Source organism: Vicugna pacos, chromosome 34, assembly GCF_048564905.1.
Source record: "Vicugna pacos chromosome 34, VicPac4, whole genome shotgun sequence".
Taxonomy (NCBI): domain Eukaryota; kingdom Metazoa; phylum Chordata; class Mammalia; order Artiodactyla; family Camelidae; genus Vicugna; species Vicugna pacos.
Window position 1 is genome coordinate 14865485 of NC_133020.1, and position 288358 is coordinate 15153842.

A 288358-nucleotide genomic window follows, 5' to 3' on the forward strand; every position below is an offset into this window, starting at 1 on the left:
TATTTTTCTTTTTTAAAATTGAGATGTAATTGACATATAACATTACATTAATTTCACGTGGGCAACATAATGATTCTATATTTGTATATATTTGCGAAATTGTAAACCCTGTTTTACAAATGGGAAAAGAGAGGTGCTAGATAGACAGGATTGGAATCCACAACTGTCTGGATGCAAAGCTCCTGTTTCAGTTCTCAAGCTAGGAGTCTGGCATTGGACGAGTATAGGAAAAAATACTAGGCGGTGAAGGAAGGAGCTGGGAATGAGAGACAAATAAATAGAAAATGCTGATTCTTGTGTTAGGGTGAGTGTGCATCTTCAAAGGCAAGTGGATGCACCAAGTCTAGTTCCTTTCTGGGGACTTTGACAATTACCCATAAGGCATTCTGAAACTAGCAAAGGCAAGAAAGAAGTACAGGTAACGCAAAACAGAAACTTCCAACCTAACAACGCATTCCTATCAAGGAGTAGGGCAGCTCTGGGATTCTTAGAACTTTGCAACTCACTTTATATTGTTTGTTTCACAAAATTTCAAGCAAATGCCCTGAGATTTTATGTATATAAATATAACCTCAGAAATGAGTGTCAAATTGATGAAATGATTTTTAAGTCCTTTCTACTCTACCAAATCACAGGCATTTCCCCTATTTTAACTCACTTCATTTTCAAAGCAACCCTGATGCCCATAAACAGGTAACTTCCTCGTGGTCACGAGGTAGTAAGTGGTTAAACGGGGGTTTAGAACTGATTACAAATCTCATGGTCCTTTCTTTGCTCACCATTACAATACAGTTGTCCCTGGGTATCCGCAGAGGACTGGTTTCAGGACTCCCAGCAGATATCACAATCTACCGATGCTCAAGTCCCTTACAGTTGGCCCCTCTGATTCCATGGGTGTAGAACCCCCCAGATAAGTACTTTTGAGCAAAGTGCAAATGAATGCAAATTCAGTATTTTGTGGGAATGTGAAGATAGAACTAAAAACTGCCTGAGAGATCAAAAGAGTCTCCTAAAAGGTAATGTTTGACTATAGTCTTGAAGCTTATATAAGTCACCAGGGCTCACTGAAAAGGGCTCACTAGGCAATGTGTCCATTTCCTCTTGGAGAGCCCTTGGCTCTTCTCTCAGCTGTGTCCTTTTTGAGGGGGTGGCGGTGAGAGAGGAGGTAAAAGGGAGAGGAGTAAGTCATATTCTGACTCTTGTTCCCCCTCTTCCACCCCGAAGTATATTTATCTTAGGTTCCATACTGATGTGATGGTGGTTTTTATGCCTCCCTTTGGATGGCCTCTATACTAACAATTGAATAGATTTATAAAGGACTTTCATATATACTGTCTCTATATGACCTGCCTAAAAAGTAGGTAACACTTTCCCAGTTTTACATAGAAGTTAAGGGGTTTATTCTTTATCACACAGCTAATAAGTGATAAAACCAGGATTTGAGTTTTTTCTAAAACTCATCACGCCTCTGTCTACTCCAAACTAACTCCTCCTCCCATGTCTTCATATTGCTGGGCACTCCATCCATCCAGTCCCCCAGGCCAGAAATCTGGTTAGCCTTCCCACCACACCCAACCAGTCACCAAGTCTGGAGAGCATCTCTCTTTAATTTCTCTTCTCTCTCCATGCACTGTTCAGGGACTTCTCTCATTTCTGGAAAACAGGAGGCCTCCAGCCTCACCTCCTCCAATGCATCCTTCGTGTGGCTGGCACAGAGAATTTTCTAGAATTTTAATCAGGTCCTGGACCTGTCACCACTCCACTAAAAACTTTCAATAATTCCCCATGGCTTCAGGATAAAGGTTAAAATTCAGCACATGAGAACCTTCTTGCTCTGACGCCAGCCTCTCTCTCTGCTCCTTTCCAAAAAGGCAAACTTCATGCCAGTCAGGATGAAATTCCCTAAATAGTCACACTATTTTCTGTCTGGAATATTCAGCTTTTCTCTGTCCATCTAGGTATCTGAGCTTCATCTTTCAAGATTTAACTTATGGTTGAAAACTTAGGTCCACACAAAACCCTGCACAGAGGTGTTTATAGCAGCTTTATTCATAACTGCCAAAACTTGGAAGCCACCAACTTGTTTTTAGGTGAATGTGTAAACCAACTCTGGCCCAGACAATGAAAAATGAAAAGGCATGGAGGAAGTTTAAATGCATATTACAAAGTGAAAGAAGTCAATCTGAAAAGGCTACATATTGTATGATTCCAAATACATGACATTCTAGAAAAGGCAAAACCATGGAGATACTAAAAAGTTTCATGTTTGCCAGGGTTTGGGGCAAGGGGGAAGGATGAATAGGTTGAGCACAGAGGATTTGGGAGGCAGCGAAAATACTCTGTGTGATACTGTAATGGTGGATACGTACCATAATTCACTTGTCCAAACCTGTAGAATGTGCAACACTAAGAATGAACATAAGGTAAACTGTGGACTTTGGGTGATTATGATGGGTTAACATAGGTTCATTCATTGTAACAAATGTACCTCTGTCACGGGGATGTTGATAATGGGGGAGGCTATGCATGTGTTAGGGCAGAAGCATACGGGAAATCTCTGTACCTTCTCAATTTTGTTGTGAACATAAAAGTTCTCTAAAAAAACAGAGTTTAAAAAAAAAGAAAAGCTTGAACTTATGTACCTCCTCCCAGAAGTTCAGATTAGATGTCCTTTTTGTGAGCTTCCTTAGTCAGCATCTTCTATTATACATAACATGCATTCTTTACACAATCAATGATTTATGTGTCTCCTCCATTGAATCATAAGCATCTTGAAGGTAGATTTGTGTCTTATCGATCTTTAATTTTCCATGCAGGTGCTCAATATATATTTTCTGAATAAAATACTTTTAAAAAATGCCTCCCCATAAACTTTTTTTTCTTTTTCTTTTTGGGGAGGTAATTAGGTTTATTATTTGTTTTTTAACAGGTACTGGGGATTGAATTTAGGACTTCATGCATGCTAAGCACACACTCTACCACTAGAGCTATATCCTCTCCCTTTATAAACTTCTAAGTATCAGAAGAGGATTAAGAATCTCTTCAGCTAGTGAAGTGACAACGGATATAACTTCTAATTTAAACACCCAGATCATATGAATAGAAAACTTTTCATTAATCATTATTTTTATCCATGTCCTGTTCACTGTCATAACTGAAAAAATAATATATCACTTCAATGAAAACAGATTCATTATATCAAAACCTTGAATCTGAAGTTTCTAAGTAGAGAAAGGGCTACTTAGCGCCTAGCATGGACCAACTGTGAAAGGGGAATTCAAAAAAATGTGAAGTCTCTCTGCCCTGGACCCCAGACCCCGGACCCTGGATATCAGCTACAGAGAAAAAATGTACTGAGCACGCCAGTCTCTGGTTGTATCAGGGAAATTACTCCAATAGGAATTCACCCTGGAGTTTCTTTTGCTTTGGTAACTCTTCAAAACACATATTTGTAACATCATTGTAATTCAAGAGCAGGTCATCCTCTGGATACAACTAGTAGAGTTAGTTTCACACAATGGACCATTGTTCACAGACATCTCTGTCAACAAATGTCTCCTGTAGCTACCGGTTAAAACAAGAGCTGATGGCTGGCAGGCATAGGATAATAATTTACAGCTGCATTGTGCCTGAGGTTTGAAAACTGTTTCACACCAACCAAGGTGGAGATACTGTGAAAGGTTAGAACACTTAGCCAATTAAGTGTCAGTGGTTTAGTAATGTTGTGCCTGTTCTTCTGTATATGGGAGTGGGGGATGGAGCAAGCATTGATTTAGAAACATACTTCTAAAATCTATGTCCTAGTCCTTCTCTTCCACTCATGCAATCAACAAATATATTTTCGTTAAATATTTATTGTGTAACTATTACATACCAGGTACTATGTGAAATAAAAGTTTAATTATAGATACACTGTTTTCATCATTATTATCCATGCCTATAAACAATAAATCCTGCAGAATCCCAAACGCCTTCCCAGAATCTTGACTTGCATGTTAAACTCAAGAATTGCCAACATAATTGAGGACCCTCCATGCCTTGGACAACTGAAATCGGATTCTCTTAACTATGCCCCAGATGGAAGGCAAAGTAAACTCTTGAACATGAAGAAACTGTGTTCAGCGGTTGCCTCTGGGGAGAGGAACCAGACGGAGAGACAGACTTCCCACTATGCAAGCCTATCTGGGAGGTACTGTGGTTCAGTTCCAGGCCACTGCAATAAAGTGAATGTCGCAATAAAGTGGGCCACACAAATTTCTTGGTTTCCCAGGACGTACAGAAGTTATGTTTACACTATACCTTAGTCTATTAAGTGTGCAAATAGCATTATGTCTAAAAACCCACACCATACATACCTTAACTTTAAAACATTGCTAAAAAAATGCTAGTATCATCTGAAACTTTGGTTAGTCGTAGTTGTAACATCAAAGATCACTGATCTCAAACCACCATCATAACCAAATAATGACGATGAAAAAGTTTGAAATATTGTGAGAATCACCAAAAGGCGATACAGAAACACAAAGCAGGTAAACGCTGTTGGAAAAATGGTACCCAAGGACTTGCTCCAGGTAGGATTGCCACAAACCTTCTATTCATAAAAAAATTCAGTATCTGCTAAGTGCAGTCAAATGACGGATGCCCGTACAGTGTACATTTTTGTACTGTTTGACTTTCATCGTGGCTGTTTGTCCTGTTTTCTGGCCTCCGGGAAGGGAGAAGGCGCAGCTGCAGACCCTTGGCACCCACGAGGGTCGCGTTCCCGCCCCGGCGGTGCCCACAGCCCTGGGTGCCCAGAGGACCAGCTGCAAGTTGCTTGGAAGCAGCTCCAGGTTGCAGGTCGAGAATGTGCCCTTCCCCCTCCGGCAGACTTTCTGGCCGTTGCAACGGAAGCAGGAACTCGGGAAGCATAAACCCGGAGCCGGGCGGGAGCTGCGGATCCTCCCGCGCGTCCTGGCCCAGCGCCGCCGCGGATCCGCCTCTGCGTCCCCCAGTGCGCAGGGCTGTCCCGCACGGAGAAGGGCAGCAGGGGCCCATCCATCCTCCCAATGCCAGGTAAAGGCTCTCCATCCTCCCCTCCGGCCCGCCGCGGGCAGCGTCGCCACCTGCGGCGACAGCAGCTCCCCGTCCCTTCCCGGGGCGAGGCGCCCCCGCCGCTCGGGGAGCTCGGAGAACCGGGCTGGGGCGGAGGAGGGCTGACCGGGATGCGGGGGGCCGCGCTACCCCGGAGAGGGTCTCCAGGCAGGGCAGCCGCTGCGGCTCCGCGTCGCCATCCGCAGAGGCAGAACAGTGAGCGACGTACATTTCCTCAAAGGAAGGGAAAATTTCCCATTTTCTCTTACATGATTTGTCTCCTGTATTCATCGAATCTGCTAATTGTCTAATACTCTGTATTGTGTGTATACGTTATAAACATCTTGATAAGTTAAGTTAGATTATGCTGTGAGTAAAATAACTTTCAATAATTGACCAAGGTATTACAAATACGCGCCGGTGACTCCAGTTAGCAAGTGTTAAAGCTCAGGTGTTTTCTCCTCCTCCCACCTGTATCCTTTTACCTCTCTTTCAACAGGCGTCAGCTTGACTTTGGACCTTTAACGCCTAAATAATGATGGATTAGAAGAATTAATTTACCTAATAATTGTTGAGTATCGTTCACGAGATAAGCTCTTATGGACTGCTCGAAGTCCAGGCGCGGTGAAGATGCTGGTACTGAACACACTGCTCCTCTCCCTGCATACCCTCACACAGCTCCGGTTTCTTTGCAGGAGACTCTTAGAATCCGTTCAAAGTCAAGTGTTGGCTTGGTTCTTCTCTTTTGTTCCTTGTTTGTTTGTTTGTTTGTTTTCTCCAGTAACTAGAAGAGACTTGGGAAATGGGGCAGCATAAAAAGTAACTTGTGCCAGGGTTCTTAACCTGGGGAGTCCAGAGACAGTATTAAAAAAGTCTGTGAACTTGGGTGGAAAAGGTTCCCCCGCTCATCTCTAAATGCAGTGTAGCTTTTCCTTTAAGACGCTTGCAGGCAGAAGCCTCAGTAGTAGCCTTAGTAGGGTAGCTCTGATTTGCCGCCAGGAGAAATCACAGAGATTTCTATGTCATGTTACTCACTGCATATATCTCAAAATCGTCACATTCAACACTGCTTCAAAATTAACGGCAATGATTAGGTGACTACTTGTTATTTATGACACATTGTTTCTCTTTTAACTAAAAATGGAGCTAATGATCTATCTCGTAGGATTCTTGTAAGGATTAAGTATCACGATAAATGCAAAGTGCTTAGCAAAAAGAGTGGTATGTGAGCGACATAAACGTCACTATTGTACTGTTGTGAAAGTTGGATGTAACTATTAGCAAGGAAGGTGTTAGACTTCTGCTCTATTACCATATACTATTTTTTAAAGTATTTTTATGATTTTTCTTTTACTAACCAAAGTCTACCTGTTTATATTAGGATACACCCTTATGTTGTAGTGCTCTGTAGGTTCTGACAAGTGTAATGACATGTAGCCACCATTACAGCATCATATAGAATAGTTTCACTGCCCTAAAAATCCTCTGTACTCCACCTGTTCATCTCACCTCCTTCCTCCACATAACCACTGATCTTTTTACTGTCAATGTAGTTTTGCCTTTTCCAGAATGTCGTATAGTTGGAATCATACCTTTTACACTGTCTTCTTTCACTTAGTGATATGCAATTCAGGGTCCTCTTTTTTGCTTTTTACATGTAGGCCTATGACCCATTTTGAGTTAATTTTTATGGTCTGTGTCTAGATTTATTTATTTATTTTAGCCTGTGGATGTCCAGTTGTCCAGCACCAGTTTTGAGAAGACTATCCTTTAGCTCCAGTGAATTGTCTTTTTCCTTTGTCAAAGATCAGTTGACAACATTTGTGTGGGTCTATTTCTGGGCTTCCTATTCTGTCCTATTGACTTATTTGTTCTTTTGCCAGGACCACATTGTCTTGATTACTGTGGTTTTATACTAAGTGTTGAATTCAGGTAGTGTCAGTCTTCCAACTTCGTTATTCATCATTGTGTTGACTCTTCTGGGCCTTTTTGCGTTTCCATGTGAACTTTAAAATCAGTTTGTTGAGATCTGCAAAATAACTTGCTGGGATTCTGATTTTAGGACTGCGCTGAATCCGTAGATCAAGTAGGGAAGAACTGACATCTTAACAATATTGAGTAGTCCTACTGATGAACATGGAATATCTGTCCATTTATTTAGATCTTCTTTGATATCTTTCATTAGAGTCCTAAAGGCATAGTTTTAAAATGCTTTGATGGTTGTATTTCAGTACAACTATGTTCCTTTGTAATCCTATATGCTTCATTTTATACACTTGAAAACGTATCAGAAGAGATCTTAAGCATCACCAGCGCACCAAAGGCTTCATGACCAATAAATAAATAAACAAATAAATGATAATTCTGCTCTAGGCTGTCATTTAGTGAACAATTTGTATTCTGGAAATAGGGGACTGAGTGGGTAAGGATCGTTTCTGGTGTGGTCTTGCCAGTTTAACATTTGGATTGTTTGTTTTTTCCCCCTGGAAGAACCAGCTTACCAATTGAATTGGCATCACACATTTTGATGACTTTCGTATTTTCAGGAATTTCAGGAAGAACAGTTGCCCTCACACTTCCCTTCAGCTGAGTTAGAATATTCCCCCTGCTGACGAGCTAATTCTTGGAATTAGATTATTGGAGTTACTTGCCTCTGATATGACGCTGGAAAACAGGTAGCAACAAGAAAGGCAGCCTCAGGTTCCTCATCTAGAAAATGAGGAAAATAGTAGCTTTTTTGCAGAGCTGGTATAAGAATTAACTAGGATAATATATGTAAATTTCTTAGTGCATTGCCTACACCCAGTAGGTGATTTAAACATGCTAATTGTTATTAAAGAGAAAGGAAATATGTCCAAACCAATGATCACTGCTTCATAAGTGACCAGAGATTTTGTGTCCGTTTCTCTCTTGGTTAGGAGACGCAAGAAGAGGAAGGAGTCTAGAATTGAAATGCAGGCATACTGTTTCTACCTCTTCTTTCATAGACACAAAATTTAAGCACTGATGGGATAGTATAGCTGTGGGTGCTAATTAGCTCTTCGCCAAGTTTTTAATGAAAGGTTGCCTAAATCTATTAAAAGTGACACCAAAAGTAAAAATACTTGTTTATTTCTATCCTTTAAATTATGAGTCATTTATACTGACTTGAAGGAAATGAATATATCTTCTCTAGGTTTGTTAAAAGAAACAAAACTCATTGATGATTTCCTGTTTTTGTCCTAGAGAGAAATTCCATCATCTGATCAATCTTCCTGAAGCAAACTAAGGCCAGAGGGAGAGTTATCAACCTTTGAAGACAAAGACTAAACTGAAATTTAAAATGTTCTTCAGGGAAGGATGGAGCCTGACTTACACTTTTGTCATAATTTGTTCCCTGAGGCTGTCCACCAGTCAGAACTGCCGCACCGAGAGTCTAGAAGACGTTGTCATTGACATCCAGCCCTCCCTTTCTAAAGGCATCAGAGGCAATGAGCCCATACGTACATTAACTCAAGAAGACTGCATTAATTCTTGCTGCTCAACAAAAAACATATCAGGTAAATAATAGTGCCTTGGCAACTCTTTATTCCCTATGTTTTGTGACAAAAGTAGCTGGTTGATGTGGCCGAAGAATTTGTACATAGTGATTCTCGATGGGGTAGAAAGGTGAGTGTCAGAATCACTGAGGAATGTTCCACAGTGTGCCCTCCCCTCCTGTAGGTTGAACCAAAGTTACTGATGAGTGTGTGTGTGTATCACTCAGTCTGGGTAGAAAAAGGATTGTCATGTTCTGTAGGCATCTGAAATACTGAAAACAAAAATCCTATTTAAATGCTTAGCTACTGGAGGTAGGGTATAGTTCAGTTATAGAACACACACTTAGCACACACAAGGTCCTGGGTTCAATCCCCAGTGCCTCCATTAAAAATAAATAAACCGAATTCCCTCCCTCTGAAAAAAGAAAGGACTCTGGAGGAAAAAACAAAAAACACCCCCCCACCGCCAAAATGTAAAAAACAAAACAAAAACAAACAAAAAATGACACCATGTATTTGCTGTCAAGAGGAAAAAACCCTTCCACGGTCTTCTCAAATTGAGCAGTGTTCTTTTGGGCACTATGGAAGTAGTTTATGGAAATCGTAGCAATTTCATTTAAATTTCTAGTTTTTCTTTCAATGTTGATATCAACATTTATGTGAAATAGAAACATCACCTGCAGATAGGACTGAACACCACGTGAGGGTTTCCTGGCAACGTGGGAAACCTTGCATCTATCTTCAGTTCCAGCGGCGGGTGTTCAGTAAGCAATGCGGGTTTGTGGCTTTAGTCTACAAGCGAAAGTACCGTTATTATTACTGCTTTCCTGTAAGCAGAGGTAATTGTGGGTCTCAGGTAATGGACCTCAGACTTTTTCCTCTTTTACCAAGCATTGGTTTTTAACTGTTTAGGGCCCAAAAAGGCACTTTGATAATTTGCCTGTAACCACAGACTCTAGAAAAACACCCATTAGTACAAAGCACACAAAAGTTCGCATACAACTTGGGGACCTTATCAACCATTCCTTTGATCTAAATGTCCCCAAAACTGGTATGGCAGAATTCTCACATTGCTGAGAAAGGAAAGGTAGAGTCACTAGAGTAACTTTCTTGTTCCCCGTACTGGAGGGATGACAAGATAAAACCCCTTTACGGGAGCGAACTCAGTCTTATTTCCCATCAGGGGAGTCAGAGTTGATCCCTAACCATTGCCTGATTGCAGGAAGTGATGCTGTGGGAGGCCGACTATGCGGTTGCTTTTCCAGCTTTATTGAGAGATATTTGGCATATAACATTGTGTACGTTTTAGATACACAAGGTGGTTATTTGATACATGTATGTATTGTGAAATGATTGCCGTAGTAAGGTTAGTTAACACATAGTTACCTTGTGTGTGTGTGTGTGTGTGTGTGTGTGTGTACCCACATACCTACCAGAAAGACCACACGTTCTTAATAATTAGCCTATATGCCTCTTCACCATCAACCTGACCCAGGGCATACGATCCCTCCAGGGTCACAGAATGTGAGACCACAACAGATTGCGGCCAAAGCCAACTAGCTCTAAGCCATGATGAACAGGGAGAATGATTTCTATTAGAAAGAAATATTTCTCTGGAAATATTGAAAGAATACACTTCTATTGAAGAGGAAAAGAAGGCAGAAATCAAAGTTCAGAGAGAAAAGTGAGGAAAGAAGGAAAATAGAAAAGCAAAAATGATAAGAGCTGAAATTCAAAGAAAGAACCAGAAGAAGAATGGCACCGATAAAAGGAAAAAAACAGACTTGGCATTCCTTACACTACTCAGGTCTGTTGTGGAAGGAGGCATGATCTATATGGGGCTAAATTTACTGACTCCCCCCAAGAAAGCCAGACTCATGGCTTCGTAGGTGTCTACAACGCCTTCAGGAGGTAAGAGATATGTGAAACCATTAGGGTTAGATCCACTTCTCAAGGTCCGACTCAGTAATGATCTATGTAAAGACTGCTGAGTTAGTATTTCTATGTATGTTTTGATAAATATTTTAGCAAACGCAAGGCTTTGTTCTAGAGAATTAAATGTGTGATTAAAAACATGTTTTGTCAAAATTACCTTAGTTTAGATGGTTAAGCCCAAGGTCTTTAAAAATTGCTTTCAGTGACTAAACTAAGGAAAAGGAAATGGCCGGCAGGCAGTGAACACAGAATAAATGAAGTTCTTCCTGCTCGCTAAACTCTTTCGAAAACTCCATTTCAAAATAATGCTTATGAAACCTTTTGTTACAGGAGACAGAGCGTGTAACCTGATGATCTTTGACACTCGAAAAACAACTGGACAACCCAACTGCTACCTGTTTTTCTGTCCCAGTGAGGAAGCCTGTCCCCTGAAACCAGCAAAGGGACTTAGGAGTTGCAGGATAATTAGAGGTAATCAAAACATCGTTTTTTGTCTTTCGGGATTGGAATTATTTAAGGATATGGTTCATGTGAACAGTTTTCTATAAGAGTCTAAGAAAAACTACTGGAAAGGGTCACAGGTCTAGAGGCATAGCAGAAAAATCTCATGATTTAAAATTCAATTGATGCAACAAATATCTTTTTTTTTTCCCCAGTGAAAGACCTATGAATGATAGTGTTTGTTTTGTTTTTTGTTTTTACCTTCATAAGATACAAGGCACACAGACCTTTCATGGAAACATTTTGAAACACCTCTTAAGAACCATGTCAGCATCTCTGGAATAAGAATACAGGTCTCCAGGGTGACCGTTTTGAAAGGGTCCCATGCGAACGCAACATATGAAATCCCAGTATGTTTGTCATTAGGTTTCATTTGTTGTGTCATCATGTTATCTGAAATCAAACTCCCTGGATTTTATTATCCAGCCCTGAAGGGATGCTCACTTAAGAAGTATTAATTGAGAATCTACCATGTGCCATATTCTGTGCAAGGCATTGGAAATACAGTCTCCACACTTTGCTCAGAATAGAGAAAATAAATAACTAAAAACAATATAATTATTTGGATATGTCTTGGTGAGATTCGAGCTTGTTAATTCTCAGGATGAAGTGCTTTCAAGTATCAAGTTTGCTTTTATTTAAATTTGAGGAAGTTTTTGTCCTTTTCCCCTTAGGTATTAATGGCATTCTCTTTGTCCATTTACTCAATAAGCAACAAATTTTATTTAGCATCCCCTGTGCGCCCAGCGTCTTTTACGCCCAGCATCTTTTACGCCCTAAGAATACAAAGATACGACACTAAGCATGAAAAACAAGGTTCTCACTGCTGGAGCTAATGTTTTAGGAGATAGAGAGACAATAACTTTAATAAATACATAATCAAGAAAAATAGAGTCAAGTGCTGTGCAGATAATTGAGCTAAGATGATACGATAGTCGCTGAGTGGACTCTCTCGATCAGGTGATCAGAGGAAGTACCTGTGAAGAAGTAACCCCTAAGCTGAGATCTGAGCAGTAAGGGGCCAGATGTGAGAAGATGGTGGAAAGACCATCCAGGCAGAGGAAACAGCCTGTTCCAAGACCTTCAGGCAGAATGGTTTTGGAGTGTTTGTTTAAGCCATATAAAGAGTGATATGCAAGAAGTAAGGAAAGTGGCAAGATCACATCAAGCTTTGTACGGAGTATGGAGTTTTTATTTTAGGTGTGTGATGGGGAAGCTGTAGGAAGTTTTCCAAGCAGGCACATGATGTTTTAAAGGTGATTTCTTAAAGCTCACCAGGACTGCTTTCTTGGGAACAGACAATGATGCCGCAGCCGAAGGACAAGTGGAAGGACTGGGTAGGAGGCAGGGATGAGATCCAAGTGAAGGGCGGTGGCCTTAGGGACCAGGCAGGTGGTGGAGAAAACGGAGGGAAGTAATCCCACCAGCTGTTTTAGAGGTGGCATTGACAGGGCTGGCTGCTGGCATGGGTGCAGGGAACAAGGGAAAAAGAGGAGTGAAGCTGAGTCCTTGTTCATCCTTGAGCATCTAGATGGATGCTCCTGAGCTGGTGCAGGTTGGAGGAGAAGCGGTATTAGGGTGGGAAGGGAGAGTATGATTGGGGTTCTCTGGGGAATAATGCTGCCCAGGGTGCCCGGACACTGACTCCGCTTTGCCCCCTGGGTGAGGCTGTGTCTGAGTTTTGTTCATGAACCAGGAAAACCTGATGTACCGAACATTTCCTTAAACAGGAGTATAAAGCACAGATTGCTTGTGTTAGTTCTCCCTAAATAGTGATCCAAGCCCAAGTATGGAAAGACTGGCAGATCCAGTACCCAGTTTCCGTGTTGCAAGACGGCAAAGTGCTGGAGATGGGTGATGGTGATGGTTGCACAACCATGTGACTCTGCTTAATGCCCTGAACTGTACTCTTAAAATGGGTTAAAGTGGTAAAGTGTGTGGAATATACTTTACCACAATTTTTAAAAATAATGTTAAAAAAAAGACAGTGGCACTGAACAAATTAGGCTTCTGAGAACACCCAGGATCTCGTTTGGAAAGTGTCTTATTCTCCTCCTGCGCTGCCTGGGCTTCACACTGGCTGGTGCGGCTGCCCTGACTGTGTGGCTCTTTCACATCTGTGTATCATCTTGGCTAAAAGCATTAGGACCTGCAGTGCCGTGTGGATGTGGCTTCTTGCTGTTCTTTTTTTTTTTTTTTTTTTGTCACCTGGAATATTACAGAGCCTATTTATACACCCGGTGGGGGCGGGGAGGGTGGTATCCAGCAGAAAATGGACATGCCGTTCTGAGTTTCCAAAGAGGTCAGGGCTCATGACACCATTTGGAACTTTTGTTCTCCTTTAAGAGCTCCCATCAGGTGGAATTTTGACCTTCACATTCTGCCTCTATTATCCCTTCTCACTGCCTCTTCTTTCTCTCTTGTTCTTTCTTCCACTGTCAGTGTGTATGCCCTTTGTCTATCATTTATTTCACAATTAAAGCAGAATATTAATTACAGTTCATTTAATCCAGTAATTCTACATCCATAAAATCTATGCTAGAGAAGTTCCTGATGTGAAGCTGCTTATTGTATAATTAGTTTAAAAAGTGAGAACTAGAAGCAGCATAAATGTACAACTGCCAGAGAATGGCTGGGTATAAAGCCTGATGGAGGGAATACGATGCAGATATTAAAAAATAAGTTTGAGGTGTAGAAATAAACAAAATTTCACCTAAATTCCAGGTGGAAAACACCTAATTATTTTTCAATTACATAAAAAAGTAAAAATGTAACTTTCAGGTGTACAGAAATGTTAATAGTTGCTGAGACATAGTGACAGAAATTATAGTTGACTTTGTTTTATAATTTTCTTAATACTTCTCTAATATTGCTTTAATAATGCATGTATGAAAGAAGGAGTGGGTGGTAAAGATTCTCTCCAATGGGAACGGGAGAAAAGGGAACTTGGCATGCCCATAAACTTTTTAAGGGCAAGTGTGAAGCTAATGAGTGAAGTGGAATAAAAGTCGAACAGTTCTTGTGTCAGCCACAAGGGGGCACCATCAGCCCAGAGCAGATTGATATCCAGGGGCAAAGTGGAACCGACCCTGGACTTCGTGTTTATACCTACAGATGTTTACAGCTTGTTTGGTAACTTTATTGATGAATCTGCTCATGTTGATAGATTGGGATTACCCCATAAAGTGTCTGCCTCCTGCTTTGAGTGAAATTCTATGGATACCTGTTCAGTGGTTTGTTTCCTGGTGAACTCTATTTCCTATAGCTGATTGACCAATATTCATAGACTGAACGTTGGAGAGATGATAGTGTGCTTGGTTCCTTCTGTAAAACCACTGCGGTTTGGCATTATTTAATTTTTGTTTGTTTGTTTTTGTAGCTTGGTGGGCTGTCATTTCCACCAAGGACCAGAATAGGGAGATTCAGAAATAGAATAAATTGAAAGTCTGTTTGTACAGCTGGTTTCCAAGTAATAGTCCTAGTGAAGTCACTTGAAAAATGAAACTCGAAAGAAGGGTTGAGGGCACAGGACTGTTTCCAGTTCCTTCTGTGGGTCTTCTGCACGTGACTGAGAGAAAACACCACACATCAATGACAAACAGCAGCAGGCAAGGTGAATGGAGCAGGTGTGGCGGGTCCCCATGTGGTCCTAGGCTCTTTGCCAGTAGCTGAAATCTTATCACGACATGGGACTAGCCCTAGCTTTGCTTTACGTACGAGCTTGCCTTCTTGAGGAAGAAAACAGCTGTTTTGGTCATTCTTGTCAATGGCTTTATTTTAAGTTCTGAGTTCTCACACATCACAGAGCATTTACTTAAATCCTCTTTAAAAAACAAACTTTAAAATGAAAGACGTTGAGTCCTGCTCTTTTGAAAAATATCTGACATCATCTAAAAATACAGATGCTGCTTTTCTCGTGGTGATGCCACGTCTACGAATGTGATGTCACCTGCAGAAGAAACTCCTTTTTTTCAGCACTGTTGGATGAATTTCAGGCATCCAAATTCTGTTTTAGAGTGGAGTGTCCCAGAGCAAGTGTCCACAAACATTTTCTGTCAAGGGTCAAATAATAAGTATTTTTGGCTTTTCAGGCAAGTCTTTCAGGCTTTGTGGGCCACATGCACTCTGTCTTACCTACACACACACACACACCCCCACACCCACACCCCACATCTTCTTTATCCATTTATAGCCCTTATAGTAGAGACAGCCACAGACAATATGTAAACCAATGGGCATGCCCATATGCCAATCAGATTTTATTTATGGACATTGAAATGTGAATTTCATATAATTTTCATGTTACAAAATATTATCCTTTTTGTTTTTTTCCCCAATCATTTAAGAATATAGAAACTACTCTTAGCTTGCAAACCATACAAAGCAGGGTGGCAGGCCAGGTTTGGCCCTCAGCCCATAATTTGCTGACCTGTGTCCTAGATAGATTAATAAGTGATAGTTCTAAAGGACCTGTTAGTGGTATGAAGCTTAGGGGGTAGTCAAAGATATTACAAATCTGAAGTTGCCTCTGGATCTATTCATTAGCAGAGGGGAGAGTGAGGCGTCGAGGAGTGTTGAAATAGTATTGCAGCAAAGTGTGTTACCACTCAGTGTTATAGCTCAGTTGTGACAGCAGCCTGGATCCGGGCGAGAGACCAAGGAGCACTCGGAAGGTTGGAGAACTCAGGCTTATCACACCAGTGGGCCCAGAGGAGTTAACACTCCAAGCTCTGGACCCTGTCTGTAGGTTTACACAGGCTTTTATAGGCTACCAGTCTAGACTTTGCAACATTTTGTAACACCATATGCAAATAAGGTATAACAAAGGTGACTAATTAAGAACAAGCTTTCTAGAAATGTACCAATCAGGAGTGAAGGAAATGGACCAATCAGGAGTGAGCTCAGGGAGCCAATAGATTCTTAGGGATAAGTTCTGCTTTCCTAGAAGTAAGCCATTAAGTTTAAAAAGTGAGATAATGCCACTGGGCCAAGGAACCGAATGGTGCTGGCAGGAGGTTAGTGGCCCTGCCTGGGGGTCCTGCCGTCTTTTTCATGGAGCTTCCGACCTCAATAGAAAAGGGAAAAGAGAACAGGGGAGAATGAACCAGGAAATGCTAGGAAATTCCTTTGCTTCCTTGCTTGTGTTTTCTGCAGGTCTATTCTAAGTGAAATGATGAGCCGAGTAGCAGAGTAATACAGAGCAATTCAAATGACCTTTCCCTGCCCTGGATTGCTTTAACGAGCCTTTTCGGTTTGAGCTGTGATGAATGGCACGTGTGACAAAGAGCAAAATTGTCAACTTTCTCACGCAGGAGGAGGATCCGAAGCTGGTTCCTCCTCAGCAGGAGTTGGGACAGTGTGATTTTCTGCCCTTTATGTCAGCCATGTGGCTGTTGTGATTTCAAATATTGGTCCCACGGTCCTCAGAACCTAAGATACTGGCTCTAAAATCATAATCTTTAGGGGAGGATATAGTTCAGTGGTAGAGTGTGTGCTTAGCATGCACGAGGTCCTGGGTTCAAACCTCAGTACCTCCATTAAAATAAATAAGTAAATAAATAAACCTAATTTTCTCCCCCCTCAAACAAACAAAAAAACAAAAAATAAAATATATATATATATTTTAAAACCTGAAATATTATGCTGTACACCAGAAATTGACACATTATAACTGAGTATACTTAAATTGAAAAACAAACAAATAAATAAAGGGTCAAAAGGAAATCTCTCTGATTGCCTATCTCCCCTGAGTGCAGTAGTGAAACCGGTTTCTTCATTGAAAAATGTCATCACCTTTTTGCTGCTGTCTTGGCCTCCGTACCCTGAGAGGGGGAGACCAGGCCTTGCAGCCCTCTCCTCCTCCTCCTTGTGGAAGGCCAGTCACTGGGGCTCAGCTTCCTCTCTTCCTTGTCCTGGGGCCTCCCCACCCCCACCCCACCCCGCCCCTACTGGGCTATCTCCCCTGGAGATTGCTTGCTTCCCGGCTGTCACCACAGTCCCAGCCGGCACAGCCCTCAGGAGCCCGTGCCTCACACCGACGTTCTCTCTGCCGCCCTCTTCCGGGCACGTCCCCGGGGCCCGGCTTCCTTCCCTGGCCTTGGCCTCTTAAGCATCCCCAGCTTCCTAAACCTCTTGCTGGCCGTGCTGGGCAGCTCTTAGCGTCTCTGCTCCCCCCTCCCACCTCTTCCTTAATTTGCCGGCTCCTCCTCCACACATTTGTCTTCTCCCCTGTCCCATCACTCCAGAAATAAACCACAGCGTCTGGGGAAGAGGCAGAGTCATCAGGTTCTGACTTAGCCACGTGTAGTTTTCCATTTTGCCCAACGAAATGCCAAGTAGCAACAGTTGGAACAAGCTGATACATTGGTCTTTTTTTAACCTACCTTGGCAAGGACGTATGGAAGTCTTCCTTTTATTTTCTTTCCATTTTCAGATTTTCCATCTTTGGCCAGAACTGATTTGCCAAGCCCACGGGTAACGCAAGAAGATTCTCTCTTCCGTGGAGGGTCTCTGCACACCATCACTCCCACGCCCCCTCCGCTGGCAGGTTATTCAAAGCCCACTATCTTATGGAGAGATTCAGTTTCTCAGAAGTTTGGCTCCTCGGGTCACGTGGAGAAACTACTCAAGATTGATCAAGCGAGTCCACAGATGCCTGTTTATAAAGAAAAAGGCCATTCTCAGAATTCACTGTCTTCTTCAGAACAAAAATTAGCTCCCCTTCTGCCTGGCAATGTGACAACCTTCCCCACCACCGTGGCGGCCGCTTCTCTGCACACCATCCCGGCCGCCCGGAAGCCCACGTTTCTGCCCGCCCCCAGTGCTGTAGTGATGCCTTCGGGGCCTGGGGTGGCCACCTCCGCTCCACCTGCAGCCAAGGTCACTTCCCCACCTCCCACAGCTCCCGTTTCTGCAGTTTTGACCCGTGCTGTGCTTCCACCCCAAGCTAATGGGGCTGCCACAGCAGCTCTGACTTCCCTCTTTGGGGCATCGACAGACTGGAAAGGCCCAGCAGAAACGGTGCCCTTTAGAGACATTTCCAACCTGACCTTGAACACAGAGGGTGCCCGTGAACCTTCTCCCTTTCCTTTGTCAGATGCAGATTCTTCTGCAGCAAATACAACAGCTTCCCAGGAAGACGGGAAGACCGGTCCAGGCGGCGCCCCCCAGAGCAGTGTTCCAGAAAGTCATCACGGCCTTCCGTTTGAAAAGTGGCTTCTCATTGGGACCCTGCTCTTTGGGATTCTGTTCCTCGCGATAGGCCTTGTCCTCTTGGGCAGAATGCTCTCGGAATCCCTCCACAGGAAACGTTACTCCAGGCTTGATTATTTGATCAATGGAATCTATGTTGACATCTAAGGAGGAAATCGGAGATCTCTTAAACTCATGTGGCTGCTAGTAGCCCAAATGCAGGGAGTTTCTGCTCACTTGCTCATCTTGGATTTTTTTAAAGTATTTTGAAGGTAGGCAGATGCCTCCTACCACTTTCTTTTTGCTTTTTCTTTGGTGGAGGGCAATTAGGTGATTTGAGCAATCTGTCTCTAAAATACTAGCTGAAAACAAAGCTCTACCTAAAGTAATAAAGAATAATTGCCACATAAATTGGAAAATGACTGGCTTTTTACAAGGCAAAATGGTTAGGACTCCTAGGCTCCAATGCATTAATATTTCTGGTGCCAGATAAAGTCGACTGTTTATGATATTAGTTCTAATGGATTTACTTTCCTTTTTATTTGAATTCCAGTAAAACTTATTCCAGATGTATTTCCTTCCAATTAAATATTTGAATAAATCTCTTGTTACTTAGTAATGTTCTTGTAAGTGACGTGTCCAGCTGGATAACTTTAAATTTATTACCATCAGCAAAATGATTAAATGATGAAAGTATGCGTTCTAAGCTAAAATGACAAATTCCTCCCTTTTCCCATCAGTGAGCAAAGACGTTCCTTTGGGAGAATTCTAGCCGAATGTTAATCTGCATGGAGACAGTGATAAGTGAATTCTAATAAATGGCCAAATCTACTTTGGGTCTGTTCTAGTTAACTATTTTTTTCAAAAAAAAAGGTGGTTTTTTTTTTTAGAGTTAAGTAAGTTTAAAATGTAACTTATTTATAAATCATCATCTAGTCTTGACCAATAGTCAATTTTGGCTTTATTTGGAATAACATTGGAAATAATGGACAGCACTTAAAAATTACAGGCAGACCTCATTTCATTGGGCTTCATTTTATCAGATTTTGTAGATATTGTATCCTTTACAAATTGAAGGTTTATGGCAACCTTCCTCAAGCAAGTCTGTCAGCACCATTTTTCCAACAGCGCCATTTTTCCAACAGCATTTGCTCACTTTGTGTCTCTGTGTCACACTTTGGTAATTGTCAAAATATTTCACATTTTTTTGTTTTTGTTCTGGGGAATCTGTTGTAAGTGATCTTTGGTGATACTATGACAATTTGCTGAAGGCTCGGATGATGGTTAGCATTTTTTAGCAATATTTTCGAATTAAGCTATACATTTTTTTAGACATAATGCTGTTGCACACTTAATAGACTATAGTATAGTGGGAGGGTGTAGCTCGAGTGGTAGAGTGCATACTTAGCATGTATGAGGTCCTAGGTTCAATCCCCAGTACTTCCACTAAGAATAAATGAATAAGTAAACCTAATTTACCTACCCCTAACCGAAAAAAGAAAAGAAGAAGTAAAGAAAAAAAAGGCTATAGTTTAGTGTAAACATAACTTTTATAGGCACTGGGAAACCAGAAACTTCGTGTGAAGTGCGTCACTGCGATACTCACTTTATTGCAGTTGGTCAGTAACCGAACTTGCAGTGACTCCGAGATAAGCCTGTATTATTAAATGATTAGTATGCTGTAATTTATTAACTAATCCCACAGGTAGGATTAGTTATTACAATGTCTGACCAATGCTTTTAATAATGAGAGTTTGCCAGACAAGTTACAGTGGGGTAACCAGGAATCCAGGGGGCCACCTAGATCACTTCGACACCTCACCTCTCTGGACTTCAGTTTGCTTATTTGCAAATTAAGAGGTTTGGTCCCTTCCTGGTGTCATCAGGGTTTTAAAAGACAAAAATGGAATTCAGGTAAGAATTCATACAGTGAGCGCTAGAGGGCAGTATCTGGTTAATAAGTAGAGCAAGGAAGGCAAACATGGACAATGACAGAAACAGGCTTTTCCCCTCTTTCCTCCTTCCCTCCTCCTTCCCGTCCCCTCCCCTGAAAGCCCCCCTCCCCCGGTTTACACTAAGCTCATAAAGCTCATTAAGAGGAAAGCTGCTCTATTGAAAATACGACTTTTCATAGATTTTCCAACTTAACAGCTTGACACAAATCTCCAAGGGGTTTACATAAGCTTTAAGTAGGTTGAATAAATAAAACCTTGACTCGATTTAATTTAACAAGTATTTATTGAATATCCACATGTAGGCCAGAATCAGATTAGTAACTAAGTGCCTTGGAATTTTAAAATTTCTCCTCTCTTTGTTAATGGAATTGGATAGTGGAAATAAGGCTTTCTGTGGATGTTTATAAAGGCGTTCTCCTAGACCTCCTCCTCCGTCCACCTTGCCGCCTGCAGTCTTTCCTGTGATGGAGAACCTTGACTGGGAGCCCAGACAAGAGATGCTATGGGCCCAAATTCTGTCCCATGGGGATGTAGAGAAAACCACTGTAGGGGAAGGTAGATTGTGGGGGTGTGGATTGTCGGGGAAGCTCTGATTTGAGATGTCCATCCCAGGGGAAACAGCTCTCTGCTTATGACCCCATCCCGGTGGATGAGATGCTGCCCGGGGTAGCGAAAGGGGGAAGAAGACTGCATCTGCTTCTTTTTAAATACCTTTACCAGTGACTGGCCTGGCCAACCTTCTAGACAAGGTGAACTGAATTATGAACCCCCTCCTTTGGTTTGTGGGAGGAAAGGTTACAGCCTAGAACAAGGGAGAAGACAAGGAAGGTCCCCCAGCTAGAAAATATTCTCTCTCCCTTTTTCAACAACAAGTTTACTCTCCTGGGTTAGAAAGCTACTCTTAAAGCTAATGACCCCTGAAGGACGAAGTCTTCGGCTCACTCTGGATGAAAACTGCATTCTTGTTTCTCAATTACCCCAGGCCTGAGCAAGTCATCCTTGAAACTCTTTGGCTCCCAGACTGTGGTGTGCACTGCGGATTCTCCACACATCCACCAGCCCAGCTCCACTGTTGCCCCATTTGTTACAGGTTGGAAGTGCCAGATTCTTTCCCAGCCCCTCTTGTAGGTAGGGTTGGCCCTGTGACCCAGTTCTGCTGAAAGGAAACCTACTGGGGGCTTCTAGATAAGATTCTCCTCCTTGAAAAGTGAGGGCTACACAAGAAAGAAAGCCCTTATCTTCTGCTTGGAATTCTGGTCGTGTGAGGACTTGATACTTGGAGCTACTGCAGCCTTTATGCCACCATGAGGGGAGAAATCGCTGACAAGCCGAAGATGGTAGAGTGGGATATGGGAAGAGTCTGGTCCTTCATAAGTTGTTTAAGCAACAGCACCAACCCTCAAACTGCCCACTTCCAATCTTGTTCCATGATAATAAATCTCTAATATTTGTATCACTTTCGGTACTTACTATTAATGATAGCAAACACTCACAAGGTAATTATACTGTGTGCCAGGCACACTTTTACATATACTAACTCATTTCATTCCTGCAACAACTTCATGAAGAATTTTTATGCTTATTTTTCAGATAAGAAAACTGAGGCCCAGGAAGGCTTAACTGGCTTGCCTGAGGTCACTTGCCCAGGTGATCTGGCTCCAGAGTTCCCACTCTTACTGTCTTATAACTGGAATGATGCATGGTGTAACTGAAAAAAAGAGGTTTGCAGTAGATCAGATATATTCTAGATGACATCTCTCAAATGGTATTGAACCAAATGATACCATGAGCCCAAAGCATGGAAATTAAGAGATCAGTGGTCTCATTCCAGGGGCAGGCTTCTCAGTCACTGTCATCCTGTCTTCTTGTTCGATCACTGGCCACCTGTGTCAAAGTTCATGGTCGTTCTTCAGTGGGGAGCACACTGGAGTAGAGAGCCCGTCCTGGTCCGTGTTCTCATACCGCAGTTAACAGTGCCGGCAGCCACCCAGTCTCCCATGTGCTGAGCAGTGTCAAAGTCATCCTCTGCGTCTCCCTCTCCATCAGCCTCTGCAGCCAGTGTTTACCAACTATCGTCTATTCTCTTTCAGAGATGCTTCTCAAAGTCATCCCTTCCCACTGCCACCTCCTGTTTGGTCTCCCTAACCTGTTTCTCCTGACTCTACTGCCAAGGCGCACACTCCATCCATATGCCCTCCAATGACCTTAAGAGCACAGCACAGACAACACATCGTGCAATCCGCCTCCGTGCCCTGCTGTCATCTGCAGGGGTGCTTAGCCACTGCGTGGAGCATAACGAGGCCCCCCCCCCGTTCTAGCCCCCAGCCTAACTGTCCTCCCAGCTCCCTTCCCTCCCACAAAACCTGGGCTGCAGCTATGCACCCCTTTGCACTATTTCTCCAAAACGCCAGGCGCTTTCATGAGTCATCCTGGTCCCTCAGCTTGTAAATGCCCTTCCCCTCCTTCACCTGGCAAATTTCCACTCATCTTTCAAGACTCAGCTCAAACATCACCTCCACCGCAGCCCTCCCAGAGACTCCCAGGAGAGGGGTTCTTCCTCCTGGATTTCTGGCATGGCTCTTGATTTGTACGATTAGCAAGACATCCCCATCATCTCTTTGCCTGGATCAGTTTGTATATGACACCGCTGCCTTAGAGAGCAAGTCACCTCTGATGCTCCCGGACTCAGTATGTCTGCCCACAACACACTACACACTCGGTAAATGATCACGAGTGAATTTTAAAATCTGTTCATTGACGTTCATGCTTTTCAGCAGTGGGCAGTCATGTGATTGGCTGGACATGTAACAGCTTCTATATCATGAAGAGAAAATCCAGTCAAGACACCGCTTATATGCATTTTTTAGGAGAATGGAATACAGTCCAGGTGCACAGCGATGAAGTGTATACTCTTATTTTAATGAAGACCATGTGCTGAGGAATCAGTCGATGAGCATTTTGATTTTGTTTATTTCACTTCTCAGAGTTGAGATAGTACAGTTTATAACAGAGAGGGTGAGCTGGCGGAACGTGTTTTTGTTGGCGCTCTTATATTTTTGGTTAATTTTTAGGGCTGTTGATAGAGCACTTTTATAGCCAAATTTATAAGGCCCAGAATCTAAGTTATCAGTCCCAAAATTATGATGTTGATTAGCTGAAGAGTCAAAACTGAAACCGAGGGCTCTAGCCTCCTGATTAAATACTCCTTCCACCACACTGTCCTACTGTGAGCAAGGCTGTGTCTCTATGGAAATAATGCACCTAGTAACACACACAGTCAGACGTTGTTTAATTTTGAGTTTCAATCTCATTGTATATTATGTCATTTATAACGTCTTTAGTAAATGTTTGTTTTTCAGCTGTTCGAAGTGAGAAACATCCATTTACATTTAAATAATAGAAAAGGAGGACGCATAGGTTAAGGACCTGAGTTCTATTTCAATGATTATATGCAAATACTGTCTTCATCAAGGGCCAGCAGCATGACTATGTAACATTGTATTTGTATTCACCTTTGCACAGGAATACTTTGTCTCCCCAGCAATACTGGAAGTGCCTGGAAGGTTAGCGTTGCATCTTACACCTTTTTTGGTCCGCTGGTGCTATTTGTTGTTTGCTACCTGTGGCTAGGACTCCTGCCTATTTTTCTCTCGTCTAGTCCTAATTACAGTGCAGTCAAGGATAAAAAGCACAGCTCGGGGAACAGAGGGTCTTTCTTGCCCTGCCTCGTCCTCGTCCTCGTCCTCGTCCCCTCCATCCTTGCTTTTTCTGCTGAAACAGCTCCTGCTGGCCCGTGCACTGAGCAGGTTATCGGTCAACATCTGTTCGTTTTAACATCTCCTAGACTTCCGGACTCTAAGGTTTCTGGCCTTTCTTTCCCGGGATGAAACGACGGGAAAGTACAGCCGGGCAGGAATGACGAAAGCGAGGAGCAGTGGGCTTTTGCGTGGGTACAGCCCAGGCCAGCCCTCGCCCCTCCCATTCTTCCTCTCCCATCTCCCCCGACACCACCCTCAGCCCCTCGAGGCCCTGAGACCTGTGTCCCCCCTCCTGCCTCCCTTCTGCCTTCGGAGTCTTGGCTCCGGTGGGAATGGGGGGACACACGGACTCGCCAGCCTCTGATGGGCTGCCTGTCCTCAGTCGCTGAAATCCAGCTCACTCCCACCGTCAGAGGGAAAAGGAAACCTTATTTACCAGCTGTCACAGCACATAGCTGGTCACACACATTTGTGGGCCTTTAATGCATATTTATACACAGTACCCTTTAAAAACGGTACTTTTTTTAAAGTACGGAGAAATCTGAAAGGAGAATGCAGAAGAAATAGAATTTGGAGCTGGCATCTAAGGTTAAGTGAGTAAAGGCGCAGAGGTGAACAAGAGGATTCCAGGGAGCGGGCAGATGAACCACTAGCCAGCGAACGATGTTGTTTAATATTTAATGAAACTATACACGGTGCCAAATGTATCAGCCTCAGCCCCTGTTCCCTAACAAATCACTAGGGTGTTCCTCGCTGGGCGGAACAGCTACGGTGGCACACAGGCCAGATGCTGCTGCCACACAGCGTCCTTTGTGAATGCCCCAGGGTGGCGAGGGACAAGGGCAGCTGCATTTCTGCAGCCAGCAAGGAGCTGCAGAGGATGACCCTGTCCCACCCGCCCCTGCCTTCCAGGCAAGCCTTCTCTGTAGGGTTCTGTGCACCCTGGCTTTCAGTCAACATCATCAGCTATCTTAAGACTTGGGGGGCTGGTGGAGGGAACAAAAGACTTCTTCTCTTAAAAAAATAAAAAATAAAGCCCTTGCATTAGGAGGACGTTGTCCTCAGGCAGGTTACGCCGGCCCTCCCCTCCCGCCACCCAGGCGCAGTAACGCCACATGCCCTTGGCTGGATTTCTGACCTCCCCCTCTCCCCGGCGAGAGGAAAAGGGCACAGCTTTGAGAAAAACAAGTATGAAGGGCTGATGTGTGTGCTGAACTTTCAAATGCTAAATGATGGTGAAAAATATTTTGGAAAAGAAACTATCTTCCAAATTGTGCTACATAGTAAAGTTAATGGAGCCCATATGGCCGTCTACTAAAACTTAGAAAAACAAACTGAAAACAATACTTCAGCGCCTGCCAGGCTGAAATGCGATCTACTTCTTAATATTCACTCAGCCCAGAGTAAAATGCTTTAAAATGGTAATGATTCCAAAGTGCAGGATAAACAACAGCCTTCAAACACCCGGGGTGGGGGTGGTTTATGTTCTGATCCCTGCTCCGGGCAAATCACTGAATCTCCTGGTCCCATCTCAATTTTCTCATCTCTAAAATGGGGATGGCAGGCCTTCACAAGGGGTTTACAAGGCATGCTGAAATGACTGCAAAGCACTTTACAAGTACTTAATAACTGATGCTCTTTTCATAACTGGGCTTTATGGCAACCCTCATTATTCATTCGGAGGCAGGCAGACTGAGCACAGAGGCTGTTTAATTGGAGCTTGCTGTGGTGGGGGAGTCAGCCACCATCACTTGTGTTTGGCAGAGACTCAGGGCAGAGAGGGGGTGGGGAAGCTTCACAGTGGAAAAAAGGGGAGGCTCCGGGTGTGCCCTGATCGGAGGTCGTGGGCATGGGGAGGATGGGGGCTGGCTACAAAGAAGTGGGGCATCCTATGTGACTGGTTTCTCAGGTTGGTCCTGGTTGGAAAGATGCTCCTGAGCTGGAAGTCAAGTGGTTTGGCTTCCCGAGCTGGTTGGGGCAGAAGCGGGTCAGAATTGCATTGACACGTGTGGTTTGTCTGCTTGTACATTCAGTCTCTCTATGGAAAATACAAGGTGAATGGGGTCTGACCACCCCAGGACAAAACTAGGCACCTGCCTGGTTGCCTGGGAATAACTCATACTTTTCAGACCTTTTAATCACTTTTAGGAGCAGCAGCTTTAGAAGACCGAGCGAGGGGTGAACCAACAACTTCGCTCTGCAGAATCAGCGGGCCCCCCCACCGGATGAGCAGTTGGGGGTGGGGTGGGTGGTGACTCTGTGCCTCCCCCCACAACGCCCCGGGGGCCTCATGAGTAGGCCAAGAATTCCTATTTGTCTAGCCTAGCTCATCGTTTGGTTTTGAGAATAAGTGACTTAATGTTTGTACAAGAACCCTATAAAGCAGGTATTTAAAACTCTATAAAGGAGGTATTTTATAAGGCATTTTAGACGTTTGAGAAGGAAGATTGTGGCTTCAGCCTTTGAAATTTCACCCAGTGGACTGGAGTCTTGAAAATTTCCCACATGTCCTGGGGGGAGATGGGCCAACTCTCTCTCAGACTCACCACCTTTCCCACCTCTACCTCCATGAAGGCCACCTCGTCCCCACACCTCTGTGCCTTCATTTTCCATCTCAGTGAGCAGGATAATTAACGCCTATCACTGCAGCATCATTTCCAACAGCCAAACTATGGAAACAACCTAAGTGTCCATCAGCAGATGGATGAGGAAGATGTGGTTTCTATCGATCAATCGATCTATCTATCTTTCTATCTATCTATCTATCTATCTATCTATCTATCTATCTATCTATCCATCTACAATAAGATATTATACAGACATAGAAAGGGAGGAAATCCTGCCATCTGCAACGACATGGTTGAACCTGGAGGGTATTATGCTTAGTGAAATAAGCCAGATAGAGAAAGACAAATACTGTATGATATCACTTATATATGGAATCCCCCCCAAAAAAAAGAAAAGAAAAAAGGTCAAACTCATAGAGTAGAATGGTAGTTGCTAGGAGCCGGGGGAGTGAGGGGAACAGGAAGATGTTGGTCAAAGGGTACGAATTTCTGCTGTAAGATGGATAAGTTCTGAAACTCTAATGCACAGCATAGTGGCTGTAATTAATAATAGTGTACATTTGAAATTTGTTAAGAGAGTAGATCTTTAGTACATCTCACACACATATAAAAAGTTAACTGTGATGTGATGGATGTGTAAATGATTTGATTGTAGTAATCATTTCACAATGTGTATCTATATCAAATCATCAAGTTGTAGACTTTAAATATGTTATAATTGTATTTCTTAACTGTCCATCAGTACATCTGGGAAAAATCATTTTAATGATATGGGGAAATACTAGCAGGATAATATTAAATGAAACAAGAGACCATATTAGGTATAATCCCAATTTTGTGTATATGTGTCAAGGCTTAAAGAAAATTTACCAGATACACTAAACTATTCCCAGTGATTATCCACCTTGGACTTTGGGTGATTTTGTTTCTTATATTTATGTATATTTTACATATTCCCTATAAAAAACTCAAATACATGTTTATAATTAGAAAAACACAAAAGTTATTTTTTATAACACCACATTTATATTTTTAACACAGAAGCCTCTAGACTCCAAAAGGACAAAGATCCACAATTTACACTTTTTCGAGAAGCATTTGCTACTGCACTTACAAGCATGAAAACTTGTGTAATCGCTTCTTAAATATCTAATCATGTGTCTGGAGTCTGAAAAGTCATGGCTTTCATTAAACACCTCTTTTGTAGACTATGGCGGGATAGGCCGGAAATCAGGCACACCCGGTGGGAACAGGCAAAGGCCGTGGCCTCAATATAGGCGCATATAGGTGCACAGTCTGTATATAGGAACACGGCTAAGGACTTGGAGAAAATGCCAAGACCGAAAGATAAGCCTAAGGGGAAAGACAGAGGGACTCTCACTTCTGAAAGCCAAGTCACAGTAGAATCTGAGGGTCAGCTGGAGCTGGGGTGGGGCCGGCAATGGCAGGTGACTGGAAGAAGGCCAAGGAGGCCACTGGCAACAGGGAGATGGGGCAGCAGGGCCTCAGGCATCAATCCCAGTGGCTGGAACTGGTGGGTGATCTGAGGCATTTAAGGAACCAGGGCGTACAGTTTCCCAGTTTGAGGGGCTGTGGGTGAAGTGGGAGAACCTGGGTTTTTACATCTGAAAGAACCAGCTCAGACATTCTCAGTTCAGCCCAGTGACCTGGTGCTAATTTCCACCTCACAGGGTTTTGTTGGGGATTGGATGAAATGTGGCAGGTGAAATATTCAGGCCAGAACCTACAGTACCAATAAGCTGAAGTCACTTCACTATTTATGATTGTTGTTGTTATTGCTTTCTTGACTCAAATAAAATGGGATTTGGACGTAGCCTTAGGGCTATTTTGCCTAATGGACCAAGTCAAGACATTCTTCATTAAAGACCACCCAGGTGGTCTCCAGACCTGCAGGAGCCTCGGTCAAGGGGAACTCACAGTGACTGATGATTTGATCTTTGGACAAAGCTTTCTCACCAGGAACAGCAAAGCCTTCTCGGCCCCACACCTGCAAATGCAGCCTGTAAAATGAAGCTTTACTGCCTTTTTTGGTGTGTCTCTGCTGGGATAGGAGGGAGCCAAAGCAGAATTCACTTTCTTCTCTTAAGCCTGAAATCATAACGTTGACAAACATTACGCATTTTTGGATTAAGAAACAGAATGAACACATATAGATTATGAGTCATATCTTAATCCGATTGGCTATACCTTATAGAACCCATTTGAAACTTTTGTGGGGGGATTATAAATATTTGCCTTCAAATTTCCAGCGTTATTAGATAAAACCTTAACAAGAAAAAAAAGAAGGGAATTTCCCTCCCAATTTTTATGCCCTTCACTCAAAGCTAAGAAAATATGTCCACACCTTTTGCTGCTACCTGTATCCGATCCTGCATTCCCAGCCTTGTTTTCTTATAGGTTCAAGCTCAACTCCGTCCGAGTCCAGAAGTACAATAAGACTTAGGCAGCTAGTAATTGCTAGCTGAGTGTATGAACTTTAGGCAGCTAGTTTGGGCTGAGTGTATGAACTTCTAAGCCCTAGCACAATTATACCAATTATAGTCATTATTTTTCACTTTTTCCCCACTCAGCATCCCTCCTGCTGCTTCTGGTACGACCATCCTATTTATTTCTGTGGGCATGGAGGATAGAAGAGGGTGGTGGCCACTGTGTTTATGGAACAGAAGACTCATATATTTAAGCGGTGGCTGTACCATCCATCCCCTGGGATTCTGATTCGACCAGGGCAAGAGCATCAGTATATTTTAGGTTCCTCAGGTGGTCCTAGTGTACAGACAGGGTTGAGATCCACTAGACCAAGGCAAGCAAGCCATGACAGTGGGGCCCCTGAGATCCCTGAGAGATAGGAGTATCTCTCACCAACTCAAGGGACTCTCTTTTCCCCTGCTCTTTCTCCATCTTCTCGCTCGTGAACTTCCATCTGGCTTATCCATGTTATGAAGTGGAGAGTTGTGCTGTAAAGTTATACAGAACCAAGATTTTTAGTTTTAAAAAGCTCACCAGAGTTGGGTGATTACTTGTGACATTTTTATTACCCTCAGACCCGACTGCAGGGCTTGTGTTATCGTAAACAGACTCTACAGTTCCCGAGCATGGAATATTTGTGTTAACAGAAACATTATTCTGCCAGTTTTGTGAGGAGACTGATGAGAAGTAGCAAAGGCAATTTGGAGGCTGTTTCTAGGGTACAGTGGACACATTCTGCTACGAAATCTCTCTCCTAAAGTGGAGAGAGAACTGTATCCCAATAAGATTAAAACGAATCTTGTGAATCTGTCAAAAAACATACTCTTCAAATTTGGGGGCTATCTGGACACCAGAATTATGATTCAGATACTGAGCTAGGACTCAGTTGTTCCAGGTATTAGTGATGCCTATGTCTCCAAAACATATACTTTAATTCTTTAAATCAAGACTTTATGAGAGGGTGGGGAAGGTATAGCTCAAATGGTAGAGCACATGCTTAGCATGCACGTGGTCCCGAGTTCAATCCCTAGTACCTCTTCCAAAAATAAATAAACCTAGTTACCTCCCCCCTGCCAAAATTAAATAATACAATAATAAATAAATGAAATATTTAAAAAAAGACCTCATAAAGATAACGGACAAATGGATTTGTTTGAAAAGACTGAGCCAGTGCTCTGGGATGCAAACCATGCAGAGTTTACCCCTACAGAGGTTCCTGTGTAACAAACTGTAACATGATACTTTCTGTCCAACATCATTCAATATCTCCCTGGCAGCAGCAGCAGCTGGAAATTACTGCTTGAACACTTCGTGCTCACTGATCCATGAGCTACCAAGGCACAGAGCAAGAAAGTATTTAATTCCACATCCTGAGGTTCGTCTTCGACCTGCTTTCTAGTTCAGTAACAGAAACGCCCATTGTAAACCCAGTCTGAGTTCATAAAAGCCAACGATCTCTGATCAAGCTACAGTTTTTACTGGTGAAATCTGAAGGGACTTCTGTGACAGTTTTCCTCACTTCACGCATCCATTTAGCAAGCAGTGATTGAGCAACTTCTCCGTGTCAGGCATTGTGCTAGGAATGGGTGATTCAAACACAATTAATATGCAAACAACTACAACAAATTGTGCGACATGTGACCCTAGAAGGATGAACAAAGCCGTATGTATGGAGAGACAGTTTCCTTAGGAAATTTAAGGCCTTAAAAAAAAAAAAATATGGGAACTCATGTTCAAGTTGGATCTTGAAAAATCTAGGGGAGTTTCCCTAAAAGTGGAGAATGTACTCCAGGCAGAAAGAATACTGTGTACAAAGGCATATGAGTGGGGGTGGGGGAGCATGACAACTTTGAGACTAGTGAGAAATCCAGTATCACTAGAGCCATGGGTATGTGGGAGTAAAACTGTACATGACACTAGCAAGGTAGTTTTTTGGGAAGGGTTTTTGTGAGCCTTACTTGAGAGTTTAGATTTTACCCTACGAGTGCACAGAATAAAGTCATTATTTCCAGCTTCAAGACTCTTTCTAGAAATGTGTTTCTCAACCAGGGGAGATTTTTGCCCCCCCCCAGGGGACATCTGGCAGTGTCCAGAGACGTGTTATTTCATGGCCAGGGGTTTATAGTGGGTAGAGGACAGGGGTGCTAACATCTTGCAATGTACAGGACAGCCCCCCACAACCCCAGTAAAGAAATATCCAGCCCCAGATGACAAGTGCTAAAGCTGAGAAACCCTTATCTAGGGTGTAGTGGACTGCTGCTTCTTTTGGTTGCTCATGTCCATCCTGTCTTCTTTGGAAAAGCACCTTGATTTTCATTCAGATGTTCGCTTTTTCTATAAAACCACGTGCTTCGGGGGAAGCTGACGGCCACATTCCAGTCTGTGGGCAGAACAAAGGAAGTTCACCGCCAGCAGTCTTTTGTCTTTAAGGAGATGACCTAGAAGTTGTATACCACTTTCCCTCCCATACCATTGACTTGAACTCGGTAATGTGGTCATGTCTAGATGAAAGAGAAACTGAGAAGAGGCCACGTTCTCACCTAAGAGTGGGGGAAGTGTACTTCTGCTAAGAAGAAAAAGGAATGTGTGAAAACTGAGGGGTTACTAGCATCCCTGTCACACCTAGATTGATTTGGTGTTTGGCCCAGAGCCATGACTTAATCTAAGCCCATGAGATATGAAAGTATATGAAAAAGACATTTTTCTGGGAAAGAAGCTTGTAAAATTCAAATCAACCTAAAAACAACTTGCAGTGCCCTGATATTTTTCCTTAACCTTACTAGATCTCTTCAACCAAAGTGAATTTTGATTTTTCTCAGTTTCTGCGCTGCCCTATTTCCATCAGTGGAAATCACCATCACTTTCTCCCCATCGTAATGAACTGGTGTTCTCTGTCTGCTTTCTTTCTCTAGCCCTCATAACTCACCACTTATGGAGTCAAAGCTCTGCTTTCTCATGCCCCTCTTTCTTTTTAATTGAAGTATATTTGATTTACAATGTTGTGTTAGTTTCTGGTGTACACCATAGTGATTCACTTATACATATCTATTATTTTTTTCATATTCTTTTTCATTATAGGTTTTTACAAGGTATTGAATATAGTTCCCTGTGCTGTACAGTAGACCTTGTTGTTTATCTGTTCTGTATACAGTAGTTTGTATCTTTCAACCCCAAACTCCTAGTTTATCCCTTCCTCCCCTTTCCCTCTGGTGACTGTAAGTTTGTTTTCTAGGTCTATGAGTCTGTTTCTGTTTTGTCAATAAGCTCATTTGTATCATTTTTTTAGATTCCACATTGAAGTGATATCATATATTTGTTGTTCTCTTTCTGTAATGTCCCTCTTTTTTAAAAAAACAACTTTGACATATATTTCATAAGCCATACAATTCACACATTTAAAGAAGACAATTCTGTGGTTTTCCGTGTGTTCACAGATGTGTGCAACCGTCACCACTGTCAGCCCTTTTGCTCACTGTCCTCCGTCGACATTGGCCTTGAGCTTGAACAGGCCTGCTGCCCCCTCAGTGTCTGCCCTTGCTGTGCCCTCAGCCTGCAATCCACATGCCCTGGGTGTCCGCATGCTTTCCTTTCCCTTCGTTTGGGTCTCCCCTCTAAGGTCACGTCCCCAGAGAAGCCTTTTGTAATCAGTCTATTTGCATTGTAAGTATTATCCACCATCATTCTCTGGCTCTTTCCTCTGCGTGTCCCCCCACCTCCTTGCAGTTATCATATTTGTCATATTTGCTTTGGATCCTTCTTTTTAAAAAATTTTTATTTTATTGAGTTATAGTCAGTTTAAAATGTTGTGTCAATTTCGTGTAGAACACAATTTTTCAATTATACATGAACATACATATATTCATTGTCACATTCTTTTTTTTTAACATTTTTTATTGATTTATAATCATTTTACAATGTTGTGTCAAATTCCAGTGTTCTTCAACAATTTTGAAATCCCAGTCTATCCCTTCCCACCCTCCACCCCCCTGGTAACCACAAGTCTGTATTCTCTGTCTGTGAGTCTATTTCTGTCCTGTATTTATGCTTTGTTTTTGTTTGTTTGTTTGTTTTTGTTTTTGTTTTTTTAGATTCCACATATGAGCGATCTCATATGGTATTTTTCTTTCTCTTTCTGGCTTACTTCACTTAGAATGACATTCTCCAGGAGCATCCATGTTGCTGCAAATGGCATTATGTTGTCGGTTTTTATGGCTGAGTAGTATTCCATTGTGTAAATATACCACATCTTCTTTATCCAGTCACCTGTTGATGCATTGTCACATTCTTTTTCACCGTGAGCTACCACAAGATCTTGTATGTATTTCCCTGTGCTATACAATAGGATCCTTCTAAAATATAGTTGAAGGTCCTTTTATCCCATCTTCACCAGAGAAGACCACTGTCATAGTCCTGGTCTCTGATTTCACACATCTTTCTACTCATATTTTTACACTTCTGTTACATATATAGGCATAGATGACACACAACAGTGGCCTTTTCTGCATTTTAAAAATATTTTTATACAGTTATCTATCATACTGCGTGTATCTCTCTACAGCATACACACATATATACAGTTCATTCATTCTAATGGATGCTCTGTATTCTAATAAATGAATATACCTCAATTTATCTAGTCCCTTACTGATGAACATTCAGGTCCCCCCAGTCTACTGTGAACAATGCTGCAAGATAAATCTGTGCATGTCCTTTTGTACACACAGTGGAAGAGCTTCTGTAGGGTGTAAATTTGGAAGTAGAATTCTGGGTCATGTGGCATGCCGGGTGTTTTCCATCGGCCCCTCAGATGCACTCTCTCCTCCACTTGCTCTGTGCCCCGGGGAAGCTGACCTGCATGGACTGCATCAATGAATTCCCTTTCTTTATCGCTTCCTGGTTGGATTTGGCCAGTGGGAGTTACCATCAGGAAAGCAGGGGGAGTGAAGAGGAGAATGAGATCTGAGCATTGGTCCTCCTGGCTCCCATCGTGCTGGGTCTCTGTGGGTTGGCTGCATTCCCCTCCCTAATGCTTCCCTTTGGGTTCTGGGATCTGCCGACCACTCCTCTCTTTGCCCCTTCAGGCCTCGGGTTGGCAATGACGTTCCCCAAACTCCCCTGATGTTGCCACCCTTGTTGCTTTTTAAAGTTTCCATTAAACCTACCCATGTTTTTGTAAATAGTGTTTTTATTAAGCTGCCCTCCGTAACTCAGGCTGACAGCACATTTTTCCTGCCAAGACTCTGACCAATACCTATGAGCTGTGCGTTTTCATTTTATTAGATGCTGATCAATCAAACTAAACTTGTAATGGGGAAGAACAAATCTGACTCCATATCAGATCTGTTCCTTTAGCTCTAACCCTGTGCTCTGTTTCCTGTGCTTAGTCATGCTGGCTGTGCACCTTTTGTAAAAGAATGCTGCCTATAGCCTGAAATAGATAGGACAGCCTATTCTCAAGGCTCTGACCTTTAAGGATATGACACTTTTCCATTCATATAGAGATAAAATGTTGCAGAACAGAGAATAACATTTGTCTTGTTAAAGATTTACAGGAACATCATGACCTGACCTACGTGGACAGCTGCAAGAACAAAGGATTCTGATACCAAGCTCCCAACAACCAGCTATACCTCCTCCTCTTTTTAGTATAAAAGGAGCCTGAATTCTGACTTGGAGAAAATGGTTCTCTAGGACATTAGTCCCCCAACTTCTCAGTCTGCTGGCTTTCTTAGGAAAGTCACCTTTCCTTGTCCCAACACCTTGTCTCCCGATTTATCACCCTGTCGTGTGGCAAGCAGAACGAGTTTTGGACTTGGTAACAAACTTCCGATCTCAATTTCTTCCAGGAAATTTGTTGATGAAATCATAGATATTTTGTAACTAGTGTCTAAAATATGACTTCTTTACTTTTCACCATCTGAAATCTGCTCCAGCCAGACTGGCCCACTCACTGGTCCCTGAAAGTGCTTTTTGCTCTTAGGTCTTCCTTGAATAGAATAGTCTTTCCCTTCTGTTTCCCCCGTCTCTTTCCATTTAGGGAATCTCACCTACTTCATGAAATCAAACTGCGGAGGGAGCTAGTACCTACGAAGTCCCAGCACTTACTGTCCTCACCACTCAGTTGGCGCTCTGCTTCCCAAAATGTCTTGTGTGGTTGTTTTCCATCATGAATTATTAATTCGTTTTTCCTACGCATATGTCAAATGTCTTCAGCTACACAACACTTCTCTTAAATGTAACTGATTTCGAGTTCTGATTTTCAGCATTCACCCATATTACCTAAGTGCTGTATGCACAGAGGTGCTCAGTTAGCATCTTAATGAATCCACAAAAGAATTTACTGCCCTGACATCACTCATCAAGAATCAGTAATAATATGCAATCTGATGACCTGAAATCCTCTCTGCAGTTCTAGGTAGATGTAACTTTCACTTTCCCTGCCTGACTTATTCTTATGTCAAATGTATCCTGTGAAATGGCCTGTGTGTCTTGGTTCTGAGAAGTATATATTTTGCTAGTGAATGAATTAATGCCTATGAGTTTACCATAGATATAAAACTGGCATTAAAATAAAAATATTCATATTTTCATTAAAGAAGAGCTTCTTAGTGGTGAAAACAATGATGATAGCCAACCAAATTAATTCGTAGGGATCAAGGGCCTCCGTTCTCCACCCACTCCAGTGTGAAAAATTTGAGGTTCCTTGATCAACTTTGAAGTACCTGTTAGCATCTGCAGACAACCTAAGGGAAATTGGCACAAAATAAATAGATCCATGTTATTTTTAACTCCAACGGGGATGGGGAGGAGCACAAAGAAATTAGGTTTCACTGTGTGAAAACAGGAAGAGAAATGTTTCTCAGAAGCCTATCTAAGCAAGGAGAAAAAAAGAAAAGTCCCCGTCCTTTACGGCCACCCCAAATACAACAATAACAACAGTCACTCATCTCTACCTAACAAACATGTACCCAGGGCCCAATATATCCTGGATATTATGGCCTTCAAAATATTTTTTTTCTTTTTCCATCCTTTAACTTAGGGCTTTAAGATTTGTTTGGTTTTTTTTTTAACATGAATCTGTGAGGGGCACTTCAAATGCATTTGTAAGCAGATACTTGCAGATACTTAGATTTTCTAGACATTAGGATGCGTTACGTTGCAATTAACAGAATGTCTGACTGAAATAGCTTAGACCCATGATACTCAAAGTGTTGTCGTTGGATCAACAATATGAGCTTCACTTGGGCATTGGATAGAAATGCAGAAGCTAGGTTCCACCCTGGTTCCCAGAAGCTAGGTTCCACCCTGGTTCCCCTCAGTCAGAATGTGTATTTTAATAAGACCCCCAGGTGATCCATATGCACATTGAAGTTTGAGAAGCACTAGCTCAGACCAAACAAGGGTTTAATATTTCACATAGCAAATGTCTGGAGCTAGATAATGCTGGAGTTCATTAATTCACTTGCAAAATGATGTTGATCACCCATATGCTTCCCAGCTCTCTGCTTTGACATCTTCAATGTGTTGGTTTTTGTCCTTAGGTGTAAACTTTTATTGTAATATAATGATTGCTGCAGCTCCAAGCATCACATCCTCATGCAAGCTGTGTTCAAGGCAGGAAAGGGAATTTCTCTTTGTGCTTAGTTTTTTCTTTTTAAAGAAGAAACATATTTCCCAGGAGTTCCCCATCAGACTTCTTCCGTTTCATTGGCCAGAACAGAGCCTTCAACTAACCACTGGTAGTGGGCAAAGAGATTAATATATCGACTTAATCAATCACAGTTTAGCCCCTGGAACCAGGAAGGGGCCTACATCACTTGGACACCTGAACCAAATTGGGGTTCTATTAGCAAAGGGCATTGATCCCTGTTAGGTAAATACTAACCAAGCATATTACACGAAGCAAGTAGCATTAGTAAGGAAAAGCAAAATGAGTTAATGAAGGGATAGGTGTGATACAGGAAAATGGGGGCGAGAGGGGATGGTCATGTCCCAGGTCTCGATCGATTCCCTCCTGCCAAGTGAGGGTCCTTGGCTTCCAGCAGGAAAGGATTCAAGAGCAAGCCATATTTAAGTAAAAGTAGATTTATTCAGAGAGATGCACACTCCATAGACAGACTGTAGACCACCTTAGAAGGCAAGAGAGAGCAACTGCAAGGTGCAAGGTTGTTAGTTTTTATAAGCTTGATAATGTCATATGCTAACAAGTGGGAGGATTATTCCAATTACTTTGGGGAAGGTGCTGGGATTCCCAGGAACTGGGCCATCACCCACTTTTGACCTTTTATGAATAGCTTCAGAACTGTCATGGTGCCTGTGGGAGTGCCATATAGCAAGCTAATATATTACAATAAGCATATAATGAAGCTCAAGGTCTACTAGAAGTCAAATCTTCTGCCATCTTTGTGTCAATTTCTGTGTCATTCTTTTAATGGTTGTGCCCTTCCCCCTCCGCTCCTCTCTCAGGGGCATATGGGAAATGTCCTAAACATGGAGCTTTTTCTGAGAACAAATGGTCAATAGTATCAAATCTGTGTCACATAATGAGTTTGACAAACAACAACTGGATCTGGAGATCAGAAAGTTATAAATCATCTTGTTGAGCAGTAGAGTGGTGGAAGAAAGATTACAGGATTTAAAGTGAGCCTGAAGGATGAGGAAATGAAAAATAGTCAATATCAACAATTTTTTAGTTTGCAAGAAAAAAAGAGAGAGGACTAGTGATGGTTAAGGAGTAACTCTATCAAGGGAAGGTTTTCTTGTCTTCTTCCAGCCCCCTCAACCCCCATAGCACAGATCTGAGCATATCAAGAGGAGAATGAGTCAGTGAAAGAAGAATGGAGCTTGTTAGCAAGGAGAGAGATAAGTCTTGGGTCATGGGGACCCTGCTTGCCTTGGTGAAAAGACAAGACTGTTGAGAAGAGAGATGTGGCGTGGATGCTAGGTTGGTAGTCCTCATAGTGTTATCCCCAGACCAGCAGCACCGGGTGGGAACTCGTTAGAAGTGCCAAATCCCCGGCCACACCTCAGACCCACCAAATCAGAATCTCTGGGGATGGTGTTACTGAGTCCCAACTCATTCTGCTCACCACACGACAGGCCAGTACGTTGAGAGATGAAGTGCTGGAGCAAGGAGTAATAACTTTATTTTGGAAGCCAGCAGACTGAGGGGATGAGGGGCTAATGTCCTGGAGAACCATCTTCCCCAAGTCAGAATTCAGGCCCCTTTTATACTACGAAGGGGAAGGGGTATTGTTGGTTGTTGCAAACTTCTTGGTGTCAGAATCTTTTGTTCTTGCAGCTCTCCACGTGGGTCAGGTCATGGTGTCCCTGTCAACCTCCAACAAGACAAATGTTATTTTCTATTCTATAACTTTGTACCTTTATATAAATGGGAAAGTGTCATATCCTTAAAGGTCAGAGCCTTGAGAATGGGCTGTCCTGTCTATTTCAGGCTCTAGGCAACATTCTTTTACAAAAGGTGCAGAGCCAGCGTGACTGAGCTCAGGAAACGGAGCCCAGGGTTAGAGCCAAAGGAGCAGATCTAACATGGAGTCAGGGTAGTTCTTCCCGGTTGCAGGGGGACTCAGCCCTCCGTGCGTTATGGAGCTCTGCCCGTGATTCTGATGCACACTCAGCTTTGAGAATCACCATGCCGAGGAGTTGTTTTTCCAGTGCCTGCCTGTGTGCGTGCCTCTGCAGCTAAATTCTCTGAGGTCTTCCTGTCAGGAAGTGCTTCCCACTTGTTCTTCATTCCTCACTCCAGCCAGGTACACCTGTGGGCTCAGGGAGACACACCCCGAGGTGCTTCTGGCCCGAGGAGGGTGTGTAGAACTCAAAGTAGACTGGGACATCTTCCGTGTAGCATCTTTGTTTCCATTCTGGCTGGACTGGTTTGTTACTTAGATTTCCTTTATTCCTGCCCAGGCTTTTCTTGAGTTCCTAGAAAAAAGGCCACTGATTATTATTCTCCTATTTCAGTTCCATTAATGACTCTCCGTGGCTAAACCTTGAAGGTCTGTAGCCCTTAGCATAGAAGGCCAAGTCTTCCGTGACCTCACCTCTACCCACTTCTTGAGCCGTCTACCTTGCTGCGCGGGGGAGGGACCGCTTCTCTTTGGCAAGAAGTACGTGGAAAGGAATTGAGAAACATTCTTACAGAGTTCTAGCACCATTTGATCTGTTCCCAGACCTTTATTACCTGCCTACTATATGCAAGGAACTCTACTAGGAACTGGGATAAAGACACCTTACAAAGCAGTATAACGTATTCAAAAAAGACAACCAAAGAAAGAGGTGATTTAAAAATCAGTGAATTTAATACTGTGACAAAGATCTACGTGAGGAGATGTGGAAGCACAAAGAAAGGACATCTCTGTCAGGGAAGGTCTTCTGGAGAAATCGCTAACTACACTTCAGAATTTAGTCTGGAGGAAAAAGTGGGAAATAGCTAAGAGGAAAAGGTAGAGGGATGTGTTTGACAAAAGGAATAGCATGATCAAAGACAGGTTAAAACAGGACAGCAGAGGCTGGGACAGAAATTCTCTGAAGCCAGAGTTGGACAGCACAGATCAGGCAGCTGGAGAGAAACAGAGGGTGACCAGCTGTTTGGCTTTCCCCAGAACTGTCCCAATTGTAGCACTGAAAGTCCCCTGTCCGTCACTTGTGGGCACACCAGGATGGTGGTCACAGGAGAATGGAGCCAGAATGCAGAGGGTCATATGAGCCACGGAAAGAAGTTCACACTTGATCCACCAGGATGTAAGTGTCACTGAAGGGAAAAGGATCTATTTGAGAAAAATTTTACAGGGCTGCATTAGCAAGAGAAGGGCCCACGTGGGCTAACCTGCCACAGGGGAAGGGAAGGTAAAGTCACATCTCCTGGCTTTCACTGTCCTACACAGGTGGGACCATCAACACACATATAAAGAAACATTGCTGCCAAGACATGGAAGCAACCTAAATGTCCATCCACAGATGACTGGATAAAGAAATTGTGGTATATTACATAATGGATTACTACTCAGCCGTAAAAAAGAATAAAATAATGCCATTTGCAGTAACATTGACGGACCTAGAGATTATTATATTAAGTGAAGTAAGTGAAACAGAGAAAGACAAATATCATATGATACCACTTACATGTGGAATCTAAGAAAATTGATGCAAATGAACTTATTTACAAAATAGAGACAGACTGACAGACATAGAAAACAAACATGGTTACCAGCAGGAAACAGAAGTGGGGAGGGATAAACTAGGAGTCCAGGATACGCAGATACTAACTACTATATATAAAATAGATAAACAGCAAGGTCCTACTACATAGCTCAGGGAATTATATTCAATACTTTGTAATAGCCTATAACGAAAGAACTATGAAAAGGAATATATATATATATATATATATATATAAAACTGAATCACTATGCTGTACACCAGAAATTAACACAACATTGTAAGTTGACTATATCTCAATTAAAAGAAAAGAAAAGAAAAGTAGTTAGAGAGGGAGGAAGGAAATGCAGGAAAGCAAGGAGGGGACATAAGACTTGAAGTCTGGAGTTCCAGGTTCATTGCTTCCACTTACTCAAATGCCCTGTAAGCTTTGACTTCCACATCTATGAAATGGGATAATATCTACCTCCTTGGTTAGTTTTGATGATCAAACAACAGTGTGTGTGAAAAAGCTTGGTAAACTATAAAGCACTATATGAGCATTACTAATAGGATTACTATCACACTCAAAATGCATCCAACCATTTTAACCCCAAGAGTGTAATTTTGGTTTTAATTGCATCATGTTGCTCCCTGCTGTTCACCAGCACTAAGTCATCCTCAGCAACTCCTGTCTGTCAGCTGGCTTGAGGAGGGTTGAGAGTTGCTGGGGAGAATTACTAAGAGAGAGGCAGTCCAGATTCTTCCTCTTTTTCCTTCAACCACAAACATTCAAAGCAGGTGAAACACGATTAAAAAGAGCAAGAGTGGAATTTGAAAAGATACGTGTACCCCAATGTTCATAGGAGCACTATTTTACAATTGCCAAGATATGGAAGCAACCTAAGTGTCCGTCAACAGATGACTGGATAAAGAGGACATGGTATATATCCATACAATGGAATACTACTCAGCCATAAAAAAGAACCAAATCTTGCCATTTGCAGCAACATGGATGGGCTTGGATGCTGAGTGAAATAAGTCAGACAGAGAAAGACAAATACTGCATGATATCACTTATACGTGGGCTCTAAAAAATAGACACAAACTAGTGAATATAACAAAAAAGAAGCAGACTTACAGATATAGACAACAAACTGGTGGTTACCAGTTGGGAGAGGGAAGGGAGGAGGGGCAATATTAGGGTAGAGGAGTAAGAGGTACAAACTATTAGGTATAAAATAAGCTACAAGGATGTATTGTACAACACAGTGAATATGGCCAATATTTTATAATAACCATAAATGGAGTATAACCTTTACAAATTGTGACTCCCTATATTGTATGCCTGTAACGTATAATATTGTGCAGCAACTATGCCTCAGTTGAAAAAGAGCCAGAGTAGGGCATGGGGAGAGAAAGGAATGGAAGGGATCTGGTCTAGATCTCAGAACACCATTCTAAGGGTTGATAGCAAGTTGACATCAAGTCAGATCACGTCCTACTTGTGGCCGTCTAATGATTCCCTTGTGCCTATGGGACAAAGTTCACACTTCTTGGTCTGGGCCCTACTCACCACTCCAGGTTCTCTTTAGTCCTTCCCCCACATTCTACATCCCATGTTAAACTGCTAGCTGTGGTGGACTCTGTCCTGGTCCCTTCTTGCCAGTGCAATCCCTTTCCCTGACTTTCCTCCTTGACTTCTAATATGGGTGCTGATGTACCTCCAGTGTGAAGTCTACCTTGGCCTCCCCAGGCATCAGTGAGCCTGTGTAACGTTGGGTGTTCTCCTAGTACCAGGAGGGTAGGTAATGCTGGGTAGCAGATGAGAGCATTGGGTTTTCAGGCACTGGCTTTTATGCCCGGGTTGGCCATTTGCATCTTTGGGGAAGGGACAAGAAAGGCCCTGGGTGTGTGGGGGGGGTCATGAAAAGCATCAGTTCTGGAGCCAGATGACCTGGCTGTGGAAACTTGGACCAAACTCTCATCTCTCAGTATCCACAGATGTAAAATGGGGATGATGACGTTGGTACCCATATCATAGTCATGAGGATAAAGTGACTTAATGCACAAAAAAACACTGAGAACAGCACCTGACACATACTTGTGAGCTCTTGTGATTCATCTCACGGTTTCTTCTTTGTGAAATGGGAATAATATGCCCCCTGGGAGAGCCGATATGAGAATTACTTGAAATAAGCAGAAGTGCTTGGCTTGGAGAAGGTACTCGGTAAATCTTTTACTTGCTCTTCCAGCTCTTGCCATTTGTACTATAATTTTTTACTTAAAGGTATCTCTACCACTAAAATCTTAGCTCCTCCAGAGAAGAGAGAGATTCATCCATCTTTGTGTTCTCATCATCTGACACACACTAGGTGCTCAAGAAATGCTTGCCAAATGAATTGATAAACAATATAGTCATGGGAAAACTCAAAATGGCTTTAATTGCCTCACAGCTCAATCCTGAAAGTTCACAGAACAGGAGTTTAATCCCTAAAAATCTGTGTCTTTATAAATCTGTGTGGCATTCATAGTTTGAGCCTTAGTTTTTAATTGTGTTTTGTGTTTGTGTTTCTTGGTATTTTTTCCTTCCTCATCTTCTCTGTATTCATCTTGGGCAGGGTTTCCCAATTTTTTAAGAACTAACAATTTTTTGTTGTGGAGACTGTCTTGTGATTGTAGGATGTTTGCAACATCCCTGGCCTCTAGCCGCAAAATACCAGTAGCATCTCCCACCCCTAGTTTTGACAATGTCTCTAAGCAGTGCTAAAAGTTTGGGGGAGGGGACAGATTCTACCCCATTGCCCCACCTTGGACCACCAATCTGCTTAAACATTTTCAGATAAGCAAATTTTGGTAAGACTGATTGTTTTTCTCTTTATGTCCAAGGCAAAATTCTAGTGCATATGTGTCCAAATTGAAAAGATTCTAACAATGGTGAAGGAGAATTTCTTCTTCTCTGATGGGAGAATCCTCCATTCTTACTCTCAGAAAAGGCATGGAGACAGGGAGGAAGTTGGGACCATGTTTTATTTATCTAGACATATACCTCCACTCCCCCAACCCCCTCCTGCCAAACAGCATATTTCTTTCATTTCACTTTGTGGGAAAACCGAAAGAATGCAGCGTTTTACAATTCAGATTAAAGTTAACAACACATCAAGCTGTCTGATTTTCTGGGATTGAGATGTGGGAGAGGGGTTTCGCTATGGAATAGCCGCAGAAAAAACTTCTCAGCATCAGAAACACTTTTTACAGCATGGAAGGAAAATGTATGTTGAGAAAGAACACAAATACTAAAAACACATTGTTACTATAAATCCTTGATTCTGAGATGCAGTTCACAGTGCTGCTTTATGGACAGTGCAATTTTAAACCTATTTAAGCTGGGAAATTTGTTATCAGGTGACTCATACATGTGGGGAAATCCAGTTCATCTGTGCCAAAGATGAAAGAAAGAGATTGAGTATTTAAATGCTGAGATTCCATTCAGTCTTGTAAATGAATCGCAGTAATCTTGGAATGGGAGAAAAGAAAGAGGGTAGTTACTCATCAAGTTAAAAAATGTTAAAGGGCTCTTTGGATTTAAATAATAAAACCTTATATTTATGACACATTTATCTTTCAAATAGCATAAGTACTTTTATTTCTTTTTTTATTTCGAAACATTCAAAAAATTGTTTTTAATTAAAGTACAGTACAAAGAACGTTTTGTCTGTAACCATTTGAGAGTAAGTTTGGATCTGATGTCCCACCATCCCCAAATATTTGTTAGTGTTATTCCTATGAATAAGGACTCTCTCCTAAATAATCACAAGGCAACCATTAAAATCAGAAAATGAACATTGATTTGTCACTACACTCTAACCCTCAGACTCCACTCAAATTTCACCAATTGTCCCAATAAAATGTTTTCTAGCAGCAAGATCTTGCTCAGAATCACACATGGCATTGAGTTGTCATGTCTCTCCAGTCTCCCTCAGCCTGGAATAACTCCTTGGTCTTTCCTTGACTTTCACAACCTTGACACTTTTGAAGAAGATGGGCCAGTTTTTTTGAAACTTGTCCCTCAAGTTGGGGTTTACTGATGTGTCCCAGGAGTATCATAGAAGTGATGCTGCTTTTTTCTCATTATATCCAGTCAGGTGGCTCATGATTTCAGTGTGTCCCATTTCAGGTAACGTTCCCTTTGATTCCTTGATTACAGCATGAACACATTCTTGTTCCTCCTGAAATCGTGTCAACACCCCATTCCTCATCAATGTTTGATGTACTCATTTATTTATGTCTGTCTGTACCCGTAATGTCCTATTTTATTCAATTGGCGATAATGTTTTCCTGTCATTTTTAACTGTGATGCTCAAACTGTTCCTGACTTGGCCAGCAGAATTCCCTTCAGGCTGGCATCTATGTCCTTTTGACCTGTTCACATCTTTCCTGAGCCCTTCCCTGCTCTCCGACTCAACAAGGTCTTCCAGACTTGTCTTATACTTTCCCTGCCCCAGATGTCGGGTCAGACATTTCTCCAGGGAGCCCTGGTTCCTTTAAAGGAAAATGTGATTTAAGAAGCCAGGATCTTGACACTAGCTGTGCTCATTGCCACTAGGCTGTCACTGCTCCCAGGTCTGATGTGATGGCTATAAAAAATGCGTCCCTGAGATCTCCTGCTATAGGGAGCATAAGTGACTGACAGCCCCAACTACTGTCCCCTGAATCTACCATCCTGTTTGTAACTAACCTATACTCTCCAAGGGTTATTCCCAGCCAGCGCCTGAGCACAGCAGGGGTACTAAAGCCAGCCCATTCTGGCAAGACATAGGAAACTTCAATGGGCAACTTTGGCTTGGGAACTCCCCATCCACCTGGTAAATCCATTCTTGGAAATGTGCTGCTGTCCAAGACCTGTCCAAGGCCAGTCCTTCCCTCCTTGTCTCATTCCACCAGTGGCGGACTTACATCTCAGTCTGAAGGATCTCTCTCCCTTCTCTTGTTTCCTACTTGTATTAGTTGCCTATCAATGTGCAGCAATCACCTGCAAAATGTAGTGGCTTAAGTGAAATAAATACTTATTAACTCATGGTTTCTTTCGGTCAGGAATTCAAGAGCAGGTGAGCTGGTCTGGAATCTCTCATGATGCTGTTGAGATGGCAGCCCCGGCAGAGTCATCTGATGGCTTGACTTGATCCTGAAGGATCTAATTCTAAGAAGGCTCACTTGGCTTTTGGCGATTTGAGTGTCCTCATAACAAGGCAGCTGATCTCCCCCTACAGCAAGCACTCCAAGAGAAGAAGGCAGAAGCCACTCTGCCTTTGTTGTTGTTTCAATTTTTTAAGTTGAAGGATAGTCAGTTCACAATGTTGTGTTAATTTTTGGTGTACAGCTTAGTGATTCAGTTATACATCCACACACACACATATATATATATATATATTCCTTTTCCTTTTCATATTCTTTTTCATTATAGGCTATTACAAGGTATTGAATGTAGTTCCATGTGCTACACAGTAGAACCTTGCTGTTTATCTATTTTATATACAGTAGTTAGTATCTGCAGCTCCTAAACTCCCAATTTATCCCTCCATCCACCCCCACCCCAGAAACCACAATTTTGTTTTCTATGTTTGTGAGTCTGTTTCTATTTTATAAATAAGTTTATTTGTTTCATTTTCTTAGATTCCACATATAAGTGATATCATATGGTATTTTTCTTTCTCTTCCTGGCTTACTTCACTTTGTATAACAATTTCCAGGTCCATCTATATTGCTGCAAAAAGCACTATTTATTCTTTTTTATGGCTGAGTAGCATTCCATTATATATATATATCATGATATATATATATCTTATATACACATACTGCAACTTCTTTATCCAGTCATCTGTCAGTGGACATTTAGGATCATAAATAATGCTGCTATGAACACTGAGGTACCTGTATCTTTTCAAATTAGAGTTTCCTCTGAACATATGCCTAGGAGTGGATCATAGAAGAAGTCTATTTTTGGCTTTTTAAGGAATCTCCATGCTGTTTCCATAATGGCTGTACCAATTTACAGCCCCACCAACAGTGTAGGAGGGTTCCCTTTTCTTCACACCCTCTCCAGCATTTCTTGTTTATGAACTTTTTTAATAATGGCCATTCTGATTGGTGTGAGGTGATACCTCAATGCAGTTTCGATTTGCATTTCTCTAATAATTAGCAACACTGAGCATCTTTTCCTGTGTCTGTTGGCCAGCTGTATGTCATCTTTGGAGAAATGTCTGTTTAGGCCTTCTGCCCATTTTTTCATTGGCAAACCCACACCTTTCTTGACAGCACTGGCAAAGAGGAGTGCCAGCCACACCAGAGCCACCAGGACCTGGCTCTGTGGGTGTGTCATGCCCTTTTTCTAATTTTTTCTGCACTTTCCAAGCTTATGGGAAATAAAAGAATATAAAAAGTATTACCTTTACTTACTCAAGCAAAACTATTATGGCATTTTTTAATATATGTTTGTGTGTTTGTATGTATGTGGGTGTTTGAGGTTTTACTTTACCTACTGTTCTGTATCTTGATTTTATTCTCTTAATATATCATGACCATCTTTCATTGTTGGTCATGTTTACTTCAGTTGTAATATCTTTGGTAATTTAGTCCTTTCTCAGGAAAGTGCACCTTATCTTTTATGTAGTGGAATTTTGCTGTTTGGGGGGAGGGTGGGCCAAATGTGGTGCATGGATGAAGTTGTACATTTATATTAGTACTACCAACCCCTTGAGGCAGGATGTATGGGAGGGTGCCATCCGGGAGAGACACCTGGTGTGGAGGAAGGAAAGAGGCAGGTGGGGAGGGTGGGGAGGGGGAAGCTGGTGAAACAAATCTTACCACTTTCCTGAAATCCCCACCATATTCTTTCTTACTTCACTCTGAACAGATTAACTTTGCTTTTGTTTTATTAAGAAAATAAAGGCAAACAAATGTAAGCTGCTTTTAGTTTTTTTTCTCCACTATTCCCTCTCCCCTAAACCTATTAACAGCTACCAGGGGGCAGATTCAGGTGTTGTGGTGCCTGAGCAGATACAACTGGAGAAGAGGAAACTTTAAAGGAAATGAATACCAAAAAAAAAAAAAAAAAAGCCAAAATACCTTGCTTTCGCAAATTTTATAAAAATACATAACCATGTTAAATCATTGGCCAGGGTCCCTCCTAGGGCCTCTGGAAGAAGCCTGAGAAAGTGAGGGAGGGAGGAAGGGAGCTGGAACTTCCGTGGCCTTTGAGAGGCGCACTCATTCTCTTCTCTATGGAAGGTGACGGCCCCCCTCTCCCTCCCTCTGCCCTCCCTCTTCCCCTTCCTCCTCCCCTCTCTCCTCTCCCCTTCCTACCTCCTTCTTCTCCTCCTCCCCCTCCCATCGAAAGCCCATCCCTCCTGCCAGGCTCCAGATCTTCTGGGAAACCTCTGATTCACTCTTTTTACCTCCTTCTTTATTGGATCACCCACTTCAGGTTATAAATGCGACTGTGCTCCTCTCAAACTCAAAAACAAAGTAACCAATCAACCCTAACCATGTCAACCCCCAAATTCCTCCATCTCCAAATTCCTTTCTAGCCACCCAGTTGCTCTCTTGCCTTTAACAACAAAATTCTCGGAAAACCACTGGCCTCCTTCCCTGTTTCCCATTCATTTCTCAATTCGTGGCGCTCTTGCTTTGGCTCTCATACTTCTGCTGAGATTGCGCTGGCTAAAGTCATCAATGACTGTTTTGCTCACTTTAAGTTTATTAACGATTTTTTTTAAGAACCAGGCATTTGAATTAAAAAACTAATGGTCCTCATAGCAGCTCAAATAATAACATGTCTAAAGTAGACTTAAGTCTCCCACTTACCTCCTGTAAGTGCACTGCCTGAGTGTCCACTCTTAACAATTTCATGGTCACCACCCATACTTTTTGCTTTGTTCATTCAAATCTAGAGCAAACATGTATGCAACTACATACGATTTCTTTCTCCCTCCCTTCATTCCTTCCATTCTTCTAAACAAAAATTCCATCACACCATACATTCTATTTCTCTAACTCGCTCTTCAATTAACAATGTGTGGGGGGTATAGCTCAGTGATAGAGCATGTGCTTAGCATACTCGAGGTCCTGGGTTCAATCCCCAGTACCTCCATTAAAATAAATAAATAGCAAACCTAATTACCACCCCCCAAATAAAAACAAACAAAAAACCCCAACCAAACAAAAACAATATATGATGGCTACACTTTCATAGAAATACATACAAATCTACAGTGTTCTTTTTAACAGTTGTCTCGTATTCCACAATAAGGATATACTGTTGTTGATTCAGCTCTTCCCTACTGAAATGCTCTCAGATTCTTTTGATTAGGTTGAACCATATAAAACTGCCATTTCTGTAGGCTTGTTTTGTTTTCCATGACAGTGATAAAATAAATATGTATATATGCACATCTCTATAAACTTTTGTTTCTGCAGATAAATTCTAATTTTAATTTAAGAGGTGTGTGTATTTTACTCCTGATTGCTTTCTGAAAATATTGGCATAATGTATGTTGCCATCAACAACCTTTTGGGAAGTCATAAGCCTCTTCTCAGTGCTCCTCTTAGCAGACTTCACAGTACACTGTACAGTCAACCTTGGTACATGTGGAGCTTGGTTCTAGGATCCTCGCAGACACCAAAATCCGGGGACGCTTGAGTCCCTTGTATAAAATGGCACAGTACTGTCAGCTCTCCATATCTGCAGGGTCTGCATCTAGGGTCCGGGGTTGGTTGAATCCGTGGATGCAGAACTGTGGATATGAAGGCCAACTGTGTTTGCCATTATTGACGCACTGTCTCTCCTGGCAGCACTTTCAATCAGTTGTCCACCTGCCTTTTTTCTATCTCTTTGCCCAGCCTCTCTCTGCTGTCTGGTCCGAGATTCTCGTAGACCGCATGGTTCTGCCATGGCTCAATTTTTCAGTCACATCAAATGCTCTGTTCTCTCCTTAGGTAAGTTCATGGTTTCAGCTATCATCTCTACCCTTGTCCTGCCAATGAGGTGGCTCCAAGGTGACTTCACCTGAATTGGAAAAGGGTTTCCCTTCCTGAAGATGCATTACTGTCATCGTCCAGAAGGTCGTGGTAATAACTATTCAATCACTGTTTAATATTCTACAGTATGTCCCCTGGATTGTGTGGTATATAAACTCTACAATGATCACTGATGTCTGTGTTTTCCATTCCTCTCCTGAGTCTAAATGTCTCTATCAAAACGTTCTCCTGGATGCCCGCAGCTTGGGGTTTTATAGACACCGCAATATAAAGACCCATTGTTTAACTTATCACCCCCTCTTGAAATGCTCCTTATGCATTTCTTTTCTTAGTAAATGAGACTCCCATTCACTAGTGTGCATAATTTAGAAACCTGGAAATCCATCCTAGACTACTTCTTTCTCTTCCTCTCGATTCACATCTGATAGGTTATCAAGTCTTGCAGTTTCCATCATATTCCTGAAATCCAGCAATTCTTTTCAATCCGTAGGGCTGCTGTCCTGACCATCTCTTACATAGACTAAAAATAACTCCCTCACTTCTCTTCCTACTTTTTGCCTTGTCTCCCCCCCCATCTGTATCCACACTGCTGCCAGAGAAATTATTTAACATGCAAATCAATTCTCACCATGAGAAAAAAATCCTTCAATGTCCACATTGTCAAGAGGCTAAAAATCTAAACTTCTTAGCATGACTTACAAAGCTCTTTATTATCCAACACCTACTTAATAGTCTTGCCTCATTTCCTGATATTCTCGCAAAGCACCCTATGCTTCAGATATATGGATCTACTTGCAAATCCCAACATGCCAAGCTCTCTAATAATTCAGTGCCTTTGCACCTGCTCTCCTCTGCTTGGAACTGCTTGTCACTTGTGTTGGCTTGACAAACTCAGACTTAAATTTCAAGACTCAGCTGTAGGGGTTATTTTCTCTTTAAATTGTTCAGGCACACTGACGTGCTTCTGTGCTTGAGTTCCTAGGTGACATGGTGCAAACCTGCACTATCGCAACTTTAACATTTTAATGATTTGTTTTATTAATTAGAGTTTCCAAACCAGGTTGTAAGCTTCTTGAGAGTAGGGACTACGATTAATCTCATCTTTGCATATCCAGCAAGCTGCAGCCATCCAGGAGAATGTTTTGATAGAGAAGTTGGGACTCAGGAGAGGAATGGAAAACACAGGGTCTGGCACTGAACATAGACACTTGAATGAAGGAGACATAAATTATTAAGTAGTAAGAACAGCATCCTGCCTCGGCTTAGATCTTCATTTACGTACTTTTAAAGAAATTGCAAAAAAATATAATTCATTAAAGAAAATTTAAGAAAAGAAAAATAAAGTAAATCTCATATTATTTCACCATCCTACTCCATTTTAGTGCATTTATTTTCAGTCTCTTCTCAAATATGTGATCTATATGTATGTATATGTTTATGTCTATATATGTACATATATTTTGGATAGTTGTAATTAAAATGTATAGCACTTTTCTATGTTTTTAAGCTTAACAAACTGTAAACATCTTCCAACACTGTTCCATAGCCCTCCAAATGATCACTGCCTAACATTGTGTCTTATTTCCCTACTTAGGTTAGTAGCCTAAAAGAGACTTTGGTTTTACCCAGGTTTCTATTATAAATAGGAACAGATCCAGGTTTTGTGGAAATTGAAATTTCTGCAATTTTGAGTGATGTTTTCAGAAAAAGCATACAAAACTATCTTACTTTCGCAAACAGGACTATGTGAACTCATTGTTAGGGTTCCTCACCAGGTTTAGGACGTAGCCTGTGAAAGCAGGGGTCCCTGAAGATTAATTTACGTTAACTTCACAGTTATCTACCTCCAATTAGAAATCATTCTGGAATAAACATTTTGAGCACGTAATTCTTTTTCTCCCTTCCATTATTTCTGAAGGACTCCAAATAACAATGACACCATTCACCTTGAAGGAGTTGGGAAAGGAAATGGTCATTTATTGAGCACCTATTACATATTGAGCAGTTTATATGTATTTTATTTTATTTTTTAGTTTATATATATTTTAAAATTTAATTCCTACCACAGATGTGAAGGAGGTATTGCCCCCATTTTACGAATGAGGAAACTGAAGTGCAGTGCATTTAAATATCATACCCAAAGTGACACATTTAGTACGAGTAGGATTTGGATCCTAACCCTCTCATTCCAAAGCTCATGCCTTTCCAACTGTGTCAAGGTGTCTCCACAGCCTCACTGGCTTCAAGGTAATATTCTCCAGGCTATTGCTGAAAACCTGGTTCTCAGTTAACTGTTTTGAGGAGATCAGAACACAAAACGTGCAGAATCCTGACATGGTTCCAGGAAGGGAATTTAAATCAATGGTGGCTGGACCTTCACAGGTCAATTTAGGAGAAAGTGATTTGTCTATTTCTGCCCTTCTGCCTGGTTAGACAGACATCACTTTGGTTGGATGTGCATTTCTTGGACAGAGCCCAACATCTGCAGTCTGAAGACCTGGGTTGGGTTCCGACTGCTATTCTCTACCAGAGTGGCCTTGGATAAGTCACTGCATTCCTCAGGTTCTCATTTTCCTCCTCAGTACAATGAGAATACTAAGTAACAAAACCTGCCTTACCCCAGGGTGGTGTGAGTGTCAAACCTGATCATGTGCGCGCAAGCACTCGGTGAACTCCCGTGTCACTAGTACTATTGCATGAATAGCTCCACCCATCTGCCCCCAGGTACAGGTATGTGACATCTGGGCAGAATGCACCTGATGGCTCCATTTACGGTTAACTCTTGGTGGATTGCCCTCCTGGACGGGAGCTGCCACGTGATTCCAGGGGCGTCTGGGCCGTTACTCCTGAACGCTCAGTGCAGCCAGCAGAGGCTGCGCAAAATCAGAGCCTGAGAATCTGGGGAATCCTTTCCTCCTCAGGCTGAGAACGGATCATCAAAACATGCCAAACACTCATCATTAAATGCAATTTGTAAAATCCCGAATACAGTCCTGATCGATTGTCCCTGTGCTCTGTCTTAGGTGCTGACACATTTATCTTGGAATTTCACCTGAGGTATCAGAAATCTTTAGTCCTTGTCGGACTTAATTGTGGTAGCGACAGTCTGTAGTTCTAGGAAGAGAGGAGGAAAAACAAATCTCACTTTCGTGTTGGCCTTTGAACACCCTTCACCATATCCACATTGAAAGCTGGTGTGAACAGCATTAGTTTTTATTTACTTAGAAAGAAATGCTTAAGCCAATTTCCAACCCTGTGGCCTGAACTCACCCCCCCACGTCGGGATCCTCGTGGCTCCCCGAGCGTGGACTGCAGCTCCGCCGCCCCCGGCCCGCCGCCCCGCAGCGCCCCGGCCCAGATGGCGGCCGGCGTGGCCCCGGAGCCCCACCTGGCTCGGCCGACAGCGGCCGCACAAAGAGCGGAGCAGGCGGCGGCTCGGCCGAGCCGCAGAAAGTAGTCCCGACCACGCCGGCTCCGATATTGTTCGACGTCGCTTCACGCCCTCCGCGGGGAGGGCCGAAGGGGCCAGCCGGCGAAAGAATCCCATCGGAATGCGCCGCCAGGCGGCCTTTCCCCTCCTGCCCGCCTCCGCTCGCGCCGCGGATCTCCCGGGGTCTCCAAGCCGAGGCCGGGCGCGCGGCCCTCTCTGGCTTTTAAGACTGCCCGGGAGGCGGTGCCGAGGGAGGGGGCTCCCCCGCGCGCAGGGAGACCTCGGCGGCGACCCGTGGCGGCGGCGGCGGCGGCGGCGGCGGCGGCAGCGGCAGCGGCGGCCGTATCCCTGCGCCGCTGCGTGAGAGGAAGAGGCTGAATGAGGAGCTGCGCGGGGGAAGCGGGGCGCCGGGGGAGGAGGCGGCGGGATGGAAGCAGACGCTGGCGTCGCGCGAGCCCCGGGCGGAGCGGCGCGGTAGAGAGGGCGGCGGCGGCGGCGCGCGCGGAGCCTTGACGTGCCCCTTTCTTTCTTCTGTGTCTGGAAAGCTGGGAAGCATGAGCGTGCAGACCTGCCGCTGCGGCGGCCGCCCCGGCTCCTCGCCTCCCCCTCCTCGGGCCGCCCCTCGCCGGTGAGAGACGCGAACGCGAGAAGGGAAGATGGGGGCCGTCCTGAGGAGCCTCCTGGCCTGCAGTTTCTGCGTGCTCCTGAGAGGTGGGAAGCGGGGGGACGGGAAAGTTGGTGGGTTTGCGGGGGAAGGGGGCCTTGTTCTGTGTGTGTCTGGGGGGAGGGGAGGGAGGGAAGGAGGCGAAGACGGGGAAGAGGAGCGGGGAGAGGCCTGGTCGTGGGGAAGGAGGGAGGAAGGGGCCGCGGGAAGGGGCTGCGCGCTCCGCCTGGCCACGCTGCAGCCCCCCGCCTCGCTTGCCCGACCTGGTCGAGGCGGATCGGAGCCTCCGTCCGCGCTGCAGGTCTGGGGGACTCCCGGAGCTCCATTCTGGCGGAGTGACTGAGGCTCTGTGAGTCTCTGCCTGGAGTCACCAGGGACGAGGGGCTTTGTATGTATTTTGGCTCTCGGAATGTTTGAGCCTAGGATGCTTCAACGTTGGGCTTCTTTCTCCCTCGAAGCCCCCACCTATTCCTGTCTGTCCCGTGAACTTTTAGAGCCCTCTTACTATTTTTCCAGGCCTTGTTACAACTAATAATTGGCTTCCGTTGGGGATATAATGATCGTGGGTGAGAGCACAGTTGGAAAGTGACTCCGAGGTTATAGGTCGAGTGTTTAGCCTTGGGAATCGTCTGGGCTTCAGTCCATAATAAAATAGAAACGTTGCCCTTGTAACCCCTGGTATTCAGGACTTGCCCCTATTTTCGGAGCATGCAAGTGTACAGTTGGCACCAAGTAGGAAAGTCATCCTCGGCGGAGAGGAGCCTGTCCTGGGACCTCAGTATCATCTGCTGCTCTCCCCCTGGGGACTGCTTGGCGCTTAAGTAAATCATATAGGCTATTTTAGGTAATTGGCCCCGAGAATCGCGTAAATTCGATGGTCCTTTTTTTTTTTAATTGGCCCTCAAAGCTGTCAGATACGCTGTGACTTATTTTGTGACAGTTCACTAAGGTTTTTGACTGGCCCGCAAGATTTCAGCAGCTCGTCTCAAACTTAGCAGTGTTGAAGTGGTGGTGAGCCTGACGCTGTGGGGCATTTACCAGCAGAGGAATTTAAGTACCAATTTGATGCAGTGACTTGTAGCTTTGGTTTTGTTAAAATTCTCTCTTGTGTTCTTGGTCAGTTCTTTTCAGGTATGAGATCTCTTGAGGCTAAGGAGATTTTTAGCTATTAATGTAACAGGCAAAACTTTTGTTAAGTATCCGACCTTACTGAATTTGCCAGAACATGGTAGTACTAAGGCTTGTGCTATAAATGAACCAGATATGCCTTTCTGTGTGTATCTATTTATTTTGGGTGGTAGTGATTGACGGCTTTTTTGGAGGAGGAATTTTTTTCTTTACTTACTCTTCAGGAATATTACGTCCGCATGTTGTATTTACTTGTAGTTAATAATTACGACTCACTGTAAGTATATTCCATACTATTTCTATGCGTGAACTCCAGGTTACTGCTCATTTAATTTTCTTGGCAGAGAATTTAGTACAGTGGTATATCCTTGAAGAGGTTTAGTAAGTGTATGTTTTTATAGTATACTTCCTGTTGAAAGAGGATTTTACTATAGCTGTGAGAAACAATTACATTTGATGTAGGAATATGTATATATTTTGAGGCAGAAGGTTAACAGATTTAACGAATAGGAGAGTCAGCTGATGGGTTAAAGTCTTGGGGAAATTGAAATCCATAACCCAGGATGCTTCTGGTTGCCCAATTGTATTTCTTGGAATGAAAGGGTGTGATGTAAATGCCACATGCTTAACACCAGGTTTGAGCCTAGGGTTGGGTTTGTTCATTATTGGACTTAAGAGAACTTGCACTTGAAGTAATATTTTGAAGTATGATATTACGTAAGAAGACCTAAAAGAGTTAATAGTTTAAATTGCCTTATTTCCACTAGCAAAGTTTCCAAAGGTGAAGCTCATTTTAAATATAGCCTAGTAATGGTATAAGGTAGTTTTTGAATTTAAAGTACTTAACCGTGAGTACATACTTGAACTAAAACTGTCTTGCAGTGATAGGTTTTTGTTCATAATTTGGATATTTTTCATTCCTTGATAATAATATCCTCTGTTAAAATAGTGATACTAGTTAACCTTGGACTCCAAGGAGAAACATGACTAATTTGTTGCATTAAGATCATTTTTCTTCACAGAAGAGTTGGAGCTTTAACATTAATGAGATAGGATGATGAGAGAGTTGGGAGACCTTTTGTCCTGTAGCCCTGTTAAATCAATAGCTAAAAGCCAGGGAATAATGTCATCATCTGGGCTGCATCCCTATCCCTGTTGTCAGAGGACAGGGTGTGATGGAAAGATTTGACAATTTCAACACTGAATTCTTGGGTTTAAAGTCTATGCTTTACTACTTAATAACTTTGTGATTCTGATCTTCAGTCAGTTTCTCTGTGCCCCAGTTCCTTTACCTATAAAATGTGGGTAGCAATACCGAGCTAATTTGCAAATTTGCTGGGTATATTAAATGAAGTATTGAATATAAAGTGATTTGCAAATGTAATTTTTTGTTGTAAGTTTTGATTTTGGACATATCTTCAAATGCTGGGGATTAGAGATTTAATTTGTATGAGATTCACAGATTCTTAAAGATAGAAGAGATCTTAATCATTCTGGTCTAACCACTTCATTTGCAAGTGGTGAAACTCAAATTCAGAGATTGTAACTTGATCAGGATCCTACAGCTAACTAATGTTAGAGCAGGGATTTTATTGTTCATTCTTTCAGCAATTAAGTATGGAATACCTACTGTATATCAGGCTCTGATGGTTGAGTGGTGAGCGAAATAGACGTACATGGTACCTGCCAATGGACCTCACAATCTAGGTTGCCATCTTTACCATTCTTAGAAAAGGTGATAGCTCTGATTTCCTAGAGGAAATTTTTTTTATAAGAATATAAGTTTTAGAACACTGTTAAGTGTGTGTCATCTGTAAATATGTTCCAGCTCATTTTGAGAAGGCTTTGTTTGTTTTGTAAGAAATCTTTGCTACTTAATTTTTTGGAGGAGGGTGATTTGTTTTGGTGGAGTGGTGGTAAATACTATTGGAACAATCCACTAGTGTTTCCCATCTTAGATTTTTATAAAAGTGGTTCTTGGAAAATTCTTTAATATCAAGTATAATGAGGTCTTGGGGAGACAGAATGAATTTTGGCATGGGAATCAGGAGAATTCGATTCTAAATTTGCCATTAGTGAACCGTGTGACCTTGGGTAAGTCACTTAATCTCTGTACACCTTCATTATCCTCATTAGGATAATGAGTCCTTCTTTTAAGGAGGTTCACATTTCATGCTAACACGTTAAGGGCTCTGAGAGGTCCTAAAGTGGAGACCAGTTTTAACTTTCTTGAATTTACTATTTCCCAAACTTGACAGTGAATTCTTTCGTAAATCCTTTTAACATTCTGCTGAACCTTTGTTCCAAGCAACACACTTGGAGAGAACCTAGACTAGGTAACCCTTTAACCATTAGGTTGAGTCATGTGAATCGATATTTGATGACAGTTTTATATAGTTGAATCTGGTACTTCAATCTCTGCTTACTTACTTGGCTTTCGATTTGCTTATCTGGCCAGGAAATAATTTGGTTATGAAACTTAGGGTTTCAGCTCATTGTTATCATTAAGCCTAATAGCGATTCCTCATAGTTCAGGTTTTCAGAGAATTTTTTTTCTTTAATTGGTTTCCACTTGCTGAACTGAAATACTTTTCCATATAGTTATATATCCTTTGGCTATCAGAAAGGATTGTCTTTTTTGAATATCAAAGAAGATTCTGTGAAGGGATCCATAAATGGAAAATATTTTTATGAACTTACAATTTGAACATACTGGAAAAACAGGTAACAGGTTGTAGTTGAGTTTAGGCCATGGTTAACTACTCTGAGAAAATTAATTTTCATCGTGGAAATTTTAGTGCAAGTTTATATTCAGAGAAGGTTATGAAGAGTGGCACTGTAGCAGAAAGGTATGGGCTTTGTTGATAAACCAAGTTCAAGTCTTCTACCATTTTGTGTAGCCTTGGACAAGTTACTTAGCTTTAGTTTCTTCTGTTAGATGGAGATAATTCCTTCCAAGATTTCTGTAAGAACTGATGATACAGTGTTTGCAAAGTGATAGCACAGTGCACAGTCAGGAGTAGACTTTGAATAAATGTCTACTATTGTTAAAATGACTAAATTAAAAAAATATTAATGCTTAGGAAAGACCAGTAAAACATTTAAGTTCTGGGCACTGTTGTAGGCAGTCAGTGTTTTTAGGCCAGTGGTTTTTGAACTTTTTGACTCTTCTGCAACTGAAATAAACTCCATGAAATGCTTTTCCTTCTGATATTCTCTGTTTTGTTTTGTATAAATAAGGTGGCCACTATCTACTAAATTTATTTTGCCTTCTAAAGGATTGCAACTTGAACACTGCTTTAGGTGATTATTATACATAAACTAGAGAATAAATAGCTTAGTTGATTGTGATACTTAGTTATTTAAAAGTTGCCCATACTTAAGGGCAAAATAATTATATCAAAATATTGTTTAATTGAGACATTTTACCATTGTGTTATTTGTTTATGGCAATTAAAATTATCCAGTTGATGGACTTCTTGTAGGATGGGTAAATTCTGTACTGAGTTCCTGTATTGTATGTTTGACTCTTTGTATGAGAGTCTTTTCTTCTGTAAAACGAGCCCTCTCTTGATGAACAGAACACTGTTGCATGTGAATAACTGAAATTTAATCAGATACATGAACTAGGCAACCTAAAGAAAAGGATATTTACCTTTGAGATTATTCGTTTAAAATGTGAGTCATCATCAATACAAGGAAAACAATGTTATTTGATGTTACTAGCACATGCTTTTGTTTCTTGAGCTGTTTTTGTTATTTGTGGAAGTGCGCATCCTTACAGAATGTTTGAGCCATTCACATGTGAGACTGGAAAATACTAAAATGTGCCTGGGCTTGGTTTGGTGAAAATTACTGGTGCTTCAATGCTGTAATCCTCTTAGCTTTAATGTAGCTTGCTAATTTTTGTTTCTGTTGTACCTTGCTTGGAAGTACCAGGAGATTGGGAATGTGAAGTGAAACCATATTTTTAGGCCAAAAAATTTTTTTAATTAAGTGAATTTATAAATTATTATTGACAGTAGAAAGATGAATGACCTAAGGCCAGATTGCTGGTACTCTGGACAGTAGTTTTACATACAGTGCTTTCTATATGTACCTGATTTCACCTGGACCTTATTATGGTTTTGAAAATGATACTAATCATTTTTGATAAGGGAAAAATAAATGTCATTGTAATTTTGGAGTTTGCATATAGGTGTTTTTTCATACTACTGTTAAATAAAAACCAGTCCAGATTTAGGTAAGGAGAGACCTTATTTGAAAGGATTATTGCAATAGGGAAAATGTTCTGACTGCAGGATCTGCAGGCATCTCAAAATAAAACACAGAAAGACTTCTCTCATGGAGAAGGGTAAGCAGTGCTAGCAGGAACTTTGTAGGCATGTGGGCCGTGTGAGTGTGGGTGAGCAGATTGCATTATCAGGATAGTTTAACAGTAATTTTTTATTTCCTGCGGTCAGTTGATGGCTTGGAACAAGCTGTTAAGAGGAAGTTCTGCATCTGCTTGCTTAAATTTAGAGGCTTATAGGAGAGAAGAGCCTGACCAAAATTTGATCAAGCCAAGTCAGAGGATAAGGAAGGGCAATTCTGAGCACTTGGTTAGTCCTGCTGTTGTTTAAAACAAATTTGTCACTCTTAGGGATATGTTTCAGTCAGCTCAGGCTGCTATAACAAAAATATTATGGACTGGGTGACTTATAAACAACAGAAATGTATTTCTTACAGTTCTGGAGGCTGGTAGCCCAACAGCACAGTGCCAGCAATGGTCAGATTCTGGTGAGGACCCTCTTCCAGATTGCAGACGGCTGACTTCTTTGTATCCTCACAGGGCAGAGAAGAGAGAGGAAGCAAGCTCTCTCTGGACTCTCATAAGGGTACTGATCCCATTCATGAGGACTCTACCCTTACGACCTCATCTAATCCTAATTACCTCCCAAAGGCCTGCCTCCTAGCACCATCACATGAGGGGAAGTGAAGGGTTCCAGCATATGAATTTTGGGGGACATAAATATTCAGTCCATAACAGGGTAGAATAAAGTCATTGTAAAGTCGGGCTCATTAGATTTGGCCTGATTATTTATGTGGGCATAGGCATTTTAAGTTTGATTTGATGGAACTTTTTATAAGGGATCTTGGATTGAACTTTTAAAAGCCTCTTGAGACCAAGAAGCCAAGTCAGGTACTCACCGTTGGGTTTTACTTGCAGTACCTGTAGATTTGGGTAAATTCCTGGGGTTCCCCCAAATACCCTGTGGCTTCTGGGCCTGCCTGGAGTTGACCTTGCTTAATATAGGTCTGGGAACTCTGTAAACCAGGTACCAGTCTAGTTTTCCTAAGGAGACTGTAAGCATTGCTCCGTAAAATCAACGACAGCTCTTTAAAAGTGTCTGGTGGTAGTAGATTAAATGAGCATGATTTTCAAATATGACATAGAGCATAACCAGTCAAAGCCTTGGTTACATAATAATGTTTCCAACTAGGAGGACAGACTTTCATTGAATCTATGCAAATAACTATATTGCCATGGAAATAAGACTGCTCTTTCAATAAGAGTTTTGTCTTTGAATTATGGAAGAGTCAGGTAGGGAGAAAAAATAAATGGTTTATTTCTGTTTTCAAAAGCATGGTTTGCTTAAATTGTAAATAAATTATAGATAGCTTAAGAGAAAAGAAAAATGAATTCCTTATATACAGAATATAGGACATTAAAGCATCAGCAATATTTTAAACAAAACCCATAATCATCTTTTATCAATTTATTCAGTCCTGTGTAATTAGTTCTTGTTCTGCTAGGTCTTAAGTTAGCAAGTCTCATGAATCCATCTGCTTCTCCACTACCTTTTGGGAATCCTGACTCGGTCCACTCATACAGTCTCAAAATTATTTAAGTGACGCCACCATAAGCTTATGCACATGAGTGCCTGATATAGTCTTCTTTTAATGGTCCTTTTTTTGGTTGAAGACAAGCACTTGGCCTATAGCTGATTTATAGGCATTTTCAGGGAAGCATCGGAGTAAAGCAAAAAACTATCTGTAGATGACAACTTAAAATGGTGGTGGTAACTTACTATGGTTAATTTTAAAAGTGAAAGAGCTGATGAAAGTTTGTTATAAAAAATAATGCAGTCGATGAGAAAGTTTGGTTGTTTGATGACATGCAAACCAAGATAAAATCAGTCCAGAAAAGTTTTAGACAAAATATCTATAAGCATAATGATTAATCTTATTTTAAAAGACTAGATACTACATCTAATCTATGAGTATAAATTAATATAAACTTTTTAGGATGGAAAACTTAAAGATATGTAATAATCCTGAGATAAAATGTGTAATCAAGTTTAGTTAGAGTATATCAAGAAGTCCTAAACATCTGTGTAATAAAATTCCATAAGTAAGTGATGTAAATCCCCAGTGGAGAACCACTCACTGGCCTACCTAGAATATACTGTATTTAAATTAAAGAAGTCAAGTTGTGACCAAGGTACCATTTTAAAGAAGTATTAAAGAAAAAGAATCAAGATTATAATTGAAGATGCTGTACTATTGTCTTACATCAGACAAAGCAGCACTGGGACTCTTGATAAATTGAAACATATTGTGGACACTGAGGCTATTGATAAATTTCTAGGAACTTCATACAGTTGTTGAAATAATCATATTAACATTTTACCCATGCAGATTTAATCTCGGGAGGGTAAGCATCTCTTCTGATTTGACAGTGCTTCCCATGCAAATCGTAACAGTGATCAGATAAACCAGGTAGTTATTTTTAATACTTTTCTTTTTGCATGGTGAAAGAATTAGTTCTTTGTGAACTTCCAGGGGCCTTTTAGGAAATTTTAAAGGCAGTTGTAGGTGCAAAAGACATCATTCAGTATTTGATTTTGAAAAAGCAGGATGTAGAAAGTTGTCAGGAGGTTTGAACATTCGATTGGGTCAATGAAAAAGAAATACCTGGCAACCTTTTTAGCTGGTGCCAAGAAAAAAATTTTTGAAGTGAACATAGAAAAGAACATGATGATAACGTTAGCTCTTTCAAAAATGGGAAAACTCTTTAAAAAAAATAGTAAGACATGATAAGATCAACACCGAACACAAAATTCTGAAGTGATGCTTCAGAATTTTTGGCTTCTAGGGAGACTGATTATTCAGAAGGCAAAAAAACACCTTTTATAACTTCTTTAAGAGCAGACCAATAACCCAAGAAAATTTTATCATTTAACTAGAAAACCAAATTTTAATTTTGTACAAATATGATGTTTGATACTGAAGTGCTTTTTGACATCCTTACAAATAAACCTGTCAAATACTAGCTGGCTCTGACCATGACAAATGAAATTCTTTTTTTTCCATGAGTTTGTTATAACTTTCTCTGTCCATTCAGGTTTTGTTCTGCATCTTCCTCTTTCTCATTCTGGAACAGTTAGTCATTTTACTTTAGGATTGTTTTCTTTTTCCTTAAAAACACATTCTGCATTTGTTCCTTTCTTTCATTATTTCTCCTAGTACAGTCTCATTTACCTACAAGATTAAAACAATTACAGTAACTACTATTTTACAGAGAAAACTATGAGGTAGATAATTGTGAACGCCTGTCATACACCAACATTTTGTAGTAGACTGACAAAGCTTATGAATATACATCTTACAACTTTTTATAGCCATACACTTCCAGACAGTACAGCTTTTCAATGTGGTAAAAATGAATGTATTCATTAATTGACTCAAATATACATAGCTTCTTGGTACCATAAAAATAAGACATAAAAACCTATATAAACTTGAAATACTTACACTTCAGTGTGTTCTGTTACTTAGAAATGACCTAGATATTTAATGAATAACCATGAACTAACTTAGCATAAGTCTAAGGTTTTAAGATACTGGAAGATTTTGGAAACTATCTTCAAGTTGGCTTATTACAAGACATAATTACTTTTGAAATAAAATTTGTCAGAAAAATGATTCAACTTGTCTAAATACAAATGTAGATACAATGTTAGTTTATTCTATCAGTAAACCTGTAAAAATTTAGGAAGTACATATTCAGGTATGTACTTGAATATACCGAAGATCTGCCTAAATGTATGTTAACTTGGATTCTTAAAACATATGGGTTAGTTTCTATTAAAAAACAAACAGACTTGTGAAAATATAAGAAGTTTAATTTCCTTAACTTCTGGAAATCTTAGGAGTACTTTTATATGAGCACTTACTTATCTTCAAGCTAATCAGAATGAAACTCCTTTAGTTAAGGGATTTTATAGTCTAAAATTATACTTGGCAATACCATCTGGAGGTAGAAAAATATTTTATGTACACCTATAACATACATACACATGTACATATAGAAACATACAAATAAAGAGCTTAATAGCTTCAGTCTGAGTTTCAACTCACTGCTGGTTTGTTTTTAGAAGAGCTAGCTCTGATCCTTCCTTTACCTTTAATTGTTTCTAGCAGATGGGGCATGTTGAGTTTACCTACTCAGTCAGTACGAAGGCTGAAGAGACTTATTTTAAGATTTTCTTTGCCCTGATGTGTAATCTTATGGAGGCTGTGGACTGAATTTTGAGTGAGGAACTGAAGAGAGACCAAGGGCTGTCTGGGTGCCTCTAAAGCTCATTTGAGTGGATAAAAGACCCAGCCTATTTCCAGTTTGTATTTTTAACTTCAGGTCCCTGAGCCCCTAGTGAGTCTGTAGTGGGGAAAATGGAGCCTTAAAGCTCCAGTAACTGCAGGGAGTTGAGAGGTTGGAGTTAGAAGGGAAAGTTGATGGGTGGGTAGAGGGGTGGAGGAGATGAGGGCATTAAAGGAGGCTAGTTGAAGGGTTCATGGACCTGAAGGGAAGACTGAGGGTGGTGAAAAGGAGGAAGGAAGAGAGAGGGTGACGGGAAAGGAGAGGTTTTAGGGAGATCCCGTTGAGATCCTGTTTTCCATGGAGGACATTGAAGTTCTAAATTGTCTTTGGTAAAAATTTTGCCATTTTTGAAGATACTGAATTGAATAGTGCTGTACTGGTGAAGCACTGGGTCAGTGGGAGAAGAAGAGGGAGGGCGCTCAGTAGAGTGAGAATTGCCTATGGAATTAGATAATTAAACCAGACATAAGAATTGAAAGGAGCTGGGAAAGAGTATTCTCTTGTGAGGAGCCAGGAAGTTTCCTTGTGTAATCTCCTCTAGAGAAGTCTGGGAAGATGGAAGTGGCCTCATGGAAGAGCTGGGAATATTCCTGCTCCAAGGTGGTGTGTGATCGACTGCTTTAAGAGCCAATGAAAAAAATTGTTTGCTGGGAAATATCAGAGTAACTTCTTACCGTGTTGCAACAGGTAAGATGTTTGCAGCACTGTTTCAAGAGTTGAACTCAAGGAAAGATCCCTGAATCTGTAAGCTGGAGAGGAGTTTAAATGACTCACAAAGCATCATTATAGAGGTGGTGATGGCGCGGGTCCTTAGGTGAGGTCCAGTCCTCATCCAAGTCATGTCACCATACAAATGTCAAATAAAAATAATCCCTATTTGGCAGGGAGAGACTTTATTTGAAAAGACTTTTATTTGAAAAGACTTTCGCAATAGGAAGAATGCTCTGACCACAAGGTATGCAGGTATCTCAGAATCAGAAACAAAAAGGCTTTACTCATAGGTAGAAGTGAATAGTGCCAACAGGATCTTTGTGAGAGAGTGGGACAAGTGGGTAGAGGTAGCAGATGCCATGACCAGGACAGTTTTAACAGGAGATTTGTGTGTGTGTGTGTGTGTGTGTGTGTGTGTGTGTATGTGTGTATGTATGTGTATGTGTGTATGTATGTATGTGTATGTGGTCAGTTCATGCTCCGAGTGAGTCCTTAATAGAGGATGTTCTGGATTGGCTTGCTTAAGCTTAGAGTTAGCCAAAGTTTAGGGGTCTTGGGGAGGAGGGAAACCTGGCTAAACTTTGGTCAAGCCAAGTCAGTGGGTAAGATGGGCATTGTGTGTGCTTGGCCAGTACTTAATGTAAAATCCTTTTGGGTTTATGACAAGTATGGGTTTGTTTTTTTTTTTGATAAGTGTATTTTTAGATCAGGTTCTGAAAAATTTATTTTAAATACTAGTAAATATGTTTTTCATATTACTGTCATACAGTGAACTGTGCTGGGGATTGGGGATGAAATTAGTTAAAAAGATATGGCTCCGGTTTCCAAGTGGTAGAGATCCTAGTGAAAGAAGGAAATACACTTTCAAAAATGCTAATATCAAATAAGTGGTGAAAACTGTGAGGGTGCAGAGAAAGAAAGCTGAGGCAACTGGAAAGATTCTTGGAATAGATAAGGTTTGAATCTGGCCTTGAAGGACTTTCTTGCTGGGATAATAAGAGAGAAACATGAAGTGGGCAGGAAAGTGAATACACTGTGGTGATGGAGTATGATGTGCTCACAGCTGATGTGTGGAAAACTAATTTGTATGAGGTAGAGACTAAAAGGTAAGTGGAGTCATAAGTAGAAGTCACTCAGTAGAGGCCTGAGGTATGGAGGCTTTTTAATTTTAGACAAAGGAAATAGCTTTTTGAGTTGGACAAAGTAGAAGTATTAGAAGTAGAAAAGGGAAGGGACAGTGTTGAGATCATTTACTATGAAGGTAGTTCAAGCATGAGTTCATGAGGGTCTAGAGTAGGATAGTGGGTGGAAAAGAAGAGGCAGATTTAAGGACATGCTAAAGAAGAATCAACAAGACAGTAATTAGGGGAAAGGGAGGCATCAAAGGTGGCTCCATGGCACACAAGTAGGATTAGGAAAATTGTGTTACCAATGACCTTGAAGGGTTTTTTGGGAGAAAGGTGATAAAATTTAATTTTATGGCTGGTAGAGATGGCCAGCAAGAAGCTGTATGTGCAGAACTGAAGTTCAGGATGGAGATGATAACTTGAATTACCTTAGTAGAGTTGCTTGTTGACCGGATGAACTTGGATAATTTTCTCTTCCGCTGTTATTTGGGGAACAACAGAGAATCTTAAGGATACCTATATTTGGGCAGTGGGAGGAAGCTTTGAAACTAAAAGGCAGATGAAGCATGACCAGAAGAGTAATAGTATAGTAGAAGGAGGACATTCTGCGTAGCTAGGGGTATGGTCAACGTTGAATGCTGCAGAGAGTTCAAGGATAAGGCCTGAGAAAAGGCCAGTTGGATTTGGTCATGAGGATTTGGAGAAAACAGTGTCAGTTGAGTGATGGGTGAGAAGTTAGACTAAGGGAGTTAATAGCTAATGGGTGGTGGTATGACTTGTATTCCAGTATTACAAGATTTTGTGGTTAGGAGAAGTATAATTATTCTCTTGGTGGTAGCAAGGCTAGCGTTATTAAAACAAAATATTTTTGATAGCAGGGACCTGGCAGGAGCCATTGGAAATACAAGAAATAGGGAACAGTTGATACAGCAACGTTGCAGGGAGGAGGTAGGGATACTGAACCAGAAGTATTGCGTTAACCTTAGAAAGGAGGAAGGGCAACTAGTCATTTGAGACTAGAATAAAATAAAGGAGGATGGGTGGGAGATAGATTTTTGAGAAGTTTAAATTAAGATGTTGGGGATGTTGACATTTACCTTGCTTCCTGCTTCACTGAGATTATTTAGTGAGATAATTTGGGATGAAGGATTCAAAGCTTGGAGTTTGTCTTTAGGAAAGTAGAAGAAGTTTAGAAAGCTTACTGGAGAAAGATTGGTAGAAAGTTAATAAAGGAAAATAAGGCTTTCTAAGCACCAGGGAAGGTTCACTAACCTTCAGAGATACAGTGGTTATTTGGGTTTTCTGGGTATTAGGAAGCAGGATTAGCTCTTGGAAATGGAAGATACTGAGTGCATGGCACATGTGCTACAACTCAGGGCAAGTGTGTGTGGATCCAGTGTATGTCTTCAGTAGATTAAAACAGTATTACACCTGGCTCCGTTTCCTAGAGTGGGCTTAGCCTCCCGACCTCCTACATGGGAGAGGTGGTTAAGATGGGATCCTTGCCTGGGTTGTCCTTGCCTCACATTTATTTGTCCACAGTAACCTGGCAGGGGAGATGGCGTAAAGAATGGGGAAAAAAACCGGTATTACAAATCAAATGATATCTTTCATGCATCCTGTGTAATATGTTGCTAAATAGGTATTGGTGACAACATTCTAGAAAATACTTATGTGAAGGATGGTTGGACAGGATGAACTGTGGAATTTCCTTTTAATAGTGTGTAGGTTTATGTACAGTCCTTTAGAAATCTTCAGTTGTAATTAATACTGCTAGCTTAAAAGAAATTTACTTGTTCATACCCCCCCTCCTTTTTTTCTTTTGTACTCATAAGGCTTTTGAGACCTTAAATGACCAGAAAGGTTCTTTGAATTTTGTAGACCAGATATTCAGTAGAAATGTTAATGTTTGACTTGAAAGTCATTAAAGACATTTAGCTGCTACCGAATGCCATGTACAGATTAGGTACAGTTTTCCAGGGAAAGTGCCATAAAGAAAGGTGCCCAATAAATACCAGATTATTACCACTCTTGGATTTTAAATTTTAAATGCTCTGGGGCTATTTCTTAGCCCTATGCAACACTTAGCATTGTACCCTTAACTAATAGAGATCTTTTTTGTGATTTTTATAATTGACCCATAGTATATGAGGGACCCAGTATGAGATAGTGTGGTGAACACTGTGCAGACTGATAAATCAGTGTAGTCTATGAAGGCTTGAAATGAGTTAAAGTGAATCTGAGGGAAATTTACTAATTTGCTAACAGTTGCAGTAGGTACACAGAACAAGCAGAAAGGATTCTTGGTCACTTTTTTAAAAAGCTATCTGTCCATTTGTTTTTGATGAGGAAAGTTAGATTTCAGCTAGTTGGAAGGAAAGTTCATCTTGTACTTACAGATGAAAATGGTGGACTACATAACTCGATTTGTCAGACATAATCCATAAACTGTCTTGAACCTCATTTTTTTCTTTACACGTTTTTGAGCACCTTAATCTTTTGAAATTTAATTAATTTCTTAAGGAGGAAGTGGTTACTTTTCAGTGGTACTTGGTCTGGGCTTTGGATGATGCAGTTTTAGACCGTCAGTAAGTAGTCGTGAGAGAAGATCATAGATCATTGCATTGTATCTGTGGTCTTATTTTTGCTGCCTTATTTGTGTTTTTCATCTCAAACTTTAGATCTGTCCTATCCATACAACCACTTGTCTACTTTAAATGAATTAAGGTTAAATAAAATTAAAAATTTAATTTCTTAGTCATACTAGCCGTGTTTGAAGTGCTCTATAGCCACATGTGACCACTGGCTATTTGTATTCACAGTGAAGAGAACATTTCTATCATCACAGAAAGTTCTTTTGGATAGTGGTACTCTAGATTTTTAATTACTGTTGATATCAGGAAAATAAATGTCAGAAGCTTGAAATAAATACTTAAAAAACTCCTCAATACATGGGATTTATACTGCTTCAGTCCTAACAGCTTCAGCTTTCTCATAGTTAAATATCATTCCTTTAGGATAGGCTTTATATTTAGTTTCATTCTAATAATATAAAACAGAATATTCATTCTAATAATATAAAACAGAATAAAAATGGTTGTATTAAGAACCATCTCTTCCAGACTGTTTATTCAGCAATTTTATGAAGGTATAATTGATGGTACAATAAAGCAATAATTGATGATACAATAATGTGTACATATGTAAAGTTTAAAATTTAATAAGTTTTGACATACACACTTCTGGAGCCATCACCACAGTCAATATAATACAGAAGTTTCCTGATGCCTCGTTATGATCACTCCCTCCTTTTCTTTTCCACCCTCTCTCGCCGCTTCCAGACAACAACTGATCTACTTTTTGTCACAGTAGATTACCTAAATTTTCTTAAGTTTTAAATAAATGGAGTCATGTAATATATACTCTTCATTTCTGTCTGACTTCTTTCACTCTGCATAACTATTTTGAGATTCACCTGAGTTACATGTACAAATAGTTCATTACTATTTATTGTATTGTTTTATCACAGTTTGTTTATCAATTAGTCTGTTGATGACATTTGGATTGGTTCCAGTTTGGATTATTACAGATAAGCTGCTATGTACATTTATGCACAGGTCTTTGTATTGACATATACTTTAATTTCTCTCGAGTACTTATCTAGGCATGGGATGGCTGGATCATATAGTAGGTTGTATTTTTAACCTTTTAAAAAACTGCCAAACTGCTTTCCAAAGTGACCGCACCATTTTACATTCCCCCCAGTGGAGTATGAGTGGTCCAGCAGCTCCATATACTTGCCAGTTCTTGAATGGCGAAGCTTTTAAATTTTATCTGACAGACTATTTTAACAAGAAAAGACTGTCCTGGTAGAATTAATTCCCCATCTTGCAGCTCTTTTGTATTTAAAATGCTGCAAGAACAATATTTTGTGTTTTGCAGTTTTCTGTACATTTATTTACTCTTTATTTTTGATGGTATTTACTCCCTAATGCTGATTTGAAACTCAGTTTGTAGGAACCAATACATTTTCTTCTTTTTGACTTACATATTTTTCTTTTTTTTGATCTAGCGGCCCCTTTGTTGCTTTATGCAAACAGAAGGGATTTACGATTGGTTGATGCTTCAAATGGCAAAGAGAATGCTACGATTGTAGTTGGAGGCTTGGAGGATGCAGCTGCGGTGGACTTTGTGTTTAGTCATGGCTTGATATACTGGAGTGATGTCAGCGAAGAAGCCATTAAACGAACAGAGTTCAACAAAACTGAGAGTGTACAGAATGTTGTTGTTTCTGGATTACTGTCCCCTGATGGGCTGGCATGTGATTGGCTTGGAGAAAAATTATACTGGACAGATTCTGAAACTAACCGTATTGAAGTCTCTAATTTAGATGGATCTTTACGAAAAGTTTTATTTTGGCAAGAATTGGATCAACCCAGAGCTATTGCCTTAGATCCTTCAAGTGGGTAAGTTTTGTGTAATATACAAAGCTTATTGTATCTCCTTTTGCTGGCTGGTTTCTCTCCATTAGCACAGATACCCCTTACCTCTAAGAGAAAAGAAACATCAGATGCCAATTTTATATGCTTTGGGTTTCTTTGTCAAGTGTACCTGAATATGGGAAGTTATGTTGTGTTCTTAAAGTAAAGTGTTTCTGTAAATAGTTTTGTGTTTCTCATAGCAGTTATGGGATAGCCATACTTATGGTTCTTGGTTTTTCTCTGCATTTATTTTTCATAATTATGAGAGGATAATCAGAAGGCAGAGAAGAAGGAATGATAATAAGAGTAGTATTTGATAGCTCAGGATGATATAAAAAATGTCTGAATCTTACAACTTTTATTATAATCAGGATTATTTTATACTACTACTATCTTATGTTAAGTTCTGAGGTATTATTTAATATATAAATGTTGAGTGAAAAATAAAAAGTTAATAAATGACTCATTTCTCGTTAGCTAAACATGTATTTGCTGTAAAAGTTTATTTTCTAATGAGAAGAGAAACTTTAAACTATGGGCAAGCCTTATTATAAAATGTGAGCTCTGTCCCCACATGCTTCTCTGTTACTGTCTTTTAGTCCTGCCATATACCATTCCTTGATATTTCTCTGCTGAGTATGTTGTCATGCCAAAGTTGGTCATGACTAGCTATAAATAGTGAAACATGAACCTGAAATGAGTTACTAATAATTGGTTAAACATCTAAAGGTAAATAATCTGTGAATAACTGTTTTAATACTTCGTTTTCTTTGACTTACAAGTATATTGGAATCTGCTTTAAAATTCATTTATAGAAGGGAGTAGATTAATACTATGTAATAAATTAAAATTGTGGAAAATGAAACAAAGTTTTATATGTGCTCCTTTGTCTTGATATCAGTCCTTATTGGTGACAAAGATTAAAGAAGATGTAGGAAAATGAAAACATTTGTCTAATTGCAAAAAGTAATATGGACAGTGGTATAGCAAAATTTTAGGGTGAGACATTCTGGAAAACACATATATATATATATATACACTTTATACAATATATACAAAATGTGTTTTTAGAGGGGCATTAAGAGGTATCTGCTGTAGTCAGAAGGTCTCTTAATAAAGCATCAGAAAATATACTGGCTCTGGTGGTAGGAAAAAGGATTGAATGTCCCAAGGAGGCAGTCACAGATGTTGGATGTACGGTAAACTGCTGATTGAAGAATTTGATTGTTGAGAACTTGCAAGATATTTTTGAGAAATGGAATCTGTTTTGCCAACAAAGTTCGTTAAGTCTCAGTGTTGCAATGCTTCTGAGGTTACTGCTTTGTAGAACACACAGGATTTTGGTACTTTCAGTGGTTATTAGGGAGTGAAAAGATAAATAGTTCTTTTTTTCTTTTTTCCCTTTTGACAAATTCAGTCTTAACTCTTAAGGGTGATGATGGGAATTTACCCAAATATCTATTAAATTGTTAATATGTTCAGAGCTTTGCTTTTTGTATTCTTGGGGAGGGAGGGGAATATCTTTAAGGATATACTATCTATTTAAGGCCAGAAGACATGGGAGAGAGAACCTTTCCTTCAAAGCATGTTTATTTGCATTATGTTGTATGTGTGTGGAGAGGGGAAGCGTGTTAAAGGAATTAGAAAGGCTACAAGAGCTCTTAAGGAAGCTCGGTGGATAAAACAGCTTGATTACCACAATCTGGAGCAGCATCTTGATTATATCCATAAGGGATAGTGACTATGTGATAGTACAGAGTCAGGGGAGCTGAATTTATAGACAAGTCTTGACCATTCAGAATCTCATAATTTAATGAGTGAATGAATCATTCTCATTTTGCCCCCTAAAACTGTGAGCTTTACTTTTGGGTGGCAGGTCCGATAAGCATCTTAGGAAATAAGTTTGCCATGTGATTAAAAAATACATTATGGTTTCCGTGGCTTCAATTTACCTATGACATTTAAGGTGAGAATTTGCCAGACTCAGCTGATAAAGGATATTACTGGAAGAATCAATAATAATGTGCTTTGAAGGTAGAAAGTTGTGTTACTTAAGCTTCTAAGGGATGTTCAGTGAAGAACAAGTATGTTTTTCCTGAGGCCTAATAGGGGTTTGGTCAAACACTTAATGAAATACCTTTCATTATTTTGATATCTGGCTAGTGTTGAGTGTGTGTGTGCGCGCTCGTGCGTTGTGTGTGTAAATCTCTTTTTTCCTCCTTTAACAATTCTAAAATTTATTTTAATTTTTGGAAGGTTATTTTGTATCATGTCTATTTTTAAAAATTATGCAACTGGAAGTAAATAGAATGCAGCCAAATGGTATGCATTTGGTAATTAGCATGATGGAGTATATTTAAAATTTTATTTTAAAGTCATGGATTAAAATATATGTTTTATCAAACAGTTTTTCGGTTTTGATCTTAGATTTGTGTTTAATGGAAAAGTAATTTTGGATTGAGTGTATCACTTATCAAACAGAAGAGATGATTTCCAGATTTATTTTTTGGGGGAAAAACGAAGTTTGCGTTCCAGAGAAAGTACATGGAAACAGTGCTGAGGAAAAAGGTGGCTTTATCAGAGTTCCAGGATATCCTGGGTTATGAGGTTTGGAAGAGCTGACGGAGCTCTCTCCCTTCAGCTTAAGTGAAAGGAAAGCTACTGAATGAGTGGTATTGTTTGAGCCCTGGGAACTAGCGCAGACATCTGTGCTTTCGGATGTATGGGGTTCTTTGTGCAATCAGTGCACTTAGCCTAGGCTGAGGGAAGATTTTTATTTCCCTCCCTAAATTTGGCCTCTATTAGTCTGAGATTTTTTTTTCTCTCTTTTGAGTGACTGGCAGTGTAGAATTCAGAATGAGTAACAGGGAAATGTGTATATGGAAATTGTTCCAGAAATGAACAACCACAGAACAAAAGGCAGTGTCCTTACTTTGTAGTGAGAGGTGATTCCTCTGTGGCCGCTCATAGAGGTGTTCCTTAATCTGTTCTTCAGTGGCTGACTGTACTGACTTTAGTGATGGCGAGGCCTGCTGTTTCAGGTGCAGATAAAGCAGTTCTAAAGGTTGTTTGTTAAGGATCTGTTTGTATTCCAGATCATTTTGAATATTTTTTAAAAAGTTAAACTTTAGTGAATTCAGACTGAACTGAATTCATACTGAACAGCTTTGAAAGATACATATTTTAAAAATACATTTTTATCATTGTTAAGAATAATACTAACAACACTGAAAGTTCTGCTTTAAAAGTGCTTGCAGACCTAGTTTAGAAAAAAAAGAATGATTTATAATTTCCTATCAATTATATACATACAATTCTCATATCTTGAGTATGTTTAAAAGTATTTTCTACACTGGTATATCCCAAATGACTAAAATAGTTCCTGCTACATAGTAGGTGTGCAGTAAATATTTTCTGAATGACAGGGCCTTCTATTTTCTTTTATAATCCTATAAATTGTCCTTGATAGGAACATTGGCCTTCTGAGCAGATGCAAATTTTAGCATGGTCTTGTGCATTCTAAATCAATATGGTTTTGATTGCAATTGGTTTGTTAAAACATAATTACTATTTTTAGTCTCTTCATTAGAAGTTATCAAGATCATATTTTATAAAAATATACTCAGTAGAGTTTGTTTTATGTCACATCTACCTCTGTTATTTACCAAGCAGGTTACTTTATTTTCTTTGGACCTCAGTTTCCTCATTTCTATAATGAGTTCCTTACAGTTTTGACATTAAGTTTTAAAAGTGAGACATTTAAAGAAAGTACTCTACATACCTACATTAAAAATTTTAAATTACACATTCAGGTCTAGTTTAGGTACGCTACAGTTAGAACTGTGTTTCTGCACAACAGACTCTTAAAATTTTGCTTCTGCTGCCCTTGTATATGTCATCACACTTGACCTCCTTTTTTAAGGCTATTTCACCCCTAAAACCAGTGGAAACCTTTTTTCTAGTTCTCCTTGATGTGAACTGAGAAATACTTGAAAATGTCAAAGAATTCATTTTACATGAAGAATGGAAAATGTAGCCTGTTACTTTTAGGCAGATTATATAGATAGATTCAGATATGTTTGGGGGTAGATTTTTTTTTTGAGATTATCTAAAAATTAAGAGTGTGTTGGAAAAGCCACTAATCCAGGAAATCTGGATTATAGTTTTACCTTTACTAGCCTCTGGGATAGGAATGAAGGCCCTTGGAAGAGACAACTTTTTTTAAAGAATAAATACCTGTGTGTATATATTTATATATATTCTCAAATGTTAGTGTCGGGCTTTTCTCTTTTCTTAAAAATACCTTAAACCTCATCCAGTTTTTAATTCTTTATATCTAGTGATATCCATCACATCACAAATTGAGTTTTGATTATGTGGTCTAATATTTTTATGTTTCTTTTATCCAGGCCCACTTCTATTGAAGGAATACTGAAAAGGGAAATATTTGCAGTATGACTAAATGACTTTATGTAGCCCAGTCTCTTAATAGCTTTACCTTTTTAATAAAAGCTTTCCTTGCTTGCAACATTGACCTTTTAATTCATCCTTAGCAGGAAGAAGAATGGGATTTTATGAGAGTAAAGAATAGAATACCTTTAACTGAGTATCAGCCCTGCATTTTGGGGAGTTTATATACCCTTGCTATATTCCAGTGTGATTGGCTCTTCAGAAATTATAGCAGATTTGTTTGACCACACCTAGTATTTATGTCATTGAGCCTTTAAGATTTTGGAAAGAGGAGTTTGTGATAGCTAATTTGTGAAGTAGGAATAAAAAGATTGCCTTTAGTTTTTTTTTTTTTTTTTGCAGCATTTGTTATGGATACCAAGTTCTTTTTAGGAATTTTTCTCTCAAAGTCTTAAAACTTTGTGATTTTTATACTGTTGGTTTTCCTACCACTTGGACCATGCTTTTCCTTTCTTCATTAACTCTTAAAGTTTGAAAGTGCATCATTCTCTTTATTCTTTCCCTAGATCATATCCATTTCCATCACTTTTGCATCAAAGCGAATAGCCAGTCATCCTAAAGCTCCATATTGTAAAGCACTGGTCCTATCGTGAAAGATCTTGCTCTGAACTGTCAGTAACTTACAGTTTTGAAAGAGGTCCTGATAAATTGGGAAAGCCTATTTTCTGCTCATTAAATCCTGGGACTGGTTGGGAATTTTAAGGATCTTCTAGCTAACAAATTTACTATCTAGAATATAATACTACAGAAATACTGTCAGTAGATTCAAAATACTGTCTTCCAGATTTATTTAGGTAATTTCTTTCCCACCCATTGCAATGTGGCATTTATAATATATTTATTACTGTTTGTATTCCATTTTTAATATCCCCCCATATCCTGGTTGATTTTAATTCCTAATTTATTTTGGGGTTATGTGAAATAATTGATTTCTAAGAGTTAGAGATGACACAAAAAGTTACACTTAGAGTAGTGTCCTTCCTTCCTATCCTTCTGCCTTCGTCCCATTTCCCCTTTCCAGCCTGTTCCCATTTATCCTCTGGAGATATCTTACCGTCTTTTATTTCTGGTTTTTATCTTATTGAATTCGTTTTTCCACAAATGAGCTACATAAATATATTTTCTTATAGTCCCTTTTTTTCTTACACGGAAGAGGAACATATTAAAGATGCTCTTTTGCACTTTCTTTTTTTACTTCACATCCTGAATATCATTCCATATCATTGCATAGAGATTTTTCTCAGTCTTTTTTTTGTGTGTGTGACTGCATAGTATTCCATTGTGTGAATATGCCTCATGCCATAGTTTATTCAGCCACTCTCCTGTGTTTAGAACTTTAGGCTATTTTGTTAGCTGAAGTTTTTAAAGCAAATCCACACAGTAATATCTCACTTGTGAATAGTTCATTTTGCATCTCTGAAAAGTCGACATTGTCTTCCCAAACCATAGTACCATTGTCTTCCACACACAAGAAATGAACATGTCTTTAATACTAAAATTATTTGGTTTATATTCTAATATCTAATAATCTCAGAAATGCCATTTTATAGTTGGTGTGGAATTAGGATCTAAAACAAGATTCACAGGTTGCATTTCATTATGCCTCCTAGGTTTCTCTAGAGCATTCCCTCCTTTTTTCCCTCTCCCTTTTGACTTATTGAAAAGATTCTACAGTAGTCCTATAGAATATTCCAGATTTTGGTTTTTTTAAAGAGATTCTTCTGTTGTTTGACTTTTATCTCTTTATGTTTCTTGTAAAATGAAATTTATAATAGAAGACTTGGTTAACAAGTTCAATGTTTTGGCACAAATGCTTCGTAGATAGTACTGAGTACTTTGTATTCATCACATCAGAATGTACGTAATGTCTTGTCCTACTTGTAGTGATGCTAAGATTGTTCAGTAAATTCATATGGGGAAAGGTAATATTTTTATTAGAATGTCGAGCTTTTCCTCCTCCTATAGTCTTCAAGTAATTAGTATCCTTTTACACCCATGCCAGTATCTAGTTTCTCATCCATTTATTGTTTTATCATCCACTGAGATCATTTTATATGTTGTTTCATCAGGGATGTCTGTTATTGTTTTGTGATGTATTGTGTCATGTGTTTAATTTTTTTATATGTGTTAATCATTTTAAGTATTTAGAATCTTTATCGGATTGTTCAGTTGTCTGAAGTTCTTGGAAATCCAATTCTTTTCTTTGTTATATTTCCTGATTCTTGCTTAAAGTGAACTGTTTTCCCTAGGGGTTTTATAATTTTGGATTGTGAGCACATCTTCAGAGGGGTTATCTTTGAGAATTGTGAGTAACTTCGTGGAAGTGGCGGGACATGGTCTTAACTTTTCCAGGGAGCTTTTGGTTTGCTTTTGGCAAGCACCCTAGAGGTGTATCCAGGGACCACTTTATCTTTTATTTTTAAATTCAGGTATAGCTTATACATAGTAAAATGCACAGACTTTGTTGCAGTTTTGACGTATGTGTAGACTTATGTTATTCTGTTCAGAGATCATTTTTCATATTTAATTTATGGAGTTAGGAGTTCTGTACAGTGTAGATATAAGAAATTCAAACTCTAAACCTATGTGAGGATATTTTCTGGTTACAAAGTCTGTGGTGATTTTTCCCAGCTTTTCAGAGTCTAGGCCAAAGCAGAAAAAAGCTGCTTTGCCTCCCTCTGCCAATGGAAGATTCTCCTACTTCATTGTTTCCTGAGAGTCTTTGTGCAGAAGTCTCCTGACGGTGCTTCCTGTGTGTCAGGGCCTTATCTTTTTCCCTGCTTTGCCATTGAAATGGAAGTTCCTTAGTTTCTCAGATGAGTATATCCTTCAGGGTTGCTATAGCATCAGGCACTTACTGGTTTTTAATTCCTTATTAATTTTTGGCTCTCTAGAGATTTCCCCTACTTTCATGATACCTTAGCTGTACGTTTAAAGGAGTGTTTATACATTTTTATTTTGTGTGTATGTATGTCTCAGTCCATTTGGGCTGCGATTACAGTACACCACAGACTGAATGGCTTATAATAACATAAATTTATTGCTTTCAGTTCTGGAGGCTGGGAGGTGCTAGTATGGTCTGCTTCCGGTGAGGGTCCTCTTCCTGGTTCGTGCACCTTCTTGCTGAGTCCTCACGTGGTGGAAGGGCCTGGGGGTCTCTCGGGAGCCTCTTTTATGAGGCACTTAATCTCGTTCATGACAGCTCTGCCCTTATGACTAAGCCCCTCCCAGAGGCCCCACATTCTAATACTGTCATCTTTGAGAGTTAGGATTTCAACAGAAGAATTTTGAGGAGGCACACACATTCAGACCATAGCAATGTATAAATCAAATAAAAAGACTAACTGGTGGTCTGAGGTGTTTTGTAAAAGGAGAGTTTTCTGGTTGTGACCAAATTACCAGAAATAGAAATTCTAACTTCTATGTTTTTAAATATTGCCTTTTCTTATTGAGGATATTATGTGGATGATATGTGGAAAGTTGGGCATTATTCATACTTACTAATATGCGTACTAATAACTTCTTTTAATTATGGGTAGTATTATATAAGTAACTTCAAAGATCATGAAGTCATTTATGACCTACTATAGATCTGGTTCACTTAGTTTTTATGACTCAATTCTAAATGTTGTCTTAATTGGCCACCTTTGTATGTAATTACATCTTGTAAAAGGTGAAAATTTATCCCTTCAGTTTAGATTTATTGAAACCCAACATTTCTGAGTATTTTTGTTAGGGCAAACTGGATTCAGATTGCATACACATACTAGACTAGGAGTTTGTGAATATTTTGGAAAATTTACTGTTTTATCCTTACCTAATCGTGGAAATTACATGCTTTGGATTGTAATAAACTTGTATAGCATGACTGATTTGTATAAAATCTAGTCTCATTGACAGTTGGGATGTTTTTACTTTATTGACATAAAAAGTTTTGATGTCTTGAAAACTTCAGTGTTTTCTTTAATTATTTCCTAATTACAGTGAAGCCTATCTTCTACCCTTCACTCCATTTAAAAATTATTTTCCAGAAAACATTGCAGATGGATATCAGGCCAGATACAGTAATAAAATTATGTTTGTATGGAAACTGTTGTACAGCATATAACAACCTGGTACTGATTTTCACAGTTTTTGATGAATAACAGATGTGCATACTCTGGCAAAATGGAGCTGTAACCACATATATTTAATTCTTTAGTATCAAGTAAATATGTTTATCTTCTCTTAATTCAAAACCAAAATAGAACCCATTGAAGCCAAAATAAATTAGAGGCCAAATAGACTACATAAATTGGGGAGTTAGTAATAATTGTTGCTGAAGAGAGATTTCTCCTGTGTAAGTCTGTAACCTGGCTTTTGAGACCACCATGGGAGATATTTGTTAAAAACCTTTGCATTTCCTAAAGGTACTTTAGGTATCCTTTTGACTTTTAAATACGATGCTGATAAAGTGTTTGCAGAATATATTACACAACTACTTGAATTTAACAACTTTGTTAAGTACTTTCAGGTAACCATAGGTTACTAAACTAGCTTAGCTGCCCAAACAAGAACAAAACAACTAATCCAAACCAAACCTACTCTTTAATATGTGCACCCCAGTTATTTTTTATTTTTGGAAAGAGTCCAGAATAAAATGATATAATCAAAGGAGTTTACCTCATAGTCTAATTTTTAGGCAGCTGGGTTAAGGGGGAGGTTTTCAAGCCTCAGTGTCAAATATTCGTCATTCTAATAATAGAAAATGTTTATGTCATATCCTAGCAGACAATCTGGAGAATGTTTTTTTTCCCCTTAGGAATTGTCTTTTTCTCTGCATCCTGAAATCTCTGTTCTGCTAGCAGTCTTGGTGTTTCCCATTCTACTAGCTGATCTTTAAATAAAAAGTTTACACTTACCTCTTATTGGCTGTTCCCTCCCCTCCCCTCCCCTTCCCTTGCCTTCCCTCTTTAAAGATTAACTCTGTCTTGAAAGTAGTAGCCCCTAAATACTGTTCTTTATTAATCTAACATCCTACTCATTGAAACTTTTAGTGGATGCTCTATAGCATATCCAGGTTCCTTTATATTATCTTACGCAGCTTGACAGTTACAGCCAGTCTCTATATTTGCTTTGTATATTTTGGTGCTTGAAATGACCTTCCCTTACCTCTCCAATGCAGTTATAACTCTGGATGACTTATCTGACATTCATTGCCCCCATGACGCTTTCTGTTGGCACCTCTACTCTAGCTGTGTAAAGCTTTTGGAAATTTTGAAGTCATAGAGTTATTTTGAAAAATGACAAAAACCTCCAAAGGATCCAGTTTTGTTTTTAAATGATATGATACTGATTGATGTGAAAAATTGGAAAATTAAAAAAGTTTCTTGGGAATTTTAAAAGCTCTTTTGTAAACTTTACTAAAAATTTTTCTAGGTCACATAATCTCTTTCTGATACACAGACTGAACCTTTCATTTCTTCCAGTGCCTAGAGCAGCAGAGTCTGTTGCATTTGTAGAGATATCATTTATTTGTGCCGTGTCTGGATTACATACATTTGAGGGCAGAGCGTGCTAGTCCTGTCTTGCACTTCACTTGTACTAAGAGATATAAATGTCAGAACTCAACTTTGTCCCCTCACCTGGCTCAAATAAAACTCCTAGGTAATCAAACTCAAAATACAGACAGAGTGCTTTGTCTGATTTTGGAGGACAAATCCCAGTGGATGTTTTCTTTCCTTTCTCCAGGGTTTTTCTCCTCCTGGCATGCTGAATGATAAGTTTGGGTTTGCAAAATGGAACTCCCAGTGAGATGAGCTACCACTGTTCTCCAACATCACATCCCTGTATAACAGTCCTAAACAGGGTTCAGTAGCTTCCTTTCCTTTTGAATCAGCTCCATTGCTTTGTCCTTCAGTGCAGGAAATGCTTCTTCCTGCACTCCCTGGAGAAGGGCAAAGTCTCATAAAGCAGATTCTGAGCCTGAAACCTAGAAAAGACTGTACTGTGACCATTGCAGAGAGGACACAGGCAAAGAGCTTCGTTCTGCTGAAAGGTTATTGCATTGACTGGAGGCATTTTAGGAATAACGTTTAATCTCTTTTCAGTCTCTGTTTCTTATTGCTTCCTTTGAAATACATCATTTAGCTGCCTTTGGGGAAATGTGCCACATGAGGATTTGGTACCAATCTTGACACTAAAAATGAGTGCCAGGTTTTCTAGAACAGCAAACTGAAGCAAAAAGGGCTTTGCCTTTTTTTGAAAAAATAGACTATTTTTAGAGCAGTTTTAGGTTCACAGCAAAATTGAGTGTGACAAAAATATTCCTAATTCCCTCCTTCTGTACCTTGTTTTATTGCTGTCATTTGTTTCACTTGTACATAAGCTACAATTATCAAATACATTGTTGCTATTGTTATTTTGAACAAATTGCTGTCTATTAGATAAATTAAGAATAAGAAAATAAAAGGTTTTATTTGAAATTCAGTTTTCCTTCTCTAATACTCTCCCTTTCTTTAATGGAGATCTGATTTTCTTACCTGTATCATTTTACTTCTTTTTGAAGAACTTCTTTTCTTGCAGGGTTTATAGGTGTAAATTCCCTAAATTTTTGTTTGTTTATTTATTCTTCATTTTTGAAGGATAATTTTTCCAGGTACAGAATTCTAGATTGGTAGGTTTTTCCCTCTCAGCTCTTCAGATATTTGACTTCCTGCTTGCTGTTTTCTGAGCTGCTTAGATTGATTTGATATCTGTTACTAATCTGGAGAAATTCTAACTTACTGGAATATTCGTTAAATTAGAATATGCTTGAAATAGTCCTTTCTCCTCTTCGTTTCCTTTTGATATTCCCACTACACATGTCGTGTACTTTTTGTAGTTGTCTCGCAGTTCTTGGGACATTCTGTTCCATTTTTTCCCCCCAGTCTTTTTTCTCTTTACTTTTCAGTTTGGAAGTTTCTGAGGACATTTCCTAAAACCAGACATTCTTTCCTCAGCTGTGTCCAGTCTTCTAATGAGCCCATTAAAGGCATTGGTTTCTGTTACAGTATTTTTTATCTCCAGCATTTCTTTTTGGTTCCTTCTGAGTTTCCATCTTTCCGGTTATATTACCCAATTATTCTTGCACGTTGCCTGTCTTCTCCTTTTGAGTCCTTAGCATATTAATCATGGCTGTTTTAAATTCCTGGTCTGATAATTCCAACAACCTTCCATATCTAAATTGGTTCTGATGCTTCTTCTGTCTCTTCAAACTTTATTCTTCTTTTAGTAAGCCTTGTAATTTTTTGTTGAAAGCTAAACATTATATACTGAGGAAAAGGAACTGTGGTAGATAGGTCTTTAGTAGTGTTGGGAGAGGGAAAGTTCTGTGATTCTGTGATTAAGTCTCAGTCTTTGAGTGAGACTGTGTTCCTGGGCTGAGAGCTTCACAAATGCCTTTCAGTTTTATCTCCCTTTTAGATGGGGCAGGATGGTTAGAGGGGGCTGGAGCTGGCTATTTCCCTTCCTTCAGGTCTGTTAGCCTCTGATAAAGCTCTGGTAAAGTAGTTTCTCTTGAGGGAGAATTTTCTGAAAGTTTTCTTTGTGAAGATAAATAGAATACTCTGATCCAGTTCAAAAATGGTTACTTTTTTCCTTCCCCTTGCTGAAAGCATGAGGGAATTTTTCTTTTATCTTGACTGTGAGGACCTGTTAGAGTTCCTGGAGGGAAAACTCACAGCAGTGTGAGGGCCAGCTCGTGATTCTCTTTGGAGCTTTTAACTTTGAGATTTGTCCACACTGAGCCTCCAGCAGTTCATCAGTTACGTGTAGATTTTACTGCCCTGGTACTGGTTCCCACGAAGATTTCTGCTCTGGTAAATTATGATTTATCTGCCTGTTTGCCCCTCCAATTTTTGGATCAGCGGCTTGTTCTGTGACACTACTCTGATGCACCTAAGAAGAACTGTCGATTTTTTTTTCCAGTTTGGTCAGGTTTTTGTTTGTTGTTAGGATGGTGTGATAACTTTTAAGCTTATTAAATATTGGACTGGAAAATGAAATCAAGGCTTTACTTTTTCACATTAAAAATCCAAATACATGAGGCTTAAGTAAAGAACAATATGGTATTTATTAACTAGAAGGATCTTATATAATGTAATCTGGAATCTTAATTTTGATACATGCGTTCCAGGCATATTCGGAGGTTTTAATTTGGTTTGGGACAAGCATCCAGGGAACAGAACCTGTGTTCTGTTTTATCTTATTTATATCCTCAGTCTCTGTCTAGTTCCCTAGGCCGTTGGTATTGGATCTAATAATACTTTAATATATTTTAATAAACTGTTTATATACATTAAACAGATACTGTTTAGACTAGACTGACTTTGTTTAAGAATCCTTAAAGTGAGACTGAACTAAATAAGTGAATCCACATCATCTCAGTTTATATATGGGAAGACTGAAGTGGAAGTGAAAGCAGTAAGATGAATTTATAACTGTCTTTTAAGTTTTCATTAATTTATTAACAATACAGGCTTAAGTGAAACTCTCAGCTTGGTTGTAAAATAAGATATGAAATCTGTTCTCTTATAACTGTAACATTTTTCCTTTGAAGTCTAATCATGAGCAGACAACTATTGTAATCTGAAAGTTTTCTGAAATGAGTCTCATTAGACTGAAAAAAGTGATGTGTGCATGAAGATAAGTCTTCAAATGTGTAGACTCTACTCTGTTTAGTAGAATTAAAGAGGACTTTGGAAATGTGTATGTTTGCCTGAAGAATGAGTGGTAAAATTGTAAGCTTCTATATAGAAGGTGAGAAGCATCGTAAAAAAGCACACTGTAAATTTATCAGACCCCTTAGAACTCTGCAGCAGAAAATGAACCTTAATCTATGCAAATTAAAAAAAAAAACAAACAAAACATGTAGGTGGTTGGAGGATCCCAGGAGGGAATGCAGACCGAGACAAAAAAAACCTTATTCTATTAGAAGCGTATGAAAAAAATCTCACTGAGTAGAGTGGGGAGAGGAAAGATGCTGACCTAAGTAACTTTGGAATGCATGGAACCTGTCAGACTAAGGGCAAAAGGAACTGCACGTAAGTAGTGTACTTGAATTGATAATATTGCTTCCCTAGAGGAATAGTTAACAATTTTGATTCTATATTAGAATTCAACAATTAAGTAAAACAGATGGTAGGTGGTGGATACCAGGTTTCTCACAGTTGGATGAGAAGTTACAGACAATAGGAGGCTACAGTGATCCATGTGGGAGTGGATTGGAATTGGAGACATTAGTGTGAGCTCATGTTTAACTTAATGCAGATATAAGTAACACAGATATAATCTCAGGTAAGTTTAGTTCATCAACCTCAGAGCAATCAAAAATAGATATTTCAACCATGGAATTAATAATTTTTTATAACTAAGGTAGGAGTAGTAGAAAAGGTGATTAGTAGTAGAAAAGTTTTGAATGAAATAATTGGGGAAGTATTTCTTTAAAACCTTGGAACAGCTTTGTAATTTTTATAGCTTAGCTAATGAATGGCATGAGACCACATTTTTTGAGACAATGATTTAAAACTATTTTATCTTGGTGTTGGACTGTGTCAGCCATAATTTTGGGTTCAGAAAATAGAGTCATAATATGATTGAGATTTAATTGATGGTTTTTCCAAATTGATCTAGGAGCATTTTGCCAAATGGTTTATAGATTTATCCTAGAAATACTGCTTAGTGTTTTCTAGCGTTGTGTGTACTACTTCTGCTACTGTGTATTTACCGTGTATTTTCTGATGTTACAAAGACACATCTATAAAGAAAGATAATACTTTGGTTTTATTCTCTCATTACAACACAGATTCTGATTTAGTAGTTCTAGGGTGGAGCCTGAAATTTTATTGAGGCTATTGGTCAATGTATCATGTTCACAAGGCATTTGTGCAAGGGGTGGTCAAATGTTTTCTATAAAGCCCAGTTAGTATTTCAGTCTTTGTGGGCCATCTGTAGTCACTGTTACATCTTTCTCTTTCTTTCTTTCTTTCTCTCTTTTTTTTTAAATAACCCTGTAAAATGTAAAAACCATTCTTACTTAATGGGGTCATACAATAGTAAGGCATGGATCATATCTGACCCCGAGCCATAGTTTGCCTACTTCTGTTTTAGAGAAAGAATGTATGCATGTAGCTGTTGATAGAAACAAATATTCTAGAATTGGGATCTGTCAAGACTTTTCAGCATTTCAGATGATCATATGATTTTTCTTTGACCTGTTAATGAGGTGAATTATTGCTGATGGGTCAGAAACTTTTTGTTGTTGTTTACAAAAGCTTATTTTTCTTATTTTAATTGAGGTATAATTTTACCTACAGTAAAATCCACCCTTTTTAGTGTATAGTTTAAGAATTTTGACAAATGCATACAGTTCTGTGCTGACAAAGATGAACAAAGCTAGACCCCAGTTAAAATGGTAAGGATAGTTTTAATCAGTAATACATTACTGCAGTATGGAAAAGAGTCCCGCATGAATGGAGCCTGACTTTGATTTGTACAGCAGTGACTTGGTGTTTTGAACGGAGAATGAGGGAATTGAGAAGGGATAAACGGGGGGTTCAGTAGAGCCAGGGAAGTGATAAATAGTAAAAAGCGGGAAGGGGGGATTGGTCCATGTGAAACTAACTGGATTGTTTAACTGGTGCTTCCTGAAGGCTCCTCCCTCCCACAGAGACTGCCAGACAGAGGCCTTCTGTTCAGGTGTTGGCCAGAACAAACAGTAAATTCTCTTGGCAGCTTTGAATTTTCCCAGGCAGGTACTTAAAGAGGGGCTGGAGTCATCCAAGGGATGCAGCCTGAAACTCGGTTAGAGTTTTGTTCAGGACTCTATGAGCCATGGTTGAGGCCTACTTGAGAAAGGACTCAGGAGCCTGGCTAGTTGAGTTAAAGAGAGAGTCTTTGTCAGTATCACCACCACACTCAAGATACAGAACTGTTCGATACCCCCCCCCCCCCCCCCCCGCTTCCTCCAATTTCCTTGGATTTCTTTGTGCTTACTCCTTGCCCCACCCTCAGCTCCTGGTGATAACTGATTTCTTCTCTGTTCCTATTATTTTGTCTTTTCCAGAATGTCATGTAAATGGAACCATACATTCTGTAGACTGGCTTCTCTGACTCAGCACAATACATTTGAAATTGACCTATGCTGTTGTATCAGTAGTTTCCTTTTTGTTGTAGCTGAGTGGTATCCTGTTGTATTGATGTATTGCAGTTTGTTTATCCATTTATCAGTTCAAGGATATTTGAGTTGTTTCTAGTTTGGGCAGTTACAAATAAAGCTACTGTAAATATTCGCCTGCAGGTTTTGTGTGAATGTTAAGTTTTCAATTTCTCTTTTCATTACTCTTGGGTAATACCCAGAAGTCTGATTGTTGGGTTCTGTGGTAACTGTAATTAACTTTGTAAGAAACTGAAAATGTCCTGCAGTAGTTATAACATTTTTCATTCCCACTAGCAGTGTATGAGAGTTCCAGTTTTTCTGCATCCTCACTGACATTGGATAGTGTCAGTTTCCTTTAGGTCATTCTTCTCTGTGTGTAGTGATATCTCATGTGGTTGGATTTTAATTTGTGTTGCTCTAATGGCTGAAAATGGTGAACATCTTTATATATGCTTAATGTTATTCATGTAACTTCTTTGGTGAAATATCTGTCAGATCTTTTGCCAAGTTTTATATTGTTTCTCTTAATTATTGTTCAGTTTTGAAAGTTGTTGATGAAGTCTGGATACAAATCCTTTATCAGATACGTGTTTGATAAATCTTTTCTTGTAGTCTATGACTTGCCTTTTCATTCTCTTAATAGCGTCTTTCAGAGAACAGACATTTTATATTTTGATGATCAGTTTTTTTTCTCTTTTAGAATTGTGCTTTTGGCTTTTGGTGTCAAATCTTAGAAATCTTTTTGCCTAATCTAGGGTCACAAAGATTTTCTCCTGTGTTTTCTTCCAGAAGTTTTAGGTTTTACATTTAATTCTATGACCCATTTTGAGTTAATTTTTATATATGGTATGTGGTATGATTAAAGGATATCTTTTAGCATATGAATGTCCAGTTGTTCCAGCATCATTTGTTGAAAAGATTGTCCTCCCTTGAATTATTTTTGTATCTTTATTGGAAACCAGATATGTCAGTCTATTTCTGAACTATGTGGTCTATTTTGATCTTTGTGTCTATTGTTTTGTCAATAACACGCTGTCTTGATTATTGTAGTAAAGGTAGTAAGTCTTGAGCAATTAATATGAGTTCTCCAAGGTGGTTTTTCATTTTCAAAATTATTTTGGCAACTCTAGTCTCAGAGTTTTCAAATGAGTATTAGTATCAGCTTGTCAGTTTCTAATTAAATCTTGCTGGGATTTTGATTAGGGTTGTAAATCCTAATTAGCTTTGGGTGAATTGGCATATTAACCATATTAAGACTTCCAATTCATGCCCATGGTGTATCTCTTAATTTATTTAGGTCTTTGATTTCTTTCATCACTATTTTGTAGTTTACAGCACACAGATTCGACATAGGTGTTATTACATTTATACTAAAGAATTTCATGTTTCATGATTTTATTGTAAATGACATTGTTTAAAAATTTTCATTTCCAATTGTTCACTGTTTTTCTATAGAATAAGTTGATTTTTATATTAACCTATCTTCAGATCTTGCCCAACTCACATATTGGTTCTAGTAACCTTCTATAGATTTTTTTTGGATTTTATACATAATCATGTCTGCAAATAAAGACAGTTTTATTTCTTCTTTTCAGTTTATATGCTTTTCCCCTTGCCTTCCTGCCCCTCCCCTCTACTTTCTCCCTACTCCCTTACCCCCATCCCCCTGTTCCCCTTATCCCTTCCCTTTCCTTCCTACCTTCCTTTCTTTTTTCCTTTTTCCACTGAGCAAGACATCCAGTAAAATGTTTAATTAAAATGGTGAGAGCAGACATCTTTGCCTTATACTCCAAGTAGCATTTAGTTGTCCAACATTATTTATGATGTTAGCTGCAGGTGTTTTGTAGATGTATGCTACCAAAGTAAAGAAGTTCCCTTTTAGTCTAGTTTGCTGAGAGTTTTTTTTTATTATGAACTGATGGTAAATATTTTCAAGTGCCTTTCCTGTATCTATTGAGGTGATATATGGTTTTTCTTTAGTCTGTTGTTATGGTGAATTTCATTTATTTTTCTAATATTGAATCTTGCATTCCTGGAATTAATCCAACTTAGCCATGATATATTATCCTTTTTATATATTGTTGGATTTGATAAGATTTTGTTTAGGTTTTGTGCGTTTGTGTTCATGAAAGATACTGGTTTGTAGGTCCCCCCCCCTTGTAATGTCATTTTCAGATTTTAGAATCAGAGTAATTCTGGCTTCATGAAATGCTTTGAGTATTTATTGTTCCCTCCTATTCTGTTTTCAGGAAGGGTGTGTGTAGAATTGGTATTACATAGTTTTGAAATATTTGGTAGAATTTACCAATTAAACCAACTAGACCTTGAGTTTTTCCTGATACATAGTTTTCTATTTTTTAATTTTCTGTTTGTTTTCTAGGTGCTACTTTTTAAAGTAGCATATAGTTGGATTCTTTGGTTTGATTTTAAGTCCATCATTACAGTTTGTTTTCTACTGAAGCTTTTAGTCCGTTTGTGCTTATTGTAATTACTAACGTATTTGGATTCATTTGTCACATCCTATTTTGAACTTTCTGTTTGTCCTGCCCATTTCTGTTTCTTCTCTTTCTTGGCTTCTTTCATACTGATTTTTTTTTTCATTTAGTTTTTTTCCTTTTTACTAGTTTGCAAATTTTATACATTATATTCTTTTTGAAGTTACCCTGGGAATTTTTAACATACTTAGAAAATTCTTGGTACACTTGACCTCTGTTTATTACCTTCTTGGCTTATATAATATTATCATGAATTTAAGTTCTACTTCCTTGTTTCTAACCCACAAGACATTTTTAAAATTTAGATTTATCATGACATCTTGCATATTAGACCATTCATTTGAGATAATTTTTCTGAATCTTCATAATTTCCATTAGTGAAGGTGTGTTGGTGGTTGACTCTCTCAGACTTTATCTGAATATGCCTTCATTCCAGGTTAGTAAATAGTTTTTCTTACCATGTTGATGGTATCATTCTTCTGTCTATTGGCATTCTTTATTGTTGAAATTATGTTATTCTTATTATCATTCCTGACTGTAGTTTCAGTATGATTTGTCTAGATTTTTATCTCTTATGTTACTTGGAATTTATTGGGTTTCTTGATTCTGTAGGCTGATATGTTTCATCAGTTATATAAAATTCTCTCTAAATATTGCCTTTACCCCTTTCTTTTCTTTTAGAAGTGTGTGTGTGTGTATGTGTGTGTGTTTTCCTTTTAGGTTACCTGCTGAGAGTGTTCAAGTTGGAGTTTCTGCTACTATGTGTATTCTCTCATCTAAGGGTGCTACCTTGTGTAGTTGACAGCGACTGTCTCTTTTACAGTGCTGGATGACTTTTCTGGATTTTTCCTTGTCCTTGCTATGCTCAAAATATTTCCTTTAATTTTCTATGGGTGCAGTCGTGCTTAAAATATTTATTTTGGAGTTTATCATTTTTAGGTGTTCTATAATAGGAAGGTTTCTCTGAGCTTCTAGTCTGCCATGTTGGTGGAGAAAATTTACACATTTTCCTGTCTTTCCCAATATTTAATTTGCTATTTCTTTTATGATTTCTTATATTCCACTGTTTACAACACCAAGAAGAATTGTGTTCAACTTGTTTTCTCACTCCTTTTTTTTTTAGTGGTTTTCTGTGCATTTTAAACCCATACTTATATTTCATACGTACAAATATATGAGAAGGTAAAAAGAATAACATCGTGAACACTGGTATGCCTACTGTACAAGGTAAGCAGTAGAGCATTACTGGTACAGTTTGCTCCCTGTACTGTTGCCTCCTCTCTTGTCCCAAACATCATACTTAGTTTTTTAATTGTTTTGGGGGATGTGAAGTTGAGTGGGTTTTAAATATATATACTAGATTTTAAATTTGTTAAATTTGAGAGTTGGATTAGAGATTAATTCCTAGTCTAGTCCCATTTTCCTTTTCTCAGTAATTTCAAGTTAAGGAAAAAGTTTATTCTGTAGCTTTGTTATGATTTTTTCTTTTTTTCTGTTTCACCTGTTTTCCACCTCTGGTAGATGAATGAAAGTCTACTCAAACATGGTGTTCAGCTTTTTAAGTAGCATTTGTATAGAATTTATTAACAGATTAATTTTTCAATCATTGCTTTAAATTCCCTTGCACACTAAATCTTGGTGAAACAGGCCTATTTAAAATAACCCTTTTGCTTAGCTCCTTTCTTTACTGAAGAATAAATTTAAAACACGTTTCTGGTGCTTTTTAAAAATTTTTTAAATACTTTTTGTTTTTTCTGTGATTGTCTTGAAGTTTATTCTTTTTACCTTTTTGACCTCAAGGTGAAATTGGGGATAACTTGTTCTTGCCTTTTATCCAGGTAGCTCTAAAATTAGCACCGATAACATAAGACTGGAGAGCTTCTAGATGCCTTTTCACTCTGAGTCCTGGACTCTTGAGTTGCTAATTTTGTCAAAGAATCTTTTTTTTCTTTTTTTATTATTTTTTAAATTTTTTAATCACTTTTTTTTCTTTTAATTTTAATCACTTTTAAATAGTCGGTTTACAATGTTGTGTTAATTTCTGGTGTGCAGCATGGAGATATATGTATGCACATACACACATATATGTATATTCCTCTTCTTTCTTAATAACACTCCCACGTACACACAAAAGAAGGGGTTAACTGTGGGGTGTGTCTGTCTACTCTTGGTGTCTGAGTAAGATTACCAGCATTTCTGTGCTGATTATGTGGATTTGGAAAAGAGGGTAGTAAGTGATAGCTTTTATTTTCAGCAGTGTTTAACCTCTTAGAAGAATACCAATTTTCCCAGGTGAATATTCAGAATTATCAGTTGTTTTTTGAGTAATGAAGTTTTGTTTAAGGCTTAATAGTTTTCTAAATATTGATCTCTTACTTGACTGGACCTACTTGAAAGAAAAAGTAAAAAATTCGTAATCATTTAGAAAAATACTAGTGTTACGATCTTTTCACACTTCACTTTAGCAGAGCTAAGGGTAGGTGCAAGTCAGCTAGTGTCCAAGTAACACAACTTTGAAGTAACTGTTCTTGCTTATATTTTGATGAAAATTTCTGGGTAACTAACCTAATCCCTCTTTTTCATTTTGGCAGTATCTTCTAAACTGAAGACTGTAGGTTTTAAAGGATATCTATTACACTATTCTTTTTGTTCACATCTTGTAAGTAAAGTGCGACTCTGTTGTGTATAATATATTTGAATGAATTAGGAAATTAGAACTTCCATTGAAAGGTTGCCACTATATATAAAGAATTGGATACCAAAAGCTTGAAGAATTTTGGAGGAAATTTGAAAATCCATTTTGCCTTCACAGATCTTTGTATATTTATTTTTACTAAAATTTAAACAATGATTGTGAACTTTCAAAATCCCATTTCTTAAATTATAAAACTTCTGAAGGAAATATGGAAGGCTGTTGTGTGGGAAGGAATTTATTGGGTACTTTGTTCTCTTACATAGTCTTCCACAGCTTAAGGACAGGGTGCCACCTGGGGCTAATTATTAGCTAATATTTAGGGTCAACTGGTTAATGATTTAAACACACTAATACCACCTGTGTAAGAACAGAGTGCTATGGATAAACAGGTGCTTGAGAAAGTCAGATTCCTCTTATGTTTCTAAATCCTGCCTGAGTGCACTGAAATTCCTTTGGGAGCTTTTAGACGATATTGATGCCTGGGTCCCAACCCAGACCAATATAATCAGAATTTCTGATGTAGGAACCTAAGTTATTGATATTTTTAATGAGTTTCTCAGGTCATTCTCAGATGCTGTCAAGGTTGAAAATTTATGCTTTAGTTATTTCATGCTGCTGCTGCTGCTGCTGCTGCTGCTGCTGGTGGTATTATTAGTGTTGTTACTGTTATTATTATTATTGGTGTGTTTGTGTGGGGAGGGGGGTGCATAATCTAAGAAACATTGTGCTTAGGATAACTTGTGTTAGTCCGTTTGGGCTTCTGTAACAAGATACCGTAACTGCTGGCTTACAAATGACAGAAATTAATTTCTCACAGTTGTGGAGGTTAGGAAGCCCACGATCAAGGCTCTGGTAGGTTTGGTGTCAGGTGAGGGCCTGCTTACTCATCTAGTGTATTTTCATTGTAATCTCACGTGGTAGAAGTGCTAAGGGAGCTTTCTTGAGCCTTTTTTTCTTTTTATATAAGTGCATTAATCCCATTCACAAGGGCTCCAGACTCATGACCTAATCACCCCAGAGGCTGTACCTCCTAATACCATCACCTTGGCAGTTAGGATTTCAACAAATGATCTTGGGGAGTGATGGGAAGGAACGTTCAGGCCATAGCATAACTGTTAATTACATGTACAATTCTAGTTTTTGAATATTCAAGGACTGGTTATCTCATGGTCATTATGTACTGATAATTACTGGGTTTGCAAGTTACACAGGTATGGATAAAACAGTTTAGTTGAATTTTCTTTTACACTCATTGTTTCATTGTTTATGGTGACGTGGGTATCATATTTTAATGTTAAGTTTAATGTTTTCCATCTGTCACAAATTGTTCCCTTTATATCCATTTTCATCAAGATACTTTAGATACGTGTACAGATGGGAGGTTCCGGATGTGATTTGCCTGGCAGTTTTCTGCTACTCATTCTCATGAATGTTGACATTGGTCCTTAATGAGAGGAGTCACAGTAGATTGAGGGAAGAGACTCAGGATTTTTGAAACATGCCACTTGTAAGATGGTGGAGGTATGGGGCATTCTAAGATACGAGGCTTTGTTGGGACAAGAGTGGAAGTGACTTTGTCTAACCTTTTAAGTGATGGTGTTTGGATGTAAACATGTGTTAGTGTTCATAGTTTTAACCAATAGAAATCCATCTAATTTAAACAGAAACAGTGTTTTTAAAGAGGATATTGGGTTACTCATAGAATCTCCTAAATGGTGGGAGAACCAGGCTTGGAATCTGCAGCCAGAAACAAGGCTGCGCATCGTCCCACAGACCTGGTCCAGGGAAGGCACCGCTGTTGGTGGCATGTCCACCACTGTTTGTACTCTCTCACTGACAGGAGGCAACAGATGGTACTCCTTCAACTGCTGCCAGTGCTTCCTTGTAAAACTGGATTAAAGAAGGATGAATGAACATAGACTGGATTTAATTAGCCATCGCTGTCACCCAGCCTCACCAGGACGGACTGCTTGTGGTCTTTGCTGCTGCTGCAGCTGTTGCTTCCTCCTCCCTGGCCTCTGCCTCCTCCTTTTCTTGGTTTGTCTGATTGGCAGAACCTAGATCTTATGCTCCTGTCCCAATTGTAAGGGCATTTTGGAAAGCAAGTACCTGGTGTTTTCAGTTTCTTCAGTTTCAGGTAGGATTCTGGCTCATAAGGTGGAGGATTCTTCGAACATGGAAGGGTAGTTTAGAGCTAGGTAGCCCCCTAGAAGCCATGTATCTGTGCTAGAACATTTTGTGAGTGAATGGTCATAACATTTGTCCATGTCTTTGCCATGATTTTAATATTGTGTGTATTTTTCTTCCTTTCTGATGTTGAAAGAAGTGTGATGGCAGATAAAAAAGAAGACAGTTAATAGAAATGTACATTTTTGTGACTAGGATGGGCCTTAGGAATTATCTGAGCCGATCTAAAGAAGAAAATACTGATTATAAGAGTAATGCCATTTGCCGAGAAATCATCTTTACTCTTGTTAGTGAAACCAGTTTCTACTCCCATTAGTCCTTGTAAAGAAGCTGCTATATAAAGCAATGAACAGCACCCTTAAAGTATCACTAGCAACACATTTATTTGGCATTTGTCCCTGCAGCATCAGGACAAAATGCAGTTCAGTATAAGCAGGTAAGGTGAGCTGGAGATGTGAACTGAGAATACGCAAGAGCAAGGGCAGGATTCTCCTCCTTAATTTTAAGGTTCCTGTAGTATTTCAGACATGTAATTGAAGTCCTCATAAGGCATGGCTGAAATAATTTTACCTTTATTCTCGTTACCAGGCTATTAAAAAAAAAGCCAGTGAAGCTATATATGTATAGTTCTTAGGTTTGAGCAATGGGGTATTCTAGTATTCCCTTTGAGGTATCCTAGTGGCAAAATGTGTGTAGGACAGAGACTAATTATATACACTTATTAGATATAAACCAGTTTTAAATTTAGGGAAACTGCAGTGGGGGCACAAAGGAGAGAATAATCAGTTTTACTCGAGAGGCTATTTGAGGTTGGTGCTTTCCAGCTAAGCAGTTGTTGGCTAGAGGGACAAGGTGTGGAAATGGGTAATAGCTTTGAGTCAGTAGGAATGCTGTGTTCCAGGCTCTCTCATGCCACTGCACATTCAAATAGAGGCAGACAGCTTGTAACTGGAGCGTGGTAGAAGAATAATGGTATTCATTAAAATAAAATCTACCTGTATTTTTTTCAAGGATATGGTCTCTGTAATGAGACCCATGTACAGGATGGCTCAAGAGCAGGTGAGTGCAGGCCATTATTAAACATTTGCTGACTAGAAATCTGCTTGCCATGATATTAGATGGTTTTAGGATAGAGTATACAATGAAGAATGAAACAGGGACCTGGAATCTAGAGAGGTGGGAAATGTGTAAATAGTGCTAGTATCATATGTGTGTGAAATATATGGAGCACTGCAGGAGCACAGAGGAGAGTGTGCCTGAGGGAGTCGTGAAATGCTTTCACCGAGGTGTGGTGACATTTGAACTATCCAGAAGAATCAGGATATTTATGACAGTCTAGAAGGAGAAGGGTGGCATTCCAGATAGTTAATGTATCATTTTTATTATATTTAGAGGAACTTAAACTGCATCATCTATGATTTCTTCAGAAAGAGGAATGTGTATAACAGCAATTTGGCAAAATTGCTATAGTTAACATTTTCTTTGATAAAGAGTAGGGAATTGAATTGGTTTAGTTATTTATTTCAGGTTGATAGGCTTTATTTTCCAGTAGTGTTATACCAATGCTGTTTTTGAATTAAATACACACTTGTATTGTGTCCACTAACTCTTTTAAATTAGTCAGCTAGACCAGGGGCTTAAGGATCATTTTTCTCCAGGATATGTATCAGTTTATACACACAGAGTTCCATTATGATGTGTATTATCAGAGCAAGGATTCTGTTTAGTAGAACCTATGTTCTTTCCTGTTCCTCAGTAGTAGAATTTTTTGTTTTCATCGAGTTACTGTATATTCTATGTAAAAACAAACCATCTAAAATGAAGGCTTTCATTATCTTCCAGTCATCACACGTGTCATTAAAATATACCAACACAAATTATCAGATAGAGGGAAAACATGGGAAGTACAGCAGATTTCCTGCCAGTTTTTTTTCTTTGTAGTTATATCAGGAAATAAATATTTGAATTCTCCATCTTCCTCTTCACCAAAAAGCCTAATCTATTAATCACAGTAAGATGGAACTGGTTCAGGGATCAGGAAGAGGAAAGATACGTCAGTTCTGCCTGACCCTTTCCTCTTCTCATTAGGTCAGAGTTTGTTTCACTAGCTTTAGTCCCAGTTTAATTAATGATGGATGTGATTTTTAGGAATTTTCTTGTAACTATTATCTTGCCATAAAGTGTTTTGAGGACCCAGTGCTTTTTATAGTTAGATTTTTACTTAAATCTGTCACATCATGTTCTTAGAATACAGCGTGACTCTGCGTACACTTTCATGTCCAACTCCTAGCTGTAGTTTCTTTTGCTCTGTTACTATTGACCTACTTCTTTGACTGCTAACATCCTTTTTATTTTATTTACCTTTTCTCTCCAACTCTTCTTTAATTTTTACACTATTTTTTGTTACTCTTTTGGCTGATTCTTTTGAGTATAGAAGGAAAAACAATGAGTAAGCTTGTTTCTTCCTCATCTGAACTCAGCCTGTTGTCCCCTAAACCCTGTCTATATTCCTTCCAAATTTTGTTGAATGACACCAATACGGACTTACATTTGCCAAAATTTGAGAGCCATTCTGGTCCATCCTCTTTATCTTTCTTCTCCTGCATTGATTCAAAAGTTGAGGAACTTTTATTTTCATCAGTTCTCATTTAGAATATTCCATAATTTTATGCCTTACTTTTTTTGGTCTAATCTCTTCACTTTCTAGACAGTCCCTCAGTGTTACCAACAGTGATTTGTAAAAGGGTAATCTTACCACTTTACTTTTCTACCTACAATAGTAAGTAATTTCTCATCACTTACAGGTTGTGCAGTCCGAGCTTCTTTGAGCAAAATAAGCCTCATCTGTGGGACTTCTTTTGTTGCCTTGTGTCCCCCAAAATACACTATATGCTGCAGCTCTACTGACCTTGCTGTTTCTTGAATGCATCATGACTTCTGATATCCATTGCATAGGCTGTGTCTTCTTCCTGGAACACTGTTTCACATTTTGGCAGCTGCCTATATAGAAGTATTACTTCCTCTGGTGAGCTTTTTTTGACAACTCTTACATTCACTGGCTTGATTGAGTATCAGTTCCCTTATACTCTCATAGCACCGTTTTCATACCTCTGGTTCATAGGGTTAAGTGTATGTTTAACTTTGTAAGAAACTGCCAAACTATTTTCCAAACTAATTATATTAGTAGTGTATGAGAGTTTCAGTTGTTCCATCCTCACCAACACTTAGTATTATTGGTCTTTTTAATGTTAGCTATTCTAGTTAGTGGGTATGAAGTGATAGCTTATTACAGTTTTAATTTGCAATTCCTTGATGATTGATGAGGTTGAGCATCTTTTTATGTGCCAATTGGCCATTCGTGTATCTTTTGTGAAATATCTAGTGATATCTTTTACCTATTAAAAAATTAATGTAAAATTTGCGTACATTAAATTTACTCTTTTTGGTAGATAATTCTGAATTTAGATAAATGTGTACATTTGGGTAATCACTATCACAAAAATATGGAATAATTGCATGACTCCCCAAAATTCATTCTTGGCCTTTTGTCATCAGCCTTTCTGTTCTCTTGCAGCCCGAGGCAGCCACTGATCTGTTTTCTGATTCTATACAGTTGTTTTTTCCAGAATGTCATGTAAATGGAATCATATGTCATGTAGTGTTTAAATCCAGCTTCTTCCTCTTACCATAAAGCATTTGAAGTTTATGTAAGTGTTTATGTGTGCCAGTGGTTCTTTTTATTGCTGAGAGTATTCCATTGTACAGATGTACCACAGTTTTATCCATTCACCATTCAAAGAACATTTATTAGTTTTTGGTAACTGTGAATACATCTGCTATAAACATTTTCATACAGGCTTTTGTGTGAATATATATTTAATTTTTCTTGAGTAAATACCTAGGAGAGAGGTTACTGGATCTTACATGTTTGTTTAACATAAGAAACTGCCAGTGTTCTGGAGTGGATATGCCATTTTACATTAACACTGGCAGTGTACAGGAGTTTGAGTTGCTCTGCACCTTTGCTATCACTTTGTTTTGTCAGTTTTTAAAAGTTTAACCATCTTAATAGATATGTAGTAATATCACACTGTAGTTTTAATTTTCATTTCCATGATGAAAAGTTATATTGAAAATCTTTTTTTAAATGTGCTTATTTGCCATTGTATGTCTTTTGTTGATTAGTCTGTTCAGATCTTTCACCTAGTTTGTAATTGGATTGTTTGTCTTTTATTGAGTTTTAGGAGTTTGTCATACACTGTAGATATAAGTCCTTTGTCAAATAAATATAACGTACTACAACAGATTGAACGCAGAAAGCTCAGATTTGATTATTGGCAACAAACTAAAGTGACAGGATCATTTCATGTATTTCCAAAAAAATATTGGTCTGATACCTAAGTTTTATTAACCATAATTTGTCATTCTTTTTTTTTTTTAAGTGAAAATGATATTCATGAGAAAAGCAGCTAGCTCAGTTGGCCAAGTTTCTTTTCTTAAGACAACCATTATACTTTCATATGCAGCCAAAGTACTTTCTCTGTAGACTGTATTTTGTCACACAGAGTATTAAATGTGTAATCAAAGGTCAAGATCTAATGAAATTAATTTTTCTGCCTTACCAATGTCTGTTCATTGAGACTGACTTCTCTTTTGTGTATGGTGACGAATAAATTCAGTGACTATTAGTATAGTTGCTTGCCATTCCCTTGATTTATATTAAGGTGCCAGCAGTTTCACCCACTGTTGCTTTTTGGCTATCAGTGCAAATATCAACACAGGTAGGTAGTTCAGGGTAATTTGTCAATTCAAAAAAGTTATTCAGCACTTTGAATATTTCAGCCATACTTAACGTTTATTGTTCTAACCATTCATATAGAAAATCTTCTTTAATAATTAGCTGGTACTGATGCCTGATGAACAGGAAAACAGTAAGGCTGGCCATATCCTTAGATTTAGTCCTATGTAAGGCAGAATCACAATTTCTTAGATGATGTTATCTTCTGTCATGTTTGCAGCTAAATTTTAAATTTTGTGTTACTATATTATTGGAAATTGGTGCTGTAATTTCTTTTATTAACTTTTTATCTAGGAGGAACTCAGTAATGTTAACTAGAGAAAACTTTATTAGTCTCTCAGTTGTTGTATGAGTTACTCCAGCTGGGAAGCTGTAATAAACATTGTTTGGCTTTTAACAAGGTCATGTTTACATTTAAACTGTGCAATTCCTTTTTCTTCAAACAGTGAATGATTGGTCTCAAAATAATGCCTCAGCTTAACTGGAAACAATACTATTCACAGTAAGATAATATATATAAGCCAGTGGAAAGATTGCTTTTGTAAAACTTTGTTTTTCATTTGCAGTTTTGCTCAGAATCTTGGAGTACATTTCTTCCCTTCAGCAAGTCAGAGAACTCTGACAGATCAGTATCATCTTTTTTAACATAGTTAAATGTAGGCAGTACAGCTGTGGGTTGAAGAAATGAGTTTTCTGATCTCACATTTTTAATCCAATGATCCATCCTTGAATACAAGACAGATATAAGTAAGTTTGCTTTTATTTTAGAATAGAAACCTAGTAAATTTCAAAATAAAACTTCAAAATAAAAATTTAAAATTAAGGAATATTGCAAGATAAAACAGTGTATTTACTCCGTGTGTTTTTGCTCTGGGCACAAGGAAAATTTCTGGACTTCAAAAATAGTAATTTTGGGGAGGCTGAATCAAGATGGCAGAATAGAAGGATGTGGAGCTCACCTCTTCTTGCAAATACATCAAAAATACATCTACATGGGGAACAATTCTCACAGAATACCTGCTGAACACTGGCAGAAGATCTCATAAAACCAAAATTGCAAGAAAGATCATCACATAACCTGGTAGGAGGAAAGTAAAAAAAAAAAAGGAATCAGGAGGGGACCTGTGCTGTGAGGGAGGGAGCTGTGAAAGAGAAAAGGGTCCATCACCCTCTGAATCCCCTTCACTTCAGGGAGATCAGCAAGGACAGAAAGGAAGCTTTGGAGACTCTGAGGAGAGGCAGCAGCTGGTTTGCAGCAGGAAAAACAGAGACAGACCAGAGCACAGAGGGTCTTTTCCACCTCACTGCATTCCCCAGTCTGAGATGTGCATCTGCTTGTGTGCCTGGGAGCTGGGTGCTGAAACGCAGGTTTCATAGGACATACCCGGGGAGAGGACTGGGACTGGCTATGCAGAGAAAGCCTGAAGGGGCTGGAGTATGCTCTGGGCTGCACCTGGGGATGTGTGCATGAAGGAGCCTGGGTCTGCCATTGAAATCCTGTTGTTAACATGCTTGAAGGGTGGGGCAGAGCCTGCCTTAGGAGACTCATTCTCTGTGTGCTCACAGCAGGCACAGCTCTGCCTGTAGGAGATCTGGGAGCAGAAGCCCCAGCATGTTGCCTGCATGCTGAGGTGGGCTGAAATCCGAGCGTATCCCCAGGGGCCAAAAAGAAGAGAACTCAAGCATAGTACCAAAGAAAATCGTCAAACTACAAAAGGAAAAACCAAAAGGAAAAGAAAGGAGCTAAGAAGATATACAAAATAACTGGAAAACAAGGTTTAAAATGGCAATAAATATCTGTCTATCAGTAATTACCTTAAAGGTCAATGGACTAAATGCTCCAATCAAAAGATACAGTGGAAGATTAGGGAAAAAATAAACCAAGAGCCTAGAATATACTGTCTACAGGAGATCCACTTTAGGACAAAGGACACACACAGATTGAAAGTGAGGAGATGGAAAAATATATTTCATGCAAATGGAAGTAGTAAGAAAGTGGAGAGTAGCAGTATTCAGACAAAATAGACTTTAAAACAAAAGCCATAAAGAAAGATAAGGAAGGACACTACATAATAATAAACGGATCAATACAAAAAAAAATATTACACTCATTAACATATATGCACCCAGTATAGGAGCACTTAAATATATAAAACAAATGTTAACAGACATAAAGAGAAATTGATGGGAATACAATAATAGTAGAACACTTTAACACACCACGCACGTCAATTTACAGATCTTCCAGACAGAAAATCAATAGAGAGATCCTGAGTAACACAATAGAGCAGTTAGACAGTTAGACTTAACTGATATTTTCAGGATGTTACATTAAAAAAAATACATTGTTTTCAAGTGCACATCGAACATTCTCTAGGATTAACCACATACTTGGAAACAAAATAAGCCTCAACAAATTTAAGAGATTAGAAATTATTTCAAACATCTTTTTTGACCACAATGGCCTGAAAGTAGAAATCAGCCAGAGAAAGAATTGAGAAAAATAAGATTACATGCAGTCTAAGCAACATGCTACTAAAAAAACCGTGGGTCAACAAAACAAATAGGAAATGAAAAAATGTTTTCAGATACATGACAATGAAAACACAACCATACAAAATCTATGAGATACAACAAAAAGACTTCTTAGAGGGAAGTTCATAGTGATACAAGCCTTCCTCAAAAAACAAAAAAATCTCAAATAAACAACCTAACCTACCACCTAAAAGAATTAGAAAAAGAACAAACAAAACCTAAAGTCAGCGGAAGGAAGGAAATAATTAAAATCAGAGAGGAGATAAATAAAATAGAGATTAAAAAAAAAAGAAAAAAAATCAATAAAGCCAAGAGCTAGTTCTTTGAAAGCATAAACAAAATCAGCAAATCTCTGGCCAGGCTCACCAAGAAGAAAAGAGAGAGGATCTAGATAACGAAATAGGAAATGAAAGATGAGAAATAACCAATACCACAGAAATACAAAGAACCATAAAAGAATACTGTGAACAATTATATGCCAACAAACTGAACAACCTAGAAGAAATGGACAAGTTTCTTGAAAGATTCTAGAAAGCCCACCAAAGCTGAATCAAGAAGAATCAGATAATTTGAATAGACCAATCACTAGAAGTGAAGTAGAATCTGTAATTTAAAAAAAGCCTCCAGGGGCAGGAGAAGGGTATAGCTCATTGGCTGCTTAGCATGCACAAGGTCTTGGGTTCAATCCCCAGTACCTCCACCAAGAAATAAACAAACAGACAAACCCAATTACTTCCACCCTCCTCAAAAAAAAAAACAAAAACAAAAATAAAAAACACAAAAAACAAACCTTCCTGCAAACAAAAGTCCAGGACCTATGGCTTCACTGGGGAATTCTACCAAACATACAAAGAAGAACTTGCACTGATCATTCTCAGACTCTTCCAAAAGATTGAAGAGGAGAGAATACTACCAAAGTCATTCTTCAAAGGCACCATCATCCTGATACAAAAAGCAGAGAAAGATAATACCAAAAAGGAAAATTACAGGCCAGTACCTTTGATGACTGTAGATATAAAATTCTCAGCAAAATATTAGCAAATTAAATCTAACAACACCACAATCAAGTTGGATTCATCCCAGGGTCACAAGGATGTTTCAACATACACAAATCAATCAATATGATACACCGCATTAACAAAAGAAAGGACAGAAACCACATAGTCCTCTCAATAGATGCAGAAAAAGCATTTGATTAAATTCAACATCCATTCATGTTCCAAAGATCAAGAGTTCAGAAAGCTCTTACCAAAGTAAATATAGGGGAAACATACCTCAACATAAAAAAGCATTTGTGACAAATTCACAGCGAACATAATACTCAATAGTGAAAAACTGAAAGCCTTCCTGTTAAAATATGGAACAAGACTAGAATGCCCACTGTCACCACTTGTATTCAGCACAATACTGGAAGTCTGAGCCACAGCAGTCAGGCAAGAAAAAGAAATGAAAGGTACCTAAGTGGGAAGAGAAGAGGTAAAATTGTCATTATATGCAGATGACATGGTACTATATAGAAGACCCTAAAGACTCCACACAAAAACTATTAGAACTGGTAAATGAATTCAGCAAGGTAGTAGGATACAAGATTAACATACAGAAATCTGTTGCATTTCATTACACTAACACTGAAATATCAGAAAGGGACAGTGAAAAACAATCCCTTTCAAAGTCACATAAAAAAAAATACTTAGAAATAAACGCACTCAAGCTGCCAGTCTTTTTGGCCTGCTGTGTCTGGTCAGGGAAGAACTTCTCCACTATAAACCCATCATTGTGAATGGTGATAACCTGTAGCTGAAACACTACAGCTCTTACTGAGACTTGGTAGATTTTCTTGAATAAATGCCTCTCATTTTGTTGTGTGTGCTTTGATCAGTTTTCAGACACTTTAGTTATTTTTGACAGCCTTTTCCTGTTTTTTCCATTGGTTTTAAGGCAGAGGATTTTGGGAGCTCCGATCTCTCTTTATTCTTTTTAACTTTCCTCCAGTCTCTTTCAGCACTGTAGCCGGTCTTCCCTGCCCTCCCACTCCCCCACCTCTGCCCCTGCCCCTTCTCAGCGAAAAAACAAATCCCCATATAGCCAGTCATTTTACTTTTAACCTTAAAAGGGTTCAAGTGTCTTTTTGTTGCTCTCAGAGTTAAAAAAAAAAAATCTAACATTGCCCAAAGCTGTCTGGTTTGCCTTCTTTTATCTTGTGTGAATTTAATCATCCCTCTGCCCCTCATTGTAGACAATGTCCAATCCTTAGGCTCTGTTTAGGGAGAACTTTGCTTTCTATTCCTTAAATATCAAGGCTCTGATCAAATCAAGGCATAAATACTGACTTTGGAATCTGAGGTATGTCAGTTTGAATTTCTGTTCCGCATTTATTAGCTGTGTGACTGAGCACATGTGCTAACTTATCTTAGTTTTTTTTTATCTGAGGTATGGTGATTTACAAATAATATTTCATAATGTTGCTCTAAGACTTAGTGATAATGGTTGTAAACTGATTAGCACAGGGCCTTGTATCTAGGAAGTATGTTTATTCCCCGTCTGATACTGTCTTACCATCATTTCTTTGAGTAAGTAGTTTATATGAAATAGCAGTTTGCATAAGTGGGATTATTCCAGTTGCACAATTACACCAATTTTTTAAAATAAAAATTTATACCTGAATTTCAGTTGTATTTGAACACATTTATTGAGTACCTGATGTCTAGTTCATAGTGCCCTCATTAACTTTTTAAAAATATACTTTTAATTGAAATATAGCATATTAAAAGTTTTACCTTTAAATCAAGGGGAATTTTATTTTTCCCTCTGGAATGAGACTATTAAGACATCCATTTTTTTATTTTGAAAAAATTTGGAACTTGTGGAATAGAAGCAAAAATAGTGCAATGAGATCCTGTATACCCTAACCACAGTACAGTGATCATAATTAGGGAATTAACATTAGTACATTTCTATTATATAATTTGACACTCCATCAAATTTTGCAAGGTTTCCCAATAATGTATTTATATCATTTTCCCCAGCTGATCAGTCCAGAATCATACACTATGTAGTTACTGTGCCTCTTTATTTTCCTCCAAACTAGATTAGTTCGTCAGCTTTTCTAAAACTTTCATGATATTGATATTTTCGAAGGCAGTTGTTTTCTAGAATGTTCCTTAATTTGCTGCTTTCTGGTTCCTAGTAATTTTGTTGAGGTTATGCATTTGAGGGCAAGAATACTATGTAGGAGAGTCTACATAAAAGATGGTATATTCTTGCCAGCACATCACATATGTGATGCCAGTGTGTTCCCTAATTGATGATGTTAACTTAGATGATATAGGTAAGGTAGTGTCCACCAAGTTTATTTTCTCTAAAGTTACCATTTTCCCCCTTTGTCATTAATAAGTAATTTGTAGGTAGACACACTGAGACAGGGTAAGTATTCTTTTTCTCAAAAACCGTTGATCAAATGGTTTTTGCATCCTGGATGATGCTTGTCTGAATCAGTCATTACCATCGTGGTGGCAAAACAGTAGATGATTAAAATTTCAATAACAATTTCTAGGGGTTTCAGTTTTACTGTTCCTGAGAGAGCTTTCTTCATCCAGTAGTGATAATTACAAGACACTTGGCTGTTAACTTGCTTATGTGATGGGTTTATTTTTCATATGATTTTTAGGTTAATGTACTGGACAGACTGGGGAGAAGTACCAAAGATAGAACGTGCTGGAATGGATGGTTCAAGTCGCCTCATTATAATAAACACTGAAATTTACTGGCCAAATGGACTGACTTTGGATTATGAGGAGCGGAAGCTTTATTGGGCAGATGCAAAACTTAATTTCATCCACAGATCAAATCTGGATGGAACAAATCGGTAAGATTGCCTTATAAATTTATTTTTGAACTTCAGATCAACACCAGGATATCTTGATGTAGTAATCAAATTATAAAGCATAATTTTGTTAAGAAATTAGCACATTTTTGGCTACATGTCAAAGGGGAAGAAGAATAGACTTTTAGTTGACTTTTTAAAAAGGGTAACTATATTTCGCATCTATCTTGGTAGTATTTAAAATTTATGGAATATATTTTCTTCTTTTTCACTCTCAGCTGATTTAGTTCTTTAGTGTGTCTCAACCAGGGATAGTACTTCTGCTCTGTCCCACAGTGTTTGGAAATGTGTGGGGAATTTGGGTAAACACGGGGACTAAGAATGCTAATAGCATTTTAGTTCCTGGGGGGGCCAGGGATGCTAAACATCCTGTAACATGCTGGACACTTCATACAGCAAAGAGTGATCCTATTCAGAATTACCTATAGAGCCCTGCTCCCCTCCCAACCTACCCCACCCACCCCAGTGCTGTTTGTGGAAGCTCATTTGATAAATTTGTAGACCAGGACAGGGTTGGCCAACTTTTTCTCTGAAGGGCCAGATTGTAAATATTTTATGCTTTTAATAAGAGCATGTAGCAGAGCACAGTACCTAGCACTTCTTAGGTGTTCAGTAAAAATGTGTCAGATGGTATTACTTATTATGGAATAATAATTGTGTGCTCTTCTTTTTGAGCATGGTCCTTTTGATCACTTGAAAGCTAAAGTATGAGCTTTAGCTGATTTTCCAGTGATAATTGATTTGTCCTTAAACTTCCACACTTTTGAAGTGAACAGCAGTGCATCTGCTGAAAAGCCATCCAAACAGTGTAAGGGTTGCAATCTAATCTTGGAATGAATAAACTAACAGATCACCACTTAGCCCTTGGGAACAATATCCACGGCCTTAGACCTGTTAAATTCAGAGAAAACTCGCACAAAAATAAAAAAAGAGTCCTACCATTCATCTCTGGGAAAGGCTATATAATTGTTGATTCCAGGTCTTCTTTCTAACCTGAGAGATCCACACAAGCTGTACAATTTATGTGATGAGCTTCAAAGACTCATTGCTGCCCCTCTTTCTTAACAGAAAAGAAACAATAGGAATTTATAGTATATGCTTACTTATTCTATGTTTGTATATCTTTTTCAAACAGTCTTCATACAAGTTGTGGAAAACAGTTTTAAGTATATCAGTTGCTTGGTTTTGGACATGGATAATGCAGGGCTTTCATGCATTTCCTAATATGCATTAATAATGCCTCCTAAACACTCTCCCTGCAGGAAGTACATTACTTTTAAGCCTCTGCGTGCTTTGTGAGATACAAAATGCATGGTTCTTTCTCTTCCAGTTGCAGTAAGGAAAGACTGCACTATTTATCTTTAAAGGAAAAAAATTATTCGGTATATTGTTATGATGGGAATTCTCCCATAACTGATCTATAGATTCAGCAGTCTCCACGAAATTCCAAAAGATTTTTCTTATGAGGATGGTGGTGTGCTTTTTTAAAAGATAAAATGACAAATTGAACCTAAATTTTACTTGGGAATGCCATGGACCGATTAAAATATAGCCCAGTTGATTTTCTAGAACTTAAAAAAAGTATGATGACTTTTCATTTGATTTCAAGACCTCCCCTAAAGCTAGAGTAGTTAAAACAATGAAGTACAAACTCCGAGGAACAATAGATATCAGTGAAACAGAATAGGGTTCAGAAACTGGTGTGAATATCTGTGGTTGGTTGACTTTAACATAGGTATCAAGGATGTAAACATGCTCTTTTAACCTGCCTTGATAGACACTGAAGAAAAAGAATAAACTTTAAAAACTAGACGGTGTATAAAGGCATTCTCTGTGAAAAATTTTAATTCCTGGTTACTAGAATCAGGTTTTCAAGGTAAGGTTATTGCAGTTATTATTAAGGTTATTAATGAACAGTTTGGTTTGTTGGTGTTCCTGTCCAGCAGCACTAGGAGATGTGAGGAATGGTTGGAGGCAAGGGTAAAGAGATGGGTCGGAGCCAGATCACACAGGGTCTGGTATTCTAAGATAAGGCATGTGAATTTTACCCTGGGAAGTATTAAGTCATTAGAGATTTTCGAGTAGCAGATTGGCATGGATGCATTTGTGTTTTAGAAATACCATTTTGGTGGTTGTGTAGAAGATGGTTTGAAGACGAATTATTTCACTTCCTACATCTTCCAGTTAATCATCGTGGTTCTCCAAGTGAAGTACGAACTCTTCACTGTAACTTACATGATCTGATTTCTTTACTTCGTTTTAGACAAATGTTCTCCCCGCTTCCTCCCTTGCATACTATGCCCTAATCCTAACAGACTGCTTGTGGCACTGTAATCGAGTCTGTGTTGCCTCCTGGGTTTCTGCTTTGAATGGCTGGTTAGATGGAAGTGCCATTCATTGAGATAGAAGATTCAAGTAAGGAGGATAGATAGACTCTTTTCCTTTTTTTCCTTTTTTTCTTTCTTTTTTTGATGTAGGAAGAAAATAAGGTTGAGTTTAGCTTTGAATATATTTGTGTTTGATTTGCTTACAAAAAACTATGGTGATAAAGTCTGGGGAGCTTTGGACACACGAGCCTGCAGCTCAGCAGAGCAGTTTCAGAGGGAGATTTAGATTTACAGCCATTATCAAATTAATGATTATTATAGCCATGGACTATAAACATAGGGGAATTTTACATCAATGCTAGAGACTTAGACAAAGATAACAACCACATACCAGAAACCTTGAATTTCTGCAGGGTTCACGATTAAAGGATGTCCCAGTCTGACTGAACTGTTGTATGATCAGCATCCTTGTTTGCCTAGTTCCAGAAACCCCTCTCAAACCCAGGCAAATCGACATGGTTCGTTATCAACTGAGTTTCCCAAAGAAGCAAGTTGAAGAGACTTACCCAAATAAGCAATAATAACCACAACTCTCTAGGGATGAGGGCTGAAGGTGAGGGTGATTGAGGGGGAGGTTGGATAGGGTGGAAGGTGGGCCTCATGTGAATTCTGTTAGTACCTCTGGGAAACTTACCAGACACTGAAGGATACACACGTATGGCAACCATACGTGCCACGGTTGATCATGTTAGGCAAAGATCAGAGGTGAAGTTAAGCTGGCTGTGAGTGAGCACAGTGGTGGTGAGAATAAGCAGGGTCACGATGTCAGCAGACTTCTTGGTGCTACTAGAAACATGCAGAAAAAACAGGAATATGCTGCTATTATCGCTCACTTCAGATCCCCTCCTCTACCCCCCCAGTGTGATATGATTTCCAAATTAAAATGAAGCTGTGATAAATAAAAAATTTATTTGCCTTCTCCCTTGATGATCTGAAAGCTTAGACCAGGAATTTGCAGGCTGTAACAGAATTAATCTCAACTTCCAATAAACTACAGCCCTCCCTCCAAAAGCCCTGCGTTAGGAAAAAAAAAACAGGGCACATGAGAAGTTACTACAGTTCAAATGAATGAGCCATATTACAGAATTAGAACATATGTTTTCCTGTAAATTCCTGTAAAATGCAGGAGAAAAAAAGTTATTAAAGTTCAGGAAGATGCAACATGTGTAACAATAGAGTGAATAATATGAAAGGATACATTTAATACTGGTACAGACAGAATGATAATAGAGAACATGACTGTTAAATTTAAAAGTTTAAGCAGTGACAACCAGATGACAAAAAAAAAAAAATCAAGTGAAATGGAAGATAACCTTAAATGCTCCCACAACTTGTAGAAGCAGGGATGAAAACAGTGGAAGAAAAGACAGACATGGAAATTGATCCAGGAGCTTTTCATGTGTTACTGCAACAGGAAGACATTATTATTAGATATTCAGAGAGTCAGCACATACCATTTACATTACTTTTCTTGAAAAGGTTACTTGCTGTACTTCAGACAGTTGATAGAGATGAAGTACAAGGTAGAGCTCAGAAGGATATCTGATAATTAAATTTTTGTGAAGGATGAAACCTGTTAAACATGGAGTTGAATCTAGTAATTGCTGTTAATGTGTTTTTAAAACAGTATAACTGTGAGATATTTTGATATCTCATAAAAATGGTTAAGTGAAAGCACATAATAATGATCTAAAATTCCAGGCTTTATCAATTAAAAAAATGAGACATGGTAGTGGGATGTTAGATGAGTAAAGCCATATTAACTTCTTACCTTATGTATGGGAGTGTCAGTAGATACTGTCTTATTCTTAAAGTTGATAATTATCTGAAATAGAATCAAATATGACTTAAAAACATAAAGATTGTTAAAATTAAATGAAAAGATTTGTGTTCTTCCAAATTCCCAGAGACATTAAAAAAAAAGCACAGGCATTCAGTAGAAGTCCATGAAAAATTGGAGAAGAGGAATGTAGGAAAGAATTTTAAAAATGACAGTTACAAGAAAAGAGTAAGATCGAACAATTATGTTATTAAATATAAATGGAGGAAATAATCTGAATGTTGAACAATATTTTTTTTAACCTTACTGCCCTGTTGTGAAATGTGTAAGTGGTAATTTTTTTACTTTGATAAAATACTGTTGGAATAAAGAGGAATCTTGCATTCTTGGGATCAATCCTACTTGGTCATGGTTTAGAATCCTTTTCTAGATGTCTCTAGATTCAGTTTGCTAATATTCTGTTGAGGGTTTTTATGTGTTTATTCATGAGAGATAGTGGTCTGTAGTTTATTTTTCTTGTGCTGTCTGGCTTTGCTATGAGTGTAGTACTAGACTCATAGGATGAGTTGGGAAGGTTTCCCTCTTCCTCTGTTTTCTGAAAGAGTGTATGATGGATTGATATTTCTCCTCCAGATATTTGGTAGAAGTCATCAGTTAAGCCATCTGGGCCTGGGGATTTCTTTATCAAAAGATTTTAAATTATTAAGTCAGTTTCTAAATTGTTCTGCATCTTTATATTTTTTATGTCTTCTTGAGTGAGTTTTGGTAATTTGTTTCTTTCTAGGAATGTTTCCGTTTCATCTAGGTTGTCCATTTTCTTAGCCTAAAATTGTTCATGGTATCTCCCTATAATGGTTTTAATTTCTAAGGTCAGTAGTGGTGTCTCTCTTTTATTCATAATTTTATTTACAAATTTCCCAGTTTGTGTCTTTTTTCTCTTTTTATCAGTCTAAAGTCTTGCCAGTTTTGTAGATCTTTTTATAGGACCCACATTGGGTTTATTGACTTTTTTCTATATTGTTTTTCTGTTTTATATTTCTTGGAATTCTACCTTCATATTTTAGTTTGCTTTTCTTTTTCTGGTTTCTTAAAGTTGAAGCTTAGATTATTGATTTAAAGTCTGTCTTCTTTTCTAATGCAGGCATTTAGGGATAAATCTATAGAATTTACCCTAAGCACTTCTTTGGTAGCATCTGATAAATTTTTTCCCATTTGTATTTGCATTTTCTTTTAGCTCAGAATAATATTTAGAAATTTCTTGTGATTACTTCCTTGACCCATTACTTACTTAGAAGACATTGAGGGAGAATTTAGAAAAATTTAGCAATAAATTGTGAATTTCCTGCATTTTTCTGTTGTTGATTTTCAGTGTCCTTAGAGTATACACTTTGAATGATTACAGTCTTTTAAAATTGATACTTGTCCTAATGTTCAGATTTTCATATCCTTGATGATTGTCTAATTGTTCTACCTTTTAATGAGAATAGGATATTGAGCTCTCAGACTGTTACTTTGGAATTGTCTGTTTCTCCCTTCACTTCTGTCAAGTTTTGCTTCATTTGTTTGAGGCTCTGCTTATCACCTGTGTAATTGTTGTATCTTCATGGTGATTTGACCCTTTGTCATTATAAAATGTGCTGCTTTATCTTTAGTAGTATTTTCTGTTTTAAAATATATTTTGGCTGATAGAACCACCCCATCTCTCTTATGATTACTGTTTGCTGTAACCTTTCACTGTCAATGAATTTGTACCTTTGGATATTAAGTGTGTCTCTTGTAGATAGCATATACCCAGTCTGACAACCTTTGCTGTATATAAATGCACACAGACACATTTTTTACAAAGAAAAACTGTATATATTTAAGGTGTTAATCTTTTGCCTTTTGATTGGAGTGTTTAATCTATTCATGTTTAATATTATTAATGCTATGGTTGGGTTTACATATGACTTTTTTTGTTCCTTTGGTTCTTTTCTGCCTTTTTTATATTAAGTAGATATTTTCTAGTGTGTCATTTAAATTCCTTCTATTTTTTTAGACTATTTTTGGGATTAAAATTTTTTAGTGCTTATTCTAGGGATTGTAATATTTCTTTTGTCAAAATCTACATTATGGTAATACTAAGTTAATTCCTGTAAATTACAGAAATTTTAATATAGCGTATCTCCAGTCCCTCTCCTCTCCTTTGTGCTCTTAATGTCACTTATATTATGTTTCTGTTATAACCATTGGAATGTTATAATTATTGCTTTATACAATCTTAGATGTTTTTAAAAGATTAAAGGAGAAAATGAGAAAACATTATAAACAGAGTCTTTTGTGTTAACCTATATACTTGCTGTTTCTGGCACTCTCTAATTCTTCCTGAGGGTTTGAGTTACCATATAGTGTCCTTTCTTTGCTCCAAATTAGATCTGTTCTCATCCCTGTCCTTTGTGCTTCAAATCTCTTACTTTTAAAACATCTCTTTTCCTATTTCTTTTTGATCTTCAAAAATTCCTCCTTAGGGATGCAATGTACAGTATGTTGACTGTAGTTAACACTGCTGTATTATACGTAGGAAAGTTGTAGGAGAGTTAATCCTAAGAGTTCTCATCACAGGGAGAAAAATTTTTTTCTTTTCTTTCCTTTTTGTTATTTCCATGAGATGATGGTTGTTAGCTGAACTTATGTGGGAATCATTTCACAGTGTAGGTAACTCAAACCATGCTATATGCCTTAAAGTTGTATTATGATATATGGCAATTATTTCTCAATAAAACTAAAGAAAAAAATCACAAAAAATAAAAAATATTCCTTCTTTTCACCTGCTGTTTGTTTCCTTATTTGTTGTGTTTATTAACTCTTGTGTTACTTTTAGTTTATAATTCATTTCTGAAGTGATCTATTCTTATACTTCTAATTCTTTTATTACTTCTGTCATCTCAGTTTGAGGTTTTAAATTTAATTTGTATTCTAGTGTTTTAGGTTATTTTGCAACAGGTTATACACTCTGTTCTAAGGCCGTATTTTTCTAGCCTATTTTTATTGTCTTTAGGGATGTCATTCTTTTTTATTCTTTTGTTTTTAATACTAACTTTTAAAATGGGATTTGATCTTAGTTTATTTTTTTATTTTCACAGAGAATTGTTTTTCTGGAACTTGTTGAAGAAGGCAGAATTTATCATAACTTTTGTAACTTCACAGAACTCTTGAGTTGGTGTGTGTTTAAAAAAATTGGCTGCTTGTTTTCTGAGATTTCCTGCCTCTTGTTTCCTTCTCCCACTTTGTTCTGTCCTGTAGTTTCCCATTATCTCTCTTGTACTGTCATTCTCGCTTTTTGTTCTGCTCCCAGTAGTGTATGGTCAATATGGGCCTTTGGAAGGGAGCTCTGTTAGGTCAGTTGGAGAGTTCGCAGTAGGTTAAAGAGCGCCAGCCCCTTCAGTGCCGGCCATGGATTCACTGTATTCAGTCACTCTTGGAGCTGCTCCAGGTCAGCTGCTGTTCTCAGGTTGGTTTTACCATGCTTTTCATTGTTAATCTGTTTTGTGTGTTCTCCCATTCCTGGATCTGCTAAATGCCATATTTTTTCCTTCTGATTCCTCCTCCAAAAGTGCTGATGCCAGTCAGGTCTTATGGCTGTTGGTAGTTTTCCACAACTTTTTGTGTCTTGAGTTTTGTGGTGGTGCCTTTTCACCTAGCTTTCTTGTAAATGTTGTCCATGGGTTTTGGGTTTTGCTGTCTGGTTCTTTTAGGGTTTTTTTTCTTTTAATTTTTTAGAATTGAAGTATAGTCAGTTTGTAATGTCCGTTTCAATGACACAATTACAAATGTGTCAATTTCTGGTGTACAGCATTATGTTTCAATTGTAATATATCTAGTTCTTTTTTCATGTGGAAGACTTGGAGAGATTTTTCAAACACTTTATCACTACCACTATTGTCATCTTTTTAGGTGTTGTAACATCTTCATTGTGATGTAGAGAAACTCTTTCAAGGCTAGATTCAGCTAGCAAAATTATGACAGTACTGCTTTGGTGTGATTAAGTAAGAAGATGTATTACCCACACAGGTGGGGAGTCCCCACACAGGGACAGAGGACAACTTTCTAGAAAGAGATCTAGAAACAGAAAGCGAATACAAGTGCACAGGTGTTTTATAAAGAATAAATCTGGTTGGTGCAGAATTTGAAAGAGGCACTGGCCAGGCATGGAATCTGAAAGAGATAGCAAGTGCCCTCCTGCACTTGAGGGTTTTGGCTAAGGTGAGCTCTCAGAAAATAACAGACATGTGGAGGAGGTGATGCTCAGAGGTTGCCAGCACTAAATCAGACCATCAGTAGGGGTCTCAGTTTGTTTCCTTTGATCTGCATAGTAAAGTAAAGATCCATTTTTTAACTCCTGGTCTAGTTGTGGCATACTACTGAAGAGCTTGGCTTTGATCTTGTCTGCAACATTTGTTCTCAGTATCCACGATCACTTTCTCCTTGAAGAAACTCAGTTTCCAGGGGGGTAAATCCCAACCAGAGGGAAGAAAGGTGAAGACTGTGTACACTTATCTAAACTTTGAGGAACAGGTCACCACTGGCTGGACGAGTCAGGAAAACCACAAAGAATATGACAAGAATGAGTGATAGCCTTCTTAATTCTGCCTTTTATTCAGTTCTGTTAATTACATATTTTACTGAAGCTGTTTAATTTTATCAGACATTCACTGAGTATCTGATAAATCCACCTAATTTGTACACATTGTGTTGTGTGAGATCCTGGGAATATAAACAAGCCAGAGTCTAGTATTTACTTGATTCTAATAAGCTATTGATTTTAAAAGCTTTTTATTGATTTAAAAATCAGAACATGAAATGTTCACCTAAGTTGTAAAATATTATCTCTGTGTCAGAAATATTAAAATATTGAAAACATACATCCTAAAATTGAGGACTAATTTATGAGTGTTTAATAAGTACCAAGCATAATGCTAAAAGCTTTTGCATATATTATCATTTAATCTTCACAGTAAACAGTGAAGTTAGATTATTACCTTCCATTTACAGATGAGGAAAACAGAGCTTGCAGAAATGATATAAGTAGTGTAAGTGCAGCAGACATTTGAACTCAGCTCTATCTGATTTCTTATCAGTATATAAAATGCTTTCAGTCAGTGTGTAAAATGAGTATATCTTTAGGGAGGAATTTTGTTTTTCCTGTCTGTTTATTCTGTGTTTAGTTAATGAGAGTGAAGTTTAACTTTTTATGTAATACACACAAAGGGCTTAGAAGACTTTTTTATGCCCAAAGTTTTTCGGAGATCTGATTATGTAATTTGCTGTTCTTTAGATAGTTAATGAAATGCTAAGTAATTTTGTTTTTACTATTTATTTTTCAGTGACGTTACTTGTCTTTTTTGGCAGTTTTTTGGAACTCTCTTTATGTCTTACCAGAATGAATTTTCGAAGAGTTTAGTGTGAAGTTTGCAAGCTTATTTAATTTTGAACTTAAACCATGATATCACTCCAATAAATGTTATACTCATTTTAGTAAACGTAATGAAGCTGTTCATTTAAAAAGTAGAAGAAACCACTTCAGAAATAGACATTGTGGCAGTTCTTATTGGGAAATGAGAGGAAAAAGTAACCTAGGAAGACATAATTAAGAAAAATGAGAGGAGAAAATTGTGATGATGTGGGCTGGCATAGGTATGAGGTTTTAAAATAGAAAGTTTGTTAAAATAGTCATGCTAATCTTGTATTCAGTTATTTAAAAGTCTGGCTCAATTTTAAAACACCTTAGGCTAGGACCATTCCATGTGGAATAGAATGCTGATTCTGCTTAGATAAAAATGATCTTACTGCTCTTGAATTTAATTTAATTTACTGGTAGTCTCATAGATATTAGAGAATATCAGATAACCTTAAGGACCTAAGAACTGGATTACCTTCCAGTGTAATATCCTTTATTTCTCTTTAGTTGCTTCTGTTTTCCTCTTTCCCTCCCAGCTGGGCTATTTATGAAATTACTATGTTTGATACTAAGAAAACATCAAAGCATTTATTTTATTTCACAATTTATGATTGTGGCTCAGAAACAGTTTGTTTATTATTCAAGAATATTTGCTAATTCCACAACTCTACATGACACTCTGCAAAGTTCTGTACCTTAGGTTCTAATCAGATTCTCTACCTTTCCTTTCATATCTTTAGAATTGCTTGTGAAATTTTGGGATCTGCTTTGTCTCTTGAACACATTCTGCTAGTGATTGAGCTTCCTTTTTGCTGCCTGACTTGTGACTGTTAAGTAACCATATAGCAGAAAGCCAGCCGAGATGATCATTTGGTGCAGCTGTCCCTGGGGTTTGCAGAGAGTTCTACCAGAACTTTTTAGCCTTGTGTATGTGCTTACTTCCATTTGTCAAAGCCATAAGAAGTGATGGAAAAAACAGGCTTAGATTCTTTGTTGTTCCACATCAGGACAGTAAAGACCTACTACTGCTGACTTAAAACTACTTTTCAGTGCCAACTCTAAACCCTGGGATTTTCTTTTTTGCCAACCTTTCTCTTTCTAATGACATGAATTATGTGGAAGGATGATGGAAGATGTGAGTCCAGAGGTGGGAACTGACAGCAGTGCTGACACTCGGGCCTTCACTGTCTTTGCTGGCTTGTAGTGAACCTGGGGCCTGCTGCCAAGTTAGGAACCATTCTCAAGCACTTGGTTGAGGATTTTGGGCACCATGAATTCAGATAAATTTGAATACTATGTGACTTATTTTTCATAGGTGTAATTGACCTTTAAGATATGAGTTACCCAGGATTTGTGTGTGTTAATGTGGACTACAAAACCATTTTAATGGGAGAGATGAAGTTTTGATTAAAAAAGAAAGTTTAGAAATGTTTGAGTTTTCTCTTTGTGTTAATAGGCAGGCAGTGGTTAAAGGTTCCCTTCCACATCCTTTTGCCTTGACGTTATTTGAGGACACATTGTACTGGACTGATTGGAATACACACTCCATTTTGGCTTGCAACAAGTACACTGGCGAGGGTCTGCGTGAAATCCATTCTAACATCTTCTCTCCCATGGATATACATGTCTTCAGCCAACAGAGGCAGCCAAATGGTAAGTGATCTTGATTTTTAAATTGCAAGTTGGAATAGCTTTGTAGCGCTCTGATGCCTGGCTTTAGTGAGGGGCAGGAGGAGGGAGGTTGTATCCAAGGCAGTGGGAAAGAATAAAAAATATGGACAACGTCAAGATATAATTCAGGTTAAAACAGAAGCCTAAACGATTTGTAGCTTGGTATCTATCACTACAGACCACCTCAGCCCTTTGTGTCTGGGGTGATGGAGGTGGAGAGGAGAGAAACAAAATAAGAAATTGAGATAGCTCATATGCTAAGCTTCTACACAAATGCGTTTCTTAATCATATTTCTCACTTATGAGTGATTTTGTTCATGTGTGTGTGTTTAAAAACAAGAACTTTTCTTGAATGGAAACCTCTGTTAATTTAACTGGTGGGTTTAACTGCCTCAGGTTGCTTAAAGAAAATACCTGCTTACACCTTCCTGTGCACATCCCTTCCACCTCCACACCTTTTTTCCTTAGGTTTGCTTCTATTTCTGTGTGGCCTTTATGGTGACTTGGGTTGTGACTGTTAACAGCAGTTTCTAATAAGAGAGGACTAGAAGTAGGTTTAAAAGAATATGAGAATGTTAAGTGTTTGGCACTTGTGTGTAAATAGATGTCTGGCATGTGTCTCAGTGTATTTTAGATTGTGTTCTGTAGCCAAAAATGCAGGGGGTTTTGGATTATGCATTGCTTTGTGTTAACTCCTTCCACTTAGGGGGAGATAGTCAAGTACTGAATGTGTCATGTTGGAATCTGGTGATCATGGGTCCATAAAAATGTTTTAAAATGTTTGGGTTACTCTTTTGTAAAAGAGAAAATGTTTTGTCACTTGTTTGAATTTTTTATTCTCGTTGTTAGCCTTCAGGAGGGAATTTCTCTGTTTCTGTTTTTCTTTTAATGGCATGTTGATCCTTTATGTTCTACTGGTTTGAGAATTTGCAGTTATCTGTGATTCTGCTTTCTTTTATTTTTTATATTTTATTGGTCTCCATTTTATATTGATTTTTTTCCCTATGATTTAAATCCATCCTTTTCCATAGTTTCTTCAGATTTGCTAATTAATCTCTGCTTCTCAGTTTTCCCTTTTTTAATCCATTATGCTTATGTTTTCCATATAAATCTTTCCCGAGTGTGACTTTTCTTGATTCCCAGTGTCTCCACCACAGATGCTCCCCTCTCTGTGCTCACTCAGTTTAGTTCTCACCAGTCAGCAGAAACCTTAATCTTCAGTTACACTGTTCACCTTATTATCTGTCTCACCCAGGATACAGCCTCCAAGCTTTCATTCATAGAGTTTTACCACACTCGAATGTTCTCTGTTCTTCTTTTCTTTCAAGACTCCTGTAATGTCCTGTATCTTCCATGAAGCTTTTCTTCAATTCTTTAATCTTTAATGATTTGCTTATCATTTACCATTTGACTCTATACTTACAGTCTTAATGTGCAAGATAGCATTTAGTTTCATTGTTTTGTATTGTTTTCCAGTATTATTGTTCGTTAATTTTGGCATACTGGCCAGATTGTAAGTTCTTTTAGAGTAGGGGCCTCCTGCTTTATTTCCTGTAAATTTTCTTTGGGTACAAAATGCTCAGTAAATTCTCACTGATTAATTCCCTTCCTTGAAGATGGTCTGGTAGTCAAGCACCTGGATGACATGTGGTAATAATTTGGTTTATCGCAGTTGCTCATGTTATGGTTGTTAACCTCTGTGTACCTAGAGTGTGGGAGGTCATCCATAATCATTGGTATTAATCAGTGTGATTTATATTTGACAGCTACAAATCCATGTGGAATTGATAATGGTGGTTGTTCCCACTTGTGTTTGATGTCTCCAGTCAAGCCTTTTTATCAGTGTGCTTGCCCAACTGGTGTCAGACTCCTGGAGAATGGAAAAACCTGCAAAGATGGTAAGAAGACGGTCTCCAAAGAAGGAAGAATTTTTGATAGCAGTTGGAATTCTTTATGATTTATTTTATATCTCTATAATAAGCTCTGTAGGTTGCAGTGCTTTGGGAGACTAGTCACTTAATCTCAGTCTTCACAATTGGCTACATGATAGGAGGGCTTTGTGTTCTATGGCATCTCTTGAATACTATTTTATGAATCATTTTAGTAATTAAAATTTTCACATGCTATTTATGAAAACAAATTAGGTACTGTTTTTTTCTCTATCAAATCTCATAGTCATTGATATCACAATTGATTCTTGTGGAAATGACTACTGAAAGAATACATTTTTAACAGTATTTATAAATAGCACTTATAAAAAAGAATGTCTGCAAGGAAAAGATGTTTAGTAAACTTTAACTATAAAGATTATCATGGGGTAGATATGTTTTCTAAAAAATGATTGAGTGATATTTTTAATTGCCTTTTAACAACAGAGAAGTGCCTTCAGAAGAAGAAAAGATTCCTTATTGTACTGTTTAAAGCAACCTCTTTCTATACTTCACCACCACACTGCCTCTTCTCCTTACTCACAGTTCCCTTTAGAGAGAGGGCATGTTGGAGAACTGTTCTCATTTAGGACATTTCAAGGGACTTCTGGTTTGGGAAAACACCAGTTCTTCTCTTTTTCTTCTTAATGAAAATGTTATTCTTCATTCTTAACCCTCTGGATCACCAACTGGTTCTCTAGCCACCAGCAAGACCTGGTAAGGAAATTTTTATATTTAGCAGTGGCTTCTTTATCTAACTCTGAAAAGCAGAAGCCTTTTATTTCGAAGTAGGTTAGAGTTCCTGGCAATGGGGTCAGGGAGTCAGAGAGATGGAATTGAGTCGGTGTACAGGATATTTGTCATGACTTGGCATTGATAAATTATCCTCCCAGTCAAAGGTGAAGCTGGCTGACTCTTGTCAGACAGTTTCCATGGCAAACAATAATTTGGTTTCAATTTAAAACAAAAGGTTTTTGTAATGTTGCTTTTTTGTTTAAAAATGTAGCCTGACTTTAAAACAGAGGATTTATGTTAGCAATAGTGGTCTGTCTACTCCCTCCTGGCAGTGCAAACGTACATGTTTAACTAGTATTTTGAATTTCAGTTAAACATTTGGCAGGTAGTAGCCTTAAGTTAACTCTTCTGTTTTGATCACCTTGCCAAATTAACAGTTTCACTTTCTGTGACTTCTTTGTTCGCAGAGTTTAGGGCTGGCTCCTTTTGGTAGTTAGCAGAGACAGTGAATTGTATAAAGTTATTCCTGCTTGGTGCCTGCTGTGGCATTTAGGGCTGTAGTTCCTCCAAGATAGGGTTCATTTATAATTAACTGTAAAGTCAGAAAGCTGATGCTGAGAATGTCACTCCTCTTCTCAGTTTCTTCTGCTATAATGCTGGAAATTTAATGGCAGTATTTTCTTTTGGACTCATTTCTTTGGTTGCAAATCTTTTTTCATTCTTTCAGATGCCAGCTTGCTTACTATCTTTTATTAGCTTTTATAGTTAGATGACTTTTTGCTAGTGGTTGACTTCAACATTAAAAATAAAAACAAACCAAAAAATTGAGCTTAATATTCTCATTCTCAGCTGTGTTTTTACTGAATTCTATTTTAGGTTAGAATGTTCCTAAATAAATCTGATTGAAAAGTCAGTGAAATAAAAATTTGAAAGTTTATTTTTTAATGGTAATAATAATAATAATAAAAAATAGCTAGTATTTTTTGAGTACTTATATGTTTGGTACATTTCTGAATTTAACATTTGTCTCCTTTAATTCTCACAGCAACCCTGTGAGATATAGGTGAAGAAACTAGGCTTAGAGAGATGAGGTGTTTGGCCTAACTTTGTTTAACTACTCGGATCCAACTCAGTCAGATGCGTAGCTCTTGTTCTTACCCGTTGTGTTGATCTACCTGATTCCCTCTCTCCTGCTGCTGTTCCCTCCTCCATAGCCTCCTTTGTCCTTACTTCTGTCAGGCATTGCCCTATAGTCCTCTCTGTTAAAACAGCTTTACTGAGGTGTAATTTAACATATCTTAAAATTCAGCCATATCAAGTCTTCAATTCAGTAAATTTATAGAGTTGTGCAACCATCACAATCCATTCAATTTTAGAACATTCTCATTAATCACAAAAGATCCTTTTCCTACTTTCCTTTAAATTTTAAAACATCCTTCTTGAACAAAGGACCTGTATCTTATGTTTCCTTTCTTTAATATCCAGCTGCTTAGCTTCTTAGTCATTACTTAGTTACTATTCATTATACCTTTAAGTAGCTGTTACTAATTCCAGGGGCTGTATAATGAATGAAACAAGAGGGAATCAAAAGTTGATTTGGAGAGCTCAGCCATTAATAGAACTTGACCTCATAGTCAAGCTGTTCCTATTTCATTGCATTACTTTCCATTTCCACCCTAAATAGACCCTAGTATCCTTTTATATGCATTTACTTTTCAATTCCTAAAGAAATTCTGCCTTCTTTATTTAGAGTGACTAAATTTTTCTTGTGGGTTGCACGTTTTTTCTTCATTTTTTTCACTTTGTTGTTCTAGGTGCCACTGAATTACTGCTTTTAGCCCGAAGGACAGACTTGAGACGCATTTCTTTGGATACACCAGATTTCACAGACATCGTTCTACAGCTGGAAGACATCCGTCATGCCATTGCCATAGATTATGACCCTGTGGAAGGCTACATCTACTGGACTGATGATGAAGTGAGGGCCATACGCCGCTCATTCATAGATGGATCTGGCAGTCAGTTTGTGGTCACTGCTCAAATTGCACATCCTGATGGTATTGCAGTTGATTGGGTTGCCCGAAATCTTTACTGGACAGATACTGGCACTGATCGGATCGAGGTGACAAGGCTCAACGGGACCATGAGGAAGATCTTGATTTCAGAGGACTTAGAGGAACCCCGGGCTATTGTGTTAGATCCCATGGTTGGGTAAGAAGCTCTGCTGATAGAAAATTTTGCCAGGTGTTTCTGTTTTCTACAGGTCCCTAAAAACACTGACAGAAACAACATGAAGTATATGTTGGTTTCCAACAAATAGCTCTTTAATGGCTGTCCATTTTTAGAATATAGTGATTGGAATAGAATATCAAATTAAAGAATTGCTAGTTTTTTCATGAGTGTTTTGAATGCTTTTTCTTTCTAAATTAAGTCCATGTTTGCTGACTTTGGATATTGGCTGCAGATTTTGCCAAAGTTACATCGTGACCATGAAAAATATGGAAAGAAATTGTTTTTAGAACTCTTTGTCTTCCCCTAGATGATTTAATTTCACCTCATTTTCAGTACTTCTAAAATTATATGGTAAAGGGTATATCTTACTTTTTAATGTATCCTCAAACATATGAATGAATGAATGACTTGATTTCTAAAACTTTGTCAGGCCATGCAGCTGTATGCCTGTTTTTTTTTTTTTTTTTGGCTGTAACAGCCTGACCACAGTCCAGGGAAACACAGCTTTCGACATGCTTACCAGTGTTATTTGTTACTATGAAATTTATTCTGTGGGGAAACATAGTGATAAATGATTACAGCTCAGTGTATTCCAGTGTCTTGGAGCCACTTAAACTCTCAGGAGCCACAAGAATCACTTAGCTCTACAGGAAAAGTTAGTTACTTTGGGAATTCAGTTTGCCATCTGAATATTATTACTACTGGGATAACCTTTTTGTGTTAGAGATGACAGGCCAGCAAGAGAAAGAGAAGACTGGGGGAAGGAGCACAACATATTTTGAAAAGAACGTATAACTAAAAACAGAATCTCATTATCAGAAAACATTTTCATTATCCGTTCTAGAAAACACTGTTTGATGTCAAAACTTTCTAGAAGCTTATACACTGCTATTATAAATGTCTTGAACATACTCTTTGTGTGTTGTAAGTCCTGTGGGTTTTTTTTTCCCCTTCTGTGATGTTAACTGATAACCAATGTAAAAGAGGGTGGATCTCACCTTTAGGATATCTGAAGCTTCATGTTTATTATCTGTTTTTAGCTCATATTCTTTGTACTTCTGTAGGTACATGTATTGGACTGACTGGGGAGAAATCCCGAAAATTGAGCGAGCAGCTCTGGATGGTTCTGATCGAGTAGTGTTGGTTAACACTTCTCTTGGTTGGCCAAATGGTTTAGCCTTGGATTACGATGAAGGCAAAATATACTGGGGAGATGCCAAAACAGACAAAATTGAGGTTTGTTTCTTGCTTTTTCACTTTAAAACCAGTTTTATAATGGTTTTTTAATTGATGGTAATTGGATGCAAATATTCTTATCTCTTCACTGGGGTGACAGAGGTGTCTTGTATAGAAATTATACCCAACCTTCGGGATTCTAGGGATTGCGTATTTTCTTCCACCTAACCCTGGGATTTCTCAGTTATCCTGGCATGAGATGTACGTATTTATCTATTTCTAGTCTTAAAAGCTTATGCGAATGATTTTTCTCATTATGGGTAAAGCCACTGCCTGAATTTCCTAGGGGCATTTTGTACAAACCAGATATGACTGGAAGAGCTGGTAGTCACGTCAGGAAAACAAAGCCAGTGTGTGTGTGTGTGTAGCTTTTTTGGTGGTGGTGGTGTTGGGACAGGTGGTGGCATATATTAAGATGGTTATATGCAAACAGGTTTTAAATTGATTTATGAACTGTCTGGGAGAAAAATTAATAAACCAAAGCTCTGGGAAAAATATCTACCAAATGACAGGTAAGTTGCGGTAATCAGAATAGAATTATGGTGGAAACAACCACCATATGTGAATATTTTATCAGATTATTTTGTAAAGGGCATATATCCTTGATATTGAGTGTGAAGTCTAAATTTTATAACTTTGAATTGAGCTGTACTAGAGGTCTTGTGGATCACATTCTTAAAACAGTTTTGATCACGGTATTTCTTTGGAGAATGAATGACTTCTCGTATAAGGAATAGCTTTGAATGACTCTTCACAGCCACAGCAGGTGTCTCCTAATAGATGATTTGGGCTCTAGAGCAGTTACTTTAGAAAGGTAATTCTTAGGAGTTTCAGGGACTCTGAGGGAATAATGAGTTAAAAGGCCTTTCTTTCAGAACGGAATCTTGGAATAGAAAAAACCCTTTAGTATTCCACCAGGCTTAAATACTGAAAATCATCTCCTACACTTGCAGCTGGTTTCCATTAACAGAAAATTTTACATAGACTTGACTATATAAATTTTCTCCCTGCTGTTACTGTCTCACTGCCCCCACTCCCTTTAAATCCAAATTGGAGTTTGAATCTTTAGCAGCTGGAGTGCAGTGCTAATGAGACAGAGGTCATGAGTTCACTTTTCAGACAGGCTGTTAGCTTCACTGGGGTAGGCTTGAGTACAAATCATACACCATTCCCAACGAATTTGCAGATGTGTATTGTTGATGAGCTGTGGACTATACGTATGAGTATACATAGGTATTACTACTCTTAGAAAATCAGTTCAAAGCCCATCTGTCCTAGAGGAATGTCTGCACATAGGGAGGAGTGTGTAATTTACATTAGAGAAGAGCACTTGTTTCATTATTTTGTAAGATTTTAAAAATTCCGTATTTGATGTTAGCTTACTCTGGCTGACTGATTAGATTGTAAAGAAAACATTTGTTTCTTTTGGGGAATTTTTCAAGTCTGATTTTCCCTACTTTTGGTCACTTTTAGCACTTTAGAAATTTATTCAAAATCACAAAGTGTTCAGGAGGGATTCAGGTAGAGAAATAGGAATTTATAAAGGTTCTGAATGACAGTGTTTAAGAATAAAAATGAATTCACATTATGTAACTATATAATATTCATTACATGAGTTTTATTTTCTTAGTTTGCAATAAGTACAGTAAGTCTTAAAATTTGTGTTAATTCTGGCCTCTTGACATCTCTGTGTGTGTTTGTGTGTGTGCGTGTGTGTGTGTGTGTGTGTGTGGTGTTATTTGCTTCCTCACTTCTTTCTTTCCTTCTTCCTTGACTGGTGCCAGCATCCTAAAGCTTGCCTTTCAGATCTGTTTCTCTTCTTTGAGGTTTGCTGGAACACAGCTGCTGTTTGTTCCTTGTTCTCTTTTTGACAGATTATTTGGGGTTGGTGGTACATCTACTTCCTCCAGATTATACCCACGAAGACCTCCCCTCATTGTTTCCCCTGAAGAGTCTGATGGAGTTTCCCTAATTGAGCGTTCAATGCTTTTGTCACTTCCCTTTTACAGACACATCTGGGAGATAAAGAGAGCAGATACTATTATCTGTTACGATCTAAATACACAATGACGTGTAAAATTGCTGGTATATGACAAACTATGGAAAGAGCATAGTTTCATCTAAATTAATCTTGTGTAACTAGGGGAGAAAGAGTGTTAGTTTCCCTCTCTGAGGCTAATAGTGATTATAGGAGCAGCTGTCACCACCAGCTTGGCATCTGGCTTTGCTTGGTAGCAGTTCAGTTATAGCCAGCTTGAAAACTTTTGGGAAGACACATAATTTTTAAAATGTTTCTTTTTCTAAGCTTCCTTGCTAGGCTCTTGTGTATCAGCTGATCCTAGGCACTGACCCTGGTCTAGGTCACATGCTCCTTGCTTGCTAGTTCCCTTAAGAAAGCTTCCCAGTTTTTGTCCTGCACAAGAATGAAAGCTGCTTTTTCCTGGAACTATAAGAAAATATTAAATTGTGGTTGTAGTAGCCCTGTTCCCTTCTGGAAGACTTAGAGTTTACTCGGGATATGTTTCTAGTACATTTGGGAAGAAAAGCTAGATATTTGGTAAATTATCATGTAGCAAGGTAAGGCGTAGTAAGCGCTTGTGTTTTGAGTGGCTCTTAAGAGCTCAGAATGTTCACTAGCTTATGCTCTCTGCTCCCTCATTGGAGATTCCTTTAATCAGGTTCTCATTCCCTTTTTTTTTTTTTTTTTGGAAGTGGTGATGTTACCACATGCTGGATGTGTTGGGGAGCTGGGTCTAAGGATTGGGGAAACCAGAGAAGAGAGATGCGGAGCTCTGAGTCTCAGACTCAGTTTTTATTGTACAGAGTTGCAAGAAAGAATGATTAGGTTTTCCTGAGGTTTATAATCAACTTCTGCAAAGAGGGATGGGGTACAGGGAATTGCTAATGATGTCATATTTTTTTAAAACACGGTCATTGTATTGGCTGGTGCTTTAATTTAAGAATGTGTTCGTGAGGATGTGTCTGATTTCCCTACTTGTCACGTGATAGTAACCACTTAATTGTAGGTGTTATTTAAAAGGTGCTTGTTGGTACTTGTTTACGCTTCTTCATTATGCCGAAATCACTTAATCACCTTTGACGTACAGGCCTCTAGTTTACTTGTCTGCACTGGGCTCCCCTTACCCCGCCCCGCCCCCAAGTGTTACTTTAGTGTTCTGGGGCTTCCTGATAATAAATACTAAAGCATTAGAAGAAAGGATGGTTTCTGTTTTTCTGAAGGGGGGACAAACAAGCCTTTATTTCTGTTTTGTGAGACCGTGCAGTAGGCAAAAACACCTTGTGCCTTAACAGCGTTCTTATTTTTCTTGGTCAGGTTTCACCGCCAGAAACGCTTGTTGCACTGAGGGCCAGCAGTACTGCTAATGCCAATAGTGAACACATATCATAGATCACTTCAAGTTTAAAGCCTTTTCTTGCCGTTGTATAAAGTTAAGAATGTACTGTTAGCTTGTATTTTCTTCAGGATACCAGTTTAACTGATTGACAAAATTAATGTGTTTCCATCACTGGTTTTATTGAAAATAATAATACTGTCTTAGCTGGAATTTTCTCATTACATACTTTTTATTCATTTTTCCCCTTTTCATTTCTGAGCTTATGCTGACAAATGCAGCAACATCTTGTAGTTGTAGGTAGAGAGAGAGATTTTCTTGTCTATTTCAAGGGCATGTAGAAAATAAATCCCTTTTATTGTAAATTTCCCTACTTTAGAGAACACAGTGCCCATAGGTAGTTTTGTCCAAATCTAATTATACCCGGCACAACTTTGTTGGGAAACAGAAACAGAGATTATTGGAGCCTTGAGTACCAAGAAATTTTTGAATAAAGAGGGTATTATTATGTAGGATGTGTGCTGAAAACTTGGCGTTTGGTGAATGTTCTATTTCATAGCCTAAGCCTGAAATTGAAGGACTACGTTTTCCTCTCATGACAGCTTCCTCTATTTTATCAGTACTCTAATAGAGAGATTTGTTTCCCAAGTATTCAGATTTCTTTTTAAAGTAATTTCTTTGTCTGGCATCTTTAGCCTGTGTATTGTGAAAGGCTGTTAAAACATACAAGGACCCATTTATGGTGATTTTTCTTATTGTTTGATTCTAAGGTTAATTCTTCCGTAGGAAATTATAATAGTATAATCATCTGTTGTTGAGATAAAGCTCTTCTGAGTGTATGGCATGTACCAACAAGTACTTCCTTTTGAGTCTGCCTTAAAATTGATTTTACTTTCAGTTTTAGAGAAATGTTCAAGATAATGAACTTAAGTACCTGATTTTTGCCATTTCTACTATACGACGCTATATGTGTTGTATGTGTGAATATTTTCCCCTCCCATCTTTTTGACATGTAGTGACAGAAGAATGATACTGATAAATTCCATGGTTAGATTCCTCAGCTCAACAGAATACCTGAATTTTGGCCTTTAGTCACTGAGTTGTGAACATGGTTCTGTCCTATTGTATCAGCTTGTATCTGTTTGGGGTGTATCTTATGATGCTATATCTTTGAGCTCCTGTTTGAACTCCTATCTTTGAACTCCTATAATTCTAAACTATTTAACTTGTTATCATCTACAGCAGCTGGAGTAGTATATTATCCAATTATGTGCTGTCATCTCATTATCCACTCTGCTTTTTCTGGCTCTAAAAAAAACTATTGCATGTACATATGAGGAGAGAGACTTTGCTTGATGATAGTTTCCTGAACGGCTACAACAAACCCTGGAGCTTCATCAAACAAGATACAGTTGCCTCACTTAGGAGTTAGTATAATTTCATCTATGTAAATTAGGATAATCTGATGTATGTTGGTACTTAGAAAGCAGTTTAGTGACCAAGTTTGAACTTGCTCTTGGATATTTATTTATTTATTAATTTATTTGAAGTGTAGTTGATTTACAGTGTTATATGTTAGTTTCTGGTATACAGCACATTGATTCAGTTATACATGTATATCCCTTTTTATATACTTTTTCGTTACAGGCTATTACAAGGTGTTGGATATAGTCCCCTGTGCTATAGTGTAGAACCTTGTTTATCTGTGTTACATATAATAGTATCTGCAAATCCCAAACTCCCAGTATATCCTTCCATTCCCCACTTTCCACTCTGGTAACTGTAAGTTTGTTTTCTATGTCTGTGAGTCTGTTTCTGTTTTGTAAATAAGTTCATTTGTGTCCTTTTTTTAGATTCTACATGTCAGTGATAACATGTGGTATTTTTCTTTCTGGCTTACTTCACTTAATATTATTATCTCCAGGTCCATCTGTGTTGCTGCAAATATCATTATTTTATTCTGTTTTTTTCATGGCTGAGAAGTATTCGTGTGTGTGTGTGTATGTACCACTTCTTTATCCAGTCACCTGTCAATGGACATTTAGGCTGCTTCCATGTCTTGGCTATTGTAAAGAGAGCTGCTGTGAACACTGGGATCATTTTTTAAATGTTATGCTGTTATACTTTTTCTTATGTTTTAGTATAAAACCATTTAATATGTGGGGAGATGGTTTTAGTTTCAGTCTGATTATTTCAGAAGTACCTTTCTTATTCCTTCAGTTTTGGGACTTCTGAAGTAAGAGTGCTGATTTTAATGTCCTACTTTCTTGAGAAGAGAGGTCAGTCAGCCTCTTTACAATTTATAGCGGCATTTAGTTGTATGGATGGTAATCTCTAGATCTTTATTGAAACATTTTATAATATTGGACTCTGACCTAGTTATTGTTTGATTTTGCCATTTAACTTGATGCATTTAGATAATTCACATAATCTCCGGTCTTTGTATTTTGGCCAATGAGATCATTTGAACCAGATGATCTTTAGGTTCTTTCCAGTTGTAACATTTTCTCTTTTTCATCCTAACTGCATATCTTAGCTTAAAAACGGATAATACATTTTGGAATGGAAGAGTTGCTGAAAGGAAATTTATATTGCAGATGACATGAGTATTTTCTTTTTTCCTTTAAACTTTTCCTGATTTACTGTGCATTTAATTCCTGTTACCTAAAGAAAACTTGCCTGTTGGGGGCTCAGTGTCTTTAGTAATTCAGTTTTACTGACAGCAACTTCTGGTAAGCTATTAATTTAGATTTTGCATTGACCTGTATACAAGCTACTCTATTATTAACGTGCATAATAGGTTTAAATAAATGTTTAAAGATGTTGTTTGAAGCTTGCCAAACATGTAAATGTTAATGAGTCCATGTAAAACATAATTTTTCAGGAGGTTATTTCCCTGTAGCTGGGAACTATTATACTTCTAAAGGGGTCGTTGAGATTTTATTTTTAGAAGGTTTGGAAAGGGTAAACAGTCATATAATGGCAAGGACCATAGTTTTGGGACTTCTTGGGAGGAAATTTGCAAAACCTTGAGCAGTGTTAACAGTGACAAGTATTTTAACTTCTTGCTTCAATGTAAAGTTATTACCAGCTATTTAAGGATTCTGTGTAATAGTCATTCCTAAAGTTATCCATAATGAACAAAGGATTCTCTTTCAATTTTTTCCCACTTTAAGTGTAGTTTACCACTTAAAAATATTAAGAATGTTATAATGCAGGCCCTGTATTTTTTTTGTTGTTGAACTGTAATAGATTTCCCAAACTCTTCATTCATTGTCCTATGATTTGTTTTTTGGTAGATTTGATCTGAAATAACAGTCTCAGGAAAGGAGTTAGCATGCCTTTTATTGTACTGAGATTTTCAATAGAGAAGTATTTTGTTATTTCATTTGTAAATTTTTTGAGCTTCTGAAATCTGCCAGACTTGTTGAGTTTTTAAGTGGGACTGAAATTAGAGGCTTTCTGCTGTTAATATAGCCTCTTTTCAAGGTTTTTTGTTTTTGTTTTTGTTGCTTACTTAATTTTGATTTTGGATTGATTTATGACTTGATTTTTATATTTGATTGAGATTTATAATACTGCTTTTGTGTTTTAGTTACATTGTTATTCTTAAGATATGAAAAGGAAAAAAACCCAAACCATCTGTGCCACAGTAGATTTCATTAATCTGCAGATAGTAAGCAAACAATGTTTCTTGGGTTTTCAAAGTGTTCTTTGGAGAAAAAGCTATGTTCAGACGATTTTGATGTTATCAGATGGTTTCTAGATAGTTCCATATACTCACACAAACATTTGTTCTTTCTGTTCCAGGCTTCTCTTCCAGAATTCAGTAGTACGTGGTGCTTTTTGCTTAGTTAGCTTCTTTTGTTTCCTCAAGTCAGAAAACTGTTTACAAAGAAAGCAATGGAATTCGTTTCCCAACTCCTAATACTGTACTTTTTATGTTGAGTTCTGTTGCCTCTTTTTTTAAACTGTTCATTTTGAAATAATCTTAGACTTCAACAAAAAATTTGCAGGAGTAATAAAACTCTCACCCAGGTTCATTTTATAAACTCATAGAATAATGATCAACACCAGGAAATTATATTGATACCATTTCCATTATTCCTATTATATTTATTAGTTGGTATGTAAGGAAGAGCTGCCTCCTCTCCTGTTCACTCAATTATTCATATATATGTAGATACACATATATGTATATATCTGAATGGATGGATGTTAATTTTATTCTACAGGTTGTATCCCGTTATTATTATATTGTTGCAAAAATTGTCCCAGAATTGGCATTAGGAGCACCCTCAAGGTGATTTTTGTGTCCTTTTCACATACCTCCATCTTTTTTTTTTAATTGTAGTAAAACACATAACATAAAATCTACCATCTTAACCATTTTTAAATGTACAGTGGTGTTAATTATATGTACATTGTTGTGCAAGATCTCTAAAACTTTTTCATCTTGCAAAAGTCAATCTCCATACCTATTGAACAACCCCCCCCCCCCACCAGCCCCTGGCAACTACTATTTTACTTTCTATTTCTAAGAGTTTGATTACTTTAGATTCCTCCTATGAGTAGAATCCTGTAGTATTATCTTTCTGTGACTGGCTTTATTTCATTAGCATGTCCTCAAGGTTCATCTATGTTGTGTACTTTCTAAAGGCTGAATAATATTCCATTGTATTTATATACTGCATTTTCTTTAGTCATTCATCTGCTGATGGACGTTTAGATTGGTTTCACCTCTTTACTATTGTGAATACTGCTGCAGTGAACATAGGCATATAAATATCTCTTTGGGATCCTGTTTTCAGTTCTTTTATACCAGAAAGAGGATTGCTGGATCATATGGTAATTTAATTTTAATTTTGTAAAGAGCCTCCATAATTTATAAAGTACTTTTTGACGAAGAATAGTATTTAAGAACCAGTATTTGGGCGTAAGGCGTGCTCATTGGTACTGGAGTAGTTTGTCTTAATACTAAGGTGTTAGAATTGATTTTTTTTTTCTCCTACTCAGATTCCAAATAGAATATATTTTAGTTGTGCTAGAAAAGAATGAGAGGAAACGGAGCAGTTTTCCATTTTTAACATGCTAATGTTTCTCCCATTAGGGTTTATTGAATACTCCAGGACAGTGGGGTTGTCAGAACTGTCTTGTGAAGCAGTTGGGTAAATTGACCAATGTGGTGGTGTTGGTTTTTATCATGATGATATCTTCATCTGAAAACCTGTCTCAGTTTTATAGTTTTCCTGAGTAATTCAGGTTTTATAATGCTTTGGTCACGTTAGCAATTCTGACCTCTATCTGTAAAAGACATAGTAACTGCAAATGTTTAATATTCTAAACATGGAAAAAAGTTACAAAACTACCTAGTGCAGATATGATACTTTCTCTTTTCATGTTAAGCATCACTTATATTTATTCAGATGCTCTGTCTTGGAGGAGATTAAAAGGCTTTTAATTGCAGCGCTGAATTTGCCCTTACTTCTCTCTCAAACAGGTGCCTGGCATCCTTTTGCTTCCCCTACTAGGTGCAAAGCATTTCACTTTACTTGTCATCCAGTGAGATTCTGCAAGCTGAGATGTTATTTCCACGCATGGATAGTGTTTTTTAAAATGCCATTTCTGTGAAATTATATTTTATACCCTATGAGGCATGTCAGCCAGCCACCAGTGATATCTGTTTGTCTCTCATATATATAAACTTCTAATTCATTAATTGTTTTGGATACTGGCTGGAACATTATAAGAGGAGTGGTTCATTGTGAGTGTAATTTGTGTTTCTCTTCTGGACTTTGTAGCATTCCCACTCCAGTTCATTTTATGATGGGTACCTGGTTGTCCTGCTGTCATCCTTCTTGAACGTGTCTAGTCAAGTGAAGTTGCATAGCAGCAGCTTTGGTAGTAGGCTGGCTGCATTCCAAGATTTCATGGATAATCCTGCCTTGACATTTAATGATCTGATGAAACTGCTCAAAAAAACCCCCAAAAAACTGGATGTGATGTCTGCAGAAGGTTTACCATTACCTCCGCTCTGTGGAGATAATGTTCTGGTTAACCCACATCTGTTTCCTGTTGTAGCCCATATTCTCAGTGTGGTTTGCAGTATTTGGGAATGCCTCAGAATGTTAAATCCATACCACAATGTGGTTGAAGCAGCTGAAACCACTGGAGTCTCTGGTTCAGATTTGGAGGTAGATTTTAGAAGTGACAGAAGCCTAATTTCAGTTTAATTAAACCGCTCTGAAGTAATACGGTGAAGCACACCCTCAGGAGTTGCCAGCAGATTTAATTAGTGTTGGCTCAACTTTTAAAGCATAAGGGTAATCTTTTGGAATCCCCTAAAATGGTGCATTTGTTCTGGGTTCAGAATGTACAAGCAAGCTTTTACCAGGGTTTGGGTGGTTATTTTAAACATAAAGAGGCTTAAAACTGTATTTATAAACCAATAACCTGTCCAGAACTGTTACTTGTTGGGCATGAGAAATATAATAGTACTATTCTTTGAGACAAAGCAACATGTTCTTGTTTCACTATGTTGCTTCTGCCCATTAGAGATTGTGTGGCTGGTGAAAGAGAAGTGTTTAGGGCAGTAGCCATGTTCCTAATAGAAATGTCAACTCTGCAAAAGTAATGGAAGGAAATATTTCAGAAAGTAATCATTGAACTCTGTATAAAGGGGAATATATGTTCTTCAGATGTGAAATCTCACAGTCAGATTTTCTTTGAGCTCCTGATCCCTTAATTTCTTCAGAGGATTCTTATAAATTGCTTTCCACATCATATTAACAACAGAAACAGTAACAGCATTTATGAATAACAACTATTATTATTATTATTCAAGTACCATTGGATGCGCTGCTTCTCTTTCTTCCCTTCATTTTTTTAATTATGGAAAATTTCAGACATATATAGTAAAGCAGAGTAAATATTCTCATGAACCACCCAGCTTCAACCATATCTGTCAGTCTTGAATGCTCTTAAGGGGAGAGCCAAGGAGATATCAGATATGGATTCTCTTATTAATACAAAGTGGTTTTAGTACTTTTATTTTGAGGTAACCTAAAAGAAATGAAAGAATCAGGCCTTTGTCCTTAATCTTAACAAATCTCAATTAGTACTTTGAAATACAAACTCAAATGTGATAAAAGATGGAAAAAAGTAGAGTCTGATGAATTTTTTCATGAGAAATCTTTTTTGGAAGTAATTTTAGCCCATATTAGAATTAAGTGTAGTTCTGCTGAGGAGAAAGGGAAGACCAAATAGAAGACATTTGTTTGTGGCGTGGCTGAGTCTGAAGAGTGTAGGGCAGCTTGGAAGGTGGCTGGTGTGAGAAGGGATAGAGATCTAATCTAAAATAGGAGTAAATTAATTTTGTCGTAGGCTGTGTAGTCACCACCATGAAATTCTAACCCTGCACAGTCCGTTATGGTAGCCAGTAGCCACACACGGCTGCAGAGCACCTAAAATGTGGCTACTCTGAATTGAGATGCCTGAAGTGTAAAATATATGCTAAGAAGACCTAGTATGAAAAAACAAAGTCTCAGTGAATTTTTTAATACTGATTACATATTGAAATAAAAATATTGTTGAAATAAAAATATTTTGGATATACTTGATTAGATAAAATATATTATTGAAATTAATTTTACCTGTTTTTTAAAAAAACTTCTGGCATGTGTACTTTTAGATCAGCGAATAAATTTTAATAGGAAGGCCAATATTTGAGCACAGTAATCAGCAAAATTAGTGTTAATTTATTAAATACAAGATAATGGATTTAAGACATTAGGAATAAAATAATATCAGGCATGTTTTACTATATACCATAAGCTTGTAAGAAAATACTGTTTTAGAGTTTTATAATACAGAATATTTAGTACTCTGTGTTAGATGCTCTGTTAGGAGAAGATAGCTTCTCTGTTCAGTATGTGGCTTAGATGAGGTAACAGTACATTTTCTGGGAGATGCAGTTAGAAATACTGCAGTAGAAACTGATGAGCCCTTAGACTAGAATTTTATGTATTTGTAATTTTTGTACATAAGGTCATAGTAAAGTCGTAAGACTTGATAGGCTTTTTGGAGGGTGTTTTACAGACAGAGAACTCATAAAACCTTGGAAAATATCCAGCCAGGTTTGAAAAAGAATAGAGGAATCAGTGAAATGAAGAGATAAAAAAGCAGTCTTTGTATAGAAAAAGAAGTAAGATGAGATTGTGCCATGAAAACCCAGAGTAGAGTTTCAGTGGATTAAAAAGAGGCAAAAGAGCGCAAGGGCAGTGAGAAACAAGAAAGTAGTCCATGACCGGTTTCAGTTGTTTGATCTGAGTCACAGACTTCAGGCAGTTGTAGGGAGTTAAGGGAATGAATGGTAATAGGTGGAGGCAGCTGTTAACAGATCACATTCAAAGAATGTGGCTGTAAAAACAATCATTCAACTTTTAAACAATGTCTTTGTAAGGTGGCGGAAATTGTGTTGTGTTTAAGGCAGAAAAGAAGGACCCTATGGAGAGGGAGAAACTGGAGATGCTGGCAAGGAAGGAAATAGATTAGGGGGAAGTCCTTGTTAAGGGGGATAGAGGAAGATACCAGAGTCATTCTCTATAATAGGATGAAGGTAAAAGGACAGTTACAAAAATATTCTTCTCCTGCCTAAAATAATGACTCTTCTAAATGAAATGTCTAATAGAGGAAAGATTTTCACCTTGATCAAAGTTTCAGGCAGTAATAGATTAGGGCCAGAAATTCTTGGGGCTCTGCTTTTGGGAGGGATCAGGAATATATCCATTCTCCAAAAGTAGGCAGTAGTGTGCATTTTTACATGGATTTAAAATTGGAGCAAGAATACCTTTCATTCATTCAAATGGCTAAGCTGGGATCTGAGGATAAGAACTGTTACATAAATTTTCATTTCCATTTTTAGGAAGATTTCTTAAGTGTCTTAGGTCTCAGGAAACCTATTTCCTTTTAAAAATTATTTGACAGATATTTATTGAGTTCTTTGTCTGCCAGGCTCTTTAATAGTAGCTGTGAGAGGCATAAATAGATGAATTAAGCTCCTTCTATTCTAGAGATCACATTCTAGTTAGATATGTAAATAGATTATCAACCCTTATTCTTTGTTTAGTCCTTTTACTCTTAAACACCAAAGTAATTTTAAGATAAACCGTAGACTTAAAATATATCCGGAAATGGTCTGTTGCAAGAAAGTATGAATGTAAAAAAAGTCTAAATTCATGTCTCAAGGAAAAGTTATTAACTTAAAAAATATTTAATATAGGAGTTGGAGTAGTATTTAATTTTTTTAACTGTTTTTGACTTTTAAAAAACATTCTATTTAAATATGGATTTATTCAGTTGGCTTAATAGAAGTCCTGTTGTAGCTGATAGGAATAAACATTCAACTAATATAATCTCTCTTCTGTCAGATGTAAATCAAATATTTATTGATATCTGCACATGAAAACACAAGGGTATAGCATAATTTTGCTCAATTTTTAAGTACTTTGTTTCCAAGGTTTGGCTGTTTTTGGAATGTCAGCAAGTGTTTTAAAATTTTTAGAGAGGAAAGATAAAGAAAATATTTGCTTGTCATTCCATCTAGGCAGCCACAGTATTGACTTATATGAAATATAATTTTATGAATAAAAAGTTAACACTTGTGTAAGATTATACCTGAAACTTTGGGGGCAGATGTTGTTTGATGCACATGTTTTTAGTACCAAAATAACATTTCTGAAGGCTGATTTGCCTGGCACACAGGCCATTTACAATGGTAGAAGTAGTCTCAGCTCCGGGGACTTGGAAGTTGGTGCTTTAGAAGACTTACTCTGTCTTGTAGAACGGAAGAGTTATACCTATTTCTGCAATGTCAAAGGCAGAAAAGATGTCATTGCCACTTGTAGGGAAGCTGCTGATGTTTATAATGAAAGTGTCAGAATGAATTTAATACTGTTGCTCTAGGGTAGTTGGAAAGAGTTGGTCATCCAAGATACTTGAAACTGAGTTGCAGAGAGAGCATCTGGAGTGTCATAAACCCCTGATAACTTCGTGATTATAACCTTAGGGGACTGAGAGATTTATCGAGAACCCTTTTATCTGTGTTTTTAAGAAGATTTTTAAACAAAAACAGTGAAATAAAAAATACACTAAGTAGAAAAAGTCCTAAAAAAGACATCAACTCTATTTGCAAGCTGTGTGACCTTATTTGAATCTCAGTTTCCTTAAATGTAAAAAAGGCAAAACTCTTAGGATAAAATAAAATGTGTTGTAAAAAAAATATGTAACAAAATAATGTGTGCAAAGGTACACTGTAATTTGAAAACAAATGTACAGGCAAACTTAAGGTGATAATACTGTACTTTTAATTTTTCCATAGTCATTTAATAGAGGGGATGCATACTAAGTCTAATATTGCCAGAGATTTTAGAAGGAAGGATAATAAAAAAATGGAGAAATAGTAGTAAAATATGAGCTTGTATTGAGTATTAGAAATCATTCTCATTAAATCAGCATTTGTCATTTTGTGAAAGCATGGTAGTAGGACTAACGAAGATGACACTTGTAGATTCTGATGTATTGGGCAGTTGGATTTGCCATGTTCACATGTATTTGAAGAAATAAGGACCCGTCTTTTCCTCTTCCTTCTCTTTAAACTTAAACTTCAAGGTTATGAATACCGATGGGACTGGGAGGCGAGTACTAGTGGAGGACAAAATCCCTCACATATTTGGGTTTACGTTGTTGGGTGACTATGTTTACTGGACTGACTGGCAGAGGCGTAGCATTGAAAGAGTGCACAAACGGAGTGCAGAGAGGGAAATCATCATCGATCAGCTCCCCGACCTCATGGGCCTGAAAGCCACAAATGTTCATCGAATCATCGGTAAGTAATTCCAAGTCTCCTGGACGTTAAACCGGGAACGAGAAAGGACAGAGATAGTCAGCTGCTTGGAAAGTCAGCAGTGTAAATTATTAATGTTTTAAGGGAATGTAGAAATCACCTGCGAAGCTTTTTTTAACCAAGAATGGCCCCTTTAAATGTTGACTCAGTAATTTAACACACACACAGACACACACCCCCCACACCCCCCTTCAGGCAAAGAGTTTCTATTGTATGAATAATGCAATTTACTTAAAGCATTTTTGTCATACTTTTATTCCCAGTTGGTCAGCACAAGAGTTTTGACCTGCTCCATTTTCATCCTGGGTCAGTTCTTCCCTCTTTAGTCAACCTGGAAGGTCACTGTACTGATGTCAGCTTAGTGCCGACACGCAATCGGCATGGTGCACTACGGGTCAGGACTCCTGGGCTCCAGCCATCCTCCGGCTTCAGTCCCCGCCAAGCAGTGGGGACTGTGGGCCTTACTGCCGCACCTGGTCTTTTATTCCCTGTTCATCCTCACAGTGCTTGTTTGTGAGATTAGAACTGAAAGTCTAGATTTGGGAGCAAATGAAATCCTAGGTCTTGGTGAAGCAAATGCTTAGTCATTTTAAATTGAAAATGTGTTTACTGTGTTCATGTGCATGTCCTTCTGTGCCCTTTGATAACTACCTTATGTTTTAGGTTCCAACCCCTGCGCCGAGGAGAACGGGGGTTGCAGCCACCTCTGCCTCTATAGACCCCAAGGCCTTCGCTGTGCCTGCCCCATCGGCTTCGAGCTCGTCAGTGACATGAGGACCTGCATTGTCCCCGAGGCTTTCCTCTTGTTTTCACGGAGAGCAGATATCAGGAGAATTTCTTTGGAAACTAACAATAATAATGTGGCCATTCCGCTCACTGGTGTCAAAGAAGCTTCTGCTTTGGATTTTGATGTGACAGACAACCGAATTTACTGGACGGACATATCACTCAAGGTTAGCAAAAGAATTGGAATACTAATACTGGGGACTAAAAAAAGGAGAGCTTCTAGAATTTCTGAGTCTTCATGCTGTCATCAACTTCCCTCATTACTTAATAGGCAGAGTTCAACAAAAACCTTAACTTTTTAAAGGAAGTCAAGGGAAGGCACATTCAGTATTTTTTTAAATTTAATTCAATTTAAATTTTTTTAAACATTCAGTATTTTATTAAGTACTTTTTATTACCGGATACTTTGCTTAAGTGTTCTAAATCTGCAGGACTTAATCTTCCTCTACTTTGTTCCATTTTGGAGGTCATGAGTGACATTTTCTGCGGTTAGAGAGTAAGCATTTGTAGCCCTCACATCAATGGCTTTGAGACTTGACTCTCAATTTATTAAAAAAATTTTGTCAGCACCTGACTGAGGTAGAACATGCCAGTTGTGAGTTACAGCATACCTTTTTTCCCCCTAGAATGAATATTGAAAAGCATATTCAGCCAATAAAGAGGAGCTCTTGACCATAAAATCTGAAGAATAATCTTTCCTTCTTCCAGATTGTTTTGTGCTTGCTTTAGATAACTTGTGTAAAATTTTGTCTAATATGCCAAAGCCATGGGGTATTGGATTCTGATGGTGTTCAGTAAAATCTCTTAAATTAGTGAATAAGTGAAGTAAATAAATTCATCTTGGTTTTTATTGTGTGGGCTTCTAAGTCTCCTTATCGTGAAAAGAGAGATAATGCCTTATTTTGCAGGGCTTATTGTGAGGATTAAAGTAGAAAATACATGTATACAAGGTACTTAGGATAGTGCTTGATAAGAAGTAGTAGATGTTATTAATAGCTTGAATTATGACTTCTACATTTTTAGAGGATTCAAAGCTGCAATGGCAATAATATGATAATAGTCATATGCATTTTATAAGATAAAAGCTGTTGAGATTTTCTCTTGCTGACACAAGGACATGGCATACTCCAGCACCTTCAGGAAGCTGACTGCCAGTTAAGAATCTGCAGCACTCTGGTCACATCTTTTTCACTTGATTACTAATAAATTTTAAAAGAAAAGTCATTCCATTGTTTTACTGGAATAAATTTCTGGTCTGTACGAATTTCAAATATGTCTCTATGAATTGGCAATAAAACTTGAGGTCACAGTTACATTTATTAGAAATTGACATCAGTTTTTTTTCTGTGCTCATAAAATATGTGAATTGTATTAAGAAACTATGCCTCTGACTCTTCTGCATCCTTCCATCCAGCAAAAACTTAACCACACATTATTTCTGGATAGTGTTTTGTACTTAAGCCCTGTGACTTTGTTGTTCATCTTATTTTTGCAGACCATCAGCAGAGCCTTTATGAATGGCAGTGCACTGGAACATGTGGTAGAATTTGGCTTAGATTATCCGGAAGGCATGGCAGTAGACTGGCTTGGGAAGAACTTGTACTGGGCAGACACAGGAACAAATAGAATTGAGGTGTCAAAGTTGGATGGGCAGCACCGACAAGTTTTGGTGTGGAAAGACCTTGACAGCCCCAGAGCTCTTGCGTTGGACCCCGCTGAAGGGTAAACAGCTTTATGTATGCATTCTTTGCAGCTACATTGTGCATGGCCTAGTTATGAGTTATATTCTTGATGTCTTAAATAATGCTTATTAAGAATCTGACAACTAAACTGTAGATTAGCTTCATCTTTAAACTATTAGTTGAGATTTTGCTGATTTAGAATTAATAATTATTAGCCAAATTTTACTTGTGTCATTATTAACGTTGGGTGAAGATTAGTGAAATAGATTAATAATTAAATATTAGTGATCGTATTTACATGCTAAGTAAATAGCCTTTTTAAAAGTGTCATCAAGTCTGTATTTGCTTGCCGCCTCTCACAGGTTATACCAGATTCCAAGCCTATTAAAGTAACCCCCCTGAAATAATGTTGCAGAGAAATAATTGCATTTTAAAATATTTATTAATTCAAAATGGACAGTTTGATTATTAGAAGCTTGAAGAAACTTTGATATTAAATAGTAAACTTTTTGATAAACTATTTCCAACATGACATGTTTTTCAAAGGTAGATGATCCTTTGTACATGGTTTAGCAAGTTTTAAAAAGCCAACAGCTAAGAAATCTGCAATTTGAAGAACAGCTCCACTTTAAAAAGCAGATGTTAACAATGTGAACATATAAGGATATTTACCATACCCATAATGAATAGTTTCCCTGAAATCAGTCAGCTCCATCATTAGCTAGTTCGCCGTGTAGTTAGAAGGCTATACCAAAGGCAGTTTGTCTGTGCTGACATGTTGTGATTGGATTATGGCGATCTTTGCTCTCAGCATTGGTTACTAGACAGATAAATTTAGTAGTTGGAGCTAAGGACTCTAGTTTATGTGGCTGCTGGCAACTGTGAAATTTCTCCCACAGTTGTTTCTCTTTGGCTCTTGGGGTGTGCACGTGCCTGTCACCTGATAAGTACAAACATAGACAAAGCCCGAGACGACTTTAATTTTCAGAAAAGTGTGTTTATACCTTGCTACCAAGTCAACCATCAGCTGACAGGCTGAGGAGTGAGTGTCTCCCTTGGGTGTCTGATGAGACCTGGCAAGTGGAGAACTTCCCTGGTTCCAGTATTCAGAGTGTCTTGAAACTAGCACCGTCCTAGTTCAGTTGAAAGGGCATTTGGCTGAGGATTAGGTTCTAATTCTAGCTCTGCCATATGGCTGGTTGAAGACATGCAACAGATCATTCACATTTCTTTTAGTGCTTTGGCCTCCTCATCTGTAAAAAGCCTATTCTGTAGGTAGGACTGCTCTAAGGTTAAGGTAAAAAAACTCAAACGAGTGAAATAAAAACAGGAATGTTCTAAAATTACACAGGGATTGTAGTAGTAGTGCTCACTGCCCAGCTGACACATTAAGAGGGGGTTCTTTGCTCCTACAAATAATAGTATATTACCTTGGATGGTAAACCAAATACATTTTCAAGCTTTGCATTTTAACTTCAATTAAAGGCTAATAATTTTTAAAGGCTAATAATTAGTACTGCAACTTGGTTTTGGGGAAGCATTGATTACACAAATTGAAAAGTAAGGTTATATAAATTAAAAAACTCGAATTACTTGTATTCAGAAATACATATATTTTGTTCTAAAGTGAATCAGGTTCTGAGACCAGAGCTTTAATCCTTTGCTGTCTTCTTGAATATTAGTTTTATAAATACAAGTGCTGCAGTAAGGAAATCATTGGTTTGTTTCCAAGTCCTAGGTTTTGGATGGAACAGATTCATTGGAAAGACTAAGGAAAGCTGACTCACTTCCTTTTTAAGATATTAGAAAAAATACTGAGTTGAGGCTGCCAATGTAATTGAAAAAATCTTAACTCTGATTTTACTTTACCAACTTCCTTGATTTAATGTACATTTTACTTTAATTTTTTTAGTTACTATGCATGAGTATGACCCTTTCTTCTAAATAATCAAAAGTGAAAATGTTAAATATCCATTGTTTTGAATTTAGATTTATGTATTGGACTGAATGGGGTGGAAAACCTAAGATAGACAGAGCTGCCATGGATGGAAGTGAACGTACTACCTTAGTTCCAAATGTGGGGCGAGCAAATGGCCTAACTATTGATTATGCTAAAAGGAGGCTTTATTGGACAGACCTGGACACTAACTTAATAGAATCTTCAAATATGCTTGGTAAGCTGTACTCTTTTTTATTCAGACAAATAGTATATAATTCTTTCTATGCAAAAATCAGCAGCTGCTGTTTGCCACTGGTTAGGTGCTGTTAGCAAAACTTCATATGAATGTCTAGATTCTTCCTCTATCTGGCATTATATCCTGCTTATTATTATATTAATAGTGGGCCAAGTACTTGGATTCGTATCTCTCTGATATGTGGAAATTTCATTACTGTTGGGCTTGTAATGGAATTTATAGCTCCCTGGATATTCCTGAAGTGACTTTTTGTACCAGTAAAATACAGTGTATGCATTTCCATCTTTTTATGGAAGAGAAAGAGTTGAACTATAGGCCTTTATGGAGGGAAAATAAGACCACAATCAGAATAGACCACTTACAGGTGTTTCAGCAAACTCAGTGATTTGTAGCAAGAATATAAATTTGAGGCATGGGGTCAGACTACAGACGGATTGATTTCAGAGGACTGGTCTAGTTTTAGAATTGCTTTTAAATGAATTTTCTATTTTAAATTGCTTATAAAAGTAATGTTTATGTTACTTCTTCTTCTTCTTTTTTTTTTTTTTTGACAAGAAGACACTTACATTCTCACATATTTTGTCCCTCTGCTTCTCTCCTGTCTACTGCCTTTCCGAAAATAGGACTCAACCGTGAAGTTATAGCAGATGACTTGCCTCATCCATTTGGCTTAACTCAGTACCAAGATTACATCTACTGGACGGACTGGAGCCGACGCAGCATTGAGCGTGCCAACAAAACCAGTGGCCAAAACCGCACCATCATTCAGGGCCATCTGGACTACGTGATGGACATCCTCGTGTTTCACTCCTCTCGGCAGGCAGGGTGGAACGAGTGTGCTTCCAGCAATGGGCACTGCTCCCACCTCTGCTTGGCGGTGCCAGTTGGAGGTTTTGTTTGTGGATGCCCTGCCCACTACTCCCTTAATGCTGACAACAGGACTTGTAGTGGTAAGCTGCATTTCCCCCCAAAGCAAACTAAACCTAGAGGAGAAAGCAGGATTTTGGAAACACTGTGTTTCATGCTCTTTCTAGAGTGTAAAGTTGTAGAAGTCCAGAGTTGATCATTTGTTCAATAAAAGGTAAAGACTAAAGGTAGAAAAATGAAAGTTTTTGTTGCTTTTATGTGTCTGGTGATAAGTAGTTGATGTTATTGAAAATTTGATATTATAGAGAAAGTAATTCTTTTATCCTTAGACGTTAAATATGTATTGCAAAATTTGCATAGCTTCTTTGAGAGAGAGAGCATGCATGTGCATGTGTGCTGTACGTAATTTTTATTTATTATCATAGAGAAAGGGAAGAACAGGACAAACAGTACAACAAAGAGAATCTACAAAATACAATCTCCTTGTCCTTTGAAGTTCATAGACTAGGCCAAAGATGAAAAATTTAAGTGTGTTAGAGGCCAGGGAGAAAATGCATATGGTAAATTTAGCCCAGTATGAAACAATAGTAAATAGATGGGGCAGGGCACTGGAGAGAAGGATATGCTCTGAACTTAGTGAGTGGTTGCTACTTAATTCTAGCTGATGTGACTAGATCTTCTTACCTAGTCATGAATCCAGATTTTTATTTTATTTTTTATATATTTATTTTGACTGTAATAGCTCCTGATTTTTAAATGTTATCAAATAGTACATATTAAACACACACACACACACACACACACACACACACACACACTGCTAAGAACAATAAAACACAGTGTGTAACAAAATATTGTTGGCTTAGGGAATCCTGGTTTATGACTCAAGTGTACATGAAGACCCCTGTCTTGGTGGATAAACGAGAGCAAATTGGTTGATATGATAAATAGAGAATTAGAAACAGTAGATTTGGGGGAGAGAAGTAGTGTATGGTTCACTAAGTTTGAAGGTAACAAAACTGCTAGAGGATGTTGGGATATAATGAACTACGGGAATTATTCTGTGCCTGAAAGTATAAGAAGTCACATAGGAAAGGATTTAGTCTGTTGAGACACAAGACTTCAGTTCTAAAAAAGAAAGAACATCAGTTTATAGTTTGATGACTTGGAGTCTCTGTCACAGATTAGTTATGTGTTTTATTAAAGCAAGCCACAGAAATTTTTTAGGCCTTAATTTTTCTCATTTGTACAATGGGAATAATGATAGTAGCTACATAGTAGGGTTACTTTGAAAATTGAATAGGATAGAACATGATTTGATTGCTGTGGAGAATAATTTTGAGGAGGAACATAAGTGGTAGCAGGAAAGTCAGTTAGACTATGGTGATACTGCACGGAGACTTGAACTGGAGTGGTGGCTGTGGTGATGGAGAGATGCTGATAGGTGCAGGGTGTATTGTGATGCTAGAACCAAGAGAACTTGTTGATGGGTTGTGTGTGAGGAAGAAAGAGGAAGCAAGGATGACTCCTGGTTTTGTGGTTTGAGCAATTAACTAGATAGTAGATGAGGAAGTTTTCTAATTTTCTTAGTCTTTTTAAATAAAAGTCTAAAAAGAATGAAAAAATAATTTTAAGCAGGTTTATATTGATTTTCTTACAGGGCGCTGAAATAGAAATATTAGATAGATAGTTGGATAGAAGAACCCAGAGCTCAGAAAAGAGATGAGGTTGGAGACAGAAGTTTTATAATTACCAGCCTTTCTTGAAATGGGTAAGATTACTTAGGGAGAAAGTGTAGACCCAGGGTCAGCAAACTTTTTCTTTAAAGGGCCAGAGAGTAAATATTTAGGCCTTGTGAATCCTGTAGTCTCTCTGATACCTATTTAACTCTGTCCACTGCAGTGTAAGAGCAGCCATAGATGATACATTTTTAAAATGTGGCTCAATTCTGAAGCAGTATTCTAAAAAACAGGCATCAGGCCAGATTTACCTTGCGGGCCATAGTTTGTCAGCTCTTGGTGTGGAGAAAAGAAGGGGTCTGGTAACCTCAGGAATTCTGGTTGAGAAGGGAGAACTTGCAGTGGACACTAAAGTGGCAGAGGAGAACCAGGGGAGGATGGTGGCACAGAAGACAGGAGATTAGGACTGTGCTGAATGCTGCTGAGAGGCTGAGCAACATGAGGCCTAAAATAGTGTCCATAGGATATTTGGATGAGGTGGTTATTATTAACCCTGAAAAAAAGTAATTTCAAGGAAGTAATGGTGAAAGATTGGAGTAGATCAGCAAGAGAAAAGGAAAGGGAGGTGGTATATGTACTGTGTAGACATCTTTTTCAAGAACATAGCTTTGGAAGGAGAAAATGGGAGTCATAAGCGATGGAGGGTGGAGGCAGGAGACTGTGGGAAGACCGTGTGAGGTCAGTATCGTTTGGGCTGCTTTTACCAGGGCGTGCTAGTTGGTGAGTGATGGCCAAGAGAAATCAGTGCTGAGTGTCCCTAATGTCTGTCTTCGGCTCCCTTTCTAAGATGATCAGCAGTGTTTCAGGAGGCTACCTGGTATGTGCTCTTTTTGTAATGAGTGCTAGTTAATATCTGTGCGGAGATGTATTAGATTCCAAAGCAGATTACAAGAGAAGTTTGACACAAAGTGCTTGCCCTCAAAAAGTTTTCTGACATTGTGTAATTTACTCCTTGACCTGTGTTTCAAAAACTAAATCAGAGTTTTTTCTTTCTCTGCTCAGAAACTTACAGTGGCTCCCATTTCACACAGAGGGCAAAACTAGCTCTTACAACGGCCTTTAATTTCTGCACATCCGTACCCTACACTTCGCCCCCCCCCACATTTGCTTCTCAGCTTTTACTGTTCTCTTTCTTGCTCTCTCTGTGACAGCCATACTAGCCTTTTATTGCTGTTTTCAAATATGCCAATTACTTCTCCCTCAGGGCTGTTGTACTGCTTATTTCCTTTACTTGGAATGTTCTTCTTGCAAATATTTGCATGGATTTACTTCACATCCAAGTCTTTGCTTAATTGTGACCTTCACAGTGAGACCTGGTCTGCCCTATTTAAAATTGCAAGTCATCCTTCCACCCTGTGTGGCATTGCCAGTGCCTCTCACCTGCATTTTTCTTTTTCCCATGACACTTAATCACTCTTTGATATACTTTTACTATAGCCTTTTTATTAACGTTTATTGGTTATTGTCTGTCTACTGGAATATAAACTCTGAAGCAGCAATTTTTCCCTGTTTTTTCACTGACACATCTCAGTTATGTAGAATGGTGTTTGGTAAATGGTAGTCATTCAAGGAATCATTGTTAAATAAAAGAAAGAAGCAGCAGGATAGGGTTTGGAAAAACACATGTGCTCTTCCGTTTAGCAGCTTTGTGACCTGGGAAAAACTGCTTAACCTTTCTGAGCTTGCTCACCTTTAAAATGGAGATGATAATTTGGGTGATTAGATGACATCTAGTATGTGTGACATATTGGAGGTCCTAAATAAATGTTTGCTTCTTTTCTTTCCTAATTCTCTGAAGCAATTTCATTTTCTTTCAAAATCATAGCTACAGGGCTCTCTTTAGTTATCATCTGAGGCTTGTTTCTTCATTTGTTTCTTCGTTTATTCTTCCAATGAATATTTACTCATCACCTACTACATACTGGGGATTATTTGAGCCAGTGGGGGAGAATGTAGCACTGAATAAAATAGACATTAATCCCTGCCCTCATGGAGCTTACATTTCAGTAGGACAGATAATGAACCAAATAAGTAAACTATATCATGAGTTAGATGGAGATGAGTGTTATGGAGAAATATTAAGAGCAAGAAGGGATTGGGAGGAGGATTGCATTGTTAAATAGGGCGATCAGTGGAGTCCCGACTGTGAAAGTGACACTGTGTCAGGAAATGAAGGAAATGAGGAGAAGAGCTATGCTATGTTGGATATCTGGGAGAAGGCCTGTCATGCAAAAAGAAGTAGCAGGTGCAGAGGCCCTAGGATGTCTGGTCTGTTAGAGGGACACCTAGGAGGCCAGTGCCCCTGGAACAGAGTGAATAAAGGGATTAAGCCAGAGAGGAAACAGGAGGCCAAATTGTGTAATCCCTTGTTCAGTACTGAAGTGCTTGGCCTCTATGGCACCTTTGTGCAAATTGGCAAAAGATGTTTCCTCTGTTACTGATGCAGTTGCACACCTGTGCTTGATTTGGCCAACGAAGTGCGGCCTGGACGTCAGTCCCTATTTGATGCCTTTGGCAAATGCCCAGATGGCACAGTCGAATGTGGTGGGCTTGGCCTTGTCATTTATGCTGTTCTTACCCAAGAGCAGTACCTTCCTTTAAGCTTTGAGTGAACACTTGTGTCTTCAGAAGAGAACTGAAAAGCTCCTCTGCTTACACCTAATCTTCCAACTTCTGCTTGTGGCTGTCTTCACTTTGGGAACACAAGACTGAGACAACCCAATAGGACAGTTTTTAAAACATTGTTTCACTGATAGTTAGAGGTTACATAAATTAGGATAGATTCAGGCTTACAAAACTGCATATTCTTTGTCACTTTAAGCACTGGATGACTTGTGAAGTTAAAATACCAGCCTCCGCTTAGGAATATTTAGCCAATTGTAGTTGTTAATGTCATCCATAGACTTTTTGAATCAAGCATTTATTTGAAGCCGTATGTGGCTTTGTGTTAATCTACATTTCTAGAATACCTAATCGTGGACTCTTAAAGGTTAAAACTTGACTCAGAAAAAGAAAAAAAAAAGTACCCAGTAAAACATACATGTGTTTTAATAATTTTTTTCTCAGGCAGGAAAAGTTGGCTGCTAAAACTGTGGGTCTTCTAAGTTCCATTGTGTGTCTTAGAGTAAGTGGTGCTTATTTTATTGGCAACTTACAATTCAGAGCTTTTCTTCTTCTTTTTTTCTTGATTTACAAAAAAAATAATACTGCCCCAAAATATTTCTTTTAAAAGATAGATGGGAGACTTGTTAAGTACTCTGTTATGACATTTGTTCTTACTCATTAAGGCATAGGTTCTACTAAAATTGCTGAATGTTATGTTATGGATTCTAGATAATGGAGAGTTCCAGTGGGATCGTTACTTTCTGAATCTTCCAAGATAGGTGTGGACTTTCAGCCAGTGAAGGACTTAAAGCAGAATTTCAGTGTTGTTAATACCAAGTTGCTTTGTGAGAACCAATGAGTTTCTTTGGGATTTAAGTCAATGCACATTTGGGTATGAAAGTAAAGTCAACGGAAACCACAAATAATGGCACTATGAAGTATGGGGCTTGGGGGGAAATAAAGCAAGGAGTTCTGTCATGGCTGTTTATGTTTATATCCCTGAGAAGGACAAAATTCTACTGGGTTTAGGTGACAACTGATAACCAAGAGAATAGACTATAATTATGGAATTTTTATATATATTGTAGTGAAGATTTTAAAAATGCTATTAGACTTTGAAGTTTTTGGTAGCGTTGTCAAGATGCTCTTCTTTTCTAGATGTTTTCTTACATTAAAGATGACTGCATAGTCATCAGAGGCCTAGTTCCTGGGAAAGGAAAATGCTACCTCTGTTGCATTTCCCCATTTCATAAATTTAGGGCATCAACTTAGGGTGTGGTTTTTACTGGCTCCCTCTGCTTGCAACTGTCACGTACCCACAATGCAAAAGAGTACCTATGTCTGCAACTCATGAGGGTTTGATTCCTACTAATACCAAGTTTCTTACTGCTGCTACTGGTGATAATAAGCAATAGTTATTTTTACTTGACATATAATGCCTTATAATTTTTTTTGTTGAAGTGTAATTGACATAATGCCTTACAATTTTTGAGGTATTTTCACATATGTTGTAATTCTTACAGCAACTCATTGAACAGAAAAACATGGCTATAACCTTATTTTAGAGTTGAGCAGATTTTTACTCAGAAAGGTTGAGGGCCTTAGTTAAGATCAAGTGACTAAATAGTGTGAGAACTGAGACTAAAACCAATCTTGAAGGTCCTGCTTTGACCTGTAGAGACCCAGGCATCCTTCCATCCACAAGAATAGGTTATAGTTAGGATTGTTTTCCTGGCAGAGCGGAGAATTTTGCGTATCTTTATCAAATGCTTCATTGAAGTCAAGTCTCCCATGCTACCACCGTGGATGACATAGAAAAACAGGCTTAGGTGGCTGTGTCATTGGGTAAATTCATAAATGGTTTGGTAACCAGCGTGCTGATTAGTGGTACCTCTTCAACATATAAGTCTGTTTTGTATGAGATAGAGGCAACAGGCTGATCAAATCTTTTAATGATACAGGGCTTAGGGTAACTGTGTTTCATATTTGCCATTTTCTTTCTTTAAGCTCCGACTACTTTCCTGCTCTTCAGCCAAAAGAGCGCCATCAACCGCATGGTGATTGATGAACAGCAGAGCCCTGACATCATCCTTCCTATCCACAGCCTGCGGAATGTCCGGGCCATTGACTATGACCCACTGGACAAGCAGCTCTATTGGATTGACTCACGACAAAACATGATCCGAAAAGCACAAGAAGATGGCAGCCAGGTAGTTCAGAGTTCATTTCAAAATCCATTTCTTCTGCCTAGTAACTGGGCTAACCAACCATCCTATGTTATTAAGTCTTGATTCTGCTTACGTGTGTGTGTGTGTGTAAAACCAAAATTCTGGATCTAGCAGCTTTTTTTTCCCTAAGGATCTTTGAGTAAACAATTGTTTGGTAATTCTGTTGGAATGAAGATTATGTTAAAATAATTTATGCTCATATATCAGAATAACTTTGTTACTCCCACTCATATCCATTTATATATATTTTTGTGTATATATATATATATATAGTTATTTAATGACTCCATTTACATGGAGTGTAGGAAGCTTTGAAATCAAGTAGACCTTGGTTCTGATCTCAGCTCTCTCCCTCACTAAGATTCTCTTTTAGCCAAAAGGAATATAAAGCACTTAGCCCATTACCTGTTAAATAGTAGGCACTCAGTAAATAACAGTTCTGTTACTAGTTAACTGTCATTTAAGAGGCTCAGAGGATAGGAAAATACAACATAATCTCAGTAAAATGAAAAACATCTAAGATATGTTATTAATCCAATTTTTTTTTTGTTTTGGTTTTGGTAAGTATTATTTGGTTGACTGCAGGATGGGAATGAAAATATTATCAGCGTATCTGTGTTTACATTGTAGTCATGGTTTACATACCACTGTTTATACTTCTTTGCTTTCTTTCTGTGTCCAAGCAATTTTAGACCAGGATTCTATAAATAATTGTCATCTTCTCTTTAATAGTAATGTTAAGTTGGATTTTGAATGTGTTAACATTTAGGAAGATTAGATTACTAATTTTTTGTATGTTTTATCTGACAAAAAAACACCAAGGAGATAATGTATTTAGGGAGTGGCTGAGGGATTATTTAGAGATACAGTTATAGCGGTATGTCATAAAGATGGACTTTATACTATGTGATGCCAGGACTTACATAGTTGATAACTAGTTAACAGAAATTATAGCTGTTATTATACATCCAAGGTCAGAGCAAGGTCATTTGAGATAGCTTCAGTAAGGAGTGTTATCTTAGAGATGCCGAGTAAATAAAATAAAAGTTACTCAAATAAAACAGACGAACAGAGGTTCTCTTTTTGCTTGGCTTTTTTTAAAAAAAAAATTCTTTCTTGGTGGATTTGAGATTTAGAGAAAGAATTGATTGATGGATGTGGTTTGTAGCCCTAATTGCCATTGTCTCTAGAGCAGAATTTCTCAACTTCCGCACTCTTGACATTTTTGGCTGGATAATTCTTTGTTGTGGAGGTCTGACGCATACATTGTAGGATGTTGAACAGCATTCCTGGCCTCTACCCACTGGAAGCCACTCATAGGTGTGGCAATCAAAATGCCTCCAAACATTGACCAGTGCCCCTGGTTGAGTACTGCTGTTTCCAGGTATTTCTAGAGTGTGGTTCTAGCTACAGTTGTGCCTAGTTTACAGGAGACAGCTGTTACCTTCTCGCTCTCATCTGTAATCAATGCACTATCAGGTTCTTAGAGCAACTGATACGGCCTCAGCTCTCTCTTCTGCTTCATGTCCAAATAACCAAAGGGAACATTTGAAATGCCTGTTAGTAAAGAAGCACATTACCCATTAAAAAAAGATTTCACTAAGAAGTATCCTTGAGACTTGAGAGTTCCTTCTCAGGTATGTTACCACATAAGTGTAAGTATTGTGAGTGATCTCTGGGCCGTCTGGCTTGGAGTCTAATTTTCTGTGTGTTTCTTTTTCTTTCCTTAGGGCTTTACTGTGGTTGTGAGCTCAGTTCCAAATCAGAACCTAGAAATACAGCCCTATGACCTCAGCATTGATATTTATAGCCGCTACATCTATTGGACTTGTGAGGCCACCAATGTCATTAATGTAACAAGATTAGATGGGAGATCAATTGGAGTGGTGCTAAAAGGCGAGCAAGACAGACCTCGAGCCATCGTGGTAAACCCAGAGAAAGGGTATGTTACTAGAGTGGCATTCAGATGTCTTAGCATCTGAAACCTCAGCAGCTTTCCTTTTCAGCCCATTAGTTGCTTACCTTTAAGTGTCCTGTGCTCCACTGAAAAACGTGACATTCTCCATTCACCTGCCCCTGCGTTTTCTGATATTCTTGCCTTCTTAGATTTTACTGCCTAGAATTTCTTTCCTTAGTCACTACTGCTTTAGTTCTAATTTCTACCCATACCTTCAAGACTATTTGACCTGCATCGTCCACCATGAAGCTTTCCTTGGTCTGCTCCACTCCCCAGGTGTGACTTTCCCTCTCTCAGATACCCACCACTCTGTGCATCTCTAGTTGTACTCATCCTTTCCAATTTACTTTATACTTAATTGTTTTTCAGTCTTATATTTTCTACTAGACTTTACGTTCCATATAGTGTCTTCTTTGTGTTTGATAAATAGTACTTGTGTCTGAATTAATGATAAGGAATTCAGCAGGGAAAGTAGCGTACTTCAAGAGTTAAGGAAAGAGATGAACTCCAGAAGTTAAATATAAGAAATGATTCATGTGTGACTTATTTTCAGTTATAAAATAGACTCATCAGAGAAGAAATTTAAAATTTTGTGTCTAGGTTTCTCTGATTATTCCTATTTTATTTTATTTTTTGTTTTGTATTATTCCAATAATATTTCCAAGTGTAAGTATGCCTGTGTCTAACACTTTGTTTTATTAATCCATGAAAGTTAACTCTCTAAGAACTTCTGTATACCCTTTGTTACTGTTACTGAAATTAATAAATGTATTCCATGGCCTTTTGAATAATATATTCTAAAACATTCGAACTAGAACTTGAAAATATGATTCCACATCCCTTTGTCTTAATCGACAAGAATATTCTCATTTTGTGTGGTTTCTTACTTTGGTAAACTTACTGTTTCCTCCTTTCTCTTCAGGTATATGTATTTTACCAATCTTCAGGAAAGGTCTCCCAAAATTGAACGAGCTGCTTTAGATGGAACGGAACGGGAGGTCCTCTTTTTCAGTGGCTTGAGTAAACCAGTTGCTTTAGCCCTTGATAGCAGATTGGGAAAACTCTTCTGGGCTGATTCAGATCTCCGGCGGATTGAAAGCAGTGATCTCTCAGGTACTCAGGAAATGTGTTTCTTTATTTTGATTTGAGTTACTGAGATGACTCATCAATAGCATTTGTATTTTACTTCTATTGTATTATTTTTGTACACATTTCTTTACAGTTCTGTTCACTAAAAGTAGTCAATATCCAGTTGTCCGGGAAGTACTTTTCCTTGAACGATCAACACGATTATTCCGTCTCTTATCTAGTAACTTGCCAGTTTTATTGATATGGGCTCTGTAAATAGTATATTTCTTTCTGTTGTTGTTTTTTGATTTTGGGGGGCGGGTAATTAGGTTTTCTTATTTTTTTAAGGGAAGTGCTGGGGATTGAACCCAGGACTTCATGCATTATCTAGGCATGCACTTTATCACTGAGCTAACCCTCCCCCTCATTGTAAATAATGTATTTCTAATACATCGCTTCTCCTTGTCTGATATTTCTGCTCTATGTTGCGTTCTTATTATCTCTGGCCTGAATTCTAGCCCATGATTAGTCTCCTTCCTGCTGATTCCTACCCCCCCATTGAAAGTTTACAGTTTTTATCTTAGTTTTCTGAGGCATGGTTTGTAATCATATCACTACTGTACTGAAAAAGAAAAAACTTCAAGGTAGTCTCAGAACCTGAAGGAAAAAAGTCTGGTTGAACACTGAAGTTGCTCATTTGCCTTTCACAAACTCATCATCAAACTCAACTGATCTTAACATTCCTGGTGTGTTTTAACCAAATTAAATAATTTGTTGGTCTTCAGATGCACTTTTACTTTCTCATTTCCTTGCAGTCCTCTGTTTCCAATCATAGTTAATTCCTCTACCTCTGATTTTTGAGGTCCAGATACTCTGTGTGGCCTCACTAGTGATCAGGGAAATGAAGTTAAAATAATACACTATTTATATCTATCAGAGTCATTAACTATGAAGTTGATTATACCCAACATTGGCCGGCACGGTAGAAACTGGCATGCTCTTACGTAGTTTTGTGGAAATGGAAATTGGTGAGACTTCTTTGGAGGGCAGTTTGCCCATAAATTTTTCCCTTTCAGATAACTGTCTTGTAGAAATACTGACCCAGTTATACGAGGGTATTTTCTGAGCATTATTTGTAATAGCCTATCACAGAGAAATACATTTTAGCATATCAAGTATACGGAATATTACAGTCATTCCAAAAAAATGAGGTAGATCTTTGTGTACTGACATAGAAGGATGATTTTTTTTAATTAAGTTGTTTATTAAGATTTAGTTTTGTTTAAAAGTTAAAACTGTGTTATATATATATACACACATACACACATACACACATACTTTATACTTTATTTACTGGCAGATTGCCTCCAAAAATGTATATGTACTGTTAAGAAACATAAGGATATGTATGTTTTTATATTCCTTGAGAGATATGCAAACAAATGTATCTTGAGAAAGGTCTAGAAGTTTAACTTACTGGTATGTTAAGAGTATTTATTTCTGTATCATTTTAATTTTTATATGTTTGAATGCATTTGTAACTTTTTTAAAAACTAAAAAAAAAAATCTGTCTTTTCAGTTTCAAATGCCTCCCTTCCACTGTGTCTTCTCTGATTGTGAATAGTCATACACACGCTTATGTGTATGCACATCCCTGACATAATATATTATTTCCCTTATCTAATCACCTGTATCTTTTATATCCCCTCTTATTTATATAATAGTTATTTAAATCAATGTTTTAACTCTTACTAATGTTGAAGGTGGGTTTTCCCCTTTCCTTTTCTCTTTTTCTCTTCATTTATGATACTTATTTTTTGTTATAAAAGGTTACATATTCATTAAAGACAGTTTAGCATATAGAAAAAGAAGCAAATCAAAACACTGCCATTAAAGGGGAGGGTATAGCTCAGTGGTAGAGTGCCTGCTTAGCATGCATGAGGTCCTGGGTTCAATCCCCAGTACTTCCATTAAAAAATAAATAAGTAAACCTAATTACCTCCCCCCATAAAAATAATTTTTTTAAAAGCCCTATCATTATTAATGCTTTAATGAATTAACTTCCTTTTTTTTCTTTGCATGCTTTTTTCCCCCACCCTTCATTATGAAATGATTCCAACACACAGAAAGTATAGAATTTCTGCCATACAGCTTTGTCAAATCTTAGTATTTGGCCATATTTGCTTTTGAACCTCCTTTTCCCCTTTTCTCTCTTGGAAAAATAAAAAACATTAAGGAGAATTTTGAAGCCCTTGTGTATCCCTCCCCAATTCTGTTTTCTTCCTTCTTTCCCCACAGGTAACTTTTGATGTTTTTTTTTTCCATGCATATTTTGCTGTATGTGTGTATGTATTTTTTTCCATGTATACTCACACATATATTTAAGCTTTTTTTCACTTTTTAAATTTAATATAGTCTTATGTATTCTTATGTCACTTGCTTTTTTTCAGATATATCATGGTTTTGAGATGATCCCTGTTGATCCACAAATCTATGTCAAGTTATTTTCAGTGCTGAATAGTATTTCATTGTATGATCATTCTATAGTTTCTCTTTTCTGCTATCTAAACTGCTATTTCCCATTTTTTTTTTTTTGCCATAAAATCAGTGCTGTGGAGGGGGTGGGTATGGCTCAGTGGTAGAGTGCGTGCTTAGCATGCCCAAGATCCTGGGTTCAGTGGTAGAGTGCGTGCTTAGCATGCCCAAGATCCTGGGTTCAGTCCCCAGTACCTCCATCAAAATTAAAAAATAACCCTAAAAAAAAAATAAAACCCCTAAAAAATCAGTGCTATGGTGAATATTCTTATGTTCATATTTGAATATTTCTTTGTGGCCTAAACCTCATAGTGGTATTGCTATGTAACGTGGTATGTACATGTTCAACTTGAATAATTATTTCAGATTGCTCTCCAGAGTGATTATATCAGTTTAAAATCCCTACAGAAGTATATTACTTGGTATTATTAGACTTCTGAATTTTTACCAGTCCAATAATTTTAAAGGTGTATCTCATTATTAATAAAATTTGCATTTCTCTATTTTATATTGAGGTTAATGTATTCATTATTCATGTTGCTTTGAATTGCTGTTCATAGTTTTGCCCACTTTTCTATTAACTGATTTCTAGAATTCTTTAGTCAAGATACTAATCCATTATCAAGTTACATGCATATTGGAGGAGAATTGTTATATTTAAAGAAGTCAGTCTTTTCATTCATGACTGTGGTGTATCCTTACATTTATATGTCTTTTCTAATCATTTTTAGTGTATTTTTATACTTTATAGGAAAAAATGTATATTACATTAATCTTCTTTTGTGATTTTGTGATTTACCTTTTCACTCTCCCAGTGGTGTCTTTAGATGAAAAAGAAGTTATTTTTAAAGCAATACAGTTTATTAATTATTTCCTTTATGATTAGTGCCTTTTATGTTTAAGAAATCTGTGCCTACTGCATAGTTACAAAGATATTTTCTTGTGATTTTTCCTAAAATTTTTCTGTTTAACTGTTCTCATTTTAGATCTGTAATTCATTTGGACTTTAATTTTGTGTATGGTGTGAAGTGAAGTTAAAATTTTTCTTTCCACATCATTATGTAACTCAACACCATTTCTTTTTAGAAGAACATCCTTTCCCCACTGTTCTCTACTTTCACCTTTGTTATAAATGAAGTGATTGTATTTGTATGAGTTCTTTCTGGACTCTAATGTTCCCTTGGTCGCTTTGTCTTACATGATACTATATCGTCTTAATTATTAAAACTTCATAACAAAGTTATCTTGCGGTGTATGTCTTTAGTAGTTCTTCAAGATTACCTTGGCTGTTGTTAACACTGCATTTCCATATACATTTTAGAGTCAGCCTCTGAGTTTCCACCAGAAAGAAAAAACCTGCTAGAATTCTGACTGGGTTTGCTTTGAATTTATAGATCAGTTTAGGGAGAAGTGTTATCTTTATAATATTAGTCTTCTAAGCCGTAAACGTGGTATATCCCTCCATTTATTTAGAACTTTAGTATACCTCAGTGTTTTATAGTTTTCTTTGCAGAAGTCTTGCCTGTTTTTTGTTGGAGTCATTCCTTGGTATTTGATGGTTTTGAATGCTAGTGGTAAAGAGTGTTCTAAATTTTTAATTTACTTTTGGATGTGGCTGGAATATTGTTTCCTTTCTTCCTTCAGTCTGGTATACTGAGCTTGTTCCCAGGGACCTTGCTAAATAGGATTTTCTATGTTACAGAATCATTTGTCTACAAATAAGGGAAGTACTATTTCTTCTTTTCTAGTCCTTTTTCCTTGTTGCCTTATTACACTAACTGGGACTCCTAGTATAATATTGAATAGAATAATAGAATCCTTAGATTTTTTGTTTCATTTTGTTTTCGTTTTTCATGATTTGGGGGAAAGCATTCAATACTTTACAATTAGGTTTTACGTTTGCTAAGATTTTTCTGTGGATAACTTTTAAAAATCAGATTAAGGGAGTTCTCTTCTGTTCCTAGTTTGCTAGAATGAATCAAACTTGGCATGATACATTATCCTTTTTATATATTGCTGGATTTGATTTGCTAATGTTTTGTTTAAGATGTTTACATCTGTGTTCATGAGAAAGATTTTACCCCATAATTTTCCTTTCTTATAATACGCTTGTTGGAGTTTTGCCATCAAGGTTACATTGACCTCATAAAAAGAAATGCTTCCCTTTCTTCAATTTTCTGGAAAAGGTTAGTATAATGTTAGCAGGGTTTTTTTCCCCCCTTCCTTATATTTTCACAGATAATCATACCCTTTAGTCATGGAATCTCTTTCTGCTTAGTATTTTCATCTTCTCACAGAGCCTTTTATCCTGAGCTGCATTTAGTATATGTTTATTTTGTTGAATAAATAAGCACGTCTTCTCATTGTGGGTTCCAGTGTTTTGTAATTGCCATCAGAGTAGGTCAGGTGCTTATCCTGTCTGGCTTCCTGCAGCAGCAGTGTTACCTCTCATTTTCCCCTGTTGTCCAGCAGAAGCCATCCTTCTGCTACCACCAACTGAAGTTTTGTAGTCACTCTCACTGTTTTAAATTTAATTTTAATTTTCATCAAAGTAATACATGTAAATATAGAAATCAAATGGTTCTACATGGCATATAACAAAAAAACAAGTCTGCTGCTCGGCTGCTTCCTCCTCTCAGTTCTTGCTCGCAGAGGCATCCCTGATGGTTTAAAATAGCTTAGAGTTATTTTAAAGTAACCTAGTTAAAACTGCTGCTTCTTGGTTCTGCAGTTGTAGACATCACATTTAGACTTCTTTTGATGGAAGATAATGATTTTGCCATCTTAAACCATGTATCCCTAAAATACCCATATGAACTCTCCTCCCAGTCTCCCAGCATAGTTATATCAAAATTTTTAGGTTCATAATTGTTTATTACTTATGGCTATGAAAATATTGCCATCAGCTACACTTCCTTCTGTAGCTTTTTTCCTCCCTGAAATTAATCTTGTCTAATGTAAATATTGTTTCAGTGTATACAGATGCATTGAGCAATCCATCTTTTTTTTTCCAGTTGAAGACATACCTTCTGAGTTTCATCATCTTGCGCCAGTCTGGATTTGCTTGCTTTCTTGGCCGGCTTCCTTTCACTGTTATCCAGGGAGTGTACTTGTCAGTCTCCTTGGTGCTGAACCTACTGTTACGCAGGTTCTATTTCTTTGGTTAATTCCTTTTTCATAATAGGATGTATCCTCTTCTGGCTTCTTGAAAAGAGGCTCATAGGAATTTAAAATTCTTGATCTGTTGTCTGTTTTCAACTTATAAGTTCTATATCACTTTTCTACTCCTCTGTCCTATTTGTCCTCATGGGTTTATGCCTTCATTTTTTCACTATCACCTGAGTAGATTTTTAAGAAGCAGCATAAGTAAACTTGAGTTTAACCCACCATGGGGGTCTGAATGTTGACTTAGGCAGTACCTTCTCATCCACAGTATCTCCCCACATTTCTCCATTTAGTAAAACTTGGCTTTGTGCTTACCTCTTTCCTGGAACTTCACCTGATATTTCCAAAGTATTAAGTTAATGTCTTTCTTCGATTGAACCCATCACTTAAGAACCATGAAAAAGTTTTATAGATGTTGAATGACTATTAGGAGGAAGACAGAAGGAATGAATGTATTTGCTCTTTCTGAATAAGGGAGACTCACAGAGGGTGGGGAGTGGGGCATAGATTTCACCACACTGTGTGCAAGAACTTTCTCATGGTTCAGCAGTAGAATAGGTTGCCTCTCCACAGTCTGGGTGGCTCTGTGTCTGGGACTTGTAGAAATAATGTTTTATTTTGAAGTAAAGCTTGAATCAGGTAACCTATGAGTCATTTGTCCTGTGCTCTGAGTGGCCAGGTGGATGAGGGTGGTGTTCTTCACAGATGCTTTGGGCATGGAAGGCCAAGAACACAGAGCTCCTGGCCCACTACCACTGCTTCATCCAGAGAAGTACTGTTGTTATGTGTTTTATAAAAATGTTAGAGATTTTCATAAAATTTAATTTGAAAAATGGACTGTGGTTTAAAAAATGTTTTGAAAACTGCTCTAAGTTCTTTTCTACAGTTCTATGAACTGAGTATTTCTTGGGCCCTTGCTCTTGATTGCACTTGAATGTCTAGTCTGTTACCTGCTTTCTGGTTTGTATATGTCTTTTCTCCTCAGAATGATTTTTAAGTTTTGTGGTAGAGAGCTTATCATATTTTCCTTCTCAGTAGTTTTGGAATTTAACTGGTTTTTAATAAATAGCTATTGAATGTGTGACTTGACCCACGTGAATCATTTCTGCTGAATGTTCTCCATTCCAAGGTGCCAACCGGATAGTATTAGAAGACTCCAATATCTTGCAGCCTGTGGGACTGACTGTGTTTGAAAACTGGCTATATTGGATTGACAAGCAGCAGCAGATGATTGAAAAGATTGACATGACAGGTCGAGAGGGTAGAACCAAAGTCCAGGCTCGAATTGCTCAGCTTAGCGACATTCATGCAGTAAAGGAGCTGAATCTTCAGGAATACAGTAAGTACTGCTCATTGCGAGATTCATATTTGTTGTAAGAAATTCAGGTAAAATTAGGATGTATTTTGTGTCTTCTTACCTCTTTACCTTAAAGATTTTCATGCAGTTTAATTAGTTTTGCCTTTTTTTTTTAACTTTTCATGTTTTTAAAGCCTTTTATTAAGTATCTTTTCTCCATAAAAGAGGAGTAGGAGAAAGGAATGGTCTTGCTCATTTAAGAAAACTTCCCCAGGTACAGCATAGACTCTGCTTGTCATGTCTTCTCTTTCTCTCCTTCAGACCCTTTAAGAATATTGGTATAAAGCATGGATTTCTTTTGTCCCATGTGCACAGCCCCATGGTTTCAACAAAAACAAAAATTACATTTATATAGTGATGAATATAGTTATCATGGGAATAAACTTATTCTTAAGCAAAAGCAAAACGAACTAAAAATTTAGTGTATAAACTTAGAGAAGAGTATGCTTACTAAGTGCTTGCTTTTTCCCCTCCTGGATAAATTTTTTAATTCTCAGCTGAGGAGAGTGGCCATAAATTATTATTTTTTTTATCTTATTAAAAACTTTTGAAAGTGACTGGTCATCTTGGCCTAGTTAATATAATTTATATATATATGTACATTCACTCTTGTTAATATGTGTCTGTCATCAGATATACCCTCATAGCAATCACTGCTGTAGGTCTTACATGATTATATCAGGAATGCAGATGTTAAATGGAAGACTAATAAGAGAACTGTTGAAATTCCTTAACTTCTGGGCACAATGCTTTTGAAACAAACTGGAGTATGAAAGGAGGATAGAGGACTGAGATCACTATAGCTTGTTCATTGGTTGTCACTGTTTGTGAGCTTAGAAGTTAAGTTAGAGGTGTTTGAGATTTTTCTAGAAAGTCAGAATTGTCATTCTGTGTTACAACATGCAATTCATACTGAACATTTAGTAGAAATAAGGTAGTGATGATACAGTGGCTATTTATTCAGTTAAATATATAAATATTTCACTGCAGAAAAATCTCAATGGAGATTTTCAGAATTTCAGGGGGAGTATCTTTTTTTATAATTCAGCATTTAAATATGGTTTTATATTTAGGAAAACTTTTTTTTTTAAATTTCTAGTAACATTAAAGAAAATGAATTTGTTGTTTATCAAAAGTGTCATGGAATTAAAAGGTTGAGAAACATTATTCTGTAGGTTGTACTTCTGATATGAGGACTAATGTCTGTTTTGGGGCATCTGTGCTCATTTGTGATAGCAGACGCCCTAAATCTCATCAACATACACTGAAGCAGGACTGATGTGTAATTGAGAAAAGAGGTAGATAATAAATGGGTGGCTACTTCAGATGTTGGTATTCTGAGATGACAGCTGTTAAGCTGCTTTTGACACAAGCTAAGTAGAAAAGTCAAAGCAATGATTTCATTAAATGCAGCTTATGAGATGGACTTTGAAATGTGCCTGACAGTGTATTTATTTAATTTAACCCAAACATGGGGAAATTAAACACTTACAACATTGCACATTATTTTTTGCAGTTGACCAAGCAGATAATTTGGAATGTCTCTGAGAGGTTAAGGTCATGTGAATTTAAGTTTTTTTTCTAAGAACTCTAACTTTCAGTGGATTCCTCATTAGAATGTACTTTTTGAGAAAAATTATCTTACCTCTCAGAAAGGTAGAATTTCTGAATTAAAAATTTTTAGAAGACTTTCTAGGCGGGGAGAATATAGCTCAGTGGTAGAGTGTGTGCTTAGCATGCACGAGGTCCTGGATTAAATCTCCAGTATCTCCATTAAAATAAATAAATAAATAAATCTATTTACCTCCTCCTAAATAAATACATAAATTTAAAAAAAAATAGAAGAGTTTTTATATTTTACATAGAATAATATTCAGGTGTCAGCATTCTCCCTAGCAGTTTTTTTAGTTTGAATAATCGGCTTTTCTTTTTTCTATTTATTTTTAATTTTTAAAAATTTTTAACTTTTTTATTCAGTTATAATCATTTTACACTGTTGTGTCAAATTCCAGTGTAGAGCACAATTTTTCAGTTATACATGAACATATGTATATTCATTGTGACTTTTTTCTCTGTGAGCTACCGTAAGACCTTGTATATATTTCCCTGTGCTATACAGCATAATCTTGTTTATCTATTCTACATACTGAAATCCCAGTGTGTCCCTTCCCACCCCCCACCCCCTTGGCAACCACAAGTTTGTATTCTATGTCTGAGTCTGTTTCTGTTGTGTATTTATGTTTTGTTTTGTTTTGTTTAGATTCCACATATAAGTGATCTCATGGTATTTTTCTTTCTCTTTCTGACATAATCAGCTTTTCATATTCACAAAAATTAACATGAACTGTACCATTACTTTACTTAAAATACTTGAAAATATTTTATGTAAAAGTATGTGGTTAGATACAAGTGTTTTGTGGTTTTGAATTGTTTTCCTCATTTTCTTGTAGATTGTGTAGGGATGGGGTGAGGAGTTACACTGTGTGGAAGTGAAGTCCAAGGTGATTTTACATTGGATTTTCCTGATAACTCAAATAATTGACTGTGACTGGCTGTTCTTCCTTATCCCTCCCCTCCCTTCCTTCCTCTTTCTTTCTCTCTCTCTTTTTTTCTCTCCTTTTTTCTTTCTCTTCTTTTCCTTTCTTGCAGGACAGCACCCTTGTGCTCAGGATAATGGTGGCTGTTCACATATTTGTCTTGTAAAGGGAGACGGCACTACAAGGTGCTCTTGCCCCATGCACTTGGTTCTGCTTCAGGATGAGCTATTATGTGGAGGTAAATGTGTTACCATTTTCTTGTGCAAATCTAAATGCCAGTTCACGAGTACTAAAAAAACTTAGTCTAGCGTTCTACGATTTGGCAGTGAAATTGCTTTCTCCTAACTTGATCGGTCACGTGTATTTCATTCATCTGCACTATACTAGGCTTTTGGATTATTCTGAGTGAATCTGTCATGGCAGGTGATAACCTAATCCTGGGACTAAGGCAAAAGTGCCCTTATTGGGGGAAACTCCTGCTATATTTCCTAATAAAAAAGTAGCTTTTTCCACCCCAATGTGTAACAAGGTGAATTAATTCTACCTCCCATAAATCTCCATTGAATTCTAGATTCTGTCAGTTTATGCATCTTTGCTGGGAATGTATCCAGTGAAAAGAATACTCTTTTGTTCGACTCTATCAGCAATTCCCTGTTGTTTTTCTTATTTATCTAGCCAAAAAAATTTTTCGTTTTAAAGATATCACTGAGTAGTAATAATGTTGTAGTGAAATTAGTTCAGTTACTCGTGGGAGCATAACAGATCGGTACGTTCCTTTGTTAAAGCAGTATGGCAGGATCAAACATCATTGTAATATTTATTCCCTTAATTCAGAAATCTTCCTCTTGGGGATAATTCTAAGTTAATTCAACTGAAGGAGAAAGACTGTTCTCTACAGTGGCAGAAACTTAACACTTTCTAATGATAGGAAAATTAAGTAAAATAATGAGTTTATATAGTTATTAAACATTATGATCATAAACTGATGTAAAAATGTAGCCAAAATTTGGCTCAGGTGGCAAAAAATTATTAAAGTAATGTTTTCTACTATGATGAGAACTATGTAAAAAAAAAGTCTGTGAACAGAAATTAAAAGGGCTTACACTCAAAATATAAGAATTATTAAGATGGTATTATAAGCATATTCTTCTAACTTTCCTTTAGGATTTTTAAAAATAAATAACATGTATTGAGTAGCAGCTTTGAGGCACTCTGCTTGGACTGCAGGAGATTTGAAGATCTTTGACAGCATACAGTTTAGTTGGGGAGATCAGATAAGGGAACATTGACTGTGCCAATGGTCAGTGCTTTGGAAAACACAAGTAAAAGTTAATTCTTTTGCTTGAAGTATCTGTCCCCCAAAAGAGCAAGCATTGTACAACAATGTGAATATGTTTAATGCCACTGAACTGTACATTTTAAAATGGTAAGCTTTGCTATGTATATTTTACCACAGTTGAAAAAAACAAGTGTTTCTATGTCAGAGCGCTAGATTATCATTCTAGTAAGGCAAATCCCAGAAAAATTTGCCTTCGTGTAATGACAACATAGATAAAACTGAATCAAGGATACCGCCTTCATTTAGAAAATGTTCTTTAAAAGACCAGTCAGTTTTTATTCACATTTAGTGATTGTTTTTAACATATGTATTACATGAATAGGCAGCGTGTTTTAACAAATGTATGCAATGGTCTTACAGCACCCAAATCAAGACATAGTGTTGTCATTAAAAGTTCCCCGTGTCCTACCGAGCAGCCAGTTCTCTTCCAGAAATAACCACTATTCTGATTTCCACCCCACGGTTTAGCTTTGCCTTGAACTTTATGTAAGGAATCATGATGTATGTATTCTTTCTGTGTCTGGATTCTATGCTTAATACAACATTTTTGAGACTCACCTGTGTGGTGGACCGTATCGGTAGTTTTTTTTTCTTTCTCGTTTTATTGCTGCATAGTTTGTTTCATTGTATAAATAAGCTACAATTTATTACTCTTGTGTTGAGGAACATTTTGTTTTCAATTGTTTGTTATTAAGAGTAAAACTGCAGTGAATGTTTATATACAAGTTTTTTGTGTGTAATTTAACATTGATTTTACAGTGGAGGTAAATGAAATACGAAATCAGAATTCCTCTCCTTGTCCTTCAAGACGTGTTTTCATTTGAAAGGGGTTCATGGACCATTCTTTGGGAACCCCAGGGCTAGAAAAGTTATGAATTCTAAGCTAACTTGAAAATATTTGGATGTTAGTGATTATAGTGATTATTCCTAGGTTATGTGTGAGATGATAATGGCTTGCAAATGTAAAAATCCTACCTTAACTGTATGAGAAAACCTCTGCCTTACAGTTTTGCAAGTTAGTGAAATCTAAATGAAGTAGTATAAAAATTATATTTCTTTTCTGGATGAGATAAGTTTTATCTATTAAGTGTTTTGTGGGTGTTAATTATTAAGTGAGCTTTCCTCAGGTGTGTTTGTACCTCTGTGTGACTATGTTACTGTGTTCTTGTCACTCCCCTCCCCCTTGTTCACTTGAAGAACCCCCAACGTGTTCTCCTCAGCAGTTTACTTGTTTCACGGGAGAAATTGACTGTATCCCTGTGGCTTGGAGATGTGATGGGTTTACTGAATGTGAAGACCACAGCGATGAGCTCAATTGTCCTGTGTGCTCAGAGTCCCAGTTCCAGTGTACCAGTGGGCAGTGTATTGATGGTGCACTCCGATGCAACGGAGATGCGAACTGCCAGGACAAGTCCGATGAGAAGAACTGTGAAGGTATCTGAAATTCCTAGGCCTGGTTACAGAGTCCTTTTTCCATTCAGTTGTGTGCAATTCAGAGTATTGCTTTGGCTCAGTCAGTGGTAGATTTGAGGTTTTTCAAATATGTTTGACTTTATTATTTCTAAACATAGTAGCATGTTCCAAGTTGTTTTAACTTATTTAACATTGTGTAAGATTTATAGACAGTAATAAGCTTTGCAAATTGAAAAACGAGGCCAAAAGATTAGACCGTCAGTGTGTAAAAATAGTTCCTGTTTCCAGTGAACTCTGAATTAGTGGATTTATTTATTACAGTGTAAAATAATCTCATATTTTCTTCTTTCCTTCATTAACCTTTAACACAGTAAAAAAACAAAACAAAAGAAACCAACAAATTCTCTGGAATTTTTTAGTGTCCAGAAATGCATGTAGATTCTTGATTTCTTAACAGAATTGATAGTGAAGGATGAAATTCAGTATAAAGAACAAAATAGGAAATTTCCTGCTGGATTCCTTTTTCTTCTCTTTCCTCTCTACCAGTTGAAATCCCCAGAGAATATTTTTAAAGTTTTCTCTAAAAGTCTAATTTGTTTTTCATTTGTACCCAGAAAGCACTTTCTGACTTTTGCCAGAGTTTGACTTTATATGATAACAAAAATAAGAAAACTATGTGTGTGTGTTTTTTTCTCAGTGCTTTGTTTAATTGATCAGTTCCGCTGTGCCAATGGTCAGTGCATTGGAAAACACAAGAAATGTGATCATAATTTGGATTGCAGTGACAAATCAGATGAACTGGATTGTTGTAAGTATGGCTAAAACCTTGTTTATTACTCTTAAGGGAGAATTTTTAAAGTAGTTTTCCGTGAGGGGAGGGTATAGCTCAGTGGTAGAGCGCCTGCCTAGCATGCACAAGGTCCTGGTTCAACCCCCAGTACCTCCATTAAACATAATAAATAAACCTAATTACCTCCCCCGCAGAAGTCTCTACTCCAAAATGCTTTTGCTTTTCTTTATGTGTAAGGTTCATTTAAAACCAGTATTTCCTTATTAAGAAATGTTATTAATGTTAATCTAGTTTTTTTGTACCAGGGATTTTTTACATTTAATAATTTCTTAAAGACAATAGTTTTCTTACACACAGAAATCTTCAGAGAAACAGTAAAGCATCAGATAAGAATAAATACTGTTTTGCCAAAACTAAAGTTAGGAAATTCTCAAACAGTTTGGATATGTGGAAATCAACCAGTGGTCTGAACTTAAGAGTTTCTGAACATCAGTCTGTGTTTAATGTCTCTTATGTTTCCCTTGACAAGTTCCTGCTAGTCTCTCAGTGATTTCAAGAGCTTCTTTAAAATGCAGCCTGAGGGTACTTGATCCACCATACGCCCCCAGGCCTGGAGACCGTAGGCTGAACAGCCTGTAGTTTCTTCAAGGTTCATAACTATTGACTAATGTCCTAACGTAAGGTATGTCCCAAATCGACAGACATCGTTCTGAGTGGAATTTAGCATTAGCCAGGTCTACCCTGTCTAAACTGGTTTTGTGGAATTTAGACAGAACGCATTTTGAAACTCTTTAATCTTAACGAAGACGTTAAGCTGGTATTTTTTTACAAAATTCAAATGGGATAATCACTAAGACTTATAGAGTCTATTCACTTATTCAGCAAACATGTGCTGAATGCCTGCTCTATGCTGAGGATACCTGGTACCTGTACCACGTTTCTCAAAGTCCTCTGTGGTTGAGGTTGTAGTAAGAGTAGGGGTTTTAAAGCCAGGCAGAGGTGGATTTGAATTCTACCTCCACCTCTTACCAGCAAATTATTTGCGCTTGTTAGACCTCAGTTTCTTCATCTTTAAAATGAAGATAATTTTCAGCTTGGTGATTGTGGAAAGAAAAATTAAATGATTTAATGTATATAAAACATACATCATGGCTCTTAGGAGGTACTATTGATAAAGCAGTGTGTAAGTGATATTAAATTGCTGATAGAGATCTGAATAAAGAAGACAGCGGTCAGGCCTTTGGGAATGAAGGTAGAGTTCATCAAGGAAAACTCCTTAGAAAACTGGTCCATAAGATAGAGTGGTTGTTGACCAGTGAATCAGATTAAGTGGAGGGATTGCATTACAGGCAGAGGGACTAACCTGTCCTGCTCAAAACCACAGTGAAACAGGCACCTTTGAGAAATTATATATAAATTGGACTGCCAAAATATAGGCCACTGTCTTGAGGGGTGTCAGCAAGAGATAACGTATTTACATGTGAGATCATGAAGGACTTTACTTTTCCTCTAAAGAGCCTAGACAGTATTCTAGAATAATGGAGAGCCATTGAAAAACTTAAGTGAACGACTGGCCTGGCTATGTAATTGAGAAAGCTGTAAAGCAGGTGGCTTGGAGTGATACTATAGGCAGGGAAATCTGTTAGATTGGTTGCTTTCAATTTTTTTTTTTGACCACATCAAGAGGAATACAGAAATGTGGGTGCACACATAAAGAAACAGAAGTATTTACCCATGTTGTGTAGAACACATTCTGAAATTTTCTGTTTCAGTATGCTAGTTTCAGCCCACTAATTTGTTTCCACCATCTGATGACTTGCAGCCTGTAATTTTAAAATGCTTTTAAGAGGCTATTGTAGTTCCAGCAGGAGATGCTGAAGGTCTAAATCAGGGGGAGCAGTGGTGGAAAGGAGGGAAGGGGTAGATTTCTGAGTTATTTCAGAAACAGAATAAAAAGAGTTTGGTAACCACTTAGAGTTGGTAAGTTTAGGTTGACTCGCAGGTTACCTTATTGAGTGACTGGAGTCATAAACTGGAATATACAGCAGAGACGAAGAACCAAAGGTCATTTTGTATCTTGGCTGTGGATATATCATATTTAGCTGATGTAGGTTTTTTATTAGTTTATTTTTGGTGTTTTCATTTAATTTAAATTCCTTTAGTTTGCCACAGGTGCCACCATTCATTTATGGCCTCCTTTACCCCAGGAGTGTAGGAAACACTGACAGATGATGGTGATGATGAATTCAGTTTGGATTATGTTGCATTAAAGTTGCCCGTTGGGTATCCCACTGAAGCCATTCGGAAGGTTGTTAATTATATGGGTCTGTAGCTCAAGAGAGAGATTTGGGCTTTTCAGTTTATTAATAATTGAAGTTGAGGCAGCAAATGAAGTCTCCTAGGAAGAGTAGGTAGAGGAGGAAAATAGCAGGGGGCAGGCAGAAGAGAATGAAGCCACCAAGAGGAAACGTAACGGATAGCAGAGTAAAGCCAGCAGAGTGGTATCTTGGAAGGATCAGACATACGTGAGAAGGAAACAGGAGCCAGTGGTATTGAATGTTTAGAGATGTCAGCGAGATGAAGAGTTTATTGACTGTGACTTTGACCTTTGCCAGACTAGTTTCTGCGTGGTGGTGAGGACAGAAGCCTGATTTCAGTGAGTTAAGATGTGACCCAGAAACTAAGAATTGGAGATAGTGAGTTTCAGCTAGTCTTTCTTGAAGGTTGATGTTAGAAAGGAATGCCAAAGCACTAAAAAAAAAAAAACGAGAAAGATGGGCTGGTTGCTCACGAGGACTATGGAGAGTCTGTGCCTCAAAGTCCACAGGTGATAATAATGTAACTGGCAGCCCCTACATATTAGGTAACTTAGTGATGGCTCTCATTTCTTTCATTTAATCAGAGAGTGAGTTTAGCTATGTGGATAGGAGATTTAAGGAAAGGTGAAACAGAAGGAAGATTTTTATAGGACCTGTAATTGTGAGATGGGATCTGACTATTCAGAATGGAAGAATTTTCCTTCTAAGTAGAAGAGTAATGCTCTGCGTTTGATGAGCCCTTTTGCTATTTCCCTCTACCTGTAATACTGACGTCCTCTGCTAATAGAGCCTCGGATAGCTTGGGGACCCCAGGAAGGCAGGTGCCACGGGCATCTCACGTTCCGGCTTTTCTTTATGGGTCGCCAGGTCCTCAGGTCCTCCGATATCAGAGACTTTATGTTTCTTGCCCTCGAGCAACTAGACTCACCCTGCAGGCAGCAGCATATTGGGCCTGAGAGCAAATGCTCATCTGTAGCCTCCTGTTTGTTTTCATGCCAGGCCTAAATGTCACTTTTCAAACCTAAAACCAAGCTCAGGGCTGCTTTTGGCTTCTTTACCGTTCCAGGTAAAACACTTGATGACTTTTCCAGGTTTGTCCCTTCTGACCCTAAAATTTTCTCTGAAATTCCAAAATAACCTTAATGACTTTTATGATGTACAGAATGAAGTAGGATAGATTTTTATCTATATATGTATTTTTTAAACTTCTTAATGGTGTTTGAATCTATAATTCACATAACATCTCTGTTATCAGTTTGCAGTTATGCTTTCCAGTATACTTGAACGAAGCCTGTCTTCATTTAGGGGTAATTCGTTTTGACTCCTAATGATGACGTTTATCTGAGTATCCATGGGGCATAGTGTATATGTATTCATAAAAAAGAAAAATGTTTAAAAGTCGTCTTCACTAGCCTCACATTTCTGCTTGCAAACCTCCTCTTTTCAATTACTTTTTTGAACCCACGGTTGTTTTTCCATCATATAACTGTACTGCATTCCCGTTTTAGATCCAACTGAGGAGCCAGCACCACAGGCCACCAATACAGTTGGTTCAGTTATTGGAGTAATTGTCACCATTTTTGTGTCTGGAACCATATACTTTATCTGCCAGAGGATGTTGTGTCCACGTATGAAGGGAGATGGGGAAACCATGACTAATGACTATGTAGTTCATGGACCAGCTTCTGTGCCCCTTGGTTATGTGCCACACCCAAGTTCTTTGTCAGGATCTCTTCCAGGTGAGCTGAGACTGATCCACTGAGAATCAAGTCTTGGGTCCTGGCAAGATTGCCAAGTTTTGTTACAGAAACAGGATACTGCCTGGACTATATTTCAAACCAGACTATTTTGTGTTTAAACAGTTGTAAGGACAAATGTTCTCTTTTGCTTTTAGGACCTTCTCTTTACACAAAAGACCTTAGGTTTGGTTTGGTAGAAATTGCTCAAGAATATACAGCAAATACACAAACATGTAAGCGTTTATATATACACTCCATTTACTGCATATACTGCGTTTCTGGATGTGCTCTGCTGGAAGTGAATCAGCTGGTTATTTGGTGAAAAGAGTCATAAACCACAGTTCTTTAAGTTCAGTACCAGGAGACGCAGTACTACTGAGCCCAGGAATTAAAGGAGGCCAAAAAATAGGTGAAGATTCCTTTTCATCAGCAATTTAGAAATAACCTGAGTGGTTGCAGGGAGGGGTACATGTGTCATCTTATGTGTTCTCCTGACTTGGGTGATGACAGTTGAGGGTAGGGTTTGTCAGCATAGCCAAGTAGCCAGAAGTTCTGCACTTGGGTAGACCATATTGCTCTTGGGAAGTACAGCTTTCTCTTCAGTACTTTTTGGTGCCCTTAGTGAAAAGAAGCCTTTCTTGTAATGAATATGGAGAAGGAGACACCAAGCAAAAGCCCTGTGAGAGTAAGAACTCATTCTAAATGTTAACTCTAAGGAAACAGATACGATTTTCAAACAGTTAATGATTCCTTGTTGCCATAGCTACTTTAAGTTAGTGGAATTGGGAAAGTCACGTGGGAAAAATAGAGTTTTTTCTTTGGCACTGTGGTTGTGATTCCAACAACATTTGCATGCAGTAGATAGAGAAATAATATTTCATGCGTTGTATTTATGCCCTAAAAGTGAGTTTAGTTTTCTTTTGAGACCTGTTACTTAGTCTGTCCTGCTTTGCAGCGTCCCCTCTGCACAGTTCCTTCTTTCTCAGATCCTCCAAGAGGTTGAAAATCTCTCATTTTGAAGAGTTATTCTTCCATTCTGGGGAAGAGGAAGGGCTGGGAGCTATTCTTGGCCTTACTGTAGGCCAGCTCTCAGTGGAAGTGTTCACTTCTAGAGAACATTCATTTCCCTACTCCGTTAAGTGTTTTCAGTTATTATTGGGAAAAGAGGGCGTAAATTGTTTTCAAATCAAACAGTTTGACTATTGGTATTTGTAATTCCATTATTGAATAAAATTATTTCATGCATTTTTATAGATCTTATTCATCTTCAGTATTTATCCTCCTTCATTTTAGGAATGTCTCGAGGTAAATCAATGATCAGCTCCCTCAGTATCATGGGGGGAAGCAGTGGACCCCCTTATGACCGAGCTCATGTCACAGGAGCGTCATCAAGTAGTTCTTCAAGCACCAAAGGCACTTACTTCCCTGCAGTAAGCAGTCTGTTTTCCTTTGTTCGCTTTGAATGCTAAGATAAATAGGGTCGTAAGTTTTTAACTCATTTAAATGTGGATACTCAGTGATAGCAGTATAAAATGTTTTTTAGTATAGAATTTAGGCATATAAGGCTCAAAGGATATACCACCACCATGTGAGCACTTTGAAATCTTTCTTTAAGTTTACTCTGTAGCCACCAGCATATTTGAAAGCACTGGACATTGCTTTTCTATTCCAAGGAAAAGTAGAACTGTTGAATAGTACCTCCTGAGAGGCCAAGGGTCTCCATTCAGTGACCTCTGGGAAGAGGAAGTACAGCTGGTATTTCTCCTAAGTCAGTAATTTTTCTCTAAACATTTGTAATTTTTAAAAAATGAGAACCCAGTTGTGCTACACTTAAACTACTGATTGTAGGTTATGGATCTCCTTCTCATCGCCTTGTGGTCTTTAGCTGTAATGAAATTGTGTCTTGGGGAGTGAAGAGCCACAGTCTTAAGGTACTATTTTAGGTCAATTCTTTGAAAAAGAAGGATTGTGCTACTAGTGTAATGGAAAGGAATATGAACAGAGATGAAGGAAGAGTTGAAAGGAAGTCTAGTAGCCTCTGAGATAGGCTATTCTTATTTCAGTAATGTGGTTATTTTTCCATTTAGATTTTGAACCCTCCGCCATCCCCAGCAACAGAGCGATCACATTACACTATGGAATTTGGTTATTCTTCAAACAGCCCTTCCACTCATAGGTCCTACAGGTAATACACACCCTCCTCTAAGATAAGTCAGTGTTTATCAGAAGGGAGTACTCTAGTTGTCAGTTCGCTGTAGTCCTGGATGAGTAGGTGATGGTCACCAAGAGAGAAGAGGCATGGTGAAGAATGCTGGTACAGCCCCTGCCACACATCCTTTCCTTTCAGGACATCCTACTTTTTTTTTTAATTGAAGTATAGTTGATGTACAATATTATGTGTTTCAGGTGTACAGTACAGTGATTCATAATTTTTAGAAGTTACACTACATTTGTAGTTATTATAAAATATTGGTTATGTTCCTTCTGCTGTACAATTTATCCTTGTAGCTTATTTATATTTTATTTTTTTAATTTAAAAAGTTTTTATTTTAGGGGGAGGTAATTAGGTTTGTTTTTTAATTTTGTTTTGTTTTTTTAGTGGAGGTACTGGGGATTGAACCCAGGACCTCATGCTTGCTAATTAAGCATGTGCTCTACCACTGAGCTATACCCTTCCCCCTGCTTATTTATTTTATACATAGCAGCTTGTACCTCTTAATCTCCTGCCCCCATATTACCCCTCCCTCTTTCCCTCTCCCCACTGGTAACCACTAGTTTGTTCTCTGTGTCTGATCTTTTTAGTTATACTCACTAGTTTGTTGTATTTTTAAGATTTCACATATAAGTGATAGCAAACAGTATTTGTCTTTCTGTCTGACTTAATTCCCTTTGCTTAATACCCTCCAGGTACAGCCATGTTGTTGCAAATGCAAAATTTTGTTCTTTTTATGGCTGAGTAGTATTCCATTGTATACATATACCACATCTTTATCCAGTCATCTGTTGATGGACATTTAGGTTACTTCCCTGTTTTGGCAATTGTACATAGTGCTGCTGTGAACACTGGGGTGCATGTATCTTTTCAAGTTAGTGTTGTGGGTTTTTTAGGATATACACGCAGGAGTGGAATTGCTGAGTCATATGGTAGTTCTGTGTTTTTTTTGTTTTTTTTGAGGAACATCCATATGTTTTCCATAGTGGCTGCATCAGTCTGCATCCCCACTAACAATGTACAAGGGTTCCCTTTTTTCTACATCCTGCTAACATTTGTTATTTGTGTTCTTTTTGTTTGTTTGTTTTAGGGGGGAAGTAATTTGGTTTATTTATTTATTTAGTGGAGGTACTGGGGATTGAACCCAGGACCTCGTACATGCTAAACAGGCACTCTGCCACCGAGCTATACCCTCCCCGCCTGCATTCTTTTTGATGATAGTCATTCTGACAGGTGTGAGGTGGTATCTCACTGTGGTTTTAATTTCCATTTCACTGATGACCTGTGATGTTGAGCATCTTTTCATGTACCTGTTGGCCATCTGCATTTCCTCTTGGCAAAAATGTCTATTTAGGTCTTCAGGGCATTATACATTTGTTAAAGAGAGTCACAAATGCTGTCTTCTAGAGTATTAAGGCAGAGTTCCCAGGCTTTAGCAGTATTCTAAGGAAAAGTTACCCCAAAGTGACTGATTTCAAAAATAGGTTATTGCTTAGGCTGGATTTGATGACAGTCTGCAGTGGAATGCTGGGATAAGACCGTGGTCCAGAGAGTTACGAGAGCTCTGAAACAGTAGGGGTGTCGAGGACACAGAATTTGAGAAAAGTTGAGGGAAGCGTAAGTTCAGCTCTTGCTTACATATGTTATCCTGATCTGGAATAAAAGATTTCTCATACAGTTGCATAGAATATATCATGACCCACTAAAATAACTGAAATGTATTTGTAAGCCAAAAAGGGAAATTTTGCCTTCATGCTGATTCATGAGTCTGTAGAGCATAGGTTAAGTGCTAATGTGTCGTCCTTACTCTTTTGTCTGACTTGAAAGGCCAGCAGAAAGTCAAAAACGTATATTCTCTCTCCAAACACAGTAACGTCCAGTGTTTATTGACATCTCTCACATGCCTGTTATCTTCTCGATAAGGTGTTTCCTAGAATTCTAGTCACATTGCCGTGATGTAACCTTACGGATGTGTAGAAATCAAGTGGAAACTGTTATAGTATCTAATTCAGAATTCTCATTTCAGTTTATGGATAAGACTATTTGAGATAGGCTTGACTCTGAACTGATTGTTTGTTGTTGTTGTTTAGCTTTTTTTCTTTTTGAGGGGGGAGGGTAACTAGGTTGATTGATTGATTTTTTTTTTTTTAATGGAGGTACTGGGGATTGAACCCAGGACCCAATGCTTGCTAATTAAGCATGTGCTCTACCGCTTGAGCTATAGCCTCCCCCCGAACTGATTGTTTTTAAGTTTTATTGTAAATGTTGCTTTTCTTGCCACAAGTTTGTTCTAAAAAGGCAAAACAGAAAGGCAGAAACCTGAAAACCAAAGGGAAAGACCTAAATTTTTATTTTAAAAAATTAATTTCTTTAAATTGAATGAAACACTATTGCATCCAAAACAATTCTTATTTAGATTTTTGTCTCAAGTTTGTGGAACTTTAAAGAATTTTGTTAATTCTGTTTCCTTTCTTTCCCTCCTGTGTTTTTTCTTCCCCCATGAAAATGGAGTGTTGAGCCTTTCAAATGTTGAGCCAAGAAATTTCATCAAAGCTCATCACCTGATAGGACAGAAAGATAAGACCTGAAAAGTACTATGACATCATGTCAGTATTGGTAGTAAAAATGCTTGAGAACCTGCTTGGCAGGTCATGTAACTCTTGCTCTTTCAGCAGCCAGTTCTTTTGCTCTCACCTAGAACCTGCCTCAAATGGCTTACATCCTCATGTATTATCTGGCGCTCTGTATCACTAGCTGTTTTATGAATTGTAACTTCAGTTTTACATTTGCTCTTGCCCCTCTCTTGCAGTCATTTTGTTTGATGAGAAAGCATCTAAATAAATCTTGATTGGGATAAATATGAAATATGATCAGTGTTACCCTACGAAGAATATAAACGGTATAAAGAGTTATAGATAGAAGTAGAAATGATAGAAAAGACAGCACTTTGGGTCAGCTCTTATTTTCAGTAGTACATTTCTCTATTTTCAGTGCCTTTTTCTTTAGTTAGCCATGCTACAAACTTGACTTAAAAGCTATGGATTACTTGAAAAGGTAGATTAAAAAGTATAAGAAGTAAATTAAGTCTCTGAAATACCTATTACAAAATTCACTGGTCCTATGTGGATATCTAGGATTTACCATTTTGATGTTCAGTTAAATCTGCTCTTTTGATAACATACTTGTCTACATGCAGGGAATCAAAACTCCTTCCCCCAAACCACAGCAGTTGCCCTTTGCTGGTAGTAACAGTAATGGGGTGGATCTGCTTCCTAGGCTGCCCATCAGAATTCAGCCTGGCTTATACAGTATTTGAGTTCTCAAAAGCGAATGAGGTCTTAATTAAATTATTCGTCAGGTAAATTATAAAGTGTTTAAGGAACATTGCGGGAATGCTGACATGTTTGAGTAGTGTAACATAGGTACAGACCCGTTCTTGTCGCAGGTCATGGAAAGGCAGAAATTGGTGAGGTCCACTGTAGAGACTGAACGCAAAATGTACAACTGAGAGATTTTCCAAAGATGACTGTTAAGTACAACCTTGAATAGTTCTTTTTTATTCTATGATACAGTGTAACTTAAAGGTATAAGCGCACATCCAGAGGCTACAGTTTCACTTACATTCCCATTCTATCCATTTTTAATTGCCTCTAATCACATTTCATTTATAAATATAAAATAGATGCTATCTTTCTTCTCTAACCTGCCATTGAAAGTTGAGTGTTGGTTGGGGTAAATTTAAATTGTAGTAGCTTGTTGCCTTTACAGTGAAGTTTGTATTCAGTAGCTCTGTTTTCTGATAGAGCAAACCACTTCTATAAATAATTCTGCTTCTCTTGATTTTCTCTCGCCCTGTACCAGCTACAGGCCATACAGTTACCGGCACTTTGCACCCCCCACCACCCCCTGCAGCACAGATGTTTGTGACAGTGACTATGCTCCCAGCCGGAGAATGACCTCAGTGGCAACAGCCAAGGGCTACACTAGTGACTTGAACTATGACTCAGAGCCTGTGCCCCCACCTCCCACGCCCCGAAGCCAATACCTGTCCGCAGAAGAGAACTATGAAAGCTGCCCACCTTCTCCGTACACAGAGAGGAGCTACTCGCATCACCTTTACCCGCCACCACCCTCTCCCTGTACAGACTCCTCCTGAGGAGGGGCCCTCCTCCTCTGACTGCCTCCCACACAAAAGTGTAAATACAAATTCGGTTGAGATCTGGAGGGGGGGAGGGAGCTACTAGAGAAGGATGAGGCAGACTGTGTACAGTTAGAAACTATAAATGGGGTCGGGAGTACTGGAGATATTTGTACAGAAGGAAAAGATATTTATATATTTTCTTAAAACAGCAGATTTGCTGCTTGTGCCATAAAAATTTGTATAAAAAATAAATTTGTACTAAAAGTTTTATTTTTGCAAACTAAATACACAGAGCATGCCTTAAACCCAGTGAAGTAACTGAGTACAAAGGAAACAGGACTAACAAAGGCATCACTGACCAGGAATATCTGGGCTTTATTGATACCAAAAAAAAAAAAAAAGAAAAGAAGAGATTAAAGTCCATCTCAGAGCAGCAAACCATAGACACTTGGAAGTAGCCAAATGGCCTTCATGTTAACCAACAGTTGAAGGGTAACAAGTTTAAGGAATGAAAGACAAAAAAGAGAGAGAATTAATAACTAACTTTGGAAAAAGGGCTTTGTTTTCTCTAGGAATCCAACAATTTTAGCAAGGAAAAGAAATATTTAGAAAAATCCATTTGGGGTGCTGCTGCTGTAGGAGGGACCAGCCGTCAGGTAAGATGCTCTGGGGCCGATTGTTGTGCAAGTCTTCTGTCCCTACCTTAACGCCCACCCCTCTGTCAGACAGTAATGTTTCTCTAGGCGTTTTCACCTTGCTTCCTCCCCAGCCGCTTTGTAGGCTGTTTTGCCGAGGTATCATAATTTATTCCGTTTTTTATCGAGGATTGATTAAATGGAATTTTCTAAATTAAGGTTTCATTTTAATATTTCTACTAGCTCCATTCCCCAGTCAGCTTAGCTTTTCATTCGGACTGCTGTTGTTTGCATAGTGATCAAAAGTTAGACATTTTATTGCTCCTCTTCCAAGATTGTTTTAATGCTCATTAAAATGTCTTTTTTACAACACATATAGACAATGTTTAAGAATAACAAATTTAACCATTATGTTTTTGTTGTAAATTAATCATATATCCTTGCGGTACTTTAAACATATAATATCACAATATGAAATCATTTTTATATATATTTTTCCTAGTAAGACATTTAAATATGTTCCAGTGAGGGACAATTTATTTAAAAAGAGAATTTTTTGTTATCATTAGGTTTTCCCTTTATTAACTGTTGGTGACATTTTCATGTTCTCTAGGCCCATTTTTCTCAGAATGATGTCTACATACATACCTCTTCTAATGTGTGACGTGAGTTTAATAATATCTTTGTTACCTAATGTGAATGTTAGATTGTTTTCAAATTATCCAGAAATTATTCTTATAATCACTTTATATATTTTTATGTGTGTTCTCTCTTATTCCATCATGGATTAAGACGATTTAACAGATCTAACAATATGGATTACATGAGAAGGCAAACTGTTAACTGCTCAGCTGTCAGAACGTGGGTGGAGGGAAGAATGGAAAGCTCTTTCGTAGGCAGCCTCCTACGTAGGCGGTACCAAGGCAGCTGTGTCTTCCGCTATCAGGGCTGACCTGTGGGGTGATTCTAGCACTGCTCTGCCACCTCACCAAAAGGTGGTTTCCTGCTTTTTATACGTTTCCAGCATTTCTCTGCTAATAATTGAATGTTTTTAAACTGATGTATTTTTACTTTAACAGGTGTTGATCAGTGAGTTGCTGAGGGATTTTTTTTTTTTTTTCTGTTTTACTGAGGCCTCTTTGGACTTCAGGGCCCGAGAGAAAACAGTGAAGAAAGGGTTTTGGTAGTGGTGAAATTAACTTTCTCAGCAATTAAAAAATACCGAAGTAATCTTTCTAAAGAGAAAAAATACGGTTTCAGAATAATGCTTAGATCATTGGGAATACCTTACGTGAATCAGGTGCACTTGATTTTGTGTATAAATAAATGATAATCCATCAGTGTCTTGCATTTCAGTCAGACGAGCATTAACTCTTCCTGTTGATGGAACAAAGTGCCCAACGTCTAACAAAACAGACTTGGAAGTTGCATTCTGTGACACACAGGGGCACTTGATGCTCAGATGAAGATGGGAAGGTTAGCAATAACTGGGTATCAATTAGAATTTGAGAATTCTATATGTTTACATTTTTTAATGTGCATCTTTATCTGGTGGGCTTCCCATGTGGAAACTTGCACTATAATGAACTAAGAAGAATGCTGCCTTGTTATGTCTCAGTTCAAGTGCGTGTGCTGCGATGGCAATGGCCTCTTCTTGCAAAATACTAATTTGTGTGCCAATTTGTTTGAAATTATTTGAAGGCAGTTCAGCTTAATCTCAGAGTCCTCTTTCTATGTATTTTAGATGGATTCTTACATTTAGGGGAATACCTTTCAATGAGAGAATTGTCAAAATTCAGGAAAGATTTATTGGCCGTCAGGTTATATGGACAGTTAAGCTTAAAAGTACACTATCTTGATTGTTAAACACATGATCCTTAATTGGAAAAATTGAGGATAAAAAATTAACATGAGAGCACAGATCAGGGGAAGAAGGAAAATTGTTCTGAATTTGGAGTATTGCTAGATTCATTATTATGAGGGGCGATGAATAAAATTTCATTATATTCCTTAAATACAAAAGTATTTGTTTCGATTGTTATGTCTTGAAGTATGCTCGCTCACTTACTAACGTGATTAAGATTATCTGAGAATTGAACTTCAGCATAGCGTACTTTCTGTGCACTATAGTAAGCTATTCTGCATTGAAGTGGTCTTTTATCATTCTGAACTTGTATAACTTTGAACCTGGCTCCTGTAGGGACCTGGTTTTCTGAATAGAGGTTCAAGAGATTTTGCTGCTTATATCAGATAATGGCATATTTAACAGTAAAAAGACATCTAAGGCATAGAATTTTCTCAATATTAATTTTTCTTTCATGATGTTTTATTATGCCTCTGATACTTACTGCAGCTCTTTAACTAGCATATCGTGAGATGTTATATGTTTGACAGAAAATAACCAGTCAATTACTTTAATTTTCATATAAAAATACTTTGTGATATACCACCAAGAGATATCTCACCCTTTAAATTTGAGAATAACTATTCTAAAGGGATGATATGTATTTAGAAATGAAGACAATATTTTCATCTAATATAGGCCAATAATTGGGGTAGGGGGGCTTTGAGCAGTAAAAAGATGATTGAGGATTGTATTTGTTCATCATTTAAAAATACTCCAAAGCCAATGATTTGTATAAAGCCAACTCATTTGATATTAACATATAAAAAAGGCCACCATCTGTTTTAGGTAGCAGTTAGTTTTGGGGGAAATTTGTTTTGCTGTCAGGCTCATTAATGAGGAATGCTGCAAGCAGGGTTAGTACTTAGCACTGTGACTTACCTAGTCTGCTAATGAACTATGTATATTTATGTAACTGATAGCAGTGGTCATAGTATAGGGACCATTTCTGGTACCAGAAAGGCTTGCCTTAGGCAAGCCTGACTCCACGACAGACGTGCTGCTGCTTTTCCCTGTCAAGTCCTGGGCCTACATTCTTAAAAGTGTAGTTTTTAAAATTGCTTTATCTCTTGCAGGGGAAAACCTGCCACCTCATCGATTTGCATGCCGTAAAAGCAGTCTTTCCTAACAAGATTCGGAAACAAAAATCTTGGGCTTTTCACGCCCCCAAATATGTGATGCTTTTAATAAATGCAGTACTTCAGTCTGAGGAATGACATGAATAGTATGTCTGGAGCGTGGGTATGAGTATGTGATCATCAGGTGGCCGATAAATGTTTGGGCATCCGTAAATGAGGCTGTACACCGAGTGTAGACACGGACTGAGCCTTAAAGAAGTTCATGGTTGAGTGTTGTTTAAAATATGTTCTCAGAATTCTGAAATTGAAGAGATTTAATTCTGTTTAGTAGTCCTTTCCTTACCCCAAGCCTAAAACAAACCAAGAGAAATAGCAGAACTGGTTTCTGACTTCTGGGATTGCATCACTTTACAATAGGCTCAAAATTTAGCTTTTGAAATTCTCGAAGTTTTAATGGACTTTGGGTCCTAAAGCATAACATTTTACATTTATAATTTTCAGAGATCTTAAAATTGTGAATCTGTGTACTCAGGATATTTCTTTTTGACTGGATTCTACCTCTTGTTAAATAAAACCTGTACTTGAGTGGTCAGGAAGGTAGATTCTTAGGTTAATCTTGATTTAGAATTAAATTAGTGACCTCATCCTTCTTCAGTCCAGGTAAACTTTACTGGTTTTTTTTCCCCCAAAAGGCATTCTTAAATCATTTTTAAGTTTATAGCTGAAAAATCATCATGACTTTACAGATAGAATTATAAACCTAAGTGGTATCTTGTACTCTGAAATGGAGTATAGACCTAACAAAAACTAATGTTTAGATTTCCCACCATTACTTAGGGTTTTCCCAAAAGTTAACACCAAAGAATTATACAATGTGCTTTTGCTTAACTGTCCATTTCTCTCTCTTTTTAATCAATTACAAACAGGGCAGGACACAAGAGAGAGAGAGAGATCAATGCCTAAATATGAATATTAAAAGGAAAATAAAGCAAAGAAAGTCTGATTAATATTACATGAAATTAAGTATCTGGGGTTAGTTAAGGACATTTTAAAAAAAGAGTGAAGAGGATATCAGGAAGCTTAAGCTGGACTGGCCTTATTTGCAAGTGAAGGATCTGGTGCTGCTTTCAGATGTTTTATCCTCTGTGTTTTTAAATTTTTTCTTAAGCTTTAATCTTCGTCATTGTCTTAAAGTCAGCTGGTGTTTCTTGTTCGTGGACTTTGGTACGATGGTGCTTTGCAAGGATGTATTTATATTTTAATGACCAACATTTGGTCAGCCCTTGTCCACTATTCACTTCCCCCTTTTTGTAAAATAAGTGCTTTAATTGTAAACTGTATAAAAATACCTTGTATAAATCACCCTTTTGATTATTACAATAAGTTGAGTTGTAACAAATGAAATGTTGATTTTTATAATAAAACAGTGGAAAATAAGTGTCATTTTTTTTCAGCAAGAAATTAAAACAGTTGATTGTGCTTTGCTGTGATATGCGACTATTGTGTTTCAGACACAACAAAACCCACCTTTATTGTTTGTATTTCAAATAAAATACAACTTTGGAAGAGAGGGTTGAGAAAGGCTGTTGCTTAGTGCAGTGCTGATAATGCCTGTGATTAGGAACAGAATAAGAAAAATAGTTGTTATCAAACCAAACTTGGGTCTGCTCACCCGCTGCACAGCAAAGCCACTCTGCTGACACAGGGTTGTGGTGAAGGAAAATACTGCATTTCTATGCAGGGTGCTAAGCAAGAAGAATGTACAGCTGGTGCTCATGCAGTCTGCACAATCCATCTCCCATGTCAGAAAATTTTCTACCTGAGATTTGCGTTTGTAAATTCGGATTTACTCACCATATAAAGCCAATCTTCTCCAATAAAGAGGCTAAAAATAAAAGATAACTTCTGTTAACATTTGGTCTGCGTTTACCGTGCACCAGGTGCTGTGCTAAGTATCCCATTTTTTTCCTCAAAATAATCAACTGATTAATGATCATGTTTGACAAGAAATGCCCAATTTGGTTATGAAAATTCCAGTGTAACGTTTTGATTAGAGACAGTTGGCAGTGGGTGGTGGGAAAAGGCCACTGAATTGAGATTTAGACTAAAAATCTCCATTCCATTTTAGTTAACTGCCAAGACATGTCTGAACTCATTTATTCTCTCTGTATTTGTTGGTATTAGTCTCTTAAGAGAGTTTTCTGAACCTTGACTCTTAAGTCAGCCAGTTCCTCTGTCTGTTTCAGAGAGCTTCTTGTACATAAAACATTCTAGGCAATGAACAGTATTACAGGTTAAGAGTCTGCTGGAGGCCAAAGACTCACATAGCATCTTATTCTGTGTAGATCCTTATTTGCTGCGTCCTTCCCCTGGCTCCTCTGGTCTTGCTCTGCATTCCAAAGGAATTTATGCCTCTCAAAAGAGGGGCAACACAAGGCACATGGTACAGCAAAAGCTGTGTGGCTGACAGAAGTGATTATCTTTTGATAATCAAAGGGAGCTTTTTGACTTCTGACCATCCTACCAAAAGCTCCCCCACTGCCATTACCCAGATGCATGGCCCAGAAGACTCTTGTGTTTTGCACAGTAATTATGGAATCGAGTTCCCCTGCCAAGTTTACGATTAACTTCTTTGTCTAAAACTTCATTCCCTTTCTTGTCTCTCTCCTGTTCTCAGGATTGAGGAGTATCAAAGCAGGACCTTGTGGACCCTTCCCAGATACAAAAGCCCCTCCGTGTTCCCTGTTTCTTATTTGTAGAAAAAAGACTTTAGTCTCCTAAGCCTCTCCTAGGCCTCTGTTCAGTTCCAAAAAGCAGGCACAAGTAGTTAACTAATAAGGGAAGTGAGGGAATGCAGAAATGTAAAGCAGTCAAGCAAGAAATGATAGCTTAAACAATAGTTCAGTGATAAAACAGTCCAAGTTCCTTCTCAAGGGATTTATGTAACAGTCTGATGCATATCTTTGAGTTGTTCTGCAAAAACTAAGACCCCTTCCCACCCAGGTGGAGGATGGTGACGACATGCTGACCACAAGTACGTAGAACTCGGATGGTTGGAACCAGAAGATTGGTGGTTAAACATCACCCTGTTACCTCACCACCAACCAATCAGAAGAAAGTCATGCACCTACAGCTCTTACCCTAAGTGTGGCCTTAAAAAAAAATTTCCTGAAAGCCATCCGGGAGTTCAGGTCTTTCGAGGAGGAGCTGTTTGCTCTTGCTTGGCCCCCTGCAAGTTAATGCTGTGCATTCCTCCACCACAACCTGGTGTCAGTAGGTGGGCTTTGCTGCATGGTGGACACGTGGACCCAAGTTGGATCTGGTAACAATGTTGATGACTACAAAGTGGATGTCTCACCCTTGGCACGTTGGCCCCTGGCTGGTGGTAGCTCTCAGAATCTGTCCGCCAACTGCCTGAGCACATTTGTCTCGGGGACAGCCCTGAGTGCTTGCCACTGACAAGGCATCATTGGCCCACAGCCTTTTTAATATTTGTTGTAAAGGAAACAAGGCACTTGAATCGGCTGTTGAGATGTCTGGTAAGTAGCAGAGTCTTCGGTTTGATGACACCAGGGTATTCTTTCCTGTTGTGTTGCTTTGATTGGAATTTTCCTTTTGGGTTTGGGACTTGGTCATTTGGCTCCAGTGTCTGAGTAGAGCACTGCTTCTATTGGATTTTCCCTTTTGGACTGAGGAGTCTCTGGCCATTTAGCACCACGTGGGACCATACCTGGGAATCTCCCATTTGGACCAGGATGGTAAGAAGAGGCGCCTCACTTTTGAGCTAGGGAACTGTGACCCTGAGAGACCACATTGCATTGTTTGTTTCTTTTGGCCCTGCCTGGAGCAGTGGTTGGGAATCTGACAGTGCTAGCCGTGGGTAATTAATGACAGGTAACCAGAGCTCTACTCCGTCTTACAGTCCCCTAGGGCATATTTTGCAAAACTGGGAGGTCTTCAGCTATGCTCCCATGAAAGAAAGTTGTATTTTATCATAACACTGCTTGGCCTCATTACTCCTTGGGAATCTGGAGAACAGTGGCCCCTAATGGCTCTAAATTATAACACCATCTTTCAACTAGAACTGTTTCATGCAAGGGAAGGACAATGGGATGAAATTCCTTATGTATAGGCTTTGTATGTTATTTTATCAAAGTGAGCCTTTTGGAATTGGGTTGGCTTCTATCTTGAGGGTGTGTGTGTGCATGTATATTTGTGTTAGAGAAGGAGCGCTGCTGTAATTGGTGGACATGAGAAACAAGTACAGTTCCTGAAAATAGCCCTTTAGGGTTCATTGTACAAAATCAGACCACTTTTATTTCTGGTTCCATGACTAAAGCCAAAAATGTTATTTTTCTATAACATTCCGGCCACAGTGTTCTTCAGACTCTGGAGGAAAACGGTAAGTATGGACGTATTTTGACATGCTAAAAACAGGTGTTTTACATACGCAGTGAGAGGGAGATGGCTTTCTAAGAGGAACTTGCATTTCTCTCCCTGTGCCTTTGAAATGTAAATGTTCTCCCTTGGCTCTTAAGAACTTTTATCTGACCAGCTCCAATTCCTATGACTAAAGGAAAAAAAAAAAAAGGAAAATGAGGGATTTTTTTTTTTTTAACTGAAGCAGGAAAACTAAGATCTGTGTCTATGTGGATGGATGGATGTCTGTGTACTTATGGAGATGATACGTCTTTACCTCTGGATGATATTATCAAAATTAATTTGTAAATGATCTCTAATTGACTTAAAGGAAATTAAGTGTATATAACTTCTCAGAAATATAAAAGAAACTAACCTGAATAAATTTAGGTTCACATGATCTAGGAAATATTTATTATTAGTGTCTGGTATTAAAGTTTGTTTATTGGTTTAACAACGGCATGTCTTTTGAGACGTCAACATTAAGTAGAATACGTTTATTATACCTAGGTTTACTGAAAGCCAATAAGGTTTTATTATTCCTGTTACAAAATTTGTTAGGAAGGAAAATAACTTGATATGACGAAACTATTAAGTAAATTAAATGTAAATGAGAGAGTAGTTTTTGTATCAGCTCTTTGGGAATAATTGTTTTGGGAATGTCTACTTAAAAATAGTCTTCAGGCTTTGGTGACTTGAAACTTTTGAGTTTTGCTAACGTAAGTTAAATAATGGAAATTCATTGAATATCCAGGTCATTTCAAGTAAGATAACACACTGGAACTGGAACATTAATTGTTAAGCAAGTCTGAGTTTATCTACTTGTTTCTTCTAAGTTTACTTAGTTTTGTCTGAGACAGAAGCTAAAGATGTTTGGGTTTATTAGACAAATGTCTTATACTACAATGAGGAAACAAACTATGCTATGAGAAGATGTATGTTTCTAGAGGTTATAGAAGATATGCATAACTTTGCCAATCAGGAAATGCTGGTATGTTCACATTTGCTTCCTTTTTTGGTTTTCACTAGAGATTAAGGTTTTTAAGGGTTAAAATTTATAAGGATTAAGGTTTTTAAGAATTAAAATGTACTTAAAACTCCTAAATAATAAGGGAAACATTCCAGTATGCAAGGAAAGTGGGAGGTGTGTTTTTAGTAAAAAAAGGAAGTATGAAAAATTGAAATGCAATGTAAGGGAAAAGAAAGTACGTTTCTCCTAATGCTGATTGTTTCCAAATGGGAAAGAAAATAAGGATAAACTAATATTGATACACAAAGTTGTAGATTTATGAAAAAAATCTTTACAAGGAATTCCATGTGTGGTCAGGACTAAGATTAGAATGAGTTTAATTGAGTAAATATGGTTTAAGATTAAAGAGTAAGTGGGGTAAAACTTGATTCGTTTTCTCTAGTAAGAGAACAAAGCTTTCCTAGAATATGGATCAGCTTTTGATAACAGGTTGTAAAGTTTCTTACCTTTTTAAGTAATTTGTTGTAACTTTCTGTATTTGCTTTTAAAATCCTTTATTGTCACTTTGGTTAAGTGAATAAGTATTGTTTCATAGTGACCTATGATCCTATTTGACCAAGTGTTTTGAAACTTTTTGATATTTTTGACAAACTTTCCACATATCAAATTCTAATTGAAGTGCTTTTGATCTCTGACGAACTTGGGATGCTTCTGGGAGTAACCCTAAGGCATCTCAGAGATATTAAACTAACTAGGGTTATTTTGTGTTAAATCACTTGGGAAACATTGTCAATTGATTAGTAATAAACTTTCTTAGATTATATTGTATGGGTAAATGTCATTAATATAAAGGTTTTAGAAATTATGTGAAATTTTTAAAAAATCTGGTATGACCTGGTATAATGTTATTAGTCATAATTCAAGTTATTAGCTTAAAATTTTATATGTCATAGCGGTAACTGAGTTTCTTTGTCAGTTGCAGTGTAATCAGTGTTTAACCATGCCTTTTAAAGTCTTTTGTCATTTATAGACAGTTATTGTTGCACTCTGATGCTTTTTTAAAAAATCCTTCATCTTTGAGAAGGTTCATAGAAAGGACTTTTTGACAAATCAGATTGCTTGTAACTTTCAGATCATACCGATAAGCTGGGTAAGAAATTGAAAAATTTTAATGGAAAACCTGATGGCTTCATGAAACTGTTAACACAAAGGATTAGTTACATAGAACTGAGTGATCTGGTGAATATGGTTATAGTTTTTATGGGTTTTGTTTGAAATATTACTGGATTTTAATCTGTGTTTTCCAGATATAAGGAAATCTTTCCCCTCAAGCTAAGTATGGCTTATAGCAACTTGGTAAATTATACCTATTTAAGTAGGATTGAAATATTTATCTTTTTCTCTCTACCTGATTCCTTCAGAAATTGGAAACTTGTATGTTCCCAACAGCCTTATCAGCTGAATAAGGAAGGCCACCTGCTGATTGGTGCAGGAATCTCAAGATATTTTGGGGACCTCGAGAAGAGAGGAATTCACCCAAATCTATCACAGGCAGAATCTGGCACACCCTTGCACAGCTTTTCTGGCTTTAAGAGGCCTTTTAATGATTCAGTCTGAGATTCCTTATGAAAAGTTCCAGCACAACGGATTTAAAAGAACCTATGTGATCAACTATAATTATATAAATAATGAGGCCAAGTTTATTGAAACCAGACTTACGTTGCAAACACTTCTCTTTTTATTTATTTATTTGTGGGTTTTTTTTCTTTTGGTGGAGGAGGTAATTGGGTTTACTTATGTATTTTTAATTAATTTATTATGTATTTATTTCAGTGGAGGTACTGGGGATTGAACCCATGACTTTGTGCATGCTAAGCATGCACTCTACCACTGAGCTATACCCTCCCCCCAGATTTCTTTTTAGAGAGAAAAAGACTATGTTTCTGTGGGTATTAAATTCTAGTTTTGTTGAGGTCTATATTTACTAAGACTCACCTCCCAGGTATTCCTTGTTACGTTACGTAATTATAAAGTTTAATTAGATTACAGTTTATTACAACATTCAGTCTTTGGATGAAGGTCAGATGCCCCATGACCTGTGACCAGGAGATTACACATCCTGGAAAAGGCATCATTTAAAGGACTGTCTCCACCTTGAATAAAAGGACCATTACCAGGTACCCTTGACTAGCTCATGCACTGTGACACTAAAGGGAGTTGTCTCTTGAATTTTTGTTTCCGGTTTGAGAAGGGCCCCTGCATTGGACTGGTCTGTAGAAAGGACTGCTGACCCTAGACATTATCCGCACCAGGAGGAGGAGAAGACAACAGCAAATGGTGGGCAGCTGACCCAAGAATCCAGACGGGCCTGTAAGACCGATCCCACTAATTAAGTGAACTGTGTATCAGATCTTTGTCTCTCAGTCAACACTGCAAGTTATTTTACCTCTAACCATACTGTTGCCCTCAGCGTTCAGGATGGAAAGAAAACTCCAGCGACATTATTTCAGAGTATAACTACTCACGACAGGCAACACTGCTTGCTCTAAGTGTACTGCTAGCAGCATATGCACAGTGACCCTGTGGGGACGTCACCACTCCTTTTCCTGATACTGGTAGTTTGTGTCTTTCCTCTTAATCAGTCAGGCTAGAAGTTTTGTTATTCAATTCAATTAAACCCTCTTTTGGTTTAATTGGTTTTTCACTATTTTCCTGTCTTCTATTGCTTTGATTTCCCCCCGACTCCCTTTTTCCTTATGTCTACCCTGCATTTGCTTTTTGTGATTTAAGGTAGGAGCTGAAGTCATCAATTAATTACCATTTCTTTGAATGTAGGTGTTTAGTGCTATAAATTTCCCTCTAAGTAGTGCATTAGTGCCTCGTAAGTCCTGGTATGTTGTGCTTTCATTTTCTTTAAGTTCAGATTTCTTCTTTGATTCATGGGTGATTGTGATATGGGTTATTTAGTTTCCAAACATTTGAGGGATTTGCTAGATGTCTTTCTGTTACTGATTTATAATTTAATTCCATTGTGATCAGCAAACATATTTTATAGGATCTGAGTCCTTTTAAATTTATTAAGATTTTGTTTTATGGCCCAGAATATAGTTTAACTTTGTCAACATTCCACGTGCAGGTGAACAGGATGTGTTTTCTGCTCTTGTTGGGTGTGATGCTCTGTGATGTCAGGTGGATCAGGTGAGTTGGTATGTTGAAGTCTAGCATAGCCTTACTGGTTTTCTGTTTTCTTGTTCTGTCAGTTGGGAGAGAGACTGAAATTCCCAATGATACTTGTGACTTTGTCTAGTGCTCCTTGCAGTTCTGTCAGTTTTTACTTTGGGTATTTTTAAACTGTTTAATTAGATTGTGATGTTGTGATTTGTAATAATAAATATGTGTGTGATCTTTGTTCATGTTCCTGGTACAGAGCTCCTAATATTCTTAGATTCCCTTAGTGCTGAGAGCTATAAAGGTATCTTTTATTATGTTAATGAGGTTAATTTTGGAAAGCCCCTAGTTAACCTTGGATGGGGGCTGGTTGCCAGGGGAACCAACCTTCTACTTAGAGGGGTGGGACTGAAATCTTTCCAACCCCTGACCTCATGGAAGAGGAGAGGGATCGGAGATTGAATCAGTTGCCAAAGACCGGTGATTCAGTCAATCATGACTCTCACGAAGCCTCCATAAAAACCCAGAAGGACCGGGTTGAGAGCTCCGGGTTGATGAACATGTGGAAGTGTGGGAGAGTGGCACTCCTGGAAAGGGCATGGAAGCTCTGCGTCCTTTCCCCATACCTAGCCCTATGCATCTTTTCATCAGGCTTATCTCCTGGGCTATATCCTTTTATAATTAACTGGTAATTGAGTAAGTACAGTGTTTCTCTGAGTTCTGTGAACTGTTCTAGCAAATTAATTGAACCCAAGGAGAGGGTCATAGGAACTTCTGATTATAGCCTGTTGGTCAGTAGCCCAGGTGACAACCTGAACTTGTGATCGACATCTGAAGCGTGTGTTGGGGGCAGGAGGGAGCTAGTCTCCTGGAACTGAGCCGTTAACCTGTGGGATCTGGCCCAGGTACTGTCAGATTGGGTTGAATTGTCGGATCCCCTGCTGATGTTGGAGAATTCTCGGTGGTGTTGGGAAAACGCACACACTAGAAGATACAACATTATAAAATTTTGTCCTCTTGATGAATTGACCCCTTTATTATTGTTAAATGACATTAATACTAATTAATGTTAATATTCTTTATGCTGAAGTCTACTTTGACTGGTATTAATATAGCCACTCCATCTTTCTTTTGATTAGGGTTATCACGGTATTTCTTTTCCATCCTTTTCCTTTTCTTTTTTTTGGGTATAAATGTATTTTTATTGAAGTACAGTCAGTTTACAATGTATCAACTTCTGATGTACAGCACAATGCTTCAGTCATACATGAACATAGAAATATTCATTTTCATATTCTTTTTCACCATAAGTTACTACAGGATATTGAATACAGTTCCCTCTGCTGTACAGTATGAACTTCTTGTTTGTCAGATTTTGTGAGAATCCTCCTGTATTTCAAAGCAAGAGACAATCGGCCAGACTTCAGTAGGTGTTCTGTGAGATTCAGTGGGTTTGTCGATATAATTCTTGGTGTATTTCTGGGAGAGAGTGAGCTGTGAGACTTTCTACGCTGCCATTTGGCACCTCGCCCCATCCTTTTACTTTTAAGACAATCATGTCTTTGTACTTAAAGCTGCTTTTTGTAGGCTGCATATAGCTAGGTCTGGATTTTTATCTAATCGAGTAATTTCTGCCTTTCAGTGGGATCTTTAGACCTCCCTCACTTCTTGTGATGATGGGTGTGGTTTGGTTTAATACACCAGCCTGCCCTTGTTTTCTTTTTGTCTTATCTGTCCTTTGTTCCCTTTTTCTGCTTCATTTTTAGATTAAATATTTTTCTGATTACATTTTATCACTTTTGTCGGCTTCTAGCTGTAAATCTTGTGTGTGGTATATATATATGTACATTTTAGTGATTTTTTTTAGATGTACAGTATGTCTTTTAAACTTACGACAGCCTACTTTCGTCTTTTTTTAACATTTTTTATTGATTTAGAATCATTTTACAATGTTGTGTCAAATACGACAGCCTACTTTCAAGTGAAATTACACATGTCACGAATAGTGTGGAATCTTGTATTTGTCTTTCTCTTCCTGGCCTCTGTACTACTACGGTCATGCATTTTATTCTACATGTGTTACAAATCCCATAATACATTATGGTTATTATCCTTTTATATGGCCCATTATCTTTTAAAGAGATTTGAATAAGAAAGAGGATTTTGTATTTACTTGCATATTTATCATTCCAGTGCTTGCTCTTTTCTATAGATAAGATTTCTTTTTGGTACAATTTTCCATCTGCCTAAAGGTCCTCCTTTAATTTTTTTTTGTAGTTCAGTTCTATTGGTGAGGAATTCTTTTATTTTTTTGTGTATCTCAAAAAAAATCCTTATTTCACCTTCCTTTTTTAAATCATATTTTTGTTGAGTATTGAGTTCTGTGCTGACAAGGTTTTTTTTTTTCTTTTGATACCTTAAAGTTATTACTCTACTTTCTTCTTTCTTGTATTGTTGCCAGGAAAAGTTTGCTGTCATTTTTATTTTTGTTTCTCTGTCTATAATGTGCCTTTTTCTCTGGCGATGTTTAAGATTTTTTCCCCTTCGCTGGTTTTGAATAACTATGATGTGTCTTAGTGTGGTTTTCTACATTTTTTTTGTGATTGGCATTCATTGAGTTTCTTGGTTCTGTAGGTTCATAGTTTTCGTCAAATTTGGAAAATCTTCACTCCAATTACGTGTATTAGGCTGGTAGAAGTCATTTCATAACTCACTGTTGCTCTGGTGTTTTTCCCCAGTCGTATGTCTCTGTGTTTTAGTTTGGATCTCTTGCTGTGTCTTCAAGTTTATCTATCTATTCTTTTACAATATCTAGCCTGCTGTTAATCCAGTCCAGTGTATTTTTCATCCCAGAATTATAGGTTTCTCTAGAAGTTTGATTTCAGTCATATTTATAATTTCTTAACTTCATGTGTTCAGTCTTTCCTCTTGCTTATTGAACATAAGGGATACAATTAAAATGGTTTTAATGTCCTTGTCTAATAATTCTATCAACTGTATCATTTCTGGGGTGTTTAAAAAATGTTTTTCTCTCCTCATTATGGGTCTAATTTTCCTGCCTTTTTATATGCCTTGTAATTTTTTACTGGATGCTGAACATTGTGAATGTTACCTTTTGGGTGCTGGATCTTCTTGTGATCCTTTAAAGGGTTTTGAGCTTTGTTCTGGAACACAGCTGAGTTACTTGATAACAGTTTAATCCTCTTGGTGCTTGCTCTTCACTTCTGTTGGGCAGATCCAGAAGCTTGTTTAGTCTAGGGCTAATTCTTTCCCACCACCGAGGCAAAATCCGTCTGGGTATTCTGCCTACTGCCCTGTGGATTTTGAAGTTTTTCCATTCTGGCTAGTGGAAGTAGGCACTGCTCCCAGCTCTGCGTGTGCTTTGGAGAGTATTCCCCTTCACACTTTCAGGTGTTTCTTTCCCAAGTCTTGGGTCGCTTCTTCGCAAGCATGAGGTGATGAGGGTTCATCTGAAAACCGGAGGGGGAGCTGTCTGCACATCTCCGGGGGTTTGTGTGCCGTTTTCTTCTCTCCATTTGCCCTGCAAGCTTCAGCTGCCTTGGTCTTCCTGGACTCCTAGGCTCCGTCTCCTGTGTTCAGGGAGAACGCTACGCCCTGTCTGGGCTCCCCTTCCTCCGGCACGGCCTGGGGATTTTTTACCTGCCGTAATCTAGGGCGATCACTGAGCTCACTTTTTTTGTCTCTCAGGAACCAGTCCTTCATTACCTGCTGCACAATGTGTTGAAAACTGTTCTTTCATTACATTCCATCTATTTTTTTTCCTCAGTTGTTTTTAGCAGGAGATTAAATTCAGTTACTATTACTTCATCTTGGCTGGAAGCTGCAGATGATATTGGAACATTTGGAGAGCTTGTTAAAACTACACAGACCTCGGGCCATCCTCCGATCTTACTGACTCACCGGTTACAGCAGTGAAACTAGGGTGTGATTTGCAACTACGCACTAAAGGCATGCCAGGCGTTAGGTACACAGAGTGAAATTAGACACAGGACTTGTTTACAAAAGAATTTCCAATCCAGTGCAAGAGACTCCTGTTTATGGTACAGTGTGTTGGGTATAAGGTGTCTATACGGGGTGTTATGGGACATCCTTATGAAGAAAGGCATCCGAATGCAGCCCTGTGGTGGTCCAGGGAGGGTTAGCAAATGCTTCCTGGAGAAAATGAAGGGGTGAATTTGGAAAAATGGGCTGGGATTAGTTGGATTGGAGGGAAAATGGGGGAAAGAGGACTGACAGACAAGAACACTCCAAGCAGAGAAAATGTTAACGAGGCTCAGAGGAACAAGGTTGCATAATACATTTGGGGAACCGCAAATAGTTTGGAATAGAGAAGAGGTGGTCTCCTGTGTCTCCATCTGTAAAAGGGAACTCCTTTATCCTGAAAATTTGTGAGTTTCAGTGTGGGGGAAGAAAGTGAAAGAGAATAACTCGTTTTAATTCAGATGGGTAGAGCAGTGAATCATGTGATAATAGAAAGCTCCAAGTTTCCCTTGAAGCTGAAAGTGTGTCTGATTAACGCATTCATTTATTTGTTCATCAAGATCTATTAGACACCTGTTTTACACCAGGCTACGTGCTGGGAGCTGGGGATGCAGACATTTGTGAGACCCTGTAATTTGATAGTATTAAAAAAATTGTTTTGTGTCTTAAATACTTAGTATGAAACATACTTCACTTACTTAAAAAACCTCATTCTGAACAGTATCTATTTCAGAAAAAATGTCAGTGGCTGCTTTGAGAGGAGAGGAGCTTCTCAGCTTAGCTGAGGGCAGCACGTAATTACCAGCGCACATAGCACTAAATACCGAGCTCTGTTCTAAGCACCTGCTATCAGTTAACTTACATGATCCTCAGAGAAACCTTAGACTCTTATTTACTGCTTATTTTAAGCATAAATGTATTCTTTTGACAGTTGTCTTTCCACATTATTTATTTTACCAACTACTAATCATTACACTACCTCAAAAAACAAACGAACAAACAAAAAGTCCCAGGAAACTTGAGAAGTAGAGACGGGGTCAGTGAGATAGCTGAGGGTGGCAGGAGTAATTGTTTTCTGCCAGATGGAAGATTTTACAAACAGCCAGAAAATTCTCCAAGAGACTGAGTCCAAAAGGTAGCTATGGCAGTGTCTCCATGAGCAGTATCTACCAACATGAACAGCCACGCCATCCTAAAGGTAGGCTTGAAACAATGTCGTTACTGGGCCATCCCAAGTGAAGTTTAAAAAATAAATAGTACTAGAACCCAAAGAGTAATAAGCACATGCACCATTTTATCATTTCACCCTCATGAGGTCAACGAGTATCCGTCACGTACTTCCCTAAAGTGGCCAGCAGAGGCAGGAGGGTGGTTTCTGTTGTAAGCCTCTGAAGGGAAAATTACCACTGGTCTTTCTAGACTTCCTCACATACTCGATGGAGGACCTGAAAACATGGGTGTCAAGGGCCACGCTTCTACTTTCTGTGAGCTAGGGACGACCCAGGCCTCTCCTGATGCCTCTGGGTTGACAGGAAGAACGGTTGTGCAGGCTTTGATGCTCCACCTGGCTTGTACATTTTTGTTTTCTCCCGTCGTCTGTGCTGAGACTGATGCACGCAAGGCCAGAGCTGGACCATGGGTATCCCAGGTCACAAATCCTCAGATGCTTCAGTCTACTTCTTCATGTGATCTCCTCTGTACTTCTTCGTCTGATACCCCAAGTACTTTTTCCTAGAGGGGGAAGAAGAAAAACAGATTCTTAAAATTCCAAGTTTGATTCACCGTTGAAGTGAAAACATATGCCTTTTAACTCTGCTTTCTTGTCCCAGGCATGACCCGAGGCTCAGAGACCATGTTAGGGCTGGGGGAAGGTTTGGAAAGGTGACTGGCATCCTTGGTATGCCTGAAAGGAAAACAGCAGCTAAGGACTTAGGTTACACACCCAGGACTAACCGTCGAGATGGGAAAAGTCTTTGATGCTGTATTTAAATGGAAAAGGTTGATGACTGTGGAGGCTGCTAACCTCTCCTTTCAATGTGCTGTAGAATGGGCGAGGTCGCAGGACCACAGGGTAACTACATGAACGGTGCTTCACAGTGAGACAGAAGGGCCAAGGGACAAATTCAAACCCAGTGGTGGCTGGCTTAGCACGCTTTGTGGATAGAGAAGCTATTCATTCATTTTACTGATTCATGTGTATTCTACAAGTATTGACCGAACATATCTGACTGTATGAAACTAGTGGAGCAATGAGAGAAAAAAAGAGGCATAAAATACACAGTCCTGCCCTCACAGACTGGCCGTTCAGTTGGAAAGCGTAGATGCACTGCTATGAAGTGTGGAGTACTAACAGTTAGGAGCCTGTAGCTCCTGGAAAACTTGCGCCCAGGAGTAGATTCCTCCTTCCACAGCACTAGCAGGACGTTCCCGAGAGCCACCGAAATCCCTGGGGCAGTGGAAGTCCCTGGAGGCTTGCCGCCCAGTGTCGCCTCTTTCCTGTCTGGGGAGACTGAGCACACATCTCAGTCCACACACTCGCATCAATCATATCAACTCATAAATAGTCCTTCATCAGCATCTTTTATTTTTTTGCAACTCTGTGACTTTGGAAAAACTTATCCCTTCCTCTCTTACTCTTTTTTCCTCCCTCTCCGAATTTCTAGCTACCTGCTCCAGATTAAACCTAACTGTGGCCAAGACTTAGGATTTATAATGATCTGGAAAAGTAAACGAATAAATTTTGAATTGCAAATACAAATGATAAAAGCCAGTGCCACAAAATTCTAAAGCCTCTGAAAATTCCCTTTATTATTTCTAGTGAAAAAAAATCCATCTATTTTTCTCTAATTGGAACTCTCTCTCTCTAGAACTAGCAGCCAAATTAAAAAATAAGTAAATAAAACCATTTATATTCTTTTTTCTTTCCTCTTTCTATTTGCTTACTAGAATTAGAAACACTTATTTTTCATAAGAGGTTTATTGAAATATACCATAAAACTCACCCTTTTAAAGTATACAACTCAGTGGTTTTTAGTATATTCACAAGAGTTGTGTAACCATCACCTCTATCTGATTTAAAAAAATTTTCATCACCACAAAAAGTACCACTGTAGCCATCAGCAGTCACTCCCCGTCTCTCTCCTCAGAGCCTTAGGAAACCACTGTCTCCATTCTGGACATTTCATATAAATGGAATCACAATATATGGACCTTTTGTTGACTTCTTTCAGTTTGCATAATGTTTTCAAGGTCCATCCATCGGTCCATACCTCATTCCTTTTTATGGCTGGATAATATTCCATTGTATGGATATTCACCACATTTGGCTTTTCCATTCATCATTCATCATGGATAAGAGTTTGTATTTCCATTTTGAATAATATGAATATTATGAATAATAATTACTGCTATGAACATTCATGTACAAGTTTTTGTGTAAACATTTGTTTTTGGTTTTCTTGGGTATAGACCTAAGAGTAGAATTGGTAACTCTACATTTCACATTTTGGGGACCTGCCAAATTGTTTTCCAAAGGGGCTGGACTATTTTAGAATCTAACCAGCAACGTATGAGGGTTCTAATTTCTCCACATCCTCACAGAGCCTTGTCTTTTTCATTTTAGCCATGCTAGTGGGTGGGAAATGGCATCTCATTGTGGTTTTGATTTGCATTTCCCTAAGTTGAAATGAAGACGTCAAGCAAACATCTTTTCATGTGCTCGTTGGCCGTTTGTGTATCTTCTCTGGAGAAATGTCTATTCAAATCAATTGCCCATTTTAAAAATTGGGACTTTTGGACTTTTTACTGTTGACTTGTAGGAATTTCTTACTTATTCTGAATACAAGTACCTCATCAGATATGCAGTTTGCAAATATTTTTTCCTATTCTGTAAGCTGTCTTTTTGCTTTCTTGATGACATCCTTTGAAGCAGAAGCGTTTTTAATTTTGAGGTGGTCCAATTTATTTTTTCTTTTGTTGTTTGTGCTTTTGATGCAGAAACACTATTTTTCCTAGAACACTTTTGGCGTTTCAGCCACACTAATTAACAAAATAGGTGTTTGAGAACTGGCTTGTGAACCCAACTGATATTTATAATCTCTCGGGAAAAACATATTAACAAGACCAACAATGATGGTGATTTCTTGTGTGTAATTATAGTGCAAACATGGAGTGTTGTAAAAGGATCTTGAGCCGGAGTGGTCAGGATAGTCTCCGTGGCGGAAGAGGGACTTGAGGGGGTGCTGGGAGGAAAAGCAGTTAAAGCTGGAATAATGTGGAGGAAGCTCTCCTCTCAGCATGAGGTAAGGCAGCTTGATGTTAGAATACTTCAGAGCTTTGCTTAGATGAGGCTTTTAAGCGCTACCATATTTGATGCAAAGGTAGAAAATAGGGAAGAACAGAAGTCTGGGTAGCTTAATGCGCAAACAGTGGAGACCTTGGCGGACATGATCAGCTGTGCCTTCCTTCTGGTAGCAAGAGACTCAGTCTGTCTGGAGGCCCCAGGGTCATGCTGGCCGTGCCCAGAGCAGACTCAAACCTGCTCCTGGCCCCTGGACCTTCCTCGTGGAAAGAAGGCTGATGACAACGTGTGTCCTCCTGGGAAAAGCGTGAGCAGACAGAAACGCCCTAGGCCTAGAGAGTCAGGGCTCTGGGGTAAAGCGTTCTGAAAGGGTTGTGAGGCCATCCGAACGTGGCAGTTTTAAGGAAATCTCAAGGGAAAAGGTTAGGCGGTAGAAGTGAAGGTGTCTGTTTGGCCTGAGAGCAGGTAATTAAAGTTAAAAATAGATGGAAATGTCACTGCTCTTTAGTTTGTATCAAAATGTCCCTGACAAATGGCTGGGTCCATGCAGCAATGGCCCAATGTCATAAGCCCTGGATCTCTGGGTGAGGACCAACCCCCACCCCCACCCCAGCAGCAGCTGAGAGACTAAGGAACTGTCTGCCTCCTTGTCTCACTGCCAGGCTTCTGTGGCCTCCGAAATTTGTGAAAACAGAAATTATATCTATCTAAACATTTTCTATCTCAGCATCTCTTCATTTCCTGTTCTATCTGATCATCCCTCTTCCCTCTCCCCCTACACAGAGGCCCCATGTACCCTTTGGGAACTCAGTAAATATTTATTGATAATGAAGATAACCACTAAAAAATATGTTCCCATCAGTGGGATAAATCTCTTGCCACTCAAGTGTCGTAAACTCATGAGAACGGCTTCAAAGAAGTGTTCCCTTCACTTAAAAAAAACAAATAAAAAAACAAAACCCAAAAAACCCCTTTCTATTCCATCTCCTCTGAGTTGTGGGAAGATTCATTCTGAGACAGGATACACTTACCCATCCACCATGCTGCTGGATCCAGGGCGTGAAGTTCTCTTTCAGGTACTTGGCTCCAAAGCCCAGCACCTTGTTCATGGGGTGGTTGTCGATGGCTGTGAGCTTGGACATGGCGTCTATTGCAAGAGCAGCCTTAAAGCTGTGAACTTTGACCTCTGATTCTCCTCTGGTGTCCACAGCCCTTAGGAACTGGTCTGTGATGGTCTTGAAAACAGGGTAGGTCAGCCCATCCTGGAATCTGCTCATCAAAGCCTTGTCTTTCTTCAGCTGTGTGCAAGAGGAGAAGCACTCAGTATAGCAGTGAGGCGGACTCTCCTGCTCAACACTGGGCCACTAAAACCCCCAACGGAAAACCCTGGATTCTAGTCTCAGCCGTGGTACTGCGTCCTGTAGGACCGGCCGGGGCATGGACTTCCTCTGTGAATTCATTTCATGGGGGCAAACGTGATAAAACTGAACAGCCTGTTCATTCGTCAGATGTTTCCTGAGCACTTACAACAGGCAGGTGCTGTGGATGCTTGACTCAGGCCCTCACTGGAGGGGCTCACAGTTTACTGACAGCTGTAATCCAGCGCCAAGTGCTTTGCTAGGGGCTGTGTAATGGGCAGAATTCGCAGCCTGGAAATCACTCCTCGTTCCAGTACGAAACTGGCATCGACTTGGAATTCTAGTGACAGGAAGATCATTCCTTCACAAGTCAGCCCTTGGCTTTGAGGGACAGCCCTGAGTGCTAGAAAGTTCATTCTTCAAGCGGGGAGAAATCAATTGCCCTGTAAGTCCTACCCACTGATGTCAGTTCTGGAGAAACCCAGGGGCGTCCTTAAATCATCTGCCGGGTTCTGTTTCCTGCTTCCTCTGCACCCCTCCGCCCCCTGCCTGTGGCCCTGAAGCTCCCACACGCCTTTCTCTTTTCTTTATTCTGAGCACCCAGGTCTTCTCACTGTTTCCTGTCCTGCACCCTCTCTCACGCCCTTCCCCGCCCTGGTCACCGTCCTCGGGGCACACGGCTGACAGAGGCACTGGGGAGCCACAGAGCGTGCGGTAACCGGGGAGAGCTGCCTGGCTGCTCAGTGCCGTTTCTCCCTCCTGCAGGGCCCCCACAGGGCCTGACTTCCTCCTCGTGCGTCCTGGCAGAACAAGGAAACGGGCCCCACAGGCCAGCGCCTGACGGACAGGGGGTCTACGCAGCCGTCTGCGGGTGACGCGTGGACGAGGTCTGTTCCGCAGCCCCGGCTGCAGGGGCCGGCTCACCACCTCTGCGTCTGAAGGCCACCCGCACACGGCCCTGATGGGAATGACTGGTCTCTGCTTCTAAATGGCATGAAACCCAAAGTTCTGCGAGTGACACTGACCCGGCCCCTGGCCGAACTGCTGAGAGAGGCCTGGAGCAGAGAACAGTCCAGCCATCCTACGGGGAGGTTTCAGAGAGGACTCCAGACGTGGAGCCGCTGTGGGACACAGATATCCAGGCTGCAGGGCAAAAATGCAAGAGTCTAAACTTCCCTTGAGGATCAGTTACACGGGGAACGAGATTCAGAATTCTATTCAGCAAGTTTTAATTTATTGGTGTCCTTTCCTGCAATAACAAAGTCACTTTTCTCGCTTCCAAAAATTCCAAGGAGGCTCCAGAAGGTTTACTTATGTTTTCCAAAGTGATTCATTTTTGAGATGCTGCCAGCGCCAAAGAGTCTTGACTCCAAGGGAAATAAAATTTAGGACTCAGTGGAAACCAGAACTTTGAAAAGGAATACAAAACAACCAGGAAGGAGTTCGGTTCCATTCCTGGGCACCAGCGCGCAGGCACAGAAAGAGAACGCGTCGGTCAGTTCAAGAAGCTCCCTACCTCTCTTTCCAACTGATCCCCTGAATATTTCAGCAGCTCAACGATTTTGGCTATAATTTGGTCTTCTCCATCTGTCAGGGGAAAATTCCAGTTATTTCTCTTACGAAAAAAAAATCATCTAAAATGTTTCCAGGGACAATGCTTATAGCCTGATTAGGGATTAAGGGAGACAGGCTTCGTAAGTCTTAGCCAAGCAAATCTTCCCTCGTCTCTTCCCAAACCACCCCAGACACCCTGTCTGTCCTACGGCCCCCTCCTTTCTTGTAATCTTTCTTCCTGAGGCCCCCCAGTTCTCACCGTGAAACTCAGCGCTTTATTTACTTTAAGAATGTTGAACATACTACACATAATCCTCCCTCTGAAGGTATTTAGGAGAAATTTCTCGCTGGTCTTTATGTTTTTCCTGAGCAGAGGGCGCTTTTTCCGTGGAGACCCCATAAATCGCTGTCCGATCACACCCCTCCTTGTGTTAGCTCGGAGGGCCAAACTCTGGCCTCTTGAGAGGGAGGCACGGACTTCCTGGCCTGCGTTTTGGAAGTTAAACTCATTCCTAAACCCACCTTGTTTTCCTGCTGTGGCTTTCTCTTTACATTCTCTTTCAAATTTGATGTTTATTTGACCTTACTAAAATGTACACTTTGTATGCTGTGTTCCTGCGACAAAGTGGGGCATCAATAAATGGAATGGATCAGTTCTTCCTGCCGAAGGCTGACATGGCAGAGGGAGAGAAAGATGGCTCCCGGCCGTGTGTGGGGTGAACGTTGAAACAGGGGAGGGAGAGGAGTCTGACTCCTCTTGTCTCCAAACGTGCTAACAAGTAAACATTAGGAAAACAGTCATGGCTAGAGAGCAAAATCCAAACAGCAAAGCCAGCAGCTTGAGGGAACAGCCTTTTTACTTCTGGCACAGTCTCTGAAGTCATGGAGTCCTCATGTTTGTCTGCAAGGAGAGGGGACAGGCCGCCAGGAAAATCATCCCACAAGGTCTAGTGAAGGGCCAGGTGGGAAGTCTGAGACCCAAGGCACCTGGGAGAAGGACCGTGTGGCCCCGTCGCCCATGTGTAGTTTTTATCTGATGCTGGGGCCTCTCTCCAGGAAGGCTGCTGGGACAGCAGCCCGAATTCCTCATGGGCACAGAGGCTCTCATCCGAGCTTTTGCTTGGTTTAGGGGCATTGGCTTACGTGGCCCAGGCACACATGAGATAGCAATAAAGTGGAAAGACTTTGCCTTTTGCAGACTCAGAGGGGCCCTCCTCTCCTCCCGCTGCTCACTCTGAGCCGCTTTGGTAGTTTGTGGTCCCAGCAGCACAGTCTGGGGTGGACAGACTCACCCTTGCTTCTGGGGTTGGGAGATGCCAACACTTTTGGAGGGAGAGCTGCTGCCTTCTATTCTGGCAGGATGTAAACTCAGGAGCTGCCTCGGCCCCTCATCATCCACTGGAGTTTGGGGAAAGAACACCCCGGGCAGCACCGTCATTAGTGAGGGACGTGGGGCTGAACTCTTCCTGAACTTGGTTCTGCTTCCCTCAACTCCAGAAGTCCTGCAGGTCGGATGGGATCCACAGTCCCAGCTATTGTGGCAGTTGGGGGACAACCAGCCCAGTCTGGTCACTACTTCTCAGCTCTGCTTCATGCTTTGCACCAGCCCTGGTGCCTGACAGCGCCTTGCTTTTTCACAGGAGCCCAAGGCAATATTACAAACCCCTGGGCTGATGCTCCACCTACACCGTGTGCTCTCCCGTGAGCACCCTGGGCCTTGGCCATTGCTAATGCGATTAAATCTAATACCACATTTCCCCCTGTGGACGAGACTGACTGCGTGCTTTGTGCTCCCTCCTGCCCCTCAGTAGGAGACTTTTCGTTGGACTTGGCAGTGAGCTGGGCAGTTTGCGTCCATCTGCTGGCACACTGCCCTTGGCTTGGGCTGGTCCCTCGAGCTAAAGGTCAGTGCTTCCCACGTGTTGCTGTCCTGCCCTGAGCCCAGGTTGGCAGAGATCCCTAAGTTGCAGAGCCCAGAGCTGAATAAATACAGAAGTGCGTGTAGACCTCTGCCTGGCAAACACAGCCCAGGGCAAACATTCCAAAGGGAACTTTACCTTTCTTCGCACTTGGGGCTTTAGGCTGGGGGCCCTGGAGCTGGGGGCCCTGGAGCTGGAGACCCTGTAGTACAACAGTCCCCGTGGACTGGAAGCCTCCTCCCTTTAAGAGGTTGTGCTGCTCTTCTGGTGGCGGCCAGGAGTAAACAATTTCAGCAACTCGGTTGGCGATGGAAACGACTTTGGGGTCCACAGCTGAAAAAAGACAAGACGGTGCTGACGGGCCCTTCCCAGAAATTCATCTAGGTCATTGAGATGCACGGTTCCCCGAAATGAAAACACCAGCCTGGAGGGAAAGGAAGCTGCCCGGGAGCGAGCGTGCAGGGGAGGCCCATTCTTCAGAAAGCACTGGCAGTTGCCTGGCAGAGGCTGGGCTGGGGGAGGAGTCCCCAGAGGAGTGATTGCCTCCTCCAAACAATTGCCCCTCTGCACCCTCTTTCTGAAGTCTTGCAAAATTAGGGTCCCCTTTCCCCTTTGCAAGGGAGGAAACACAAAAGGGAGTGCTTAGTTCTTGGCTGGAGGGAATGCTCATTATGCTTTTATTTTTATTCTTTTTTTTTTTTGGACACCCTTTATATGTTGGAGAGCTGGCCCCTAGGTGCAGAGGAGGGCATTCAACAGTTTGACAGGCCTTTGGGGGCTGGTCACCGAGGAAAGAGAAACACCCCTGCTCTCAGGCCATGTTCAGTACTCAAGCCCATTATTAAGTGAACACTGAACTCGCCTCGCTGGTAGGGTCATGTGTCTCCTCTCTCCTCCGCGTCTGCTGGGAAACAGCCCCAAAATGCTGGTAGGCAAACAAGGACGCTTAAGTGTAACCCATGACCTTCAGGAATTTATAATCCAGGAAAAGACTTAAGTCACGTATTCACACATGTAGAATAAAGCACTTGGGGACATGAAGGTTTAAATGGCATTGGCCCCCTGAGTGTCATAGCCTGTGAAAGACAAGCGGACTTCGCCGCTGCTCAGGGATGGGGTCGGGCTGGGAGGGCAGGCAGCACTGCTGAGCTATTGGGGGGTGAGCCTTTCGTTGCTAATTCATCACTGAGTTCTTAACTTTTGGAAGCCTGAACAAGCCCTGTCTTTGATACGGAGCAGTCGTGTCATGTAATGTTTTAAAACAACTCTATTTAATTTATAAGACTGGAAGAAAGTGACAGAGTGGGGTTTTGGCTAGAAGGCTGGTGTGCCCAGGGGAACTCCCAGGCTCTGTCGATCAGGAAAGACACGAGGGCCAAGGCCTGGGTCCTGGGAGGGATTGCGTCGCGGAAGGAGCCACCAGGGTGATTTCTGGTCCTCTCCCCCCAAGACCTCCATTGCATGGAGCTTTGGTGGCTTCCCCTCGCCCCTCTGGGCATTCACTGAACTGATGCTCTGTCCAGGATGCTTTTCTCTAAACAAATGCATAATGGCTTCCTTAAAAAGCCACGTTTTTCATGGTGCTCCATCCATAGGGTTCAAAAACAGACAAGGAGTGAATTAGAGAATTGGAGAGGTCAAGGAGAGAAGGATTTGTGTTTTCCTTTCCGTTTTAACAACCCAGCCAAATGTACTTTCCACCTTTAAATCACCTTACTGCAGTCCGACCAGCTTCCCCGTGAACGCTGGCCACCCATGGAAGGAGCTGGCAAGAGGCTGGACCCCCAACCAGTGGGAGCCTTTCCATGTGTCCCCAGCACAGCGGAGAGGAAAGCTTACGTGTTCTGCCTCTATAGCGTTGTGCAGCCTGTGCGCCTGGCTCTTTCACGGAAGTCACACCGGGCCCACCTTGCCCTCAGAGGAGGCAGATGAAGGCCCCAAGGCTGTCCCTCCCCAGGCCCCGCCATGTGGCAGGGCAGTCACAAAACCGCCCGCAGACACCGAAGTATCCAATCTGACTAAGCTGTGCACATGTATCTGTCTCTATGGATTGGTGGGCGTGGAGTGAAGGATGTAGTTGAAATATGTGTAGGAAAAACTATAAGCCAACACATGTCGACTCCAATGAACCAGCTCTAGTTAAGAGTCCCATTTTTGAATACCTTAATTTTAAAAACTGGAAAAAAAAAGGAAAAAAATTCCCTTCTTGTCAGGGTTGGTGCCATCTGATAGGCAAAGGGACATCGGATGGGGTGGGGAGAGGACAGAAAGGCTGCCCGTCCTTCGGAGCTTATTTTGGGGGCTCATTGTGGGGTTAATGACAGCAGGGTTGGGAAGGCAACTGGCCTGAGGCATTTGTTTTAAAGAGAAGGGGCAGGGAGTTTGGGAGAGAATTTCATATGGTCGAGACTGCTATTTCCTACCCAGTATCCATTTTCTATTTCTTCCTTAGTAACAGACCCCTGAAATGTGAGGGACAGCTGACAATAAAACTAAAAAAAAAAATTTCCAAGCCTCCTTTGCTGTAAGGAGTAGCCACTGAGATGTAAGAAGTTGAGGACAGTTTTAAGAAAGCTCTCTAGGGTGGAGGGTATAGCTCAGTGGTAGAATACAGTGCTTAGCAGGCACGAGATCCTGGGTTCAATCCCTGGTACCTCTATTACAAAAACAATAATAGTAAGTAAACCTAATAACCTCCTCCCCCCAAAAAAGAAAGAAAGCTCTCTAAAAGGGGGCTGAATTATCTAGAAAGAAGATACCCTTTTGTCCTTCCCTTGCTTCCTCTTTCTTCCTGCTTGGAATGTAGACATGATGGCCGGAATCCCAGCAGCCACTTTAGAATTTAAGGTGACTTTGAGGTTAGAAGCCACTAGCTGAGGGATGGCAGAATAGGAATCTCTAAAGACTGTGGACCTGGCAGATCAAGCCCAACTGTGGTTGTTTTTTGTTTTTGTTTTTGTTTTTTGGGAGGGAAAAATAATCTCTATATTAATTAAGTTGTAGCAAATCATGGCTGTGGAGAAAAACAGATTCACAAAACAACCTGGGTTGGTATTTCTTAAAATTGGTATTGACATTCATTTTCTACCTCCCAAGGCCTCTCCCTGCTTGACTTTGTTCATGGGACATAACCTCATAGTTCTCTCTTCAGCCAGGTGCCTGAACCCTGGAAATGGCACACAGGCTAAATTGTGACCTTTAGTTAAAAGAACCCAGGGGATGCCGACTGCTGAGCTCTGACTGACATGTGGCAAAATAGAAAGAGAATGTGAGGCCCTCTTGGTTCACATCCAACATAAAACCAACTAACCACCACATAGTTCGCTGAACAAGAAAGCAAGGAGAGAGGTAGGTGAGAAGGGAGGGTCCACTCTACATAAATGTTTAAAGCTAAGCCTCCTTAGGAGGTAACCATCTCTACCTTCTCAAGGAGATCTATACAGAGATCTGGAAATTTTAGAAAATATAAAAGGTCAAATGACACTTCAGTAATACTGAAATACAGAACATCATTTCCCCCAGGAAAGCCCAAAGGTTAGTCTATAAAATCGTCCCATTTCCTGGCAAACTCAAAGAACAGGACAAGCAGGAAAGTCATTTAGGTGCCTCCAAACTGTCCTTTTTGCTCCAGAGCTCAGCCACCGCCACCTCTCCAAACCCCCGCCAGCAGGAGCTTGCTTACCCCTGGGCGGGGGGGAGTTCCCCGCATAATCTGGATCCTAACGTCTCCTGTCCTAAAATTCTATAAGTCTGTTGGGAAATGGAAGTTTCCGTGATCGCAGTGAGTGATCTAAGGCTGTCCGTATGTGAGCTGATTCTCCAAGGAAGCCAGACAGTCGTATTTAAAACTGAGACATTACTGCCACCTGTTGACTCACTATTGACAAGTTACACAGGACAATCAGCCCAGCAGGAGACAGGGTTGCTTTTAAAATCCGGGCAAATTGGAGGGGAAGATGATGATCATGGCCGAGATCTGTGGATGAAGGGCAACTTTCTAATAAAGCCTTTCATGAAAATGTTTCATTCAACACAATAAATACATCTTGTCCCACTGAAGGAAGATTTTGTCAAAACGCTTCTCAGTAGCTTGTACTTTGAAAAGCATTTTTGTGTGCAGCTATCTGATCTTTCCATCCACCTTCAGAGGTAGGGAGGGTGGCTTACTCCAATGTACAGATGGAAACATAGAGGCCCAGAGAGGGGAGATGACTTACCTGGAAGAACAGAAGCCTGAGCCCCTGTGTGGGGCCCTTTCCCTCATGTCTGGGTGTCTCTGGCACCGAGGATTAGGAATTTGGGTAGCAAGCTTAAGTACAGACAGTGGAGGCAGAAAACCAGTCCATCACCCTTCACTGCCATCCTCATCCTTTCTGCTCAGTCTTGAGAAAAGTCAGGATATTGTAACTGAATGTTAATAAGTTGGGAAGCTGACTACCATGAGCGCCCTGCCCGAGGCCCTTGTTACCAGCTGGGAGGAGGGGACCCCCAGGCACACGAAGAAGGGGAAGACCTGGCTGCGGGAGAGACAGACGCCCCGAAAGCCTACCTTGATGCTCTGAGCGCCGTTCCGCTGTAGAGAGGGACAGAGGCCGCTGCTGACTGCGGGGACCGCTCTGAGGTTTGCCGGCCCTTTGCCCCTGAGCACGGATCTCCGGAGGTGAGCTCTGTGAATCATCCTCCTTCTCCACTACTCCGAAGAGTGTTCTCCAAGACGACTTCTTCTTGGCAAGGTGTACGGCCTTCTCGCTGGATTGGGAATTTCTGCACGGCCATGGCCCCTGAGCCCAGGCCTCGATTGCTGGCCCCGGTCCTCTCTGGGACAAACTTCTTGTTCTCAGGGGCTTTGGTGAGAGGACAGCAGAGGTGTTCCTGAAGACATGGTGTTTGACGTAGAACTCCAGGATTTTGAATTCCATGCTGTCTGGGTCATCGTCATCCAGGGGAATGTCCTCCAGGTCACAGGTGCTGGTGGTACACATGGAGGCCCTGCAACGACAAAGTCCACACATGTCCTTCTACCCATGACAACCTACTCTCTGTAGGTCAGGAGAGATGGAGTGTAACTCAATATGCATTTTTTTCCAATATGCATTTTTTGAACATCTATACTCTCTGTGCTGGGAGGCAGGAGGGAATCTGAGATGCCAGGGTTCCTTCTGCAAGTTCAGTCTTACAGAGATGAGGAAGAGAGACATGTTCAAGGATGAGGCCAAACAAAGAAAGTGAGCGATGAGCTCCTACAGAGATGCAGGAGCCAGTGTGGAAGGCAGGGGAGGAAGAGACAGTTGCAGACAGAGGGTGAGTGCAGACCCCTTGAAGGACAGAAAGGGTTGAGAGGGGATGGAAGTTGGGGCTAAGAACAGAGCGTAGGCAGGGGGTGAATTTAGGATGTGTTTGAAGAATGGTGAGACCCGATAGGGCATAGGCCTGTGCTTTGAGGGTAGCTGGGACTCAGGGAGGCAGAGGCACAATGGTGAGATGGCAGTCGGAGCCAGGTGATGCGGGCCTATGAGAATCAGGCTGAAAGCTTTGCATTTTCTCATGTTGATTGATCAATACATTTCAAAACGGGCCCTAGACCATGGAAGGCACTTAAAAAGTCTTCATGGGAGAGAGTAGGTGGGCAGAGAAGGAGGCCAGCGCAGGAGAGGGAGCTGTATGGGGTCCCTGGCCCTTCTCATCCTCTCTCCCTTCTTCCTTTACCCTCTGGTTTAGCTGGGACAGATTTCCACCATTCCTTGCCATACTTGGCATTCCGTGTAAGATATGAAGCCTGCAATTTGGCTGGCTTTCCCAGCTCCTAACATAATGCCTTACACATGGTAAGTTCTCCATAAATATTTGATGAATGAAAGTAAAATAATTTAGAGCTGCCAGGTAAAATACGGAACATCTAGTCAAATTTGAATTTCAGAGAAACAACAAATAATTTTTTAGTATAAGTATGTTGCTAATATTGTCCCCAACAATTATCCGCTGTTTATCTGAAATTCATACCTAACAGAGCCTCTTGTATTTTTATGCAAATCTGGCAACTCTGTGAATGAAAGGTGCTGCTTAGAAATATCGAGACCTGAGGTTCTTGGAAGCGAGTAAAGTAGACTCAGCGTGAAGACTGAGTGAACTGAGACACCCGAGAGAAAGCCAGAAAGGGCAGGAGAGAGCCAGGCATGTGGTCAGAGCTCTGGGCAGAGACTCAGTGTGGAAGGGACTGGACCGGGTTGGAGGGCAGCGCTGGACTGTGTTGGGGGAGGATTGACACAGTTTTTAATTCGAAACTTCCTTTTGAATTGTGCTGCTCAGGACGCTGTAGGCAGGGTGGGCACCTGGGGCCTCCAGGAGCTGTGCCTTTGTCAGAGGGAGGATGTGCCCCCTCCTCTGGCCACAAGATGATGCTTCCAAGAAAACATGTAAGTTAAAAAAAGAACACAAACCTTTCTTTGATCATCTTCAATTTCCTTCATCAATGTTTTACAGTTTTCAGAGTATAGGTAACCTCCTTGGTTAAGGTTATTTCTAGGTATTTTTTGATGCAATGGAAATGTTTATGCCAGTTATAAAATTCTGGTTTTTGAAGGGAAAAAAAAAAGTGAATGAAGGCCTGCAAATGGCAAAATATCCGTTCTTATGAGTGAGCTGTATTCCATTACATGTATATTACATCTTCTTTACCCACCCATCTATTGATGTGCACTTAAGATGCTTCCATATCTTGGCAATGATAAATAATGTTGCTGTTAATAGCGGAGTTTATGTATCTTTTTGAATTAATCCTATTTTGTGGCTGGCTTTATTCCTTTGACAACTATGTAAGTTTAAAAAGCTAAAGCTCTAAACGTTCTTAGAAACAATGAACGGTACCTATATGTGAATTTTAAGAATATGTGCAGTATATTGCGTATATGTGTTTACATTCACTACCTTGTACATGTGCAGTCAAACTGTAACAATTCTACCTAATAAAACTGAAAAAAAATGAGAAACAAAAACAAAAACAACCTCCCTCCAAACGTAGCGTGAGGACTTTAAAACCTGCCTGCGTGTGCGAGCGCGCGCGTGTGGGCGGGTGTGCGTGCACGTGTGTGCGCGGCGTCGTGGGCCAGGGGAAGGGGCCAACTTATGTAAGCAACACGTTTGCGGAAAGCTGATTCAGGAGCAGCATCCGAAAAGGGGGAAAACCAGAGGCCACGGTGGAGCGCACAGGGCTTCCAAGTGTGAAAGAAGAGATTGGTGTCGCGAGCCCGGCTGGGAAGGATGTGAGTACTGGGCGCAGCCAGGAGGCAGGGCCGAGGCCGGAGAGCAGCAGAGCCCGGAGGCTCGGGCAGCGGCCTCGGGGCGGAGGGCGCCCTGACCGGGGCCTGGCAAGCGCTCGCAGCGGCATCCAGTGTTGGTTAAGACACTTTCTGTGCGTTTAACAACCGTAGGGTACTTTCCCTACTAAGCTGCATTGTGCATTAAGGGTGAGTTGTTAAATTTATAGCAGAGTCTTATTTTAAAGCAGCAGTGAGTTAATCACACACTGGAGCCCTTCTGTTCAAAGTAAAAGCCCAACTTCGGGGTTAATGGAAACGTACAGGTAAGATTTGTGCTTCTGTTTATGGACGTGAAGCCCCGGGTGCAGGTTCAGAGCCTGGAGGGGAGAATTAGCTCCGGAACAAGACCTGTGAGGCTTGTAATTCAGCGACTCCGTGGACAGGGCCGTACCGGGTTAACCCGGTATTTACCTCCCCTCCCCTACCTACAGCAAACTCTCACAGACCTGCCCCAGAAAGCCAGGTCACAGCGTCTGTTTTGGCCCTCCTGGAGGGTTCCTTCCCCGCAGCCGCCTACGTGGCCAGTTACATAGTCTTAACTGAACTATCCTAAACCTTCTGGAGCAAGTAAGAAATGAAAGAGAAACCTAAATAATCTCTTTCTGTTTCCTTGAAACCTCAGTAAGCTAGATGCTTAGATTTAATTTTAGATTCATAGTTTTGCTTCCTGAGATTTACATGATAAGAGTTTTTAAATAAACTCAGTCAGCAAACGTTAGATTTACTAACCCCAGGTTAGACCCCCTCATCAGCGGAACCAGGGCTGAAGTCCCCACTGTGTCCTGCTGGGAAGGCTGCGCGCGAGACTGTGCCTCCTGGTGTTACCTGGTCTCCAAGCTGTCACCGGTTTCTCCTGCTTCGGGTCAGGTGGCAGTAAGGATGGTTCTACACCTCTGTCTCTCTCCACGAAACTTAAGGAGGAGGCTTTCACTGAGTCTTCCTGGCTTCTCGTTTCAGAAGGCTCTTGTGAGCTAAGACTTCACCAGGGGAGTAGACTCTTCAGGTTGGGACTGAGGTTGGAGGGAGGCTTAATGAAGGGAGCCACTTCCTTGTTAAGCCCTGCCCCGGGCTTATAAACTGAAGGAGGGGCTGACCTTTGCCCAAGTAATCTGACTAAAAGGAACTCTGCATCCTCTACCAAGGACTCTCACTGCCTTTTGGGACAAGGACAATTATGCAGGTGTTTTGCCGGTAATTTGCTTTCTTTCCATTCCATCAGTTTAGCAAATCACCTATGTGACAGGTATTGTACACGTATTTAATCATAACATCAAGAGGCAGGTGTTATGATTCCCATTTTACGTACAAGGAAACTGAGGCTCAGAGAGGAGACGTATCTTGCTGGTGGTCCCTATCACTTGAGCTGAGATCCAAATCCTGGTCTTTCTGGCTTCATGCTATATCATGTTACCTCCCCTATGAGATTCAAAGACTGTATTCAAATGGAACCACTGGAAAAGCTTACAAAATAGAATCTAACCCCAGTCCTAGTAAAAGCCACAAAAACTCACTTGAAGACCATATGTCCCAATTTTAGGAACAGGATTCCCTATGTATAGGAAAGAAGAAACAGTTAAGTATGATTTTGCACCCGCTCCAGATCCTTAACTGAAATAGACACTTAGGATCATGAAACTGAGTGCTGGCTGGTCAAAATGTGAAGATGAAGGAAGTGTGAATGATGAAAGGGGAATTAGGGCTAATTTCGTAAAAGTAGGGGAAGAACCAGCCATTGAAATATTAGGTAAACAGATCCATGAGAGACAAAGGACAGCAGTTATGGGAAAGTTAGTACTTTGGCGACTCAAAGTGAATTTTAACCTGCCAACTCATATTTATTGCACATAATGTACACCAGTCTAGTCATCTTGAGGGATATTAAAGAAATATTAAGAATGTTTTGTCTTTTTAAAAAAAACTTAGTCTTTTTTGGGAAGAAGAGATATATATATATTCATTTGAAACAATTCAAGAATTAACAAATGTGTATAATCAATAAATAACTCATGTGGTATGGAGTACAGTTGTTACTGGAATTCAGAGTCACGTAACAAATGACGCTGGTGGCAGAAACCATTTAGAATCTTACAAGGTCTTGGGAGGTGTGTACAAATACAGTGGAGGGGCAGTTAGCGCACAGAGGCAGCCCCATTGAAGACAAAGAATGTCCATTAATCATTCAACTTTGTGTCTCCCACACCCGACAAGCTGGCACATAGTAAAGACCAGACTCGGTACATGTTACATATTGAGAAAACCAAACCAAACACTTTTTTCCTGATTCTAAAAATACACATAGTGTTATAGTAGGGAAGTTGTAAAACATAAAATAGCATACATAAAAAAAAGACCACCATATTCTGGTCATCCGGTGATAAATATTGTTAAAAATTTGGTGTATTTCCTTCCTTTGACATCCTTCAGTTATCTGCCTGGCCCACCGCCCTTTCTCTTCACGCTGCCACCCCCCCAATAAAACACCTGACAGGATGCACCCCTACAGTCCTTGTTAAAAAGGGAACCACGTGCACCCTAGCTGGAGTCATTGTGTTGGCCCCATGGCAGCAGACCAACACTTAATGCCTAACCTGATTATGGTTTCATCTCTCCCCAGGAATGTGATTCCAGCTCACCTGGTGTTTCCTGGTCAGTACTGCGAAATGTGCTGAGACACCCTTCCGTTCCCTTCAGGAGGGTGGCCTTGCCTGAGACAATACATCCTTGCTATTCATTTCTGTTTTTCTCTTCCCCTCTCTGCCTTTAAAAAATCCTTTCCTTTTCTGCAACTCAACAAAGCTCCCCCCTTTGCTTGCTAGATGGAATGCTGCCGGATTCAATAAGGCCACTTAGATCTTTTGAATTTACTGAGTTCAGTTTTTGTTGTTTAACAGATTTGGTGGTAGCAGTGGGACTGAAGGAGACTTCTGATGGCTTCAGGGCCAATGAAAAACAGGCGTGGCACCAGTGAGCCCCTTTTCGAGTTCACTGTCTTTCTCACCTTTTCTGAGGGCCGTGGGTAAGTTCCCTTTCGGTTCTGAACTCTCTTTGCTTCGAGCTCCCAATCCAGTTGGCGGACAGGGCAGGTCAGCTTCTGCTGGTAGGTGGTTCTTCCCAGAGCCTCTGGCCTTTCAGTCCGCAAGGCCCAGGTTTTGTGTAGAAATCCCCCAGCCCTTGACTCTGTCCATGCAGAGCTCCCAGGCTGCACTCTGCTTTTACTGGGTCCCCATGGCTGGCTCCGGCCTTTCCCCAGACCAAGTTTCCATGGGAATTGTTGGTGGAGCACAGGCCTTCTCTTGGCCAGGTCAGAGTAACATCTCTTGGTCACTGCGGGTGTGTTAAAGTGCGCATGTTTGTCTTGTTTTACATAAATAAAGGCTATTGCTAGCGGGGATCTCAGAAGCCAGAAAGCTGCAAAAATTGGTGGCTACAGGTTAAGCGTATAAAGACTGTTAGAGCAACACCCCCTACATCAAAGACTCTAATGATAAGGTAAGTTGGTCACGGAACAGGTTAGACTAGCACCAGGTCACCCGCCAACCTCAGGAAGACTTCTGTGCACGAGGTACCTGGTAGACACACACAGTCCCCAGCCCAGCAGCACACACCTTTAGGTATTCCTTTGGCTCAGAGAAGCCCAAAGGCTCAGCTGATGGGATTTTTAAGTTCTGCAGAGTCAAGCGTGCACCTTCTGGCACACCTGCTTATTTTATGTCTCAAAACGACGGTTGCTGAAGCTATAAATATCTACTTACTGAAAACAGCCTAGAAGTACAATGGCCATTCTGGGGGATGTTCCAGTTAGACAGGATTGTTTATTTAAGAAGTGCCCTTGAAACTAAGGGTTTCCGAATTAAACAGAACGTGATACACATTTTAATTGGTATACAAAGGGTTCAAGAGTCCAAAATAGTTTCATTAAATAACTTGTTAGGGAAGGCTAGTGAAAACTGAACGACACCAGAGGTGCCTAAAACAGGAGGCGACAGGACTGACGTGCCTCCGCGTCTCCCCTCTGTCCTCCTTCACCTGAGTTCTCACGCTTTCCTGATCCTCCATCTGAGCTGCCTTTCCACGCTGAAGACTGTTCAACAGTCACCTGTTCATATACAACCACCAGAGGTTGCAGGTGATCCTTTTTTAGATGTGTTTCACTCCTTGGTCAAAGACCAAACTACAGGCCATAGTTAAAGAATTGTCTCAATTCGGGGAGGATGCCCACGAGTTTTTTGAAGAGCTTTAGGATCCTTACTGGGGCCTGTGACATACAACAGCTTCAAGGCCAGAGACCTAAAATAACACCTGTTTCCCTGAAATTGCACCCTCCTCGGGGGTCCACCATCAAAACATGGCCCACTGAAGGATGTTTGCTTTGTAAGCAAGTAGGGCAGTGGAAAAAAGATTGTCCTCAAAGGACCTGTGCAAATTCCTCAACATCCACTCAAATGCCCCCAAGGGGCCCATATGGGTCCCTCCCAGGACTGAGGGGGCTCTGAGGGACCCTCAGGCAAAGTGCTACCCTTAAACAGCCAAGGAGAAATTAGAATGAAAAATAATGGAAAATCTTGCCAAATTCTGGGAGATACCAAGGCTGTACTTTCTACTTTCAGCCCCACTCTCGTGGGACAAGAAGTCTCTTAAGAGTGAAAAAGATGGTTTCCATAGTCGGGATATCTAATACAGGTCAGAAAGAATTTCTATCTCAACCAGTACAAATGGCTCTGGGATCTTTTCCTGAAAAGCGTTCTTTTTTGCTGTGTGACCCAGTCCCAGTCACCCCATTAGGCGGAGATCTCCTTTCTAAATTAAAAGGGCGAATACACTTTGCTTCTAATGGAGCCCTCACCTTAGAATTTCCTGATTGACATGAATCTGATCTTTTATATATATATATATATATATTTTTACCATCTGTCTTTGGTATAGAAGAAAAATTCCACTAAGCTCCCCTGATTTAACCTAGGTGCCTGAAAATCAGTAGGCTAACTTCTGATGCGGACGTTGAGGGAGTAAACAGTGCAGTGCCTGTGACAATTCAGAACAATGGGACTAACCCTCTTCTAAATGGCCTCAATAGCTGTTAAAGCCTGAAGCCACACAAGGCCTCACATCAAAAAAAGAGAGACCTAATTGCCCAGGAATTCGCCCTTCCCTGTGCCCAGTGACGCTGATCTCGTCAGTCCGGAAACCTAATGGGAGGATATGGTGATTTGCCCCAGACTTAAGAGCTGGCAACAAGGCAGTTAGTTACTCCATCTCCCAGTTGTTCCAAACCCTTTTGTCACACACTCTGCCAGACTCGAGGTGGTGCAGGGCTGCAGGCTTTCTTTCCTTCAGCCTGTGTCCTGTGTCAGCATCCCTGTAGACTGCACAGTGAGCATTTTGTTCACCTTTACTTGGAGCAATCAACCTGGACGGCCATGCGCCAGAGATTCACGGAGGCTCCTCCTTACTTCTTCCAAGTGCTCCATCCAGGGTCTAAGCACCCTCCAGCCTCCCAGGAAGCTGACCCTTTACAATATATGGGTCGTCTCTTGCTGTGATCAATTACCAAAGAGGGATCCGTAAAAGATGGCATTTATTGGCTGCAGTACTTAGCTGAAAAAGGACCTGACGTCTCTAAAATGAATTATGATTATTTTTGGACTCTGTTCATTACCTAGGTCATAATCTAAGTGCTGAAGGGTGATCTCCAGAAAGAATTAAGTGAATCCAAGAATTTCCTAGGCCTTCAACTCTGAGACAGCTTTGCAGATTTCTAGACCTAGCTGGTTATGCAGACTGTGGATTCCTAATTTTTCTCTATTTCCTTCCCTATTTTATGAACTTACTGAAATTTCAGTGCCCAAGCCTCTTCCCTGGGAAGATAAACTTGAGCAGGCCTTTATAAGACCAAAAAAAAAAAAAAAAAAAAAAAAAAAAAACCTCACTCCAAGAGCCACCTGCCCTAGGGCTACCTAAGGATTCAAACCCTTTCAGCTTGCTACTGTACATAAAAAAGTTAACCAAGCCCTGGGAATGCTTACACAAGAACACGGCACTAAACACAGGTCTTTGGCCTTTGATGACACGTAACTCAGTCCAAATGCTGGTGCCTCCCCAAACTGCCTAAGGCCGTAGCTGCAAAGTTGGTAGCGCCTCACCAGATCTAAGCTGACCCTAGGAAATGACACCTGCATACCACACGCTGTCCAGAGCCTTCTCAGCTCTGAGTGAAGCCAGCATTTCTCTGCAAGCAGACTAACCTTCTATGAGATCCTTCTGCTTTTACCGCCCAATCTACAGCTTACATATTGCAGCGTTTTTTTTTTTAATTGAAGTGTAGTTGAGTTACAGTGCTGTGTTAGTTTCTGGTGTACAGCATAGTGATTCAGTTATACATATATATTCTTTTTCATTATAGGTTATTACAGGCTATTGAATATAGCTCTCTGTGCTCTACAGTAGGACCTTGTTTATCTATTCTGTATACAGTAGTTACTATCTGCTAATCCCAAACTCCTAATTTATCATCCCTTCCCCATCCCCCATTGCAACATTCCTTTTTTGCCTTTTAATTAGTTTATTTTTTATTATGGAAGTATAGTCAGTTTATGATGTGTCCATTTCTGGTGCGCAGCATAATGTTTCAGTTATACATATACGTGAATTTATTCCTTTTCACATTCTTTTTCATTATAGGTTTCTGTAAGATATTGAATATAGTTCCCTGTGCTCTACAGTAGGACCTTGTTGTTTATCCACTTTTTATATAGTAGTTAGTATCTGCACATCTCAGACTCCCAGTTTGTCCCTTCCCGCTCCCTTTGCCCCTGGTGACCACAAGTTTGTTCTCTGTGTCTGTGAGTCTGTTTCTGTTTTATAAGTTCATTTGTGTCTTTGCGCCGTTCTTAATCCTGCCACGTTACTACCCCTGACAAAGGTGAGCCCCGTGACTGTGAGGTAGTAACATCCCATGTCGTGACACTGCATCCTGATTTCGTCAAAGACACCCCTTTGACGAATCCTGATTAATTTTGTTCGTTGATGGGTCGTCTTGTAAAAGTGAAAAAGGGAATTTCCAAGCTGGTGATGCTCTTAGTACTCACACAGAAACTACCTGAAAGAGGAAACTTCCCAGAGGCCAGATCAGCCTCCCAAGCAGAGCTCCACGCCCTGCCCCGACCATGCTAGTTATCAGAAGGGCTAGCTGTTAATATTTACACTGACAGCTGATATGCCTTTGGGGGTCATCCATGATTTTGGAATGTTACAGAAATAAAGGTTTGTTTTTTTTTAATGTCCACACTTGGATCTCCATCAGAAATGAACATGTACATGAACTTCCTGCTGCGGTTCTCTCACCTTCTGAATTTGCTGCATCAGAATTGAGGCTCACACTAAAAAAAAAACTGAACCTGAGTATCAGGGCAACACCCTGACTGACCCTCTTGCAAAGGCAGCAGCAACAGAATCTGTGAAAGTTCCGGCCCATGTGGATGAAGTCCATTCTGCTGCTGTACAGAGTGGCCCCTTATTGCCAGACTTCTGCCATCCTGATGTCCTTGTAACGTGGCAGCGCTCTGCCCCTGAACCAGAGACATGGAGGTGGGCAGACTACGGTCGTAAGTTAAATAAGCAGACGGGGCCATGGGAAGTGCAAGACAGCCGCTTGGTTCTTCCCGACTCCCTGGCACACTTCATTTTTCAGTCCTTACGCTCCAGGAGGAGGCCACCCTGCACCGGTCCTCTGCCTGAGGGGGGTTAGTTAGCCCTCCAGTCTTGCAGTCAGTGCCCAGTGATGACATCCCTCTGCACTCTAGCCATTTGCCCCAATTTAAATTTAGAAATGACCAGTTTCAGTAATAGCTGAACCTGTTCGAAATATTAATAAAAGTTTTGCTGCATGGTTAAAAAAAATGCATGGTGCATTTAAAATGATTCAAATTATAAATACACATTCGTGGGGAGACTTCTATAAAATTGTGAGAACTGTTTACCATCGATGTCTGAGCGGTCAGGCCCACAACCCTGGAAAAATAATTTTTGTTCCCAGAGGCCTCGGGCTACCTCCCTCTGGACTCTTTGAGCACCTGCAGCTGGACTTCATTCACTTGCCACCAGACATGGGTTATTGATGTGTTCTTATTGTGCACGTTTTCTGGATGGGTTAAAGCCTTCCCCTGTGGCAAGGCTGAGTAGCAGAGAAAACCATTAGAAAACGTGTTTCCCGCTGGGTGTACCTTTCATGCTATCCAGTGATCAAGGCCCCCACTTCGCTGGGCAGATCATATGAGCCTTAATGAAGGGCTCGCAGACCTCTTGGAATTGTCACTGTCCCCATCACCCTCAATCATCAGGCAAGGTTGAGAGAATTAACAGAATCCTCAAACATAAAAATCTCTACACTCAACGGAAACTGCTGGACTCCCTTGGCCACAGGTGGTGCCTCTGGCCTTGCAGACTATTTGCAGAATCTTATGTTTCGGGAAACATAAACCCACTGCATATGAGACTGTCACCGGTAGACCAGTGTCTATTGGTTTATAGCTTTCTGCTGATCCCTTGTTATCCTGAGCTAATATGACCAGCTCCTGTAAGTCTTTAATGTCTTACATGAAAGTCTGTCATCAATGGTTCAAGAAAGTTTGCCAGATCCTAATTCAAACAATCCTGTTGGTTGCAGTTTGGAGTCTGGTGTTTGGTCTTCTGCGAATGTCATCAGAGGAAAACAGCCCTCGAACCCGGTGGAAGAGACCATACCAGCTGCTCCAGGACCTTACTTATTGCAAAATGAGAAGGCTTTGAGCCTTGGGTACACATCTCACCGCTAAAGGAGGCCCTGCCTGACACGTGGTCCTGTACTGGTGCTGGAGGCCTCGGAATCAGATTGGCGAGGAAGAGAAGCAGCTGACGTCGAGGAGGACTGCTCCCACCCAGCACTCAGGGTCAAGACTTCATGCTGAACTAAGCATGAACGTTTTCCCTTTTTCTTTCCTTCACTCTGACATTGGCTTGGAAAGACGACACCCTCATCGGGATCTCCCATGCCATTGCTCAGTTCACACCGCTGGATTTGTCACCAAGGAACCCATCCGCCTGTGATGCTGGGGACCTCCGGCCCTCCCTGTGACCAGTTTCTCTTCTGTTCGCGATGTCACTGCAAACTACAATTGATGCCTGCACCCCTCCACCAAAGTCTCGTACTGAATGCAGCTTTTCCGACCGGAACAACCTGTGCCGTGTTTTTACCTTTCTCTGTTTATAACCGTATATACCCAATTAGACACAAGTACTTATGTAAATCTTAGCACATTCGCACTTCACCTTCCTGTGATTACCTAGCCCATGTCTGCCCTCGCTCACTAAGAGATCTCACCAGCAACTCCCAACTCGGCAAGGCATTTAGAACGTCTCTTTATGACTGACCCCTGGCTTGAATGGGTAAATGCAGCCATCCTTGTGAAAGAACCCATTGGCAGTACTACCCTTGAGCTGAAGGTCTGTGCCCCCACAGGGCTTGCCTTTGTCTGTGGTGGTTGTCATTCTCCTTGGGGCGTAGGAAGCCTAGCTGGCTGGGCCACAGCCAGGCAGTGCTGCTTAGGTTATCCGACTGTGCCTCTGTTTACAAGCAAAATAAAACATCTCATGGGTGGACGCCCCTGGAATTACATTGTTAGAAAGGTCTTACCAGGAGGCATTCATGACTCAGGATTTGCTTCCTTTGGCAGGGCCACACTCCCCTGATCAGGGGTAAATGTAAATGAGAGCATGGTCAGAAATCTCCCCTCAACTCTTGTTGGAGGTATTTCAGATTCCGTTGCTAAGACAACAGTTGCCCAAACAAAGATTCTTAGATTCTCTTGGCGACATTGTTCTTGATAATAGGGTAGCCCTGATTGTTTAGCTGAGCCAGCAGGTGTCTGTGCTGTGGCTAACATCCACTGCTGTACCTGGGTTAATACCTCTGCGGGGGTTGAGACTCAGTTACAGGAGATCACTGAGCAAGCCACTTGGCATAAAAAGATGGTTCCTTCAGTGGGGTTTCTCTTTGACTTACTCGATTTTTGGTTGGTTTGGGTCTTGGGGACCGTGGCTGTGAAGTGCTCTCCAGTAGAGCTGCTCTCTGCTTGCTGGATGGGAGGCTGCCTGATTCGTAAACAAAGCCAGTTAGACCTTTTATATTTACTTGGTTGAATTTTTGTTATTTAACATCCTCAAAGCATATCCAAGAACGAATCAAAAGAGATTGGAGAGCATGGGGTCGCCAGAGGCGTGATTGAGTACTGCCCTAGTTCCTGGGAGCACCCCGCATTCCACCTGGGGTCTGGGAGACTTCTGTACCTTTTTCTTTCTTTCTTTTCTTTTCTCCTTTTCTTTTCTTTTCTTTTCTTTTCTTTTCTTTTCTTTTCTTTTCTTTTCTTTTCTTTTCTTTTCTTTTCTCTTTTCTTTTCTTTTCTTTTCTTTTCTTTTCTTTTCTTTCCTTTTCTTTTCTTTTCTTTTTTCTTTTCCCTTCCTTCCTTCCTTCCTTCCTTCCTTTCTTCCTTTCTTCCTTTCTTTCCTTTCTTTCCTATCTTCCTTCCTTCCTTCCTTCCTTCCTTCCTTCCTTCTTAAGCTGATTTGAGTGTTTCTTTCAACCAGGTCCCTGAACAAACACATTGTACATGGTTCATGTAGTTAAGATGCTGCTACAGTTTTGTAACTTGCTTTTTCCATTTAACATCTATAATAAATAGATCTCTATACCAACATGTTTGGTAGATAAAATTTTGAATGGCTGCGTAAGTCCGGCAAACGGAAGTACTAATGTTATTCAACCAGGCGACTATTTTAAAAATGTTTTGTTTGTTTCCAAGAGCTTACTATTGTAAGGAGTGTTGCAGAGAATCCTTTTGTTGTCTTTGCCTGTATTTTATATTGTTTCCTGAGGAGTGATTCCCAGGAGCTGAAATACTGGGTATGGATATTTTTGAAATTGCTATATTTATTTTTAATTTGCCTTAATCTTGGCTTCTGGAATTTATTTAAATTATTACTGGGAATATGTCTCAAGAGAAAAATCCCTAAGTGTTTTTTGAATTGATGGATAGAAAGCTCATTTTCAGGAAAGTGTGGGGTTTCCCCCCATGTTTATAAGTGAATAACCAAATAAAGCTTGAGAGGCCAGATGAACAGATTTTAGACTAAACACCACATTATTTTGGGGCTAAGACTCTGATCCTTATTTCAGTCTCAGTGATGAAACTCTGTGAAATGGGCTCAGGGATGAAGTGTAGCAACAAAAGAATGTGGCAGGTTTCGATGAAACATTTGAAAAAAGGAGCAGAGGAGAAGCGCCATTTGTTACGAAGTATACCAGTGAAGGGGTTCAGAGTATGCTTCACCCAAAGCATGCGATTTTGGCATCGGGATATATTGAGCTGAAGTGGCAATTAAGAAGGCGCATGCACAAGAAAAATTCTCTGCCTTCTGCCTTTCTACCTAAAGGAAGGAGGATTCTTTATCGACGGAGGCAACGCTAGCCGAGAGCCGGAGCCGGAGGAATCTACACAACAATCTGAAATTGTTACTGAAACAACCTGAATCTTCCATTAGTTTCACCCATACATTTACCTTCCCACGGTTTCTCAATCCAGAAGCCTAAAGCTCTTTTCCTCTGTCTTGTCACTTCTCTACAAATTTATTGTTCCCCCCTCCCAGGCATGTTGAGGTAAATTGACAAATAAAATTGTAATATACTTAAAGTGTATGACATGATGATTTTATGTATGTACAAACACATTATGAAAGGATGTCCACCATTGAGCTAATTAAAATGTGCATTACCTCACTTATTGACTGATTGGTTGACTGATGAGAACTGTCAGGTTTTACTCTCTCAGTGAATTTTGATTATGAAGTATAGTATTATCAGCTATAGTCACCATGTTGTATGTTAGAGCCTCAGAACTTATTCATCTTATAATTGAAAGTTTGTACCCTTTTACTGGCCTTTTCCTGCCTCCCGTAACCTTCAACCCCAGGCAACCACAATTATAATCTGTTTCTATGAATTTGACTTTTCAGAAGTTTTTTTTTAGACTCTACATAGAGGTGATCTCATGCAGTATTTTTCTGTCTGATTATTTCAGTTAGTATAATGCCCTTTGGTTTCATCCATGTTGTTGCAAATGGCAAGAATTTATTTTATTTTATTTTTTGAATCTGAAAATATTCTGTTCTCTCTCTCTCTCTCTCTCTCTCTCTCTCTAATAAAGGCTTTCTCCTTTGGATGACTTTATTTCTTTTTCTTGCCTAATTGCCCTGGCTAGGACTTTGAGTATTATGTTGGATAAAAGTGTCAAGAGTGGGCATCCTTGTCTTGTTCCTGACCTTTCAGCTTTTTACTGTTGAGTATGTTAGCTGTGGGCTTCTCATATGTGGCTTTTGATAATACGTGTAGCTTTTTTACCCAGTTTGTTGAGAGTTTTTAATCATAAAAGAATGTTGGATTTGTCAAATGCTTCAGATGAATTTATTGAGATGATCATACAATTCTTATCCTTCATTTTATTAATGTGGTATATCATCCTGATTGGCTTGTGTGTGTTGAACCGTCCTTATATGCTAGGGTTAAATCTCATGTTAGCATGGTGTATGGTCCTTTTAATGCACTGTTTAATTTGGTTTGCTAGTATTTTGTTGAGAACTTTACATCTATGTTCATCAGGAATATGGGTTTATTCTCTTCTTTTCTTGTAGATTCTTAATCTGGCTTTGATACCAGGCTATTGCTGCTTTGTAAAATGACTGGAAGTATTCCTTCCTCTTCATTTTTTTGGAAGAGTTTGAGAAGTGTTGGTATTCATCGAATCTGTTGGCACATAATTGTTCATAGTAGTTTCTTATGATTCTTAGTATTTCTGCATTTTCAGTTGTAATGTCTTCTCTTTCACTTTTGATTTTATGTGTTTTGGTCTTCTCTCTTTTTTCTTAGTCTAGCTAAAAGTTTGTCATTTTTATGTTTATCTTTTCAAAAAACCAGCTCTTAGTTCTTATGATTTTTTTTCCTATTGACTTTTTTGACTTTATTTCATTTATTTTTGCTCTGATCTTTGTTATTTCTTTTTTTCTACTAACTTTGGGCTTTTCTGTTTCTTTGAGGTATAAAGTTAGGTCATTTATTTGAGGTCTTTCTCATTTCTTAATGTAGGCATTTATCACTATAATATTCCCTCCAAGAACTGCTTTTGCCACATTTCTTAAGTTTTGGTATGTTGTTTTTCCCCACAAGGTATTTTTTGATTTCCCTTTTGAGGTCTTCTTTGTCCCATTGGTTGTTCAGGAGCATGCTGCTTAATCACCACATATTTGTAAAATTTCTAGTTTTCTTCTCGTAATTGACTTCTAGTTTCATATCACTGTGGTCAGAAAAAGATGCTGGATATGATTTCAGTCTTCCTAAATTTATGAAGACTTGTTTTGTGGCCTAGCGTATGATCTATACTGGAGAACGTTCCATGTGCTCTTGAGAAGAATGTGTAGTCTGCCACTGTTGGATGGAATATCATGTGTGTGTCTGTTAGTTTCACCTGATCTGATGCATAAAATTTAAGTCTAATGCTTTCTTCCTGATGTTCTGTCTGGATGATCTAGTCATTGCTGAAAATGAGATATTGAAGTTCTTTACCATTATTGTATTGCTTTCTATTTTTCTCTTTAGGTCTGTTAATATCTGCTTTGCATATTGGGCCCTTCAATATTGGGTTCATAAATATTTGCAATTGTTATATCCTCTTGATGAATTGACCCCTTTATCTTTATGTAATGACCTTTTAATCTCTAGCTTCAGTTTTTGGCTTAAAGTCTATTTTGTCTGATATAAGTACAGTTACCCCTGCTTTCTTTTGGGTTTCCATTTGCTTGGAATATCTTTTGTTATTCCTGTGTGTGTCCTTAAAGCCAAAGTGAGTCCTGTGGGCAGAATATAGTTAGGTCTTGCTTATTGAATCCACTCAGCCACTCTGTGTCTTTTGATTTGAGAATTTAGTCCATTTACATTTAAAGAATTGTTGCTAGACATGGAATTATTATTGCCATTTTGTTAATTATTTTGTGACTGTCTTGTGGTTCTTCCTCTCTTCCTTTATGATTTGATAGTTTTCTACAGTGGTATGCTTCGATTCCTTCTTCTTCATCTTTTTTGTGTCTTCCATAGGTTTTTGATTTGTGGTTACCATAAGGCTGTTGTAGAACATCGTTATAATGGTCTGTATTTATCTGGTAACAAGTTAACTTTGAACACACACAAAAGCTCTTCATTTTACACTCCTTCCCCCTATTTTATGTTTTTGACATCACAATTTACATTTTTTATGTGGTGATCCATGAACAAATTATTAAAGTTAATTTTAACACTTTGTCTTTTAACCTTTATACTAGAGTTATAAGTAATTTACCCATCACAATGACAATATTAGAATATTTTGAGTTTAACTATATATTTACCTTTATCAGTGAATTTTATATTTTTGTATGTTACTAATTAGAATCCTTTTGTTTTAGCTTAAAGAGAGCCCTTTAACATTTCCTGTAAAGCTGGTCTAGTGGTAGTGAACTCCTTCAGCTTTTGTCTAGAAAACTCTATCTCATTTTCAATTCTGAAGGACAGCTTTGCTGGGTAGAATATTCTTGGCTGACAGCTTTTTCCTTCAGCACTTTGAATATACCACACCATGGACTTCTGGCCTGCAAAAGCTCTGCTGAACAAAAATCTGCTGATAGTATTATGAGGTTGCCTTGTGCATAACAAGTTGATTTTCCTCTTGCTGCTTTTGAAATTCTGTCGTTGTCTTTAATTTTTGAAAATTTAATTATTGTGTGTCTTTGTGTGAGTCTCTTTAGATTCATCTTATTTGGAACTTTGTGGGCTTCCTGAATCTGAATGTCTGTTTCTTAACCCAGGTTATGAAAGTTTTCAGCCATTTTTTCTTTGAACAGACTTTTTGCCCCTTTCACTCTGTCTTCTCACGCTGTGACCTCTGTCATGCATTATAGTTCTGCTTTATGTGACTGTTTACACAAAAGCATCATCCATTCTTTGGCTAGGCCAGTTACAGCAACTCCGTGGGACTTTCATCCCATAATTCTCCTAAGTGATCTTCACTTTTCCATTTGTTTTTCATCTTGCTTCTCTGATTGAATAAATTCTACTGCCCTATCATTGAGTTCACTAATCCTTTCTTTCTGCCTGACCTAGTTTGCTGTTGAACCACTCTTGAATTTCAGTTCAGTTGTTGTATTCTTCAGCTCTATGATTTATGTTTGGTACTTTTTGATATTTTTGATATCTTTATTGAAATTCTCATTTTGTTCAGGCATTGCTCTCTGGACCTCTGTGAGCATTTTTATGACCATTATTTTGAACTCTCTATCAGATAAATCACTAATCTTCATTTCATTAAGATTGGTTTCTGGAGATTTGTCTTCTTTGTTTTAAAAAACATAATCTCTTATTTCTTTATTTTTCTCAGCTTTCTATGTTGGTTTCTGCACATTATTAGAAAACAGTCACTTCTTGTGGTCTTGACAGACTAATCTTGTGAGGAGATGAAATTCATCAACCAGCCTCACCTGAACTCCTGGTTGCTTCTCAAACCTTCGTGATTGTCCAAGTTTTTGTCATTGTTCTTAGTGGCCCCCGCTAAGTGCAAGTATGCGAGCCCTGTCAGTGTCCCAAAGGGGAGGATTGCAGTCAACACCTAGATGCAGGCTGATTAGAACCTGGACCCTCAGGCAACAGCTGGGGAAGTAGGCAGCAGATCCCTTCTAGGAAGAAACCGGAAGATGGATGTTTTTGCTTGCTTCCTCTGCTCTGAGTCCTCAGGGGATAGCCATGAATAGTGCTCATGTGCCCATTAACAACTGCCTCTTTGTTTGCTATAGTTTTGTAAATGTATTGTTCTTTTGTTAAGATGTGATATAAGCCCCAAGTGCTAACCACCCCTTTGAGTTACTCATCACTGAGTTTCTCTCATGTTTATGTAAGCTGAATGTGTTAATAAACTTCTGTTCATTTTCTTTTTTCTTATTAATCTGCCTTTTGTCTGGTTTGCAGAGTCTCAAGCAGAGAACCTAGGAGGGTTGAGGAAAAAAATTGTTTTCCTCCTCTACACTTGTAAGGAAATCTTATAACTTGTGGTTACAGTGTTTAGGTGAAGACAAAATAATAGGAGGAATTGAAGTGATGCTGCTGGAGGTTATCAGAGCTGGCACAGGTACAGAGATCATACTGGCACAGAGGCAGGATGTAATTGTGATAGGAAATTTAAACTCCTGGACTTCTGATAAACACTCCTGATAAAGAGAACCTCATACTGGTGTTAATTTCATCTCTTAAGTTAAAGGAAACAATGGTGATGAATGTTGTCTACACTTGAATCTCATACTTGTAAGGAACTTGTTAGTCTCCTAGAAGCACTGAAAACCTTGGGAGAAAGAAGTCATGTTCATCTCATTGCAGGAATTGTGATCATTAAGATAGAATTCTGGGACTAGTTATGCATTTTAGAGTACAGATCAGTGTACTTTCATGGCCACGGGCTCCAAAGAGGCATAACAAGAATAGCTGTAATTTTACTGAACCTTTACCAATTATTAACTCAGTTGTGTAGTTTATGCTTATTATGTTCATCTCACAGATGAGGAAATTGAGGCATCAGGGAGTTAAATAAAACATAACACAACCACAGATGGCAAAGTGGGATTTCAGGGAGCCCAGGTCATCAGTTTTCAGAGTTTAGGAACCGAACCGTTAAACCAGACCATCTTAATACTGTGTAGATACAGCCCTGATTATTATTATTATTATTATTATTATTTTTTATTTTTAATTCTTTTATTTTTTTTTAATGTTTTTTATAGATTTATAATCAATAGCCCTGATTATTGATGCTCTTCATCCTTTTGATTTTTCTGGGCTCACATTTTACTACTGTTTCACTTTGGTGTGGGGAAAACTGGACTATTTTGAAATGGGCAAAAGAGATTACTGGATATCCTTTTAATGAAATCCTGGAACCTCTGGGGAGTGCTTGATTTTATAGAAATGTGCACCTTTGCCAGCTTTTGATGGGGCTGTTTTACAAGTCTGCAGAAGGCAGACTTGAATGATAGGCAGAAATTCAATTGTAAGAAACTGATAGTAATGCAAATAATTCTTCCCATAAGAATGCAGATTATCTTTTGTGGAATGCACCTGTGTATTTCCTGTGGGTGTGGACTAGTTTTTCCAGTTTTGCCTCTATTTGTAAAATCATTTCAGCATTTCTTATCTGACTATAACCATGCAGTGGTTTGAGTTCTTCTTTGGGTTGGTTGTAACATTTTACTGGTTCTACTGTTAATTAATGAGTTCAGTAAAACGTCTGCCACATGTTCCTTTATATTCTTTGAGAGTTGACAAAGATTCTGTCCTTGATCAAACTTTAGTCAGGCTCTTCTGAGGCCTTTCTTGACTAGGCTCAGCCTTGCCCTTCAAAGACCTGACCAAAACCCTAGCCATGAGCGCATCCCTAGGATGACCCTAACCGCCCTTAACGTGCCTGCCTGGGAAAGGTCAAGGCTGCTAACATGATTTACTGTTTGTTCCAGGCAACATCTGCAAGTAGGGTCCCTGTTTCCCAGTCTCTGTGGGAGAAGAGAAACCCAACCAACCCAGATGGTTTCGTACAGACCAATCCCCACTTCCTGCTTTTGGTAATTCATCACTTCCCTGACTCGACTGAGTGCCCTCCCACCCCCTCCCTTGTCCCTCATTCTTCCGTCAAAGTGCATGCCACCTCTGCCCATACTCAAACTCAGTTCGTGTTGGTCACTTTTCTTTGTTGTAATAGGATATTACTAATTAAAATGTGTCCTTATCACTTTAGCTAGGGTCTGGCTTTGTTTATTTTTGACAGAATCATGATTTTACCTTTAAAGAAATCATTGCCTAACATTGATTAAATTACTTAAATTCTGCACCTTCTGTCCCCTGCAGGCTCTTCTCTGATTATCTGCTTAATTGATCGAGGTGGGTGGATAGAGATCTGTTAGTGGCTGCATTTTAATCAGCGCCTTAGTAATTCATACATTTGCAGATAATATAGCTATAATAGAGCATGGTAGTTAACATCTCATGCTCCAAAGGCAGCTTGGAGTTGAATACTGATCCTGCCTCTTACTGACTGAGAGAGAGGGGAGAGTGACCTGGAGAAGGAAGCAAAAAGAAGATCTTGACTTTGGGGCTAAAAGGAAGTTCTTGGGCTTAAAAGTACGTATACAAAAGATGTCCAAAGGAGGTGTTAAATACAACGTTTATTCTGTCCCTTGTTAAAATGCTAAGGTGCTGTTGTGATCAGGACTGTTGTGAGGGGTTTTGCAGTAGGAAAGAGAGACTTGACATAGCTCTGAATACAAGGAAAAGTAGGAATTCATAGCCAAGGAGCAGGGTGGAAGGGTCAGTGGATGGAAAATTACTAAGGAAACATTAGGGGTGAGTGGGGATTCTGGCTGAACTGATCTGATGATTCTTGCTGAAGGCAAGCCAGGGTGACAGGACATTACTTGGGAAATGATCAGGAATGAGGAATCTGATCAGGTATCAAGGGAAGAAATGCCCCAGGACAGGACCTAGCTGGGCTCGGAGGAGCCTGATTAAAGTTCAGTCAAGGAGAGAGTCTTTGTCAGTGACTGTGACGAAAAAGTAAATACAAAAAAAAAAAAAAAAAAGAATAGGCCTGGAGTAAGTGTCAGACTGAGCTGAGGTTCTTGAAAATGTTAATGACTAAGAAGGGATTTTTCAGGTTCAGTTATGAGAACAGAAGGCAGAAAGAAAACAGAAGCACTCTGATTCAATTTGACTTCTCTCTTCTCCACCAAGGAAAACAATCTCCGCTGGAAATGACAGGGGGAAGTTGGAGCTGTAGGTAAAGGGGAAATGGCAGAGGTATATTGAGCAGCTTTAAGTGAATCTCAGGCCCAGGGCAGGGGGACCCAGGGCCACCACTGCAACAGAAAAGAGCAAATCTGAGTCTGTATTGGATCTGTTCCTTTAGCTCTAACCCTGGAGCTGTGTTGCCTGTGCTGAGTCTTGCTGGCTTTGCACCTTTGTAAAAGAATGATGTCTGTAGCCTGAAGTATGCATAGTAATAGCCCACTCTTAAGGCTCCGACTTTAGTGGTGTAACACTTTTCCTGTTCATATAGAGGAAAAAAGTTGTGGAACAGAGAATAACATTTGTCTTGTTGGAGGTTTATACGAACTTTGTAACCAGACCTAGTGGACAGCTGCAAAAACAAAGGATTCCTGCACGAAGAGGTTTGCAACAACCAGCCATGCCCCCTCTGCTTTTAGTATAAAAGAAGGCTGAAATTTAACTAAGGGAAGATGGTTCTTTGGGACACCAGTCCACCGTCTTGGTCTGCTGGCTTTCTGAATATAGTCACTATTCCTTGCCCCAGCACCTTGTATCTCAGTTTATTTGCCTATAGTGTGGTGAGCAAGCTTGGACTCGGTGACACTCTTGAGTGGTGCCTGATGCCTGGAGATAACTTGCGTGGTTGTTAGGGAGTTGGTGGTCTTTGAAAAACCTCACACAGATGTTAATTCTCTGCAAAACCCTACATCGTATCCTCAGACGACTCATTGTACCTTTAAAGTAGGGACTTCCACGTGTTCACTGCGAGTTGATCAGGATGATCTAACCCCATCTCCTGGGATCGGGGGTGTCTTTGATGAAGTGCACATTTTCACTCCAACAAGGTTTTTGATAAAAATCTCATGAGATGCATGTAAACAAGTTGGAGAATTGCAGTTTAGATGACACTGTAATTGCAAAACTTTTCAGATGGTTTCTCCTTTAGACTGAAACTGTGTGTTGATGGAATGAAGGGCTTGACCGCTCCGGGTTACTTTTCCGTCTCCTTTCTTCCCCAGGTGTGTGAACTTGGACAAATTGCTCAACTTGCCTGGGCCTCAATATTACGTTAAAAATGCCTCAATCTCTAGCTGTTTGTGACCGCATGAGAAGTTGGTTCATGTCTGCCTGGAGGGCTGTCATTTACCTCTGAGTTCTGTCCTTGATCCTGTTTGACGTTTTTTTGTGATTGACTGACATAATGACAAGTAGATGGATGATGCCAAGAGGTGGGAGACCATATGGATGGATAAGAGTTCAAGCCCCAGAGTCAGACACATCCTGGATGTGAACCTTGGGGCTGTCACTTCCTAACTGGATCTTGAGTAAGTTTCATAACGTCACTAGCCTTGATTTCTTATTGGCTTAAATAACAACATCAACAACAATAATAATAGCCTCCATGTAAAGACAAAACAACTGTATGAGATACTGCATGAAAAATGCTTAGCAGGGTGCCTGGCGCAAAGGCAGTGCTCCGGTAACTGTTAGCTGTAATTGTTACAGTGTTACTAAGCTGGGAGAGTTACGCTGGGTAACATATTACGTTTCAAAATTATTGTAGGGTGGAACTATGAGTTAAAAGCTAGAATGTAGTAGGGCTTAATGGAAAGCCCAACATTTAGGATTAACTAATCAACTAACTGCACGAGAACAGAAGGGGGCTGACTGACCTGGCTGAAGAGTGGCTCATGTCAAAAGCGTTTCAGGGGCTTTGGGTGACGGTGGGGGCATGCGAATCATCAGTGTGGTCTGGCTTCCAAGAAGGCTGGTGTCTCAGGCTGAATTAGTGGGGATGCGAAAGGGGCTGTCAGGCCTCGGTGCTCTCGTCCTGGTGAGGAAGAACACACCTGCGGGGCTGGGTTCAGTACTGCCCTTGTGTTTTTTTAAGAAAGAAAGCTGGGCCGCCGGAGTTCAGATCCCAGCCCTGCATGAGACTTGCTCTGTGAACATGGGTAGGCTGTCTCACCTCTCTGTGCCTCTGCCTTCCCATCTGTAACTCAGGGATAATGAAACCCGTGCTATTTCATAGGGCTGTTACGAGGACGCAGTGGGACGTCAATGTAAATACGTAAAGTGCTTCTAAAGGCGTCAGGCTCATAGTAATTGCTGAGGAAGTGCTGTTGCTGCTGCTGGTTGGGGGTTAGTGGTGGTGATGGCGGTGGTGGCGGCATCGTCACCATTCTAAGAAGGGCATTGTCCGTGTCCCCAAAATGACATGATCAGAGCAGTACTGTATCAGTGTGACGGGTACAATATTGAATGAATTACCCTCTTCCTCTCCCCGACCCCTTCCCAGAACACACATACCTCTCTGTTGATATGGGAGGGGGCTTCCCATATCAGTGAAACTGGAATGCTCAAACTCATACCCTTTCTGGGTCTCTGTCACTGGAGTTTAGAGATCAGCTTGTCCGGTGCCCTCGTTTTATATATGCTCAAGGTCAAGTAGGAAGTGAAGGCCCAAGGTCTTCAAGTCCACGCCGTGTGCTCTTTCGGCTCACCACCTGCCTCCTTGCCCACGCCTGCTCACTGAAGTCTTTCAAACTCCAACTCAAATCCCACCGCTTCTTAGAAGCCTTGCCAGATCCCCCCAGGGTGGACTGGCTTCCTCTTTCCCCTCAGCCCCACCACAGCGAGTTTTGAATAGTTAAGACCGTACTTAGCAGTGTTCTTTGTGTTGGAGTCCATCGTCCGTGCCTCTGTCTTCACTCTGTTTGCCTGAAGAACAAAGAGATGATTTATTCACCTTAGGACCCCACCTAGCACGTACATACATTAGGCCATCATGAAATGATGGTTGACTCAGGTATGAAGGTGGTGAGGTTGTGATATGCAGACTGTTGATCTCAGCAGAGAGAAGATGTAGGGGGAATGGAACTGATTCTCATGGGAGGATGGACTGGATTTAGCTACTTAGCTCCAGAGAGCAGAATGAGGACCAGGAGCAGATCTGACCTGGCTGGAGCGAATCCTTCACAATGACAGACATTTAATAAGGAAGTGGGTGCCTTATGAGAAGTGATTTTTCCACCAGTAAAGGTGTTCAAATGGAGGCCTGACTGCTGTCAGGGATGCAGTGGAGAGGAATACAGGACGCATCCCCGAGAGTCCCTGTTGGCTAGCTGTGTTTCAACAGCCCTGAAGCTCTTGGTACCATTTTAGAGCCTGCATGTGTTTGGAGACACAGCCAATGTGTGGGGTGCCTGGTGCACTGACAGGGTGGAGAGGGGCCCCAGCACTGTCCAGGTCGACCTAGGTCTCTCTCAGGTTCATCCTTGGCTTTTGCTCCTCCAGTGTGCAGAAGAGGCTGTGCCTCCACAAAAAGTCAGCCCCCTTCCCTACATGTCTTAATTCTGCAGTGTCCTTTCCCTCAACTGTCCCCTCCCCCGGCTCATTGCTGTCCTGTGCACCCAGAAGGCCAGCTTCACGTGAACTTTCCAGAGTGAAGGGTCCCAAGTGTTTCACAGTTACATCCTGAAAGCTCTCTGCTTAGCTTCCATGCTGGTCATAGTGTTACTCAGAGCTTGTAAGCCCTTCTGCATGAAGGCCCCAAATCCATCTCCTCTAAGCTCTTAGCCTGGGAGCTATAGATTTTATATTTCTTCTGTCCATTCTATTTCATTTTCAAATTCTTTTTATTCTTTTTCTGTTTAGATCCCAGATATACTCTTATAAGTTTCTGGTTAAAACCTTTCTTTTTTCTCAGGCTCCTCACCAACAAGTCTTTACTTAGCCCTCTGGCATTGCTCTCAAGACCCTGTTTTCTCTGTCTTTGAGTCTCCTTTTCAAGACATCCCCCAGTCTCTGATGCCCAGGTATTGAGTGTGACCTCCCATTATACCCCCATCCTGCCCCCACCCCCAAGATCTACCTAGTTTTCTTCACAACAGACCCTTGGCCCTTCCTCCCCTTGGCCCCGGGCAACTCTGCTGTCTGGGCTCATGTCTAAGGTTCTCACTCAGAGAGATCAGGTCAGTAGAATATCCACCTTTCATCGGCCTGATAAGTTCACACTCTCCAACACATAGCCCTTCACAACATTCAATTCTAGACAACACCAAACTTAAGAGTGGGTGCTTTTTCAGGAGTTCATTTGTAAGTGACTTATTTAGAACTCACATTTTTCTCTTGCACTAATGTTCCTCATGGTGGTCAGCTCTGCCAGGCCAGTCCAGGAGAGCCCATTTAACTTGCGGGGTTAAGCTGAAGCACCGGAACCATGGAATCTTTAGGAGTGATAATAGTGGTACAGGATGCAGTCACAGTGGAGATCCGTGTTTCTATGGGGAAATACTTTCAGAGTTCCAACTCGGAACGCTGGGTTTCCTTTGCCCGTCCGCAGTTACACTGAGCATGCCTCCCACCTCCACATTAAAAGACAAAGAACCTGTATTGTTTATCGAGGGATTACTAGGCACCAGGCAGTGTAAGCTCACTATGCAAGTTAAACTGTTTCGCCCACACGTGGGCACTGTGGTGGGGATGTGTGGGTACTGCTTTTATCCACCCTTTACAGACGAAGAGAATGGAGGCTAAAGGCCTTGCAGATTTATAAAAAATAAGGTGGTGGTGGTGGTGTTTTGGTGTGCCATGGGTTTTTAAAAATTAAACTTTTTATTTTGAGATAACTGTAGATTCACATACACTTGTAAGAAATAATAAAACGAGACCCTTAAGGGGAGGGTATGGCTCAGTGGGAGAGCGCATGCTGAGCACGCTCGAGGTCCTGGGTTCAATCCCCAGCACCTCCATTAAAACAAATAAATAAATAAACCTAATTACCTCCACCCCCCAAACAAACAAAGAAAAAGAGCTCTGTGTATCCTTTATCCAGTTTTCCTCTATGGTAACATCATGCAAAACTGTAGCACGCTATCAGAAGCTACGGTACAGTGTCAGTGTCGGGGTGTTGACATCGATACAGCTGAGATACAGAATATTTCCATCACCAGAAGGATTCCTCATGTTGACGTGTATGGCCACAGGCCCTCCCCTTCCCTGCTCCCTCCCCCCCAGCAAAACCCCTGGCACCGACTAAGCCGACCTCCTATCATTCTGTCATTTCAAGAACGTTATATAAATGAAATCGTGCGTATATAACTTTTGAGGATTGGATTTTTTTTTCACTTGGTGTAATTCTCTGGAGATTCATGTCGGTTACTGCATCTGTCAATAGTTTATTCCCTTTTACTTCTAAATAGTATTCCGTGGTAGGGATGTACCAGAGCTTAACCATTTACCCATTTAGGGACGTCTGGATTCTTTCCAGTTTTGGGCTATGATGAATAAGGCTGCTACAAACATTTGTGTACAGATTTGTTGTGCAAATACCGGTCTTCATGTCTCTGCGACAAATGCCCAGGAGCTCAATTGCTGGGTTACGTGGCCACTGCATGTTTAGCTTTTTAAGAAACTGCCAAACGCTGCCATTTTACTTCCCCACCAGTAATATAGGAGTGGTCCTGTTTCTTTGAATCCTGGTCAGTAGTTGGTGTTGTCACTAACGGTTAATGATGTTGGACATATTTCATGTGTTTGTCATCTGTGTATCTTCTTTGGTAAGATGTCTTTTTATGTGTTTTGTCCATATTCTGACTGCACTGTCTGTGTTTCCACTGTTGAATTTTGAGATACTAATTCTAGATACTAGCCCTCTGTCATGTATGTCGGTTGCAAATTTTTTTCTCTCCCTCTGTAGCTTGTCTTTTTATCCTCTGAACAGAATCTCTTCCACCAAGCAAAAACTTCAAATTTTGATGAAGTCCAATTTATGAATTTTTCCTTTTATGGATTGTGCTTTTGATGTCAAGTGTAAGAACTCTTCTCCTGGCTCTAGAGCCTGAATTTTTTCTCCTATTTTTTTCCTGAATGTTTTATGATTTTATATGTTAAATTTAAGTAATCTGTGATCCATTTTGAATTAATTGTATAAGGTGTGAGACTTTGGTTGAAGTTCATTTTTCTGGTCATGGATGTGCAATTGCTCCAGCACCATTTGTTGAAAATTCTGCCTTTCCGCCACTGAATTGCTTTTGCATCTTGTCAAAAATCAGTTGGGCACATCTATGTGTATCTATTTTGGGGTCCTCTGTTCTGTACCATTAACATTAATGTGTCTGTCTTTCCATCAATCATGTGATCTTGAATACTGCAGACTAATACCTTCCACTTTTTTTCTTCTTTTCCAAAATTGTGCTTAGCTATTCTGCTTCCTTTGCCTTTCCAGTGAAATTTTAGAATAACTTTGTCTATAGCTGCAAAAAAAATCTTAGTGGGATTTTGATAGGAACTTTGGGAGGCCTGCGTATTTGGGGAGGATTGGTGTCTATGTTGAATCTTTATATTCTGTAATTCCGTGATTCACCTACATTTGTCTATTTTTATATATCTGTATTTCATTTATATATATTTATATTTCTCTATCTTCATCTATGTATCTATAGTTCACCTATGTCGAACCTTCTAGTCCATGGGGACACTATGTCTCTCCATCTGTTTAGATCTTTTTGGTCATCAGAATTGTGTAGTTTTCAGTACAAAAGTTCTGTGTATCTCCTGCTAGGTTTCCACTGCCTTTTCATTTATTCCTTTCTGCATGGTGTTACATTTAAATATATGTCTGCATGTCCATTGCTAGTATACAGACGTACAATTGATTTTTGTACGTTTATCTTATATCCTGAAACTTTGTTGAACTCAGGAAGTGGTGAGTTTTTTTTTTAAGACTCCTTGGGATTTTCTGTGTATAAATAATTATATTTTCTTTTTTTGTTTTAAAATATTTATTTATTTATTTATTTATCTATCTATCTATCTATCTATCTATCTATCTATCTATCTATCTATCTATTTGCCTTGCTGCACCTGCTGAAGCTTCTGGCCCTATAGTGAGTAAGAATGGTGAGGGTGAGGGTCCTTGCCTTATTCCAGAGCTTAGAGGGGACGCAGTCAGTCTTTCAGCATTAAGTATAACATTGCTGTGAGGTTTTTGTAGAAACTCTTTACCAAATTGAGGAATTCCCCTTCCATTTATATTTTTTTCTGAGTTTCTTCTTTATCATGAATGGATGTTGAATTTTGCCAAATGCCTTTTCTGTATCAGCTGATATAGTCATATGATTTTTCTTCTGTGGCCTGTTAATGTGATTGACTTTATTGCTTTTTTAATATTAAAACAGCCTTGCATCCCTGAGCTAAACCTTACTTGGTCATGGTGTATAATTCTTTTCATGTGTTTACAGAATTCTATTTGCTGATATTTTGTTAAGGATTTTTGTATCTGTACTCGAGAGGAATATTGGTCTGTGGTCTTCTGCCTTTGGTTTTGGTATAAATCAGATAAGTTGGGAAGTGTTCTCTCTTCTTTGTTCTGGAAGAGATTGTGTAAAATTGGTGTTACTTCTTTAAACATTTGATAGATTGTCTAGTGAAACCATTTGGGCCTGGAGAGTTTAAGCTCCTTCTTTGAGAGTTTAAAAATTATGAATTTAATTTCCTTAATAATCATAGGGCTGTTTACATGATCTATTTCATATTGGGTGAATCGTATGTGTTTGTTTATTTACTCATTCATTTATAGAAATTGTTCCATTTCATACATTGCTTCAGAAATTTAAAACCAAGGGTATTGTAGTGTTAAGCATACCTCAACTCTCCTTTTTTTTTTAAGTTGAAGAATAGTTGATTTATAATGTTGTGTTAGTTTCTAGTGTACAGCATAGTGATTCAGATATACACACATATATATATTTTTTTCATTATAGGTTATTGCAAGCTATTGAATATTGTTCCTTGCGCTTTAAAGTAGGACTTTGTTATTTATATATTGTATATATAGTAGTTTGTATCTGCTAATCCCAAACTCCCAATTTATCCCTCCCTCCACCGTTTCCCCTTTGGTAACCCTAAGTTTGTTTTCTATGTCTATGAATCTCTTTCTGTTTTTTTTTTTTAACATTTTTTTTATTGAGTTATAGTCATTTTACAATGTTGTGTCAAATTCCAGTGTAGAGCACAATTTTTCAGTTATACATGAACATACATATATTCATTGTCACATTTTTTTTCACTGTGAGCTACCATAAGCTCTTGTATATATTTCCCTGTGCTATACAGTATAATCTTGTTTCTCTGTTTTGTAAATAAGTTCATTTGTGTCTTTTTCTTAGATTCCACATGCAAGTGATATGTAATATTTGTCTTTCTCTGTCTGATTTACTTCACTTAGTATGACTATCTCTAGCTCTATCCTTGTTGCTACAAATGGCATTATTTCGTTCTATTTTACGGCTGTCAACTCTCCTTTTTGCTGGGACCCCAGGAATCATGGTAAGGGGGAGAGTATCCTGGACAGTTTGTCATGATTTATTGGTACAGCCAGACATTTCTTTCTTGCTTCCTTTTGTCAATCAATAAATTTGTACTTTAGAATTTAAAATGCTTGGTTGTTTAAGAGAAACAGAAAACTTCATTTCTTGTTTAAGTTGTGTTTTCTGTCTGTGAAAATACAGGAGCGTTTCAGTCAAGGCTGAAATTCCCACGAGAAAGCAGACCAGGCATGAGATCTGAATGTATATCTGCCTGGAAGCTGGCACCTTATTTGATAGAAACATAGAGAACCAGGAAGAAAGCTGTTTTGATAAGGAGTGGTCACCAGGTGGCGCTACACACCCACTGTCAAATCTAACTTTTTTTTTTTGTCCCGTCTAGGGAATTTGATTTACTGAAGCAGGAAGGAAAAAAAAAAAAAAATACAGGTAGTTCCAGTACTGCAACTTGAAACAGTGGAGCTGAAAGGAGATGGTTAAAAAAAAAACAACAAAAAACCCCAAAGCGCTTGCCCTCTTTAACTGTGTGCCAGAGAGTCTACTAGTGTCCTTGGAATTCACTGACGGATGAGAAGCTGGCTGCCTGACTCAGGAAGTGACTGGCTCCATCAGCATGAAAGCCCGGGGTTATGCTGCGAGGTGTACTCCTTCACCTCTGACCGGCTGACCTTCAGGGGAAAGGCAATTTCCATTTCTATACGGAAAACTCATTTCCTTTGTTGCTTCCTTTATTTTATTTTCCTCCCAGGAATTGTGAATTCTCAACCTGACTGGGGCCCTGGAGGAGAGGATGGATGAAGCAGTGAACCAGCACTGCCCTTTCTTCCTTCCCATCCTTCCGCCCATAAGACCTCCCACCACCTTAACCTATCCTTTTCCTCCAAAGGAAAAATGCATCTGGTAAACCCTTGCCCAGTGACACCGTGGATTTTCCTGCCAGTCCTGATTTAAATATCTTGAAAGTTTGCTTACAGGGGGCCACTTTGTATTAAAAGGAGAAAACATTAAAGACCCATGCTTCCCGACCGTAAAGCCTTTTCCTGGTACCACAAAAAACAGCGGGCTGTCTGCCCTCGGGTTCCAGGCTGCGGGATGGTGCCCAGGCCAGCTCTCAGCATCTCTGCTGATTAAGCAGCGGCTCCACCAGGCTCAGCGGGTGCAGCTCCCCACCTGCAGAGCCACACCGAGACGCTGCTTGACTGAAGCAGGAGGAACCGGTGTTCCAGAACGGTGGTTCTCACACCTTAGCACGCATCAGGATCGCCTGAGGGCTTGTTAAGACAGGTTGCTGGGTCCCCACTTTCTGGTTTACTTGGCCTAGGGGGCAGCTGGAAAATTTGCATTTTTACCAAGTTCCTCTGTGTGGTTGAGGCTGCTGGTCAGGGGCCACATTTCAAGAACCGCTTTTTCAGAGCAAAGAGCTGGTGGGGGAAAAGGAGCCGCAGGAAGAAGCCCACGGCTGTGGTTAGGTTGATCTTTCCCCTGCGGGGGCGTGCATGCCTGCCAGGACGGCGGAACACCAGGAGGGCCTCACCTCCAGAGATGCTACAAATCTTTCTCTCTTCTTTCTACACTGGTGGTTCTGAAACTTGGCAGCATGTTGAATTGCTTGGGGAGCTTTAAAAAATCTTGATGATTGGCTCCCAGCCCCAGAAATCTTGATTTAATTGATTTGGATGGTGGTTTGGGTAGTGGATACTTACAAGGTCCCCAGTTGTTTCTGATGTACAGCCCAGGTTGGAAAACCAGTTCAAGGCTCTCCTCTCACTGTATTCTTATACCTAATCCCCAGAGAGCAGAAGTACTAACCTTCCCTCCTGGACCGCCTCCAGCTCTCTCTCACATTGTGCCCCCTCTGCCAGTCTGCAGGCTGGAACACTCTTGCATGGCACTGACTGCCGAACTCCTATGTGTCCCTCAAAACCCAGTTCAAATTTTTCTTCCCTGGTGGAAACATCCTGGCTTCCCCTGACAGTTAATTGCTCCTTTCTCTAGCTCCTAAAGTACTTTGCACACACTTGATGTACAACTTTTATTTCACTGTATTGTAATTATCTATTTTCATATATTCCCTCCCTACTTGATGGTGGACCCCTCAGGGGCCTTAATAAAACTGTGATGGAAGGATTCCCATAGTTGGAGATAAGGTTTAACAAGCCAAAGGTCTGGATAAGGAAGTTTATTAATTTTGATTCTGTTCAGCAAACGGGGTGCCTACTGTGGGTCAGATTCTGCTGGGTGCCTGGGAAGCAAAGCTGAGTGAGGCGTGACCCTGCCCTTGAGGGATTTCTCTTGAGGCCCGGGCTCTCTGAGGCTAGCTGTGCTCTCATGAGATTCAGCTTGGGACCCGCTTTCTGAGACCACGTGGAGCGCAGCGTGAACCCTGGGCCTCCCTTTCACGCCGTCCACGGCACTCACCTTCCACTGGACTAGGCGAGCTTCTTGGCATGACTTTCATGAACTTGCCCTTGTCTGCCTCCCCAGACATACAAGTTGCTGACAATTTAAAGCTTGGAGTGTAGTTCCCTGCACACAGCGTGCTCCTTCGTTTCTGTTCTCACCCCTGTTTGCCGGGCTAACCGCCAAGGTCTATGGGTCTTATCCGACCCCAGGCTGGGGCCGTCCCTGCACCCTGCCAGCATTTTACACATCCCTCTGGCACTCTGTTGAAAGGGTGCTAACTAGTTTCTCAGGGACCTGGCACACAGTAGGTTCTTCATAAATGCTGAATTGAATCAGATGCTTCCACGGGGATTCTCAAAGTTGATTCTGCCCCTGCACCCTTCTCATGGGCTCAGAGCAGGTGGACACCACCTCCTGGGGGAATCATGATACTGAGAGAGGGGGGAGGCAGCAGAGTTCAATTAGAAACCACCTCTCTTTGCCACCCACATTCTAATGTGTCCCAGCAGCTGTTCACTTAGCTGGTAGATTTGGATGCATGTCTCCTGCCTTCCGTTCACCTCCATCAGGAGCCCTGCAGACCAGCTCAGCATCCCCTCCTGCAGGGTATGGAGCAAGTTCATTATTATACCATTGTCCCATAAAGCTGGGAACATGGCGCCCATCAGCCGGCCTCATGCCCCATCCACGTGAGGGGTTCACAGCCGTGTGCGTCCAGAAAAATCAGTCTGAGAAACAGCACAGCCACCTAGAGTCTGTTCTGTGAGTTTCCCCGTCCCTGCCCGTTACTGTCACCCTCCTCCCCTCCATCCTGAAACCCACTGTTCACACCTCCTGTCTGTGGTGAGGACAGCTTGATACCAGAGTTCCACTCCCCTTCTTCCGTCCCATTTTCACAACAGATCTGTAAGTTATGTTGGGTCTAATTCTCCCATGTTGCCATTTGTTCTTGATTTTATCCGTCTGTTTTTTGTTTCTTTTCCTGTCTCTCCTGTCTCCTTTTGGATTAATAAAGTTTTTGTGAAGATTCCATTTTATCGCTTCTTTTGGCTTTTTAAGCTATGACTCTCTGTTTTGTTTATTTTCGTGGTTGCTGAAAATACGCATCTTTAGTTTATCACGGTCTGACCTGGATTAATAAGGCTTCACGTGAAATAGGAGAACCTTCCAACAGTATGCTTCCATTTGCCCCTCTCCTGTCCTCTGGGATTTTATTATGATACATTTTATTTCCACAGATTTTATAAACCTGGAAACACATTGTCATTATTTTTACTTTAAACAGTCAGTATAGTTTAAATAAATCAAAAAGTGGGGAAAAAAGCACCTTTTATATCCACCCTGTACATCTGCTTTTTCAGCACTCTTTGTGCACAGCAGATCTGGGACATTTGTACCTGGTATCATTTCTCTTTGGCTCGAAGGAGTCCCTTTAACATTCATCCATTGTGCAGTTCTGCTGGTGATAGATTCTTTCCGTTTTTGTTTATCTACACATGTCTGTATTTTGCCTTCATTTTTGGAAGATATTTTCACTGGATATGGAATTCCAGGTTGACAGTTTTTTTCTTTCTCAGAACTTCAAAAATGTCCTCCGCCCTCTTCTGGGTTACACTGATAATGTAATCTGGTGATGAGAAGTCAGTAATAATTCTTATTATTGTCCCCCTGGAGTAAGGCTTTTTTCTTTTTTTTTCTGTCCCCGGGATGCTTTTAAGATTTTCTCCTTCTCTTTGCTTCCCAGTGATCTGAGTATGCCATGCTTAAATGTGGTTTTCGTAGTTTGTCTTGCTGAAGATACATTGAGGCTCTTGGATCTGTTGGGGTTTTTCATCACATTTGGAAGTCATTCCTTTTTTGAAGTGTTTATTCTGCTCCAATTCCTCTTTGCTTTCCTTCTGAGACTTCAACATACACATGTTTAACTGGTTAATGTGGTCTAACATGTAACTGAAGCTCTTATTTTTTTCTCTGTGTGCTTCAATTTGGATACTTTCTTTCTTCTGCCTTCACACGTACAGATCTTTCCTTTTGCAGTGTCTGATCTGCTGTTAATCTCACCCTGTGAGTTCATGCCATTATGATGTATTTTTGAATCTGATAGTTCCCATTTGATTCTTTTTCATAGTTTCTAGTCTCTGATAAGATTATCAGTCTGTTCGTTCCTTACATCTATTTTTTCCCTTGAAATTCTTGAACATATTTACCCCAGTCGTTTTAAAGTGCTTGTCTGCTACTTGCATCTGTATCACCTCTGGGACTCCTTCTGTTGGCTGCCTTGTTTCCTCTTTGTCACACATTATAATTTCCTATTGGATTTTGGTGTCTTCCTTTGGAAAGTGCTGGCTTTATTTTGGTGGCAGCTGGTTTATTGGTGGGTCAGCTTGCGCCTGCTGTGTTGGCCTTTGGCTTTGTTGTGGTGGGTTCAGTGCAGCCCCTCTCCAGGGCGAGGTGGCCAGACTCCCGAGGTGTGGCCTTTCCTGGATCTCAGCTGAATGTCCAGAGTGTTCATCAAGCTGTCTCCTCATGGCCACTGAGAACATCAGTGTCTCTCCTACTGTGTGACCTCTGGAATCTCTGTTTAGGACACAGCTCCCCAGCACCATTGTCTCCTAAGCCCTGGCATTTCGCCCGGCACATGTGCAGCTTCGTTTGCAGCCACAGACCAGGACTTCTGGGTTTCTTGTCTGTGGGCTCCCTCCTCTAGGACCCTCCTTGCTGACTTGAGCGGCTTTGCAGCCCTCACACGTGGTCGCCTTTTCCTCTCACCCTGGTGTGGTTCTGCTTCCCTGCTGTGGTGTGGAAAGCCCCCGGGCGGGAGGCCAGAGAAAGTGTGGATTTCACCTCTTCTGTTTTTCTTCTCTCAAGTTTCCCAAACCTCCACCATCTGTAGTTTTGTACCTGGAAGCAGTCGTTTTATGTATTTTTGTTCAGTTGTATTGTTGTTCATGGTGGGAGGGTGAGCCCGGCATCCCTTCCTCTGCCGTGGCTGTGCCAGAAGTTACCCCGTCGTTAGACAGACCCTATTAGTGTGTTTTAGAGTTGAGGGACCGGAGGCTCAGAGACTGTGAGCACCTTGCTCAAGGTCACACCAGAGCCAGCTGGGTAAGGGGTGGGACTCAGATCAGAGCCCACACCTGCCCAGTTCTAGGGCAGGGCTCTTGGCACTACTTCCCCTTTTTGCATCACTTTTCCTTTTCCATCTTGTTCCTCTTCAAAGAGACCATACAGCCCGATCGCTCGTCCACCTTCATACCTTCAGTTCTGTCGTATTTCACATTACCTCCCATTTTCATGGCGGTGTACTTTGCGCCACCTTATCTGGAAAATTCTGTACCTTAAATATCCACCCTCCCCTTTCCACGTCTGTATGTGTCAGAATGTCTAGTCAAGGTTCTTACTTATTTTTGTGTTTTCTCCGTATCAAGCCCTGTGCTTAGTACATAGACGTCTCTTTACAAATTTTGACCAAACCAGAGATGGAAGGAGTTTCGTTTCCTTCATCTTCTCACCCTTTTCCCCACATGCTGTTGAAAACAGGTGCTCAAGGAGGCCCGAAGGAGGAGCCCAAGTCCTCAGGAGTCAGAGGGAGGCCGCGGAGCCTGGCCGCCTCTCCACACACAGCTTGAACAGGCTTCTCGTTGGATATGGGTTGTTGGCCGATGATTCATGCATTTCTTTATTATTCTTGGCATGCTGGACTGAGCCCACTGCCTTTTCTCTTCTTTTTATACCTTTTTTCTCCCGGGAGAAATTTCACAAAGATGCCCTTCTTCTCCATTTCAATCGTGCGTCTAAAATCTGTCCAGGCCTCTCTTCATCCCACCATTATCCTCTTTCCCTTCCATTTCTAGCACACTCCAGAATTTTGTAGGCAGTTTCTTTATTTTTGCCGTGTCTTTCTCTTTTCCCCTCATTTCCTTCTTGCTCCCACCGCCTCTAGAAGCCTCTCTGTGGTACTTTAAATGTCACCGTTTCTATTCCAGTGTCTTCGCCCGGGCCCCTCTGTTTACTGCTGCTCCTTGAGGGAGTCTGGTTTTCTCCCTGGAACCTTGGGCTTCAGGGCCGCTGTCCTGGGGCACTTCTCCACGGCATGTCCTTCTCTGGAACGCCCGCCGCTGCCAGCCCTACCCCTGAATCTCCCCTCTTTTGTTTTTAATCTCTTTTTGTTCCAGCAGGAACTTACCCTCTTCTTTTTGCCTCTGCCAAGCTTCTAGTTTTTGAGAAGCAAACTTTGACTATTGCCTTCACAAAATAAAAATGGAAGCAGCAGTCATGTTACATGCTACCACCTCTATTCTTTTTCTTATTGTACATAAATAATGTCGGCCCTCCTGGCTCAGTTTCTGTCTCGGTAATCTTGTGGCCCGCTGTTGGAGAACGTGTTTAAATAAACATCCTTCAATTCTATTTCCTGACACCCTGGGTTATTTGGTTTGTTGGGGCCCTTTTCTTAAGTCTCTCATTTCATTCTTTTCTCAAGAATCGGTAAAAATCTTCCTTTCCTCCCCCCACCTACACTCTTCTCGTGGTGTTTACAAAATGAGTCTTATTTTATGTATAACTTTTCTTTTTTCAGTTTCTTTTGGGGGTTGTAAGGATTTCTTCGGCTGGGGATATGCATGTCCCTGAAGCAGATTGATTGCTTCTTTAATTAACACGCATCGTCGTGTCATCAGATCCAGATCCCATAATCTTTGGAAAGTTCCCATTAGAAACTATCAATAAAGACCTCACTCTTTGAAATTGTCCGATAAGGAAACCCATGGACCCAGTTCTTCTCTGTGATCCTGGGGAATAATCTGCTCCAAACAGGTATGAGCCGGACTACCGCCTGCACAAACTTACGCCCAGTTTCTCCTTCCCAGGAGCCTGTTAAGTGGTAAGTCTTGCCTTCTTTTTAGTGGTGATTTTGTGCTTTTACTTTGAAGTGTTCACTGTTGTCTTTTGGTGAATTTAATTAGTCTTCGAAGGCTCCTTTTACAGTTCTTTTCCTTTGTCTCCTTTTTTTCTGCCCGTTCCTCCAGGATTTGGGACTCCAGCCACAGTGAGTCGTCTTCTATCTCTTCTGTGTCTCCTTTTCCCATACACTTTCCGGAACTTTTCCCACGGGGTTAGGCCTATCCACTTAGGTACCTTTTCTTATTAGAAACTTCCCCTGGACGTCGTCTTAGGGCCCTGATCGCCACGGCCTGGATTCTTTCTTGCTTTTCCCTTTTTCCCATGACCAGGTGAAATCAATCTTCTTCAATTCCCCTCTTCTTGAAGCTCTGCCGGCCCCCTTCCCGTCCGTCCGGGTCCCAGGTAGCTTCCTTGAATCCATTTGAGCAGGTGTTCCTAGCCCACCTTGCCTTTTGCACCTCTGCCCAGCTGGTCCAGCCTCCGTGTTGTTATGACCCGATCCTGGGCCGTCCGCCCAGCCTTTCTTCAGCAAAAGCCACACCCTGGGCAATGACGGTTGTGTTCTCAACATCTGAGTGTTTGACTTCACGTTACACTCGGATGATTTACTGAGCTTCATCTGTTACGGGTCTTTATCCTGTACAAAGGGCCCAGGAAAACATCTCAGGCTTTTCCGGTAGCCGTTCCATTTCATCCTTGCCCAGTCTGAGCCCGAGAATGGTCACCTATTATTAGCTGTGCAAGGAGCTTCATAACTCACCAAGCCTTAGGAACTGAGTCATAACATATTTATGGACACAGCCTTTAGAGCTGACCTGCCCAGAGGAAGCACCGGAAAATTCCTCTAGTACCCTGACCCCTTTTTACTGATAAAATCCCTAAAATGCATCAGATTTCTCTGTGGTCTGAACGTCCTCCACACTTCTTCCTCTTCATTTCTAGGGAGGTCTGTAAATCTCTGCTTTAGGTTCATCCATGATGAATTGAAAATCAGCTTCTCCACCACAGGTCTCAGACCACGGGGGACTTTAGAAGGCACTACATGATGGCCAGTCCCAGAGTCTGGACAGCACTGGTGACCCTCTTCCTAGGTCCGGTTCCCTGCGTTACATGGGTGGAAGCCAAGACCTTGGTATATGGTTATGTGCCCCCATCTCTGATTCAGAATTTCTTTACGTTTGGGAGCCTTGTCTTCTTCAGTCTCCGGACCCGTGGGGTTGGGTTTCCTTTGTGTACATTTATGGTCGGTTTTGTGGTCAGCAGAACTGGTGACTGGCTAATTGGTGAAGTAAGGGACTCCCACGTGTCAGACCCAGCGGGTCCTCTGGAGGATTGCATCAGCAAATGTTGGTTATGACCCCTTAGAGTGCTGCTGGCTGCGTTGTTGGGCTCTGGTTTTAAGACACTACCGTTAAAAAGCAGATATCCCTGAAGATTCTTATTAGATAACTTCTCAGGGAGTACCCCGGTTACGCCACATGCCTTGCAGTCCGACGAACATGGATTCCCATTCGGGCTCTTCTGCACAATAGCTGAATGTCCACAGTCTCTGAACCTCAGTGTCCGCATCTGTAAAACTGAGCAGAGCAGTACCTCCTGCGCTGATTGTTCTCGTAACCCAGTGGGGGCTTGGAAGGGTGTCGTCCTTACAGAGTGCGGTGGAAACGGCAGTAGTTCATGCTCCTTCTTGTTCCTTCCCCTTGCCTCACCTTGCTTGGGGTGGGGGAATGACTGGCATCCAGGACATTCATTAGACGATGATAAAGAATGATTCTGACAATCAGGGCGGGTGGGAAAAGTCTACCCAGGAGGTGGACAGGGCAACACGGCACAGAGGGTGACAACTGTGTCTGTATAGCAGTCAGTATCTGCGGATCTCGAACTCCCAATTTATCCCTTCCCAGCCCTTCCCCACCAGCAACTGTAAGTTTGTTTTCTATGTCTGTGAGTCTGTTTCTGTTTCGTCAATAAGTTCATTTGGCTCTTTTTTTTTTTCAGATTCCACATATAAGTGATATCATATGGTGTTTTTCTTTCTCTTTCTGCCTTACTTCACTTAGAATGACAAACTCCAGGTCCATTTATGTTGCTGTAAATGGCATTATTTTATTATTTTTTATGGCTGCATTGTATTCCATGGTAGAAATAGATCACAACTTCTTTATCCATCCACCTGTCGATGGATAAGAACTATGTTTAAAGAAGTGAAGGAAATATATTTATCAGGTGGGAGGGGTCCTCTGATTCTTTACCCTTTGGTGGAGCAGTGAGTACAAGCACTTTTTCTATGGTGGGAGGTAGGGAGGAAATATACGATAGAGCTTTGTGATGGAAGCATTTTCTTTTGGAGGGACCTGGCCAGTATTAAGACAACGAAGAGCATGAGATTCCAAACAAATAGACACAGAACTGGGGGCAAGGGGTGGGAAGGCTGCAGGTAGCTGCACCCAGTTACCAGCTTTGCTTAGGGCGGACCTGTTTTTCTAGAGTTGATTCTGAGAAAATTCATGTTCATCATCCAGCCTGGGGATGGGAATCAGTCTGAATGCGATCTGATGGGTTGGACCAATGAGCCACAGGGACGTGAATGTCAACCAGGGGCTTGATCATGCCCAGAGGAAAAGCCGTGGGGCTCTGACGTGGGGTCCTCACTCTCAGGGACCTGCGAGGAGGCATGAGCTTGACTCTGGTTGGGGTACCTCCTATCTGTGTGACTTTGGGTGTTTCCCAGCCTCTCTCTGCGCCTCAGTTTCCCAGTATGATCTAATACTGCTACTTTGTCGCTTATTACAACATTATGCCTAATGTTGCTACTTCTGTTTTTTGGTGATGATTCAGTGAAAGGGACTGATCATTTTTAAAGTTTCACACAGATCTTATTTTTCTACACAATTTATATGGAACTTTACTATTTTATTTATTTTCTTATTTTTACTATTTTTGTAACTGAGTTATATAGTCAGTTTACAATGTTGTGTGGAACTTTATTTTAAAGTCCAACCATAGGTATGTGACAGATAAGGAAACTGTAGTCCAAAGAGGTCAAATGAGTGTTTAAGATGGTCCGTGGCAGAGACAGGAATGGAGCCCAGGGCTCCTGTCTCCCAGGCGAGGGGGCGGAGGGGGCCGGGAGGATTGTGTGATCGTCTCTGGACAGATGAGTCGGTTCCGAAAGCAAGGGACGGGAAAGCTGGCAGCACAGGGTTCTCTGTGTCGGTCAGATGTTGGGCGAGAAGAACAGGACACAGAATGAAGTCTTTCATGCGTGAGTTACCATTTGGTCCTAATCCCAGAATCCCTGCTGAAGCGAAACTGCCCAAGGGAAGCGGTCTCCGTTCACCCACAGATCCTTAGATACTCTTTTAACAAGTGAGTTTGTGTGGACTGTAGGGAAATGTAAGGAGCTGGTGGAGGTGAGGTTTTCCTCCTTCAGCCCAGAAGTGTATTCGGTGGGCTTATAAGGAGGGAGGCTGGGGGGAAGGGGGAGGGGAGCTCCAGCAGCAGCAGGGGGGCAGCGTGACTCCACTCTTGGTGCCACCTGGGCCTGACGAGGTGGACCGAGCAGCCCTCTGTGTTCAGGGGACCAGCTCCACGATGTCAGCCACCATCTCTCCTGAAGCACAACCTCAAGGCAGGATCCCAGATCCCTGCTTCCTCACATCCTTTGGTAGGACTTTCCTTGGAAAGTGATGCACTGAGACAGAGATGCTCTCAGGAAGCAGAAAGAGGAGTTTGTGGCTTTTTGTGGACCATGCACAGTGATGGGTGCCTCTGCCGTTTCTAGCTTTTATCTCCGCTCCCTCACTCCCTCCTACCTGCATTGTCTGTGGGCATTGTGGGGCCTCTGCTTAGCCAGCCCCTGCTCCTCCCTCCTACCCCACCAGGGACGCTCCGCTGTGATGTGCCTCAGGCTCAGAAAGCCTGTGTCTTCATCAGGGTGTCACGGTTCATTCTGACACCTGGGCAGACAGTTCTGATTTCTCTTCTTCCTTTGGATTCCAGTAGGCTCGGGGCAGCAGGAGACTGGAGTTGGCTCCTTCCAACATGCAGGAGCATCAGGATTTTTGCAAGCCAGTGGACATCACACTGGCAACTTGAAATTGGCCAAGAGAGTATTTACACTGTGGGACTTGGCAAATGCTGTAAATCAGGGCCTTTTTTTGGGGATAGCTGGTTGTTAAACTTTCACCAGCATGCTGCTAGCGAAGGGGGGTGTAGGATTCAGTATAGTCCTTTGGAGACGCTTCTGTTCAAGTTCTTAGAGGCCTCTAGAGCTTCCTGAGACAATCCAGTGACTTAAAACCTAATTCAAGGTCTCTACCTGCTTTGGGTGTCGGATACCCTGAGTGAGGGTAACAGCGAGCCAGGCCTGAGCCCTGCTCTGGGCTGGACGGTGGCCGGGCTCCGGGCCACCACTTCCCTGGCAGGACTGGAGGGCACTGCTCCAGCAGAGTGGTCACATTCTTTATTGTGATGTCAGGGACAGGCCTGGGGCCACAAGCCAGGACTCTCCCGTTTCCCTTCCTTATCTTTGGATGGCAATCACACAAGACCCAGATGTCAAACTGTTGCTGATTTCCTAACCAAGGCATCTGGTGTTTGGCAGGTCCCCAGGCATCTGACTATGACTTGGAGTCACTTTGACCTTCTCTGTGTGACCCTGGGGGTACTGCCCATGGGCTCTGCTTCCCCTCCTCCACCAAAAAAACTCCACTTTCTCTGATCCTTCATCTCCAACTCCTCATTAAAGCAAATCCCAACGCAACAAAACAAAAACTAAGAAACAACCAAACAACATCAACAAAAGCCAAATCAAATCCCCCTTTAAAAGAGGGAACCCCGAATACCTTTCTCAGCAGCCACCTCAGGGGAAGCTAACTTTCTGTCTTCCAGAAGATGATAGAATCGTCCTATTCAGAGAGCACTGAGCACATGACGCACGCATCCTCCCACGACTTCATCTGCACGAAAATAGACACTTCATCTGCTTCCATTTCGAGTTTTCCTGCCCAGAAGTCATTATCCCTTGGTGACATCAGAACCGGTGGCTCCAAGGGATGGTGGCTGGTGAGGGCAGCAGGCAGTGCCAGCTGGTAGGGTGCCAGGGTGCCCCAGCACTGAGATGTCTCAGGATGGGGAGAGGCTGGGACTGGGCTGGGATGCTGGCAGGGGACGTGCTCTCAGAGATGACCATGCTGAGTTCCCATGTTTGTACTTTCTGTTAGGGTCCAGGGAGAGTGATGGACCTGCCCCGCGTCATCCTGTGCATGGGTATAGAAATGGGACAGCAATGGGGGGTGTTGTGTCCAACAGTCCTCCGCAGGTGTGACAGCAGGCAGGGTGGGACAGGCTGCTGCCCTTGCAGGAGAGGCACTCGGTGTGCAAGGGAAGGGGGAAGATGAAACATTGCTTTGCGGGGCAGGAGCACCACGTGAGAGTCAAACACAGGGACTCTCATCCTGCCTGCCCTGCAGTCTTGTCTCAGGAAGGGCTTGGACTCGGCCAGAGACTGACAAGCTGTGGTCCAAGGGCTAAGTCCAGCCTGCTTCTTGTTTTTGTGAATAAGAATGGGTTTTACATTTTTTAAATTTTTTATTTTATTGAAGTACAGTCAATTACATTGTGTCTATCTCTCGTGTACAGCACAGTGTCCCAAGTCATGCATATACATACATATATTCATTTTCATAACATTTTTAAATAATTGAAAAAAATGTTTAAAAACTAACATTTTCATGACATGTGAAAATTATCTGAAATTCAAAATTTCGTATCCAGATTCACAAAGAAAACAAACTTATGGTTAACATGGGGGAAAGGGGATGGAAAGAGATAAACTGGGAGTCTGAGACTTGCAGATACTAACTACTGTATATAAAATAGGTAAACAGTAATTTATACTGTATAGCACACAAATTATATTCAATATCTTGTGACCTATAATGAAAAAAAAAACATGAGAAGGAATATATATATGTATATGTATGACTGAAACATGCTGTACACCAGAAATGGATACATTATAACTGACTATACTTAAACTAAAAAAAAAAAAAAATTGATGTCCGTATACAAAGTTTTACTAGGACACAGCCGTGTCCTTTTTTTACGTATTGTCTACAGCTGCTTTTGTGTTTCACGGCAGAGTAGTTGTGACAGAGACCACATGTGACCCGCAAAGTCGAAAGTGTTTCCTCTCTGGCCCTTTAAATAGAAAAAGTCTGTCGGTCCCTGGACTACCTGACTCGGGAAGGTCCTTGCAGCTCCCACCTGCTACACAGGGCACTGCAGTTGCCTTTGGGGTCTTCCTACCCTCTCTTCAGCATCAGTTCCCCGTGAACTCTCCATCTGGTCCTCCCCCGGCTGTCTGGTTGGGTTCAGCCCGAGGGAAGCGTGTTCAAGGAGCGTGTGGCTGGAGACCCTGGGCTCTCGGGAAAGGCACCTCAGGAGGAGGCAGGGAGGGTGGGAGGAGGGGGGCACTGGACGTGGAACAGAAAACCATTTCTTAGTTGTCATGATTAAATTTTCATCAACCGGAAGTGGAGCCGCCAACTTGTCGCTGTCACCTTCGTGCCTCTAAACGCTCAGACTCACAGCAGGTTTCTGAGTGGGCTTGGGATGAGGAGCAGCCTCTGGGAGGGTCTTAGCAGAGTAGACTTTCAGCCAGGGAGAGGCCGTTCTCCCCCGAGTTCCCTGTTCTGCCCTTGGCCACTGTGTGTTAGAGAACACCAGGGGCCCTGGACTGGGTGCTGGCCCTGCAGGGACGGGTCCTGCGGCCGAGCTCCTCCCAGCCCCGGGGGGCCAGGTCTCTGACTTGGACCCCAGCCCTGCTCCTGGTGCCCCCACCCCGTGCCCATCAGCTGTGTTCTGGGCCTGGAGCCGATGACTGCAGGCCAGGCCCCCCCCAATGTGGGGCTGTTTCTTTGACCAGAGAAGCCAAGCAGCTGTGAGATGATTCCCGCTGCAGCTAGTGGACGGCTCTCACCACACAGCTGCTGCTCGGTACACCGTCAAAGCAGAACGAGCCCCCGAAAGGCTCTGGAGAACCGACAGCACGTAAGGTACAGGGAGAGAGGGATGGTGCGAGTGTGTGTCGTGGGCACAGGGCGCTGTCTCACCCCTCCGGGGGCAGCTGGTCCCGAACCCACAGATGTTAGAGCTGCTTGGACGCACTTTCTCCCCACCCGGGAATCTCTCCACCTCCCCTGGCAGGCGACGTCGAGTCTCCGTACTTCCCGTCTCTCTCTGGTGACTGTGTTATCTTCTCCTGTGCCCCCCACCCATCACCCACGTGCGCCTGGGCCTCTCTGAGCCGAACATCTCATATGTCACGATCTCTAGACCCTCCACACTCGGCGTGGCCTTTCGGGGACCCCCTCCCAGGGCATCGCAGTGTAGCAGAAAGAACACAGGCTTTGCCAGGGGTTTGAATCCTGGGCCTTCTGCTGTGTGACTTTGAAGAAACTACTTAAACTCTCCTTTTCCTCAGATGTGAAGGGACTATAATGATGACCTAGGGCATGACTGTGATGAGTACACGAGGTGAATGTGTAGTAAGTACGTCTGGCACAAAGTTAGCCTTCCAGATGTGTGCGTGTCCCACCCCCGTGGCGCTGGCTCTCCTTTCTGCTCTACTTAAATGGAGCTTCCAGAACCAACTGAGGATTCCAGATGTGGCGTGAACGCTGAAGGGTGCAGTGGGGCCATTTCATCTTTCTTTAGGGCAACAACCCTCTCCTGCACCTGATGTGACCTTGACTTGTGTTTCTGCTTTTTGGGGACGGTCCCAGTACCGGAAGAGCAGCACTGGATTGGGAGTTGAGGCACCAGGATACAGAAGAATCCAGTTCTGTCATTCATTTTCCCAACAAAGGTTTCTTCAGCTCCCACTGTGGACCGTGCACTGGGGCTCACTGGTGAGCAAAACAGTTGATGGCATTGCGGCGAGAGCAGGTGATGAGCAAACAGGGGAAGGTCTAACCCACTGCCCGGGAGGCGCACAGACAGTGAATAAAAAACAGGATCAAACAAACAAAAATAAAGCTGGCTGAGGGGTTGAAGGAGTTCTGACACCAGCTAGCTATGTAGACATCACCAAGTCCCCACTTTTGTATGTACATATATTTTTTATTGACGTATAGTCAATCTACAATGTTGTGTCAATGTTTGGTGTACAGCACAGTGCTTCAGTCACACTTGAACATACACATTCGTTTTCAGATTCTTTTTCACCATAGGTTACTACAAGATATTGAATATAGTTCCCTGTGCTGTACAGTATGAACTTGTTGTTTATCTGTTTTATATATAGTAGTTAGTATCTGCAAATCTTGAACTCCCAATTTATCCCTCCCCATCCCCTTCCCCGCTGGTAGCCATAAGTTTGTTTTCTATGTCTCTGAGTCTGTTTCTGTTTTGTAAATAAGTTCGTTCCTTTATTTATTTTTTTATTTTCTTTTTAGATTCCACATACAAGTGATCTCATATGGTATATTTCTTTCTCTTTCTGGCTTGCTTCACTTAGAATGACAATCTCCAGGTCCGTCCATGTTGCTGCATTGGCATTAGTTTGTTCTTTCCCAAGTCTCCACTTTTGAGCAAAGAGATTGATTCAGATCAGTTGCTTCAGACAGCACTCAGGAGAGCCCGGGATCTTGGGAAGGGGCTGGGGGTCTTCGTAAGGTAGGGGTGAGAGGTGATTGTCCGGTGAGGGGCTGGCTTGTCTGCTCCTCCTCAGAGCAGTACCTCTGAATTGTTTCTTTCCTTGGCCTCTGTGTGAAATTCTAATCGATGCAAATGTTCCATTCAAAAAAAAAAAAAAAAAAAAGCGTGAGATCCTCTATATTGGATAGTCGCTGGATTCTCTTCTAGCTCAAAGCCTGAGAGAACTGCTAAAGTTTTTCACATGAACTTCTGTTAAACCACGTCTTCCTCATCGACGAGTCCCTATGGTCATGAGACCAGGGTAGCATTTCCATTTATTGGTGTGAATTTTTGCCATCTTAGTTTTGGTCTATTGATCTAGTAAGCCGAGATAATTTTGCACCATTAATTCTAACACCCTACATATTAGCGGCATCTCCCAGCATTGGTTTTTCTGCAAATCTGTTTTACGTGCCTTTTATGTCTTCATCCAGAATGTTTATAAAAACATTGGTTGGGATGGGGCTCAGGGTGCTCTAGTAGAAACTACCAGGTTGATCAAACCTTTGAACTTTATACGTGCAAATGACTAGAGACCCATCTGAGTATAAGAGCATCCAGATGACACTTTCCCTGCTTACCTCTGACCGGCTCATTTTCTACACTGATTTAATGGCTACTCTCCACCAAGGTCTGGGATCGACCCTGGGGACACAGTACGACCCTAGGGGTTCATAGCTAGTAGACAAGATGGAAATATAAACCAAAAATCATAGTGATGTGTTGAAGGCTAACGGGTACTACGAACAAACCAGGATATGGGGAGGAAGTGCTCAGCTTTGCCTGGAAACATCAGGGGGATTTGCTGCTGAGAAGACATCGCAGGTGATCTTATTTTAAGTGGTGCCCCTGAGAAATGTCCGAAGTCAGATGAAACAGAGATAAGTGACATCGATAGCATCCTTCTGGTCTAGGTACTTGATAAATGTTCTTGAATTTACTTTTTAAAAAGTCAGGGTGAGGGGCTTCTAACAGGTGAGGGAGCAGGTGAAATGGATGATGAAGGGGATGGAGGCGTTAGCTGAGGGACGGGAGAAGCTGGGCTCAGGCAGAAGCAGTGGGAATGGTGAGGGAGATGATAAATTATAAGAAAATCAGGACTTGTCTGGAAAAAAAAAACAACAGAGGGGGACTGAGGTGGAACGAAAAGACATTCATCATGCTGCGTTTTGTATCTTGAGCAGCTTGGTGGGGGCTGAGGGCGCTGTTACCCAAGATTGTGAGCAGGAAGACAGGTTCATTTGGTGGAATATATTTCCCCCCATGATCTTTTCCCCTCCAACTCTTGACTTCGATTTCAGATTTCCACTGGTAAGTGCTGAATTCAGAAAGGACATCTTCTAGGTGTGGGCTGGGGGGTGGGGGGAGCAGGAACTCTTACACCAGGACATCCCTCCTTAGTTTGACCTGTCTGTACCCTTTCTCCGTGTTTAGCTTCAGTTTTGGAGCAGAACTCGGACTGGCCTGTCACACACTTGTCTCTTGGGGTGAGCGACTCATTCCGGCTTGCCAGGGACTTTCCTAGTTTTAATGACAAAACTCCCACCTCCTCTGAATCCCTTTGGTCCCACGCCAGCCTGGACTCTCAGTCACCCCGGATGTACATGAAGTGCTGGGGTGCTTGGTGGGCACACAGAACATTCTAGGCGGCATTGAGAAAGAAATGCATTTGCTGGAACCAGGTGTAGCTCTTAAGTCTTTTCTGCCCAGACGGAGTGGGGAGCACGAGGCCTGGGAGGCAACAGAGGAGCCCAAGGTGGCTTTGGGTGTTGTCCCCACGCAGGTCACCCCAGGGCAGGAAGTGCACAGCAGAGCAGCGGGGCTTCGTGCAAAGCCACCTCTCGGGGGTGCCGAGCCAGACCTCTCCCACTTCACTTTCCCGTGCACTTCACTCACTGAGTGGAGAAGCTGCTGGAGAAACGCAAGGAGCCGCAGGAGGACGAGCCGGGCTCTCTGTCTCCCAGGCCACAGCCGCTCACATGCAGAAGTTTCCCGGCAGCGCGGCGCTCGCCCGGGACGCTCCCCTGTCACGGGAGGATGCTGACCGCCGCAGGAAGCTGGGGAAACGCACTAACCAGCGCCACCGTCCTCCAGGAAAGCATCGGGTGAATGAAACCAGACGGCTGCGGAGCTCCTGCGAGGGAGGTGGGCACCGGGGGCGCCTGGAAGGTGTTGACCTCCGCCTTCTCCCGCGATCCCCGCACCGGCTCCCTGGGGAGGGAGCTGCGGGGGGGCCACGTCGCGCTTCCTGTAGGAAGCCTAAGGAAGTCTTTGGCACAGCTAACCCTAAAATTTATCGCTCAGGTCAAATCCAGCTGCCCCCCCCACCGCCCCCTCAAAAAGGTTAAGTAGTTCCCACAGGGTGCAAGAAAGGGTTATTGAAAACAGCACTTTTTTTTTTTTTCCTTAACTTCAGCACTTCTGGTAAATCTCTGATCCAGCATCTAGTGGTTAACCACTGATACAGGAAATGACATTTAACGTTTTTATCACTCAGCCAGAAATGGAAGAACAAGGCAAGTCTGTGTTTAGGGAAGATGGATGGCTGCCACCACCTTCATCTTAAAGGCACACCGTCCCTTTTCCTGACTGCTTCGGCCATCCTGTCCGTGGCTCCCCCCGCCCCACTCCAAGTCTGCTGGCTTCCCTGCCGACCAGGAAGCAGGAATGGCAGGAGAACGTTCAGGGCCTTGCTGCTCAGAACAGGAACCCAGCTGGTGTCAGCTATTGAAAGGATTCTGGACAGCCTTTGGTTCCCCTTTTTTCAGGAGCCGTTGCGTGTGGGGACAGGCAGGCAGGAAGTGAGTGTGGATGCTGAGGTCCCCGGCAGGCTGAACCACGGCATCAGCCTGGGGTGGCCGAGCCTGGGGCCACCTGGTCGGGTTGGGGGGAGACTCTGAACAGAGCCCCATCCATTGCTAAGTGGAGGATGGTCCGCAGAGGGTCACTGACCTCCCGCTTCCAGACGATCAGCGAAGCAAGAGCGTTGACCACCACAAACCACAGTGAGAAACTGCACTTGGTTTCACTTGCAGTTTCCCTGGGTCAGTGGGTTCTTCTCCCCTTTTTTTTTTTTTTTTTTTGGTGGTGGTGGTGTTGTCCTTTTGGGATGAGGGGTTTTCCGTGCAGCTGGGAAATAGATTCAACAAAATAACAGCAACAAAAATTACAGCCACCACAGTAACAATAACCCCTGACATTGTTGAGCGGTGGAGACTCAAGATCTTCCCTTGTTCAAGGTATAGAGCTGGTCAGGGCCATAGCCAGCCAGGACGTGACCTCAGCTGTGTCATTCCAAAGCCACCCTGCCCTACCACGGACACCTAACCATAAGCACAGCCCGGTCTCACCTCCTTGCCAGCCTCTGCCACGCCCCAGGGCAGGCGTCAGGAGCCCGAGGATCCTGACTGTGGGCACCTGGTGGAGAAGGGCAGGGGTGGGGGGAGATCAGTCCGTGCACTCTTGGCAGAGACGTCTGTCTTCCCATATGAATTAGGATGCCAAGTTCTGTGATAAAACCTCCAGGTCCCTCCCTTCTCTTAGTAGGAACTCCCACCATCCTGTCTTTAAGACGAGTCACTCAGGTGCAGAATTCTCGACGCCTCTGCTCTCTGCAGTCAGCCCATGTGCATAGGTTCCTCCCCTGCAGATGTGGCTCTGTCAACAGTAGGAGGCAGGATGGCACAGCGGGCGAGCCCCGCTCTAGGAGGCAGGAAAGTTAGGGTCTGTGTCACCTGCTCTGAAGCTGACGGCTGTTGACTTCTGCTCTGCGTTGTTCTAGAGAGGATGGAGGAGAAGGCGGCTCATAGCCTCTTGGAGTTTCAGTTTATCCATCTGTGTACTTGCTCTGAAGAGGTAATGAAATCTAAAGAGCTCTGAAAAGTATATTTGTCCTTCCAAATTTACACTCCCCTCAGTGCAGAAAACTAAGTTGCTGTTTGACCTCAAAGCCTTCCCAATAGGACAGACCTGTCTGTGAGTGTGACACCCCCAGGAGCCACGCCCACAGCGCCAGCTGTGTGATTTTGTACCAGAACGAGCTGAAGAGGCTGATTTCCAGCCAGGCTCACTCGGTGGTGGGACGCCAATTCTCCCCAGGGGAAGGTTCTCCAAGATCCATCGCTGCTTCTCCATGCCCTCTCTGCAGAGCTTTTGCCCTGAAGACCAAAGTGGAGTGATCAGAGATTTCCTTTAGGTACTGAGGGTTGTCTCCTGTGCTGGGCGCTGGGGAGCCGAGACCCACCTGGCGTGTTCTCTGAGCTCAAGGGATTGGTTTACTGAGTGGTGCTTATCTGCTGGGGCTACCCGCTAGGGCTATTTGGAGGAAACTTATAAAATACCTATGTTCAGACCCACCTTAAGAGCTTCTTGTTTAATTGACATTTTATCTTAACGAGGTCCCTAGGTGATTCTAACATGCAGAGAGTCACTGATCTAGATGGAGATAAAGATAAGTTAAAAAAACAAACAAACTACAACACAGTATTATGTGCTCTGATTTGGGCAAATACAAGTTGCTGTGGGAGCCTATAGGTAGGGCCACTTAACCAGAAAGGGTCAGGGAGATTCTGTGAAGTAGGAAACATCACAGCTGAGATGTCAAGAGTAGGAACTGACCAGGTGAAATCAGGGCTGAGTGGAGGTGAGGTTGAGATTTCCAGGGAAAGCAAGGAGCATTTTCTGAGCCCAGGAGCGAAAAAGAGCAGGACAGTCATGTGGGACTGGAGGGGTTCAATTTGCCTGCAAAAGCTGGGGTGGAGGGAGCCCAGCCCTAAAGCTGGAGATGGGAGCAGAGGCCAGCTCACCCGGGGTATTGAAGGCGGTATTGGGAACCCTGGACTTTATCCTGAGGGTCAAGGGGAGTTAATGCAGAGTGATCATCGGAGGAGGGACTGTGACCAGTTTTGCAGAGTGAGAAACAGATAGGAAGGGAGCCAGATGGAGGCCGGGAGGAAGTGAGGAGGTGATTCAGGAACGGTTTCCTGAGCGATGGCAGCGGTTGTGGGGGGAGCGAGAGGTGGGTGGATTTGAGAGAGAGAATCAGTCTGACGCGGGGAGGAAAGTGAAAGGAAAGTCAAAGATAACTTGCAGATTTGTCACGGGCCATGGGGTGGATGGCGGTCTGTTCTCACGCAGACTCCCACTCGCTAGCCAGGGCTGGGTGGGCTTCTCCGGGCAGCTCGGGGCTCCAGGGTCTGCTTAAGTCTCCCTCGAGTGGCTCAGAGGACCTGGGAGCATCAGGGGAGGGCGCGTGTCTCAGCGACTTGAGTGGGGCGTTTATGGTACACTTGACCGCTTGCCAGCCTGTTCAGATTCCGTCGTACCCTCTGCCTCTCACCTCCCTTCCGCACCCCGCTCCCAGGATGCTCCTTTGCCCAACTAGCCCAACCCCAGGTACTAATGGAATCCCAGAGACAAGCAATACTAATTCCCATTTTCTGTGACCTGTCACCTGATCTCCATTTTACGACTCTAAGTAAAACCTTCCAACCACCATCTACCCACATCTTTTAGTGACACATACACTTGAAAGTACCCGTTCCTACTGACAAGTTCACGTCCCTTTAGGTTCATGTCCCAGTATAGACTCTATCTTTCCCGCCCCAGGGACCGCCCCTTCTGAAGACTCCCACTCGTTTCTTATCCCCCCAAGTTACACATCTGCACTCTCTACGACCCACTGATGCCAACTTCAAAGATCACCACCCTCTTTCCCCCGCTTTGTGGGCTGTCTTAGTTCAGGCTGCTACAACAGATTACCATAGGCTAGGTGGCTTAAACAGTGAACATTTATTCGCCGAGGTTTGCGTAAGGATGAGTCATCTCACGTGGATGGAGACGAGGGTGCTCTGGTTGTCACTAGGTCTTCTTTTCCCCAGGCCCACGGGGATGCTGCACCCAGCAGGTGTGTGTCACAGCTGAGGAACCTCACGCTCAGGAAACCCCAGTCTTTCATAGTGGACTGCAAGCCAACCTGCCCGGACTTTGTCCTGGAGGGAGGTATTATCTTTTCTGGAAATGAAACAAACTTTTCCTCCACACTGGAGAGAGTCATTATCTCTATTTTCCAAAATTGCTCACTGTAAAAACATTCTTGGAAAGATACTCTGGGACGCAATTTGTGAGTATCTCTGTTTGCAAGAAGTGCAGAAATCTCAAAGACCCGAGGAGAATTGTCTCCAACAATGTCTTTGAATAAGTGAAGAAAAAAGTGAACGATGGAAGGGCATTTGGAGCCCGATTAGGAAGGATTTCACATTAGGGAGACTGGACTTATGCAGTAGGCAATGGGGAGCCATCAATGGCTCTAAGACGTGGTTGAGAGACTAGAGGATAAATTGCAGAAGGAGACTCCTAGAGCCAGCAGACAGGTTAGGGTTAAATAGGTTTGGGAATTTTAACATCTGAAAGGGGAGCTGAAACCACTGGATCTGATCTCTTCTTGGATAAATGCTATAACCTTCAAAGCTCAGCTCAAAGGGCATCTTGTTTAGTGGTTCTAAAATATTATTTGTCAAAAGAGAAGCCTTTTGTCAAAGAAGTCTAATGCAGACTTCCAACCAATAAACCAGATTGGAGGAAGCATACTTTGGTTGAAGCAATAGCGTGAACCCTGGGGCCCCCCTCTGTCCCAGCAGACACCCAGAGACAGCTCTCTGGAGCTCTTGGAAGCCACAAACGTCACTTTGAATCCACTTTTCTTCTCCCAGTTGGCCCAGGCAGGATTAATTGCTCCTTCCTCTGCGTTCTCTCGACATTTCGATCTTATCACCAGAGCAGCATTTATCACCTTGACACATGTTTGCAGAAAGCATCCTTTATCTTCATCTCTGTCCTTCCCAGCACCCAGCTCAGTGCCTGTCCCACTGGAAGCCTCTCAACCAATATTTGCCGATGTGAATTGAATTGATGTGAAAAACACATCAGTGAAATGACTATAAAACTACATTTGAGGGGTAAAGCTTTGCCTTTTTATTTTAATGGAATATAACAGACAATTCCTGAGACCTAATCACAGGCAAACCAAGGGAACAACGAAATGAAAGGATAACTCTATAGTGAAACAGTTTTAGTTTCAGCTTGTTTTGGGCCGTCTAATGTATCGACAGACGCTTACTCAAGACACAAAGAGCTGCTTCTTAGAAAGGAGACCGCAGTCCAAATAAACAACATCCTTCAAATTAGAGCGAGAGGATTGCCAGGACTTCCTCAAGTGTGTAGATTCATTCAGTCACCTGTGTTTTCATCAGGCAAGGAGAGCTCTGTGTTTACTCTGCTAACTTATGCCAGTGAAATATTTACTTTTGAAAAAACTGAATAATTTAAAAAATGGGTTTTTTTTTTCTTCCTCTCGTATCTAGCCGTTATATCTGTGTGGAGCTCATAGGTGATTTGATGGAAACAGCAGTCCTTGGAATCTTGAGTACAAGACTGAATTTCCTGGGGCTTTGCACTTGTTAGTGGATGGATTTGTCTGACTTGTAAGGAGAATACAGCTGGAAGAATTTCCATTCATCCTGCTCTGGCTCTGTCCTGGCCACAGCCTGTCTGTCTGGAGAAGGGTCAGTCCTGATTTATGGCGAGGAGCAAGGGAGGGACACACCTAAGTTCTCACTGTGGGGAAGGACCCAGAGTTTGTAGGACTGAAACTTTGACAATTTTCGGAGCCCTCTTTAAAAGAATGCAAAGTTAGGTATGAAAGGCGAATGTTTATTTAGAATGAGAACAGAGATCATGACAATATTATTTATTTTTAACTACTGGGCACACTTTTATAACACTGTTTTAAAAGTTATTTTAGCTACCTACTCTTTGACAGTGGTTTTTATCTGACAGCAATTTTGTGATATTTTTCTATAGAAAGAATAGATTACTCAATCATTTACCTAGCATAGTTGATGAAATATTGATGTATTTTTTATTACTAAGAGCTTAGAAAAATTTCTTCCAGCTTCACAACATGTAATTGGTAATGCTAGGAAAATGTTTAGATTGTCAAATTTAGGCAAATCACTAACATATTTCTTTCATATAGAAGCTGTAAGATTTCAGGACATTTGAGATTTTCTTGTGAATTCCTGTCTTAAATACTCTCTGAATTGATGACACCCATGTCCTCATTTTCCTGGTATATTATGAATTTTATGTTATCTTTGTCCATACCAGTCAAATCAATGAGAAATTTACATCTGTTCTTAACATGTTCCTGTGATTCACATTTCCTCATTAAACTGAATTATCACACACACATTAATGGACATTATCATGGAATAAAGCCAGAGTCCTTGAACTAATTACAGAGTTTGAAGAGAAAATCTTAGTTCTGATCCCCTCAACTTGTTTTTTTTTTAAACAAGAAGGTATATTTTACTGATACCATGGGTCCTGATTTGGGAAGGGAATCTGTTTTAGTTTTCTGTGTATGGATGCTCACTGGCTGTAATTTCTTGGATTGTTTTGCTAATATATTTCATGGGTTGTTTTGCTTTCTGTCATTACTTGGATTCACTCTTTTGCTCTCCAGGAATGTAATCACAAGTTCAGCTACAGGTCCCCAGGCGCTCCATCCCGAGTGCCTGTGAGATCTCCTGAAGCTCTGGTTGTGACTGTCTCAGCTTGAGAAGGGAAGGAGGAAGGGCACAAGTGTCAGTGTGGGAGGAGTTAGATATGTTAGATCTGGGATCTCCCGCAGGGATATTGTCACGAGACTTTCGCCCTTGGGAAGAGGTGAGGGAAAAGTCACTGTGATCATGTTTGGGGTCCATATGAAGTATGATCTGGTTTTGACATTAACAGCGACGTGTTTAGCAGTTAATTTGTGTTACTTACTGAGACCCCGCTCCTTCAAACATTCTCTTCCTGAAGGTATAGGAACCTTGGTACAATAAACTAGTGCAGCCAGTCACAGTGAGTTTTCAATTCCTCTGACCGGATCTCAAGAAGAAACCAGCCAATGAAAGGCCAGCCCCCCTACTCTGAGATCATGGTCTTGAAGAGAGGGACCCTCAAGAAGCTGGCCAAGGCTTAGCCGACAGGATGGGGTGGATGACCCTTTGAGCCCTGGTCAGGTGGTGCACGTCTTGTTTGATTGGATGATACTTTAAGACTCAACTTAATGTTTATAACTTCCCCTATAAAGACAGGCAAGGAAAAAAGAAAGAAAGAAAGAAAGAAAAATAGAGACCTGCCAGTAGCCAAGTCATAATTTGAGAAGGGTCACTAACAGCTTCATGCCTCATTTATCCTGAGTGAGGAACACCAGTTTGGAAGAATGCCCTGCCTTGGGACCTGGAACAAGAGAATAGGGTGACACCCTGTCTGTATTTCCCTTTTTCAATTTATAACCCTCAATACCCTATCTTTTAAAGGTGGCTAGTATAGAGTGGCCAATTTAATTAAACCACCTAGGGGGACTGGAGAGGATTTGGATAAGCCATTGTGCAAGAGTGTGTCATTGTCACCGTGGGGCCATAGGAGAATGTGGATGACTCAGAGCACAGTGCTCTCCAGCCGGGGAGACCTAATATAATCTCCTACACTGTCCCCAGATGAAAGGCATAGGAGCCACTGGACAGGGTCTGCTGATGACTCTATCAGCTAGAAATCTGGCAGTGGTCCCCCTCTTGGCTGGCGATAAGAATGCAGGCCGTTTGATTTGGGTGTTACTGTACAGCAGAGGAAAGTGATTTTTTTGCTCCCTATTCCCTGGAAAGGAACAAATAAAAGAATATCACTGTCTCCCCCCAGGATTCTATAGCTTTGAGAGAGGCTTGACCACTGTTAGGCCCACGTTTTTTTCACATGAAGACTGAGCAGCCTGCAATGAGAATTTCTCTTGATTGCTTATCTCTTAATTAGGTTCTTGGTGCCAAGTTGCACTGGATGGTTATGACAGCTGTCATGGCCTTTCTCACTGACGGGCATATGGCGGCCATTGGCATCTTCAGAGGAGTGATGAGGAGAAACAGCAGGCAAACACGGGTGACACTTTAAATCCCTATCAATTGTACAGCTGTTTGGTTCAGCTGAACTACACTGGGGCTAAGGTAGAGAAGGAAAATGGGTCTGGCATGGAACAACCCCAAAAAATCGTATTCTAATGGTTCTCAAGTCTTCATCCCACATTCACTTTGGGGAACGTCCCCCACTTCTTGCTCAGACGGACAATTCCTGCTCACGGAGCCACAAATACCCTTCCTGGCATTACTGGGACGCATGTGATGGCACGGTGGGTTTAGACAGAGACCCTATGTTTAGTTAGCCTCATGATGGAATGACTACACTTTAACTATTTTTTTTTTTTTACTAAAGAAAAGTATAAGAATGTTCATGCAAGACTGGGATTTCAAAATTGTAGAATAGATAAACAAGATTATACTGTATAGCACAGGGAAATATATACAAGATCTTACAGTAGCTCATGGAGAAAAAAATGTGACAATTGGATATATATATATATATATATATATATATATATATATATGTTCATGTATAACTGAAAAATTGTGCTCTACACTGGAATTTGATACAACATTGTAAAGTGATTATAAATCAATAAAAAATGTTTTAAAAACTATTCATGCATCCAAAGATCAACCACAGCATCAGGCTACCTGAGGAGACCTATTGACTGTAATCATCCCAGCAGGGGCTGAATTCATTCTGTCACTTGGAGGAAGACTTAATCTTGAGTCTCGGTCTTTCCAGAGAAAGCGTTATCTCTCAGGTGGCTGTCAGAATGCAGTCATTGTTGTCTGCACACATGTGGACTTGCTCCTAGCTATTCACGGTGTCTACACTTCGCTTGGGTTATGCTCACTCTTGGGAGTACGTATGTTCAATTTAATTGCTATTTGAAATGTCTTCGGAAAGATTTACACTCTGAATACATTAGTACACACTAAACAGTGCAGCCTAAGGCAGGAGACATAGGCAAACCCCAGATTTTGAGATAAGAGGCTGTGTGACTGATTCACGTGTGTTGAACATGACTATTCTTAACACATTATGTATATGTTGTGGTACTAAAATAATGGTGCATCTTATAATGGATGCGGTCTTAAATTTGGTGTGTATAAAGAGTTTGGTTAAGTAATATATATGGGAGGTGTATTTTTCAAGTGGTTATGCAATGTGGCTATGCCCATTTGGGAATATTTCACATATTATGTTTTGGGTACCAATAAGATATAATGAATGAAATGAGACAAAAATGGCCTGATCAATAATAATATTCAACAAGATGCTTGGGAGAAGCAGAGGTGATTAAAAAAAGGAAAAGACTGCATCGTTTTGACTTGCTCGTGACCCTGAGAAAGGGAGGCATTGGGTGGACTTTGGGAGGAGCTTTGTGTTGAAGTCAGTGATGTCGATTGCACAGGCAAGTGTTCAAGTTATGGCTAAAAGGAGAGGTTGCATTGATCCTGCAAACTCAACAGCTTCTTGGCCATGGTGTTTGCTGTTACTGCTCCTGTTCGTGTGGGTGAAGCAGCATAAATAATCCATAAATCCATGTGGCTCCATCTGTCCTGCCTGTCGCCATGGCAGCTTGGAAGCAGTCCTGGACTAGGAGATGGTGGTGATCATTTTCCCAGGGGTTTTGTTCAGTCACTAGCTTTTGTGAGTGGAAGCCTGGTGCTCTGCTTGTTCTTGCTGCCCCTGAATTCAGTCAGGGAGGCGCAAACCTGCCCGGGTTGGATGGAGGTGCTTTGGTCGAGCGAAGGGAAGTAGAATGAAGAGTTATTGTGCACTCTCCTCCTTCGTAACCCAGCCTCGCCTTTAGCAACATGGTTCCTGGCCATCTAATCAGATTTAAAACTTCCCTTAAGAAAAACAAGACATGAACAGGACTATTCTAATATGAAAATAATTCCCATAATTTTCACCTCCGTCTGTAGTCTCGTATTAAGGCTCTTGTTAATTTTTTTTTTTTTCTTGGCTTCATCAGGAACCTGCCAGGACAGATTTTCCTGAAGTGGCTGACAGCAAGGGTTACACCTTAGCACTTTATTCAGCTTCAGTTTGCCAGAAAAGAGAACATAGGTAAAGCATTTAGAAATACCTCCTTTCTGGTAGCCCCAAGTTAATTTTATGCACTGTTGCCCTAGCAGATTATTCTTTCCATTTGAGCCATTCTGGGATTATTTTTAAGCCCGCTGAGTGAATTTTTAATTTCAGATATTAATATTTATTTTTTTTAAATTTCATCTCTCGGCTGAAATTCCCCAGCTGTTCATTCTTCTTGCCAACATTTCTGCAATGTCCTTTAATATATCTGTCATAATGCTTTTGATGTCCGTATCTGACCATTTCAACATCTGGGAATCCATCTCTGGGTCTGTTTCTATTGACTATTCCCCCTCTTGACCGTGGGTCACATTTTCTTGTTTCTTCACGTCTTATAAATTTTAATTGTGTGCTAGACTTTGTGTGTCAAAAAGCAGTAGATGAAAATAAATAATATTTAAGCCGACAGGAAGGTGCACTTTTTTTTTGGTCACACTGCTGGAGGGGCTGAGTCCGTTTACTCTCTAGCTGATCCAGGGCTGGGCTCTGTCATAGCGTTAGTTACTTTATTGTAGTTTTAGTTAGACTCAATTCACCATCACCTTCAGGATAGAGCAGGGGCAGGAATCTTCTTTCAGAAATGCTCGGGATCTAAACACTGGTAGATGCCGGCTCTCCTTGTATTTTATAGCCAGCTACTGGCTTTTTGCATGTCTGGGAGTTTTCTTTGCTCTGTATCCCTCTGGCTTTCGGTTTCTCAGGAGATCGCTCTCTCCCCAGCTTCCCTTCCCCGGCAGTGCACTCAGTGAAGACTTAAAAAGAATATTTTGCAGGGATTCCACTCAACTCTCCTGTGCTTCCTCGGCCTCTGGAAAGCTACTGAAAGACTTGGCTGCCTCCGAAATATTTCTTTCTGCTCTGGAGGAATCTCTGCAGCTCTCTAGCCCCACCTCCCACCTTTGAAAAGCTGCTGCCCTCAGAGCACTTGGTGAGGTCAGAGTGCGCCTTGGAAGCCTTCTCTCAGCTCTCCGGCCCCACTCTCAGCCTTTGGCAGGTGCTGCCTTGCATCTGGGGAAGGCTCTGTGCGTCTTGCTGGTAGGAGGTGGGGCTGGCGTGTGGACCTCTCCCAGGTCTCTTGCCTTGCCTCAGCTTCTCCCTGCTATCCCCACATGCTCAGTGAAGGCCTGCGGAGAAGAGGGGGGCAGGCTCTGTGCCTGGAGCTCATTGGTATTCTAATCTGTCGTGTAGACCACACAGAGCTAAAAAGTTTATGAAAATTTGATAGATTTCTCTGCATATGGCAGATTCCTTTTTTTTTTTTTAACTCTGCCTGGGATGAAAGCAGCCAGAGCCTCTTCCCTCCTAAGTTATCACTTTTTAGAATTTACTTTGTTTAGATTTCTTGCTGTCCTCAGCTCTCAGATGAGTTTTAAAACTATGATTAGTAGCTTCTCTAGCTTGTTCTCAATATCAATGGGGAACATGATCTCTCGTGACTTTCTGCATTCTAAATACCTGGGAATATTTTAAAATATGGAGCTACCATAAACTGCGTCTTGCTTATGCTTTTACCATTTTTATGGTTTTGTGAAAGAAGTTTAATTTTGACAAGAAATATGAAATACATTAAGTCTGGCAATGGCACATGGAAGCTGAAATTCCAGTCTTTGGGAGGCCCATTACCCCTAGCTGTAAAGGTGGGGCATCTTCTAAACTGGCATTTGCCTGGTCTCAGTGGCACGCCCAACGGTGTAGAATTCCTGCCACTCACCTGCTTAGTGGCCTCCAGGTCAGCCCCTCTATAGGCCTTCCGGGATCCATGGATTGGCCTAGCCTCTCTGAAGCATGTGTTGTTGGCTCACTAAGTCATCTTGAAATCAGCCATTAGATCTCAAAACTTCAATGGAAGGAAAAGAAGAAAAAGAGTATATCCTCTTTTTCAAAGTATTATTTATTCTCTGGAAGAGGGTGTCATACCCTTTGTGTGCCCCCCACTCTGTCACACTTGGAAGTAGCAGGTGCTGGGGGAGCTATCAGCTTGCAAGTTCACGTTTCATTGCGCTATGTTCTGCTTCAGTGACAAAACTACTTGAATAAGGTTGAAGACAGAACAATAGGCTATCAGTTAGGATTAGCTTTGGTGGTGTGTGACAAAAAACCCGGAGTAACAGTGGTTTAAACACAGTAGATCTTTGTTTCTCTTTCAGACATGAAAGTCTTAGTCCAGAACATTCTATGATGTCAGGGATCCAGAATCTTTCTACCTTATTCTCAGCCATGTGTGACCTTAGGCTCATGGTCTAAGATGTTGGCATTCACATTCGAAGAAAAAGAATAAAAGAAATATTAAGAAGCTGGACAAAGGGTGAAGATGCTATCTCTTCGGGAAGGTTCTTAAAGGTCATCCAATGCACTCCTATTTGTTCTGTTAACAGAACCTTTTCCACATGGCAACACACAGCTGCATGAGAGGCTGAGGGACACAGTCTTTGTTGTAGGCAGCTGTTGGTCCAGATCGAAGTCAGGGATTCTCTTGCCGTAAAGGAAGAGGAGAGTGTCTGCTGAGGGTCAACCAGCAGGCTTGGTCACCAATCAGCTTTCTGGGGAAGAATATTATAGAGTTCCAGTTTAGTCCTGGACCTTGAAACCACTTTTTGAGGGGGGAGCATTTAATACGTCAATAACCTCCATTCCCATGACTGCTCCCCTTCCCTGTTAGCTGTGTGGGTCTGTGGAACCAGAGCGGTGATGTGATCATATCCACGATGACAAAGGAACTAAACATCATGTCACATATGCACCAGCTGCAGAAACTAAGGGTCTTTAGCTTAGAGGGGAGAAGCGTTGGTGATGACACAATGTTTTCACATATTTGAAGTGCTCTCTTGTGAAATGTGAATGAACCAGAAGGGCAGAATCCCACCATCGGGCAGAAGATATTGGGAGAGTAATATGAGATCAGTATACAGAGGGAAACTGATAGTAAGAGCTGTCTCAGAAGGTAGTGAGCGTATGTTTGCTGCTACCTTCCTATCACTGATAGGTGCTGAGGATAAAATAGAGAGCAAGAAGGTTTGGTTCATGCCAGGATGGCACTTACAACCTTGTGAGGAGGATGGAAATTGATCAGGTAATCACACATGTATAAATGCAAATCATAGAGTTTAGCAACTAAGTCTTAGACTGTTGACAATGGGAGAAGCAAGGGACAGGCAACCATCCGTAGACCTCTTACAGGGAGGATTTGTGCTCACGTCAGGTATACAATAAATGACTTATGGTCTCTCCTGGTTCACTTCTAGAAACATGCTTTAGGTGGTGCTGCAGTGGAGAGAATAGAAGAGATTTGCCCGGAGGGGGCAAAGTGAATTCCAAATTTGTGGGACTTCTCTAATGGACTTTCTGAAGTTCTACAACAGTTCAACCAGACTAAACAAGGTTGCCTTAATCTCTTGCCTGGACAAAGGAAGCTGGTTGAACACATGTGAGTTCAATGACTTGAAACAGTCGTTTAGGAGAAGTAAAGATCCTCTAAAATCTTTAAATTTTCCAAAAAGTTTTTGAAAATTCTGAAAAGTTTTCCCACTGAGGACTTAAAAAAAAACACAACTCCCTTTTGCCCAAGAAAACAACCAGGGAAGAAATTATAAAAACTCTTTTTTCAGTTCTCTCAATGTCTAAATATATCAATATACAAAACATGGTAATTTTATGAGTGAAACAAGTTATACATAATGCATTTTTATGTTCCTAAACGAACAGCATGACTTTATATCTGTAAAGGGCACTAAAAATAAGCTTTGCATGTATTTCAATCCCCTGCCCCCAAATTTTCTTTGAAGAAAAAAGAAATTTTGTTCTTCCGTGGCTTAAAATTTCTGAAAAATCTATGTATCTGGTCTGTTCCTTTTGTTCTTGCTGCCTTGTAGCTTGGGTTCTATTCTTGTAAAGTTTATGGGTATAAAATGAACCGTTCCTTTAGCCTAACTGATCTATGAGATTTAATGCTCCGTGATTGACCTGCTAGGGTGCTTAGAGAGTTCAGGACTGGGACGTGTGTCCTGTCAGTGGCTTTTGCCAAGGTGGGCCGCTTCATTTCTTCCCAGCTTTAGTTTCCATGGGGGCCTGCCAGGCTCACTGACGTGCAGCAAGTTTATCCAAAGGACTCAAGAACCATACAGCCAGAGAGTAATTTGTCTTCATGACATCCCCGGGAGGCATTCAGGCAAAAAGGCTGTCACCACTGTGGGGCATTGGCAAGAGAATCAGCTTGGAGTCTGGAAGGAGTGGTGGGGGGCCAAGAGGCTTGCGCTCTGCCACCAACTCTATGGGATCATGAGCAGTTCCCTCACCTTCTCTGAGGTCTTCATTTGCTCACCAGAGGATGAGAGTATTGGACAAAAGCTCTGTGGTCCTGATAAGTGCTAACATTCTGTACATCTGCTATTTTGAGCCCATTTTTCAAAGTAAGAAGGTCATAGCATTGATCTAAGGTTATACAACAGACTAAAGGGAGAGTTGAGTCTTTGTGTTACTGAATGGCACTGCAATCTTTTGCATAAACATGTTTATTCATGTAAACATGCTGGATGGTTTTAGTGTACTATGAGAAAGAGTGAAAATCAGTCTGGGGGAAAGCAGGGTTGAAGAACGAGAATAAATTCTTCTGGTGCCCGAAACTCTGTGCATGGCAGTAATCATTTCAGTACCTGCTTTAGGCTGTGTCACCTTGATAGCTCTTGAGGAGTAGAGTTGGAGAAGAAATGTTCCCTTGGTTTCCGATGCTGTTTTGTTGGCGTATTTCCTTTGAAAGCCTTCCCTTGAATGCCTAACTTCGTTTGTAATCAGCCAGCTTGATACTGGCTTTGAGCGCTTCCTGACCAATGTAATGATGACTGGGCCACTCTCCCCTGCTATGGTGATGGAGATGGGCTGAGGAGCTGGGTGACGTTTCTGTCCTAATGTCACAAGAGTCCACGGGGCTCCTTTGCTCTTCCAGAAATGACTCTAAGGGCGGGACTGCCAAGAGGCCACCAGGGAGCCTGGCCTTGTTTTGTCTCCAGACTGGTTGGCAGACCCGAGAGGCTGAGATGAGCATCTGAATTTAGGACTGCTTCACGTTGATTCAAAACTTAAGCTGCCTTCTAAACTTTTGAGTGGATTGCAATCAATTTGTGAAATGTACATACGTGCTCTTTCCAAAATGACTAATCTCCACTCAACCACACTATTTCCTTTCTTACTGCCCACATTCTAACACCACAAGGGTGGTTTCTATATATTGTCAATAAAGGCACTTCTTAGACTTCTAAGATCTGAAAATGAAAATAAATGCCTTAGTTTGTATATGAAGTGATGTGGGTTATTATGCATGCAGAAAGTAATTCTGAAAAATTGGAAATAACCTAAATTTCCTTCAATGGGAGATTTGATCATTTATAGTAAGTCATAAATGAAATGCAAGGCAGTGTTTAAAATGATGAGATAGATACATATTTGTTGATGAGAAAAACGATTCTAATATGTGAACCAAGTAGATTAAAACTGTATGTAATAGATGCTCGTAATTTTGCAAAGAAAAAAGTATATATGCATATACTATAAGCTTTATTAAAAAAAACCTGTAAGAGAGGGCTCATCTAGGCATGTGTAGTTGAAGAATTCCTGATGTCCCTGTGTCCAGGGCCTTAATGTTTTCACTACATTGTTTCAGTATTTCACTACTTTGATTTCCAATGCCCTCTAGTTGCCCATGTCTAAAAAAATTTGAAGTGTCTAATGCTGGGTGATGGAAATATGGATGGTTGTGTTTTCCACTCACCAAATTGATTTTTTTCCACAATGAGCATTTATTGCCTCTGTGATAAAATATCAAAAATAAGAAAACAGGGGACTCAGGAGATCTTCTTTTGCTTGGGATGTTTTGATTGAAATTAATTCAAACTTTATTTGTAGTTCAAATTGCTGAGTCTGTGTCCTCCCCTTACTCTTTTTTGGCTCTAGGTTCTTTTCTAAAATTTTTATTTTTTAAAAATATTTTAATTGAAGTATAGTCAGTTTACAATGTAGTGTCAATTTCTGATGTACAGCACAAAGCTTCAGTCATATAGGAACATATGTATAATTCATTTTCATATTTTTTAACCATAAGTTACTGCAAGATATTGAATATAGTTCCCTGGGTTATACAGTATAAACTTGTTTATCTATTTTATATATATTAGTATCTGCAAATCTCAAACTCCCAATTTATCCCTTTCCACCCCCTTCCCCCACTGGTAACCATTAAATTTGTCTTCTGTGTCTGCGTTGGCTCTAAGTTCTTTATACTCCATTATTTTACATATTCGTGTCCCTTTCTAAATAATGGAGATTTCTTGACACTTGGCAGGCTGAGCAGAATCTTCCAAAAGGAAAGTTGGTCTTTCTCCATCTGGATGGCTAATACTGACCTCTTGGCGATTTGGCTCACGTGGAAGGGTGCAGACATCGTCTGGGAAGCTGGAGGAGAAACCCAGACGTAGCCAGAGGGGGAAGAATTCGTTGATACGTGGAGATTTAATTGCCAGTGTGGAAAGCTGAATTACCGTTCTCAATTCTCCACAGCATTCAAAGGGAATTATGCATCAACACCCGTGCTGTGGCCTCACGGTGGATGGAGGATTCTTCCTGCCGCTTAACATTGGGTTTGGCCAAAGAGCATATTAGTGAACAGGGCACGGGGCGTGATAGAGGCTTGAAAACAGCCTGTGCATTCAGGCTGTTCTTTTTGTACATCTGTGATCTGCCATGAGAAGAACTCCCTCCAGGCAGCCATTGCCCCTTCAACCCCAGCCCCAGAATAAACTCACATGCCTGCAGCCCCGTCTGCAGTTGGGAGAGCGAAGCACATCTGAACTGCCACCGAAGCGGACCTCCCCAGCCCGGCCCAGCCTAGACCAGCCAAACCACAATCAGTCTTGCAGACGCATGAGTATGAGACCAAATTCTAATTGTTTTAAGCCACTGAGTTTTGGGGGTGGTTTATTATACAGCCTAATTGAGACCATAGCTGGCTGATACACTGATCCAAGTCTGCTAAACAGAGCTTCCTGAGTCCCTGCTGGCTAAGAGGGGATTTCTGGCTGCTTGTGCACGATAGGTATGCAACCATCCAGAGATGTTATGATGATAACCTGGTAGGAAAAGGATACGGTCCTCCTGACTTCCCATCCTTGTTAACCAGCTGCCACTAATTTTTTATCCAGGGCAAGTAAAGCTTTCCTTACCTGATTATAAATATATTCCGGTATCGTTTGAACTCCTTAAACTGTGGGTTATATTGCTAGCATTCTAGCCCTGGTTCCAGTGAAAGTCAGTTTGCTGTCAATGCTTGACCAGTGAGTCATTCTGAACAGCTTACAAGCCAGGAAGCCCAGACTATACCGTTGACTCTGGACTTTCCATCAATCCTATTGTTTTTCTGAGGACCTCATTCCCCCCACTTTAGCTCTACGGTAAAATTCAGCAGGCTGTTGGACAAGTCAGAGGTCGCTGGAGGGAATGGTCGCAGAAAACTCACAGACACGGTGGCAGGATGTATTTTGCTTTCTGTCCAAGAACTCTGCAATTTGGGGGGTTTCCTTGAAGTCAGGCTTATGTTTAGATTCCCAAGTGCAAGCGTTATCCAGATTCACCTTCTCCTGTGCTTGGCAAGAAATGCAGAACTCTCTTGGATGCTTGCCTCGTGTGCAATCAATTGTTAATAGTTGTTAGATGCCTGCCACACGGTCCCAGGGGGCGCTCTCGAGGAACACAGATGCAGGGACATAGCACATGGAGGTCATCAGACATTGCACGCGGAGGTCATCATGACATTTCCTTAACGGCAGGGAAATGAGGTCTGGTCAACGCCTCAACACAAAGCACACCCAGAAAGCAGTGGCGTTGGCGCCAGCAGCCCAGGCAGCAAGACCTCTCCCCGCTGGCTTTCAGTGGTACCCACAGGTTTTTGCCTTTCCTGTCTTCTCTATGCATGCTACTCACTGAGAGTGAATCTACTTCTGGGGTTATTATTTTAAATCAATGACCTTTAAAAAATTATGAAAGTAATAAGTTGTCCGTTTAGGTAGTTTGGAAAAGGTTGAAAGGTGCAAACAAGAAAGCAACATCACCTGTGGTCCCACAACCCAGACGCAGTCCCTGCTGATGTGCAGCTGTGTGACCTGACCTCACAATTTGGTGTTTGCCGTACGTGTCATTTCATTTAAAAATTTTTGTAGAAATCACTTTTCTTTGCCATTTCCTATTCTTTGAAAACCCTGAATTTTTAACTGCTGAAAAATAATCCACCATGATCTATTTAACTTTTCTACTCTTGATGGGTTATTTAATTTTCCTCCCAGTTTTTCTACCATCATTAGTGCTGTGATGAGAATTCTTTCTTAGAAGAGGAGTCAGAGTTACTCTGAAAAGTCCTCATGCTGTTGAATGGGGTGGGCTTGTCAACACACTGCTGTTCATGGAGAGAAGTTTATATTCCATTGTTGCTAAGTTCTGTGAGGATCATTAAACACATTCACTCTTTTTGTGGCTGTAAGATTGTTTCTATTCCAGAGAAATAATTTGAATGTGACAAAAAAAAATCTATGCTCAAAATTTCCATTGCATCATTTTATTTTTAATAATAGTAAAAAATGGAAAAGGTCAATTCCCCATATTAGGACATCAGTTAAATAAATGATGGTTTAGTCTCCTAATTGAAAGTGATAGGAGAGTTTTAAATAATGGAAATATTGATGGTAAATGTAAAATAAGGATACAAAATGGTGTGTATTGTATGAGCTTGGCGCTGGGAAGCCACCTGCCCAGGAGAGAACGCTACCAAGTATCAGTACAGATTGAGTGAGCTTTTTCCTCTCTCTGTACTTTTTCTACTATCAAATGTATCACTTTTACAATCAGGAAAAGGAGCGTGTTGCTGTTCCTTATCCTCATGTATTGGAGGTGAGGTCACTTCCAGGGAAGGAAGGGATGACTGTCAGTGTGGGTTCCCCTTCCTTCCTAACCAGAGGCGCTCAGAGCCTGGTGAGAGCCGTCTCCCAGTGCTCTCACCATTTTAAACAAGAGAAGTGCCTTATTTTGCTCGGCTTAACATAATCTGAATTCCGGTTTCGCTTTCCTGAGTGTATTTTTTCCTAATTCAGTTTTTTTCTAGCTTTCAGATATTTTGATGTTTTTTTTCCCGAATGAATAAAATCCCGTATGTTGGGTCAAACTCCCATTTGTTTCTCTTAATTTTTTTTTTGTTGTTTCAAATCTCAGGTGAAATAATTTTTCAAGTTGGGTGTGTATGTATACACTCCCCACCCCACCCTAGGTAACCCGTTAATCTACTTTCTGTCTCTATAGATTTGCCTACTCTGGACAGTTCATATCAATTAATTCATAGAATGTGTCGCTTTTGTGACTGGCTTCTTTGAGTCAGTGTGTTTTCAAGTCTCATTCGGGCTGTAGCAAGTATCAGTCCTTTGTCTTGCCTTATAATATTCTGTTGTCAGATTCACCACATCGTATTGATCTGTTCATCAGTTGATGGACATCTAGTTTGTTTCCACTTTTTGGCTATTATAAATAATGCTGCCATGAACATTGTGTAGTTAGTTCATAATGTGAAGTTTGTTTGTGAACTTATGTTTTCATTTCTCTTGGGTATGTACCCAGGAGTGAGATTGCTGATTCATGTGATAACTCTATGTTTAACCTTTTGAGGAACTGCTGGACTGTTTTCCGAAGCAGCCGCACCATTTTACATCCACCCCCGGTCATGCAGAAAGGTTTGGATTTCTCCACACTGTTGCCAATACTTGTTAGTATACATGTTTCTGATTATGGCCATCCTAGTGGTCGTGAGATCTCATTGTGGTTTTGACTTGCCTTGTCCTGATGGTTAATGATGATGAACATCTTTTCATCTGCTTTTTGGCCATTTTTTTTTTGTATCTTCTTTGGAGAAATGTCTTTTTAGATCCTTTGCCTATGTTTTAATTGGGTTATTTGCCTTTTTTATGACTGAGCTGTGAGAGTTCTTTGTATGTTCTAGATACAAATCTCTTACCAGGTATATGATTTGCAAATGTCTCTCTTATTTGGTGGGCTTTTTCATTTTTTTTTTTTTTGGTGGTGTCCACTGCACACAAGTTCTACATTTTGAAGAAGTCCAATGTGTCTATTTTTTCCTTTTTATCACTCATCCTTTTGGTTCATTTCTAAGGAGGTTTTTTCCTAACTCGAGGTCATAGAGATTTAGTCCTGTATTTCCTTCTGAATGTTTTATAGTTTTGCTCTTACAGTTAAGTCTCTGATCTATTTTGAATTCACTTTTGTGTATAGTGTGAGGAAAGGGTTGCAACAGACTGAATTGTGTTCCCCCAAAATTCATATGTTGAAGTCCCAACCCTCAATCTGGAGGCAATTAAAGTTAAATATAAGGGTGGGACCCTACTCTGATAGAACTATGGCTTTATAAGAAGAGGAAGAGAAGGCACTCATCTTTACTCAGTATGTGAGGACACCGTGAGAAGGCAGCCTTCTGCAAGCCAGGAAGAGAGCTCTCACCAGAATTTGACCAGGCAGGCACCCTGATCTTGGACTTCTAGCCTCCAGAACAGGAAATATATTTCTGTTGTTTGAGCCACCCAATCTATAGTATTTTGTCATGGTGGCCTGAATTTTTGTTTTTATATAATGTATGCTCTTTTTATTGATTTATAATCATTTTATGGTGGCCTGAATCAACTAATATAGGGGTCCAACTTCAATCTTTTGCATGTGGCTATCCAGGTGTCCCAGTACCATTTGGTGGAAAGGCTGTCCTTTCCGCATTGAATTATCTTGGCTCTGGTTACTCTTAAACTAGCTCAGGGCTGAGAGTAGAATCTTCCCAAATTGCCTGTGAGCAGAGAAGAAACAAATAACTCCATTTCCTTCCTCACTTCATAAGTAGATCAGGACGTTCCAGAATTTTGATGTGAAGCTTTGTTCATGTTACATGTGAACTTTTGAATCTCCCTTTCTTTGCCAGCGTTTGATAGAAACCTCAATAACCTTGCAACTGTTTCTACTGGCAAGATAATCAAGTGACATCAGGGACATAACCCTTTGGCACCTTGATAAAGGTGATTCTCGTGTTCTGGAGCTCGGCTGCTGCTCCTGGGAGGGGGAAGGGGAGGGAAGCAAGACGGAGGATTGAAAGAGTTACGTGTGTTTAAGTGAATACATGTTTAGTAACCATTTTAGTTATAAACCTATAGATTTTTCACAGAAATCTATATCCCAACCAAAGAAAGAGAAGCTTTGTCTATCCAGTTCTTTTTCCTCATAGCCCACGGCCAAGTTGAATTCCTGCTCCAAACCGACGCTGAAAGAGGGGGAAAAAAAAGCGTCAACAACAAAAAGCCCTTCTGCTCCCTGAAGCACACAATGGACTCATTGATCTGAGAACAAGTTAGTTCAATTGCTTGCTTTACCTTGCTGCTGGGAAAAAAACAAAAACCTCCTATAAAAACATGGCTTGTGGGAAAAGGTGGAATTACCCTAAAAAGCTTTTCTTTGTTTCTGAAGATACTCTACAGGGCTTGAGTTGTGTAGCCATCAGCACATGGCCGAAAGTCGGGCCCTGCAGCTGGTTCCTGGCGGAGCTACCCAGCCAGCCTGTGGCTCAGGCATGCCCGCGAGGCGCCTCGGGTCACTCCCAGGAGAAATGGAGACAGCACAGTGATCCCCCCCGGAAGGCCACACTCTTAGCTTTCCATCTTCACCTTTCAAGGAGACCATCGTGAGCCCCCTGGAGACGCAGGGAAGAGGACTCTTCCTTCTATCCCATTCTTTACTCTTTGGTTTGGACAGAGGACTGGTGCATATGGCCACCATGAGCAATGTGGCCAGGTGTCCCCTGTTAGAGGGGTAATTCTAGATTGAATTTTCTTCTTTTTTTTAATTGAAGTATAGTTGATTTACAATATTGTGTGAGTTCCTGGTGTACAGTATCATGACTCAATTATACATATATATTCCTTTTCATATTCTTTTTCATTATAGGTTATTACAAGATATTGAATACACTTCCTTGTGCTATACAGTAGGACCATGTTGTTTGCTATTTTATGTATTTTAGTATCTGCTAATCCCAAGCTTCCAATTTATCCTTCCCCATCCCCTTTCCCCCCTGGTAAACATAAGTTTGTTTTCTATGTCTGTGAGTCTCTTTCTGTTTTGTAAATAAGTTCATTTGTGCCATTTTTGTTTTTTGTTTTTCTTTTTAGATTCTACATATAAGTAATATGGTATTTTTTTTTCCTTCTGGCTTACTTCATCTAGTATGATAATCTGTAGGTCCATCCATATTGTTGCAAATGGCATATTTCATTTTTTTAATGGCTGAGAAATACAATATATATATATATATACCCACACACTATATTTTCTTTATCCAGTCATCTGTTGATGGACATTTAGGTTGCTTCCATGTCTTCGCTATTGTAAATAGTGCTGCTATGAATATTGGGGTGCATGTATTTTTTTCAAATTAGAGTTTCCTCCAGATATAATCCCAGGAGTGGGATTGCTGGATCATAGGGTAAGTCTATTTTAGTTTTTAAGGAATCTCCATACTGTTTTCCATAGTGTAGGGTGAATTTTCTGTTTGTGTGTTCAAAGCTGAGATAAACTTTGCACAGACCCTTTTTCCTACGTGTGGAACGCCACGGGCGTGTTTCAGATTTTCAGATTCTGTGTGCTCTGGTATCTTCAAGAAGTAAAGCAAGGGAAGTGACTGAGGCTGCCCTGACGGTGCGGGGGTGGGGGTGGGGGTGGGGTGGGTCCCGTGCTTGCTCAACTGCATTGTCCATGAAGCATTTCCGGCGGCTTTGATGCAGCAGCATTAATTGCCTTTTTTGTAGACTTTAATAGACATGAGTGGTGTATTTTACCACCCTTCTGTATTAAATCATACATAACTAGATGTTAAATTCAACTCTTCTTGTTGCTTAGGAGATGGGCAGAATCCCTAAAGTCTGAGAATCTTACAGTACTTGCTAAGTAACTGCACATTATGAAAGAAGATGAAGTTGGATCAGTATTCAAGATGTGCTCAGAAACGGTAAAGCCAGACTGGCTAGCGTGAAGAGTCACCCACCTGCAACTGTGAAAGTAGCAGTCCAGAGCCAGGGGTGAGGACGGCTGCGTGCCCACTCCCACCACAGGGGCGAGGAGTAGGGGGCTGCGTTTCTTAAACAGCGTGAGGAGAGGGTTCTCTTCTGTGGATACCTGACGTGAGCCATGCGGGCAGTGAACCAGCCTGGAGCTTTCTGAAAGGACTCTGTCCACAGGGACTCCCCGGAGGGACTGCTGGGAGCCTCCGGGTCAGGGGGGAGTTGAAACGCGGCCATCCTTGTTAAGGAGGATGACTCACGTATCAGCTACATGGGGTCACTTCTGAGGAAGAGAGGGGATGCTGTTAACAATATACTGGGGCAACAGGCTTGAATTGGAACCGTCCCTGCAAACAGGACATAAGGCCACCCTGGTGTGACAGTCAGTGAGCTGGAGGTCCCCGTGGCCATCTGCAGTGGCCTCCCACACAGGGAGCAGCTCTGCACGTGTGCCAGGCCCAGTGGGCCCCAGCTCCAGGTCGTGATGGTCCCGGTGGACAAGACAGGCGCTCTGATCTCTAATCCCCACCTTCCCTGGATCTGACCTGAAAGGGGTCAGAAGCAGCGGCTGGTGAGAGTGGGAGGGTCCAATGGGGGAGACAGGGAGGAAGATGGCCCCGCCGCCCTCGCTAACCGTAGGCAAACACTCAATGCCTTGAAGCCCTGCCAGAAGGGGAGAGATGCTCTAATTCGGATAAAAGTTCAGAATTGTGATTATTACCATGTCCTGGATATTTAAAATACTGAAATGAGTCTGTTTTTGTGACTGAAAATGACCTATGTTCCTAGAAATGACCAGAAAAGCTCCTAGAACTATTGGAAATCTCTAGTCCTGGAGAAGGAACCCACTTACAGAGGGACAGTGGGAGAAAGAAGAAAGGTGCTTTCTGATTGCAACCTATTGGACCTATTTCATTCGTGGAGATGGGACTCAAAGAGGACATGAGAATCTCACCTACATCAGCTTGAGCAAACATTACTAGTGGTGAGCTTTTGAGAAGTTCCCCTAAGATGCTGAACATAACCGTCCTTCATACCCTGAAGTGCAGCAGATATAAAACTCATCTTCTCCCACTGAATTCAATTTAGGAGACGTGTCCCTAGGGCTGAGCACAGGCCCGGCACCTGAGAAGTATCAAGGGATATGAGCAAGTGTGATGACTTCCTGAGCATCTGCTATGTGCCAGAGGCATACATGGTCTCACCTAATACTTAAAACAACCCTATGAAGTTCCAAGATCCGGGGTCCCATTCTTCAGTCATAGAATTAGGATTCCAATCCAGGTTTCGTTCTGTTCTAGCCTGTCACCATTCCAGGAGTTGCCTACATTCTTCTTAAAGAACAGAGAGAAGAAGATACACTTTACTAATTTTGTGGACTACTTTGCAGTCAAGAATGGTGGTCAAGGGTCGGGACCTTGGAAACAGATGATTTGCGTTCACATCCTGCCTCTGAGCCTGACCTCCCATGACCTTGAGAGAGAGAGTCAGCCTTTCTGCATCCTATAAATGGGAAGCGAGAATAACGGTGCCTATTTCCTAGGGTTGTTGGTGGGTTTAAATCAGTTAATACATGCAGAAAGCTTAGGAAGATTCTTGTACATGTTTTAAAACATTGACTGTTGTTATTAACATGTTTTGGTGACCTGATTTCCTAGATGCTTGGAGCCATAACTCTCTATGGCTCATGGGTTTAGTAAACACTATGTCCTGAAACTGTAGGACCCCTCGCTGCCCCTCTTGGAGATCAAGTTCATCCCATCTTGAGCCTCCCCTGCCTGTCTTTCCCACCTCCCCTCTCTGTGTGTGGTGTTTAAGTCTAGGTTCTTTCCAGCATATTTTATCCCAGAGATTAGATCTGTATCTGTGATGACCTATCTTTTGTCTCATTGCTTCTCTCCCTTTTCATGTTATTTGCTTTTCTCAACAAAGGAAACTCGCAACTTCAGTTAAAATTTCCTTCAGCAAAATTTTTCCCAAAGATAAAGTCCTTCTCAGGAGGCTACTTGGAACAGGAATCTGGAAGCTTCCTTTTTCCTTTCGTCTGTGGGCAGAGTTTCCTGTTTGCCTGTAAGGCTGCGCTGGCCTCTTCCCACAATGATTCTAGGAGGAAAGGACCCTCCAGGAGGCCCCCCCTCAACTCTGAGAATGATGCTTACAGTGAACTCTCCGTGGCCAAGTCCAGGAAGCTACATTCACTCCTCTCTCTGTAGTCTTCATTTTTTTTTTTTTTTGCATTTTCAGCTTATATCATCAGACTCTGTAGGGGTTCCACCACCAGGCTAGAAATCACAAGCAGAGAAATAGCCTCCTCCCAGATTCTCATCTGTCTCTTCAGTGCACACCCTACTCTGTGGTAGACAAAGTCTATATTAAGGGTGCTAAATGTGACAGTGGTTTCAAGAAAGCTGGCTTCAGAGTGGGCCAAGAGTTCCTCGTTAGGCGGCCAGACAACAGGCGACAGTGTTTGAAGTGGTACCAAGTGTCTGGTCCAAGCAGAGATGGTAAGATAAGAAAAAATTGCCTTAGAAACTGGGAGTTGGCAGAAGCTGGAATGTATTCCATGCTGAGCAGCACGTAGAGGAGATTAAACTGGTCTGAAGGAAGGAGACATGACCCGGGGTGGAAGGCTCGCGAGCAGGAAGCAGTTCCAGATGGAGCATAACTCAGGTGGGGAGGGTGATGGAAGACAGCTGGGAAAGCGGTGCCAGAGGAGATTCTGGTAGAGCAGGGAACTGGATCCCAGGCTGCAAAGAAGATGCTCAGCTTGAAACACAGAGGTTATGCCTGCAGTATACCGAGAGAGAGGATTTGTTCAAGAAAGGCAGTAAAGCATAATGGACAAAAATCGATGAGTCTCGGCTCAACAATTTATTAGCTGGTGACCTTAGTCTAGTTGTTCATCTTTCTGTGCCTGGGTTTCTTTATTTTTGTAGTGGGACTAATAACAGTACCTGCATCTTAGGCTGTTGTAGGAATGAATTGAGATAATGCTTGTCAAGTGCCGAGCGGAGGACCTGACTCGGAGGAGTACTCAATCAATGAACGTTGCCTGGGTGGTGGCAGCCGGAGCGATGTCTCCAGGGAAGTGCCTAGAATGCGCTGTTGGTCTGGAAGAGGGTTGGGTTGTGCTGATAAAGAGGACTTAACACCAAGTTGGATTCCATAGCTAAGCTGTGATTTCCTTCTTTCTGAGTAGCTAGCATCCTGGAATTCCTTACAGGATGGGAAGGCAGATTGCTACCCTAAACAATTGACTTATTGGTATGATAATGAACCTGGAGTAGCCAACTGAGATGGAGGTGGAGGTTAGAGTCTAAGGTGAAGTGTTACCTTTAATTCCTTGGAAGCATCTAGGGGGAGAAGTGAAAAAAATCTATTTTTTCTGGATGATTCCCCAAAGGTGATTGCGTATGGATAGCAGGAATGTGGGAATGCGAGGCAGCAACGAGGCTGAGGGCATATGCTTTAAGCAAAGGGTCTCAGTCATGAGTGTCCATTAGAATCACCTCTCGAGGTTGCTAGAACCCAGCTTTTATAACCTTAGGCAAGTTATACAACCTCTGTGAGCTTCAGTTTTCCCATCTGTAAATAGAATAATAACACTTCTTGGACTTGTTTTGAATAGCGGGTTAAGAAAATATATGACAAGCGCCCAGCACTTAAAAAGAGTAATTATTAATGAGTAGATGTTAGGGGTGTAGCAGGAATGGGAGGCTTAAGGATTTGGAAAAACCATAATTAAAAAGGGAACTAAAAAGCAGAGCAGAGAAACCGAGCTGTTTTCCCTCCGCTTATGCTGTCAGTCACGAACCCGGGAAGGATGGGAGTTCGTGTGGGGCAGAGGCACCAAAGGCAATTTTGGTGTAAGGGAGGGGGATTTGGCTATTTTTAGCAAAATAGATATTTCTGTATGTTTTTTCAGATTAGTAACTCAAGGCTAAACTCACATCTCAGAAGTGTTTTGAAGGCGGAGAGGAAACCTGCACTGGGGTGTCAGCCCCTCCCACCCGGAGCTCCCAGGACTGGACTTGGCTTCTCAGAAGATCACTGTGTGTGTGTCCAGGCCTCTGGGCTGGGGCTCAGGCCGTCTCCTTTGCTCAGAATATTCTTCTCCCCTGGCCGCATCTGTGGGACTTGAAATCGTCTGTTAAGTTTCTTCATCTCTGTGAAGCTAGTGGCCCTTCACAGGCTGATTTTATTTTTCAATTGTTTTTGTGTTTGCTTTTGTTTTGAGACTTTGTGCACCTCAAAAGCATGGCGTATAACTTATTTTTATATTTTTTTGTGCCCTCTAGCAAAGGACCAGTCTCAGTAGACGTTTGGTAAATTATGGAGGGAGGGAAGGAGGAAGGAAGGGAGGGAGGGAAGGAGGAAGGAAGGGAGGGAGGGAAGGAGGAAGGAAGGGAGGAAGGGAGGGAGGAAGGAAGGATCTGCATATTAAAACAAGTTTGTAGAAGGCAGGATTGATCCTACTCTTTAATTGTGTCTTCCACACTTAGCCCAGTGCCCTGAACACATCAGACATTCAATAAATACTTTTCAAAAACTTTCTGTTAGGATTCGTACCATCCAAGTTTGGGTTTAAAGAGTACTTAACTTCTAACTTCTTTTAGTTTTCTCCTTTCCTCCGAGAAATATTTTCTTTCTTTACTCTTTTACCTGTTCAAGGCTTCTTGGTGTCAGAATCCTTTGTTCTTGCAGCTGTCCTGTAAACCCCCAACAGGACAAATGTGATTCTCTGTTCTGCAACTTTTTCTCTCTATATAAATGGGGAAGTGTTATACCCTTAAAGGTCAGAGCCTTGTAAAGGGGCTGCCCTGTCTATTTCAGGCTCCAGGCAACATTCTTTTACAAAAGGTGCAGAGCCAGCATGACTAAGCTCAGGAAACGGAGCCCAGGGTTAGCGCCAAAGGAGCAGATCTAATGTGGAGTCAGATTTGTTCTTCCCTGTTACAATGTTATTCTGTTGAGGAAGGTGGGGGTATATTTAACTTAGGGAAAATGCTTTGTTAGGAATAGTTCCGGGAGGGTATATGAACTGTTATCAAATATCTAAAGCATGGTTTTGGAGCAGAGGCACTCCAAACTGGCTCTGGAACTTCAGCTCATGGAAGCTGTGTAGAGAAATGGTGATGCTTGATGGTGCACATTTATTGACTCCTTCAGTGTGCCAGGCAGAATGCCAAGTGATTTCTCTTCTAAGTGTCCCTGTGTTGTAGCTAACACCATTCATCTCATTTTACAGCTGAGGAAACTGAGTCCCTGGGAGGGTAAGCGACTCGTCCCAAAGTCCACCTCAGGTCTGCCTCCTTCCAGGGCCTTCGTACATATTACTCAGCTTAAGAAAAGAACATTCTAACAATGAGAGCTGGCCAGTGATGGGATGGCAAGGATTACCATGCGGTCTCTGTTCCGCTCTGAGCCTGATCCAGGGGAGGCTGGGTGACCATCTGTTAGGACTGCTGCAGAAGGGAGATGGATTTAGACAACTTCTGAGTCTCTTTCCAACTGTAAGATCTTAAGAAAACTTGACTGGGCGGTCCTGTGGGAAAGAAATTAGACTTGTTCTTTGTGGCTCTGCTCAATAGAGCAGCACGTCTCAGGCTTTTTCATCGAGAAACTCCTAATGTCAAAGGCGAGTGAATAGATACTCCTGGGAGGTCTGGGGCAGAGCTGCCAGAAGCAAAATTTTGTGTCAGTTCTGAAAAAAATTATTTGAATTTTATATTGTCCACGAAAATATGCTTGTTTGTTTTAATGAGAAGTATCTTAAATTGGAAAAATCTTTTAAAATGTGGAGACATTCAAGGTAAAGTTTAAATGCCAACTCCCCCTCTGCATCCAATAAATCTTTATCGTGATTTTGTTCATCAGAAAAACATACTGTTTGGGTTTACAAATCCCCAACCCTTCACCAAGTCTCCTGGGGGAGCATTTATATTAGTATGAGAAGTAGGGCAGTCGCCTTAAGACCAATGCGGAGAAGTTACAGAGGCAGATTGGATGTTATCCCAAAGCCAGAGGCTCTTTCTAAGAGGCGCAGTTGGCCGGCAGTGGAAGGGATCTTCTAAGAAAGTATTAAGTAAGAAGCCACTACAGAGTTTCCAAGCAGAGATGGGTCAAGAGCCTGGGGACATCAATGGAGGTCTCCACTTTGGGAGTATTAGTGTAAGAGCAAATTCAAGGCCACGATGAAAGGAAGTGATGAAACCAGGCCCTCCCCAACTTGAAGAAGGATTGTAAAGAAGCCACCATCAAAGTAAGAACAACTAGCAACGTCCTTCCTGTGTGCCAGGCCCTATTCCCAAAGTTTTACTGTATCATTTAGTTCTTAGAGCGACCCATCTTGTCATCAGCCCATTTTCCGGATAAGGAAATAGAGGCACAGGGAAATTAAGTAAACAGACCCAAAGTCTCACAGCCGCTAAGAAGCAGAGCTGGACTTCTGAACCCGGACTGTTGGAGTCCGGGCGGGAACTGGCTGCCTCGGTGCCCTCCCTGCCCTTTCTGCCTGTGCCCCGCCGTGCGATGTCATTCCTGGGTTCCCTGCTCCGACCTAGAAGGGATTTTTGTCCAGGGGAAGGAGGGCTGGCGGTGAGTGGTCAGGACACGTGGGCTCTGGTCCACACTCTGCCACTAACCAGGTGAGCCTCGGAGGATCACTTACCTTGCCTGGTTTTTCACGTGCTAATACATTACTTCTGAGTCTGCCATGGAGGCCACAGTTTTCAACATGCCTTTTACTGAAACTCAAGGACACTGTGCCCCATCATGTAAGAGTCCCACTCTGCTACCAATAGAACTGAATTACAGGGAAACAAAATGAAACAAAGTAAACAACCCAAAAAATGCAAAAAACCTGCTGGCAAGCGCCTCTTTCTCTTCCCGGGGCTTACTTGTCTAGCCGGTGGCCTCCTTTCCCCCAGGGCCCCGGCCTCTGCAGGGAGTGTCTTTCTCTGGATCAGGGAATGTCTATCAACGGGCATTCTTCCCGGCTCCCAGCACCAACATTATAACAGGGTTTTACTGGACTCTCCTTACTCACTGTGTATTTACGACTTCACAAAAATATGGGTAGATTGTATCCAGATGGCTTTCTGGTTTCCAGTTTGAATGGCCGCATGATGTATCGATGTGGGATGATGGCTTCAGCTGTGAATCATTTCTGGGTTCCCTACTGCCATCGTGAGATGGTGAGGAATCTTCAGGGTCTCCCAGGGAGTCTCTGTGGTAATGTTCCCCCTCCCCAGACAGTGGAGACAGAAGGGCTCCGAATATGGAACCATGCTGACTGCCGAGAGCCTGACCTTAGCATAGCCTGGATTTGCTGAGACAAGTGCCACGCATTTCCTTCCAGGATGCTTTTTAAATCATGGGAGCATCTCACAGGGAAATGGGGCCCTTGGAAGAATCTCACCCCTCATCTCCGTCTCATCTTCAGAGGCAACTCACCTTCCCATGAGAGTCAGATGCACCCCGGCTTGGTGTTTCCGATCTGGAACACTTGCCTGAGTGACCTGAGGGTCTTACACACTTTGGGTTTTGTAGGTGGCAAGAAAGGACAGCATTGATCTAGTGTCCCTGTAAATTCTTCCAAGTGGCCTAGCAAGACTGGAACAGCTCAGAAGAAACAGCCTGCTCACTCATTCATTCCATAAGCATGTCTTAAGTACCTACTAGGTAGACATAGATTAATATATATAGTTTTTCTATGTATGTATGTATGATCTATATGTATCTGTCCATCTACATCTATGTATAGATATACAGCTCACAATACGGCAAAGAAGTGTATTTTGTAAACACAACTGGGCAATACAGTGCAGCATCAGAGGTGGGTTCAAAGAGCCACGGAGGAAGGACTGACTGTCTTGAGTCAGACAACAAGAGGAGACATTCACTCCAGGAAAAGAGCACAGAGGAAGTCAGGACAGAGAAACGCGAAAGAGCTGCTATCACCAGGGCCTGGGGAAGGTTCCATGCAGTCAGCGCAGAGGGTGTTTGTGGAGTGAGGGAAGTCCTGGGGGCTGGGAAGATAGACTGGGGAAGACTGTGAAGGAGTTGTCAGCCTGGCTCAGAGAGGTAGGAATGAAGGCAGGGGCGAGGTGGGAGGCTGAAGGCAGACAGAGTGGATGGAGGGGTCCGGGGAGGTTAAAATGGGAGAAAATGAATACTGAGAAATTTATGACGGGAATATTAATACTATTACCAGCTAAAATGTATCGAATACATTCTATGTGCCAGGCAGTGTGCTTCATTCACATCTAACACTAATAGTCACCCCGGAAGATGGGTGCTGTAATTATGTTTTATTTTACAGATAACGATACTGAGGCTTATGGAGGTAAAATAAATTGCCCAGAGTCACAAATAGTAAGTGACAGAGCCAAGATCCAAACCCTGGCTGTCTTACCCGAGGGAGAAATAACTCAAGACAAGAAATGTCAAGAAAAGAGAAGAAAGTCAATTTACTTGTCTTGGGGTATTTCTCTGATTATCTAATTATACTGCACCCATTTTTAGAAAGTTTTGTTTGTCCTCAATAACCTTTCTTTCCAAAGTCTTGGCTAAACTTTCTCTCTTTGCCTGCACCTCTTATTATTTCCCCGTCTCTGCAGTCCTTACCACGTTTACACAGTTCATTGCGAAAATCTTTCTAGGATGCAGTTCTATGAAAAGCACAATGCAAAACAAAAATCAGTCTATGAAATTTATCGACAGGATAAGCAGATCTCTTTGCGGTTTTCTCTGCACAGGTAATTTGTTTCTCAGTGGCAGGGTTTGGAGGGGACATTCCACAGTGTCTGTTTTGTTTTTCTACAACGTTTCCTGGGCAGGACGCTGGGGCTGTTGGAGTTCATGCATATCCATTCTATCTCAGGATAAACTGAAATGCAAAGTAATTGAACAGGACGAAAGGAAGAAAGGAAGGAAGGAAGGAAGAAAGAAAAGAAAAGAAAAAAGAAAAGAAAAAGACTGAAACTGCCTTGTCAGCACCAGGAATCTGCCTTGTGCGTCTATGCAATTTATCAGTGTAGTTAGACTTCTTAGTTTGAGTCCATCTTTCTCCACGAGTCCAGAGGGAAGAGAGGGTCGTGCTACCATATGTTTGGAGGATCAAGGTGTCCTTTCACAGGTGAGATGCTCTGAGAACAGTTCATCCTTGCTCCTTCATGAACGCCAAGTCCTCCCCCTAATGGGGACCTAAGCCCGCATTTGTAGAACCTTTCTGCAAACTGCAATGAAGTATGTTTTCAGGAGGGGAAGAGGCGGGCTGAGAAAGCTTCTTGGCCCACACTGGGGGCCTCTGTCCTGCTAACAATGAGGGGACTTCTGCTGGTTGGCTGAGTGGAAGCCATGAGCCATCTGGAGAGGCTCTTTGTCCATCTCTCATGTGACATTGTTCACAAGGGAAGGAAAAACTCAACACACTGTGTCTGCATGTCCTTAGAAGTTGTCAGAACGGACTTTGAGATTGGGCGTCTTCACAGGGCAGTGTTCTTAAGACCACCAACCCAAGCAGAGGCAGCAGAACCGCCGTCACCTCTTGAGGTGGGCTAGTCTGGGAGGGTGCCTGGTCCCAGGTCCTAAAGTTCTGGCCAGAGAAGCTGAGGAGGGCGCTCTAAAGCCAGGGGGTGGGAAGTGGGGAGGTGCCCGCAGAAGCCACCTCCAGGAGCTGACGCAATGCAGCAACGCTAGAGGGGAAGGACTTCTGGCTGTCACAGCCAGGTCTCTGGCTAGTGGAGTCGGGGGATCAGACTGGAGCGGGTTGAGAGAGTTGGAGGGCATACTTAAAGACGTTGAGTGTAGACCCTACTTTCAGGGAGTTTTATTCCAAAAAGGGCGAAGAGAGCAAATGACAGGGAATTAAGTGGCTGGCAAAGTTGATGAAAGTTGCTTTAAGATAGAAATAATAGCAGCTGGGATGCATGATTCAGAGTTGCATGTGAATAGATCTCAGAAGCATAATGTGGAGTGAAAAAAGCAATTACAGAATAGAACATGCAGGGCGATATAACTTTATTAGAAATGTAAATTGCCCCCCCCAATCCCATCATTTCTCTGTGAGTATATACGTAGTAAATATTTCTTAAAGGTCTTCATGGGACACTGATACCATTAGCCTCAGGCCAGTGCACCTTGTGGAGTGGAAGGAAGTGAGTGAGCTCAGGGAAGAATATTCACAGAGCAGTACGTGTGTCTAATGCTTTATTCTTTTGCTAAAAACCTGAACAAAATATGGTAAATTATTTTTTTTTAATTGAAGTATAGTTGACTTATAATGTGTTAATTTCTGGTGTACAGCATAGTGATTCAGTTATACATACATATATATTCATTTTCATTTTTTTAATTATAGGTTATTACAAGGTATTGAATATGATTCTCTGTGCTATACAATAGTACCTTGTTGTTTATCTATTTTATATATAGTAGTGTGTATCTGCAAATCCTGAACTCCAAATTTCTCCCTCCCCACCTGCCCCCCCATAACCACAAGTTTGTTTTCTATGTCTGTGAGTCTGTTTCTGTTCTGTAAACAAGTTCATTTATCTCATTTTTTTAGATTCCACAAATAAGTAATATCACGTGGTATTTTTCTTTCTCTTTCTGGCTGGCTTTGTCTGATAATCTCCAGGTCCATCCACATTGCTGCAAATGGCATTATTTTATTCTTTTCATGGCTGAGTAGTATTCCATTGTGTGTATGTGTGTGTGCTAAATTGTTAATGATGTTAAAGCTAGATGGTGGATACACAGATGTTTGATTTATTATAGTCTGTACTTTTCTCTTCACATTGAAATACTAGATAATGTAAAATGAGCCAACACAAAAATATCATCACCATCAACAATAAGGGAATTCCCACTTGGGAGATTTCAAATATAGGTCTACCAGCATACATGGGGTGTAGGCTATGATTTCTTAAGGTCTTTTTTCCCCCTAGCCCTTTAATGCTGTGAAAACAAAAAGTTAATTCTACGCAAATATGTTGAGTGAAAGGATTGTTAACTAGTTAATGTCCTGCTCTCCTCCACCTCCCCACCACGGGTGGGAGGGGCTGGCGGATGGGTGTGATCGTGGGAAGATGGGGTGATTTTCTGACGATGGTGCACAGCAGTAGAGTGTACCTGTACTTTTTATTTCGAGCAATGTTGGCATGTTTGCACAAGTAATTTTGGAGGGAAGTTAAAGCCATGGGCCAATGCCTGGATTGAGCCACATGACCCCACTCCTGGAAAATGTAAAGTGTATCCTGGTGGGTTTTATTTTGTCCCTAATAAGCATTGAGAAGCAGCCACAGCTGTCTTTTTTCGATGTTCACAGTCATCTGTGTTGGCCTTTGCCTGGAATTCTCTGTAGGGTTCACGTACTGGATGCCGCAGGGCTTGGAGGCTTGTGTCATTTCTAGGGGAACAGATGAGGGGGTGCAGAAAAAGCGATACACTGGAGAAAGGCTTTTAAAATGGATCAAGATGTGAGTCAGAGGACCCGACTTTTCAAAATGAGTCCGAAAACAAGCTAAAACATCTCTGTGGGGATGGGTTGGGAAGAGGATCTGCAAGGTTGAGTAGGAGCACCTGCTTCTCTTCTTTGGGCTGCTCAGATTTCCTGAAGATCTGATACAAATGTGGTTTATCTAATGGACCAATGGATGGAAGTTTTAGAAAAGCTGGTTTCATTTTAACATAAATTAGTTTTTTTTTTAAATAATTGAATACACATCAGGGCATGGGGCTCCCTCATGCACTGGACTCTGAGGAGGTTAAACACTTCAAGCTGGGAGGCTCCCTGTGATGATGTCATAGGCAGTTTTAGGTTTGCCTGTGGTGGGGAGGTTGTCCGAGGAGGTCTAGCTCCAAGGGTGGGCGGATTCTCTGAGCTGCAGGGGCTCTCTCCCCTGTTCTCAGAGCCCTGCTTCCTCTCCCTCCATCCCCCCCTCACTGGGATGGGAGAGGGGAAAACACTAATGTGACAGTCCCCCCCGCCAGGATGCTGAAGGGATGCTGGGCATATGCAGATGAACCAATGACAGATGTTCTGGAATTTCAGGAGAAGACTGCAGATTCAGTGAATGTTACTGGCTATTCATGCCTGGGTACTTATGGACAAATTGCTTAGTCCCTCTTTAAATAACTTAAGGTAGCTAAGAAGGGAATGTTTACGTAACACCCCAAATTGACCTTTTAGGGTTTGGTTCTGTTTCTTTCTGATTAAGGACAGGAGTTTAGAGCTGGGCAAATCAATCGGACTGCTCATCTGTCACACGTGATCTGGTTGCTGAAGGGCTGAGCTACCAGCCAACTCTTCATGACCTGTCTGGTCGGGAGCTCAGCGGCGGGCGGCTGACAGCCACGCACCCAGTCCTGGCCTGAGTCCACGTGGGAGGTCGGAGTACTTCGCTGGAGGAGTGCTCAGGAGGGGGCCCTAGGGAGCGACACCGGCCAGATGTCCAGGCCCACTCCGATGGTGGGGGAGCAGCTGCCTTGCTGTCCTGTGAGGTGAGGCGGCGTTCCCGAGCCGCGGAGCTGCATGGTCAGGGCACGGTCCTTCAGGGCAGAGCGACAGGGGGCTGGGGTGTCAGGGAAGTTCCAGCCTAGCCAAGTCCTTCAGCACATCTAACAAAAGTTTTCGAAATTCCTCCTCATCCCACTTAACCCTTTGTTAACTGAAACTCCGGAAACTTCCAGCACGTGTACATAGGTCTACGCCCAAGAAGAGGTGGAGAAGGAGCTGGCCTGGGAAAGTGCCCCATTTTTCTGGCTCTTCACCTCCTGCCACTGCTCCCCAGGGGGTAGACACTCCCTCCTGTGACAGAGGAGCAGTTTGGAAAGTTTGAAGGTGGTATTTGATGGAGGCCCCCAAATGGCTGAGAACACAAACTATCCTGGGTTTAATGAGCAGAAACATAAACTGGTAACAGAAGCTAGCTTTTATTTAATATTATTTTCCAAGCCGTTTTGGACTATGTCTCACCAGCACCTCTGTGCTCAACCGTATTTCCATTTACAAACAAGGAGACTGATTTAACAGGTGAGGGGCTAACTTGAATTCTTTCCTGTGCAAAGCTAAAAACCCTCACCTGGCGGGGCACATCCCAGGGACTCATCCAAGACCTGGGACACAGCCATCCTCTGATGCTCCATTTTTCCTGTATCGTGGTGGGGGCTGCTTGGGCGGTAGCTGCCTCCACGGACATCCAATAACAAGAACATGAGGGGTTCACCCCATCTCCATCTCCAGCACTGGGGCTTTTCCACGCACACAGCCCTCGCCTCGTTGTGGCTCCCAAGAACAGGGTTTCATGTCTCTCCTTTATCTGTGGATCCCCAGCACTTTGAACAAA

At 40.5% G+C, this 288358-nt stretch overlaps 3 protein-coding genes and 1 non-coding gene across 10 annotated transcripts; 2 read left to right on the forward strand and 2 right to left on the reverse strand.

Moving 5' to 3' along the window:
- Positions 1 to 4892: 4892 nt before the first annotated feature.
- Positions 4893 to 18608, forward strand: MANSC1 (MANSC domain containing 1). The gene is made up of 4 exons (XM_006199869.4): positions 4893 to 5055; positions 8299 to 8612; positions 10857 to 10997; positions 17461 to 18608. The coding sequence occupies exons 2-4, from the start codon at positions 8396 to 8398 to the stop codon at positions 18384 to 18386; spliced, it is 1284 nt and encodes a 427-aa protein (XP_006199931.2). The 5' UTR covers positions 4893 to 5055; positions 8299 to 8395; the 3' UTR covers positions 18387 to 18608.
- A 34293-nt stretch (positions 18609 to 52901) lies between these two features.
- Positions 52902 to 178990, forward strand: LRP6 (LDL receptor related protein 6). 3 transcript variants are annotated; one of them, XM_006199867.4, is made up of 23 exons: positions 52907 to 53319; positions 68955 to 69348; positions 103387 to 103584; positions 114663 to 114859; positions 116644 to 116775; positions 119355 to 119751; positions 120837 to 121008; positions 135030 to 135246; positions 135928 to 136217; positions 137546 to 137772; positions 139722 to 139906; positions 140551 to 140877; positions 147145 to 147347; positions 149096 to 149307; positions 150245 to 150435; positions 157220 to 157429; positions 160097 to 160222; positions 162521 to 162757; positions 163434 to 163544; positions 167353 to 167583; positions 168877 to 169013; positions 169671 to 169768; positions 173657 to 178990. In XM_006199867.4, exons 1-23 carry the CDS (start codon positions 53265 to 53267, stop codon positions 173949 to 173951), a joined length of 4842 nt encoding a protein of 1613 aa, XP_006199929.1. In that variant the 5' UTR covers positions 52907 to 53264; the 3' UTR covers positions 173952 to 178990. The 3 variants fall into 3 exon arrangements, with proteins under 3 accessions (XP_015091136.1, XP_006199929.1, XP_031526521.1); XM_031670661.2 differs by lacking the exon at positions 68955 to 69348; XM_015235650.3 differs by lacking the exons at positions 167353 to 167583; positions 168877 to 169013; positions 169671 to 169768 and having other exon boundaries at positions 52902 to 53319; positions 173657 to 173886.
- Positions 170183 to 170260, reverse strand: TRNAI-AAU (transfer RNA isoleucine (anticodon AAU)). Its single transcript is given in 2 exon segments — positions 170183 to 170218; positions 170223 to 170260. It is a non-coding gene; the product is annotated as a tRNA-Ile (tRNA).
- A 12396-nt stretch (positions 178991 to 191386) lies between the features above and the next one.
- On the reverse strand, positions 191387 to 229701 carry BCL2L14 (BCL2 like 14). Of its 5 annotated transcripts, none has more exons than XM_072954444.1 (7): positions 229595 to 229701; positions 228135 to 228193; positions 203793 to 204232; positions 199382 to 199576; positions 197287 to 197357; positions 195444 to 195710; positions 191387 to 191843 (listed from the first exon to the last, which is right to left on the reverse strand). In XM_072954444.1, exons 2-7 carry the CDS (start codon positions 228161 to 228163, stop codon positions 191781 to 191783), a joined length of 1065 nt encoding a protein of 354 aa, XP_072810545.1. In that variant the 5' UTR covers positions 228164 to 228193; positions 229595 to 229701; the 3' UTR covers positions 191387 to 191780. The 5 variants fall into 5 exon arrangements, with proteins under 5 accessions (XP_072810545.1, XP_072810548.1, XP_072810546.1 ...); XM_072954447.1 differs by lacking the exon at positions 229595 to 229701 and adding an exon at positions 216596 to 216684; XM_072954445.1 differs by lacking the exon at positions 229595 to 229701 and adding an exon at positions 227146 to 227253.
- Between the last annotated feature and the right edge of the window lie 58657 nt (positions 229702 to 288358).

Excerpts from the sequence above, each read along its gene's own strand:
- MANSC1 (XM_006199869.4), top strand. The coding sequence starts at position 8,396 with ATGTTCTTCAGGGAAGGATGGAGCCTGACTTACACTTTTGTCATAATT. Across the intron at positions 8,613-10,856 it reads CTCAACAAAAAACATATCAG|GAGACAGAGCGTGTAACCTG; the intron begins GTAAATAATAGT and ends CTTTTGTTACAG. Across the intron at positions 10,998-17,460 it reads GAGTTGCAGGATAATTAGAG|ATTTTCCATCTTTGGCCAGA; the intron begins GTAATCAAAACA and ends TTCCATTTTCAG.
- LRP6 (XM_006199867.4), top strand. The coding sequence starts at position 53,265 with ATGGGGGCCGTCCTGAGGAGCCTCCTGGCCTGCAGTTTCTGCGTGCTC. Across the intron at positions 160,223-162,520 it reads GGATGAGCTATTATGTGGAG|AACCCCCAACGTGTTCTCCT; the intron begins GTAAATGTGTTA and ends GTTCACTTGAAG. Across the intron at positions 163,545-167,352 it reads ATCAGATGAACTGGATTGTT|ATCCAACTGAGGAGCCAGCA; the intron begins GTAAGTATGGCT and ends TTCCCGTTTTAG.
- BCL2L14 (XM_072954444.1), bottom strand. The coding sequence starts at position 228,163 with ATGGACTCCAACACAAAGAACACTGCTAA. Across the intron at positions 204,233-228,134 it reads AACACAAAGAACACTGCTAA|GGCCTCCATGTGTACCACCA; the intron begins GTACGGTCTTAA and ends TTGTCGTTGCAG. Across the intron at positions 195,711-197,286 it reads GGGATCAGTTGGAAAGAGAG|CTGAAGAAAGACAAGGCTTT; the intron begins GTAGGGAGCTTC and ends TCTTGCACACAG.